Below are 288,358 nucleotides of genomic sequence, written 5' to 3' on the forward strand. Positions count from 1 at the left end.
TGCCCAGAAAGGTACTAAAGACATATTTAAAACAGTTCATGTGACTACAGTGGTTCAACCTTAATGTTATGAAGTGACGAGAATACTTTTCGTGCGCCAAAAAACAAAATAACGACTTTATTCAACAATATCTATTGATGGGCGATTTCAAAACACTGCTTCAGAAGCGTCAAAGCTATATGAATCTTTTGTTTTGAATCAGTGGTTCGGAGCGCGTATCAAACTGCCAAAGTCACGCCCCCCAGTGGTGAACCATTGAAATTTTAAAACACCTATGACGTAACAAAGCCTCATTTACTGAAATCACATGACTTTGGCAGTTTGATACGCGCTCCGAACCATTGATTCGTAAAGCTTCGAAGCTTCATTTTGAAATCGCCCATCATTATTGTTGAAAAAAACGTTGTTTTGTTTTTTTGTGCACAAAAAGTATTCTCGTCGCTTCATAACATTAAGGTTGAACCACTGTAGTCACATGAACTGTTTAAAATACGTCTTTAGTAGCTTTCTGGGCATTGAAAGTGTTAACTATCTTGCTGGCAATGCAGGCCTCACTAAGCCATCGGATTTTATCAAAAAATATCTTAATTTGTGTTCTGAAGATGAACGAAGGTCTTACGGGTGTAGAACGACATGAGGGTGAGTAATAATGACAGAATTTTCATTTTTGGGTGAACTAACCCTTTAAAGACCACCAGAGAAGAGAAGAGATGCTGCAAGAGGGAGGGGAAGTTTTTTTGATTAAAGATTATGAGGGCACATGAATTATAAAAAAAAAAAAAATTTATGTGCACAAATAAATACTGCAATATTCCATAAAAGAAATATTGTCGTTATTGATTTCATGGTGACTTTAAGACGTACTAATTACTGATTAATTTTTGTTTTACTGTAGAGTTTTGTTTTACTGTATGTGTAAAGTTATCTTATTGTGTAAAGTTGATTTTACTGTATGCATTCATTAAATTATGGGTCAAATACATGGTTCAATACATTATAGGTCAAAATTGACCTGTTTACTTTGTTAGTGCACATTAGTCTTGTGGCGAACAATCCATTCAAGTAAATTTCTTTGCTCCTGATCTTGAATTATCAAACTTAACCATACAAATAACCGCAAATGAATTTAGGCTACTTTAGTTAAGCACCACACCTGTGTTTCAATTTGTTATTTTTATAAAAAATAATAGACTAAAATATGAAAATACCAGTTTTACAATCAACACCCAATCTTACATTAAAATATGGTGTATAGGTAAATTAGAATGTAACTTTTTAGACCAAATTTTAAAGCTGCAGTTACTGATTTTATTTGAGGTTTGACTAATGCATTTGTCAGTATGGGGTTGGATCACTTTGGTACATCCGCTGCAGGAGGGGGTTCTGGGAAAGGCTGTGATGAGGAGATGAGGAGAGCGGAGCACGCCAGCACCTTTGACATGCAAATCTCCATGAGCTCAGAGCTGAAGAAGCGAGGACAACAGGTGTCCAGTCCGCACAGCCACAGTACCCTCTTTCACCTCTCCTCATCCCTCATTCCATCTCACTCTTCCCTCTGTACCCCGCCTGACTCACTAATTACAGAGGCAAAGAATCATTCACCAAGAGACAATCTGAGAGTATCAAATTTATTTCATCATGAAAAACTGCTCAAAATTTAATTTGCATACAATAGGACGTAACAATTTGAGTGTGAATAAGAAAGATTGCAGGGAAATAAAATCTAAAAGAACTAAATTTCTTATCAAAGTGACATGTTTTGACAGAGCCTGTATTAATGAATGTAAAATGTGGATTCTCCCAAACAGTGCTGCAATGCAACTAGCTGGTTCTTTTCAAGGGCTCTTAAATGTAAATCTTTGAGCCATCGCATCATTAAAACCAGTAAATATGGAAAACACTTTACAATAAGGTTTCAATTGTTAACTACATTGGTTAACATGAAATAACAATGAAAAAATACCTCTAAAGCATTACTATGTTACACTTTATTTTAAGGTGTCCGTCTTACACTGTAATTATACATTAAGTAATATCAATTAACACACTATATAATTATGGTTAGGATTAGGGTTTTGTTTAGGGTTAGTTGCATGTAATTATGTATAATTTATAGCTATCACTACATGTAACATGCATAACAAGGACACTAAAATAAAGCGTTACCCATTAATCTTAATTTTAATGGTAACAAAGATTAATAAATCTTGAACAAATGTATTGCCCATTGTTAGTTAATGCACCATTTAATGTTAACTAATGGAACCTTATTGTACAGTTACTAAATTAAGAGTTACACTTTATTTTAAAGTGTCTGTTACAGTGTAAATATGCACTTAATTACTGAGTAATTAATAATTAACTACATGTACTTACTATAGGGTAAGGGTTTGGTTCAGGGTTAGTTGCATGTAATTATGCATAATTTATAGTTATTACTACAGTAACTACATGTAACAAGGACACTGTAAAATAAAGTGTTACCAAATTAAGAATATGCTTGCTTCTCACATTAAAAATGTAACATGGCTTTATTACAGCATTGTTTTTGTGACTAAATCTATATGAGAATACCTTCTCAACCTCAATGAATGTGATTTCCCACAAGAAGATTGAACTTAATTTATAAAAAAAAAAAAAAAAGCTTAATAAATATGACATGGATCATCAGCGCATAAAATTCAGCAATCAATAGAGATCAAGCATGCATACGAAGTATCTGTTTGTGGTTCCTCATAGTGAAATATAGGGTAAATGATGTCAGTCAAATGAAATGACATCTGATATGAACTAGACAGCACTGATAACTCACAAAATTATCATTTCCTCCCAAAGAAAAAGACTTGCAGCAATAATTTCTACACCTCGACCAATGAGCGCATACAAAGGAAATCTTGCCATAAATGCTCATGAATATACATATATTACAAGAAGCCATAGCAAGAAGAGAAATAAAAAGTCTCATAGTGTTAGAATTGTCTTGGATATTCTATTTACATCAGAGAAAATAAATCCATAGATATTTAAAAAATATAATTTTTCTTCACCCTACAAAAAGTCAGAGGATTGTGCCCTACAGCATCCCTTCATTTTTAGTAAATCAAGATGGCAATGTGCAAAAACAATCTCTTGGTCAAGAATTTGACAGTCAAAGTTATGTACATACACAGCTAACTTACACATAAGATAACACTGGACCACAACAGAAATACAAGATGATGATAATTGGAACATACGCACGGAATGTACACAGTATCTGTCATGACAGTGTGTGCAAACCTGCTCTCAGCAGAGACCTCCTTTATTTCTCCCAAAAGTTCATTCAATAGATTGATTCAGATAGACTTTTGCATGGAATTAAAATCTATTCAGAAAAATTATGTTTTATATACATATGTTAATTTTGGCACTAAGTTAAATAGTTCATATAGTTAATGTTTTCAGTGATGTCAGAGAACATTGGTCATGTGATGTAACACTGACCTCTCCCAATTCTGCTCTAGTGCTCAAGAAGGTGAACTGCAACTGAATTTGGGATTGAAAAAAAATAGCTCAATAGAGTCCCTTAGTGGTCAAGACCATGAATTACAACTGAATTCAAATCGGAAAAATATTTACTGCCAGGAAGATGCAAAATCTTCCACTTATATTGATGCTAATGACAAGAACTTAAAAGATTTCATTGTTATTATTTACTCTCTCATTCTCTGAAGAATATTTGCACAGCTCTTCTGACCTAAAAGCTAAGGAAACACCATAAAAACAGTCTATTTGAGCATATGATGTCATATTAACAAATTGTATGGCATTTTTGGGTGCTTTTTTGGGTCTCTGTGGAAAAGTGCAATGTAAAGATTCTTCAAAACTGCTGCTATTGGTTCCACTGGGAAAAAAAAAAAAAAAAAAAAAGGGAAAAGAAAAAAACAGATTTTGGAATAAGACTTTTTTTTTTTTTTTTTTAACTATTCACTCAAAAAAAAAAAAAAGGCCTAAATTTAATATTTATATATTTGAATTGCATATAAAATTTCCATCCATTTGGATTACACAGTTAAAAAAAACCCTAATAAACTTAATGTGATGAATATTTGTCAGTCATACATAAATTGAGCGGGTAAGAAACAGGTAATATTTCATAAAATCATGGCATAGTTTACAATTAACTATTTTCATCAATTTGATTTTATTTAAATATTTTCAAATTGCATTCATCCTTAGAATAAGCATAAATCTGTTCACTGTGAAAATAATTACATTTATTCAGTTAAAAAGTATGAACATGGTTAAAATATGGCTAGCCATGGAACAAGCAATATTCAGTCAATTAAAATGAATGAGATTGAATCTAATTGGATTGACTGATAGATATATTAAAAAAACATTGTTTATTAGTACTATTACAGAAATCCTGTTTCATTTATGCATGATTGACCAATCTGCATCATATTAAGTTTATTAGTTAATTTATGTTAAAACTGTCATTTGATATGCAATTCAAATACATAAATCTTTAATTTAGGCCTAAATATTTTTTGAGTGTTCCTTTTAAGTACAAAAACAGACAAATGTAATCTCCTGAGGAAGATGGAGGAAATGTACTTGCATCCCACTACAGTGTGTTCTCTGTACTTACTAGCAGAAACCATAACTAGTTTAAACAGCATGAGAACATCTGCATCCAGCGCAGCTCATAAACGCTTCATTTAGAGATCCGAGAGTTGCTTTTGACTATTTGTCCTTCATTTCCAAACATGCACATACACATATAAATCACGTAAACACACTTTAAAGCTCATGAAGTAAAGTTTCATCCTCTGTAATAAGGTTCTCCTATGTGATTGTGACTCCCACAAGTACTTTTTGGTCCAGTTGTGTTACATGAACTTCCCTTTGATGCAAAATCCTGAGAGTGGGGAGGGAGGAGCGGACTGATGCCAGATGTTTTAGCACAGTGAACATTTAGCCATCTGCACTGGCGTCCCTCTTCCAGTGGTTTACAGGTAGGTGTCGTGCTCCGCGCTACTAAGACTCTGACTGGAGCTCTGCAGGGGAACGTCTTTCTGCAGGTGCTGCGACAGGTTGTCGCTCGGTAATGTTGGGTCACTTGGTAATGGGTACGGATTAAAGGGAGGCGAGGTGTCTTTTTTCTTTTCCATTTTGCTCTTCTTGTCTTTTTTCCCTTTCTCCACCTGGCTCTCGGTGGCCTGCGGTGTCTCGACGATGATTGTGGGGTTTTGTTTGAGGTCTTGGCGACTGGGCGGCTCAGCGGCCATGATGGCTTTGGCGCCGTGCATTCTGGGAGGGGATTTACAGTGCAGCTCTCCGCGGGTCTCCTTCCAGCGCCGGAGCTGAGAGAGGTGCTCCTTCTCTATGTCTCGCTCAGACACGGGCAATTCAATGACCTGACAGGGAGGCAAAAGAGAGGGAGATATACGTCTTAAATGATCAATAATAAACCTTTATAACGTCGCTGTCGGATGGAAACCTCATATCTTCAAAGAATGCTACTTTTCAGAAAATGGAATTTTTTTTTATATTTTACATAATTAAACACTATTTTGTCAAAGTTGATATTGTGGCTTTATTTGGTCAGGCACTTGCATGTGTCATTATATTATTAACATTTTACCAAAATTAATGGGAAAGTTCACCCCAAAATGAAAATTATCCCATAATTTACTCACCCTGAAGCCATCCTAGGTGTATATGACTATCTTCTTTCAGACAAACACAATCAGAGATATATTTAAAAATATCCTGGCTCTTCCAAGCTTTATAATGGCAGTGAATGGGGGGTACAATTTTGAAGCAAGAAAATGCATCCATCCATCATAAAAAATAATCTATACAGCTCCAGGGGGTTAATAAAGGCCTTCTGAAGTGAAGCAATTGGTTTTTTTAAGAAAAATATCCATATTTAAAACTTTTAACTTTAATAACTAGCTTCAGGCAGACAGCCGTAGGCTTCAATTTGCAGCAGAAGAGTATCCTCTGACCCGACGCATGACGTAATGACGAACACGGAAGTGCAGAGGATACAGCCAGACAAAATACCGGTCACGAGTTAGAAGTCTAAAATGAGAAATTTCAAAGACAAATGTTGGAGCAATTCGACTTGACCAGTATGCGTACGACGGTCTACCGGAAGCTAGTTATTTTAGTTTATAAAGTTTTAAATATGGGTATTTTTCTTACAAAAACCCATCGCTTCGCTTCAGAAGCCCTTTATTAGCCCCCTGGAGCCGTATGGATTATTTTTATGATGGATGGATGCATTTTTTTGGGCTTCAAAATCACCCCCCCCATTCACTGCCATTATAAACCTTAGAAGAGCCAGGATATTTTTAAATCTATCTCCGATTGTGTTTGTCTGAAAGAAGATAGTCATATACACCTAGGATGATGGTGAGTAAATCATGGGATAATTTTCATTTTTGGGTGAACTAACCCAATCAAATGGAGCTTTGAGGTTTTTGACCAGTGAATTTCTGAGAATTTTGGACATATGTGTTTTGTTAGTCATTAGAACGTCCACATCTGAGGCAGCAAGTGCATCGCATTATGTTTTCATCAACTTAAAGCTTATAAAGTTTACTGTAGCTATGTGGGAATTCAGTTTTTTTTGTCATTTGGCCAAATTTCATGTTATAAAAATGAAGTGCTTCACACAGGCTATTTTGGCTATGAATCGACGACAAATACCAGGCTAAGACACTTCTCCGCTCTTCAGATACATAAAACATTAGCCTTTATGTACATATAGTGTTTCTTGAGTAAAAAAAAATGCTGTACTTATTTAAAGAACCACTTCTTTATTTATCCTTGCATTGAAAACAGGTAGAGACGGTCCAAACTGTGTGCGGTACTTCATTCACAATAGAGGCGGGGTGGAGTCATGAGGTTTGACTGACAGTTTGAGGATCCAATGGAATTATGAGGCTTAGTCACAAGCTCTTTTTAATACTTCTCTTTGGTTAAATATTTGCAAAACCCACAGAAAGATGTAAAGGGTGGCCAATAGTAATGATTTATGAAAAAAATAAAAATAACGCAATATCAAGATACAAGGTTTCCAAGCGACGATAAAGTATATTTCATTACATTTTCAGAAACTTTCTGAGGATTATGACAAGGCAAATCAAATTGTACTTGTAAATGTGTAAAGGCAGACAAGTGCCAAAAAGACATGTTACAACCAGCAGGGGGAGACACAGGTTATGTTTGGCTGTTGCTGACTACAGATTGCAAAGTATATAATGTATACTGCCTACTATAATTACTATAATCCTTAATTCATTAATTCATTCATTCATACATAATTATGTGAAAAACTATGCAACAATTCCAGTGGTAGTATTCTACATTGTTATTCAGTAAAAAAAAAATACAATATATTAGTTATTTTGCATGCTTAATCCATGTTTAACAAAAAAAAGTTTTAAACTGGAATTCAAGTGTAACACATTAGGATGTGTGTGTGTGATACCTCTTGCACTAGGAAAGTCTCATGCATGTATCGTGGCTCAATAGATCTGAGCAGCTCCATGGTCTCATACTGGCCCTGACACGCCTTCAGTTTCTCTTGAGATCCCAGCATGCACTTCAGCAGCACCAGACCTACACGGAAGATGATCTTCACTCCTGCATCACACAAAGACATGCATGTCCATTAAACAAAGTAAAAGTGTATGTAACTTAGAAACGTTTGCACTACTTGTATATCAGTCTAGGGCTGTCTCGGGTATCTCAGTATTTATTTTAGAACATATCAAAAACCTTTAGAACTTCAGTCGACAGGAAACAGACGTACAATGAATGCGTTTTGGCGTAGGTGTTTGATCGTCAAAAAAATGAATGTTAATTAACTGATTAAATGTAATGTTAATACTGCATATGTAAACATATGTAGCCTACTGTTTATTTCAAATAAATGGGTTAATCAGGGTATATGTGATGGCAAGTTAACCTTGCTTTCTGAAATACCCCCCTGCAGTGAGCATGTTAAATATTTACACATCTGCTTTGGCATAAAGTTATTGCACTCTGCAAGCAAATGTCATGAGTAGCAAGGTGCAAATCTAGCAAGCTGTTTTTTTTACATCTGTGGAGGGGTGAGCTGCCAATAATGGACAAAGTGCACACAGTGTTAAAGAAGCCTTTAAAGAGTCTCACCCTCACAGAAGAACATGTCCCACACGCGCAGCACAGAGGCCCAGGGCAGCGTTCTAGAGAAGGCACACATGAACCACTCTGTCATGTAGAGGATAGGGTCAATCTTGTGTTTCTTCAGATGCCGGTGGGCCACCGGGGACACGCGCTTGAGCAGAGCGAACAGGATCTCGCCGTCTAACTGGATGGCCTCCTGTGCAGAGGGAAGAAACACAGAAAGATGACAAAGTGAAGTCTGGGATGTATTGCAGTGGATCCATTTCCCTATAACCACTTTTCATTTTAAAGAGATTTCCAGCATGCAAATTATCTGTAGTGAATGAACAGTTTCACTGATAAGTTCCTACAGTCTGACACTCTTGTGAATACAAGTACATGGAGGTGTTAAACAAATTTTTTGACAGCAACAATTCACACACTTAAAACAGAAACGGTAAAAGGAAACCCCTCAGGCAGAAGCGAGTGAGAAAGAGCGATAGAGAGAGAGCAAGATTCTGATGTTGGTTTAATCTAATTCACTCCTTATCTGACATGCAGAGCCCTGCCGCCCACTCTCTAACATTTGCCCTTTGGCTCCTGAAGGTCAGACACAAAAGACCTCATATAATGCTGGATTGCACTGGAATAGCCCAGAAATAAAGAAAAAAAAAAAAAACCTTAGGCGCAAAATATATTTATTCCTGAAACTGCAAGTAAGCTGAAGAAGACTGTTGAGGACAGTAGTTTTGTTAATGTCTGCCGGAAGGTAGTTATTTTAGATTATAAAGTTTTAAATATGGATTTTTTTTTTTTTTTTTTTACAAGAAGACCCCCCTCCACACACACACACACACACCCCGAGCCATTTGGAGTACGTTAACGGTGGATGGATGCACTTTTTTTGGCTTCAAAATCAGGCCCCCATTCACTGCCATTATATAGCTTAAAAAGATGCCAGGATATTTTTAAACATATCTCCGATAGTATCCGTCCGATAGAAAAAAGTCATTTACAGTACACTTTGGATGGCTTGAGGGTGAGTAAATCATGGGGTAATTTTCATTTTTGGTTGAACTATCCCTTTAAGATTGTATTTAAAGTATTTAGGTCTTTCACCATCTAGCATGCATAATACTGTGAAAAGATTCAGGCAATCCAGAGAAATCTCAGTCCATGTAGGGTAAGGCAGGAAACTTCTGCTGAATGTGCATGACCTAATTATGTGTGGGCCCAATTATTCACTTCTGACAATCCTAGGTAAATTCCCGATTTTCTTGATGGTTCTAAAGATTATTTTCTGAGATTTTCCTGTGGTGTGATGTGTGTTAAGAGTGACTGAATATGCAGCTAGAGCAGCAGCACTGAAACCTTTGTTCAATTGCATTCACACTGCTAACAAACAGAAGTCATAAAATCCCAAGTAGCTATTGTTCTGCATAAGTCTTGTTGAGACAGGGTGCTTCAGGTGCAGTTTAACTAGGTAAACCTGGTTAATCAGTTCTGCTGGGTTAGACAGACTGTGAAGCGTACAAGAAAAGCAACCCTTGAACTCTGATCACTCTGACAACAGCTCTTTGCATCAGCAAATTTCCCTTGGCATAACAGTGTTGCTGAATGTGATTACAAATGCCTCAGGCATCCCACAACAACATGAGAGCACCAGCATCTTGTCAGCGATCGATCGAGTGTTTTTTAGGATGATTGATTGCTCTGTGTGGATCTGAGGGTTGACAACATGCAGATAAGTGATGAATGTGTGTTGTCTGCTCTTACCAGGCCTGCACTGTAGTATCCGGGCAGATACTTCTCACAGATCTGGACCAGACCCCAGAAAGCATCCTACCAGAGCATGACCATAAAAGAATAAGAGACCAGAAGAGGGTATGAGCTTTACTTGCTTCTGACCTCATTTAAACCATTCAAACTATATATTAGTCCTGTCAAAGCGATTAATTGCTATTAATCGCAGGTAACATAAAAGTTTGTGTTTACCTAATATATGTGTGTGTAGATATTATATTTACACACACACACATATATATATATATATATATATATATGTGTGTGTGTGTGTGTGTCTGTGTGTATATATACATATGATGCATTAAAGCACATGACAAACAACTAATTGATATAACAAGGAATCTGCAAATATTGTAATGCATTTTAACTTTGGTTACAATTATTTATGAAAATACATAATGCAGTACAAAATACAATATGAATACCTTTATAATGTATTACACATAAAGGCTTCAGATAAAATGTTACTGATAATTACAGTGTTTTATTACAACACATAAAACAGTACAACAGATAACTGTATAAATCAATAAATAATTTATGACATGCATCCAGAACTACAATGAGGAGAGTAAGTGATCAGAGAGGAGCACAATAACGAACCTCAGCAGGCATGTGCATGAGCAGCACTGCAGCTATAGGGGCCTGAGCCTGACAGTAACCCTCCTCCGGTCTGTGCACTGTGTACGCCTTCAACACCCGGAACAGATCCTGCTGCCTGCACACACAGATGACTGCAATATGTAACAGAAGTGATGAGGTTCAAAGGAAGAGGCTTGTAGGTGAAGTGACGTACCCGTGTCCTCCTCGAGCTACAAACATCTCATGGAATGGAAACTGTCTGTGGAGGTCTTTCTTTATTACGTCCAGCCATTTAGGATCTCCAGGTTGACTGTCCAACTCCTGCCAAGTCAAGTTCACAGTTAGTTATTTATACAGTTCACAGTTCTTTATACAGCACTTTATACTATACAGATTATTTCAAAGCAACTTCACTTTAATAAAACAGGAAAATAATGTAATGTAAAGTAGCTCTAGAGAGAATAATACTGTCATTTTTCAGCTCAATGTTGTTTCAATTCAGTTCAATAACTGTCAATAGTTATGTTTCCACCCACCTATTTTTATGAGCATTTTGGGATATTGCATAAAAAACTGCTGGATGGAAATGGCAAGATGTGCATAATTTCTAAAAATGCACATAAAAAAAAATCTGTTTGAGTCGGATACATTTTTTATCGGATAAGAAAACGTGCATAAACTATGATGAAAACACATTTACCGAAAACATTCCTTGATGCGCATAAAAAAAAAAATCATGACTTTGCTCTATGGGACGGCAAAACTGGACTAACCAGCAAACCAATCTTTTTGCACAGCATCTGAAATGCTGTTTTGGTTGTCTGAAATATCTGAGCAAAGTTTGTTGTCAAAGTGGTTCAGTATAATTACCTTCCAGAACTGTCTTACACGACTGTATTCCCAAACAACAGGCATCTGCCTCAGAAAGCAAAATAACGCGTTCATTGCATTTCGTCTGTGCACTAGTTTATCAGGAAGGGACGATTTTGCTTTCTTCGACTCATGAAAAAGCTGCTTTATTCGCAAATGTTTTATGTTATATTCCAATTTTACACATAAGTTAAATTCACAGCTTTGGATGGAAACATAGCTAATGTTGCAAAGTTCATCAATTATGAAAGCAATTCAATTCAGTTATAATTAGCTATACAAAAGGCAATAGTGCCATTATTCAGCAAAACTGATTCAATAAGATGTTGCCAAGGTAGAGTAATCATCCAGCTCAATTCAGTTCAAATATTGTTGTCATACACTTTTGTTTTCAGTGCCAGTGAAGTTAAATTGATAACATTACTGAATATGAATTGCCTTTTAAACCCTAAAACACAATAACTCATTAGTGACAGCATAAGACTTAAATAGATTTGAAATAGCATCAAAATGCATTATGCACACAGATATTACACAAATAATATGTGAAATATTACTACTATTTAAAATAATAAAAATTTTCAAATGTAATTTATTCCTGTGATCAAAGCTGAATTTGCAGCATCATTACTCCAGTCTTCAGTGTCACATGATCCTTCAGAAATAATTCTAATATGCTGATTTGCTGCTCAAGAAACATTTCTGATTATTATCAGTGTTGAAAACAGTTTTGCTGCTTCATATTTTTGTGGAAACCGTGACATTTTTTCAGGATACTTTGATGAATAGAAGGTTCAAAAAAAATAGTATTTTTATTTAAATAGAAATCTTTTGTAACAATATAAATGTCTTTACTGTCTCTTTTGCTTAATAAAATGATTTGGCTGAAAATATTTAAATTTGGCCGAAATAAGGTGTATTAGAAGGTGGAATAATCAAATTGTTTTGGAAAAGTGCTACCAAAAGTTCCAGATAACAAACCTTGAAGATTCTCTCACCTGAAATTTGCTCTGATTCTGTTCTTTCTTCACTTTGCCTCCAGAAAGATAAAGCCACGCACGACCTCTGAGTGATGGAGGGATGCCTTTCTGACAACGCACCTTCACCTTCAGAGAGATGGAGAGAAAGACAGCGGGATTTTAGACTTGTATTTTAGGACGACCTACAACCCTTAATGGCCAGTGACATTTGCCATTACACAAATATTAAATGAAACTGAGCACTTGCATTCATAAACCTCATTTATACTTCTGTGTGAGTGTGGCGACCAATACCAGCGCCCTCTAGAGGCATTTACACGTTCTCCACGTTCATTTAGTGCACTTGCATAACTCACTAACGCACCAGAAATAGACATGAAAAAAAGAGCATTTAATTTCTATATTTGCTTAAAATGACATTATTTGGATGGCAAAATGTGACTAGAATAATTATGGTTATCGCAAATATTTGTGACAGGCCTTCTCGAGCTGAATTACAGTAATTATGCATGAGCTGCTGATGTGGCAACCAGATGCTGCTAACTTGTGAGATGACTAACTCAGTATTTTGTCTGGAAGGTTAGTCACTGGAGAGATTCAGCACCAAGAGAATCATCAATGAGAATTATAAAAGCGAATGGTAAAAACCTTTTACATTATTGTAGAGACTAGTGGTCATCACAGAAATTTTGTGTGGGTGTAGTCATACTTTATCTGATTCTATTAAACAGTTTATGACTTTGGAAGAACATGGTGTGAGCTGTGTAGTCAAATTCCGAAGATAACATCATGTGGACATAACTGCTGTTGTTGAATGTTTTATGAACGTTACGGCATTCTCTAAACAATTTGAGCTATTCAAGAACAAAAATAAATCCTGTGGACAAACACAGGCCTGTGAGTCCAAACCTTCTTGTGTTTTTTGGCCATCCACTTGTCCCAACTGTTGAGCATATCCAGCCATTTGGCTTCTCTCTGCCGGAGCACGTCTGGAGGAATATCATCACTGCATCCAGAGAGAACAAAAAGAGATTAGATCATTTATCTGATATATCTGCCTGTAAGGACACCCACACATACAAATTCACGCATGTTAGAAAATATAGGGTTGGGAACAGAGAACCGGTTCTTGTTCAGAACAGATGTTCATGACGATCTGTTCTATTAACGGTAATGGTGCATCTGATCTGTGTTTTTAAAAAATACTATGACAGTATACTCTGCAACGCTATTAAGCAGCAGAGCATCACTGCTATTGAATCTACAATGGCAGTTTTAATCAACCATAACAACTCACTTCCTCACTGAACCGGTCAGAGTGCTTCTTGACTAATCCTAACCTGACTTCTTTACTTTCTTCATGTCCAACTTAACAGGAAACCAGAAACCTGTTGCTGTGTTATGTGTAGTTAAATATAGATGTACAAAACAACTGAAAGCAGATTTAAAGAATTTCATTTTTTTTTTTTTTTGCTTCTCATCCCAATATAGTACATTTAAAGGTTTAGTTCTCCCAAAAATGAAATTTCTGTCATTAAGTACTTACCCTCATGTCATCCCAAACCCATAAGAACTCATCATCTTCAGAACACAAATTAAGATATTAGGATGAAGATTAGCCAGCGTTCTGACGTAAACACGAAAGCCTGCACTGCGTTCAATATGTCAACTGCGTATGACAACAGTTCAAATTGTCAAATAAAGTTGTTATTTTTTGTTTTTGCGCACAAAAAGTTGTCTCGTCGCTTCATAACATTAAGGTTGAACCACTGTAGTCACACTGACTATTTTAACGATGTCTTTACAATAACGTCGCTGCCTATGTGTGGTTCAGAAACACTCAGATTTCATAAAAAATATCTTAATTTGTGTTCCGAAGATGAATGAAGGTCTTACGGGTTTGAGACGACATGAGGGTGAGTAATTAATGACAGAAATTTCATTTTTGGGTGAACTAACCCTTTAAAAGCTCATCCCTATATATTTACAAACTCACCCCTATTTATTTAGAAATTAATCCCTTTATATTTACAAACACATCCCTATTACAAACGCATCCCTTTGTTTAGAAACTCATCCCTATTACAAGCTCATCCCTATATGTTTAGAAACTCATCCCTGTATGTATATATTATATATATATATATATATATATATACACACACATACACACACACACAAACGCATCCCTATTAAAACTCATCCCTGTTTGGAAATGCATCCCTATACATAAACTCATCCCTGTGTTTAGAAATTCGTCCCTATATCTTTACAAATGCATTCCTATATATATATATATATATATATATATATATATATATATATATATATATATAAACTCATCCCTGTATATTTAGAAACTCATTGTTAAATTATTTACAAACTCATCCCTATGTTTAGAAAATGTATCCCTATATACAGTATTTACAAAATCATTGCTATTTATTTACAAACCCATCCCTATATATTTAGAAGCTTGTTAACACTGGACATGATACGTCCACTCCAATGGCAAAGTACAGTTTAAAAAGCATAACATGGATGTCAGATTAGCTCAACTGAATCAGAGTACTGTAGGCGTCATATGTTCACAGCAAGTTCTTCTGGGAGAAATTCAAAACACAAGCTACTTTCCACTGCTGAAGAAAAATAACCTGTTTTTAACTATTACCGTCGTGTTTAACAACTTAGTAATAATGTCTTCAAATATATTACTTGGTTGCACAACCTCTATGTGATGTTAAATTGGGATGACTGTTTATAAGAATGTTCTGGACAGTCAGAATGGGGGAGATCACTAGGGAAAGGCCTGTTTCTGGGAATCTTTCTGAACTTGTATTCTGTCGAATTGGAAGAACATGTCTAACCCTAGTGCCTCGACCTAAAAGCCTTTTAATTACATTCAGCTGACAGACACACCCTTAATATGAGGTTGAGTGGCTTTATATAAGATGAAACAGAGATTTACAGTAATTATCAATAATAAAAAGGTCACTTTTCTTTAGAAAATGTGAGTGCTTGGCTGTGCAAAACCTGCCACTACAATTAGGGTTAGGGGTAAAAGCATTAGTAACAGCACTTATAATGGCTTTGGTCCTGCTTCTGTGTGTTATAACTGCAGTGATCGAAGCTCTGATCAGAAGGAGGTGGGCTGACTGTCAGAAGAGATCCAACATAAGCACTGGAGAAATATTTTAAGAGTGCTTTTATTTATCAAATGGGAAAAGATTAGCATACAATGAAAACAGATTATTTCTCAAAGCCGCCTTGAACAAGAAACAATGACATGATGCTGATTTGTTTCTGGCTCTTGTTAATTTATTTAAAAAGAAATTATAAAAGGCATTTTGGCAGATTTTGTTATTTAGAAAAAATATTTAACAAATCTGCTTCACTTCTTATTAACAAAGTCATGTGGTGTGACCAACACTGAGAAAAAAAATGAGAAAACAGAAAATGATATCAGAGAGGAGCCCCTGCAGACCCTCATGACTGGACATAATTTGACATTTTAATGACAAGGTTCGGTTACAGTGTGGTGCAACTCCCTAAAAGCTTGATGTTTATGAATTAATGATTCATTATATTTGTAAAAACTACTTTTTATCTTGAAATAGTTTTTGAAAAAATTAAATAATGATTAATTTGTGTACAAATATAATCAAAGTGTAAGAAAAATTATAGTTTTTATTATTATTATTATTATTATTTTATATTACTTTTTATTTGATGGTTAGACCACATGACATTTTTGTCATTTAATCCAAATTTGTCTTGAAAAGTTTTTCAAAATGTTTTCCAAGGATGTGGCACATATTTGTAAATAATTTTTCTTTTCTTTATTTCTGATCATCTTATTTTTTACTGATGATGGATGAAAAGTATGTTGTGGAAGTCTGTCCCTGAGAAACAAATGCATCCAATAATCCCTTGGTAAAAGGTTAGTGACAGGACAGGCTGTGTAAACCCTGATGGCACACGCACACGCACGGTCTTGAAATGGAAAGCAAATATACTGGCACACACAGTGTGTGTACACAGATTACGCAGTCCAGATTGGATTATCGTCAGCGATCAGATTACAGATGACTGCGGTTGTTTAGATCTATGGAACAGAAACAGGGCCCGCCGTTTGCCTGTTTACTTTTCCCGTGTACGCAGGTTGAGCTAATTGTGTTACGTTGAAAACACAAAGACAGAGTTGAATGTAGGCTGGAGGATGGGCTGAAGAAGTACAAGAGGAGCGGTCTCATGGAAAGGGTAGGGCATGTGCCCTTTCACACAACAAGTATTCATATAAGATTTCGACCGATGAAAATTTTCGTTTTTTGTCCGAAAGAGAAAAAACGCCTAAAATATATGCCGCCTTGCCCCTCAGTGTTCAGCACTCAGGTTTCACTCTCGTTCTAGCTGTTATCATTGCGCGGTGTGCCGCTCCGCTCAATATTCCGCTCTATGCATGTGCTGAGTTCAGTTGCTCACGGCCCATGTGAACGCACTACTCATGTACTGCTTATGCTCATCAGAAAAGTAAAGTTCGCTCAAATAACATGCCAACATGAAATTTCTATGTAGTAGTATACTTGTTTCTGTTTGCAATAGACGTGGTATAGATATGCTGATCGGCGCCGGTAAAATCATGCTATTCTCTCGTTCACTGATCCACTCCCAGCTACGCTCTGCTCACATGCTCTGATAATAATAGCTTTGTAGGACTATACATTTGGATAATTGTTCAAAAAATAAATCTGTTAAATTCTGTTGCATAGAACTGAATAAAGATATATATTGATATTTAATATTAATATATTTTCTGCCCATTTTAAGAGTTACATTCCATTTTATTGGCTTGTATTTTTTAAATTCAGTATTATTAAAATGATTGAATTTCATTTTAAAAAAGTGTAATATTAATACAATTATACAAAAAAAAAAAAAAAAAAAAAAAACGGCCCAGAAATTTCATTTCGGTGCATCCCTAATATAAGTACTCTAAAAGTGTTTCCTTTTACCCTATAGACACGTTCTTCAGGCCAAAGCAGACAGAGGAGGTTAGTAGAGGAGGAAAACAGGAAGCACATGACTGCAGCGGGAAAAATCCCTTAGTTTCCTTCCTGGTACTCACTATACCACATATGGCTAAAACAACAGGCAGACAGACAGACAAACAAACTCTGACAGACTAAATAAGAAGTGATGGCATCAATGTTAATATATTATATGTAGGGCTGCCACTGATCAAAGATTTTTCTAGTCAACTAGTAGTCCTTTATTTAAAGGGTCATGAAACCCTAAACCAAATTTTTTACCATTAGATTTTAACAGAGTTATGTGTGTTGAACATAGAAGTCAATATTACCATGCGTTAGTTTTGAATGTAGGAGAAAAATAGTTAATTTTAAAACTTTTTGCACTATTTTCAACTTCCAGGTTTAAATTTGTCTTTGTGTTAACATCATAGAATGTGATGTTTTCTCGTTCTATAGTACGGTGATGACGCATTGGTGTCTCATAATTATTCGTGAGACTGTGTGTCCTTATCCTATGAGAAGACGCGTTGCTTAATTCAAGACAACACGTGCTTAATTATTTATGACATCACGCATTGAATTCCTCTGACAGGCGCTTCAAACAGTGAGATCGCATTAAATAAGCGAGAGATTAAAAGATCTAAAACGAGCGTTTGTTTTTGCTTTCTAAGAGTTTCTGCGGCACCCAAGTTCTCTTCAATATATGTGTCTTCGACACAAACACGATTGATCCACACTAAGTGTAACCGGTCTTTACGCCTCTTACCAATCAAACGGCTTAGAAAAACTCCACAAAATAAGTCTCAAAAGTTATCAAAGATGCAACAGCGGTTTCATATATGTATTCGATGCAGAGAACAAAATGAGAATGGCTGTGCATTTATTTGTGCATTAAATTATAGCAAATACCATGTGTAGCCTATATTGTGTTGCATGTAATGGTCATTTGCAGCGTGCATTTGTGGGAAGCTATCGGAAAATGGTTTCAGAGCTGAAAAAGAATATTATATGTAACATTGCTAACAATAGCAATGTTTCCATCCACCTATTTTTCTGCAAATTTTGGGATATCGCAAAAAAAAGAAAACCTTGAAAAAAAACACCAAGATGAGCATAAACTATGATGGAAACACATTTACCAAATAAATCCCTTGATGCTCAGCAAAAGACTCACTTGACTTTGCCTCAGCAGAGGATGTGACTGTGACTGGATAACTGAACTAACCAATGGACCAATTTCATTGCACAGCATCTCAAACGATGTTTTAGTTATTCTGAAATATTGCCCGAACTACTTCTATTTTTATTACAGATATTTTGTACGAGAACACATGGAATGGAAACGATGCTGTATTTGCAAATGTTTTGCGCGATTATTCCAATTTTGCAAAGTTAAATTCGCACCTTCGGATGGAAACATAGCAATTGTTCTACATTACAGAGAAATACTAAACCATAATAATGAGCCTCAATCGCACACATAAAGCTTGCTGCAGTGCACTGGCAAAAGTAATGATCATGAATGTGTCGGGGGGAAAAAAACAGCAAGGAGACTGTTTGAACATTTTAATAATTTAATAATAAACTGGTGTTTTCTGAGTCAGTGTCAGCTGCAAACATGAAGTTGATGAAAATGACTCATCTCCACAGTCTAGTGTATGCGCCTACCATATAGAGAGAAATGGGTGTTAACTTAAACATACCATGCAGCAACACTATTTTAGCTTCCACACTCCGCACGAACACTTGGATGTGCGCCTCAAAATACCACACATTTATCTAGGTTAACTTTACAGTGAGCAGCCATGTGAAGTGGCTAATGTCAGGCTACTACTTACATGTTTCAAGTGATAAGTCATGTTTGAGGTTGATGAAGGATAGGCAAACGTTTGGATTTCCTGCCCGACATAATTACCACATGAACCAGCCATGTTATCGATCTGTCCACCATGGACTGCGTGACTTCGCCACTTCCTTTGGGTTTTTTTTTTTTTTTTTTAGGTGTTAGATGAGGGAGACACCCAAAATGTGCAGTGGTGGCGGGTCCCCATGACAGGTTTGAGAAGCACTGGATTAACACTGCCTTCACGTGCTATCAGAAATGTCCTACTTCCCACTTCTGAAGTTGTCATTACGAGCTTGTCACATTCCAGTGCTTTGTTGTCAGAAACATTAGGAATCGTGGAGGACACCAGGTTTATTTTTGCCTATTTATTGTGAAAATCTTATTAAAGCCAAAATATTTATTCACTGACAACCATATAAACATTCACTGCGCTATCTAGATTATCAGCTTGCTGACGGTCTTTTGGTCAAATACAAGCTATTTTCACTGTTTATAAAACATACAATATGCTTCAAATGGTTATTCAGTTATGTAAATATGTACTACTTTAATGACAAGACAAGGTGATGTAGCTGCTGTGGGAAAGCAGTCACAGCAGCAATTGTTCTCCCCTCCGCCGTGTTTAAACTTAATGGCACAACAAACTTGGGAACTTGGGAATCAAAATTATCCCTCAGCTTCCCAGTGGTATACAACTTGAGAGGGCGTTCATGTCTAATTTTTAACTAGGAAACTTGTATTTACGATAATTCCTACAGCATGTGAAGGCAGGATTAGCCTCTTCTCATCAACTATTGTTTAGTCAACTATTAGAGGGCAGCCCTAATTATATGGATAGTCCAGACTAAATTCTGATTGGATGACTCGCATTCAAAGCGAGAACCCATCCAAAAAACCTATTTTTGCCTATATGTTCCAGTCAGTTTGAATGAAAAAAATTCCCCAAATCAGAGAACATCATAAGATACAAAAACAGATGAAGCTCTATTGTGTGCCTGCCAAACGTGAACAGGTTCACTAAAACACTCCCCAGAGGCTTGGCGCTCAGTTTCATCTCCATGGCAGTAGTAAACAAACGGAGGGGAACAAAAGTCAAGAAGTGAAATGTCATAAATGAGTCAATGACTCTGTCCTCTTCATAGAGAAGTGCAATTGTCATTGTCAACTGTTCAGTCAAACTGTCCTCGTAGCATAAGCAAATTGTTCAGTCAAACTGTCCTCGTAGCATAAGCAAATTGTTCAGTCAAACTGTCCTCGTAGCATAAGCACAAAGATCTAACAATGTTTAATGTCATCAAGTATGAATGATTTTTCTGTCATGAATCCTCAAAGACCTCTTTGATACGATATTCAATGGGAAAGAAAGAGTGATGTGTGTAAGAGAGCAGGAAGAATGAGAGAAAAATGCTTTTTTCCAATAAAAATGCACATAAGTGGAAAGTCTCAAAAAAAGTCTTAAGGACTATGGAACAGTCCTTAAGACACCAACAGTTTACAGGCGGTCAACAATTAAAGTCGCAGTTCCAATAACTTAGGACACTAAAGAGACCTTTCTACTGAATCTGAAAAACACCAGGAGAAAGATGGACACATGCGTGAACATGCCATAGACATGAGGACTGTAGATGTGAACTGAGCAATAAACTGCAATGTCCATAATGTAATACGCCTGAGGCAGTGCTACAGGGAGACAGAAGGACAGTTGATCGTCCTTGCAGTGCCAAACCACGTGTAACCATGTGTCCGAGAACTTGCAAGTGCCTCGGTGGAAGAGTGAAGTAACATCTCACAGCAAGAGCTGGCAAATCTTACTGACCACAAAGTTTTTAACAGTAGTGTAGAAAAACAAGGGGTCAGGAATTGGCTAGTTAGTGTCACTCTCCTAACCTCAGTGAAATCATGATGTGCGCATCCGCGAAAGACGCAAAAGAGAACTCAATTCTGAATGTGCGGCTGTTTTCTGTGCGCGCACACACAGAGAGCTGCAGTGCACGTCCGCACGTCTACGATCTGCATCTATTTGTGCCTGAACGGACCCATACATGCACGTCAAAATGCACGTAAAACATCAAGCATCCTCGTAAATACAGTTGCTTATGGCTTAGGAGAACTAAACAATTCAGAAAGAAAACCGGATGTGTAACAGTATTTTGGATCTGCGCATTCGGTCTTAAAGTGACAGTATCCTATGCTTTGTGTCATGAATGTTAATCAAACAACAAAAGACACAGAGAAAAATCACCTTTGTAGTTTTAACACCAATTAATTATATTTAATTTATACAGTGAAGACTATGCAGTGTTATTTTACATTTGATTATTCAATTTCTGTACCTGAATACTGTTAGACTTACCTGAAATATATAAAGCACTATTTCATTTGTTCTATTATTTTTATCTATGCTTGTAATTTTACCTATGCTTCATTATTTTCTATGCATATTCACTCACCTACAAAATCACCCCAATCATCCTAGAATGATTAATTCTTTCCAAATAGAGCTATTCAATTAATCTGGTGATTTTTTTTTTCATATCGCAATATATATAGCAGAAAAGCAAAATATTGCAATGTCAGTTTTTTTCCAATATCGTGCAGCCCTATACTACAGCCATAACTACACCACTATGGTGGGGGGGGGATGGGGGGACATGATTGAGGGCTTTTCAAAAGTAGCTGTGTATTCTGATTAAATAAATTTTTTTTGCCAAGCAAAATGTAAATCGCAAGTATTTCATTATATTATACAAGATGTGTTATCTGCCAAATTATTACATAAGTGAACATGCAAGAATCAGTGGATATACAGAATTTACAGAGATTCTGGAGATTCTGTGTGGAGTTTAAAACAAACCAAATGTCTTGATAGATGATTTGAGCCATTTTATCAGCAACTAAAACTATTTAGACGCTGGACCGCCACACTATTGCCTGTAGAATGACCTGAATGAGTCACTGGGCAGTTTCATTTCAAAATTGAAAACACTTGCAGGGAGTTTCTGCCAAAACAAATCAATGAGCAATTCTGAGTGATAAAGGGAGTTCACAGCAAGAGGGGAACGTCCTACATGAAAGTCTAAATGGGAGACTGGAAAAGAAACATTCTGTTATAAAGGGAATAAGGGAGATTTTTCATGTAAACTGTAGAGGACAGATGTGCCTTTCTGTGATTAATTCAACAGCGGGTTAATTTGATCAGTGCATGTTTCCTTGGCCAAACGGAAATACATTGTCCCAAGCCATTAGAGACACTCGTGTACATCAATAAAAAAAAAAAAACAGACAAGTGTTTGTGTAATAGTGACATAAGAAAAGGATGCAAGCAACATTAGTTTGTACAATATAGCCAGACTTGAGACTAATACACTATAGTTCAAAAGTATGGCGTAAAACTTTTTATTTTGAAAGATATTAATAGTTTTATTGCGCAAGGATGCATTAAATTGACCAAAAGTGACAATAAAGCCATTAATAATGTCAGAATTGTTTTTCAAATAAATGCTGTTGTTTTGAATTTTCCATTAATCAAAGAATCCTGAAAAAATTGTATCAGTTTCCACAAAAATATTAATCAGCACAACTGTTTTCAACATTAATAATAATTAGAAATGTTTCTTGATCATCAAATCAGCATATTAGAATGATTTCTGAAGGATCATGTGACTGAAGACTGGAGTAATGATGCTGAAAATTCAGCTTTACATCAGAGGAATAAATTACATTTGAAAATATATTTGAATGGTAATGTGAATATTATACCAATATTTACACTCTTCTACTTCTTTGGGCCTCCAAATAAATAGTAAATTTACAAACAAATCTAAGAAAATGGAAAGCAAATGATAACATACAGACACAGCTTATGATATTATGTAACAATATCCGTTTGGTCTTACATGGATGGAGGAACGCGAGCTGACCAAGCACTTCTAAAAGCTAGTCAGCTTAGAAGAACTCAGCGAGAACAACCACTGGGGACTTTAGTGGTGTTAAAGACCTGTCAACTCATCTGCGCTCACATGGACAAGGACGAAGACTTTCACAGACAATTCACTTAATGCAGGTGTGAAAATGTGGCACAAACTCCAACAAACCAAAACATAAACATCAGTATGCTTCATAGTAACTTTCATGAGTAAGCCATTAACAACCATTACATAATGCTTAATCAGTAGTTCAAGGAAATTTTAATATATATGCAAAAATGTGAGTTTCACATTCACATGACATTTATAATTTGTGCATGTTAAGTATTATATAATGCACGAATATTTGTTATTGTTATCAATGAGAATTATTATAAACTGTCATAGCTATTCTGTATCACTCCTTTCTATGGCATAATCTGATAGTTATTAATGGTTAATGTCTTTCTTTTACCTCCATAAATGTGACTGCCACTTACTTTTCTCCTGCGCTCTGTTGAGCTCCTCCTATGAATCCATATCTGTCGGGCTGGATCTCGGTGTTGGCGAAGCCGTTGAGCTCAGTGTTTGAGCCCAGAGAAGAGCTCTCGTGCTCGGCCAGATTCTCCACCGTGCCCCGCTGACTCTTGTTGTCCTTCCACTGCACTCCGTTCCCCGACTGAAGCTTAGCCATGATGAATATACGCTCCAAACGCGACAAATGAACTTGCTTTTGGCCCAGGCAAGAATAAAATGTCTTTTGACATACAAATAATGGATTTCCTCCTGTCAACCGCCTCAAACTATCAACACTGAGATTTGAGCCTCACAGCCTCCAGTCACACTAACGATACGGCATATCTGATGGTAAAGACATTAAAGTAAAGTAAAACTAAGGTTTATCTGACCCTGACAGGCCATTATGAATACGTACGAGCTATAGTTATAAACGAGTTTCACAGAAGACACATACATAAAGACATATTATAATTAGCTTAGCAAAGTAATAATATCTCTCTGTCTAAAGAAATGTATAGCGCTAGTTTATTATGGCTGAAACAAACTGGAACTCGACTGAATATAAGTTAATGTTTGTATTCTGTCAGACTCTTTAAAAAAACACAATTGTAATAGTTATAAGCTAACAAGCTAACCTGACGTAAAAAACACACCTTGACAACTCTCCGTATAAACGAATAAAACTCAGACTCACTGTGCTGTAAAGTCGGCGTTTGTATGTTTCTGACGCAATCGTTTTAATCTTATTTCATATAATCTGTGTTTATAAGCGTTTGTATGTGACTAACTGAATGGCTTGAGCTAAAGTCTCAGCCGCGAGCTTTAAGGAGGCGTGGCTGATTATGCGCAGTACAGCGCGCGTACAATGCAGTATTATTTACATCACCTTATAATTGCAAGTGCAACCATAATTAACTAACTCTATTGATTTGACTAATATACACAGGTTTTAACATGTAGATACTTTTATGTGGTGTTTGGTACATAAGAAACAGCAATTTATTGTAATTTATATACTTTATATTTTTATGAGTAGGCTACATATACAATTTTAATTAGATTATTAACAATAATAATAGTTGTTGTAATAAAAATAATATTTATTTATTATTTATTTATTTATTTAATTACATATTTTGGAGAACCGGGGATCAAAGCCGTCCTCAGTGATTTCCGTACTCGACGTGCTCAAAGGTTAACCATGTCATCTGCACTGATTATTGCCTCTTATTATGGCAAAGCAATTATAAGTGTATCCTTCACATGCTGTTCTCATGATTGTCATAAAAGTGCCCCAAGGAAGTCGTGATGAACGTGCTTACACATTCAGTTCACATGAGCACAGATGTAGGCTACTGTGTGTTTTTAAAACAAAGAGTTTGAATGTATCTGCATAGAGATATTTTCAGATTTCAGTGCTGGAAGGTCATTATTCAGTCAAAAAAGGTCTTTAAATCAAGCTAATGGCTGCCCTCCTGTGGATGACTCACATATCACCATGTGCCAGAGGCACGTGAGGCTTGTAGTGCATTTTGCGGATTCACGTGCTGTACGAATGCAAATGATGTTCAAAATCTATAGCCTACAATCTGAAGGAATCATAATCAGTTCGGTTCAGTAACTGTGTAACGTTCATCAATTATGGAATGAGTTCAATTCAGCTATATAAAGCAGCTCTGGAGAAAACTGTACAGTCAATAATATTGCAGAATATTAAGTGTCCTCAACTATGCAAGCCAGAGGCTACAGTGACAAGGAACCCAAACGCCATCAGATGACAGAAATGGAGAGAAAAAAAAAAAAACCTTGGGAGAAACCACTCTCAGTTGAACCAACATGGTCTGATTATAATCACAAGTCAGATTGTGGACTGATGTGGTTTGAGGCTTTATTAACATACCTACCCTAAACTACCCTTAAAACAATGCAAATATACTGTTGGTAGCACAGCCTGATAAGTATTATTCATCAACAGACATATGAAAAAAAAAATCTTGTTATACAACATGCAGATAAAGTCAACCAAAGTTAATAATTATGCAACAATCATGTATGAAATGCACACTAATGCTTGTCACTATGGTTTGTTTTTAAAGGGATAGAGTTCACCCAAAAATGAAAAATTTATCATCATTTATTCACCCTCAAGTTGTTCCAAACCTGTTTGAGTTTCTTTCTTCTGTTGAACACAAAAGATAATTGGAAGAATGTTGGTTACCAGAGTGTTGGTTACCAGGAAAAAAAATTACTAAGGAAGGCAATGGCTACCATTAAAGGTGGAGTAAGTAAATTTTCAACACTGTTTGGAAGTTAGTCAGGCCGTCACCAACAACAAACGTGTAAACAATTAGAGTTAAGGGATGTATGACGGTTGAGGAGACGGAATGAACAAGCGGAAGATTTGAAGAAAAACTGCAGGAAGAGAGATGAGACAAGAATATCACTGGAATGAAGGTTTATGACTGGGCAAGCGCTTTAGGACCGCGTTTATATTAGAAAAGCTTTCCAGTGCTGGAGAGAGCTAAAGCGGGAAGGCCTGAAAACAGACGCGGAGGCTGCTTTGATCTTGCTTCTCATGTGAGCAACACGGTTTTGATTGTCTGGAGCTGCTTTGCTGTTGGCGACTAACAACGAATACTTTGTATTTACTCTTGTGTACTGTACGTTAATTTTTTGTGCTTCCTTGTCGTTCGTTCATTGCATTTTGTTGCGTGTCAGCTGTGATAAACAGACATCCACTCGCATTGCATGTGTACCAGTGGCCAGATAGTGAGAGTTGTGCAGGTAAACCACTGCGCACTGACAATCGCTAGAGAGTGCGGTGTTTGGCATCATTGTTAGTGCACTTGCCTCTCCTGTCAGCAGTGGACGGGCCAGGGTTCAAGACTGACTTGGAGCAGTGTGGTTAGGTTAGGATTGGAGTGTGAGTTTTGAAGGCGGAGCAATGAAGAGAGGGGTGGGTTTGTTTGGGTTGATTTCAAATATCAACAATGTCCAACAGCGTTTTTGAAAATATACTTATCCCACCTTTAACTGTTTGGTTACCAACATTCTTCAAAATATCTTCTTTTTTTATGTTCAACAGAAGAAAGAAACATATACATGGAATAACTTGAGGGTGAGTAAATTATGGCAGAATTTTTATTTTTGTGTGAACTATCCCTTTAACCCTCTGTATGGCATTTTCTTTACATTCTTACACATATTGCGAACTTATAAAAGAAACCAATATGCTGTTTTAAACCACATTATACCTCATCATCTGTATTTTTTCTGCATGTCTTGATAAGAATGTTTTTTGTTCACATATTAAGTTTGTCTAACATATGTCTAAAGTGATCTTCTGTCTCCGACCCTTCTGTATCGTAACAATAACTGTGTACCACAGTGAATTACAGTAATGCAGTTTTGTAAATAGTGACATTCTATGTATTACTACAATTAGTACTTTATGTGAAAGTTTGATTTAAATTTATATTGATTTTATATATATATATATATATATATGCTATATATAAGAGTTGAGTCTTAAAGTAAGAGAGAGTTTATAAGAGTTTCCAAGAAATATGTATGGATTATAAAGTAATACATGACATTTAATTTATAGGTTAAATAAATTATTTTAATTAGAGGATAAATTATTTTAAGGAAAAAAAATTCTGACCATTTTTAGTTGAATTTCTTTCTTTCTTTCTTTCTTTCTTTCTTTCTTTCTATTTGATTGTATGTTTGTTATTGGTTCTGTATGTGTAAAAAAAACAAACAAAAGAAAAAAACCCTGAGCATCACATCTGGGTCATTTGTCCACGTGTGGGCCTTACAGCCCTTAATGCCTCGGGTTTCCTCCTGCAACACTTCCTCTCACATGTGTAAGTGTGTAACAGGCAGGAAGTGTTTCATCTAAACAAATGAATGCAGCTTTGCAGACTGTGCCCCAAATGTAACGGTTTGCAGGCTCTGTCCACTCTTCACTGTCTTTCACGTGTAAGTGAGTGTGACAGGAGAGAGATTTCCAGAGGGCTGAGATGAGCAGTGTTCACCCTCTTTTCTCTCACAGCCACGTGCTGCAGCTCCAATAAAGGATTAGAGACAATGTGCTGCCAACAGACGAATGAGGTTTCCTCAAAGATACTTCCAGAGCTGTCGTCAGGGAGGGGACAACAGGGACATCCACCACATTTAACTCTGCGAGTGATTCTTCAAATTTTTTGAAAACTTATGTGAAAAATAAAACTTATGCAAATTATGTTTTATGTGACTATGTAATGTTGAAATTTATCACATGTCCTGTAATAAACATCTGATCATAGCCTTGGTCCAGTGTTGTTACTGTTAAATAACACTAAAAGTAATAAAAATAGTTTTTGATTATTGTAGTAAAGCTGATAAAATAAAATATAATATTAGAAGAAAAACTTCAGTTAAAAAAACATGAAAATTAAAAAATTATTAATTTGGCAACCATTTAAAGTTTAATTTGAAGTAGGCCTACTGAAATTACTAAAACTGAAAAAAGAAAAAAAAATAGAAGCTAAATTGAAAAAAAGCACATAACAATATAAAACTTAAACTATAATTAACATGAAAACTGAAAATATAAAAATAAAAGCTAATTTAAAAATATTAATAAATACTATAATAGTATATAAATATTTCTAAAATAACACTGCCTTGGTCAACCTACAAGTGGATTTTGATCATTTGTTCAAAAAAATCTGTAGAAGCCTGGGAAACTTTACTGTTGTTAAATTTATTTAAAATTTATAAAATGAAAAGAAATAACAAGGAGCAAACCAGGAACATTAACACATGCTAACAAACAATAAAAATAGATAAACAACAGAACCAAACGGAGTATACTGTATAGGTGTGTTCATGCCATGTCGTAATTACCGTAACAATTCTAAACAGTAAAAGCTTTCACATGCTTGTAGAACTTGTAATTACAACATGTAAACTCGTAATTTTCTAAAAGACCACGAATTGAACCACGTGGCCGCTGTACCACCTGACCACTGCAGATTTAAGGTGTGTTTGACTTGAAGCAGCACTGTGCAGACCGATCGGTGAAAGACATCAAAGTACCACGAGAGAGATTCGAAGGCATAAGGAGCTTTATTTACGGTAATTACGACATGGCATGGATGCAGCATATATACAGAGAGAACTAAACGAGACACAAGTGAGGCTAATCAGAAACTAAGGCAACTAACAGGGAGTAATTGAGGTCAAACTGAACTGAAACAAAAGACACAGGAACGGAAACACAATAACAGAACATAAACCTGAAATACAACTTTCATCATGATTAACAATTTCTAAGCATAAGTGCAGCTTGATGTATTTTGTTGACTGTATTTACACATTTGTTATACAGTGAGTGATTTAATAAAGATCCTCTCAAAGATCCATCTGCGGGTAGAATCACAGGGATAACGATAATTCCCTGATGCATTAATTTCAGCGCAGAACATAAAATAGACCTAAAACATTAATTTTTACAGCAGGTTTTATATTTGGAATAGGTCTATTTATGATAAAACTTTCAGTGATCACTCACTCATTTGCCATTGTGGTGCCATCAATTAATTTCCACACTCCCTCTGTCAGACCAATCCAAAAATACTGTAAGTAAACTCCTGTAATGATAAAGTATTTGATATTTTATGTTTTTATGTTGTATGTTTACAGTTAAAAATTGCACCTATTTTAGTTCACATACATACAAAAAAATCTATGTATTAGAACGAACTCACAAAATCATTTTCTTTCTCACTCACTCGTTCCTCTTGGCTGTTTTATGATCACTAGATCTGCTCCTCTCTGTTGACAGTCTCGTCTGCCGCCACTCCATCTCTTCTCCTCAGATGAAATATAATACTGAAATGGTAGTAAATCCATTTAAAGTACCAGCAGCCATATCACCCTGTAGCCCAAGACTGGTTGCCCACTGAAGCTAAGCAGGGCTGAGCCTGGTTAGTACCTGGATGGGAGACCTTCTGGGAAAACTAGGTTGCTGCTGGAAGAGGTGTTAGTGAGGCCAGCAGGGGGTGCTCACCCTGTAGTCTGATGGGGACACTATACTGTCAAAAAGCACCGTCCTTCGGATGAGAAGTTAAACCAAGGTCCTGACTCTCTGTGGTCATTCAAAATCCCAGGATGTCCTTCGAAAAGAGTAGGGGTGTAACCCAGACATCCTGGCCAAATTTGCCCATTGGCCTCAGTCCATCATGGCCTCCTAATCCTCCCCATATACTGATTGGCTTCATCACTCTGTCTCCTCTCCACCAATAAACTGGTGTGTGGTGGGCGTTCTGGCGCAATATGGCTGCCGTCGCATCATCCAGGTGGATGCTGCACATTGGTGGTGGTTGAGGAGATTCCCCCCTTCCAAAATGTAAAGCGCTTTGAGTACCCAGAAAAGCGCTATATAAATGTAAGGAATTATTATTATTATTATTATTATTAAGTTGTCAGCATGTTGATCTGTTAATAAAAAACTGTACAATTATATTTTTATTCATGCCAAAAAAACTCTAAAACCAGGGTTGTGGAAAGTTACTTTTATAAGTAATGTATAACAATATTGTGTTACTACCTAAAAAAGTAACTTAATTGCATTACTTAGTTACTTTGTAACTTACATTACTTTTGTGTTACTTTTTCTCACAGTTCCAAATTTCATCCATACTACCCATATTCATGCTATATAGAACATAGTTTTGATAATGGTCGCGATGTAAGTTCAAATTCAAATGTATGATCTACTCAGACAGTATGTGATTTCGGATGCACCATTGGTGTGCCTCCAGGAACAGGGTTGGGAAACACTGCTTCATGGAACCATCTGTGCCAATAAAGACCCTTTATTTTTAATATATGTATATATAACTGGTTGCAACACAAGTGTGCCATTTTATCTCATTATTTACTTCATATTTATTACATTTTATAATAATTAAAAAGCTTTGTTTTTCTGCAGTAAATTTGAGTTCAAGTGTTGCGAAGCCGGCTGTGTGACACCTAATACAGCTACTTTCAGATTATGACATAAAAGTCTTAAATTTAATGACATTGCTGATCGTCAAACTCATGTGATTGACTTTCCCCAACAACTCTTATTATATCGGCAAGCTGAGCCGTGTTGTCATGTATCACTTTGCTGCTCTGTTGTTATTACATCCTGTGGTTAACAACTTCTGACCGCAAGCCGAATGAGAAGACGATATTACCAAAAGTGACTCATGCATTTTGATGGTTCATAATGACATACAGGTGAGTAGTTCCATTTTTATGTGAACTCTTTTAAATGCAAAATATCTAAGTATAAAATTATTAATATTAATGTAAAACAAATATGTTGAAGAGTAAAGTTAATTTCATATAGAATAATCACTGCACAAAAACAATGATAACTCCAAGTCATATTTTAGTATAAATACTATATTTTTATTTAAATATTTTACAACTTGGAAAACATATTTACAGGAACTTGCGTTGTTACACTGTACACACACACAAAAAAAAAAAAGTATAGTTCTCATTCGCACATTGTCTGCTTCAGAGACTGAGAGACTCATCTTGACTGCAGAAGCACCATAGAAACGATCGAATAAGAGAAGGACAGATGATACAACCAAAAGTGACAACACTGCTGTAAGCGACACCCAGATGAGACATGCAAGCTTTGCCACACAAAGGCCTCTGGATGGGACAGTATGAGATTTTAAGGCGTCTATTGGTATGTTGATTTGTATAATGGTTCACTCACAGACACAGACACATTTAGTCATTATCAGCCAAACTCAGGGAGGCAAGTTTCCTGTTTTAAATTAGGATGTATGAAAACTGCACTATTAAAAGTGCATCTGATTTGATTTTGATGAACCATAACAAAAGCCTTTTTGGGGGGAGTGTTGGGAGTGTTTTGTGTGTCAGACAAAGTGGCAAAACCCCAGACACTAAAATGTTTCAGTCAAGACATCATCTCATGCAATGACACTCACTAAAGGCAAAACGTATACTTTATGCACCACCAATGACGCCAAACAGAACTGCATGTTTTCAAACAAGGCTTTGTTCACACTGCACACAAATTTAATTTATTTTTCATATTCAATCTCTAGGACTGATTTTTGCATTTTCATTTTGTACGAAGGGAAAGATTCAAATCAGATTGTTCAAACACTCAATATCCGGTGTTATAGTACATCGGTTGCTATAGTAAAATAATCAATGCGATACTTTCTCATACAACAAATGAGAGTAGTTGTCAATGTGAAAGGAAAGGACGGAAAACTGAAAAATTTGCCTTGTGATGAAAAGAATTAGTATATCCAGAAAATAGCGTGCATTTTGTCATTTGTATGATGATATACGTGGTTCGATCAAACTGAGACACATCCTAAAACTCCAAAAATGATTGGACCATGGATGTTTAGACCAGGTTTATTTTTTTTATAATTTAATTTATTTATTTTTTTCCTGTTCCTGACACACACACACAAAAGTAATTCGTATTGCCTGTCTGAACAAAGCCAAACACGGCCATCACAGTTAGACTCACGCCATTGGTAAAGCTGGTCAAACAGACAGACTGCAGTTCTGTTTGCTGCCTCTAGAGGCGCTGAAATTACACCTGAAATCACATTTGACTAAAATAAAATGACTTAGATCACACATTTTGAAAAATGTCAAGTACACAATTGATTTTAACAACCATTACACATTACTGACTGTTGATTTCCATTTCATTTATCTAGAAAGAAAAGCAGACATGGGACACAGTGGCGTTTCCGGCAGATACTCTCAACATTTAACAATTAGTTTTCAGTCTTCAAAAGGTGGCAATGATAAGGTGAGACCTTGGTCATGCTGGTCTTATGGCTTTCCTGCTTTGGTTTTCTTTACTGATTAAACAATGTGGATAGAGACATTGACTTCAACATGACCACGACCCACAAGACGTTACACATGGTAAGAGACCACAGTTCTGGTCTAATTGTGTTGCAGGCACAACTGAAGACTTGATTATAGTCCTCACTATCTGTAGGTGAAGAACTAGAGCCATGCCTTTGGGGAACATATCAGGATGGCAAACCTCACAAAACATTGAGTTCCATGTTTAGTTATACAGGATTTTGAATATGAAAGCTTAAAAGGGTATTTATTCAGGGGCTATACATATAATCAATCAGTTTTACCAACTGAATGCACACTTGACTGAGGTTTGCCATCCTGGGCATGCATAACATTTGACAGCTATAACTGGAGAAACAAAAACTAAGAAGACACATTTTAAATAACTGTATTGCTTTATGGTTTCCCAATCTCAATGAACTGGACAAAAATATAACCATTGTCTATAGTTTTTGCTTTTCATACAGCAGAATCGATGTTCCATTTCATTGAAAGACTGTGAGGCAATCACTCTAAACACTCAATCAGCTTTTTTTAGTGAAATAAAATCATCAGCTCACCCATTTTATATTGTACAGGTAAAAACATTCATATAAATAAATGTAGTCACTCACATATTTATAATTTACAAAAAATTAAAGCAGCACATGAATGTGAAAATGTTCTCTAGAACCAATCTAGAGCGACATTGGAAAACAAAAGCGTTAGATACCCTTCAATCAATTAAAAAAATAACCCAAGCCTCACTAGGGAGCACAGAAAACGCCAATAGGCCTTACAGTCGATCCATAAAGACCAACGGTCCCTAGCTTCTGCATTCTGTTTAATCTTGTCCACTAAAAGCTAAATATTTATAAAAATAAAACATTTATTTATATACCTGACCTTTCGATTCATGAAAAGCATTGCCAGATGCTAGCCATTTGTGCGTGTAGACTTCCAAACTCAATAGGTGAAGTCATGTAAATATACATCCAACACGCATTCACAGTCAACGTCAACATCCACTGTCCGCGTGAGCGAGTATCTGTATATTAGCGGATTGTGACATTCTCTGGTATGACGTCTGTGCAGTTTAGTTTCTATCTTTTCTAAATCAAACACAAGCCATTGAACTTGAAATCCATTATCCGAGACCTCACAAAGTGACAGTGTAGGTGAAGGCAGTATAACTCTAGAGGCAGACATGCTGGCTGAACAGAACTAGTCAGCACATCCCAATGCACTTGCATTTCCCAACAGGTTTAAGACTAACCAGGCCTCCCTCTGAACTTTAACTGACCTTTCCTTTACAGCTTAACCAAAGTCGACCAACAACCAAATGGAACTTATTATACACATACACTTATTATACACGTACACACACGTAGAAGCACTCCAGCTCACATAGACTTCAGTCACGCTCAAATTTTTATCTCAAGGCATAGACAACCAACCATTTAACAACAACAACAGCAACAACAACAACAACTTTTCATTTGCATGAGCCACAAGAGTGAACTGCGACAGCTCCTTCCATTAGAAACCCCTTTTTGTGGGTAATGCATGGCCCTCCTTGCACCTTGGGAAACTAGAAATAACATAGATTTACAACACAGGTAATAGATTCCCAAAATCCTTTTGGGAGTGAGGTCATCAATTTTGCACTGTTTGTAGGCGACGTAGTACCACTTGCATCACCACCCACACCAGTGTGTTCATGCTATCCTCTCTGCGTTGACTGGAGATCTACTTGAGAAATGGAAGAATGGAAAGGGGTGCTGGGAGATGTGAGATGGGGAGCAGTGCAATAGGACAGGGGTGGAAGACACAGGTGTAAGAGAGGAGCAAGCTCCACTGAGCACGCTCAGTCTGTGTATTCTGCCACAATGGACAGCAGCACTGTGATGTCATCAGGCTTCCCCCCTGAAATGAAAACAAAACAATGACAAGGTCAGTACCTCCATTTATGGTTATTCTAAGAGATTCTGGGATCACAAGGGTAATGGGAATCAAGAACCTCTTTTTGTAAACTTACCTCTTACATTCAGCCCGTTGTCACAGGCAAACTGGGCGAAAGGGGACATGTAGTTGGGGTCGTAGGCCAACTGATGAGCTTGTTCAGCGATGCTGCGTGCAGTCTGCTGGATACTATCATAGTTGGTGTTCTAAAGCAAATATAAAAAAGATAAAAATGATTGGAAAGTGTAAGTGTATCCAAGAGTACAGTCTTAAACCGATATATTGGCAAGGGGGATTAATCGACCGTTACGCAGCCATTTTGAGATTATCGGAATGGGCAAATAACCTGAAAATAAAAACGCAGAAAGTGCAAGAGTACCCAAAAAGTATGTGTTAGACCGATATATTTGGTCAGGGGAATTAATCTGCAATTACACAGCCATTTTTGAGATTATCGTAACGGGCCACTAACCTGAAAATAAAATAAAAAAGGTGGAAAGTGTACAATTAACCAAGTATAGTGTTAGACTGATATATCAGCCAGGGGGGTTACTTAGTAGTTATACAGCCATTTTGAGATTATTGGAACTGGCCGATAACCTGAAGAAAAGGAAGAAAAAAAAAAAAAAAAACGTAGAAAGTGCAAGAGTAGCCCAAATGTATAGTATTAGACCGATATATCGGCAAGGGGGATTAATCGGCTGTTATACAGTCATTTTGAGATTATCATGATGGGCTGATAACCTGAAAATAAATCAAATGAAAAAGGTGGAAAGTGTACAATTAACCAAGTATAATGTTAGACCGATATATTGGCCAGGGGGATTAATCAGCTGTTATTCGCCTATTTTAAGATTATTGGAACGAGCAGATAACCTGTAAAAAAAATGAAAAAGTTGGAAAGTTTACATATAACCAAGTGTGGTGTTACACCAATATATATCGGCCAGGCTGTTTTATTTTGAAATAATTGGTATCAGCCGATAATTGTGGACACTGGTCTGCTTGGGTCCAGTTTTGTCTTATCTGCGATAATAACATTGTGTTATATACATATATAAATACAAAATATTGGCCACTCTGTTCACTATTATACCGGTATGGGCCAAAATACAAATCAGTCACCCAAGCAGTTTTATTGCAACTATTGTCTGTACCTTCAGTTTCTTGAGTTCTTGCAGGATCATGTAGTCAGGCATGTTGTCAAAGAGGCCATCAGTAGCGGTCAAAATAATGTCCCCTAACTGGACATCAAAGGAGGAGCTATCTGCCGCCTCAGGACTGAAAGAGACAGACAGAAAGACATGCAATTAGACTTCTGCACAGTTAAACCAAATATAAGACGTACATGGCACATGCCAACCATTCTACAATACTTTTGTATTTTAATGACTATGCCACCTACATACCCACAAATTGATGCCAAGTCTTGAACACTTATGAAAAATTTAATGTAACCTTCTGAAATGCACTGATAAATAACAAAAAACAATCCAATATGTCAAGAGTAAAGGATCTAGAGTTCTCCGACTAATTTCAATGGGCAACGATCCAGTCATTTTGTAGAAAAGTTAATGGGGAAACAATGATCTAATCCGCCAAATTAGAATGACACTTGATGAGGGTTGAAACTCAAGCAGTAGTGCAAGAGGGTAACAGGGCAGAGATCAGTCTGACCTAAACAGGGGATAATGGACACTTGGGGTTAAGAAAACTCATCCAGACCCAACATGACCTCTGGACCAAATACAAGCAGTCAGGTTGTTTTCTTGGAAACCAGACTGGCCTCTTCAAGCTCCAAATCCCTTGAGACCGAATTCTAGTTAAATCCATCTTAGTGCATTGGTTAAGTATTGGAGCTCTGATTATAGGTCATATTTAAGGTAAAAAGAGGACATAAAATATCAAGATTTCCGAAAGAGATATTTTGCTAAATGCGTGGTCGCATTTACCTTAGTACGGCAAAATTTCAGAGACAAAATGCAGTCATTTCAATAGGAATCAGCATGTTTGGTAATTTCGGGTGAGGAACGAGAGTTGAAAAATTTCCCCATGTGGATTTTGGACCTACATTGCCTTCCAAATTTCACCAAAGTTTCACTAATGTGACCACTCTTTATGCAGAGAATAGAAATTGATTTGATGCAAATACTTGCTCTGATATCTGCCAAAGTTTTGGCCACATTGGTAAGAAAGAAAGCATATGTAAATGTACATTTATTTTAAAGAAAACAGGGCTTATCTGTTTAAAACTTGCTGCTACAGTGCTAGAGAGCTGTGGCTGTTTTCCCAGAGCTCTATGTCAATCTATCGCATTTGTTTGCCCAAAAAGAAAATGAAAACACAGCTCTCACAAACAAGTTGCACAATTTGAGATATCATTCATGTCTTTAGCCCAAAGAGCACTGGATGAGTTATGTACTTGAGGTTAGGGGATTGAAAATCAGATGTTTGATTCAAACAATCAACCAAAGTACAAAGTCACTTTCCAGAACCTTAACTATCTCTGATTCTCTGTGGTGGAACAAGTTTCCTGATCTGCTGAGGACTACAAGGACTACATCTTACCTGATCTGCTGAGAATATTGCAACCTTCAAGAAGACACCTCTTCCGTTAAAAACCTCAACCACAATGGCACTCTGATAACTTTGTGGTACTAAGAGTATTGTTGGATCTTGATATGATAAATTGCTTGTGGTGCTCCTTATTTGTAAATGCTTTGAATAAATGTCTGCTAAATGACTAAATGATCAGTGCATTATCTTATATCTGCATCGCATGAATTGTGTTAATGGCAAAACATATCTTTTGCAAAATATTAGGATTCTGATTGGCCATTTTGCAATGAAAACAAAGTTAACATGGAACTCAAAGAGGCTACAAAGTAATGCATGTAAATGAGTGAAGCGCAATTAGAACCCAACACTCAGGTCAGATTCCCTGCTCCACATGAGAAAGTGTTTTCTGTGGAGGTCTGCCATAACAGACTCTGGACAACATAAAAATCTAAAGGTCCCACATAAATTTAGCAGGACACGAGGATCTTAAAATAATCACACCCTCTACAGGGACTTGGGGGAAAAAATATACACAAGTGTTCAGCACATCCCTGATTGGCTGAGGAGAATGGGTTTGCTTCGCCACCCTCTCTATTTGATTGGAGGTTTTGGGTATTTGCACGTGTATGTTTGGACGTGTGCCCTGGCAAGACCATGGCAGTGAGGAACTAGAATCACATGGCCTTGACATTAAAGGTTTGGGCCAACACACACACAGTACTTTTGGCGGAATGATTTGGCTGTTCTCATTTCTACAGGGTTCAGGAGAATCCCAGCTAATACCTGCTAACACTGCTCAAACTTATCAAATGGAAAATCATCTAATAAGCATCCGACATAAAGAAAAAAAGATTTTATTTAAATATCTAGTTTTAAATGCATGTTCAAAGTTTTTAGAAATGTATTTGTATATTCATATTGATTTTAAAGGGTTTTTATAAAAAAAAAAAAAAAACCTTTCATAGCATTTCAGAAAAGTTTACACTTAATAAGTGTCATGTGGTATAACCTTGATCAAGAATTAACATTTTCCTTACACCTTAAATATTTTACACATCTTAATTATTAAAAAAAAAAAAAAAAAAAAAAAAAATCAAGATAAAAAGCATTAGTCTTACAAATATCATTTTTATTAATTCATAATGTTTTTGGAGGTCATATGGCATTGTAAAAGCTCCACTCGAGTCTAAATGATTTACTGACCTTGAAACAGTCATGGGGGTCTGCAGGGGTCCTCTCTATGATATCATTTCCTGTTTTATGTTTGTTTTTCTTTTAGCATGTTTACGCACATTGGTTGCAACAAATGACTCTGATTTGGAAAATGTTTTACATTTGTTCATAATGTTTTAACAAAACTGCTTACACAATAATAAAATATTATGCTAAACTACGCAATAAGGTAATACTTGTGAGATTTTTTCTTTACTGTAATTTCAGTACCACCCTACCCTCTCTCCCCAAAATTTGGGTAAAATGACAACATGCTTGCTATAGAAGAGTTGTATTCAAGTCATTATATGTATGAATTGAATTTCTTTTTTAATATTTTTGAATAATAGATCCAGTAGAGAAAGACATATAGGAAATATCAGCAGTAAGAGGAAGGAAAGCGATGAATCAAGCACTAGATAGATGTGTCGGCTCCTACAGTAGGTGCATCTTACAATATTAATTGATGTACGGCCCCACACACAGACATCTGTGACATGTCACCATCTGTGATACTGCAGTGAGTGTATCTGCTATCACCGAATGTCACCAACACACCTGTCACTCAACACCACGCCCTCTGCCCCCGGCGGTGCTATGGACAGCTGGAAGGGTGTGTTGAAGTAGTGCTGCTGCTCATCTGACCGATGGACCACCTCTCCACCCCGAACAACCAAGAAGCCAGAGTCTCCGAGGTTACAGGTGTGTATCCTGTGACTCCGACGATCCAGAACGACTATACAAGCTGTGCTACTCCCTAGAGGAGACAAAGAGAATGAAATTGAGAAAATAAAGAGGTTACTGAACAAATATAAACTATTTTAATCAGAGTTGTGTATCAAGTAACGTAAAATAAGATAACTTTTGTTGAAAACGTAAAGTAAAACATTGATTTTTTTTTTTATTTACGCTATTACATGTGAACATAAAACAAATAAATTACATTTTAAATTTACACGTTTTTTTATTTCTATACAAAAACAACTGAAAACCTTTGTCCCCATAACAGTTATGTGACCTATATACTGTGCATGACATCATGTCCTCACTGCAAACGGGTGCCATAATGCATTGTGGCTCCTATTATATAAGAAGCTGAATACCCTGCAAGCAGCATGACGACTATGCAGGGTTAAATTGTGGCATGTAAAGTATGTCAGGGGGACAAATATTTCCACAGCAAAAAAACAAAAACAGAAAAAACACCACATTTTAAATAACTACAAGCAAAGAATATCTACTCAGGAAAAAAAGTATTGCCAAAGCAAAAGTAACTTAAAGTAACATGTACATTTCATAAAACACAATCAGTAATGCTTTACAGCAATTAAACATTAAACGCAATTAAATGCAAACAATAAACAACTTTTTACTGTAATTTTATCTACGTTACTACTGATATATAATTAATGTTTATTCATAATATTTTAAATGATGTATTACATTTATAATATTAAAAATGTATTAGTATACTACTACCATTCAAAAGTTTGGGGTTTTTAAAGAAATGTATCTGCATGAATAAAAGTATTAATGAACCAAAGTGACAGTAAAGACATTTATAATGCTACAAAAGATTTGTTTCAAATAAATGCTGTTCTTTTGAACTTTGTATTCAAAGAATCCTGATTTGTTTTCCATCAAATACATTAACTGTTTCCAACATTGATAATAAAAATTAATGTTTCTTGAGCATCAAATCAGCATATTAAAATGATTTGTAAAGGATCATGTGACACTGAAAACTGAAGTAATGATGCTGAAAATTCAGCAGGAATAAAATATTTCACATATATTACATAATATTACTATTTTTACTGCATTTTTGATCAATTAAATGCAGCCTTGTTGAGCATAAGAGACTTATTTTAAAAACATGAAAAAAATCTTACAGACCCCAAACTTCTGAATGCTATAGTACATTTAAAAATTAATGATTCATAAATGTTATAAAAGTATTGTTGATTGTTAGTTCATGACACGTAACATGTTAATTGACATTAAAAATTGTAACCATTTTGGAAAGTTTTACCCTATTCTTTTAAAAGTAGCATTTCTCACCGATCAGTTTTTAAGTTTAACACTAAAAATAAACGCATCTCACATTAGGTGATGGTCTCCAAGTTAATCACTTAACATAACCTTTCCTTCTCTTGATCCCCGACTAAAGCCTTGTGGTCCAAGCGACCTTGTCTTAGAACGGTCACCCACAGACCTTTATCGCTCCACATGCCTTCCCAAAATAAAAGGAGGTCACTTTAAAAGAGGCAAACAACTCAACAAGACGAAGAGCATAGAGTGACATTTCTGACAGCCCTTGATGTCAGGTTTCAGCAAAAAGACGACTGGTTGCGTGCTTGGTAATCCAAAGCCCTGTTCAAGAATCTAACTTAGTCTGTGCTCTTAGTGTTACATCAGAAACATGCAAGGTTAAAACTGCATCCGGACCATTTGTTAACCTGAAGTTACCATAATAAAACAACAAATATTTCTACTGTTTATTCGTTTATTTTAGTTAATTTTTTTTCATTTTTGTTATGCGATGACAACGCTAAATGGTATTTTCCATTACAAGAGCAAGATAGTTTAAAATCACCTGATAAATGTAATAGTGTTTTTTGTTTAACTTTAAGATATTTCAATTTGATATTTGACAGAAATTTTAAATTTTTCCTGATGAGACCTTTGTAAAAACATCCATTTCTGGAACATTTCTGAATAAAATCTTTGCCTACTGATAAGGGTGTGACGAGACAGGTAGCTCACGAGAAGAGACGAGACTCGAGATTGAGTTCACGAGAACGAGACGAGACAAGATTTTTACACACTATTTTTAAGAAATCCTTAATGGCAAAATACATGACTAGAAAAAATAATCTGCAGGTGTATTTGAAATGTTTTAACTAATCATCTTGTAATGAATGTCATTTCAGTCCTACTTTCTGAGTATGAATTATCATTTTACAAATTATCACTTTACAATAAGGTCTCATTTATTAACATTAATGTATTAACCAACATCAACTAACAATGAGCAATATATTTGCTACAGTATTTATTAATCTTTGTTTATGTTAGTTAATAAAAATAGTCATTCATTGTTAGTTCAGGATAGTTCACAGTGCACTAACGTTAACAAATGAAACCTTATTGTTTGTGCTTAATAAGATTAAGAAAAAACTGTTTTTTATGGTAACACTTTACAATAAGCGCAACCATAATCGCACTCTCTCAATATTCAAAGTGCAAATAAGACCAATTTTTCTTTGATACAGAGCTAAAAGATGGTTACAACTACACTGCCCAGCCTAAAATAGCTTTCATATTGAGAGATATTTGCATTCATCAGGGAGCCGCTTTCAAAATGCGGGGTATTGAAATCGCGTTTACTTTCACTTTCGCGATTGCGCGTACTCCGTAAATACGGAGCGGCGGCGACCGTTATCCAACTGAATTAAATGTTTTTTATTTAAATACAAAGCAAAACGACAGTGGAGGCGTAATGTAAACGTAGCGGTGGCATATTCTTTCCTAATCATCCTAACACTCTGTCATGGCAATATCACGAGACTACGTTTTGCCTCGACGAGAAATCTCGTCACATTTTAATCTCGTCACACCCCTACCTACCGATGTTAGAAGCAGGACAGTTCAGTAAATATGCTTAAAATATATTTTATTCAATGCTGAAATGAATTGATAAAATCATTTAAAACTGACTATTTTATCCAATATTTGAGCATGTTTTTATGCAAATTAGAATATGCATTTAGCTGCAGCGTGCTAACTTAAACAAAATTGAAATCAATTGGGAGTTTAATGTGAGGAGATGTTGCCTATGTACTAAGGCGTTCAAAATCAGTCACTTATGTAGATATTGTTCACTAAAATAACTATTAAAAATAATTTTCATTACTTGAAATAAAGCTGAAATAAAATAAAAATATTAGATAAAGTTTAAATTTAAAATACTTTAAAAATTAGATTTGTTGCCTTGGAAATAGGGATGTCAATTTACATAAATTGCCATAATCAATTGTTGTTTAAATTAACAATCAATTAATCATTAACCTCTTAAATCCGAAGTGGGGACAAGACCAAGTTATCACACTACTAAATCACTTGCTTAACCAAAACAAAAGGTGTCGTTTTAAAGCTTAGAAGCTTGGCTTTACAATGAACATATAGGGAATATGACCATCACCTAACAAGTGCTACTAAATTTGCTAACATATTAGAAGTGATCCATTTTCATAGTGTGAATAAAAACTGCTTTACATGAAAATGTGATCTGTAAAATCATCGTACATAACAGATAGATTTGTTTCATATATCATTGAAAGGTCTCAACTAGCAGAATACAAGCATATTTGTTTCAGTTACAGACCAAACTATACCAAGGCAAGTATTTGTATGAAAAAGAGCCACATGTAAACAGTAAACACATTATGCTATAATGCTAAGTTTTGGTTTGTAACTTCATGAAACATTAGTAAACCATAGTAGATCGCATATCATTATCTAGAGCTGGTGGTCTCGAAAGAGGCCAAAACAAAACATAGGACAATGTGTAGATCACGGAGTTATATGACATGCTGCTTGGCTAAAGCTATCGCATCGCAATCATGAAGCAGTGTTTTCCAACGTCATTTGAAAGTTCAACTAATGCAAACTGGATCTCGGGTATGGTGGGTGGGTACTCATCCACCAGGACTTTATTATTTGTTTTGTTTTTTCTATGTTCTTTTATTGTAGCGTTTACACAAGTAGTTCTTGTACAACTTAGCATCCCTACTTGGAAACTAACTGAAATAAAATAAGTTGAAGCACTAAAATTACTAAAACAAACAAAAATAAAAGCTAAATAAAAATAAATAAATAAAAATGACAAAAGCACACATAACAAAATCACTAATACAATTAAAAATGTAAATAAATAAAAACAAAACCTAATTCAAAAATATTAATAAACTCTATAGTAGAACAAATAATACTAAAATAACACTCCTGACAACAAAATCTGCAAAAAATTTTTTCTTGACATTACGGAGGGGGGGAAAAAAAACTGGACAAGAATCAACACTCCACATCACGACGCAAGGTCTGTGAGTCATCCTGCAGCAGTTTAATGCATTTATTTTATAAAAGCTGCAGTGAGTGTGTGACTCACCACATGGTTATTTGGCGTATGTGTGTGGATATAATCTTACCCAACAGTGGTACTTTGTTCTGCAGGAGTTCAAAGTAACCGGAGGTCAGGATGCCCACGGGGCTGCTGGGAGTGAATCGGCCCTCCTTCACGAGCCGTTCGCACGTTCTCATCAGTGTGGCGGAGAACTGAGATGGGTCCACGCCGTAATCCCTCCAGCCCCCGACGCCATCCGCAACACCTGAGACAAAAAGAGTCAGACCAGTGTTAATTTCCTCAAACCTGATGGCTTTAACACCTAAATTATGACAATCAGATGAAAAGGAAGGAAGAGATGTCAGTTTTTGATGCTGCAGAGACAGATGGCAGCTGCCACAAACCTCCTTCCTGACCTACTGACTGACTGGGCATTGTGATGGTAATGCAAAACGGCCTATTTCTACAGCATGTCTGACGCCTTCATTCAACAAAGAGTTTGTTAAATGACGTATATCTCGTGAAGCTCTTGAACCCCTGTGTAGGATTTACTTTGAAACTACTTTCAACTTTTTTAAATTGCTAATAAAATTCACAAATAATTACAATGAAATGGCAAGCAAAATGTTGAATTAAATGTGAATTTTTTAAGAATTTTTAAGCAGAAAAACTGAAATAGTAACATTAATCTTTGTTTTATTTACAATATTGAAAAATCATTTTTATTTTTTAATTATTTTTTTTTATAAAATCCAAAGAAAATTTAGTTTACAATTTAAAATCTCCACCAAGTAGTTTGCTACACAACAGACTACAAACTAACAGCTATCCACTTTGAAGATATTTAAGGAGATTTTTATCGATCTGATGAAATATTATAGAACTATAATGTGGTGTACTTATAGAAATCCACACAATTGGAAATTTTGTTTAAGGATTTTGTATTAGGTACGAAAGTTGGTAATGCGGATTCGTCGCATTTACCAACAGAAAGCTGCTTGGTTTGAAAGTGACTTCTATACGAACTGTGCTTCATACATCACTATGCTACAAACAATGGACCTTTTCTGCCCACAAAATTGTACCAAAATTTCACTAATGTGACAACACCTTAAGGCCGTGTTTTTACACATAAAATACTGTGGTGCTGTGTTTTGATGCGCTACACTGTGACTTTCCTTGTTACTGGAAAGTTCCACTGTATTGAAAATGGCTGAGATACTGTCACGCTGCTGAAAATGTTGTTTACTTTTAGGTATTCACTCCTCTACCCTGATACTGTGACATCTTACTCTGACTACGTATTGTAACCACACATGCGGAGAATTAAGAGATTGCATGGGCTCAAAAGGAGATCCAGGCTCAAAAGGAATGAGGGGTGACTTATCAGAGTTAAACATGATTTAGAGCAGCACAAGTCAAGCCAACATTAACATCTCAATGGAGCTTTGCAAACAAGACCAACTGTTCATCACAAGACTGCAAACATACTGCTGTTAGAGTAGGAAACAATCCTCAAAGCACAGGCAGAATGTGAAATTATAATTTGGCATATTCTGTATTATAACACCTTGCAGGAAGAAAGTACTGTCATATGATGCCACTAGGGTTGCAAAGTGGTGGAAAAATTCTGGTAAATGTCCGTAAACTTTCCATGGGAAGTTAAGCTGGAAAAATTTGGAAATATTCCAAGTAACTGGAATTTAAGGGAATTACTTGGAAATTTGGGGTAACTTATACAAACTGTATCATATACAAACATTTTGTTAGGTCATAAGAAGACATGCATGCAAACTAATAAAATTTTTTGACTTTGTCAGTAGAACTTTAATCAATTCTTTCACTGAACAAAAAAAAGCATGAATGTTGAATAAAATAAACATATTTGACACATTATATATAATGACACATTAACCTGAGACGACCATATTTACTATAGCAAAATGGCTAAAGGGAACCGCTCTCAGAGGAATCATCTATCTGTTTACACCAGCACTCACTTGAAGGCAGATTCCACAGCTGCAATACGAGTCAGCTTTATGTATGAAAGTGCAACTTCCTCATGACACAGTCAACCAGACAGCACATGTGCTGCATCTGTACTCAACATGACAGCACATCCATACTTGCCTCTTAAAAGAACAGTTCACCCAAAAATGAAAAATATCCCTTAATTTACTCAGCTTCAAGCCACCCTAGGTGTGTCCCACCTTTGTAACGGCACTGAATAGTGTTTCTGAATCTCCAAAAAGTGCATCCATCCATCATAAATGTAATCCATACTACTCCAGTGGGCTATTAAATGCCTTCTGAAGTGTTTTAAATACGGATATTTTTCTTACAAAAAAAAAAAAAAAACATCGCTTCGCTTTAGAAGGCATTTATTAACCCACTGGAGTCGTATGGATTATTTTTATGATAGATGGATGCGCTTTCAAAAACTCTATTCAATGCCATTACAAAGCAGGGAAGAGCCAGGATATTATTTAATATAACTTTGTGTAACCAATATAACCGATTGTGTTTGGCTGAAAGAAGAAAGTCATATATAGTACACCTAGGATGGCTTGAGGGGGGAGTAAATTATTGGATAACTTTCATTTTTGGGTGAACTATTCCTTTAAATGATAGATGCGTGTATCAGCTATCATCTATTCTGGCTCATGTCATGTGGTGTGACTCCCCAAAATCTTAATGATATTTATCATCACGCTAATATTTTTACCTTAGAAAAATATATATAAAAGTATTTTGAAAAAAAATATTAAGATGTGTACACCAAAATGTAACAAGGTGAAGGTAAATACGTTATATGTTTTACTTCATGGTTGCACAACATGACATATTTAGAGTCATTAATCAAGGTCATTAGAGTGAAAAAATTCTTGAAAATGCAAATCCAATGAAATTGGATTTAAAACTTTTTTTTTTTAAATTAATGCTAACCAACACTGAAAAGTGTTTCATTGAACATCTCTCAACCAACTGCTAATGTGATTTCAAAGGTTCACACCCCCTTAAAACTTCAACATGAACCACTGAGAAAATAGACCACTGCAACAAATAAACCCTCTAGCTGTTTCTTCCTGTTTCTTAAGACCAGCTCATTAAGCTAATTGCACTGGAAAGTGAAGATCATCTACTGACCTTTAAAGACTTGAACTGATAGTTGATGTGGGAGTTAGCTAGACTGAGTGGACATAGACACATTTAAAATGTAATTAAGTTTAAATAAGGGCAGACGATACAACCAGTCAGTCATTATTGCTAAATAAACTCTGGCAAGGGTGATCAGGACTGCTATATTGGACGAGGAAAGAGTGTGTAAGAATGGGCGTCCACTCTTTCCACTCAATTCTCGGTTCCAAAAGTAATTTTTCAATTAATTTTCCTCATATAGGTATTTTTTAAAAAGTCTTTGTTAGACCATTATAAGCCATGAATCAAACCAGCTATGAGGTGAATCACAACACCAAACTTTGCAGCAATATTATTTTAAAATCAGACTAAAAGAAAGTGTGTATTTACAGCTTTAATGAACTACAATCCCATGAAGCATTGTCAATGACAAAAAAAAAAAAAAAAACCACAAAAAAAATAAAATAAATAAAACTATTGATTTAAATGTTGATTGTGCATATCCACCTTATTTTTCAGGTAAGAGCGGGCACGGCCATTTGTAAATTTAATGTGTCTGGCTTCCGTGTCATTCGCTTCCAGTTTTTTTAGTTGTACAAAACAACTCGTTATGCTGCTTGATATTAGCAAACTGGTATTTCTTACCATATAATTTTAATGTATTGTTTTAATTATAAACATGCTGGTTTGTTGCGCAAACAGTTTTACTGTTTACTGCATTTTGATATTCTCGTTATTTCCCTATAGCGGCTAATAAATCTGAAGTCTTGCACGTTCCCAGAAAACACCTTACTTCTGCATTAAAAAAAACATGCTGGATAAAAACAGTATATTTTATGTTTATTGCAAAATATTATTATATAAATATTTAAGTAGTTCATAAGCATACTCAATTACATTCTCTGATTGTTGTAGATTTTTTGCACAATTATGGGTAATTTAATTTCTCACCAGGAATTTTGCTGTTAAACACAATTATTTTAAAAGTTAAAAATAAGTGTGCTGATGGCTTCAATAAAAGCATATACCATTAATTAACAACCTCATAGCTCACAGTAGGTCTGAATGTTAATGTTTTATAAGTTATCGTTAAACTTAATTCCCATATGGAGAAAATGAATGGGATTTTTACTTGCTAACATTGCAGAACATCCTAGTAACTGCAGCAACCCCTACTGCCAGCACAACTCACATCACATTTTCCACAGAAAAGGCTAGTTTATTATTAATCAGTATATGAATTTTGACCTAAGTTATGCGTAACCACAGTAATTTTAGTGCTGGCCTGCTGCTCACATGCTTAGTTTGTAACAAAAGCCGGTGAACCAGCACGTGGATGTAATAGGGAACTCATTGTTTTCTTGCATTTTGTTAACTTAGAATCACTGCAATCAGTATTATTTTTTTAGGGTTACTAGGCCTATATTAGGTTGTAGAAACAGAAAGAGAATATTTCTTTGGGTCAAAGTGAGGACAATGAAACCGCCTGTGTGTGTCGCTGGAACGTGTATGCGATTAAACAACATGGCCGCCTCCATGCTCAACCATTCTGACCTTTACAAAGAGCTCCTGCACAATTTACAGTGAGCGCTTAAGACTCCTGCATATTATAATATAGAGCAATTATACACGTTTAGCTCATATCGTTCTTTCAAAAGAACAAATTACTTAAAACATTAATATTAACAGTGTAAATCTAATATATAGAGGCAAAGTACACTAGATCAGAGAAATCTATTAATGTTCAGCACACCTGATCTAACAACATGTCATTTATATCCATGTTTCCATGATGTAAAGGTTTTACATGGAAATGATTCTAGTTTCTGCCGCTAGTCGCGCTTTGGGGTTCAGCCTGCCATCTTTCTGGGTGAAAGGTCAACCCGGATTACCGAAGCTCATTTTGCATTAAGTTTACAGTTTAGATGATATATAATATGTATACTCGTTTGCCTGGCTGCTCCTTGTTTAAGAAAAGTATGTTAAATCTACCAGCGCGATCAAGAAAATCGCAAAGATTCTAAAAGAGGGAGGTTATTTAAGGTGAGGGCTGGACTAATCGTCCCTCACACCCCCTCCATCATGAAATGAGTGCTGACATTAACCCGTGAAGGTCATTTTCATAGTTAAAAGCCCCTAACAAGTACATATTTGTGATAAAACAACGTATACAAATGTCATATGTGATATGTATCGCACTGAATTTTGGTGTCAGGTATGTATGATCACTCACCCAAGACATCGGCGGACTTGTGCCGGGCTATGAAGCAGGCATCATCGCCGTAGCACATGCCTTTCTTCAGGATCCCCTTCCGAAAGTCCTTCCCAAAGCCGCAGCTGGCCGTGATCAGGCTATAGTCTCTGCCGTCCGTTTGCGAGAGTCCGCCCAGGACAGCCCTGGCAACGATCCTGCCATAGGAAAGTACCGATAACATCCCCCTCTGGTATACGGTAAGCGTGTACCTGCCGAGCCCGTCTCCCGTCTCTCTAGGATCCGCAAGCGAGTGCACTACCTGCGCCTCTGTGCTCCAACATTCGGCACCGCTCGCCGCAGATAAACCACACAAGCCAAACCGAACCGGTTTAAAAGTATACAAGGGTCCTTTCTTCTTTAGCCTATTGAATGCCGAACACGTAAAATATATGGCTCTTTTATGTCTTGGCGGATTTAACAGACAAAGTTCCTCCAGTACACTCCATCCTATCCGACATCCTCTGTACTCACTCGCATTCTCTGTCACCAGCGCCCGTGTTCCGGAGACAAGCACATACGGGCTCTGAGGTCATATGACTCGCTGCGGTGACGTCAGTGCGTAGTGGAAACCCAAGGACGTAGTGGAAGAACATGTGCTGGAGTTTTAATTTAAGCTGAATATTGATTACTCTTGCGACCTCTGTGAAGGTTTATTTTTCCGTTGCATACAATACGAAACTATTCTATGGAAAATTGAATTAAGATAAACAGTTTATAGTTATCTTTTACAATCGTTTCACATTCATAAAATTAAACACTTTTGTATATTGCGCGCGCACACACAGAGTGCTGTCAAATCGATTAAACGCATCTAACAAAAGTTTGTAAATATATATGTAAATATATAATACACACAAAATTAGATGTGATTATTCGTGATTAATCGATTTGACAGCACTTATATTGTGTGTTTGACCCATGAATTAATTAAAATACATTTTACTGTATAGATATATTATTACTGATTATATATATATATAGAGAGAGTGTGTGTGTGTGTGTGTGTATATATATATATATATATATATATAGTGTGTGTGTGTGTGTAATAGCTTGTAATAAAAATATTAAATATTTTTATATCAATAAAACATAAAACGTAATAATAAATATATATATATTATAAATTATAATTTACTGTTATGTATAGATGAACCACAGAAATCAGCCTGGTTTGGATTTTAATGGCATCTGCAGCTTCGAAGACTTTAGATTGGCCGCCTCGCAATCCCACAATGCATTTCATTTCCTAGATACCAATGACAACGCGCTGTAACCAAGCATGGCGGTGTTGCGTTGTCTTATTATTCTGACATATTTGGAAACCGCGCTCTGCATTGAAGACACGAACACTACAGGAAACATTAATGTAACACTCAGAGACACTAACGACACGTCTTCTGATCGAGATGAATCGCTTAATTTCACGGAGCCGGGAGACAGTTCTACTCCGTCTAATTTTCCCCCTCCAACAGCCTGGACGCCCGAATCAGTGACCGTATTCCCCGAACAGACCGAGTCTTCGGAGAGCTTCATCCCCAACGCGACCCCCGAATCCCCGCGAGCCGCCGCAACAGCACCGCCTCTGCTCGTGTCCGGTGCCCTCCCTGCCCCGCTTACCGATGGTAAGAATGTGATGCCTTACTAATCTCACCAAAACAGTGTGCTTGTTTAACGTTACTCGTTTCAGTCTAATAGTCCATTTTCCCTTCAGTCGTTAAGCTGTGTCCGTGCAACCTGCAGAATGAGCAGTGCGACATAAACTGCTGCTGTGATCCAGACTGTACAGAGGAACTGTCTCTCTTCACTGACTGCTCAGTAGACAGAGTCAGGTAAGAAACTGGAATAGTAGAAGAGATTACAAGGAAGCAGGTTTAACCCTTTTCATATGAATAACTCAACTAATAAGGTGAAAGAAGTAACATTTAAATGAACATTTCATTCAAAAATGACCATTCTTTCATCGTTTATTGTCATTAAAAAACTCATCATTTAATATAATTCATAGTCATGTATTTTAAAGATAATATTAATATCATTGCTCTTTTGGTCTGAACAACCTTACATTATCTTACTTTTGTTTATTTTAATTGTATCACTTTTAGTTTGCATGTTTACATTTTTTTTTTCTGATTTCACCTCATGTTACATTGAGAAATGTGATGTCTTTTTGCTGAATATGGAAAAAGAAATGTAAAATAAAGTATGTGTGTGTGTGTGTGTATATATATATATATATATATATATATATTATACATGAGATAAAATCAGAAATATACATTCATATATAATATATTCTTTTAAATTATCTTACATTTCTTTTTCCATATTCAGCAAAACCACATAACATTTCTCATTTTAAATATGGCACTTGGTATTTATGAGGAAAATTTCAGGTTTATAATAAAATAAATAAATATTATTTAATATATATATATATATAATTTATTCTAAAAAATAAAGTATTTAAATAATATTTATTTATTTATTTATTTATTTATTTATTTACTTATTTTATTATAAACCTGAAATTTCCCCTCATAAATACCAAGTGCCATATTTAAAAATCACTTTTCCTGGTATTCAAATATGAGTTGAAAAGATATTCTGAGTAATAATTTATAATCTAACTCATCTTTTAAATTCAGTGTTTAAATGTTGCATTATAAGACGATTTGTGATTAATTAGGACCAAAGTATTTTTGATATTGTAATAAAATGTTTTAGTCCTAATCTGACTTGATTTGGTGTTTATTTTTGTATTTAGTTACTGACAGTAATTAAATAATAATTTTATAAAAAAGAAATTATCATGAGTTACTACGTTCTATGGTCTTTACAGTAATGACCCCAGACTGTGCATCCAGGAATCAGCTGTCTATTCCCTGAGCTCTACACAAGAAGGTTTATCTCAAGTTCAGTCCACTGTCCAGCAAGAGGTCAACCCTGATGTCTTCTGCATTCAGTCTGCTAACTGTACGGGAGTCTTCTTAAGGCATCTGAGCTATGTGAAATCTTTAGAATTAATTCTTAATTTAATTATTAAGCTCTAATACACTATTAAGCAATAATGGACGATACATTTTCAAAGCTGTTTTACCGAAGACATCTAAGCTGTGAATTGTTTTTACAAGAAAATGTTTTCAATCAGTTTAAATTTCCCTGTTGGTTCTTTTTAAGATGAAGAAGGCTTGACATTTGCAACACCAGAAGTTCCTACTGTGGAGAATTTTGACTCCTTTTTTGGCCGCTTTTTGGGATTCTTCTTTGGCCGTCAGAGCATGACTAGCGCACTTCAAAGTCCTGATGTGGCAAATTCACCAGGATACCAGGTAAAATTCTTGAGTATTTGTGACCCTGGACCACAAAACCAGTCACAAGGGTCAATTTTTTGAAATTGAGATTTATACATCATCTGAAAGCTGAATAAATAAGAAAGCTGAATTGTTAGAATAGAACAATATTTGACCGAGATACAACTATTTGAAAATCTGGAATCTGAGGGTGCAAAGAAATCAGAAAATTGCCTTTAAAGTTGTCCAAATGAAGTCCTTAGCAATGCATATCCACTCACAAAAATACATTTTTGATATATTTACGGCAGGAAATTTACAAAATATCTTCATGGAACATGATCTTAATATCCTTATGATTTTTGACATAAAAGAAAAATCTATAATTTTGACCCATACAATGTATTGTTGGCTATTGCTACAAATAAACCCGTGCGACTTATGACTGGTTTTGTGGACCAGGGTCACATTTGTTAAAGGGACAGTTCCCCCCCAAAGTGAAAATTCTGTCATTTGTCATAGTCATGATGTTCCAAATGTGTTTGACTTTCTTTCTTCTGTGACAGTGTGTCATGTCTATTTGTAATCTGGATGATTTTGTTCTGACACTTACATTAGCATCAGGTTTCATGTAGGAAACAGTGCTGGATTAGATTTAATATGATTATAACCGATCAGTGCCTGCACTGATATAAAATTTCACTCTCTCTGCCAGTGTTTTTACTTTTATCAAAAATATATTGATTTTTAAAATGTCAGGATGGTTGTTTTTCTGCAGAAGTGGAAAGGGTAACTTTAAAAGAATTGGATTACTGTATACCGCTCCCCATTTAACATGACAGCTTGTATTAATGTTCTCCTGAATGTTCTCCAATTTGAATTGATCACCCTTGTTAGCAATGTTTAAGCTACTTCGTCTGTTCTGCCCTTAGTATGGAGATGTCATTCAAACAGTGAATGAGGAGGGGGAGCAGGAGTTTTTCACCTTTCCTGCCGCTGCAGGCACAGCTCACTGCTTAGACGCAAACCCTGCAGGTAGACAGAACAAAAACTTTCTCTAAAGAAAATGATAGTGCATGTTTTTTGTAATTTATGCAAAGTGGGTTAGAGGTTTGTTCATATAGTTTTCCTGTTGGGGTTGAACCACTTGCACCAGACTAGATCTTCTTATCTGTTGGTAAACATACATTACCCTGTTATTTTACAGGTTTTCTGAAGGACCAGACAAGCATATGTATAAGGAGTTTTGATTTGGCACGTGATTGTGCAACACTTGAAGCTCTGGGCTTGAGGACTTACATTAAATTCAACATCCGTTCTGTGAGTTTGTTGCCGCATCTCAGTCTTCAAACCAAAGTTTCAAAGGAGGTTTATTGACCATTTTGATGTTACTATGCCATTTAACAACCTCTGTTTTTATTCTCTAGGGAAAAAAACAGGAAGCTAAAGTAAGTGTTTTTCAATGGAATTTCATGTCATGTACTATTTGCATTTAAAGACATTAATTCTGCATTTTATCTTTTACATATATTTTATTTGTTACCTGAGGTCATTGGTGTGGAAGTGGCAGCCATTACCCTGCAGTCTTTGGAGGGCACATGGACGCCAGTGGACCCAGCTGATTTTGCAGACTATTTTCCTGTGGTCCTGGAGTCCGGTGACATCTGCAACAATGTTGTTCTGCAGGTGTGCACATAATGCACCTATTACTGGTATATCAGAAATCTGAAATGTATTAGGAATCATAAACTGTTTAACAAAAATCATAACTATGCTGTCAGGTGAAATACACTTTCAGGTACAGTGAAGCTGGGGAAATCCTGAATGTGTTGGCATCATTTTTGCTGGGAGCCATTAAAAGTGCCACAGTGCCCATTCAACAAGAGTTTCATATTACATTCTTGCAGGTATTTATTTCCATATTTTCTTGAAATCATTTTAATTTTTTAAAATTGTATTATTTTACTTAAATAAAATTATTTTATTTTATCAAATTAAGAAGGAAGTAATGGTTTTGTGTACATCCTTTGACAGGAGATCTCTAGCACAGCAGGGTTACAGTTTAGTGGCAATCCTGGCTATGTGGTGGGACGACCCCTTGTGGCCGGAACAAGAACAGCGGAATATCCTTTATTATGAGCTTTTTGGACAGATGTCAAAATCCACTAATTTAGTCCTTTAAAGTCGTCATGAAATCAAAATTGACACTATTTACTTTGTTAGTGCATATTACTAGTCTTGTGTTGAACAATTAATCCGTGCAAGTTAATACACAGAAAAAAAAATTGTTTGTCGTGGTAATCCTTAATCAAAAACTAAAAAGTTACTTCCGGTCTGGAATGGCGTTCCTTCTCTGATGACGTCAGTTTGACGGCTTGGGTTGAAAACGCTTAAACCACTCCCCTCCAACCGTTAGTCTACTATAAGCGAGAGATGGAGAGGAGGAGCGCTAATACTTTTAGGACATATTTAAATTAACATAAACATCAAAGCAAATTTCAATTAGATTTTGTCCACCATAATGTTTTTGATATTTTAAAAACTAAATACTGACATCAAATTTGAATATTAATTTTAATATATTCAGTAAATTTGAGAAAATGAAGGGTTCTTCCACCATGGTCCACAAGTTAATTTATTATATACAGAAATAATTTGTATATTGGTAGAATTTCAAACAATCATTATTAATATTGTTTAATGTTTCTGACAATATGATTATCCATAGTGAATTTTTTTTTAAAATTATTATTATTTATTTAGAATTATTTCAAAAGTGTGCAAGTGTTTAATTTCCATAATAGATTTTAATAAATAAATACAAAACCTGTCATGTATCCAAGCATCCACTGTTGTGGTACAGTCCTTGACCCATTTTACTGGGATAGTTCAGTCTGCTGACCCAAAAGGATCACTTACTATCCTCCAAAGCTCTGTGAATCAGGATTGCTTGCTTGGTTCTTCTCAGCGCTCCCCTGTCTTATTTGGGATTGACATGCTATCAGGCTGCACTCTGAAGTAAGAGGCTATTGTAATAATGATTTGTGTTTTGATGAATTAGACAAGCATTGTCCAACAATTAAGTATGTAATATTAATCATTACCATTGAATGTACATTCATGTCCTCCTTTCCTGTAGGCTGTCTGATGAGGTTAATTGTTCTCTGATATCTGAAGTCATTTTATGGGCGCTAAAAGGGCAGAGCTTCCCCGATCATGTGGCCTCGTTTGGGAACTCCTTGCCCCAGAACCCCTCGGACTGGGTGCCAATACAAAACCAAACAATAACATCGGTAAACGGCATACTTATTATTTTCACTTTGTGTGGAGTGGAGAACTCATGCTGAAGTTCTCATACTTTGGGAATTTCTTTAAAGAGAAGTGTCTAAGTTAGGGGAAATGTTGACATGTAAACTTGGTTTGGCGGTCACCATGATTATGCAAAGCTGATTTGTAAATGACTGTTTACAAGCTTGCTTCATTTTTATGGTTTACCAACACAGACTTGCAGCATACCACTGTCTCACCATCTTGAAGTAAAATGGACCAAGTATGGAACCTTGTTGAACCCCCAGGCTCAGATTGTGAGCGTCATGGAAACAATCACTACTAACACCAGCAGTTTGGTAAGATAATAGACCAGAACATTTTTCATGACTTTTAGCCATTTTGTAAAACTTTTTATTTATTAAAACACAAGCTCATTACTCTCATCACAGTTAAAATTACCTGTGGGCTGTTGCATGAAGCTAGATGAACAAACTCTGAGTTTCAGAGTAGGTTTGGAGTTGACAAATCCAGATAAATCCAACCTTGTTTAGATCAGGATCAACTGTTGCACAACGCTCGGTATAAACTTTCTCTGTCAACTCAGGTTTAATCCAGAGTTTGCAAAGCGCGTGCACCTGAACATGTGACACGTGTGGCAAACAGCCAATCACACGGAACAAGGAGAACGTCGGTTTGATTCACTTCTCGCGAGAGAGCCGCGCAATTCATGTCTTCCGGAGATTAAGAGATCGTTATGAAAAATATGAAATTAAACGCATTTACAAAGCAAGAATAAACACTGATGAAAGTTTGAGAAGGCAGCTGAAAGAAAATATTTGACTATATCAATGCATGTGAATCAAACAAATAGGCCAAATAATTAATATAGTTTCACAAAGAGCTCAAAAGAATACATGTAAGCTTAATCTGTTTAAAAGCTTCATATATTATCCATGTATTATATTTATTTTAATTTAAAAGCAAAGGCCTAATTATATGAATGTCATATGAATTATTCATAATTTTAATTTATTTAATATAAATATAACGAATAATTAACAGCAACTGTTGAGCAATTTTGTCTCTAAAATGTTTTCACTATAAACTGATTTAATTTGGAGCGAGAGATACAGGGGGAGTGACTTTATTGCATCAGATACGTGTCACTTTACTCACAGCTGATTGGTTGAGATCGGTTCGCGATCTCTAACTCAGAATAAAACCTGCTCCGGAGCAGGTTAGCCGTGTAGCGTAAGTTACTATAGCAAAGAAACCCGCTAAAAACCAAACCACCTTCATGAGCCCAAAAAAACAGAGTTTGCTTAAACTAATCTTGAACTTACCTGGGTAGAAACTGAAACCAGCTTTGTGCAACAGGCCACTGGACAGTCAAGATGCACATACAGTAGATGCACATACAGGCCCGGTTTCACAGTCAGGGCTTAGCCTAAGCCAGAATTAAGCCTTAGTTCAATTAGGGCATTTAAGTAGCTTTTATAAACGTTCACTAGAAAAAAACATTACTGGTGTGCATCTTGAGACAAAACAATGGCACTGACATATTTTAAGATCTGTTAGTACAAGTTACTTTCAGTTACAACAGCTCAAACATACATTTTAGTCTAGGACTAGCTTAAGCCTTGTCTGTGAAACCGGGGGAAAGTGTTTTTAAACTTGAAGGGAATTTTTTTTTTTTTTTTACTCTCATTTTTAGGTCTTTCATAAAATCACTAAAGATTTTATGTGAAATCATGGGCCAGTTGCATAACATAGCCACTATGTTAAGATTGTGTCATCAGTCTCATCAGTCATACTTTTTGGATTTACCTACCTTTTTACATATGTAACTGATTTTGAAAAGTTCTGACCAGTCTTGGAAAAATAAAAAGAAAGATTAACTTGTAAGACTAGTCTAAACAGTTAAAGCAACTTGCCACAGATATAACGTTAACATTGGAACCAATGTTCTTTGTTTAGGCCTTTCTTACGAGTGCCAGTGGTCTACTGTCGGTCACAAGCTCAGTGAGTTTTATTGATGTGTCTGCACCTGCCAGTCCAGGATTCAAAGTTCCTCCTACAATTGATGCCAAACTGCCCTTTGACTTTTTCTTTCCATTTGTATAATAGAATTTTTCAGTATCTCTTTTGGCAACAGCATGCAAGTAAGACCACTCATTTTGGAACAATGTTTCTCTGTCCATTCTCAGGTCTTCAGAAAAAGGTTGTATATAGTGTAAATTGTCTAGTCATGTTGTAAATAATATTTAAAATAATATTTTAAAAAAATAAAGAATACTTTCATACCAGTGTACTGATCTGAGACTATACAGTATATATAGTACACAAGCACACATTATATACATAATGTGTGTTTGAACAATTCATTACAAAGATATGCGCACAAAGTGAAATGAACATTCATTGTTACATTATTTACTCAAAATTCACAATGAAAATGTGTATTCATTGTAAAATCTGTTGTTAAATGTTTGAACTGTTACATTAGTGAAATACCACTACTGTTAATAAGCCAATTCATCAACCAGGTAGATATGTTGGTCTATCGATATTTCATATCTCTTTTAAACAGTATTTATTGCATAGCTTTTAGTTGCTCAAACACATTGACATTTAGAATGAGAAAAACATTAGGAGAAAGGTGCAGTTCATTGATAAAACAGCAATACTGATTATGATTTTGGAAAATAGTAATTCAGAATAAAAAATCATATAATCTATTGAGTCAGTATATACCTTGTGCAGTTTATAGATTTCCCTTCTTTTTATTAATTTGACCTACATGGGTCACTGGCTTTAATAACCATCTGCCCTTTTTTTTGCCACTAAAGATCTGCCAGGGTATGGAGATCGAGACGATTGTTGAGTGACAAACACATAACACAGTAACATGAACTTCTTCACATTTCATATAGAATGAACATACATGATTAGTCTTAAGCTCATTCCCATGTTGTGATGTGTTTAATGAATAACCCTGGAGCGTCAAAACTCAATGCTGTGCTGTTTTAAGAGCAAACGAATCCTGGTGTTTTCTTCGTTCTGTTGAAAGATTAAATTAATAGATTTAATAATTAATGCAATTAATCATTACTAATGTTAAGGAAGAGCTACTCACCATTTTTGTGTTACGCTCTTGAAGTTCATTGACTTGATGAACAAGGTTTTCATTGATCTCCTTTAGTTTCTGAACTTTGTGATGGGCACGATTTTTCACTGAGATCAAGATACCTATAAGATAGCAAACAAGAAAGAAAAGACAAGAACATTTTTAAGATAATAGCGTGCAACAGCAGGTTCCAAAAGTATAACTACCTTTAAATTTTGTCTGTAGAGATATGTTTATGTACATTATCACTAAAAATCTATAAGTAAAATGGACCAAGTACAGAACCTTGTTGAACCCCCAGCTCAGACTGTGAACATCATGGAAAGTTTGGTAAGATAATTTTTCAACTTTCAAATGTTTTTCACAAATGTTTTATTTAGTTCATTAATTAATCAATTACATGCCAATAATTTTACTTACAGTGGGTACGGAAAGTATTCAGACCCCCTTAAATTTTTCACTCTTTGTTATATTGCAGCCATTTGCTAAAATCATTTAAGTTCATTTTTTTTCTTCATTAATGTACACACAGCACCCCATATTGACAGAAAAACACAGAATTGTTGACATTTTTGCAGATTTATTAAAAAAGAAAAACTGAAATATCACATGGTCCTAAATATTCAGACCCTTTGCTGTGACACTCATATATTTAACTCAGGTGCTGTCCATTTCTTCTGATCATCCTTGAGATGGTTCTACACCTTCATTTGAGTCCAGCTGTGTTTGATTATACTGATTGGACTTGATTAGGAAAGCCACACACCTGTCTATATAAGACCTTACAGCTCACAGTGCATGTCAGAGCAAATGAGAATCATGAGGTCAAAGGAACTGCCTGAAGAGCTCAGAGACAGAATTGTGGCAAGGCACAGATTTGGCCAAGGTTACAAAAAAATTTCTGCTGCACTTAAGGTTCCTAAGAGCACAGTGGCCTCCATAATCCTTACATGGAAGACGTTTGGGACGACCAGAACCCTTCCTAGAGCTGGCCGTCCGGCCAAACTGAGCTACCGGGGGGAGAAGAGCCTTGGTGAGAGAGGTAAAGAAGAACCCAAAGATCACTGTGGCTGAGCTCCAGAGATGCAGTCGGGAGATGGGAGAAAGTTGTAGAAAGTCAACCATCACTGCAGCCCTCCACCAGTCGGGGCTTTATGGCAGAGTGGCCCGACGGAAGCCTCTCCTCAGTGCAAGACACATGAAAGCCCGCAAGGAGTTTGCTAAGATGGTGAGAAATAAGATTCTCTGGTCTGATGAGACCAAGATAGAACTTTTTGGCCTTAATTCTAAGCGGCATGTGTGGAGAAAACCAGGCACTGCTCATCACCTGTCCAATACAGTCCCAACAGTGAAGCATGGTGGTGGCAGCATCATGCTGTGGGGGTGTTTTTCAGCTGCAGGGACAGGACGACTGGTTGCAATCGAGGAAAAGATGAATGCGGCCAAGTACAGGGATATCCTGGACGAAAACCTTCTCCAGGGTGCTCAGGACCTCAGACTGGGCCGAAGGTTTACCTTCCAACAAGACAATGACCCTAAGCACACAGCTAAAATAATGAAGGAGTGGCTTCACAACAACTCCGTGACTGTTCTTGAATGGCCCAGCCAGAGCCCTGACTTAAACCCAATTGAGCATCTCTGGAGAGACCTAAAAATGGCTGTCCACCAACGTTTACCATCCAACCTGACAGAACTGGAGAGGATCTGCAAGGAGGAATGGCAGAGGATCCCCAAATCCAGGTGTGAAAAACTTGTTGCATCTTTCCCAAAAAGACTCATGGCTGTATTAGATCAAAAGGGTGCTTCTACTAAATACTGAGCAAAGGGTCTGAATACTTAGGACCATGTGATATTTCAGTTTTTCTTTATTAATCTGCAAAAATGTCAACAATTCTTTGTTTTTCTGTCAGTATGGGGTGCTGTGTGTACATTAATGAGGAAAAAAATGAACTTAAATGATTTTAGCAAATGGCTGCAATATAACAAAGAGTGAAAAATTTAAGGGGGTCTGAATACTTTCCGTACCCACTGTATGTTTCTGACTTGATCACATTCACAATAATTATTAGGATGAAAAATTAATTTCCTCATTAAAGAATTTAAGTACACAGTCTTGTATCATACTTTCATATATATATTTTTTTTTTAATCCAAATGAAGTCTGTAATATTTAGGTGTTTTTTTTTTTTTTATCCCTAAAAAATGGGGAAAATACATTCATATCTCTATTGCTGGGTAAAAATCATTCCCGTACCATTAATGATCCTGGCCACTCTCCACAGCCTGAGCAAGATCAGAAGCCCCATGGCATCAAATGCATCTTCCTTCGATATATATACAATATCCAGGATGAAGGATACCACCACCACAATTCCATCAAACACCTCGAACTTATGGTGGAGGAATTCTAGGCGATAGGCATAGATTTTTCCAGACAGCTCCACCATGAAGAATGTGAGAAGGGCGAGGCTGAGATAGTGGAATACCTGGAATGATGATAGGAACATTTTGGATAGTGGATAATCACAAAATAATCGCTGACATGTCATATTTCTGTTGACACATGACATCCACATTTGTTGCTGACTGGGCTTCTAAAGCAGACTCACCTGCGGGGCGACTCTGTGATGATCTGCTTGAATGATAGACAAGTCAATAAGCAACTCGCACAGAACGAAAATGGCATCCAAGACGACCAAGCACACAACAACAATCTAATCAACAAAATAATGGTCCAAAGTTACGTTCATTTATGTAAACAAAATTTTAAATCTATGTACGTATACATATAAATATTCATATACATACTAACAGTGTAATAATTTACCTGAAACCTCTCTGTTTTGTAGAGGCGGCGTAGGGAGTCCCTGAAGCTGACCTGCTCCAAGTGCTGCCCTGTGGCGAGCTCTACGTCTTCACTGGCGTCGTGCGGCTCCTCGTCATGCCACTGGGCGGCGGTGCTTTGCTCATCACCCACCGCTGTGAAATGCTTCAAATAACGGGACATTTTCCTCAGGGGTCACATGAACGCTAAACAAATGGAACAGCACCTGATTGTGTATTTGATTCAGTATTTAGATTTGTGACTGTCTTAAATTGTGATCATGAAGACGGCTTAAACCAAATGTTGTTGAGACCGGGGCTAGTTGTCACACTTTTACTCAAGTAATTATTATTTTAAAGTCAGTTTATGTAGGCACAATCTTGTTTATAAAACAAAAAAAACATTTAACTCTAACACTATGACAAGAAGCATACAATTCACTGACTACTAGCAGGGCTAATTGTTGTCATAACCATTCCAGGCGTACTTTTAAGCAACATTAAAAGAAAGTATTAAATAGTATTAAATATAAAGCAATTAATGAAACAGCAAAATGTAAACAGTAGCATAGCCTATAGAAAAAGCAAATATAATCAATCATAAATTATAGATATTAGTTTCTTTGTATGTTACCCAACAGCAATAGCCTACATACAATTTTGATGATACTGAAATTATAGTTTGGATGACTGAATTCACAAAAATTAAGAGGCAAACACGTGTAGGATAATCATATCATAAATAGCCTATGCATAAAAAGACAGCAGTTCTCGCCACTTTAAATGGCGTTTCAGTATTCAAATCTTAGGCTTAAAGTAATGTTTTGCATGCCACCATCTACAAAAATCTTCAACAGAGGTCTTATTTTAAGAGACAATGCAAAACAATTTATACAACAAAAGTATAGTACATCTGACTACACAAAATGCCAGTTTATGGCTATTTTTCTGCGACACAGTCGACATGCATCATAAAACACTCACTTTTCATCCGTGACTTGAGCTATAACTCGTGATTTCCTGTGACATTTTAACATTCAAAGTCAACAAATTTTTCACGTGCACTGTTTACGAGTGACGACAATTAAATGTAAAACAACGACAAGACTTTAATCTGGTCATTTTAATTTTTGATTTCACTTGAATACTACAGTGGCATTTAAATTTTTCAAATTATTCAGTCAATCAGACAATTTAATGCGCTCAGTTCAAAAAAAGCGAAAAGTTACAGAGCACCAAAATAGTATTTAACGTTACCTGTTATGTTGCTGAAACGATGTTGCTAATGGCTAACGCAGCATTTTTTCAGGAGCAACAATCCGTATTCTGTGAAAAACTTTGACCCTAAACTCCGCCTCTACTACAGTCATGAACGTGATCCTCTGCACAGGATGCAGTCTGAAGGAAGTGACATGGAAGATCTTTCCCAAATCCTTGGACATTTTTTTGGGGGATATGCACGGGACACAGTGGCACTGGCTTTATGAAGTGCTGTCTTTCTATCTATCTTATGTCTTTCTTGGCTATCTGACTTTTCAACTTTTTAAACTTAAAAATAATTAACTTTTCATTAAAACATCCAAATTTGTTTTAAATTATAAATAACATCATTTCAGTACTTCATAAAGCCATTTCCACAGGGTCCCATGCATAGATAGACAGATAGACGATAGATAGATAGATAGATAGATAGATAGATTGATTGATTAAAGGGTTAGTTCACCCAAAAATGAAAATTATGTCATTAATTACTCACCCTCATGTCATTCCACACCCGTAAGACCTTCATTCATCTTCGGAACACAAATTAAGATATTTTTGATAAAATCCGAATGCCTGCATTCACGGCAAGATAATTAACACTTTTAAATGCCCAGAAAGGTATAGGCCTACTAAAGACATATATAAAACAGTTCATGTGACTACAGTGGTTCAACCTTAATGTTATGAAGAGACAAGAATACTGTTTGTGTGCCAAAAAACAAAAAATCAAAAACAAAATAATGACTTTATTCAACAATATCTAGCGATGGGCGATTTCAAAACACTGCTTCATGAAGCTTTGAAGATTTACAAATCTTTTTTTTTTCGAATCAGTGGTTCAGAGCGCGTATCAAACTTCCAAAGTCACGTGATTTCAGTAAACGAGGCTTCGTTACGTCATAAGTGTTTTGAAACGTTTCGAAATTTCAATGGGTTGAACCACTGTAGTCACATGAACTGTTTAAAATAATTTAAATATGTCTTTAGTATACCTTTCTGGGCATTTGAAAGAGTTAATTATCTTGCTGTCAATGCAGACCTCACTGAGCCACTGGATTTCATCAAAAATATCTTAATTTGTGTTCTGAAGATGAATGAAGGTCTTACGGGTGTAGAACAACATGAGGGTGAGTAATTGATGACAGAATTTTCATTTTTGGGTGAACTAACCCTTTAAAAAGCATAGACACTACTGAGTTTGGGCCATCCTAAAAAATTGAGCAACCAAAAATGTTTAATTTTAAGAGAAATGACGTAAAGCCAGCAGGACAATGACCAAAGTACTGAATAACAAGAGAAAATGGCTTGAATCCAAAGTAAAACTTGTGGTTTGACTTAAAAGTACACAGATGTTCTTCATTTAATTTATAACACATCTGTGATCTGTGTTGATCTTCATGTTGTTCGAAACCTGTGTGTTTTTACTCCATTGAAAACAAAAAAAATGCTTTTTGTACATAGGGTGAATTCAGGGTGATTGGGACACTTTTTGCCATTGAGATGAATTAGAAAAAGTGTCCCAATCAACCTGAATTCACCCTACATTGAAAGTCAATGGGGTCCAAAATAGGTTGTTTGCAATCACGTGGTTCTAGTGATGCGCGAAATTAATGTGGAGGGCAAGCAGTGAAAATTAGAATGGAAGAGATGGAGAAAAGTCCGTACTGTGCTGGTTTGGACGTGCTGCCTTTCTGCTGATGATGTTAAGGGCAGTATTTTTGATTTTCTGTCGTGATTGTGAAAAATGTCACCATTGTAGGTCATTTATGCTGAATCGAGAATTGCAACAGGAGCTCACATCATCATTCAGGAAAAAAACTGGACGGTGAAATACAATTTTTGCCTTTTCTATGTGTAAAAACACACTAAGGGAAGCAGGTTGAGAAGGTGACGGGAAGACGACGTATAGCAAATCTAATAATGTCACTGATTAAATCCACTGCCTATCACTCAATAAAATAATCACATAGCTCAGCGTTTTTGAAAGTGTTGTATTTTGTTTGGTTTAATAATTAACATTACATTGCGAGTATGACTCTCACTCGGCTTGTGAATAAGTATAACTTGTACACAGCCACTTCAAAACTGTTGACAACCTTCTATGGGTTTGATTTTGGTTGTCAATTGTTGAAATAAATACAAAAAAAAAATAAAAAATACAGTGCGTCGGTGTCTGTCATAGACTGTAAAAAAAAGGGTATCTGTCCGCTGAATGCCCCTCCGATTCTCCTCCGTGGTCATATGGGAAAGTAACTTTTATTCAGACTGAACTGCCCTGTGCATCTCTATGTTTAAGCATACTTGTTACCAAGTTACAGCACTAAATGAATGAATGAACCAGCCAGTGTCCCCCTTTGAATGCCACGGCTCCCATATCTCACATTTTGTAGCAAACACACTGGCTGGAGATCAAGTAACCTACATTAGCCAATTCTGTGGTTGACCTTTGAAACCCTTTACAGCCTGTCAACAATTTGTTCAGCTTCAGTCCGAGTTCCCTTTCTTAAGAATGTGAAATGCTTTGTTGATTTGTACACCCTATTGATCATATACAATATATATATATGTTATTTGTTGGTAGTAAATTACTGGGTGCGTGACAAAAATGTCAATCAAGTAATGTTCAAACTGAAAGGGCAGAAGCTCATTCTCAGTACATCAATCTTAAAAGTTTATGGATGGCATGTAGAGGTTTATGGAAGAAAATGTTTAAGGGAGATGGCAAATTTTGCCTTTATATCACTAAATGGAGAATCCTGGGGGTACTTTTGCCTCATGCTGAGCAACATTTAAATGATTTTTAATCAAAGCAAGCTTCTTTTATCATTTCTTTTAAAACAAATTGTGTTGTTCCATCAAAAGTCAATAAAAATACATATTTTTTGATCGTCAAGCACTTTGAATGCATAAAAAGGCAGCATTTTGCTTACGGATGGCATAACCTCACTGTAGTCCTGTAGATATTACTCCAAAGTGTGCTATGTCACTTTGCTGGCCATTAGGAGGCGCTGTTAAGCTATTGAATTGAGAAAAAAAGTGAATGAAAGAACTTTTCATTGCTGTTCTACACATTGTTTAGACTGTCATACAAACTGTCATACAAATTTTGCTGCCAACTATTTGCTTTAGAAAATATAGACCTATCTACAGATTAGTCCAAGAAAGCACAAACTAAAATCAAACTTTATCCAAATAGGGTACAACCCAAAATAGACTTCAACAGTATGGGATGAATAGCTTCAACTGTTCGTTACCCGGTATGAATGGGGTGCATACAGACCAGTCCAGAGACCCGAACTCAGTGAATCTGTTACTGTGTAGATTTTTTTTTTTTTTTTTTTTTAGTAAGTAATAAAACAAGGATGCTTGAATAATTTAATAAATAATAACGGAATAATTTATTGGGCATGCTGTTCATTATTCCTGACTAGCAGAATAGAGTGAATACTGAACTCTCTTAAAGGGACACTCCACCCAAAATGGAAAAATTCTCACATTTAGGCTACTCATCCTTATGCCATCCCAGATGTATGACTTTCTTTCTTCTGTAGAACACAAATGGAGATTTTTAGAAAAATATTCCATCTCTGCGAGTTCATATAATGCAAGGAGATGGGTTCCTCAAAGTTGACTCTTCAAAAACCACACTAAGTGAACATAACGGTAATCCATATATGAATCAATGTCTTCTGAATGAAAGGTCTGTGAGAGAAAAATACTCATATTTTAACCTTTTGAAACTATAAAACGTCACTTCCGGCCACTGTCAGCACGTTGTGAAGCCTGAAAACTCAAGCACAGATGATGACCATCACTTCTCACAATTTACAACCCGCTTACATCTGACATTTCATTATATGAACATTTATACAATATTTCTTATCATCTGAAGAAAGAAAATCATATTTCTAGGATTGCATGAGGGTGAGTATATGAGACTATTTGGGTGGAGTATCAGGTATGGTCACATTAGCGAAATTTCAGTAAAATTTGCAGACAAAAACAAAAACAAAACTACACTATTGTCAGTGATCTGTGCGGAAATCTTTCGCCCTCATACAAAATTAACAATCGGATGGATTGATGAAATGACGTTATTTCGCCCATGTAAATTCGCTGAACAGCGGGAAATGTGACTGCACCTAAGCAAAGTGGAAATCCGCTCCACTGATATCCGCTGTTCTGCTTGTTTTCTTGCTTGGTGACATGCAATTGATGCTTTGGAGCTATTTTCATTCGTTGAGAAGAAATATACCAACTAGCCTATAACTTGTCCATTTTATTGGAAATTTAATTAGGCGATAGTACTTACTTTTTAATAGAACTATTCTATAAAAACATCAAATAGTTGCAAGGCTGTGATTACCTCCCTCTAATACTAACAGCGCTCTTGCGCGTGTGATCATTGCGCGTGGGTTATTTGGTTTTACTTTATAAGCAGGGACATTAAAAGAGTGCAGGGCAGAAATTAATATACTGATGGAACTTAAGAGAAGAAACTGTGGCTCGACGGAATAAATACTGCAGATAAATAAGTTTCTCCTCCCAGAGAAGCGTGCGGGGCGTCAGGAGTGTGTCGGATTCGGCTGCAGGTAACAACGCACCCTTTATGTGCGCGTTGGAGGCGGAGGCAGCTCTGGGGTGGGGGTGGACCGGAGGATCCGGTTTCGCCGGGAGAGAAACACAGTGGTTCACCGCTTCTCCGCTCACTCTACACCGCATGCTGTTCCAGCACACAGCGCGCTGTTCTGCAGGACTCTGACCAATGAGACACGCTGTGACATCTCTTCTCTGTTATGTTGGTAAGCCATATTCTTCACACTCATGGCAACAGATGCAGACTAGAAGCATTGGTGGTCCATGTAATAGTAATTTAAGTCATTCTTAACTATGAACAGTTATTGAACGGTAAAATAAATATGAGAACACTAGGGCTAGTTATCACATGAGGAAGTTGTCTCAAGGGCTGTAAGGGAGTGGAGTCTAAAGTCCAATTAATTATTATCGGGTTTCTAGCAGTGGTTTTGTATGTTGGTTTCAAACACCATAGTTGATTTAAACCATCCTAAATTAGCATTTTTGGAGGGATCTAATTTTGTCTTCCAAAGCTAAAATTACTTGTCTTCATCTTTTTGTGATAGCTGTAAACAAGTCAACCCAATTAAAACACATGGGCATCTGTATATTGAAGAAAGGTTGAACTCTGTCACATGTTTATTTTTTTTTTCAACATTGTACAGTTTATTAATTATAGTAGTTGTTGGTCATATTGATATTTTACTTGTTTGCCGTTTCCTAGTTGTTTTACTGTTTTTGCTGTAAAGCCTTTTAAAGGCTGTTTAATGGCAGGTTCCATTGTGACGACTTACCCTATATAGTGCCACAACTATAGGATCAATATTGTGTTAAATGAACTGTATCTTTCTTGTGGGGAAATGTTTGAAAGCTTGTCGCAGCCAAGTGTATGCGGTTATACAGAAACTGACTTTTAAATGTTGTATGTGCACTTGTATAGAGGAGTCAGTTTGTTCAGGTGAGTTATCTGAGTGCTGTAAGAAGGAAGATTTGAACAGTCACCTCTGAAATTTATCTAAGTGAATTATACACTACTGTTCAAACGTTTGGGGTTGGTAAGTTTTTTTTTTAATGTTTTTAAAAGAAGTTTCTTATATGCTACATTTATGTGATAAAATACAGTAGAATTACAGTAATATTGAGTAATATTGTGAAATATTATTACAATTTAAAATAACTGTTTTCTATTTTAATATATTTTCAAAAGTAATTTATTCCTGTGATCAAAGCTGAATTTTCAGCATCATTACCCCAGTCTTCAGAGATCATAACATGATGATTTGGTGTTCAAGAAACATTTCTTATTATTATCAATGTTGAAAAAACGGTTGTGCTGCTTCATATTTTTGTGAAAACCAAGAACAGCTTTTGTTTGAACAATAAATATTATTTTTTCTGTCAATTTTGATCAATTGAATGCATTCTTGCCGAATGAAATCATTAATTTCATAAAAAAATCTCACTGACCTCAAACTACCTTTTTTAACCGTTGGGCCATCTGCCAAACTGAATCTGCTTCCCCTGCAACAGAATGATGGGTATTGCGCAAAGCATAGGATGTAACATTAGATAAAATAGTCATTTCATTCTTAATAGATACTTGGTGAATTCAGCTGCTGCGTCTAGACCTCAAACTCCTTTAGACATTCAATGGCAGCTTTAAATCAAAATTCAATTTTAATTTGAGTCCCCTCTCATTTTGCCATACTGATGTGTTTGTAATAGTAATGTAATGTCTTATTATTGGGCTCTCTGATTATTTCATTTTTTCTCACACTAATGCCTGCTTTCTCTCTCACACGCATTCAAGTTTATTAATATGTACAACAATTTCCTGGGCTATCCTGGGTTTGGAATATCTGTAGCATTTGCAGCAGTCTGTAGGTGTTTATTATACAGTATGCGGCACTGAAACAAATCAGTGCTAATTCCCTGACAATACTGGCATGCAAATTCAGGGCTTATCTAAATCTTCTAATCTAAATGGATACTGAAGGTGAAAAGTGAGTGATTTCTGCACTGCTAGCACCACCAAAACAAGACTGACTCAACCAATAGCTTGAGTTTGAAGCAGAACTGCCTGTTTGTCCAAAATGATGGAGATTTGCAGTGCAATTTGGTGTCATTAGTGCCGCGGAAATTACTTACTTTTTGGGGGATAGTTCACCTAACTTTTTGTCCATACAATGAAAGTCAGTGGGATCCATTCCAGTGATGTTTTGGACCCCAATCAGTTTATGGACAAAAACATTCTTCAGCATATCTTCTTTTTTGTTCCACAGAAAAAAGTCGTGCAGTTTTGGAACGACATGAGGGTGAGTAAATGATGACAAAATGTTCATTTTGTGGTGAACTAACTCTTGAGGTTCAATTATTTTGTGCAACATACTCTTGAATGCTCAAAAGTACCATCATATTTATCTGCAATTACTGAGATTCTTTTGGCACTTCGTGCTCAGTTCTTTGAGACCCAAAGCCAGTATGTTGTAGGTCTCCCTCTTGCTTCCAGAAGAAGAATCTGGTGTCCGTCTCATGTTAAAAAGCTGTCACTATAGCCTTGCCATCCTGTTGAGGAGATTGCTATGGTGACTAGGTGTTTCTCAACTATGTGATCTCTATGGCAATAAGCGGTCCTGCTGTTTTGGGCTGAAAGAAGCATTTGGCCAATTGAGGCATGCCACAAAGCTTTAATAAAGAGAAGAAAATTGAAAATCAGGCCAACGTGTTACACCGCATTGCTAGTAAATATTATTTTTCATGTCTGGTTCGTCTATTAATGTAAAAGCCTTTGTGCAATTTTTGATTTAGCGTTTATTTATGCAATATGTGATTAATTAGGCTGTGTTTGAAATTGCACACTAAATGTCGATTAGTATATAGTGCTTTCTGTTTTTAACAATATGCAGTAGTCCAGATAGTAGTTGCATTTAAATGGATAGTTCACCAAAAAATGTAAATTATGTCAAATTATCTTTTACTGACCTTCATGTTGTTTCAAACCTGTATGACTTTCTTTGTTCTGCAGAACATAAACATAAAGATATTTTGAAGAACTTTTGGAACCGAACAATAATGGACCTCATTGATTTCCATTGTATCGGCAAAAAATATTTTCTCAGGTTTGAAAAAGCATGAGGGTGAGTAAATGATGACAGAATTTTCATTTTTGGGTGAACTATCCCTTAAACTCTGCGAGTGTAGACCAAGTTAATGTAGAAAAGATGTCTTTGCGTACTGCTAGTCCTAGCAGGTTAATTTGAAAGATTAATTTGCATATTAATTCAATTTAGTCTTAACGTTTTGCAATCCTACTCAAGAAAGATGGTAAAATGATATTACTTGCATTCATTCACCATGCTGGAAACGGAAAATTGCTGGATCTCTCCTCTAGCTGAATCAAGCGCCACTTGTTGTACAATTAGGCAGGATTTTCTGTTCTTGCTGCTCTGTTCAAGAGCATATTTGTGTTTTATAAAGATTTCAGGGTTGAGAACTTTTTATGAACGTGTCCTTCAATTGTGGCTGAAATGTGGGAATTATGTGTGGCTAGTGGCTCTGTGGTAAACCATGATCTGTCAGCAATCATTCTACACATTTAAATTTGCTTAAATTTTTATGATTCATTCTTCCATACACCCAGTCAAATCTGCTGTTTAAACAAATTGGTTTGTACATCGCAATCCATAATATGCTGTATTAAAACACTTATGGCTTATTTGGAAGGGAGGTCTGAATGAGGGAGGCATAAATACTGTCCTTCTTAGACTGCATGGGATGAAGACAAGTGTCCTCTAATTTTCCTCCTCTGTGAATTTTGAAGGCGTATTGTTCTCTTTTTTTCTTTTTTTTTTTGGACTGTAGATATGAAGTGGCTTGAATTAAGGGGCAGCTGGGTGTTGGAAACCTCAAGTTGGAGGGGGTGCAGATTGTCGTAATGAGAGACTGTGGTGGGTTTTTAAAGTGCTGACATAATTTCAGATGTGCGTTGTTTTGCGTTGGTTACAGAAGGAGTATGAATGGTGGTTGTGTATGAAGAGGCGTGTTTAAAGACAGGATTATGTTTAAGCTAACATTAAATCAAAGTTCTCTCTATTTGAATTCTTAATTGATGTTCAAGTGTTATTGTGAATGATTAAATAGTGCATGTTATTCCAAAGAAAAAAATGTTTCTTCATAATCTTAAAATATTACTTGCTTCTCCTTTAAAATGACTTTTCCGCTAGCCTCACCGACCCCTTTCCTACAACTAATGGTGCGATCAAGTCATGTCTGAAAGATCGTATTTTTGAGCTAAACGAACATGAACGCCACCAAAAAGTGGTAATTATAAGTGGGAAATTTTCTTTGAACCTCGAGTTGGGAGCATGTCAGAGAGAAAATATGAAAGATACAATGGATGTAGTGTCTGTATTGATGAAAAATTACATTTAATTAAGTTGCATGCACAAAATATGATAGTATTGTACAATTACAATAGAATACAATAGTATACAATGATTCAGGTTACATGAAAACATGAATCAAACACACACCTGAAGCACATTCTTTATTTACCATTTTGTAGAAGTAGAGCCAAAAAATTTTGCTGTATTTTTTTTGTAGAAAAGGCACATTGCCATCTTGCTCCAACAAAGCAGTGACTTGAACACACGTGTCATGATATTTACAAATTCCTAATTCGTAAACTTCCCAGTAGGGGAGCGCGGGGCACAAACTAACGAACCCTAGTTGTAACACACGTGGTTTAAATACTTCCACACACGCTAGCGTGAAGAAACTTAGCATATTTATTAGTTGCCATATCGACAATATATAGAGAAAAAATTGCGCCAAAATTCAAAAATCTTTGGAAGATATCACTGAACATTTATTTAACAATAGCAAAAGTAAATTTCTTACTTAAGCTAATTTTTCATCTATGTTTTTTGTTTTTATTTAAAATTAGACAAATCCGATATTATTTTAATCTCCAAACTGTTGTTTAGCAGTTTGGGTAGCTGTTTAATACTTCACTAACTATCAGAAGACACTAACCAGCTTTAAATTCCAGTTGCGCAGATAGGGTTCGTTGTAACACTGCGTTACAATGTGCCCCGCTATTAGAACTATGCTATTCTATACAGTTATGATACAACTGGCATAATCAACTTTTATGAATTTCTGTTGATAAACTATGAAAAAAAGGTGAATAAAGACTGAGAGGAAGAACCTGAACATCCAGAAAATATTATTTCAAGAAATGTTCAGCATTTGTACTATATTTTTTTAATTAAGTCTGATAAAACTTTTAGCTGTCATATGGTCATGTTACAACGTGCCCCATCACATGTTACAGTGTGCCCCACCTAAGGGGCATGTTGTCACATTTCACTTCCCTTCTTTTGGGGTAAATAAAGAAAAAAGTATACACTGTATTAATGAAACAAAGCCACATATTTGTACCAGACATGTGTGAAATGAATGTGGAACAAAAGAAATTCCCTGAACCCTAAGTAGATTTACACAAACTGAGAAAGTCAAAAAGCATTAGGTTGTGCCCCGCTCTCCCCTATCACACAGGGCAGACTTGACCAACAGTTCATTTCAATAGAGTTTGGCATTAGCATGTTGCTAAGCTAACAACGCAATACTCTAATAAGTATAAAAATACATAACACACACATATTGGAGAAAACAGTATAAATTAGATCCTTGATTAAAATTATTATTTTAATCAAGATTATTTTTTGGTTTTAAATGACTAATAAGTGTTGCACTGGAATTTCGGCAGCCGTTTTGATTGTTTTGACATCTATTTCATGCAGACAATGTGGATAAGCTACAACAGGTAAACATGTCGGCAATATGGACACATTATTCTAATAACTATAAAAACATTTTAATCAGATCTTTATTTTTTAATTCTAAGAATTATAAGTTAATGTGGTATCTTAGGAGGAAATGGATGCTGAGGCTTGAAATTGATTTCAGTAGGTTTGGAATTGACATGTTGCTAAGCTAACAACGCAATATAACTATAAATACTCCATGAATAAATGTTAGCTGTTTTACTGTTGTACTATTGGAACAAGCCAATCTAAATGTAATCAATTCCTGATAAAATCAAGTCCTACCCTACTTTTTTTTTTCTCATTAAACATCCTGTTCACTCAGAAATGTGTCACAAACAGACATAATATGGGTTGTGAACACGGTTTCATGTTGATTTTAAAGTCAGAGCATATGGTATGTATGATCTGGGTCGTAAGAGATCCAACTTAATTAAGGGGAATGAGAATCACCTGAGGCCCAGAAGGACATCAAAGAGCCCTTTCTCTCTCTCTTCTGTCCTATTTCTCTCTAAAGCGCCCACATTCCCTGTATTTTCCGCGTTAAGTTCCTTCCGTCCCCTCAGCCCCTGCTGAAAAATCCAGCATAAACCAGCATGAATTCATGTTGGTCCACACTGGTTTATGCCGGTTACAGCTGGTATAGTGCTGGTCTAGCTGGTGGACCAGCATAGTCGTGCTGTTCTCAAGAAAAACCGAGCTGGTAGCTGGTCCACCAGCAACCATCATCCCATGCTGGTCCCAGCATGCAAAACATACCTTATGCTGGTGACCAGCAATGCTGTATTTTTCAGCAGGGGCCTCTCTTCCCTCTTGTTTTCCATGAACGGAACATGAGCAACACCTGGAATTGCTTTCTCTGGTGTCCTCCCTTTAATGCAGCAGTGAAACAGCAGGGCTTGACTTGGCTTGTGCATCTGTGGACTCTCTTTTTCTCAGTCTGGATATCCCAACTTGTTAAATTAGCCGGTTCAGACAGTTCCTCTTCAGAGACGTCTCTGCAGCCCTCAAGGGAATGCTGATGACTTGTTTCAGTGGAGAAGAAGAGGACAGCAGATACAGGAATCATGAAAAAAACAACAGGCGCTGGATGTAGAATACTTGCAATAAATTATTTTACACCAGTCGTTGTGATTCTGCAGTATTGCTCGGTTACACAATCCGAAGCATCCATTATTTATATAAGCATTGACAGTTTAAAGGACAGTGGATCAGGATTTTAGATCATTCTTTTAGAAAGAAAAATGTGAAGCTCTTTTATGTTTTTCCTTGCTTTTTTTTGTGTGTGTCAGGCTTGTCTTTGATGATGTCTTTGATGGGAGCTGTACTTTCACAGGGATATGGGCATGCAGCTGGTGCTGTCTAATTTAATGAGAGACCAACAGGAAGCCCGTGTCAGGCGCCCATGCCTTGCGGACACAGGAAGTGGTTTGATTAAGAGCGAAGTTGCAGTGAACAGCGACAGAGTGTGAACAGAGTGTTTCTCTTTTCTGTCTGTCTCCTTACATCTTTTTGTATGGCAGTAGAGTCCATTGTTATGCTGTCATGCCAGAAAAGTAGTGCAGATGTTGTAATTGATGCTCAGAAAAAAATCTTTTAAAAGGTCATACATGTCAAGTTCTTAGAAATGTATTTATTTATTTATTTAGTTATTTAATTCTATTTATGTTGGTTATTATACCATTTCTTTTATACCATTTTAAAGAAAAGTTTCAATTTAATGACTCTGAAAATGTCATCTGGTGTAACCATCAGGTAAAAAATAACGTATTTGTCATACACCTTTTCCTTACACAGCCTATGTGAGTGTACACATCTCAATCATTATTTTCAAAAAAAGTATTTTTTACAGATATTGTGAATTAATAATTTATATATATAATTCATTTTTGGTCACACCACATGACATGTTTACTTTTGCTTGTCACAAAAAGGTCAGATCTGATATTTTAAGAGGCTTTGATCCTGAGACACAGTTATGAGGCTCTGCAGAGGTTCTCTCCATGATGTCATTTCCTGCATGTTTCTAGATATTCATGACTTTGCTTTTGCAGACAGATGTTTTTTTTTTTTTTAAGTTATTATAAGAGGTTTGTTAAAATGTCATAAGTTTAATTATTTTAATCTGGATGTTTTTTTCTAAATTGTGATATTTGGACAGTTTAGGTATCCCAAAAAAATATTAAAATGAATTATAATTCAGCAACATGTTCATCGTATAAGTGGTGTATTCAAGTAATTGTATGTGTTAATACACAAGCATGCAAAGTGTTTCTGTGTTAAAGTCTTATACTCTGTGTAAGGCTCTTACTGCAGTCAGGCACAAGGGTCAGCAAAAGCCTCTGAAAGTGAAAATTGCAAAAGGAGGGGAAAAAAAACACACCATTTCCTGACTGCGCACCACAGCCAGATAGTATAACTGTAGCTGACTCTGCAGATGAAGGCTTGTGAAAGTAATTGAACTAATGTAAATGCACTTGGTTTGCAAACTGTACACACATTAGAGCTTTTACTCTGATTAAAATCTTTGTGGACGTTGTAATTAACAAGCTGGCATTAACAGAATTGTTGCAAAATGTTGTTTGTATGTAATGTTGTTTGTAAAACTTAAGTCGAATTTATTTCTGCTAGCTGGTTGCTGTGTTTTGGAACAATATATCTGGTGTTTAGCTGGTAGATCGTCTTAGACCAGCAACCAAACCAACATCCTTTTGGTCGTACTAGCTAAAGGAGTTCAGGCTGTTTTTTTGTTTTTTTTAGAACATGTTGGCTGGTCAACCAGTAAATGACCAGCTTATACCAGATAGCATGTTCCAAAACACAGCTGGATTTTCCAGCAGGGAGGATAAAGTTGGACCACAGAGTAGGCCAAAATCTAAAGAACAAACTGTTGTTTGGAATATGGCAAATCACATCTATTAAAACAACAACACTCTGTTTCAGAAGAGAAAATTGAAGTCTCCCTTTCTCATTTGTTTGAGGTTGTCAAGCCCCTCCTAACTTTCCTCAGTGTTGTTCAGCCGTGTGTTTGGTCCGTGGTCTTGGCTCTGGTGTTGTATGGCATGGGCACAGCGGGGAGAATGAATTGCTGGCAGACTCATGCTGTGCTCGTCCTGGCTGCTGTACGAGTGAGCTGTAATAGCGTAACATGGTGTGAGGCGTCTTTTGCACCACTCACGTGTGAGCTCTTAAATGAGACGGAGAGAAAGAAAAGATTTGTCATCCATATCACCACCTTGAGAAAGATTCAGTTGTTGATTGTCATCAACTCTTGTTATACAGCAACTGATGCCCCTTTGCTGTTGTATACAATATCTAATAGGTTGCAAAAGAGGAAATTAATCCTGATGTAAAGTGATGAGTAAGTGAATGAGTGATTAAATGAATGAATGAGCACTGAGTGAGTGAATGAATGAATGAATAAGTCAGTGGATGAGTAAATGAGAGTGAATAATTAAGTGTGTAAATTAGTAAAGGATTTAAAGAGAGAGTGGGTGAACAAGTAAATAAGTCAGTAGCAACTGAATAGATAGCAACTGAATAAGTGAGTGAGTGAATGAGTAAATAAATGAAGGAGTTTATGAATGACACCCTACACCAGACACAAGTGGCGGGATGTGTCAAAAGCCAAATAATATATCAGTAATATTCATTAATGACAGCGGTCGTGCACAGGTTAAACATTGTAGGTATGAATGAATAAGTGATTGAAGGAATCAGTAAGGCCCTGTTTACACCTGGTATTAAGATGCGTTTTGGTCGATCGGATCACAAGTGGACAACACTAAATACAGGTGTAAACGGGGTCTAAAACGTTTTGAGCTTGTCCGCTTTTGACCACTTTCAGAGGTAGTCGAAGACGCATTCAATTGCTTTTGCAGTGTAGACGCTCACGCGGTCAAATGTATTCGAACAGCCACAAAAGACCGCCCACTCTCCGCCTACTGACCTAATGCGTAAACATTATGGGAAGCGTGCTAGCCAGACGGGATTTAAACTCTGTTGGCTTAAGACCAAAGTTCGGGTTGAAGACGAAAAACGCGCAATGTTCTCTCACCATTCCTGATTTCTAACACACACTCACTGTGTTTGCCATGGTCTTACGGCTTTCAAAGCAGAAACAAAAGCTGCTGCCCTCCGTATGTTTTTCCGTTGTCTCCGAGCATGTTCATATGTAAATTGTGCAAGCTTATTTTGTGCATTAGATTGAAAAAACCCATACATTTACCCATCCATAGACCCTCTCCTCGAAGAAATCAAGACAGAAGTGGTTAAAAGTGGACAAAAGAGACGGACTAAAATACAAGTTGTAAACCAGAATGTGTCTCCCCCGTCTCCTTGTGATCCAGTCGACCAAAACGTATCTTAGTACCAGGTGTAAACAGGGCCTAAGTGAGTGAAAGTAATTGAATGAATCAGTCAGTGTGTGTAAGAATGAACGAATAAATGATTGAATGAATCAGTTAGCCTTGTAACTGTTGCATCTTGTGCACTTAATACCCACAAACAGTCGTGTACAAAGTACACACCACACCTGGGACAAATTAAACTCAATACAAATGTCTTAACTCATTTTCATTGCATGGATTTTAGTCAAACTTCCTGTAGTGCTGGAGTGATACACGGTAACTTGTGGGTAATTTCCATCTCCACTTCTTGTGAAGTGATGTATCTATGATCCTTAATACCCAATGGAATTCGTAGTGTCTTTCAAACTTAAGTTTGAGCATGTTTGCTCCCTTTGAATTGGAATCTGGAACTGGAACCCCCCCCACCACCACCACCACCTTAAGATGCCACAATACCCAAAGTCTACTTCGCAGGGCACTTACGGTGGAATAGAACTCACCTTAAGTAACTGAATGAATCCATGAATGAGTGAAAGAACGAATAAAAATGTGCTTAAATGAACTAGACCATGAGTGAGTGAAAGAATGAATGAATCATAAAATAAGTGATTGGTTGAATCAGTAAGTGAATGAATGGATGAGTTATTGTATAAATAGGTGAGTGATTGAATTGATGGATGGATGGATGCATGGAGTGTTTTAATAATTGAGGGAGTTCATATTTGAGTGCCAGCCTCAGATAAATAGACATCCCCCTCCTCAGTGCTGGTCTATGTCCAACTCTCCTTGATACAGTCCAGTATTCACCACTAACATAACTAATCCTTTCATTAAATCAAGCCTCCCACTAACCTATAAAGAGCTAATTGTGTGGTGAGTCAGCACACACAAACACACAAGCACTCACACATATTCAGAGATTCCTACATCTCTTTACGCTCTTTTTTTCACGTTGTATCTTTTACCACCACAGCTTCCCAACTTGCTAACACAGTGTTCCTGTGTGTTCCTGTGATCACAGATACACGTGTTTGTGACTGAGTGCATATGCTTGGTTTGCATGTGTGTACGTCTATGAATGCTCTGCCTTTCGTGTGTGTTTGCTCAAACTTACAGTGTGGCTGTTCTTCCCCCCATGTCAGATGTCGGGCGTTTTCCCATAAGACTGCCTTTAACACACATCTCTTATTTTCACACATCAGTGACAGCACTGTTCTCCAGCACTGGAGCCATCTCAGAATGCTTTGTTGACTATGCAGGTCCTGAATTTAGAAAATAAATACAGTGTGTTTGCAAATAAGATAGACTAACTTGAACCCTATCCCACTTATCTCTATTTTGTCTGTTTAATGGTATGATAATGCCAAGCTATCAGTATTGATGTACTTTGAAGCTTGACTGATTAACATATAGGAGACCTTCATCCACCTACGAATGTGGTTCTATAGAACATAATCAATTTAATCTTTTTTTCTCTACCTTTTTCTAGATAAATCTGTGAAGATCAGAAGCTACACATGATGAAACATGCAGAACACTCTGAATAGATTAAGGAAGACATACAGACTGTCTGAAAACTCTTTGGCAAACAACGTTGTGGTCTTTTCAACAACATTTGACTGTTTCATGAAGTTAAAAGAAACCGATGGCAAACCCGTTTTCATGGACCATAGCCATTGACGTCTAATGGCTAAACCTTCAATGAATGGTTTTCTCTTTTGGGTCATTGGGAGTGCTGTAGAATGGAGGATCCATTCCAGACATTCTCTCAAGGGTCTGTCACGCTACCTCCAAGAAGAATGAGCAATTTTCACCAGATGGAGACATGCGCATTTTGCTACTGAGCTGGTCCAATGGTTCATTTGTCTGGACAGAGAACTAATAGTACCCCGAAGAGGAGGAAGTGGCCGTAACTTGACCCATGACAAAGTATGTGGCTGAAGAGCCAGGCTGAAGTTTAAAGAGCGGTTGAAATGGGAATTGACAGTAAAGTTCTGAACAAAACTTGCTTTGTGGTCTGCACCTGGGAAATATAAGACTTTAGTTAACAGACAAAACACAAACAGTTCTTCTTATTTTTAATCAAAGATATGCGCCAGTGACTTCAACAAGCAGTTCTGGTGTGGGCAGCCTTTGGCTGATCTTTACATCTTGTTTTTGATGGTACGCAGAGATGCCACAACTTTGTTGAACTACATCTTCCTACCCGCCTTGTTGTTGAGGTTGTCAGTTGTGATGCTGCGCAGGGGTCTGCTGGCCTGGCTCTCACGTGTGGGTGTTCTGTTAGTGGTGGTGTGCTGTTGCCTTTCCCTCCTTTATGTAATCACTTGCAGCCCCCACGCTGATGAGCCCATGGCTGGGCAACCCCTGCCCAGGGCTGGAGGGATGGCTATTGCAGGGGGTCCAAGCAGGCCAGGTGGTGTTGGAGGTGCCCCCATTGGCCCTGCTGGGCGGGAAGGGTTCCAGGTCCTGCTACAAGAGCGGGAAGAGCAGCACCGGCAGCATATTGCTAGCTTGAAAAAACAAATTGCTCAGCTTAAAGAGGCTCTCCAGGAACGGAGTGAACAACTTAAGGGAATGCAGGACTCTTTGGAGAAGACGGCTGGGAGGGGCACGGGGGGTGACATGGCTGACGACCGCAGTCACACCGACCTGCAGGAGTTCCTACGCAGCCAGCTGAGCCGGGCAGAGGTACACAGTGGCGTGCGACTTCCAAGCGAGTACGCTGTGGTGCCCTTTGAGAGCTTCACCTTACAACGTGTTTACCAGCTGGAAATGGGGTTGACCCGTCACCCCGAGGAGAAACCGGTGAGGAAGGACCACAGGGACGAGCTGGGGGAGGTGGTGGAGAGTGCGCTGCACACCCTCAATGCACCAAATCAAGGTGGAGACAAAATGAAAGCCAGTAAAGTCTACACACCATCAGACTTTATAGAAGGTAAGGAGCTACCTACGGTTCAAGTTATGCTCAAACCACAGCCAATCTGTAAATGTTAAAATGCTGACTGTTTCAATAGTATAGCCACAAGATGTAAACAATATGTGTGTTAACATGATTTTAGTGTTACATGGTGTAAGTTTTTTGGAAGCCTGTTTGGAAACATTATTTATGCTATTCCATTTAGTTCTTCTAGCACAGAGATGACAAACTTTACTGTACCACAGGCAATCTCTGCATGTCTCTGGACCATTTATTTAGATCTTTAGAGCTTGTTGGACACATTTGGAAAAAATCTCTCAAAATGTTCTCTGCAGGAAGTTGCATGCTGTGTATCTTAGAAACAATTCAGCAAAACAATAGAGCAACCTGTAGCAGCATGCTAACATGCTAAAGTTAGGATATCCTGTGATGACTCTAGGAAATGAACACAGCTGTTTTATATCCAGATCTGTGTCATCTCTGCCATTTCCTCTAGAGAGAAAGTGACGCATCTCAGTGGTTATAGACTTTACAGGAAATACATTATTCATGTTGCTATGCACCTTGTTTAGTTCTAAATAACTATTCCCAGCACTTGAAAATGAAATGCTAAAAATGGGCTATGGTGCAATTTGCAAAAGGTGCAATGATCCAGTTAGCTAAGATGAAATCAGAGGTGAGATTTACCTGGTCTTGACATTCCTGCCTAAAAGACCTAGCTTAGAATTTTCATGCTAGTTTATGCTGGTTTGTTGCTGGTCTAGCTGGTGTTTAAAAAAAAAAAATTGGTTTTACAAAGGAAAACGTTACTTAGTACATCTTTAAATAGAAGACCATTTCTTGTCAAGCTCTTTTTTGACTGTATAGTTGAATAGACCTACTCTGCTTCACATCAACAATGAAGAGCTTGTGAAGAATTCAAAGAGAGTCAAGGCCAAGTCTTAGCCAGAGGCCCTGCCTGCAATAACTTACAACTCAGTGTCCAGACACAATGTCAATTTACCCAGCTGTCTTGCTAACACTGAATGAGACTGAATAATATTGTTGGACATTCTAAAAATATTTCATCCTGAAAAAAAACACTGGAAGCTTGACCATTATGCCCGAAACGGTGCTTTAGCAAACAGGAATGTTTACAGAAAGCGTATCTTTTCTACCCACAAAATAACTCTCCCACTCTGTCCCTCAAGGGATACATGTATCTCTCTCATTATCCTTTGTCCGTTATCTCTGTTGGCTAACTGTATGTAGTGCTCCTTTACCCAGACCCATTTTGTGGTGACACGATCCAATTTAGAGAGGAAAAGAGATCCCGGATCATGCTAAAAGTGCAGTTTTACCCTGAGCTAATGTTACAAATGTTCGGTAACTCACGTGATTATGTTGAGCGAAGAAATGTTTTTTCTTATTTACTGTAGCTAGTTTTTCAACGAGGTAGAGTTGAGCCTGTGGGTTATGCTTTGATGTCTTTAGTGTTAGCTTGTATTGATTCAAATGGCTTCCCTAATGGCCCTGCTTTCTCCATAAATGCATTTTATGTGTAGAATGGAAAGGGCTGGACATGATAATTATTCCATTTTGCTGGTTTTCTAAGGCAGACATCACTTTTGCTGCTTTGGGTTAGGGATTTGGACAAACTTGTATGGCTTGTTGAGGTGTGCTTTAATTTATCTAAATGATCAAACTTACGCATTTCACCAGGCAGACAATAAAACAGGTGAAAAAATCCCACAGACTTATATTAAAAGAAGGACTCGAGACATACTGTATCAATGGACCAGAATATCATGAAGCTGGGATCTGTTGACTTTGTCCAGTAGGCAACTGCATATTGTAGAAACCATTCACAACTCAAGAACACTGTAGCAATTGCAAATTGCATAGAAACGTTCTAAACACAGCAGAGAACACCATAGCAACTTTCATACAAATTTATGACAAATTAGATCCACATACTTCCCAGTATAGATCATAATAGTATTACCACACTTTGCTACCAAAGCTAATGAAGTATGAAGCTGTGAAGTATACATACTTCATACAACCCTTAACCGAATGGGAATGTTTTGTGCAAACCTTACATGAGCATGATTTTCCTCTAGAATAAGAGTTATTATGCCTTTTATAGCACTATCAGCACACTGATATGGAACCTGTACAATACACATTTGATGCTGTACAGTGCAGATCTCTCTAAAGAGTTTATTTGGATAATTTTCAGAAGCACGAAAGTATGTTACCCAAGCCTCAGATGACCTGGTGTCCCTGCCATCTCAACCCAGATGTTTCTTCTGAAATTGTTGTCATAATTCCATAAATCTTAGCATAGCTTAGATAATTTGATCTTCAAAAGAATTTGATGAGAAATGTTAGAGTTGAAATTGACGTGTGACTTTTCATTCCAGACTTTGCTAGCGCCTGTTTCTCTTGAGAAAAATGTGAGGAGACTTCAGTGAACATCTCCATATGTTCTCCATTCAATCTCATTTTTTTCAATCAATATATTAAACAATCAAGATATTAAAAAGTTCTCATTTGATGCTTATATCCTATAAGTCTAGTTAGTTCTGTCACACTTAATGTCAATATTTGATTTTGTATGTTATCAATGTTTTTTTATATATTCCAATAGGAAATAAAAACAACAAATGAGATTTATCTCAGTTACATTCTCATTCACTAAGTGTTTGAAAGCTAAAATATGTTTGTGAAATCTGCAAAAAAAAAAAAAAAGACATTTTCACATTTTCAAATGCATTTCATACTAAAATATATTATAAATTCACAAAAACAAGAAATTCACGAACATGTACACAAGAATTTCTTTTCGTGAGAAGTTTTGCGTGTAAATATGAAATAATCCATGCAATTGTTAGTGAATGAGACCCACTGTCTCCAGAGTTTCAGAAGAGAACCTAAAAATGTCTTGCGCTGTCCTCAAATTTGACAAGAAAGAAACATCTGTGTAGAAACATCTAGAGAAAAAGTTTCTATGAAAGTGCAACCACTGAGCAATAAAATGTTACTTTCCTCTGGGTTTTTCAGTCAAGAGATTTATGACAATCTTTTGAAAGCCTGCGTTTGTAATCTTGATGTGTGTGTCTTCCTTCATGTTTGTGTGTTTATCTTTATGGTATTTGTCCTTGAGTTTGTCCTTTAGTTTTCTTTGAATTTTGCTTTGCTTGTGTTTGTGTCCATGTGGGTGTTCAGGAAAATGGTTCCTTTTCTTCACTGTTCTCAATGTCTTCTCATCTCTGCAGGCATAGAGTGCACTGAAAAGGACAAGGGCACGCTGTACGAGCTGACCTTCCGTGGCGAGCAGAAACAAGAGTTCCGCAGGCTGGTTCTCTTCCGCCCCTTCGGCCCCCTCATGAAAGTGAAAAGTGAGCTTGTGGAGACGGCCAACATGCCCATTAACATTGTGCTGCCTCTGTCCCAAAGAGCTGACAAATTCAAACAGTTTATGCACAACTTCAGGTGATACCTCTCATTCTTTTCGTTATTTGTTATTATCTGTTATTTATTATCTTATGTCCTCTTATTTCTTTCTTTCTCACATTCATACATATCTTCTTGGTGCTTTCCATATGGTATACTTTGGTGTCCAATATTTTTAAAGCATTATATGTTGAATATATATTCAGTTCATTTTGGAACAGTGTTCGCATTTATCGCACAATTTTTATTTACTGTTTGTTAAACTCTTAGAACTGGTTCTATATAGAATCTTAAAGGGTTCTGTCAGGCGCTTCATATATAGAACCTTTTAGGGGTTCTCGTGATGGGATCATTTTATGGATTTAGTTTTAAAGGGTTAGTTCACCCAAAAATGAAAATTCTGTCATTTATTACTCACCCTCATGCCGTTCCACACCCGTAAGACCTTCGTTAATCTTCGGAACGCAAATTGAGATATTTTTGTTTAAATCCGATGGCTCCGTGAGGCCTACATAGGGAGCAATGACGTTTCCTCTCTCAAGATCCATAAAGGTACTAAAAACATATTTAAATCAGTTCCTGTGAGTACAGTGGTTCAATATTAATATTATAAAGTGACAAGAATATTTTTGGTGCATTATTTTAACATTATTTAGTGATGGCCGATTTCAAAACACTGCTTCAGGAAGCTTCGGAGCGTAAAGAATCAGCGTATCGAATCCGCAGTTCGGAGCGCCAAAGTCATGTGATTTCAGCAGTTTGGCGATTTGACATGCGATCCGAATCATGATTCGACACGCTGATTCATGATGCTCCGAATCTTCCTGAAGCAGTGTTTTGAAATCGGCCATCACTAAGTAAGTCGTTATTATGTTTTTTTTTGGTGCACCAAAAATATTCTCGTCGCTTTATAATCTTAATATTGAACCACTGTACTCACATGAACTGATTTAAATATGTTTTTAGTACCTTTATGGATCTTGAGAGAGGAAATGTCATTGCTCCCTATGTAGGCCTCACGGAGCCATCGGATTTAAACAAATATCTTAATTTGTGTTTCGAAGATCAACGAAGTTCTTACGGGTGTAAAACGGCACGAGGGTGAGTAATTAATGACATTATTTTCATTTTTGGGTGAACTAACCCTTTAATGAATTAATTTAGTTTTAATTCATTTTTTATTTTGATTAAATTTCATGACTTAAACGGCATTATCACTACAAAAACATTGAAATAAACCATTAAACATGAAAGTATTATGCAATAATTTAAAGTCCCCCTGCAGTGGAGCTGCACGATTCTGGATAAAATGAGAATCACGATTTTTTGGTTTCAAATAGAGATCACGATTCTCCCACGATTCTGAATATACAACCAAACAAAACAACATGTAATTTACTAGAGGTTCTGACAAAATATAAATTGCTGACTCTAATTGCTGGAAAATGTTTGAATTAATTATTTAAAAAATGGTTTTGAATGAATTCAATGACTCATTAATAAATACTTGTTTCATTGCTGTATGAATCAGTGTTTTTGAACGAATCTTTTGAATGAACGATTCAATGACAAATACATTCTTTAACAGTCAGTTGTCGCCACCTAGTGGAATTAGATGTAATTGATACAACCGTTATTTGACGTGCCAAGTTGGTTTCAAAAGGTAGTTTGCGCTATTTTGATCGCTATTATAGACATCGGTGTTTAAATACTAACTTAAAACTTATATCTCAATACTTTTGTGATAATGTGAATATTTGTAACACAGAAATAACTAATGATTCAAAACGGCTCTCTGGCTCTGGCAGCACAAACACAGATTTTAACGTTCAGGTATGATTTTGTCAAAGATTTAATAGACGCGGGAGAATCGTTGTCATTAATAAAGTAGGATCGCATGGGTGCTTGAATCGAGATCGCGATCTTTTTACGATTAATCGTGCAGCTCTACCCTGCAGTCAAAATTTCTCTTAAAACTCGTCTTTGATCACCAAAATGACATATTTTTTCCTGTGAAAATAATTTCTTAATGCCTTCTTAAATAACTTGAATGTAACACTACACCCTTGCTTCATTTAGTATATGAGAAACCATGAATATGCAAATTAGGCCCGCCTCCACTTAATCACACAAGCTTAGAATACCTGATCCACTTGCTCAACTTTACTGTAGTAAACACTACAAGATGGCAAGCCATGTTTGAACCAGAAACTGATTCAGAAGAAGTGGAAGAGTGAATTATACATGGTCATCTACAATATATCAGAATGGTAATGCGTTTTATGTATCGCTCTCTACAACATTGGACACATAATAGTAATTGATATGTATTAGCTTTTTGCTTGACTACATTATCAAACAGCTAATAATGTATTGCTTATGTTACACAAACCATGTTTCTGTTCATCATCTCAGAGTCAGACAGCTGCTTTCTAAAAATCTGCATCCTTAGAAACACTTTGAACAACTTAGAACGTCAGTGGAGAAAGGCATATAGTTCATCATGACATCATAATATACACCATATACATAATTCACCCGCTATATTGCTAAATGTACCCTATTTTTCATATCAACAGAAAAATATACTGGGATAACCTGGCTTCTCTTGAGACCCCCCTGCTTCACAGCATAGTTACTGATAGCTAAAGCCCGCCCCGCATTGACGAGGTTGGTTACAACATATTTGTGACGTAGGGCGATTTCAAACCGGGTTTTTGAGACTGTCTTTGGTTCACTGCAGTTTTGAGAAAATACTCAGCAATGGTGCTGACTGATGAATTCGCACATGGTTTGTCTTGAAGCATATTAAAAACACCACATTAACATATAGACAACATTAAAAACCCGATTTTCACCACATGGGTCTTTAAGATATTTCTCCGTATATAGAACCTTTTTGGTATAAAGTGTTCTTTAAAGGGGCCATGAACTGCATTTTTTTTTTTTTTTTTTTTTAATAATGTTCTCTGAGGTCCACTTGCAAGATGATCCATGCTTTCTTAATGTTAGTATCACAAGGATGGCAATGCAAAGAATGTGTTTTTCCACAACTTGCCACTTCAAAATGTAATCCTCAGAGGCATCTCTATCATTTTGTTGCTAGAGTAATCCTTTGTTTGCATCTCTCTCATATTTACTACTACATGACATGCGCGGATCGGTGGGTGGGGCTAAAGAGGCAATGATCAGTGTTGCCAATTTAGCGATTTTGTCACTAGATTTAGTGACTTCCCCACCCCTTTTGAGACTTTTTTCAAAAGTTTAGGGACAAATCTAGCAACTTCTGGGACAAACCTTATCTAGATTCTTATTTTGCCCACTGATCTATATTCATATTTATATAGACCAATGAATTTGCCATTATGATGTCATCTAGTAACATTTAGCTACCAGTTTTAGCTACTTTCAGTTGAAAGCAATTGGCAACGCTGGCAATGATGTAGAAGTAGGCATTGATCTTCTGAGGAGGCGGTCTTTCGACGCATTATGATGTAATAATGTGACAAAATCTGAAACAAGTCGTTTCAATAAAAGCTGTTTTTGGACTAACAAGGAAGTTTTGAGTTCCGAAACTTACAGGATATTTTTCTAGTACAATGACCTCCTAAATGTCAAAAGATCAAGGAAAATTTGATTTCTCAATTCATGACCCCTTTAAAATTGAGTCAAGAACCATAGGGTTCAATATAGAGAACCTAGGGCTGGGCGATATGGCTGAAAACTGTATCACGATATCAGTGTTTCATATCGGTCGATATCGATAATTATTGATATTTTTTATGACCCATTTAAAATAAGGACCAGGAGAAAAATATATTACATGTAAACATTTTTATTTTAAACTTAACCTTCCTCTGATCATAATCCCCTCAGTTATTAAGACAGAAATGTCAACAACCATGGAAAACTCAAATAATTAAAATGTTGTGCGGTGTTGCAGCTACAGATGTTGTTGGTTGAATACGGCTGTGCTCCAAAGGGTGAGCGCGGTTAAGGTGGTACATCAAGTTCGTGGTATTACCAGTCTTGGCGGGGATGACGGTCTTGCATAATTTGCAGACGACATTTGTCTGACTACGGTCAGACTTATAATATCCAAAAAACTGCCATACTGGCGAGCTGACTTTTCTTCTTTTATTTACAATTTCCTCGCTCGCTGCAGCACTCATTTTCTGCTTATTAGTCGCCGGTTACTGAAGAGGAATGCAGCAGACCAGCACGAGACAACGATATGGCGCAACCAAACTTGATACTGTTACATGATTGGCTGTTAGCGTGTCACTCCCTACGTTGCTAGGTTACCAGAGAGCGAGTGCCTTTGTTAATGCAACCAAACTTGCTTCGCAACCTCTGTTTTCTTCCGACGAAGAATAAAAAATATCGAAAGTTTTATCGGACACATTTTTTATTGATATCAATCACGTGTCTATCGCGATACATATCGTTATCGTTTTATCGCCCAGCCCTAAGAGAACCCCACTGAACCTTTTTCCCCCCCAAAAGTGTAGACAATAACGAAATCATACAAATCAGGTTTAAACTGCATTTAAACTTTTAGAAATGGCAAAAAACATATTTAATATCTAGTTCAGTTATGAAACTCTAGAGGGCGGCGCAGGCTGATAGGTTCTTTACATGCAATCACATCATTACCGGCGCAAGCTGATTGGCCTCTGCTGATCCTGCAGCCAATGAGATTGCTCGCTCATCATTTAAAGAGTCTGTTTCAGTGTTAGCTGTAGGCTACTCCTGCAGCACGCTATCAGAGTTCCTCTGAAACCTAGATCTGCAATACGATTTATGTATGTCTCTTTATGCAGCAGCATATCTTACATGCTCACAGCAGTGTGTCTGTGTATCTATTAGTGGTAGCAAGTCCATGCAGTCGCAGCAGCAGCAATAATCAACAGCAGCAGAATATCAGTTCTAGTATGCCAAGACCAAATATTTTAACATTGCCATATTCATTAACATGCCAAAACCATTTGACAACTCTCAAAGTAGTTTATGAAATTATTGTACCGTACAAAATGGTTTTGGGTCCTATTTTTACCCTATTTGTGAAAAGTTTCTTCAGTCCTTTTCCTCTACATCTTTCAGACTTTCTAAGTCATTTTTCTCCAACCTCTACAGCCTGTTTTACATATAATTTCTGTTTTTTTAATTAGTGTCTCCGAGCAGTGTTTAAAGAGTCTTATATTAGGCATTGAGGGAACACTTTGACCTCATTCTCGTTTCAGAGGCAGGAGAGGACAAACAAGGGGACTGCGGGTTACGATCACATACAGAATGAGCTCAATGCCATCAAACTAATTTGTTGTGGCATGTACATGGTAGCACAGCATAGTGATAGTGTTTGTACAGCTTTTAGTCTTTTGTTGCTCAGTCATGATAGAAGTTATTTCAATTTATATCATTTTTGTGTTTGTGTTCTGGAATATGTTATGAAAATATGAATACTGGATGTGCCATGTAAAAAAGCATTAAGAAAATCCCATAACTACTGTTACAACAGATTCTTATGCTCACCAAGGCTGCATTTATTTTATCAAAAATACAATAAAACCACTATTATAGTGAAATATTATTACAATTTAATGTAACTGTTTTCTGTTTCAGTATATTTTTACAGTGTAATTTGTACAGTGAACGGTAGTGTATTTATATGATAATTTATGTATTTTTTTTCTCAGAATTATACAGAGGTATGGTACATTTTAGCGGAGAAATATGAGCTCCAGAGTGGGAAAACTAGGTTTGAATGTGGCACGGGCAATATGCCCATTCCATGCTTCTTTCCATACTTTTGTTATCAATAAAATGATAAGAAGGCCTAAAAATAGTCTAACCATGCCTTTATTGTGCATTAGACATAAAAAGATCATGTTCAGGATCTTTTTGAAACACTTGCCACACTTCTATCAGAATGTGGCTGCTTCAGATCAGGAATTTCACACTAGCACTGCAATCCTTGTGTGTTGCGATCACAGTGCCCCGTAGGGTGAGCTAGTCTTGTCGAAAGCTGCAACATTCATACATGCTTCTCTCAAGGCCCAGACTCCATAGCTCTTTTCCATCTTTCATAATTTTTTCCCCCTGAGCTCATTGCAATGCATTCTGGGATTTATAATGTTCCCAATTATGCTACTTGTTTTTTGAAACATACTTTTACGATGCCCACACTACCCGCAATGTTTTGCCGTTTTTGTTGCAATAGGGCAAAATATTTGGATTTGGCATGACAGTAATATTATCTCAGCTATGAATAATAAATTGGTTTAAAAGTGCCCCTCTTATGCTATTTTAAATGTTCCTGATTTTGTTTTGGAGGTCTCCTACAATAGGTTTACATGCATCCAAGTCAAAAAAACACTTTAATTTTCTCATAATATACATTGCAGCATGACCTCATTTCTCAAAGCGTCTGAAACGGCTTGATAAAGGATTCAGTCTCTCTAAATCCCTCATTTCCTCTGCTCTGATTGGTCAGGTGGCCCAGTCTGTTGTGATTGGTCTACTGCTTACAGTGCATGTTGGAAACGAAACACCTATTACCACATCTGAATTTCAGCTCCGTATCTTCCTCAGCATTTGATACACAGTGGTACGAATCAAAATGTACAAATCAATACATATCAATGGTGTCGGTTTTACCTTATCAGTTCAAGCCCGAGTTCTCATCCTTTAGAAGTGCATCAAAGTGGATTCGCAGGGCTGAAAACAGCATCTTTTTAGACATGTCAATAACACAAACCAAGCTCTTTCAGGCCTCAGCTACAACTACAGTGTTTGAGGGTCAAAGTAGACATTGTTCGAGGGCAGCCAATGAAGATAATAGGCTGGCATTATGTAATTTTATTATAAATCTACGTAGGTGTGTTATGGAAGTGAGACTGGAATTGCTCGTTTCGGCAGTTCAGAATTGATTCTTCTTTTTTAGGAGACAATAACTATTTGTTGTGCACTTTGATTTTTAAAACTTTGTAGACCTTTTATATTCATAAACAGCAAATAGTACACACTGCATGAAAGGTCGTATCCAAAAAGCATAATGGGTTATTTAACGAGAACAAGCTTTGGAAATGTAATAGTATTTAAATATATAGTATTTATATTTGTCCTCCTCTGTTTTCTTTCTCAGTTTTCAGTCAATGTTTCTTTTGAGCTGGTACAGCTCGAGATTGTCCAGCTGAGTGCTGACCTCAGTGTGTGTGTTTGTTTCTGTTACTGTCCATGTCTACAGAGAGGTGTGTGTGAAGCAAGATGGGCGGGTGCACCTTACCGTGGTTTACTTTGGAAAGGACCAGATGAATGAGGTCAAAGGAACCTTGGAGAACACATCGAGGTATGGCATGTTAATATACTATGTGTGTGCGGAAGTGTGTGTACACACAAAGGAGCAGATAAGGCTGAGAAATACAGTTAAACAAAAAAGGAACCAGAGGGTGTCATAAGTTCCTTCCAGAATGAATCCCCAATGCATCATGGGTATTGTCTGAACTGTAGGTCTTCAAACTGATCAAATGAACACACTCAGCTTTTGCTATCAGAAAGTCTGCATAGACAGAAACCAGTGTTAACTAACATAAATAATTCCTTTAATTTATAGATCAAGCTAGACTTAAAATGCCCATCTTCATGAATATATTAAAATGCTGAACGAGTTGTATTAATAAAAGATGATGATGATATAATGAGTAATAATCAAATGCACAGAGTCAGCTTGAATTTTTTATGAGATATATGCATACATTTTTGAGTGGTGTTAAATATATGTTATATAATATATATATTAATATCAGATCATAACATAATATATATAGTAATAAATATATAAATAAAGTAAAATAAATATATGATATTATGTAATTTTTTATATATATATATATATAATCTCACAGAAGTAAGTACACCCCTCACATTTTTGTAAATATTTTATGTCTTTTCATGTGACAACACTGAAGAAATGACACTTTGCTACAATGTAAAGTAGTGAGTGTACAGCTTGTATAACAGTGTAAATTTGCTGTCCCCTCAAAATAAATCAACACACAGCCATTAATGTCTAAACCGCTGGCCACAAAAGTGAGTACACCCCTAAGGAAAAATGTCCAAATTGGGCCCAAAGTGTCAATATTTTGTGTGGCCACCATTATTTTCCAGCACTGCCTTAACCCTCTTGGGCATGGAGTTCACCAGAGCTTCACAGGTTGCCACTGGAGTCCTCTTCCACTCCTCCATGACGACATCACGGAGCTGGTGGATGTTAGAGACCTTGCGCTCCTCTACCTTCTGTTTGAGGATGCCCCACAGATGCTCAATAGCGTTTAGGTCTGGAGACATTCTTTAGCAAGGCAGTGGTCGTCTTAGAGGTGTGTTTGGGGTCGTTGAAATACTGTCCTGCGGCCCAGTCTCCAAAGGGAGGGGATCATGCTCTTCTTCAGTATGTCACAGTACATGTTGGCATTCATGGTTTCCTCAATGAACTGTAGCTCCCCAGTGCCGGCAGCACTCATGCAGCCCCAGACCATGACACTCCCACCACCATGCTTGACTGTAGGCAAGACACACTTGTCTTTGTACTCCTCACCTGGTTGCTGCCACACACGCTTGACACCATCTGAACCAAATAAGTTTATCTTGGTCTCATCAGACCACAGGACATGGTTCCAGTAATCCATGTCCTTAGTCTGCTTGTCTTCAGCAAACTGTTTGCGGGCTTTCTTGTGCATCATCTTTAGAAGAGGCTTCCTTCTGGGACGACAGCCATGCAGACCAATTTGATGCAGTGTGCGGCATATGGTCTGAACACTGACAGGCTGACCCCCCACCCCTTCAACCTCTGCAGCAATGCTGACAGCACTCATACATCTATTTCCCCAAACACAACCTCTGGATATGACGCTGAGCACATGCACTCAACTTCTTTGGTCGACCATGGCGAGGCCTGTTCTGAGTGGAACCTGTCCTGTTAAACCGCTGTATGGTCTTGGCCACCGTGCTGCAGCTCAGTTTCAGGCTCTTGGCAATCTTCTTATAGCCTACGCCATCTTTATGTAGAGCAATTCTTTTTTTCAGATCCTCAGAGAGTTCTTTGCCATGAGGTGCCATGTTGAACTTCCAGTGAACAGAATGAGAGAGAGAGAGAGAAAACATCAAATTTATCACACCTGCTCCCCATTCACACCTGAGACCTTGTAACACTAACGAGTCACATGACACCGGGGAGAGAAAATGGCTAATTGGGCTCAATTTGGACATTTTTCATTAGGGGTGTACTCACTTTTGTGGCCAGCAGTTTAGACATTAATGGATGTATATAGAGTTATTTTGAGGGGACAGCAAATTTACACAAGCTGTACACTCACTACTTTACATTGTAGCAAAGTGTCATTTCTTCAGTGTTGTCACATGAAAAGATGTAATAAAATATTTACAAAAATGTGAGGGGTGTACTTACTTCTGTGAGATACTGTGTGTGTGTGTGTGTATATATATATATATATATATACACACACACATATATTTAACAGTACAAAAGCAAGTATAATATAGCTTTTATATGGTACAATAATTTCATAAACAGGCAATTTATAACTCTCCTTGGTCAATCAAAATATATTATATTATAAAGTCAATTGATTAAAAAATGTAACTAATAAATCACACATTTTTATTATATTATTACAATTTCATTTTTAAATTAAAATTTAGATTAAATAAATATAATTTATAATAACTAACAATACAACAATAATAACTTTAATAATAGAAAAATATATATAGAAGTTATAAAATGTATTCATGTCTAATTGCACTGGCACACAGACCTCCAATCTGTAATCATGAGAGCGCACCTGGGGTTAGCTGCGCTCTCATGATTACAGATTGGAGGTCAGTGAATCTGCACTGTTAGACTGCAGTGACTCTGACCTCCATCCAGTGTGAAAATAACAGGTCACTTCAGATGCTGCTCGGAGGCAGATGAAATCAACGGAGCAGTAGATTGCCTGGAATTCAGCCAGAGTCATGCTTGAAACCTCCCTGCATTGCAGCGGATAAGATATCTCTCAATTCACAGGAAGAAAATGGCTTTTCTCTTTATGCAGAAGCATTGAAATGTGACTGGATACATTGGTTTTCAGATCTATCTTCTTTGACCAGGTTGTTCCCACATGCAGGGACATTTTTGAAGTGTAAGTGTTAGATAACTGGGAAAGCAATTATGGCCTTGTACCTTTCAGGAGGATAGGGGAGGGCCAATAATCAGCACAGCTCTTGTTCGTTCTGTGGGAATTCATTGGGTTCTCTCTAGTCCAGAAATCAAGGGAGCTTAATTCTTTCTGTACTTGTGGATTTTCCACAATTTCCTTATTATTCATTCCAGCTCTCTTCCAGACATCTATAGCTAATTTTTTGTAATTTCCCAGCAGTCCTGAATGCTTATATCTTGAATAGTTCACTTTCAAATGAAAATTAGCCCAAGCTTTACTCACCCTTAAGCCATCCTATGTGTATATGACTTTCTTCTTTCTGATGAACACAATCGGAGAAATATTAATAAATATCCTGAAGCATCCGAGCTTTATAATGGCAGTGAGCGATACCAACGTCAAGTATGAGCTGAAGAAAGTGCTTCCATCCACATCCATCCATCATAAACGTACTTCACACGACTTCACATCATTGTGTATTCTACAAACTCTAAATGTATTGTTTTGTTACTACTCATGTATATTTAAACGTCTGAAACCTAAAATAAACATTATGTGGTTAAAAAACCACTGCATATTTGTGATATTATGAAAAGCGCAGAGCGCGTCCGTCTCTGGTTCGGAAGCACATTTGAATTTGGCAGTTGATCATGTGATGCACTGAACGTTCTAATCACACCGGTGTGATCGTAAGCATCAAAGGGTTAATAAAGGTCTTCTGAAGCGAAGTGATGCCTTTGTGTAAAAAACAATATCCATATTTAACAAGTTATGATGTAAAATATCTAGCTTCCACCAGACGTATTCAACTTACGAGGAAAGTGTAAAACTCTCGCAGTTCAAAAAGCTTACGCTACATCCTACGCTTTTCTTACTCAACTTATGGAAAAAGCGTAACTGACACGACACTAGTTTACACGAATATGGAAGGTGGTCTGGCCTTCTGGCTTTTTTACACAAACGCATTGCTTCGCTTCAGTAGGACTTTATTTAACCCCCCCGGGGCCGTGTGGAGTACACGTTTATGATGGATGGATGTGGATGGATGCACTTTCTTAAGCTCATATTCGTGACCCCTGTTCACTGCCATTATTAAGCTTGGATGCGTCAGGATATTTATTAATATTTCTCTGATTGTGTTCATCAGAAAGAAGAAAGTCATATACACCTAGGATGGCTTGAGGGTGAGTAAAGCTAATTTACATTTGAAAGTGAACTAATCCTTTAAATACAAGTTAATTTCTATTAACAATATTCCATAATTACCAGAGAAAATGATTTTAATCTATCATTAATTGATTTTTTACAGAATAATTCAAGTAAGTGCTTTAACAAAAATAAAAACTTCACATACACTCAAAGAATTTGGTGTAGAAACAGTTTTCACTCAGAAATTGCAAGTAAATTTCACAATTAATTACGATGAAACTGCAAGCAACACATTGAATTTTGAAGTAGAAAGACTGAAGTAAAATGTTCTCGTAAAACGTATAATCTTTGTTTTATTTACATCTTCAAAAATGTTTTTACAGTGTAGCCATCCATTTTAAGTACAGTATTGTAACCACAATTTTTGCCATTCTGTGGTAGTAAAAATTCTGTCACCTGGTTCACCTTGTGTGTTAACCATACTGAGTATTTCTGCTGCTACTTGCCATAATGTTTTTGATGAGCTGCACAACTAGCCATAGCCGTTGAACATCTTGAACATCAACTTCAATGTGCTGGTTAAAAATTAAATGTAATTTTATTTTTCCGCCTGCTAAGTTTCTAGCTAATAAAAATTAGCATTCTGAGGGAGAAAGCATTTGTAAATGTATTGCTGCAGTAGATAATGCATCACATCGTAAACAAGATGAATGACTATAAATCCATGAATCAAACCCACTTGGAATGCCCACAAGATTTGACACAATTTTCCACACATCATTTTTGTGATTTATGTCCCTGTATGTGGGCAGAGAAAAATCATTGAGAAGAGGAAAATTGCTCACAGTTGCTATTAACTTCATTTTGCACACACTCCACTACAGTATCTGACAGTTGCTGCAACTTTGTGCTGCATTGGCTGACTGATCATTTGCATAAAGTTGAGCTTGACTTTGTCACATAGCTGAAGAATCCCACATCACCAAGAGTCACTTTCGTTTTTGTCGCCTTGAATCACCAACACCAACAACTGGTTGGTTTGGCACTGTAAATCACTGTCAGTGTGAATGTCTCTTCTACACTACAAACAAGCAAAATGTGCAGATGTATTGCAAGGAGTTATTTCTAGCTTTAGCAGTTAGCCCTTGCATGAATGTGATGTAACTACAGTATTTACATTTATGTATTTGGCAGAACTTTTTCCAAAATGAATTATAGTGCATTTGTCATAGTCTATGCATTATGGCATTGCACCATTCTTGAACAGGAACACCAAGAACAACTTTGTGTGAGCAAAACATGCTTCTCTCTTGACGATAATTTAAAATTAGAAGCATCTAAACCCTTTTGAAGTGTTTCAGTAAAACATACTTCTTTCCTAAGTTATTTATCCTTCTGTTAGTAATGTGCTCATCACACAAAAAACATCCTCAAGACTGTTTAAACTTTTTCCCATAAAAAGAAATCCTTTCAGCTCTTTAACCAATAAACTTTGCCAACATTTCTTTTACGTTCAACACACTTAAAAATAAAACTTTAGAAGTATTCTATTGGCCTGAGAGGTTGACACAAGAAACAGCAGAAAGCAGGAGAAATTATGATAAAAAATGAACATAAACTTAGTTGCATGTTTCAATGCTCAGACTTCATCCTGTACTTCGTCTGACCAGCGCAAATCCAGCAAGTGTTATTATACCACAGAAAAAGAAATGGAAAATTACAATTGAAGCTTGTTTCCTCCATGGAATAAAAAGTAAAAAAGGTAATTCTGACTTTTTTTTCTAGCAATTCTGATTTTATATCTTACAATTTTGATAAAAAATCACAATTATCTTTTATATTTTTTTTTTATTCTGTGGCAAAAACAAGCTTTCATAAATTGCAGCTTTACAGCATTGTCCAGTGACATTAAAAACCTTGAGATGGAGACATTCTCTTATATCTCAAACTCTTGAAGAAAACAATATCTTGAAACTACACAATCTTAAGATTAAACAACAATAGCAAGCATTGCAAGAGTAAGAAAATAATAAATATAATAAAAACGACATGAATAAATTATTAGAAAACTACGAAAATATATTTGCTCTCTTGAAGCTACACACACACATTGCTGTTAAGAATCCTTAGATCCTTCACCGCTAAGACCATCAGTGTAAGTCCTCACAGAATAGGTAGATGTGATATCCGTCGGGCAAAGTGAATCAATACACATGAATAATTTGTGTTCATTTGAGAAGGGGAAGAGAGGAGAGTGTCAGTATAAGTAACACTGCATTATACAAACCTGGTTCATGTTAATATTGATGATGACACTGCATAATTTTATAGTCCAAGTACTCATTATGATATAACCTCCATTAAGCATCACCCTGAAGTGATCAGACATGCTAGTAACTGTGTGTGGATTAATTTAGATATAGCTTGGGGACAAATTTGTCTCCAGAATAACATAACATAATATAATAATTTTTATTAGATTTAGCTAAATCCAAATTTGTCCCCAAACTAACACACACACACACACACACACACATATATATACATACACTATATTGCCAAAAGTATTGGGACACCCCTCCAAATCATTGAATTTAGGTGTTCCAATCACTTCCATGGCCACAGGTGTATAAAATCAAGCACTAGGCATGCAGACTGCTTCTACAAACATTTGTGAAAGAATGGGTCGCTCTCAGGAGCTCAGTGAATTCAAGCGTGGTACCGTGATAGTTTACCACCTGTGCAATAAGTCCATTCGTGAAATTTCCTCACTACTAAATATTCCACGGTCAACTGTTAGTGGTATCATAACAAAGTGGAAGCAATTGGGAACAACAGCAACTCAGCCACGAAGTGGTAGGCCACATAAAATCACAGAGCGTGGTCAGCACATGCTGAGTCGCATAGTGCCCAGACGTCGCCAACTTTCTGCAGAGTCAATAGCTACAGACCTTCAAACTTCATGTGGCCTTCAGATTAGCTCAGGAACAGTGCGTAGAGAGCTTCATGGAATGGGTTTCCATGGCAGAGCAGCTGCATCCAAGCCTTACATCACCAAGTGCAATGCAAAGCGTCGGATGCAGTGGTGTAAAGCACGCCACACTGTTCTCTGGAGTGACGAATCCCGCTTCTCTGTCTGGCAATTCGATGGACGAGTCTGGGTTTGGCGGTTGCCAGGAGAACGGTACTTGCCTGACTGCATTGTGCCAAGTGTAAAGTTTGGTGGAGGGGGGATTATGGTGTGGGGTTGTTTTTCAGGGGTTGGGCTTGGCCCCTTAATTCCAGTGAAAGGAACTCTTAATGCTTCAGCATACCAAGACATTTTGGACAATTTCATGCTCCCAACTTTGTGGGAACAGTTTGGGGATGGCCCCTTCCTGTTCCAACATGACTGTGCATCAACACATCTCAAAGACACCAGTGCACAAAGCAAGGTCCAAAAAGACATGGATGAGCAAGTTTGGTGTAGAGGAACTTGACTGACCTGCACAGAGTCCTGACCTCAACCCGATAGAACACCTTTGGGATGAATTAGAGCGGAGACTGCGAGCCAGGCCTTCTCGCCAACAGCACTGCCTGACCTCACAAATGCGCTTCTAGAAGAATGGTCAAAAATTCCCATAAACACACTCCTAAACCTTGTGGAAAGCCTTCCCAGAAGAGTTGAGGCTGTTATAGCTGTAAAGGGTAGGCCAACTCCATATTAAACCCTACGGATTAAGAATGGGATGTCATTAAAGTTCATGTGCGCATAAATGCAGGCGTCCCAAAACTTTTGGCAATATAGTGTGTGTGTATATATATATATATTATATAATAACTGGGGTTAGGGTTTAGTTTGGTCTATAGTGATTATAATTAGTCTTATGAAAAACAATATAGATCTATATTATGCCCTCGTTAGTTCAACTAAGTGAGCATGTGTATGTTAATGTGTGATTTTTGCATGCTGTCCCAAAGCTGAAGTGAAAGGAAAAATAAAATAATAAAAATATCCTAGACCACCTTTGAAAACAAGTCCGTATCATACAGAGAAATATTTGGAGTGGGTTTTTTTTGTTGTTGTTTTTTTTTTTTTTTGGCTGATGGCGAATTGAATATCACATGCATGCATGCATGCTGAAACGCCCCAGGCTCTATTCCAAATCTGTTCTGCTAATGTGACTTAAATCAAATCTTGTTTGCCTGCTATTTGTAACTGCTCTAAATCTTCACGACTAGTGGCTCCTGAACATTTTTTGCCGGGTATGCTAACAATGACTGGTTTTGAAGGTATTTATTCAGTGTGACTCCCATGGGTTGCAGCAGTGTTTTCGTGGGTTATGAATCTCGGTCAGAGAAAGTAGGTGCTTTTTTTATTTCAGTCAGACATGCTGGCCTATATTTTGTATTGGGCCAATAAGAGCAGCGGGCAGCCACATGTGACAGGTGCTTTACAAGCATTTTTCTAGTGTCTGAATGCTTGTGGCTGTTATGAATACCATCTTTTCTGTATCCTTATTAAAACTGGCTATGTTCGCATGATATCCATATACTGCCACTAAACCAAAGTTTGGGGTCGGAATACATTTTTTTGAAAGAAAAAATATACAATAATATTGTAAAATATTATTACAGTTTAAAATAACTGTGTTCTATTTTAATATATTTTAAACTGTAATTTATTCCAGAGGCAAATCTAAATTTTCAGCATCATTACTCCAGTCTTCAGTGTCACATGATCCTTCAGAAATCATTACTAACACTTTACTTAAAGCCTTTATGTATAATGCTTTATAAAGGTATTCATAATATACATTATAATGCATTAAATCTATAATATATGCAGATTCCTTGTTACATCTGAAATTGGTTTTGTCATGTGCTTTAATGCACTATAATTTCTAAAGGCGTAGAATGAATAGATGAGTGTTATAATGCATTATAACTGTGTTTACATTTAGTCACAACACAAAACTATGCATTAAAAGGCATAATAAATGCATTAAAATACTTTTATAATGCATTATATATAAATATATTAAAAAAAATTAAATAAAGTGTTACTAAATCATTAACTCAAAAACTATTTTAAAACAACATAATTTATGTTTATTTAAAAAGTCTTTCTCAGGCCAAAGACTGTAGATATGGATTATCTCTCCATTAGAGTGGAGTGGATGATACCGTGGTGCTACATTGTTAGTGATTCAGTAATATAAAGGAAGTAGCTCTTCCTGTTCCTGCTAAAACAGCTGTATGGCTTTAATAGCAGGTATTATCTGCACTGTGTGTGGTGGCATTGAGCTTATACATTAGCTTGGCTCAAGCCCAGCACATTACACTTTAATCATATTGCGTGTGTCTGTGTCTATGCGGCTGATTGTATTCATAGTCACATAGACTGCCTCAACCATGCTTATTATTCCCTCTTCCATGAGAACTGATGCGGGTCACGCTGTAAAATCTGCACCCACCATCAATCACAGCACATCTTTCACTCCCGTCACAATCAACTTAATTTTTCCCGCAACAGACAGTAAAACATGTATATTTAGTGCTGCTTAGTTTTGGTGGCAGTGTACTCTTTGTATTCATGTTGGATTCGCATGGTTTTGAAAACTTTGATACCAATTTCATTAAAGAATTTAATGACTGTCAAAAGATTTTAAATATATTTAAGATAAAAAAAAAAGCCTTGAAGGCAGTATTATGCCCTTTTACAAAGTCTTGATTTTGTTTTTGTGTTCTACTAGAATAGGTTTTCATGCTTGAATGTTCAAAAAACACATTATTTTTTTCACATATTTCACAGTGTTGTAATCTGTCAGTAACTCTCTGTTTAGTTCCTTTTTCTATGAAGGTCAAAAAAAAAAAAAGGTCAAATTATCTAATATTTTAAGAGACATTTATCTTGACACAGTCATGAAGGTCTGCAGATGCTTATGGTATTATTTCCTGTTGATATGGCATTGTTTCCAGAAAAACAGATGTTGTTTAAGAACAATGTATAATTGTGGCTGTTCTGTTCTTAATGCTTGTCAATGAGAGAACATTCCAGTGACAGTTATGAGACAGTCTGTGATTTTCTTGTGTCTGGTTGCAGGGAGCTGAACTTCCGTAACTTCACTCTGATCCAGCTGAATGAGGAGTTTTCTCGGGGTCGAGGGCTGGATGTGGGCGCTCGTGCCTGGAAGGGAGGCAATGTCCTGCTCTTCTTCTGTGATGTGGACATCTTCTTCACAGCCGACTTCCTGAACACATGCCGTCTTAATGCCCAGCCTGGTGAGAGAAAACAGGAACCACTATATATATATATATATATATATATATATATATATATATATATATATATATATTATACAATATATACACCGATCAGGCATAACATTATGACCACTGACAGGTGAAGTGAATAACACTGATTATCTCTTCATCATGGCACCTGTCCGTGGGTGGGATATATTAGGCAGCAAGTGAATATTTTGACCTCAAAGTTGATGTGTTAGAAGCAGGAAAAATGGGCAAGCATAAGGATTTGAGCGAGTTTGACAAGGGCCAAATTGTGATGGCTAGACGAATGGGTCAGAGCATCTCCAAAGCAGCAGCTCTTGTGGGATGTTCCCGATCTGCAGTGGTCAGTATCTATCAAAAGTGGTCCAAGGAAGGAACAGTGGTGAACCGGCGACAGGGTCATGGATGGCCAAGGCTCATTGATGTACATGGGGAGTGAAGGTTGGCCCGTGTGGTCCGATCCAACAGACGAGCTACTGTAGCTCAAATTGCTCAAGAAATTAATGCTGGTTCTGATAGAAAGGTGTCAGAATACACACTGCATCGCAGTTTGTTGCGTATGTGGCTGCATAGCCGCAGACCAGTCAGGGTGCCCATGCTGACCCCTGTCCATCACCGAAAATGCCAACAGTGGCCACGTGGGCATCAGAACTGGACCATGGAGCAATGGAAGAAGGTGGACTGGTCTGATAAATCACATTTTCTTTTACATCACGTGGATGGCTGGGTGTGCGTGTGTCCCTTACCTGGGGAACACATGGCATCAGGATGCGCTATCGAAGAAGGCAAGCTGGCGGAGGCAGTGTGATGCTTTGGGCAATGTTCTGCTGGGAAACTTTGGGTCCTGCCATCCATGTGGATGTTACTTTGACACGTACCAACTACCTAAGCATTGTTGCAGACCATATACACTCTTTCATGGAAACGGTACTCCTTGGTTTCTGTGGCCTCTTTCAGCAGAATAATGCACCCTGCCACAAAGCAAAAATGGTTCAGGAATGGTTTGAGGAGCACAACAATGAGTTTGAGGTGTTGACTTGGCCTCCAAAGTCCCCAGATCTCAATCCAATCGAGCATCTGTGGGATGTGCTGAACAAACAAGTCCGATCCATGGAGGCCTCACCTCGCAACTTACAGGACTTAAAGGATCTGCTGCTAACATCTTGGTGCCAGATACCACAGCACACCTTCAGGGGTCTAGTGGAGTCCATGCCTCGATGGGTCAGGGCTGTTTTGGCAGCAAAAGGGGGACCAACACAATATTAGAAAGGTGGTCATAATGTTATGCCTGATCGCTCTGTGTGTGTGTGTGTGTGTGTGTGTGTGTGTGTGTGTGTATATATATGTATATGCATACAGCAGCCCAAAAAGTATTTGGACACTTAAAAATGGCCAACATAGATAATTAAAAGAAATGTTTCTTGAGCATCAAATCAGCATATTAGAATGATTTCTGAAGGAATGATGCTGAAAATTCAGCTTTGTGTTATAGGAATAAATTATTAACCCCAATTATTGACCCCAAACTTTTGACCGGTAGTGTAAATACATTTATATTGTTTCTGAGACTATATAAGAGAGTGGATGACCATCTAATAAAGTGCTTAAGTGAGGAATATATGGTGTGTTTGTGTCATAGCCAGCTGTGTAATGGCATTGTCTTACTCTGTTTTAGGAAAGAAAGTGTTTTACCCTGTTCTCTTCAGCCAGTACAACCCAGCTGTAATCTACGGCAGCCATGATCACATCCCCCCTGTGGAACAGCAGCTGGTAATGCAACTCATTTCATGAGGAGATTAAAATGCTTCATCAAGTTTGATGTGATTAATTGCTGCATTGTGATGGAACACACAATCATCACGGTCGTTTGGCATTGATATTCTGAGCATGTAGATAATAAAGAGCTTGATTAAATGTACTGATAATGCAGAAAGCTGACATGAGGCTACGGGCCAAAATTTAATTTTGCCACACCCACCAATGCTGACTGAATTGAGAAAATCTATTGGCCCAAATATTTCTAACTGGCCATGACTATATATTTTGCAATATTTATATTAATAAAATGTATTTTTTGCTCTTATTAGAGTGATATTATTTAGCTATTACCATGCATATTAGGGACAAACAGGGACAAAACATATACAAGTTAGTCTCTGTCTCTCTTAACTGCATTTGTTGCAAAAAAAAAAAAAAAAGAAATAATAATAATAATAATAATCAAGAAGACCCTTCATGATTTTGTTCCTGATATATTTATTTTGGTGGGTTAATGCAAGAACAATTGCACATTTGTGTTGCCACATATCTGGAGGAAAAAATCATAAATAAGCCTCTGATGGAAAATTTTCCACTGAGGAAAAATTTGTTGTTGTTTTTTTTTGTTTTTTTACTGTACTAAAGCATAAAAATACCATAATATGTTTGCAGAGATTTAGGAAACATGTTTGTTTTTTCGAAAAACAATGCTACCACCAGTTGTTCTACTTTGAATGAGCATTCTGGGTGGTGGAGAAAACAGCAGCCATGAAAGCCAGCAAACGAACTGACTAAAAACTCAAGACTACAATCGAGGCGTTTCAGGGAGTTCAGAAACAGTGCTTAGTCATAGAGAGTATAATTCCCTTTGGAGTGACTTTGTGCTTTGTAACTTTGCAGACATGATCAAACAGCAACATCCCGCCCACTGCCAGTTTACCCAGTAGTATGTCCACACCCAGGGTTGCCAGTTGGTGAAAACCCAGCGTATTGCAGCCATGAAAGCCAGTAAACAAACTGGGTCAGAGACTGCAGATTCTACCAGACCTAAAATCCATCTAAAAAGCACCATGACCAGAGGCATATTAAAATGCGAATAAATATTGGAGATGCGTTTGAGAGATGGCTTGTCGCTCTCCATTGTCAATTTCACTCATTTCTGTTGTGTGTCCTCAATCTGGCAACTCACATGAGTATCAAGTCTGAGGAGGGAGGGGGGAAACAACTCTCTCCCATATTTTGAATTTGGACTGCAGTACCCATTTCAACCACTAGCTATCAATATTACATACTGCACCTTTAACAATAATAACACTTGTTGAAATTCTTGTGTCACATCACCATAATTCTTTGTGTTTGTTATGTAGTTACTTGCAACTGGCAGTTACTCCCCAGATCAATTTTTTCACAAATTTAGCACTTGGCGAGAGTGTTAATATTGGACCGTGAATGAGACATAAGACAGCAGACAGTAGTAGACAACTATAAAGGAGTATATTAGTGTTTATACTAATCAGGAATCATTCTTTTACAGATCATTAAGAAAGACACTGGCTTTTGGAGGGACTTTGGCTTTGGAATGACCTGCCAATACAGATCCGATTTCATCAATATAGGTAAATGTCCTTTTTAAGGTCATTTTGGATGTAAAAGCACTTGAAACAGTTATGTAAAGGCAGTATATAGAAGTAAAATGCATGAACTGTCAAATAATAATGCAGTCTCAGAGAACAAAACAGGTCTAACCTGTGTAAATTGAGCGGTTCTCATGACTTAACCGATGACCTGTGTGGACATGATACCTGATACAACAAGGGCTGATAGTGATACTTCAGCAGAGATTTTAGTACAGTCAGTATATGCATTTCACGGACACATGGCCATGGACATCTCAGCGGACAGATAGCAAAAATCCATTTGCTCCACATGCTCCATTAAGGGAAGTCAATACTTCATTTCATAAGCACAATCATGTTATACACTACTGTTCAAAAGGAGATTCAGACTGAACACACACATTTACATGCTTTCCTACACAACAACACAGGAACAGATAACAAAGCTGTGTGTCCTGAGGGAAGTTCAAACTTCCTTTTAACAACAAGTGTTTATTCAACATTTTCTTTTTGCGGATGCATTATTATTGCAGCTGACCACATTAACAGTACAGTGTTCTGTTTAAATGTGCTGTTGCTGCCTTAAATAAATAGGAATAGTAGGCTATTTCTGCCTGATTGACAAGAATTCAAGAATAAAATTCTTCTTAACTGCCTTTTTTTTCTCTTAAAGGTATAGTTTACATAACAATGAAAAATCTGTCATCATTTACCTAAATGAAATTCTTTTTTCTGTGGAACTCAAAAGAATTATTTTTATCCATACAACATTGGTCCATGTTTTTTGATTAAGTTGTTTCAACATTGAAACAATATTAAACAATGTTTAATGCTAAATGGTTATAAAAAGATAAACTAAATATATATAAATCAACTTTTAATTTTTAAAGTTCTGTACAAAAGTACATATCTGTATGAAAAGTAAGACGTTTGATATAGCGTCGCAAAATTTAACTGACTAATCCTTTATTCATGATGTTGATTCACCCATAAATAAGCGTTTAAATGTTGGATGGGTGGGTATGGATAAAGAACGTTTTTCAGAATATCTTCTTTTGTGTTCCACAGAAGAAAGAACATCGTAAACGTTTGTAACGACAGGAGAGTGAGTACATTTTAGATGAACTGTCGCTTTAAGAAGATTTTTAGGTTACCTGACAACATGCATTCTGAATATGTTAAGACTGTAGCCACTTTTCCACCATTGGGGCAAACCGTTTTTTTATTGCTTAACTGTTCCATTCTGTGCCGATCCAGCCCAGCCGGTACGGATATGATTTCATTTTCCACTTTGGGGTTGATAACAGAGCTCATTGGAATGTAATACAAATGTGTCAGTTATTTGCCTTGGCAACACAAGAGTTTACAGACGATATGAGATGTAAATAGTGATTGCGTTATGGAGGATGATCAGATATTTCTTTTAATTTTTGTATTAATTTGTGTTCACGTTACACAAATAGAGAGCTTAGCCAGCTACAGAGACACTGTTAGCCAGGCAACAGACGGTGACCAATCCTGAGAGGCGACATCACTACATGCATTCACTGTTCAGCACAGTTAGCCAACCGTGCTGAGAATTCCAGGCCAAGAACGGTTTGTAATCGTGCCATGCTGTGCTGTACCAGGCTCAAGTGGAAATATAACTGGAATCGTTACTTACCGCTCTTAGAACCGTTTGACACGACGGTGAAAATGCAGCGTATAATGGAACACACGGTTTTAATAATTACTTTTAATTATTTTAATAGCTAGAATTTGGATTTTAGTATCTTGAGAAGACTGGCATTATGTGCATGAGCTCCACTTCTCTACTACTTGAGGGTTCCATTTTTTGCCATTCAAGAAATTTCATAATGTCTCCTAATCTTACAGGGGGATTTGATGTGGACATTAAAGGCTGGGGTGGCGAGGATGTTCACCTGTACAGGAAGTACCTCCACAGTAATCTACTAGTAGTGCGTGCCCCGTCACGCGGCCTTTTCCACCTGTGGCATGAGAAGCGCTGCGCTGATGAGTTGCCCCCGGACCAGTACAAGATGTGTATGCAGTCCAAAGCCATGAACGAGGCCTCACACGGCCAGCTGGGCATGCTGCTCTTCCGGCACGAGATCGAGGCACACCTCCGAAAACAGAAACAGCGAAGTGGAGCTAAAAAAGCTTGATGGATGTTACCTCTTCTATACATGCTCTTAAAGGGATGGTTCAAAAGTGAAACTTTCTGTCCTCATTTACTCACCCTCATGACATTTGGCGTTCTTTGTTCTGTGGAACCAAAATGTTCTGGTCATTCATTTCACTGCACCATAAAATCAAAATAAAAGAGGTCCACATGAAGCCCAAAATGATGTTCAAAGAAACAGCAATGTCCGTTTTGAGAGAGAAAAACAAACTTTTTAGTTGAATCATTTCATTGAATCAGTTCACTAAACCTGGTTTAGTGAACTGAATCACAAATCGGACTGATCTGTGATTTTAACTCTGAAAATGTTATCCTGTTTCTACCATATGACAGAAGGCTTGGAATATAGCATAAAAATGATTAGGCTGCATGGGTATTGACATAAATTTCACGATTCGATTTTGATTTGCAGGCTGGCGATTTGATTCAATTCTAATCTCGATTCACAAGCTTGCAATTCGTTTCAGTTTGATCAAGATTCAATTTGTATACAAACATTTTAATTGCACATAAAGAGTTTTTATATTAATAAAATTATAACTTTTTACGATTTTTTAAAAAAAATATAAACATTTAAACGTCCCTGCTGAAAAAACACACACACACAAAACAAAAAAAAAAACAATAGAAACCATCAGAGAAGTTCTAATGGTTTCCACTACAAATACCATTACAAACATGTTAACCATTAAAACCATTACCAAATAGTTTCCAGAAGCTGTTGGCAATTTCGCAGTTTTTCTATAGAACTGGACTACTTGTAAACTTGTCGATATATTGTGAGGGAGGGGCCTTTGAGACTATGATTATACTAGTGATTTTCAAGTTGAAATTGTGTATAATTGTGTAACAGTGCAACACTGCATAACAGTGACTCTAAAATATGTAGGCCTATTTTAAGTATAGGTGTGGCATATGTTGAGTTTTGATATATGGATAGGATCACTGGGCTTGTTTTGGGTTAGTCTTGATTGGCCTTCGGGCTGGTTTTGTTACACACAACTGGCAACCCTGTTTTGAGCCATATTCCATTAGGATATAGTGGTTTTAACATGCCACCAACAGAAGGCAACAAATTATCAGTAGACCCACAGAGACCATTACAGTTTCCATTAAAACAATACATTTCCCTTTATAACCATTACAAATTCTCTGAGGGTTTCTGTTGTTTTTGTCAGGAGGGACATGGCTGTTACACTCCATGATGGATTTGAACATTCAACATTAAATATTGAAAAACAGGTTAATTAAAATAATATAGTGCATATATTTAGTAAAATGCTCCTCTCTAGAGTTCATTTTTCAAGCTATCGAGTTTATGATCATTGAATGACTTTTTTGATATACCATTACGTGATTGTTTACAAACTGTTTTATTGACGTCTTTCCGTGTTTGAAACACTGATTAAGCGACTTAATCACATGATATATTTCGGTAAGTTGTACAGTTTCTTTCAACATACCTTCTTATGTTCATTCATGTTTATTTCGTGCTGTACAACGAGTAAAAAGGAAGAGAAGATTCGCGTGCACTTCGCGCTGCTGCTTCGCCTTAACTGAGGCGCTACAACGATCTGTCACGCCACATGAAAGAGCAGTATTATTTTTTTATTATTTATTTATTTTTAATATCTTAATTGACAGAATTGGAAAGCTGATACCTTTGTTTTATATTAAAAGTAGCAATGCACAAAGCTTAATGCAATTTATTGGAAAAGAGGCGTGCTACAAATATTGTAGTGACGTTTTGTTCATGCATCAACTTGGGATTTATAAGGTGAATCAAAGATTCAAGGTACATCCAATGAGAATCGATTTAGATCGACAAATTGACCTTCAACCCAGTCCCAGTTAAAATAAGTACTTTTGCTGAATTTTTTTTGCTCTGCATTAATTATAGTAATCACATGGAAAAGAGCAACATGAATATTCTTCCGAATTTCTCCTTTTGTGTTCCACAGAAGAAAAAGTGATTCGGTTTGGAACGACATGAGGGCGAGTAAATGGTGACAGAATTCATTTATGTTATGCATGAGAGGGGAAGGGAAGAAATACAGTACTGCCTTGAAGAGCCGGTTTTAGTAAGACGCACACACATATGCAAACCCAAACAATATAACCAAGAGACGCCACAGGAACAGAGCAGTAGACAGACATTCCCTAAAGACAAGATAGTCAAGCGTGGGTGTGCAGCAGAGGACCTTCAAGTCTCTTTGGATTGCTACAAAAAGATCCACAGTATTATCGCGGTGCAGCACATGATGTGTCTGTAGTGCACTTCACGTGGTCAGTGAGTTACGCTGATAAACTGCTGTCTTTTGGAAAGCGTTCTGTACTATACTAACTAGTACAAATGACATTTAAAGAAGACGCATTGTTTCAATTTTTCTTTTTTCTTTCTTTTTTCTTTTTTTTTTTTAGAATACAAGAAAATGCCTTATTGCGGTTAATGTATAATGTGGGTGCATAACTTTAAATGTGAATCGTTGAGTAAGACGATTAAGAGCCTTAATGCATGTATCTAGACTGTGCTGACAGTTTATATGACGAGCGGTTCGAAGAACTGCAATTCTTTTTATGTTACCCTTGATTTATTAATGTTGTGGCGCCACCTAATGGTGAAAATTGACAGTGACCTGATTGTTTTAAAGGGGAATTTTTTTTTTTTTTTTTTTTTTTTAGAGCAACAATTATTATATTTGATTGATATTTTGTATTGAAGGATTCAAGGAGTATTATGAGTACTGAGTATTAACAGTATTGGTTAGAGAGATTATTTAATGACTCTTCCAAATACATTTGTTCTCAATTTACAATATTCAGATTTAGCAGAATTGTATTGAAGTTCAGGCAGAATACAAGTCTTGTCAGGTATATCAAAGATCTCAGGGTGCAAAGCACTCTGTTTTTCTCCTAGAGTGGAGTAGAATAGCTCAAAATAATTATTTATTGGGGGACATTTTCACCCCAAAACTCAAAGCTTGTTTGTCTATTTGTATTCTTTAAATATGTTGTTTTGGGACAAACTCATTTATTGTAAATGAAAAAACATTTAGATTTTGTGAGGACAAAGCAAAAAATAAAGCAAAAGAATGTGACATTAAGTTTCATACGTCTTCATTTATTTAGGCTACTAATAATATTGACTACGAATGAAAATGATTTGTGTATCATTCACCGCTAGATGGCAGTATTGCAACATAATTTCAGACGGAATGAACATTCTTTAGGCCTACTATTTTCTATTTGTCTCGCTGTGATGATGTATATTATGATATGCTATTGACTTATTATGACAGTCACTTTTTCTTAATTTCTTGTTTAATTCTGTTAATAAAATATTACTACATTATTTTTACATAAACATTGTAAACATTAAATCTTAGGCTAAAAGTAAGATCTAATTTCTCAGAACCTTCTTTTTGTAATTATTATAGACATTTGCTACAATAAACATTATTATTATTATTATCCAATATTTCCAAAATTATGCTTTTCACACAATATTAATTTATAAATTCCCAAATTGTTTAGCTGTTGACTAGTAGCTGGGTAAGTTATTCTAAAATAATAATTAATTATACCTAGTAATTACATCATCAACAGATTACTATAGTAATTATTCTCTCTAAAAAGTACTATTTCTTATTAGGCCTACTAATTACTTTCTAAATCATATATATATATAAACCTCAACCCATTGAACAGTATTTAAATTGAGAGGGTTACATTAAAAACATACATTTTATCATTAGACGTTAAATTTTGATGTTAAATCCGCTATTTTATATAGATTGTTCAATAGTCTATACAGTATTTAATGCAATTACATCAGAAGTAACTAATTAAATTAGCCTATAGAAAATTAAGACGAGTAATCGATTTTTTTTTTCTGGGCAAAAGTAATTTAAATGACAGTATTACTTAGTAATTCATTACACCCAGCACTGCTAGTAGGTTATTTTTTTCTCATATAGTCATGATATAGATCTAATTATATATGGTCATAGGGGGCGTGGTTAAACCTGAGCGACACGCGATTGGCTGTAATGAGCCTCAGCTGTTATCCGTCATGACAGCTAGCAGAAGCTCGACAGTGTGCAGTCCGAAGACACACGAGTCCTTTTAATCTGACCTTCCGAAACATCAGATACTGGCTCGTTATCGCTTATTCTTAACCTCATACGATGAAATGGTCTTCTTATCTAAGGAACTACAACCAAATAGCTCGCTCTATCTTCTCTCCTGCTGACTATTAGCCGTCATTACACAGTCAATGTTATTAAGAGCGTTTGAGCTCGCGTTAGTGCGCGCCCGTGCAGCTCATTTCTCTTTCAGTAGAGCACTAGAGGTGGACGCTCCGTCAGTCTGTTTACTGTGGGAACACTAAGGACGCCTTAAATAAAGCCTTTATCTTCATAACCGACCCACAGTGACACGCCGAACGATGTTCGAAACCAGAGGAATCCCCTTTATGTTGCTTGACATCGCGTGCCTAATACTCGGTAAGCATTATTTTCCAAGTAGCCTACTTATTTTTTTAATTTGAATAGATATCGTCTTGACTGCAGTGAGCCTTATAGCGGAGTGGCAATTATTTATAACCTGTTTAGGCGTTCATAGGCTAAGTGCTGTACAGAAAGATATTAAAGACATATATAGCCTATACTAAAGACGTATCTGGACTTATCAGTTGTTTTAGATGCATGTTGTCATGCACGTTATTTAATTGCATGAGATTCAACATTGCAGCAATAGTACTTGCACAATAACCACGTTTGATACCCATATAGTGTGCGTCATAATGCATACTGCCGTCATCATACACCCATCATGCGTTATCAATGTTCCGTAATATCAGGGCGTTACCTTTATGCAGATATTCTCTTATGCACAACAATGGCACGCGAAACTTAACTGAAAATCCTTAAAGATTTCTTGAGAAACCAGTTTTTTTAAACAGCAGCCCATAAACTCTATTGTAATAATATAGGCTATTATTGCATGGCAGTGTAATATGTATATAGTTGTCACACTTTTAATCCAGCAAATATTTTTCAGGGTTTATTTTTGTATGTCTATTTCTGTAAAATCAAATAACCTAACTTCTTGACTATAATATTGTCTAGTAAGAAATATAGAGTTCACTGCCCCAATGGCAAAGCATGTTGTTTCACAATATGGGGTAAGTTGTCACAATGGAACCTGTCAATTAAACCGGCTTTAAAGCACATTTAAAAAGTAAACCAGTAGATGTAGAATATTAGAAACTGCTTGGACATTTATGAAAATATGCTTGTCCTGAGAACTAAGTTCAACTTCCCAATGTGACAACTAGCACCGGTCTCCCTTATATCACATAATAATGTGATTTATTCCTGTAAAATGACTTTTAAGTTCTTATCCAAATAATCAGAAATGACTAAACAAATCATGGAAATTCACTGGTCAAAATAAGTGGGAACCTTATAATGTTATTCTTAACTGTTATATGCTTAATCTAGTTGCTCCCCAATAGGCTACACAGTCTTTACAGAATGTATGATGGAAGTTTTGATCTTTTTTTTTTTTAATTTTCCATCATGCACTTTGGCATTTTTAAAATGTTTTAAACAGGAATTTCCACAAAGTAGCCATCTAAGTCACTTTCATATGAGGGAATTTTAGCATTTTATAAGGATTATTATTATTAAGTATGATAAAGTATAATATCCCAACACATTTGCTGGTGATTTTTCTCATTCAAAAGTAGCTCACAATCGTGGCTGTCAAGCAGACACTCGTGTGTCACACGTCTTTCTTTTTTACGGGGAAGCCTTATCAGATTTTGCATTTGCAAATGTATATTTACATACCACCGGTAGCACGTAATCTCAAACTATGAAACTACACAGAAGAGCAGACCAGAACTGATGGGTTTAAACCCAAAAGACTTCCAAGTTGTGTTTGTTTTGCCCTGTTAACATTTGAATTACAATGGGGCTTCATTGAAGCACAGAACAATTAAAGCTTTACCTCAATTCAGCTCTTCCTTCTTTCAGGCTTGAGCAGCCAGCTTTATCAATGCGTGTGCGTATGTCACATGCACTCAGCGTCAGTAACAGACCCATAGTCTTTTACTGGGAGAGGAGCCTCAGGCTTTATGAATGAGGGTTTGTGTTGTTTTTCCATAATGCTTTGCAACAGCAGTAACAATAGGCTGAGGCTATAGTGGATTCAAAGTTTACATACAAGCTCTCACGTTAGACTTTAAACCGTCAGGTCGCATTAGTGCCATACAGGATAGATAAAGACATTAGCGTCAGCTATAATTTAAGAGGCTGCATGTGACAATAGCAATGTGTCTAGTATGAGCACCAAGCAAGGATGAAAGAAAGCATTTACATTGGAAATAAGTGTTTGAAGTGTGGTTGTGATTAATTTAGCCCTTGGTTGTGGGAGATGGATGATGTCATGGTGCTAATTTCTTTTGTTCTATCTATTAGTTCATTCCAAAATACATACAAAATATAATACATCAATGCAATGACTTAAATACACCTCTCTGAGGATGAACATGTTTTTAACTTTGAATTAGTATAATTATATAATAGTATATTAGTATATTATATAATTTTTTAGAAAAAGATTGTAACAAAATTGCTTCACTGCTTTTTGATATTTGAAAAATGTTTGCCTACCAAATTAAGTCATGTGGTGCACCATGTAGAAACATGCAGAACAAAAGAAAGAGGAAATGACATCATAGAGAGACTCATAACTGTGTGTCAAGGTTAGCAAGTCTCATAAAATATCATTTAATGTAACTTTAGGCAAGGTTAGTTTAGGTTGCAAAATGTCATGTGGTGCAACTCTCCCAAAAAACGAATAATTCATGATTAATTTAGACACATTACAAAATTCCAAAACAGTTGTTTTAATGTTATTACTTTTTACCTGATGATTACACCACATGAGTAATTAAGTTTAAACTTTTCTGAGTACATTTCTAAGAACTTCCTTTAAAGATTGTTTCCTTTTCTTTATCATGGACACTTTTAAATGTCATTGACCCCTTGTAAAACTGTCATCAGGCACAGTTGGTTTTACATATTTCACTTTAAAATAACAGATATTCAAACAAAGTCTGAGTCTATTACACCACCTGACAGGTTTCCTTTCCGAACAAGCTTTGCCATTATAAACCCACATCCGTTAAGTATTTCATATTTCTTAGGTGGCAGCAGCCAGTCATCAACACTGGAAACCAGCCCTTGCGTTTGATTGGTTGGTAGACCCTTTATCAAATTGTTAACCCATTGTTAACCCTTCTTCACCCACAGCCGGCCTCCCACTTGCAGCATTTAACCTGGGTAAAATCAAACCGTATCAGCGGGGCTTTTTCTGTAATGATGAGAGCATCAGCTATCCCTTCCACACCAGCACAGTCACCTCCACTGTGCTCTACACAGTGGGCTTCACACTTCCCATATGTAGTGTAAGTAATCCCAGAGACAGTAGCATATTACACACACTACATGCCCAGCGTCCTCCCTTGAAAGTCTGTAGTGCACTCAAGCTTGTTTCAAGGGGTATTTGGCAATTCATCTTGAGAGTTTAATGGACTATTGCAGTCACAGGATGTGTCCTTTCATTGTAAACCAACAAACAGACACTGAAGAGCAGCTGTTTCAACATGACTCCTGAGCACTGAACAGGTGCAAACTGCAATTTCAGTAGAGCTTTATTAGTTGTATTGAAAGCAGCTGTCCAAGTCACTTCATCTGTGATTGCATTAGGCCGTTGAACATTGTATCTACACTGGAAGAGAGAGACCACTGTCAGCTGATGTTGTCTACACTGGAAGTGCTGGAGCTACGAGTATAAATGCCCACAAATGGAGCAGTCAGCTCATGAGCTCAAACCTACACTGAAAATTAAGTTAGTTTAAATTCCTTAACTTTACATGGGTTCTTTTATAATAGCAAAATAATGTTACACTTAATGTTACATGAGGAGAATTAATTTCTGTGTGAATTCTTTTTAGGGACGCACAGTATATCAGTATTGTATCAGTTATTGGGCAATTTTAGAGATTTATTTTAAATTATACACATTATTTGATATTGGGCATTCAGTAGTGCATGCACATTTCCACTATTTTTTTATTTACAAAGATAATAGTTCAACTTTAAAAAACAATAATAATTTAAATGTTTCAATTTTTTATACTGCACATTATAATACTGTGATGCCTAATGTAATGTAGCATTTACAACAATTGTTTTTAGTTACTTTTTTAAAAACATTTTTATTTTAATTAAACAAAATAATTTAGAATTTTAATATCAAGGCATTTATTGATTATCCACCGTAATATGAAAATAATTATCAGCCCTAATTTACATTGAAAGCTACAATTGATTTAAGAATGATATTTACATATTTACCAAAAAAAACTCTTTCTGCTTGTTTAAAAAATGAGGACCTATGTTACTTACTAATTACAATACTGGGCCTTGTATATTAAAGTTAAATTTATGGGCTTTTTGTGCTTTTATTTGGAGAGGACAGTAGAGAGCAGAAAGGAAAGCATTGGGCGGAGAGAGGGGGGCGGGATCGGCAAAGGACCTCGAGGCGGGAATCGAACTCGGGTCACCGTGAACGCATTCATATGTCGGCACGCTAACCACTAGGCTATCGGCACCGACAGGCCTTGTATATAAAATGTGAGCAAAACTATTTTTTTGTAAATATGGGGAAAAAAACAATGTGATGATATGCATATACTAATGGTTTCTGGCTTGTACTAAAGATGACAAGCCAGAAACCAGAAAATCACAGGCTGGCTTTGGTGCAACAGTCAGAAGTTATTTAAATACATAACAAATAACATTCATCTTTTGCAAATAAAATGATTTCATTTCAGAGAAATGGCGAAAATAAAATGGTGCTGTACGTCAAAAATAGAAACCGTAAACTAAAGGTGTGACATAAAAGACACTTCCAGTGCAGACTGCAATCTAGTTGTTGCATATCATGATGGACTACATGTGTCCAGTGTAGACAATAAATTGGGTTTGAAGCAAGATATTTCAGCTAGGGATACTCTGGGCATGTTGCTTGTCATCAACTTCTTAGCCAAGGATGTCCACCAAGTACAAGGAATTGCCTTTAGCTGTTCCAGATTAGCTCAGGTTTGAGGTATTTTTGGCTCTGAATTTAAACGCACCCTTCTTCAATCTACTGCTGCTGCTGCTGCTGCTGCAAACAGAACTGCATATTAGGCAGAATTTGTGGTTTACATCATGTGAGGGTTCTTCTACCAAACCACAGAAACGTCCTGAATGTTTAAGAAAGATCGCGTTTAGTCACAATTCAAATACTCACGTTCAAGCGCCATGCTTATTGACATAGTTTATTGTGTAAATATGTGCATGAAAACAGTTTTAACACAAAATTCTGCAAAAAAAAAAAAAAAAAATCTAGACTCAGAATCTAGACAATCTAGAATCTAGACGATGGAAAGCGAATCTGGGATATTGTGATCCGTCTGGAATGTGATAAGCATGGATAGTTGATACCTTCTGGAGCACAGATGCCATACTTTTGCCTCTAAAACATCTCTCCAAAAATGTCAGCAATACTTTCCACGATTAGACCCATATGACATAACCCTCAAGATTGAGAAAACCTCAAACATCCCATAGTGCAAGATTTGGGTTTGACCTCTATGTAAGCAGCCCTCAACTTCCACTTGCCTGCCAAGTCAGTTCAGGCAGTGCGCAAGTGACGATCTAAACGAGCGATCTGTTGGCCGTGAATGTTACACCAATGACTCTGAAATCCCATACGTTCAGACAGCATATCACAGACCATGACAATGCAGCTTTCACCGGAGATAGCAAGAAGATACGGTGTAATGTTAGGAGACTTCGGTGGCACTGAGTAACCTGCTTTGATCCAGCTCTTAGTAGATTGAGCGGTTCATGGACACGCAACACAAATGTCTCAGCAGACCATATTCACTGCATGTTGGGTAAATGTCTTAATCTCTACCATATGCTTTGCTGCCACGCTTGAGTAACCTTCATGTCCCCAACAAGCTTGTAAAGTTTCTGCAATTAGTGCATCACTCCTTTGTGATGTTTATGTTGCCGCTTTAATGATTCTAACTGGTGAAGCAGCATTTAGGAGCTGTTTTATAACACGATAGTGTGAAAAAACCACAGGAAAGGCATTTTTAAGGACTGTAAAGCCTTGTTCACACTTTGAAACCGATAAAGCGACCCAATGTCATTCACCATCAGTGAGAAGGTGTGTTCATTGAATGTGGCGACTACCAATGGTAGACAGTGAAGCTCGCATCGGTCTCCTGTGAGGTACTGTAGTCAAGACTCTGTAAGACAGAGAAGTTAATGTTACTGTGAGTGTTTACGATGTTTTATATGATTGACTCTGCCCACATACAGTGATATAATAAAATGATGCATAGAAAACAATAAAATCGTTGTCACTTGTGAACAGGGCTTGAAAGAGAGAGAAAGAAAAAGTATTTCACACCATTCAACTGCTCACCTAAATGTTCAGACATATAAATACTCAACGCTTTGACAAGATCTACCCATCATCATAGCGTGCCATTGAATCATTTGAGCTATATTTGACACGTTCCACTTCCCATGTCGACCTCAGAACCACTGGAGAATGAAAACAAAGCAATAAAATGCACTTTAATGAGAATATCTTACATTATGGAAAGACAAAGTGCAACTTTTAGCAAAATTTCATCCCCGGCTGCTACACCACCTACTTTCTAACCCTTTGTTCATAATGAGTTCAAGTAGAAAACCTAATGTCTGTCTAACCCACAGCTTTTCTTTCTGTACGAGCACCTCCCTGAGGAGAACGTCATTTGAATAAGGGGAGAATAGGGTACGAATCACTCTGTTAACCTTTGTTATTGTTTTCTCTCTCTCTCACTGCTTTTTTTTGCTAGTTGGACTCCCATTCGCAATACTCACAATACAACACAAAACATTCAAACGAGGATTTTTCTGTAACGATGACTCTATCAACTACCCATATAAAGAAGACACCATTTCCTATCAGTTATTAGGAGGAGTAATGATTCCTATCACTGTGCTTACTGTAAGTGCCCGTCTGTTTGTTACTTACAGCTCACCCCCTCTCTCCTCTCATTGTGCCTCTAATGTTTGTGCTTTTCTGGTCAGTATGACTTTTCTCATGCCAGCTCAAGAAACAGAACTTTAAGATCTAACCACAGTTCAAAGGACATACAGTCCTGTAGATAGATGCTTAAATGGATCGTTCAATCCAACATGAACATTGTCATCATTTAGTCCAAACCTGAATGATGGGCTTTCTTCTGTTGAACACAAAATGAGAAGCTTTGAAGGAATTTAATTTGGTTATTTTCCTAAAGCATACAGTGACTGGAAGCTGTCAAGTGCTACATATGGCTCATGCGCTGTATTCCAAGTCCTCTGAAGTCGTACAGTAGCTTTGTGTGAGGAACAGAACTGAAATTGAATACTTCATTCACTGCCTGGATGGGTTTGTTATGAGACATTGTGACTTCAAACTCGCAACAAACGTGTGACATTAATAACTACGCGCATTGAAAACTTGGAGTCATATATATTCCCACATATATTCTCCCATAAAAGCCCATATACCACAGAAAGTCTTGTGGTGAGACGTTTAGACTAGAGTTGGAGACGCGCTCTGTGGTTACATCTCATAACTGTTTCTTTAATGCCGGCTTTTTGTCCTGTGTGATACCATCTACAATTCAACACTGTCCTTTTAAGGGTATTAGAAACATCAGTGTGTTTAAAAATGTTTAAACTGAGCTTATGTTATGGTTAACATTATATACATGCATACATACATACATTTTATACACACACACATTCACATCTGTATAACCTCACAGTCACCCATGTGAGCTAAAATCCCATATTCCTCTGCCTTAAATGTTTTTAAAACATTTGATTTAGGTTACTGCCAATGTATATTTTAAAAATGCAGAATTCGATGTATTTTAACCTGCATATTTTAGTAAAACAAAAGTAAAAAGAAAGTACAAAGAATTGTAGCATCTTTATACATTACCCAAGCTCTATAATAGATCAAACTCCTCAAAACTACAGAAACAAATCCTTTTTAGAGAAAGCGAAACTGTATTACAGTCACTAGACCGTAGACATAATGAGAGAGACGGAAGTACAGCCCATTCAGTATGTTGTACTGGTGTGTACTTCATTCTTAATTGTTCAGTTGATGAAGAAAAGTCTTCAAAAGCACAAAAATTACTTGTTAAACATGATTTGTGTAATCCACATGTGATCCGGGGATCTTGCGACATGTGGAACGGACTCTACCCCCATGCCTCAAAGCCTTGTTAACGTCAAATTAAATATGGCGTCTACTCTGATCAAGGCCAACAGTGATAACCTCTAAAGGAGGCAATGCAAACATGGGTAACTGTGATGTTAGGGACATTTTAGGGAATTCCCTGTGATAGCTGCATTGTCAAGTGCTTCTACTGTTCGGTCTTGTCTTCTATTCTTGTACGTGTGGACATCCTTATGAGAAACAATACAAAAAGAATCCTCAAGTATCCTCATTTTACAAATACATAACTGGTTGTAACAAAAATTGTTGACTTTCTCACCAGAACGAAGAAAAATAATGCTTCATTGCTTCCTCTCCCATCACAGATGATCATAGGGGAGTGCCTTTCAGTCTATCTAAACCGCATCAAATCAAAGTCTTTCTGCAACAGTTATGTGGCCTGTATCTATAAGGCCATTGGCACCTTTGTGTTTGGTGCCGCCATGAGCCAATCACTCACTGACATTGCCAAGTATTCCATTGGCCGGCTGCGGCCACACTTCCTGGATGTGTGCAAACCGGACTGGACGCAGATCAACTGCACAGGAGGGGCTTATATCGAGGACTTCGTCTGTACTGGGGACTCAACCAAGGTCAATGAGGGAAGGTAGGTTCACTAATTGTTATTCTTTACCTTAACTCTGGTGCCCAATCTTGCTGCTGGAGGGCCACTTTCCTGCAGAGTTCAGCTCTGATCTGCTCTAACATATCTGCCTGGAAGTTTCCAATGATCCTAGATCTTGATTAGTTGGTCAAAAGGTGATCAAATTATCAAAGACCTTGATTGGCTGGTTCAGGTGGTTTGGGGTTAGAGATAAACTCTGCGGGGAGGAGGCACTCCAGAAGTGGGATTGGACAACCCTCACTTAACAACATTACTGCAGGGTTGTCCAGTATTTCTCCTGGAGGGCAAACTTCAGCAGAGTTTAGCATTAACCCTAATTAACCACATCTGAACCAGCTAAATCAAGGTCTTGAGGATCACTAGAAACATCTAGGCTGGTGTGATGGCGCTAAATTCTGCAGGCCTTCCAGGAGCACAATTGGACACCCCTGGACTATTGCGTGTCCTGGAAGAGTAGGTTGTAAGAAAGGGAAGTTTGTCCTTGAGGTGGAAGTAGGAATCCCTCAAATTAGTTATTTAATGTGGTTCCATCCTGGAAACTTCCTAACCAGTCTAGCCTGCATCTACATTCATTTTTAGATAAGTTTGTCCCTCAAAATAACTTGGCCTCTGAACATTTTCAAGCAGATGGATCTTACATGGAATTAGCCATAGTTGTAGGGATTTACTGGGAGGTGTCCAATTAGCAGAACCAGTTCAGTTGTGACCTCAAGTGTGCCATGAGTCCTTTGTATCTGGCATTGACAAGAACTCCCTCATTAGCATTGAAATGAAGGACTTCTTCTGAAGTGATTGTTGTGAACCTTTTGGGTCAGTTGTCCACACAGTTGGCCACCCAGGCTCTTGGTGGAAATCTGTGGTTCACACGCTGTAGTGGTCTCTAATCCTGTGGTAAATTGTTTCAGAGCATGCAGGGTTTCTGTATGGGTTCTTGGGACAGACTCAAGGCCAGCAGTATCCCAGGACCTCTCAGAATGCTCTCATGTAACATAGGTGTGGTTCCCTTCTCTCTCTCACATCTTTAGTGGTTATCTAGTGTTTGCCTAGGAGACGATGCCATTTATAGAACAAATAAAGAGCAGCATGGGTCTGAGCCCAGAATAACCCGGGTCAACTTTCACACGGCAGTGTTCTCCTCAGGAAAAAGGGATCTTCTCACTAGGCAAGCAAGTGTATTTGCTTGTAAAAGGGTGAGAGAGTCTTCCTGGTCAAGTCAAAACAGTTCAGGTATTAATGATTTAAAAATCTGAAGTCATCATTTCTTTGAGTCTGTTGCCATTTAGTGCAATTTTTGTCCTCACGGTAATCAGGCACATTCACATTCAGTCTGCAATGCTTTATTTCAGCTTCACCTCAGATAATTTACTTTAGCTCTACTTTGTCTCATGACTGGGTCTGTAATTCAATCAGCAGGACCACAAAGATCTGGCGTCGTTGCAGTGGTTGACTTTATGGCAGTTAGTGCTGTGCTGCTTGGCTGTTCCCAGATTTATTTGCCGCCATTCACTAGGCGGATGCTCCTAGTCGACAAGTGGTCTAAGCTTAAGTAAACAGGAACACACAAAAGCCTGCCGGATAGCCAGACCACCCTCCCTCTCTGACGCTTTCCGTGCTTCCCCTGCCCCGACCCCACCAGTCAACACGTGTATCCCTCGAGCATGCCTTTATCACCCGGAAAAGGGTGTTTGCGTGCTTTTTTAAAGGGAGTGTATTACTGGGCCAAATGGGACAAAGCAAATCTTAGGTTCAGTGTTAGGATTCCATCCTGACAATTTGTCAAAGTAATCCTTAGTTTGTTTTTACAGAGTTGCAAAACAAATGTCAGCTTCGACTTTAACACGTCATACTGTTGCACAAGCACATTTTAAGTAGTTAACAGCCCTTCTGCATTGCCCACATTGATTCTTTGTTGTTTTGCAGACTCTCGTTCTACTCGGGTCACTCCTCTTTTTCCATGTACTGCATGTTGTTCCTGGCAGTAAGTGTCTTTTTATTATTCTTTACATGTCATTTGTAGTGGTATAGTTCACTCAAATGTTAAAGGGTTAGTTCACCCAAAAATGAAAATTATATCATTAATTACTCACCCTCATGTCGTTCCACACCTGTAAGACCTTCGTTTATCTTCAGAACACAAATTAAGATATTTTTGATCAAATCCGATGGCTCAGTGAGGCAATAACACTCCCTTTTTCAATGCCCAGAACGCTACTAAAACATATTTAAAACAGTTCATGTTACTACAGTCTGTCAACCTTAATATTATAAAGCGTCAAGAATACTTTTTGTGCGCCAAAAATAACAAAATAGCAAAATTTATTCCACAATATCCAGTGAAGCTTCGATTCTTTATGAATCTTTTGTTTTGAATCAGTGATTCGGAGCGCGTATCAAACTGCCAAAGTCACATGAACTATTGAAGTTTCAAAACACTTATGACGTTACGAAGCTTCGTTTACTGAAATCATGTGATTTTGGCACTCTGAACCACTGATTCGAAACAAATGATTCGCAAAGATTCAAAGCTTCATGAAGCAGTGTTTTGAAATCGCCCTTCACTGGATATTGTGGAATAAATTCGCTTTTTTGTTATTTTTGGCGCACAAAAAGTATTCTCTTCGCTTTATAATATTAAGTTTGAAACACTGTAGTCACATGAACTGTTTTAAATGTTTTAAGTAGCTTTCTGGGCATTGAAAAAGGGAGTGTTATTGCTGTCTATGGAGGCCTCACTGAGCCATCGGATTTGATAAAAAAACATCTTAATTTGTGTTCCGAAGATCAACGAAGGTCTTACGGGTCTTACATGAGGGTGAGTAATAAATGACATAATTTTTGGGTGAACTAACCCTTTAATGTTCTGTCATCATTTATTCACCCTCGTGTCATTCCAAACCTGTATGGCTGACTTTCTTCTGTGGAACATAAAATAAAAATGTCTTTTTCCCCCATACATTGAAAGTCAACAATGTTGTTTTGGACCCTACTGACTTTCATGAACAAACAGTTAAATCATTCTTCAAAACATCTGTTATGCATAAGATAAAAAGGAGTACAGGTTTGGAACAACATGAGGATGAGTAAATGATGACAGAATATTACATTTTGGGTGACCCATCCCTGTAAATTAAAATTTGTTCTCAGTTCTATGGAGTATTCTTGTACTGTATAAAGTGCTGATGTTTGTGATTAATAAGTTGACATTTAAACTACATTACATAACTGAATAACAAACCAGAACCAATATGGTCCAGTGAATACCATCGTTGTTTCTGAGTGACCAGGAAATGGGATAAATGTATGTAGATTTATGTTTTACCACATTGATTTTTCCATTGGAAAACACCTGTTATCTGTCACAGAGCAGTGTTTTGATTCAGTCTTGTCATTCTGCTGAACTTCTCCATTACAGCCTTGTTAGCAAACACAGCCTACCATAATCTTATCATGAGAGTACAAGCTTTAAAGACATGCAGCTAAAGCTCATAGCACATTTGACCCGAGGTCAATGTTCATTGACACTCAGAAAGATAACATTGCATTATTGTTTGCTCTAAACTGATCCCTTGATAATGAAATTAACTACCTAACCACATCTGTTCAAACTTAGATTACAAGCATTAACCACATAAAACTAAACTAAAAAAGTACACACAAACTCAAGAATAATTTCTAAAGGGGATATTTTTAGAGACCTCCAGAGATTTCTGGGAATCTTTGCCCAGCATGGGGATTTCTTCCCATCAACTTGTCAAAGTAATCCTTAGTTTGTGTTAAGAGTTGCTAAACAAATGTCGGTTTTAATTTTAGGTTTTCATACTGTTACACAAGCACGTCTGCATGTAGTAGTAGTAGTTAAACAGACCTTGTTTTGCCCACAATGACTGTGTTGCAAACTATCGTTCTACTCAGGTCACTCCATCAAACCTCTAAATTAGTAATGAATTTGACAACAAGACCTGTAATGTGATAGATTATGCTTAAATATTAATCATCATGCTACATTTCTTAGAGGCCCAGTGCAGCCAACTAAAATAACTCGAGTTGGTTCCTGTTAAAGGAAGTCTTTACTTTGAGTAGGATGACTGGAAGCTTTGATGCGTCATGCCAGATTTTTTAGAGGTTTCCCTTAGGCATAAGAAAAATGAGCCACTTCATAAACAGGAAAAAATTAGTGGCATGGGATCTGCAATAACATGAAAACAGCACTATCACAGTGGGCTGAGGTCAACATGACCATGTTAGGTAGGTCATCACGTGAGGATCAGTGCAAGTCACGTGCTGTGTGAGTTTGGCAGGCAGCATATTTTAAACCACTCTCTTATTCAATGAGTCTGAACAATCTTTCCCTTCCTCGAAGCTTTATCTTCAAGCAAGAATGCAAGCTGAGTGGGCACGGCTCCTTCGACCCACGCTCCAGTTCTTCCTGATCGCCGCCTCCGTCTATACGGGACTGTCCCGTGTCTCAGACTACAAACACCACTGGAGTGATGTACTCACAGGCCTCATACAAGGAGCTATCGTGGCTTTACTAGTGGTGAGTGATACGATCAACCGCAAACTGACCAAAGTTCACCCAAAAATCACCCAATTCATTTACTTATCCTCTAGTTTTTCCAACTCATATTGTGTAATGTCCATGTAACAACAGAATGAGTATTATTTTAGGTTTTTTATATTATAGTATTAGCTTTTATTTTTATATCTTTAGTTTTCATTATAGATTGTTAGTCATTTTGCTATGTACTTTTGTCAGTTTCATTAGTTTTTTTATATTTCCATTTAGCTTTAAGTTTTAGTACAGTTTCAAGTACTTTAGTACAGTTTCAAGTTTAATATTCTTTATTTTATAGTTTAAGGGTATGTTTACACGTCATTTGCATTTGTTGCATCAGAAGATCCCTGTTAACACATTTGTAAAAGTGACTAAAAATGCTGTATTTATGCTGCTAGGCCAGTAGTTGGCAATGTCACTTTGTAAAGAAACACTGTGCCTGTAGACTGAACATGTAAAACACATGCACATGACGTCACCATTTTCGTCTTTTACATGGAGATGACAATGGTACCGTTTTCGTAAACTTGCACTTTGGAACTCATTTTCAAGTTTTTATTTTCAGGCCCCCAAAACGTGTAAATGAATGGTTTTTAGTTGAAAAAGGTGTCATGTAAACAGCACTGAATTTAATTTTTTGAATGTCTAGAGTGCTTCTTTTAAATGTAGAGATAAAAAACATTTGCTGAATATCTTAAGTCTCATTCTTCAGCTAAACCTTCAATTTACTTAAAACCAGTAGTGGACAGTAACAAAGTATTTTTACTTTGTTATTGTACTTAAGTACATTTCAATTAAGTATTTGTACAAGTATCTGTACTTTATCATTGTCATTTTGGGTAACTTTTACTTCACTACATTCCAAAGCATAATACCATACTTTTTACTCCACTACATTCCATAAAAACATGTTTCTCATTATTTTGAACTGAAGAATTCATCACATGCTCCAAGACATGAAGTACCTAATTCTTTTCAATCACCACCTTTTCAATTCCCCATCCACCTGTCTTTTGAGCAATAGAATGAGGAATATAAAGTACTTAAGTATCAATAAGTACTTTTTAAGTTCATTAAAAATCAAGTACTTATCCTCAAGTAAAATTGAAAAGGAGTACTTAAAGTACAGATACCATAAAATATTACTACTAACTCAAGTACTTGATTTGTGTGCTTCATCTACCACTACTCAAAACAAGGTCAAAATCTGTCATTTTTGTAGTCCAACAACCCAAGTCCCCTTTAATCCACCTTTGTTAGTGTTCCACAGAAAATAGATACATATGGGTTTGAGTGACAAGTGTTATTTTCTGTTGTGCAGTATAAGCACTAAAAATGCTAAATACAGAACAAACATTGATATTTCAGGCTCTGCCTTTGAGACTCAATTATCTCACCTCTCACACCCTACAGGTTTTCTGTGTGTCGGATTTCTTCAAAAAGAAAGTTGAACCTCAGAAAGAGGCTGAGATCCCACATACTACCTTACAAGAAACACCTACAAATGGAAATCATTACGAGAACCCAAACTAAGCTATCAGGAACCTCTGACGATGGGAAGGGGTTTCAGCATGCACCCACTATGAGGGCAGACCACTAGGGTGGAAACCTGTGAATGTAACCTTGCTTTCTATGTTCTCCAGATACCCCTTTCTGGGGGTCTCTTTATGGACGTTGTCCCACGTTGCCTTGGCTGGACTGCTTCTGCTGCTACCACAGCTTCCTGTGTATCTCCAAAAACTAATAAGTGTACCTCTATTATGCCACAAAAGAAAAACCTTTTTTTATCTGTATGAAAAAAAATCACTATACAAACTTTTTTTTATTAAAATTGTTAAAACTGTATGTACAATATGTTGCGCTTTTATGATGAAAACAAGAACCCATTATGCTCGTTGACGAACACAAATAAAACAATTATGTTCCATGTAAATTCTGTTCTTCAGTGTTTTGATGCAAAATGACCAATGCCTTCAAAAAACCCTATCAAAAGCAAGCGCTCAAAAAAACAAAAACAACTCAGGATTCACAGGTAAAGACTGGCAGCAAACACGATATCCCTCTTAATCTTCGTTATACCTGTGAAAAACAAGAAAATGTCTCATTTTAAAACGAAATCTATAGCCATCCTCAAAACACTGACGTAAGTGCAAACTGGAAAGGCAGTGTCAAAGTGTGGTTTAAAATAAAGCTCTGTTCCAAAATCTAGTGTGCTACCTAGTTAGACAGCATGTTAAGGAGTCATAGACATGCTACACGACACTTCAGGCTGTTCCATAAATTATAATACCTTATTTTGGCTTAAGTTCCCATACTATTCCCTGCATTAGCTGCCAACAGCTGTCTATGGAATGGCAATGGGCATTTTTAACTGTTACATCATGACGTTCTACTGTAACCGTCTAATATGGTAGAATAGCTGATTTAGCTTTTTTTTACGCGACAGATTAGATAACCATAAAACATAACATTTACTTATGTGGCATTTTAACTGTATCTGTATATCATTTAATGCCAAAAGCAACACCTTTTTTGTACTTTGTCAAATGATTAAATGATCCATTATGTGCTCTTTATTGGTGCTTAGTGATTTTTGTGTTCTTTGGCTACAGCAGTTAACGGTTTACTTTCAGTCGCCGTTGCAGTTCGATCAGCAACTGAATGAGTCAATGAAAACAGGTCAGCAAAGTTGGACAGTGCGGCGGAAGTAGTGCGGACACCATCTTATGGGGAGACGTGGGAATTATTTTTGGCATAACACTGCATGGATATTCTTTAGCAGTTAGCCATTCAGTGTGCATCAATTGTACATTCATTGAGGTGCATTATGGGATTGAACGAGTGTACTCAATGTCCACTATGGTTTCAGGCACCACTACAAATGGCTGTCTCCTCAAATAGTGCACTATATAAGGGTATGGGGTGATTCTGCATATCTTTTACAGACAATCCCACAATGCATTGCAGCAAACTCAATGGTGCAAATGACTACAAATATACTTCTCATTCTATATTGAAAAATATTGATAATGCAATCTAAAAAAAAATGGGCTGCTATTTACTTGACATTTGTGTGTGCTGTATATTTTTAGACTTGTTACTATTCTTGGCAATTAGCTTAACATGCTAACATTCAAATGTATTGGAATCGATTTTGACCTACGTATTTGCTAGCAAATCAAATACTGAAAAATTAGCTTAGCAGCATGCTAACACCCAACAACATTGGAATCGATTTTGATTTGCTAGCTAAACGAATACTGTGTAATTAGATTGGCAAAATGTTAACAAAGTGTATTGGAATCAATTTTGAGCAACATATTTTTATGCTTCTTAATACCGTGTTATTAGCTTAGCAACATGCTAAGCACAAGCTCAGTTTAGTGTGTTGTTGCATTATGAAAAGTGTCAGATGGCAATTCATAATACACGGAGCAAGACAAACATTAACTTTTCTATGGGTTTCCCTTTCATGCAAATTATGAGCAATTTAGTTGAAGTGGACATGTTTATAGCTAGTTACCTGAATATCATCTGGTTTAATGGAACAGACATTTAAAGGAAACTCTAGTGCCCCTTTGAGTATGGAGGTCTGTTACAGCTATATGAATGCAAAAAGCATGCATTCGGTATGTTCAAGACTTGCGTAAAGTACTTTAAGCTCAACAGATTAAGGGGGAAAAAAAAAGTGTTTGATGTAAATGAAATTATTCATGAGTCAAAACACTGAACAGCCATCTTGGATTGTGGACTTATAGTTAACGTTACCTTATATCTCAAGCCCACAGGTTCTCAGAATGTGATCAATAATTAAATCTTTCCAAGATGGTTTACCAGTCAAGTGCTTAAAGCTGCCCACAATAAACTGGATACTCTTTGCACATGGCTCTATTTAGCTGAATGAGTCACACCACGAGTCTACAGCATATCCTACCCGTTGCAAACTTATTCTCCAGCTCCGTGTTTCCAATGGCCTTGGCCGCCTGGCACATCTGCCTCAAGAGCTCTTCCAATCTGCGCATACAGCGGATAATACTGCCTGAGAGAGAGAGAAAGAGAGAGGGGAAGAGTAAGTCCTCTCTGTGCTCACTACATACCAATCACATATGGTCATTTTCAGTGCTTGTAACCCATAGTTTCAATGTCCAGTTGCATTAGAAATGTTTATTCCTAAAACCTTTCTTGGCACAAGGGGCTTTATTGGCATGATGTTCCAAGATCTCCAATGAGACCATTCCAGCATGAGGTGAAAGGGGGATGGAGAAAAAGAATATAAGGGAACTTCTCAATTTTTCATACAACATCTCTCCCTGACAACAATTTATCGCTACAAGAGCTTCGCTGTTTGCTAATGCACATGAACACAGCCAAAATCTCACTCAGGAGCTGGAGCACGGACAGAAGGGGAATTTTTTTTGACAGCAAGACATGAGATCCGTGTTTCAATGCTCGCGTCATGCTGCGGATATGGCCAAATCTCAGAGCAGAGGCCTCTGGGAGAAGACAAGCTGAAAAAATGTTTTAAACCCTTTTATTTCCCAACATGTCTCATGGTGTACTTAAGTCAGGACCAACTACAACATCGCTGATTCCAAATGTTCTCACAAACTAATTACATTTGTTCATTTCTGGGAAGCAGATGATATGAAAAGTCTTTTTATAGTAGAAGTCAAAACAAGCCATTGTCGGGAACTGGAGCTGGGCAATATAGGTAAAAAAACCCTATTAATTCAGGTTGAATGGGACACGTTTTGCCTATATTAAATATGTGAAAAAGCTTGACAAGCAGAAAGGCAGTATTTTGATGACCGTTGTTCTTAGGAAATATGTACCTTCAAACACGTCGGTCATTTTGCATATCTGAGAGAATGAGGAGCCGTTGGCCCAGGTGTAGACCACATCCATCAGGTGTGGGCGGAACTGATTCAGGTAAGAGTCCTCGTCCACGTCCAGCTTGGCCTCTGCGGACACCTTAGCAATTCGCTTGGCACATTCCTACAACCACAGCAGAAGTTCAGACTTTCATGACGATTATAGGTCAATTCACACCGCACCGACAGACGGCAACAGATACTTCGTCGGGTTTTGTCGGATCAGTGTGTTACCCAGGTCTGAGTCTGTTACCATCTGTCGGAGCTTGTTTTTGCTGATTGAACATGCCGAATCAGTGTTAGAATGTCTAAAAATGATTTCTTCTAAATTTTATACTAATTTAATAGCAGTTTGTACATCCTGTAACTGTGAACAGTTCACCAACATTGCAAATGAAGTAGTGAAATGAGGCCATCAAACTGACCTACAAACTCTTCACACATAGCAAAAACACTGTCAAACTGTTCAAAACTGTTTTTTTTGGAAGATCAGAATGATTTATCTGCATAATCCGTAAATGCAAACAGAGGCGGGAGTTTAAGCGTTATTTGGTAAATAGTGTGTGTGATAGAGAGCTTGTAATGTGAAGAATTTCAGGGTGGTTGAACAAGTCCTCCCCCTCGAACATGCTACCTGCATCTGTCGCAGCGGTCCGGCCAGCTGCTCCGTCAATTTGGGCATCTCATTAGCCTGTGGATGGAAAGAGGGTCATTCATCACAACAAGGAAATAAAGAAACACTGTCAGAACAAATAAACCACACATCTTGACGTAGTGCACTTTCTAAATTATGCATAATGGGAATGTGATCTGACAGGCTTCATGGGAGAGGCTTTAATTTTAGTTGTGAACAATGAGTCAGCATGGATGATGCCAAACATATTTGATGGCTTTATATAACTACTTAGTTATATAGAGTTATAAAGTTTTTCTTTTCAAGAATTTCATTGTGTTAAGGACTTCTTTTCTCATTAATATTTCAGGACAGCTGTAACACATTTTGGACTTTGTGTTAAAAACAAAATTTAATTCACAAGGCATTAAATTGACATGCTCGCCTGTGTAATATTCTTTGAAATGACAGGGGACGACTTGAGTAATTGTCTAAACCATCAGAAGTAGTAAGGTAACTGTGTGATGTTTCTTTTAGTATACTTTACCAAAACTACACTACAAAAGAATTGTGTAAAACCCAGTAAACCTTGAGATTATTACTTGTGACATTAGAACAATGGATATAAATGGATATGAGAACATGTTTAATTTAGTTTTATAAAACTATCTAGTGTCAAAAATACTGGTACTTAGGTACCAAGTCGGTACTGAAATTTTGAAAATGTGACAATACCAGCATTTCTGTAGTACCGGTAGTACCGAGAATCTGGGTATATTTGGTACCCACTGATAGGACTGTGCCAGTATTTACTTGAATATGACACGAGTGAAGCACAAAGCTTTGTTTACAAAAGAAATAATAGGTTAGCAATTAAATGTGACGTCGCAGCCATGGAAACATTTTGGTTCATGCCGAATGAGAGAGGTACGTGAGTCCATAAATTTAAGCTTTGTATTCTGTTTTGCGAATCACAAGAATTTAACAATATTCCATTAGCCTAGTTATTCCACTGAACATGGAATCTCTGTTTCTTTTCCCAAATCTTCACTCACGCAGGGGATTATAACGTTTCTTCCTTTCGTTCACTTTTAGGCCCATTATAGGCTATTCGCATTCTTTACTGTGGTAAAGTAGAAAAAACACCGTAGGACAGAAACCTTTTTGCTTGCACGTCAATTTCTATTTAACACAGTTTGTGCTTGTAATTAGACTTTATAAGCAGCGTCAAGTTTATTTGTATAGCGATTTTCACACAGGCTGGTAATTTTTACTTTCGCTTTCCCTGGCAGCGCTAAATCAAATATAGCCTGAATGTGTGAAGATAAATCTAGCTCTTCAGACCTTTTACAACAAGTGTCAGTTCCTTATAACATCAGGAGATAACATGAAGATATTAAAGCGAAATGGTCTCTTTCCTGTTCGTGTCCCACATCCCTCTCAAAGAGCAGAGCAGTAGGCTATATGACGCATCTTTGTGTAGAAATAAAAAAACGAATGTTTTTTTTTTTTTTTTTTAAATAATATTTAACTTTCTTATTATTTAGGTTACCATTATTTACCGATATTTATTTCATAGTTTTACAGGCTGTAGTGTGTCGTTTCATTGAAGGAATAGCTAAAATTAAACGCGCGTCTGTTACAAAATGGATGTTTGCATTTATTTATTTTTTTTACATTTCAAAATTTTTCATTGAGGTATATATTATATATATATATATATATATATATATATATATATATATATATATATATATATATATATATTATATATTATATATATATATATATATATATATATATATACATACACACACACACACAAACATACACACAAGCTCCAAATATTTATATGTATGTTTTTAAAATAGGCTATATAAAATAGTAAAATAGTTCCAACAGATTTTGCTGTGGTACCAAAATTGGTACCGAGAACCGTAAAAAATTTTATAGTATTGGTACCGACAACTGGAATTTTGGTACCGTGACAACGCTACAACGATCTCTTAAATATTTTCTAATTTCACTAAACATTTTCATTTAATTTCGTGAACATTTTTATTAAACATGGACCTTTATTTTCATTAAAAGGGCTTATTTCTGCTATTGTAGACTCATTTCGTAAATGTTAAACAATTAATTTAGACATGCACAAACTGGGTGCCGGTACAGATGAAGGCCAGTTTCGCCTCAAAGTCGTGCATCTTCGGAAGCGGAGCTGCACGCAAAGCTACAAAAAAAAAAAAAAATGCAGTGCACACTGCCATGCAAAATCGGTTTGCGCGCACTCAATGCGAACTTCCGCCAAAGCCGCAATTACGTCATTTTTGTCTCGCGCAATCAAGTGAATTTACGGATGCGTCAAGTATAACAGGCTTAACCGCGATAGAAATTATAATCCAAAATCTCTACCGGTTGACACATTTTGTCGTGTCTACTGGTACAGTGTCTACAATCTCCAGCCTCTAATCTGAACAACAACAATATAAAACAGCAACATTATCAACATTGCAAAATCTCTACCATCACACAGTATATACCATCATACAGGCCAGTCCTTAATGCTGACTAAAGATAACGGAGCGGTTAGTAAAATCATTATTTCTGTTTTTGCAAAATCTCTAATAGCTTGAAAACAGCATTGTCATCAACATGTCTATTTTAACATTCAAATTTTTATGATTTCAGTTTTTTTGGTTTATGGCCTTGGGCGACACTTTCACCAAGTTTCATGGTAAAATACCACAAGATTAACATCTCTCTACCGCCTGCTCTGGGATGCTTTTCCTTTCTTTCCCACCAGCTTATGCCAGATGATAAGGCTCAAATTGACAGATGACTGACGAGAATAAACAGCTGTCCCATGACCAACACGCTTCACGACCCGACACGCACGACAAATGGCACAACAGAGACAAACATAACACTGGGTGAACAAATAGTGTGTTTGGGGTGGGACTATCTGTTTGTGTGAGCAATAGCATTACACTGCGGTGCCACAAACGTTATATACTTGGTGGCCTATATTCTGTACTACTGAACTCTAATTGTTCCCTTACAAGATGTTTCTTGCACAAAAAGGTAATTTACTTTTCATGACCAATTTCTGTTTTTGTATTAAAGCCCAAAGTCTACTTCAATTCTGATGCAAACACATAGTTTGTTGTTGTTTCAGTAGTTTGTCGTTTAATCTCTCCCATTTCTTTTTCGACTGAGAAACACCGGGCTGGGCCAGTGTTGCCACGTTCTTGTGGTGTGGACCAACTAAATTTCGGTAAAAAAAAGAAACAACAACTCAGGGTCACACTAAGGTATGTGTACAGTGCACATGGGCTACATTTTGGCATCCGTATAGTACTCATGTATCCTGTTTTTTCTTTTTTCCCCTAACTGTACATACTACGCTTATAACAAAATTTACATCACACACTTAAAACTTCTGTATGTAAATGACCTCTTTTGATTGGCTAAACTCATTTCTCAAAAGCGTTTAAATATTTTTTACACCACAGCATTGTCTTAAGTTTTGATTCTGGCTGCATACATGGAATTGGAAAACTTCCAAATGAACAAAACTTTTCTTAGAAAATGACTTTCAGTATCTTTGGTATTGAATCATATATATGATAACATTTTTATGAACTAATTTGCATATACTGCAATTATTCAATGAACATGAAACGCTCTTCACAAGTCTCAAATAGAAGCTGGGCCTTTAAATAACCTCATTCCCTGCATTCATGACCAATTTCAAGCCAAACACAACAGGTTATTTGGGCCCATAACTGTCATAACCCATTGACTTCTCTCATATTACATCCTGACCACATTTCAACATGTGCATGATGACATTTTGGCCTTACGTTTTCCTGGAAGACGAAGCAGCTGAGGAGCGCAGTGGCCTGCTCCGCTGTCAGGTCGTTGAACAACCCGTTAAACACCATCTCTGTCAGCAGCAGCTCATCTGCACTGTAAACAAAGAGGTAATCCACAAGACGCTTTAGAAACAAGCTTGAGTATTAAAAATAAGGGCTGTTGAGGTGTTCTGTTTGCTTTTAGTGCATGTCTTTTAGCTATAACTGTTTAGAACAAAGACTAGAATTGTGAACAAACTATAAGCAAACAACCATCTTGTTTTTTGTTGTTGGTAATCCTACCTGCTGATCTCACAGGCCACACGCCCTTTCATCTCGATGACATCAGAGGAAGTGGCGAATCCCAGGCGCCGCAGCACACGCTTTCTGCACTTCAGCTCGTCCATCTGCAGCACAGTACGAGCTCTCTTCAGCTCACGCTTTGCCGCTTTAATGTCCCCTGCAATCTAATACACAGAAGCACAGCGAGAAAAGACAATTATTGTTTTAAATATGTGGTTTAATGCATCAGTTTCTGCATCTACAACAACCACATGTTCCTGCAACATAAACGTAAATTAAAAAAAAATGCATGTTCCAGGAAGAAACAACAAAAATAGCAGAGCTACTCATAACACACTTGTCGCACGCTCTTGCATACAAAATACATCATTAGAGGTTTCCACAAAGGACTTCTGTAAACATACACCTGAATTTTTTTTTTCGCACTTATAGTTAAAATGTTTGCATGTAATGCATCAGCAACTTGACGGCAAAGGTGCCACATAGAAAACAAGGCTGTATCTGAAGTGTAAAGCTTTAACGCATTGGTCACCAATGGATACAGCGCTGCCATCTGTACAAAGAGCATGAAACATGGGCAACAATTTGTCTAACTTAAAAATAAACCATGCTTCTTTGTTCCATGTATTTCTGAGGCATGCAACACTATTTTTCAAGATTATTGAGATCATTATCCTTTATGCTATTTAGAGTCAATTCACGTGAAGTCACTACTCCTAAAAATAAAAATGTATTTTTACTATATGACATACACTTAAATGGAACTGCTGGTCATAGAGAAGACTGCAAACAGGAAGTGGGTTACATTTTTTTTTTCCCCCTCCAGTTTTCATTTACATCATTAATGTTATTTCAAGTTTAAGTATTTTATGTGCTTTTGTCATTTTTAGTAGTTGGGTTTCTTTTGTTGAATATTTCTATTTAGCTTTATTTTTATTTCAGTTTTAGTAATTTTAGTACTTTAACTTAAACATTTTATTTCAGTTAGCTGCCAAGGCAACATTTCTAACATTTAATTTTAAATCTAATATTATTTTTTTTTAGCTTTATTGCAATTAATGAATTTTTTTTTTAATAGTTTTCTTTTTAGTTAACAACAACACTGATAATGTCCTGATGATATCAAATGCAATTGATTGCAGCATTATGTACAGGTCTAAAGTTACAAATTATGGGGAATTTAGTCTTCGATCTACATAAAATCCTACCAACATCGTTTTATTTTTTTCATTGGAGTAATGACAGAGTGGATTGAATAGCTGACTAAATTATTTGAACATTAGCTAGCTTATATTAAACAATTAGCTACCATTCACTAAAAGAAGAAACCCAAATCAGTACAGATAACTAATATCAGTTGAGACAGAATGGTTAAATAGTGCTGGTCTGCTACGACACAATTGATTCACCCCTTACAAGACTTGGTCCTAATGCCATTATCTACTTAACAGCTTATCTGAGATCTTTCTAAAGTGATTCAGGCTCAGACTGAAAACAGGACACTGAGAAGAGCCGAATTGTTTAAGCAAAAAGGGCAAGAATGTCTCACTCCCCCAGAAACCACATCCAACCATCAACAACACATTCTTCAGCATTTAATATCCAAACACGCTGTATTGTGTACTGCTAATGCTAATGTGTGGCCTGAATGTTATGACCTACATTCATGCCCACAATTAGGACATGAGCTCAATGAACAATTGTACCTCACAATAAACCAGAAAATATGTTAATGTCCTAGAAGAAAGTAAAAGTCATTCAAATCACCAAAAAAAATAAAACGTAGTTACATTTTATGTTTTATAATAGACTTCAAAAAGACTGGCTTAAGCTAGTCCCAGACTAAAATGCATTATTGAGCTTTTTTAACTGAAAGCAACTTGCACTGACTTATCTTAAAATATGTCAATGTCATTGTTATTGTTTTAAGATGCACACCAGTAATGTTTTTTTTGTTTTTTCTAAGGCACGTTCATAAAACTATTGAACTAAGGCCTAATCCTGGCTTAATCCAAGCCCTGTCTGTGAAATCGGGCCTGTAATTTATAAATACGAGTACTACATAAAAATTCAAATAAATAAAATAATATATGTAAGCAATAAGGTACGAGAGGCTGTGCTGTATCATGAATAAGTCACGGCTGAAGGGTGTTGTTAGGCACGACGCGAAGCCAAAAAATATGTATCAATGCAACTTTCATGAAGTAAAATCACAAAGCCTTCCTTCCGCCGGAAAAAAAATAGTCCCTGACCATGAACAGCAACAGAAGTTGCATTGTTACACCATAGATGGCAGCAAAGATTGTCTTTATGAGTGAGCCACTCAGTAGCGAAGACTTTTACATTGAAAAGACTGAATTGTTGTGAACACGGAACAAGACACAACTGACAAATGCTTTGACTAGCGCTGTCAGTCACGGGAAAACCCCTTAACTGTTAAAAAGACAAGATAATGCATCGGACATTTAAACAGACTTTTTATTATGAACATAGGACTGACCTGAAGGAAAATGCTAAATCTGAATGCAGGTAATAAACTCGTTCAATCGATCTCTTTCACACAATACTCTTCTACATAATACAGTAAGCTTCAATGAACAATATCAATAAAGAACAAACAGTTTACGTTGCAAAGAGTGGTTGCTAAGGGTGTTGTGAAGTGATACACAGAATAGACCCTTTTCACATTTCCGGGTTTCTCAGAAGCAGTGAGAAAGTCTATGGTGGTGAATGATGGAATACATTTTTTGCGTTCCCATTTTCTCAAATAGCAGAAGAAAAACTCAATAGTGTTTTCACAACTTTCAAAAAGATGAAAAAAAGAGATTGATAACGGCAGTCAGTAGAGAGAAAGATATCAACTTTACCATCACTCCCATAGCCACTGTATTAGAAACACCCTCACAACTAGTTTTTTGTAATTTGATTAAAAGGTAATACAATACTAAGAATAATCTTATAAATGTACATATTTAAAAAAAAAAAATGAAAATATAAAAAAAAAACTTTGCAAGATTATATATATATATATATATTTTTTTTTTTTTTTTTTTTTTTTTTTTTGGTAACTTGGGTTACAAAAAAATAAGTTGTAGCTACATTTTATAGTACACTCTACAAGCAATTATTATATAATAGAATCTGGCCATAATACAGAGAGCATTAGGTTCACTAGGCCATTGTGAAGGTTTAGTTCTAGGTTAGTTCCTGTAGATCTTTATAGAACAGGGTTGAGCTAACCAAAAGTCTAATCTGGATTGGAGGGATATCCCAAGTCTCCATGATGCATCTGACCACCTGATTCCATAACACGTACACCAAACAACAAATATAACCCATGCACAAAGCCTACAGGGACCGTATTTAAACAAAAACACTTATCCCCTTAATACCGTTGCACAATGTGAGCAACTATGTGGCCGTATGAGATTGTTTGTGATCCGATTTGAGCACCTATTCACCCTGCACTAAAGCCAGTTTCCCGCTTTTGTTTGGTTATGGTGGACCTTCAAGATTTCAGCCGCAGGAAATGATATCCACCCCTTCTAGCGCACTAAACAATAGAGCCATATTTTTAATGACATTTATGTCTCCTGCGCTGACCAGAAAAAGGTTGCGTCTATGAAAAGAAATGACATTTATATCAATCCCGCTTTGACTTCTGCGCATTCACGCACATCCTACAGTGAACTCACCAGTGCTTTCTTCTCACACAGAGTGTAAACTGCCTCCAGGTTGGGGTCGCTGTGCAGGGGGTGCGTGTACATCCTGTGCTCGAATGCCTCCACCTTCTGAATGACCTTCTTCAGTGCTGGATCCTTGATACCCATGTCGTCTATGGGATCAAGCAGCGGAATGCCATCTGGGAAACGTTTCTGCACCTCCTGGGAACCAGAAGCAGTCATGTGCTTTAATCTTTAAAATTATTATAATGATCATCACTCAACACCTTCCATTAGGAGAACTGGTGAGATGGTCCAACAGGAAAAACAGTTGTATGGCCGCTCCTAGAGATTAGTGTCTGCAACAAATTGAGGTCAGTTCAGTGAAATGTAAAGGAAGTGTGTGATTGTGTAGGGAAGGGTTCAGGATTAACAAGACTAAGCACAGATGTGCCTTAACTTTTTGTAGTGTATGTGTGGTAGTATGCAACAGTAGTAGTAGTATGCTACAGTGTTGTTACATCACTACATTTAAAGGGGACCTATTATACAAAATACATTTTTACATGGTGTTTAAACAAATGTGTGTTGGCAGTATGTACACATACCCACCCTATAATTATAAAAATCCACCCACTCCTTTTGTTTTTATTCCCCATAAATCATAAGCAGTGTCTCACAACAAAACATCAGTTTGTACAGGCCTCGCCCAGACACTGCTGTATTAGCATAGACCCCGCTTCCAGGTTCTACGTCAGAACGCCGGCTCAGTATTGGCCGATGCTGGACCTTGAATGTGGTAATTACGTTGCTTGCTCTTGGGGGGGGATCAGAAAAATCTCTGATTTCATCAAAAAAAAAAAAAAAAAATCGTAATTTATGTTCCGAAGATGAACGAAGGTCTTATAGGTTTGGAATGACATGAGGGTGAGTAATTAATGAGAGAAATTCATTTTTGGGTGAACTAACCCTTTAAACACTATAAAACATGGAAGTTAGTTTTTATACTCATGAGACATGCCCTCTGATAGCCAGCTTTCTGTGCGTGTGCTTCAGATGTGTGCACTCAGAAAACGATAAATTAGAAGTTTAAACTGATATAGCATGCAGATAATAAACTTTCATGATGAAGAAGAACTGCAATGCCCGTGAGTGTGACTGCGATATAGATAATCAAAACCAAGCAAATGTCTTGTTAGTATTTAGCAGATTATTCGATGCATGCGGGAGCTGTGAATGAAGGAAGCGCCATTCTGGATAGGTGGCGGGGAGCAGCAGCTCATTTGCATTTAAAGAAAAAAAGCATGTTTTCGCTAGCACTCAAATATGGGTATTTACAACATGAAATAAATGATCTGTGAGGTATTTTGAGCTGAAACTTCACAGACACATTCTAGGGACACCTGAGTCTTAAATTACATCTTGTAAATAGAAAAGGGGTATAACAGATCCCCTTTAAAGAGGACATGTGGTTTTTTTACATTTTCAACTTTTAGTGTGTAATGTTGCTGTTTTAAGTATGGAAAAGATCTGCAAAGTTCCAAAGCACAAAGTCACTCTATCTTGAGTTGTCTTCCAGGAACGAACACGTCACAATATTCCTCATTTAAATAGTTCCCGCCCAAGGCATAAACTTTGGTTGAGTTTGAACTGACCAATCAATCAGAGTACAGTGAGCTTTTCAGAATGAGGGGCTTCATAGAGACAGAAACTAAACAGAGCGTTACTGACAGACTGCGAAGAGTGGTGTTCCCGTGTGTATCTGTGTAAGCGCTCAGTGAAGAGCGTCATTGAGGACTATTTACAAAGTTTTTGAAGCATTGATCATATAACATATAACATATCCAATGAGCGCGTCAACACAATGGCCAATCAGAGGTGTTTACCAATCCGCTCAACAGAGCTCAAAGTGCACATTTTTAAAATTTCAGTACCGACTTTGTACCGAAGTTGGTACTTTTCACAACTCTATTGTAAAAGGGCATAACTGGCTCCCTTTAATGAGAAGCATCCAGTTGATACCTAGTAAAATATCAATCATTTCATTGAATTGTGTAAAAAACATCTTAATTTTTAAATAAAGTAAAAAAAGTTTAAAAAGAAGTAGTAGTGCAAGTAGTATGCCATTACCAATATACTCATTGTGTGTGTGCTGACCTGTATGGATTTGAGCATGCTTTGTCGGTTGTCGTAGGGCCGCAGGTCTTTGGGGATATACAGGCGCACAGAGCTAATAGAGGTGATGAGATGAAGAATCACAGGAACAACCTGAAAAATAAACAGACAGTTCTCATTGGACGACCCTCCTCTGGCTGCCTCTGCATGAAGAACTTCATGTCATGGCCATATATGACCAAAACCACAGCGAGAAGATGGAGGGTCAATCTAAACATTTAGCAGGACTGGTGTGGACATAAAGCAGACTTTATGAGCCCACGGAGATGGGGAAGAAAAACAAGAGCCATCAGCTAAAGCCATCGAGCCTCAAACTTCTGGAGCGCTAGTTAAATTGCTTAACATTTGGAGGAAGAGGTCAAGAGAGGAAAACGAAGACAAAATCACTGCCATCACAGCTGTATTGTAGTACTATTATGATTTTATGCTTTGTGACATGGGCGACTTGTTTTTCTAGAGTAGATTATGCTTCAAGAACATAAGTGCCAGTATTTTGAACTCCAGCCAAATGAACCTGTTCAAAATCCAGCTGGTGGAGGCCGAGTACCCACGTTCCACAGGAACAGGGTCCGTCTGCTGAATTAGGATTTAATTTGGGCTGCCACTTGATTAAAAATTCATTCCATTAATACTGATGATCAGTGTCATCAACTAAAACAATGAAAAAATATTTTCAGGAATTGAAATACCTGAAATTAAATATAAATATTAGATGAAAAACTTAATTTTACAAGTTAAATAGCTTAAATAAGTTGAAGCTGAAATACTGAAATTACTAAAAAGTAAAATTAAAAAATTAAAAAAAAAACAAACAAATGACCACAAAACAAAATGACAAATTAAAATAAAAATGAAAACTGAAAATATAAAAATAAAAGCTAATTCAAAATATTATTAAAAACTATATTAGTATATAAATATTACTAAAATAATACTGAAATTGATTAAACTGAATTACATACTGATTAAATCAAACTTATCGCAATTAATTGCACATCAATATTGGTTGAAAAAAAACATCAAAATTAAATTTTTAAAAAGAAAAATTCATTTTTAATACACAATGCAAAATAAAGTTTCATGGGTGCTTGATTTTCTCAATACGCAAATCACTGGCAGGGAGGTAAAAAACAAACAAACAAACAAGTTCGAATGGCTTTTTTTTTTTTTTTTTTTTTTTTTTTTTTTTTTAAAATGGCCCTGGCCTTTGATTTCAGTCTACTTTGATGGTTTCCTGTGCACAGCTGAGACATACATACATTTCTACATAAAACCTAAGCTGGTGTGGCAATTCTGGGGCAGGTTAACCATCAAATTATCTCACCTGCATCTCACCCTTTTCCCCTGGGCCTGCTGGTTTGGCTGCTTCTGTGGCTGCGTTCTTCACACTGTCTTTGCTGCAGTGGACCAGAACTTCCACCACAAACAACGGGTCAATATCACCACCTCCGGCCTATAAGAACATACACATTAATTTTTCTCTGCACCAAAAAAAAAAAAAAAAAAAAAAAAAAAAAGACAACAGAATTTGGTTTTTCATGACCATTTTTCAACCTTTAAAGTAAAGCGGCCTGCATTTCAAAACCAGGTTCAGAAAGAAGTCATTCTTGCAGCTTGAGCCTGGAATACACTACACAGCTTTTAAAAATGGTGCAGTTTTTAAAACACTAGGCATCCATACACTTGCCGATTTTGCAAATGGTTACAGAGAAACCTGTAAAGCTGTGTATGCTTTGGTAGACACAGTTCAAATCAATCTGAACACAAACTCACGCAGAAATGTGTCTCGTTGCCAGGAGAAACAAAAACAATGTGTTCTAAAATCGGCTCAAAATATCAAACATGTTTGATATCCTCAGAATACATATAATCAAAGTCTGAAGCCAAAATAAAAAAAAATAAAAAAAGTCTGCACCCATCATACACTACGCAATTTTTTTGTGATACCCATCAACTTCACATGCCAAAAATCTGCAAGTTGGCTCTGACTTTCGGCAACTAGCATTGATTCAGCTAGACAAATCGGGGCAAAAATTTGTGCGAAAGTCATGTAGTATATTCCAGCCTTTAAGTAACATCTCAAAAGATCGAGAAAAATTGGATTCCTCACAATATATGACCTCTTATAATATATTATAGTTGAGCACTAACCACAAAGAGGAAAAAAAAAAAAAAAAAATCTGATAATACCTTGACATTTGCCTTCTTTTGGAAATTGACAACTGCACCCCAACCAAAATCCAGATCTTCCTTTTTCACCTAGAAACGAAAAAACAAAAAAAACAAATAGTGTTTAGCAAGCAGGTTTGTGGGTCTACATTTTCCAACAAAATGGTTACTAGATTTAGATGAAATATTAACTATATTTGCTTGTACAGAAAGAGCCACTGGCCATTTACCCTGACCAGCCTGCCTGGCTGCAGGAAGGGCAGGCAGTATCTAGGTTTGTGAATAAATTCCTCGATTTCTTTGCCTAGCTTGGCCAGCTGCTGACGGATCTTGTAGTAGGTCACCACGCTCTCTTCATTGGGGATTCGTATCGCATTATACTCCTCCTCCAGCTTTTTCATCTCTGTGAGAATCACAGAAAATAAAGACAAAAGTGAGAAAAACAATGTCAAAAAAATTCTGAAAGCTATGTGACAACCCAATTACTGATTATATGTAACCTCTAATGAACAGGCAAATCTAGTTTTAACCAAATTTTAACTTGTGTTGTGCTAAACCCGTATGACTAACAGGCTTTTCTGACAACATGATGATGAATAAATTACAGAATTTAAACTACGGGAAATATTCCTTTAAATCACTTACTCTCCACAACACCAGGCACGGCTCTATAGTGCTGGAACTGGTAGAAGGATTTCTCCAGCATGTACTCTGGGTTGATCTCCTCCACACGTAGAAGATTGAGCACCATGTTGTAGGTCAGGTGAAACGCACTGTTCAGAGGGTCCGCCGAACCCTACGAGAATAAAAGGTGTTACTCAAATCATGAATCCAACACAATCCATTGACAGCTATATGGTGAGAAAGACAGGCAGTAAAATCAGTTCTCTCTAAAACTAGGCTGGATGATCTATTTAACCATTTGACAATATTTGATGTGTATTTTTAGAGTAATACATATCTACATATTTGTTGTAAAAATGTCTTATGGTGTTTTTTTTCCTTTTTAAAACAAAATAAAACTTTAATTCAAGAAGTAAAACACTTAAAATACTTCTGAGTTCTGAGACTATGGAGGGTGGACCTCGCAGTTTCTGTGAAAACAGGTTTACAAACGAGTCTCGTTACAATTGTAGTGAAATGCTGTAATCATCTGTCCACAAAAAAAAGTTGGAAATTAAGCAATTGAGAAACTAATACATAACTGGTGCCCGTTGTGTTATTAGGGGCAAGGAATCAGAGAGAGAGAATACACAAAAAACAAAAACAGAATTCTGTTTCTAGCCCTTAGGGTTCAAAAATTATTAGCATAAACATAAGTGAAAAATTGGACAGTTGGTGGCGCTAGAGAGACTAAGTTAGAGACTTCAAATTTGCTGTGGTTAATGTTAGGACTGTCCTCTATCTGTGTGTCAAATTTCACAACTTTTTACCATACGGTTGTATGGGCTGCCAAGAGCGGAAGAAGAAAATTAACGGATACAAAAAAAAAAAAAAAAAAAAAAAAAAAAGGTTGTGCTACCCAAGGCAAACATCTTTCTCAAATTCCACAATACAAATAAAATAATAAAACAATCAATCGCTGAAGCCTTCTTTATGCATAAGTAAACATCGACTGACCATGCTAAGAGTAAGAAAACCACAGGGCTCTGTCTCTTAATCAACAGGTTTTGCAACACAGAGCCTGACTCCGCAAGGGCCCAGAGGAGCAAATTGAGAAGGCACTACTATTGTGCCAGTTGATTCATTTTAGTGACATGGCTTTCCCAGTATTCTCTCAGAAACTTACAAAAGAACCACGATAAAGTACAATTTGAATTCAGTCAGAAGGGCATTAAGCAAGACTTTAATGGACCCCAAGCAGAGATGGGATTTGGCACTGCAAGCTTCAGAGGGGGGAATTGGGAGTCTGCAGGGACGAATCTTGGCAGGCAGGCGTGTGAGACCGAGAGAAGAGCTTATGGACTTCATGTTAAAGAGTGTATTAATGAATGGCTTTACCCCTTACAGAGGGTGCCAAGGCTTAGAGGAGGATAAGGGGTTTAGGATCAGAAAGTTTGTGCGTCAGAGTGTGTTGGCCGTCACCTGAACAAAATGCGAGGAGAACTGCTTAAAACAACAGTTCACTCAAAAACGAAAACAAAAATGAAGATTTATCATTTTCATGGAGTGTTGGTGTTTCAGTGCGTTACCTTCAGTAACTGTTTGCCCACCGCAGGGCTCATCTTCTCATCCACCATGAAAATGACTATTCCCCTCTCGTCCATTCCTCTTCTGCCAGCACGTCCTGACATCTGGATATACTCTCCAGAGGTGATCTAATGTGGAGGGTGGAAAAAAATGGATTTATAACTATTGCAGTGGTTGGCAATAACAAAAAATGAGAAAAAAAAAAAAAAAAAAAAAAGTAAAAAGAAACAGCAAAAGCATGTTAATTGGTTAAAATAACCTTACCATATACAGTGAATTATATACATTATATACATTAAATACAGAATTATCTACTACAAAAATCTATCAAATTATATTGAATTGTTTTTTTTTCTTACGGTAAAATTTATTATGTCTCATTTACAAACCAACTGTAAAAGGACACAGCCAAGTGTGGTGCAATATATTTATATTAGATTTTATTTAAATATTAATGATTATGTATATCCTGTTTTGTTCTATTTTATGTTTAGTTTATAGAAATGTAGTAGTTAATGAATGTATATGGTTATGAAACTGTACAGTTACCAGGGACAGAAATGGATGAATTGTTCACAATCAGACTGATAATGAGTATTTTAAAAAAAGTAAACAGGATCCATTGTGATTTCATGCTTGTCGAGCGCTCATCCCTTTTTGTTCTTATTTTATTACTGACTGTTTACTTGTCTTTAATAATGATTAAAATGTATATTAATTAGGCTAGTAGTTTTGCTGTAGTATCAAAATTGTAACAGAATTGTAATGTTACACTGGTATCTAAACATTTGAACCACTGACCCAAAGAGGCCAGTAGAAAATAAATCCTTAGCACTGAACCCTGCTGAAGCAGCTCTAAATATGGGCTGTGCTATTAAATGAAAGATAAAATATGATAGATCAATATAATGAGCAGTGAAAGTAACAGAATCTTGTACAATACATTTTAACAGGCATAATTAAGCATTAAAATAACTGAAGGAAATATATATTTGCTAAAGAAATTAAATCACTGAATATGATTCAAATTCTTTTGGTTTCTTCCTAATATATTTAAAAATAACATATGCAATGAAACGTTAGGTTACTGACGTAACCCCGGTTCTGTAATAACATGAAGTGAGGTATCTCACTATGGGAACGCCGGAGGCGTGACCGATCGCGGAAGCACCAATAACACCGCGTCTGCCAACCACGGCAGACTAATCGCTGCATCAATCAGAGAGTCCCGCCTCCCTGTATATAAACCGCAGCTACCTGCCATTTCGTCAATCTCATCCAGATATGATGAAACTCTGACTCCTCCGTTCCTTAATGGCGTCAGAGCCGGTTCCACACATTAGGTGAAAACCCTGGGCGCTAAAGCAAGGCCAAAGGGGATTTTCATATACTTGTATGCTGTACCCTGATAAGCAAACCTCAGATATTTTCTGTGAGCAGGAAAAATATCTACGTGAAAATATGCATCCTGGAGGTCCACTGAGGTGAAGCAATCCCCTTGACGAATACTTTGACACAAAGTTCTGAGCGAAAGCATTTTGAATTTGTATTTTCTGAGGTGTTTGTTGAGGACCCGTAAATCTAAAATCAAACGGAGACCTCCCCCTCGTTTGGGAATCACAAAATAATGGGAGTAGAAGCCCATCTGGCTTTCCTCCGTTTGAATCACTCTTATCACTCCTTTTCTCATTAAAGAGGATATTTCTTCCTCTAAAACCTGAGCTGCTTCCCCTTGGGCCACTAAAATTACCACTCCATTGAACACAGGAGGTTTTACAGCAAATTGAATTCTGTATCCTCTGTCATGGTTAAAACCCAGGTTAAAACCCAGGGATGAACTGCGCATGCGCAATGACGCATATCTCCTCCCAGAGCACTGGGTTGGGTGAACCGGAGTCCAGCTGATGCCCCATCTCCTATAAAAACTCCGCTTGATAGGCCGTAAGGAGGGACGTCGCGTTCAAAGCACGGACGGCCAGTGCAGAAGATTTCTAAATCTTTCGAAAAACAGAGGCAGCGAAGCGCTCTGTTTTCCCTGGCAGCGAGGCCCCGGCTGAAGAGAGTGCTGCCCTGCGACTCGGGTGCAAATGATTCGCCACAGATGATTCTACAGGGGAAGGATCCGCCATCCCCAAGTCCTCCATTCCCTGAACATCCAGCCTCGAGAAGCCCTTCGAACAGCGGGGGAAGGAAGGATGACACCTTCTCCATCATCTCACCCCACGAGCTGGCGGCCTGTGGACAATCCATCGGTTCCTCTCTGGGTTGAGCAGAGAGGCATGGGTCCGACTTCCCAGCTACTGCAACGCGAAGCCTTCGGTCTCGGGTTTTAACCGAGAACGTTGTGCAGTGAGGACAGCCCTCGGGGTTGGACAACGCTGCCTGAGCGTTTAGCGCCCAAGCAGGAGATGCAGAGACCGTGTGAATTCTTCGCAGAAATCCACTTTCCGCACGCACACGGATGAGGAGGACGGCCTTTTCCTCCGGGGCTCTTCGGTTCTTTTGCAGTGGCCATGAAGCCTGCACTCTCTTCGTACAGTAAGCCCACCACAACGTGACAACTAGTACGGAGCTGTGTTCTCTTTGGTGCGTACGCCAAAAACTTGGAAAAATAGAAAAACTTAAAGCAGAAAACTCGCCTTGACGCGTTAGTTATCTTACTCTAAGTGGCAAGTTACTCAACAAACGTTAAGAATATATTGCGTTTGGGACGTTACCTTGCGGCTCCGTCTGTAAACTGTTAAGCAATAATTCCCAAAGTCTGCTGAGAACAGCTTCCGAAATCTTCACGGGAAAGAGAGCGAGAGTGACGAAATGGCAGGTAGCTGCGGTTTATATACAGGGAGGCGGGACTCCCTGATGGCTGCAGCAATTGGTCTGCCATGGTTGGCAGACGTGGTGTTATTGGTGCTTCTGCGATCGGTCACGCCCTAAGGCGGTCCCATAGTGAGATACTGAAATGTTAGAAAGAGAACTACAGGTATCGGTATAGTTTTAGAAAAAGTAGTATCGGTGCATCCCTTGTTCAAACATTTGAGGTTGGTAAGTTTTTTTTTAAATGTTTAAATAAGTCTCATGATTTATTTGATCAAAAATACAGTAAAACAGTAATATTGTGAAATATAATTACACTTGTACAATTGTACAACTGTTTTCCAGTCTTCATCGTCACATGATCCTTCAGAAATCATTCTAATATGCTGATTTGCACTCAAGAAACATTTCTTATTATTAATGTTGAAAACAGATCTGTTGCTTAATATTTCTGTGGAAACCGTGATGCATTTATTCCAGAATTCTTTGATGAATAAAGTTCAAAAGAACAATTTTTTTTTTTTTGTTAAATCTTACTGACCAAACTTTTGAACGGTTGTGTATACTTCATCTTCTGCATTTTTACCCATTGATTTTCATGTTTTTCATAGATCAGGAAGTTGAGCGTTCTGTTGACGTGCATAATGGTGGTAAAATCACAACAAGATGTGGTTGTTAATAGATTTTGCTGTGGGGAAACATCTGCAGTTGCCCAAACGATAAGGTTTCCATTTGAAAGTTCCTTACTGGTACGGCTCTGATAAATCACAATCTGGCACCAACCTCAAACAATGTAACATATCAGCCCATTCGTTTTGCAAATATTGTTTTTACCTGATAACCCCTCCTAACGTTCCTCTGCTATATTACCGCAACCCGTAGCTGACCCCAGATCAGTTTTATCTTCTATTAACTGCTTAAAGTCCCAGAGAGGGGCTCAGTGCCTGTGATCGGTTAGTCAAAACCTTGAGTGTAAGTTTTCTGGCAGACTCATGGTTACCAGATGTTCCTCACAAAACGTTTTAGATGGCAGCTTCCATCGCTCACTCGCTCTGTGCTAGAGTATAAAGCCAAGGGCCTCTTTTATTCACAACAGCTTGAGTCATTGCCTCACACTCATGCAAACAATACGTGGCAGCTTGGACGGCACTGTTGCTTGACCCAGTGTCCTCTCTGTGCAACAGTGGATGAAGAGGCAAAAGAAATGCATTTGGAAATTTGATTAATGAGTTCGGTGAGAAGGACGGAAGATAAAGTTTGTGATTTACCCAGCGGAAGTCTTTGCCATCATATTTGCGCGCACTGGTGAAAAGCACAGTTCGAGCAGGCATGTTGATCCCCATGGCGAATGTTTCTGTAGCAAACAAGGCCTAGAGAGAGAGAGAGAGCGAGAGAGAGAGCGAGAGAGCGAGAGCGAGAGAGATTGCACCAAATCATTTCCACAGACACAAACAAGTTATTATGAAAATTTTGGCTGAGAAACTAGTGAGGTGTCTTAAAGGGACAGTTCACACAAACAAATCTCATTCCCTCACAATCAAACCTGTATGACATTTTCTTCCATGGAACACAAAACAACTTTTTGAAGAATATCCCGGCTTCTCGAGTGGACAGTGGTTCAACCTTAATGTTATGAAGCGACAAGAATACTTGTGTGCAAAAAAAAAAAAAAAAAAAAATTAAATAAAACAAAATAACGACTTCAACAATATCTAGTGATGGGCGATTTCAAAACACTGCTTCATGAAGCTTCAAAGCTTTATGAATCTTTTGTTTTGAATCAGTGGTTCGGAGCATGTATCAAACTGCCAAAGTCATGTGAACCATTGAAATTTCAAAACACTGGTTTACTGAAATCACATGACTTTGGCAGTTTGATACATGCTCCGAACCACTGATTCAAAACAAAAGATTCATAAAGCTTCGAAGCTTCATGAAGCAGTGTTTTGAAATCGCCCATCACTAGATATTGTTGAATAAAGTTTTTTTTTCTGGGCGTTTGAAAGTGTAAATTAACTTGCTGTCAAATTTGTGTTCCGAAGTTGAACGAAGGTCTTATGGGTGTGGAATGACATGAGGGTGAGTAATTAATTAATTTGACCAAAGTCTTTAGATTTACAAAAGATGGTGCACTCATATTACTATGAATGGGAATAAGTGGCTGAATAAGTCCCACCCTTTAAATAAAAGAGGCATTCGCTTACTGGTAAAGTCCAGTCTGAAAATGCAGATTTTGGTCATGATTGGAGAATTTTGAAACGAAACTCATGAGACTGCTGTTGTCAGATTTAATTGGTGATAAACACGAAATTTAATCATTAGCTTGGTGAACAGCTTTGGAGAATTCGATGTTTCCCCATTCAAAGAGATAGGAGCTGTAGTTGCATGACTGAAATAGCAGCCTGAGAGGAGTTTTTAAAGATGGCGGCTGAGTGAAATGACTTGCCTTAAAGGGGCTTCGTTCTGATTCAAATGGCCTCAATATGCCATTTTGCTTATAGCTTCTGCAGAAAGCAAGACTTTAAATTAGTAATGAATTCCTAACACAAAGCTTCAGAAGACTTGTAATATAGAGCATAAAATCGGTCTTCAGTGTTATTTTAGAGCTTGACAGCTTCAGCCCTCATTTGCTATGAAAACATTTTCACCAATTTGTGTTCCATTAGAGAATTTCATACAGAAAAAAGAAGAGCTTGAGTGAATTAACAAAAAACAAACAAAACCCAAAAAACAAAAAAATGAATGACTTAATGTTCAGCCAGGGTGAAAGTGTTTATCCAACATTGCACAAAGTTTCTTCCAGTCACCTTTAGCAGCCCCTCAGAGAACAGGATCTCAATGGTCTCTTTGAGGATCGGGAGGAGGCCGCCATGATGAATTCCAATTCCTCTCTTCAGCAACGGCAGAACATGCTCTACCTGTTGAGAAATGATCTCAATTAAACACACAGCTTCAGGGCTCTTCCAGGTCATGCATGGACAGGCCATTACTGTGTTTAATCACAGCTCTTTCAGATCAGCATAGTGTAGTTAATCTAGACCAGCTTAAAGGCCTATTAACACCAAGGCCAAATTTTCCAAGGCACAAACAAGCACAACAACATTTTTAAAGAATGGTTGACCTAAAAAATAAAAGTTTGTCATTGTTTACCCACACCCCTGGTGCAAGTCAAAGATCTATATGTATGGACAGCATCAGAGCAATTTGAAAATTATGGATTGGAACATTCTACATTTTTTTGAAAAAAAAAAAAAAAAAAGTCTATGAATTTATAGTTCCATATATCAGGGGTTTTCAAATGGTCCTTTATCTTAGTTAAAAGGTAAAGCTGGTGAAAATATATATATATAATTAAAATCTAAGAATATGTGGAATAAATTAAAATCTATAATTTGTGTGTCAGGGAAGTGAAAACATCCCAAATGCAAATCTGGGTCAGCAGCATGAAGAGCTCAGGATGAGCTTGCAGAAATATGTCATTGAGAACAAACAGGCAGGGGGTCAAGTTGAAGAATGGCCCGTTCCTCATAAAGGCAACATTTACACAAACTGCATATTTGAACTAGTCCTGTAATCACTCATCCTTCAATGGAGGATCAGTTTATCTTCACACTGACAGAGCAGCGTCCTTGAAGACCTTCTGATCTGAGATCAGCACCTCTACTGCATGCCAAACTCTGCTTTCCTACAACATGGAAATGGATGACCGAATTGTTGAGATGTAGAAGCGGAGGAAAAATGATGGAGTAACAGCGAACAGGAGGGCTGAAGAGAGTGGAAAGTTTTACGAGCCTCTTAAAACCATTTTGGGAATTTCTCAAACACCCAGTCACCTCAAAGAAGTCTCACACGTACAGCCCGACTTTGCTGTGGTTTGTGTGGCAGATTCTCAATTAACAAAGCAACAACTTATGAGTTTAAGTGAATATTTTGGTAAAACAAACTCTTTACAAAGTTGGATGTTAATTATAGTACAAACTTAAACATTTTAAAAGCTAAATGTGGTCCATGTGAGGAAATTTTTTAGGGTAGTCAAAGAGATAAAAATAGATTAGCAATTTTGTGTAGATGTCATTTACTATCATTAAAAAATATCAAGAGAGGGGGGTAGGTAAGGTTTTTTTTTTTTTATTATTGTTTTTGAAAATATCTTATGCTCACCAAGGCTGCATTTATTTACAATTTATTAAAAAGACCGTAAAACAGTAATATTGTGAAATATTACAATTTAAATTAATTTTTAAACTATATTTTAATAAAAATAATTTATTCCTTTGATGGCAAAGTTGAATTTTCAGCATCATTACTTTAATCTTCAGTAAGGATGTCACAGTGAGGAAATTCACACAAACGTGCAACAACTGACCGGAGGCATCAGGGAGCTGCCATCAATATGCGGGGTAATGAAATCGGTTTTGAACGCGTGCTCCCTTTTTACTTTTGCTTTCAAATTCGCAATCACACACACTCCGTGCATAGAGAGCCGGGGTACTGACCACACATTTTACAAGATAAGATAGTCAATGATGCTTAGGATCTGTTGTGCACCAAATCCTCCACCACTGACCTTTCAGTCATCTCATCTCTCCTTACCCTCTTCATGTGATAAGTGGAATCTGACTCCTGCTGAACTGTGATGCAATTCTGCAGCTCTAGAGCAGAGCAAATGCTTTCAGTTTATAATTGTAGCTTTCGTTGTCCAACTGAACTAAGTGGTTATTTCTTTAAAAAAGCAAAATAACAGTGGGGATGGTGCTGCGGTGGCCAAGTAATGTAATCAGTATATGGCCGAACACAGTGTAACACCGGTAATAGACTACCATAGCAAGCCTAGTCTTTAGTGTCACATGCTGATTTGCTGCTCAAGAAACATTTCTTATTATGACATTAGTGAAACTGTTTTGCTACTTAATATTTTTGAAAACATTTTTTACAGGATTCTCTGAAGAATAGAAAGTTCAATAGAACAGCATTTACTTGAAATAGACATTTTGTAATATTATACATGTCTTTACTGTCACTTCTGATTAATGCTTGATAAAAGTATTCATATACAGATGGACATGGATGTGCATTTGTTCTAGGTGACTAGCAAAAAAAACTATTTTGCATCCTTTCACACTGAGATTCTGGAAAATACACTGATAATGTGTGCCTTTTGTTCACACAGGGTGCGTTCCGGGACTGATCCTGGCAATGTTACTAGGTCCCCATGCTATTATGTACAGCAGAGTAAAGGACACTTGGATTTACTGCATGTGCGTCACATGTAGACGGCTTTCCCCTGCTTGCAAGCAGACTATTGTGAGGAGACAGCTGATTGCCATTCATTTGCCACTCTGATTGCACTCGTAATGCGCAAATACACTGCAGGCTCACTCCTGCTTGAATTCAAGGTAAATCATCAACACCATCATCTCTTACATGTTTTATTGAAGTAAATACATTGTAATCAGCTAAAACGTATGTGCAGGTTACTTTACTTCCTGAACAAGTACACAACCGAGCCCGTGCTGCTTTCATATTCATGCGAACCACGGCACAGTTCGAGTGCAACCAAACTCAGACCACCTTCAGGTAGTTCGGTACCGGTGCGTACCCGGGTTCGCATGACAGCTTTCAGATTAGAGATTTTTCATGCAAACCGTGCCCCATTTCGAACTAAACTGCCAGTGTGAAAGCCCCCTAAATCTTGTCTTTACTGACTGCATTGGGTGTTGCTGTGGATGTGACAAAACTTGATGGCGTGTGCTTTCAGGCACATCGAATTGTGGAGAATTTTGATTCTTACTGAAATATTTGGATCTTTTAGAGTGCATCCCACCGCACAAGGACTCACATTTCAGAGTGTCGCTGTGCTGCTGTTTAAAAGAATTTCTTTAAAAGAATTTTACCATGTTTGTCTGGATAAGAACATATGAAACAATCTTGATGTTTAACAAATGTTCAATTATATTTATAAAAAAAAAAAAAAAAAAAAAATCCACAGGCTGTTGAAGTTAGCTTATTTTAAATACATTACTGATGTAAAGATAATAACTATTTAAATATAAATCATGCAGGTAAAATAACAAATATGACATGTTAATTTGAGCATTTACAATTTTTTTTGTTGAAATACTCAACTTGCGACGCTATTCAGGCAAGGTTATCGATATATGCCGATAAATTCAATAAATATCAGCAAATTTATCATTATATTGTCAACACAGACCAATTAATAAATCACTGTAAAAAACACAGAAGCATATGCAAAGAATTTACCTGTGGTAGCTTTTTATCTTCATCAGAGAGGCAGTCTGTGGCGTTGCTGAACACTTCTTCCACCAGTTTTTTCTCATCGTCTGGGGTTCGATAGAGAAATTAGAAATCAGACATCAAATTAAGAATTTCAGAGGACCGTGGCTAGAAAGAGCAACTGGTTTCTGGTAGTTCAGTGTGCATGCGTGTCAGCTCAAAGGCCTCTGAAACACAGCCAGCATCACAAAGCTACATGCGTGTGCTTTACACAGCTGCTCAGAGGACTTTCCATGATCACATGAAAAACACTACAAACCAGAGAGATATAGACATAGTAGTGTCAGTGTAGAGAATGAGATGGAGAGGAAAGTATTGAGTAAAAGGAGAGTTGTCATGTTTTCTTGCTCCAAACAGAACCTAGAAACAATGTGTCATGAGGGATTAGAACATCTCTATTTCTGCCTGCAGCATGTGTGGTAGTCAGTCAGATCTCAGTAGGCTTCGCACATTCAAATTTACAGCATAACAAAATGAAAACTAAATACAGACCAGCAGTTCTCAACTGGTTTTGCTTCAGGACCTGTTTTGCTTCATTTCCCCATTGGACATCAAATGGTGACCCAACTCTTTAAAATGAAATACTGAAGTTTACTAAAAATCATCATTGGCTTGTACCAAAGTAAATTTTTCAACCAGAAAAAACATTTCCAAGTCACAAGGTCAAATTCTATGATATTTTAAGAGACTGAAACACACTCATGAGGTCTGCAGGGGTCCATTTTTCCCCCTACGATTTTGTATATTGGTTGCGCCACATGACTTTGTCGAATAAACGGTTTTCAAATATTTATAATATTGCAACAGTTGCTTCGCTGCTTTTTTTCCCCCAAGAAGAAATTATAAAACAAAACAAAATACTTAAGTTTTCTCAAGAATTTTGTTCTTTTAATGAGGCTTTTTGTCTCTATGATGATATCAGGACAGCTGTACCACCTTGACAAGTTTATTTAGTTATTCTAATATGCATAAACATTTGGTTAGGTGCACAATACATTACTGTTTTTTTTTCCCCACATATATCCATGAAAGAACAGACCAACCAGATCAAAACCACTGATAGAGACTAATACGTGCATCTGACTACTGTAATATGGCAACAGCATTACTTGAGACCACAATATCTCTGCAGCGGTCACTGCTTAAACAACACCTCAAAAGATTAGAAAACCAAGAGACCAATCTACTTGTGCATACTGGAAATAATGAAAATGTTCTGGAAACCCTCTATAAAATCACACTTGAGCTGGAAAGCTCTTATGATGACATCTGCTCAGATAGAGCCAATGAAAACAGTCTCCCCACCTAAAGCAAGACTCGCAAAACAGTAACAGCTGTGTGGATGACTGCTAGTGCGGTCCCAAGTGCTCAGCCATATCCCATCAAAGGCCAAGGACTTCAAGCTTTAAGTGTACACTATTCTCAACCAAAACATGTTTAAAAGTCCGCAATAATGCCATGCTTCTGTGTGCACCACATCAGTCACTTTTAAAATAAATTCAATTAAGCCTTTCAAAGCAAAGTGGTATGGGAAGTGGCAATACTTTTGAAGGTTATTAAGAGTCGTACATGCTGTCCATTTTTCTTAAAAGAAAACAGAGATTTTGACACGTCAATAGACAAAGGGAAGTGCCACATTCGTGCATTTGGCTCTGTAACACATTATGCTTCAAATAGATGAATACTTGATAAAGAACTCCCTGTAACCGTTTCAGAAATTAAAAGTTCCCCAAAACAGCACAAAGCTGAGCTCATTTCTTTTTCTGACACTTTTTTGGCCATGATTTTTTTTTTTTTTTTTTTTTTTTTTAAATCTCTTTCTAATTAATAGGATAGATAAATCATCATTGCACCAATATTTGAGCAATTATAGTGAGATAAACCTTAAGGTCTAGAATGGAAACTAGCAAATATTTCTTCAAAGAAAAATTATTTTATGCTTCTTCCAAAGCTTAGTTTAGCCCTTGCAGGTGTGACGGAAGATATCAGTTTAAACCCTTAACTCAAGCATGAGCAACAGTAATATTCTTAGCAAGAAGCATTATTAATTATTGTAACATTAATACCTGTGTTGAAATCCAGTTTAGCCACTTGGAGTGCATAGGCCTCGCATTCTTTCTTACTGAAGCTAAAGATGATCACCGGCTGGAAGTTCCTTTCCATGATCATCTTAACAATCTTGAAGACGTTAGATGGACCTGACCAAAAATACAACAGTAAATTATGATAATAAACACATTAGAATATTCATTTTTGTCTTGTACATGAATTCTGAAATTACATTTAAAATGTTTAATTTCATAATTCAGTGTTTTTTGTTGTTGTTTTTTGAAGTGCATTAGGAAGTCTGTCTTCCTTATTTATGTTAGCACAATCTGTCTCAGCTGACTACGTGTGACCGGTTCACCTAAGATGAATGATAATACTTGGTGTAAACAGTGAAATATTGATGCTTCAGATAATTCAACATACACGATTTATTCCCAGCAAATCAATGGTAGTCCATCTGAGGTTAACCATTTATCTGAACTAGTAACCGAATTGAGCAATAATGACCCCTAAACTGCACATTCTTACACAATTTTACCTTAAAATCAACATAAAACAGTTCACAACACATTGTACTTCCATAACCTGATGTTATTTCAATGCAAAATAGGAAATTAAACAAATAAAAAGGATAAAATGTGGGGACAGACTTTATTTTATTGAGCAGAAATTGACTGGATCTTAAAAGTGGGTGTCAGATACCAGAATAGAGCAACTTTTTTGTTGTTGGTATAATATTGATCGTGCCATTTAGTTTTATATTGATTCTTAAATACTAACCTTTGGTTCCACCCCTTCTTCCTTTGGGGTCCCATTTGCCCCCAGTGTTGCCTCCAGTGTCCCCCACATCCCTCAGGACCTGCATAGCTGTATTAAAATTGTCTTCTCTGAACTCTCCCTGACAAGAAATGCCAAAAAACATATGATTACATAACCACAGTAATACTGGGAACATTTTCTTAAACTTGATCAGATTGTTGTTGCGTAGTTGTGGCTTGGCAGTTATACAACACACAGACACACGCACACACAGATATTTCAGCATTCAGGATCTGTGTTTAATTACATGTAGACGTGCCACTCTTGAATGACAGCTCCAACTCTACACCCATGTCAGATAATGGTACATAAATTCTCTATATTGTAAAACAGAGGGCGGCACACACCCGAGATCACCTGAGGTGTGTTTCACCATCTCTGATGATGGAATAAAGGCTTTAATGCAGCTATTCAAAGTATTTGGCTACTTACGTTCTCATCCACAACCAGATGGAGTCCATCGCCCCCTGCTGGAAAGACGTAGTGCTGCAGTGGAGTGGGGCGGTAGTCTGTGTACACCACGTGACAGGGCTGCATATAAACAAGGAAATCACACTCATCCTGGAGGCATTATGGATGATGCATTATAGAACTCAGATCCACTTCCTTTAAACTGAATCCATTTGTTTTAGAATACATTGCTGATTAAAGTAGACATACTATGCTTGTACTGTACTGTGTTAGTGGGGCATTTTGGGTGACTGACAACATTCAGTGTTTTAATTTTTTTTAATATACTATTTATAGTATTTAATATTTTAAATTAGCTTATATATTTTCAGATTTTATTTTAACTGTAGTATAAGGAAATAAGTTTGCTATGTGCCTTAATTTATTAGTTTGAGTTAAATATTTCTATTTAACTTTCATTTATTTTTATTTCAGTTTTAGTTGCCAAGGCAACATTTCCAAGTTTTTTTTTTTTAAATATAAGTTTATCATCTAATATTTATATTTTATTTCAATTGCCGAAAACAAATTTTTAAACGTTTTAGTTCACAATAACTGGATAGGAGGTTTCTATGGCATCCTGAATGGTTGATAGGTGTTAATGTATACTCTGATGTTGAAAGGTATTCTAGGTGGTGGCTAACATGTTCTGACAAGTTGTTTTAAAATAAGGTATTCTGAGAGGTTCACAGCAGGTTGCTAAGGTGTTCTAGATGATTGCTAGGCAATTAATTGAGAGCAATTTAAAATAGGTTAACCCTTTAAGACCTGAAGGCATTTTTTAAATTTAGAGTTGTTTACTCAAGAGTTTCTAAAAGAGACATACACAAAAGTAAAGACTGATACCTCCAACTATAGCGAGGAGAGTCAAAAGGTAGGTATCGTTTGATGGAACACTTAAAATTTTTAGACAAATATATATAATTTTTATTATAATTTTACATATCTTTCTCATTTGACATGCAATAATTCAGGAAGGAAATAAGATAGGAGGAAAATTCTTTTTTTGATGAAGCTCTCCTACAGGTGAGCTGCATCTGGAAATTGTGGCGATAGCATAAAGTAATCAAAAGTTACAGCATTTTGAACCAAGGTAGCCTTTTTGTTTAGCCCTTGACACCCCCTAATGGGCATTTTTAAAATCACTCCTCCATGAGAAATATCTCGTGGTCAACACAAAAGGATTGTGTTGATTTTGGACTCATTTTAATCGCGAGAATTTTTCTACGATCTGAACATGTTTCATGAAGTTATGAGTAAAAATGCCACTTGAAATCTACATATTTGTTTTTAATTAAATAAATTATGAAAACTAGGGATGCACCGATACCATTTTTTAAGGACCGAGTACAAGTAACGATACTTTTTTCTAGTACTCGCCGATACCGATACCGATGCCTATTAGTGGCTAAACAGATCGTTGTTGATCTGTGATCCGTACGGACCAAGCCCCACGGTTCGGCATGCATGTGATTCGCGGATCAATTGCAAGTTTAACCGCAATAGAGTGAAAGGTTATCATTTGCACGTGTTTTGTCTTGTTAGTTTACACATTAAATAGATATAAAACCATTCCAGCGCTAGAAGAGGCAAAAGAGGGTTTAATTCGGTATCGCACGCCACGTTGTTATCGGTGCGCACAGACGCACATACATACAAGGCTCGTGCGCACACACAGAGAGAGAAAGGCGCGTTACAGATAGCTGGCAAACTCCAAATTGATTTCTCTTTTGCGTCCTAAATGCACTTGGATGGACACATACACGCATTATGTCAGTCAAAATACCCCTCTCGGCAAGTATTCTCGTAAACACATTCGGTTATGTCTTAAATGAACAAGGTGAGAATTCAGAAGTGTATCTATCGGATTTGTGCGTGCATGGAGTCTTACTCTTAAAGTGACAGCAACCTATAAATAGCTGCTGTTGTCTGTCATGTAAATCAAACAGCTAAACACAGCTTTAACAAAGATTAATCTATATTAAATTTATACAGTGAACAGTGTCATTTTACATTACTACATTTCTGTACACGAAAATTAATAGTACAGTTAGACCTTATACTTTATTTGTAACTTTATGATGTATTTATCTATGCTTGCAATTGGTGTACAGTATTTGTTTTTAGTCTGTTCACTTGCCTTTAATAATGTATTAGTTAGGCTAGTAGTTTCTGCTGTGGTATCAGATTAGTTAAAGTGGGCTAAGTAATAAATGCAAAGTTACCCCCCACCCCCCAATTATTTTTTTTTGTGCTGATCCGAAAAATGATCCGATCCGTGACTTAATAACCGTGATATGATCCGAACCGTGAGTTTTGTGATCCGTTGAACCACTAATGCCTACACATTTATTAATTTCTCCCTCTCTCTCTTTTTTTGGTGATGTTGCAGTTTTCCAAGCACAACACAATGAGACTAACGAATGTAGGACAGCTTCTTTATTATTACTCCAATGAAAAAAGTAATAATTTTTGTGCGCTTGTCACAAACTTAAAGAACAAAAATTTCAGTGTCTAATAACCTTCAAAGGGCATAATTACCAATATATATAATTGTTGTTATATAAAAAGAAATTTACAAACAAATTACAAATCAATACAACAAATACTATAGAGATACAAATTAAATAAACTTGTTTTTCAGACATAGTAGGTTTATTTACCATGTATACATTTATTTTATTTAACATCTTTTGTTGTTTTATTAACATTAATGACAAATATAGGCTATGGTCCCTTTAAGACCGAATCCATGGATACTGACACACATCCTGTTTTCACCCAAATGTTTACGTCCACTTAAGCCATAACTGACTGTATTTGAGATACTCATGAGATACTCGAAGTTCAGACTCCAAGCTTTCAAATGACATTTATTTTGTGTTGATCAAGGCAGTAGTTTAGAAAAATATGACTATTTTTTTCGTTGCTTGGTGGTGGCCGCAGGCGGTACACTTAGGTTTACAGGGGCTACTCAGCACTCTTTAAGAGTTGATCAAAATGGTTAGATCCATTAAAAAAACCTGAGTTTCTAAGCTTTAAATTTATACCTATTTTGTGTTATTCCACATTGGAAAACAAACATGGACAGTTCCGGAAACACTGATTAACACATTGCATCCCAGAAAGATGAGAAACATGTTTTTAGCCAATTATGTTACATCACTTGTCGCAATGGATTTTGTTGTTTTTGGGCTCATTTTAAATCATAAGAATCTGCTGTAAATGGTGATGTGCATGATCTATGATCTGTGCATTTTACATGACGTTATGAGCAAAAAAAAGGCACGTGAAATCTACATTTTTGTTTTCAGTTAGCGCCTGTGCCTGTTTTTGTTGTAAACACAATTTGTGCAGACTCAGGATGAATACAATGCAACAGGAGCATGTTGGAGGCATGATCTGAACATGTAAAGTCTCTGTATTTGTATGCAAAAAGAATTATTTTGCTACCTACTTTGTTTCAGTTTTTATTGGCTCTTAAAGAGACACATGCAAACAGGAGTGCAGGCACTCCCATTGCTTTCATAGGGTTAAAGGGCTTGTGTGTTTACATTTGGATTTTAAATTCATGAACATTGAAGCAGACTCCGAACATTCCATCAATCAAAATCTAATCATTATAGGAGTAGGAGGAACTAAAGTTAGGAATGTTCAATGAAAGTCTATGGGATACAGGAAAACCACCAGATCAGTCACGAAAAAAAAAAAAAAAAAGAATGAACATAATGACCCACCTGTTTGTGGAGGTGACAAATCCACTCTGCAAACTGTCGAGCGTTGGGAATGGTGGCTGACAGGAAGACATGGTGCACATTGTCTGGCAGTAGAATGATGGTTTCCTCCCAAACCACTCCACGCTCTGCAGGTCACATGACCCAGTAAGAGACAAACTCAATGACAGCAAACATACAAATCAAACCATTATGCACTTCACAAAATTTCAGGTAACTTTTGCATTTTCTGCCGATTAAACATTAAATACAACCCACCTGAGTCTCTCATGTAATGGATCTCATCAAAGATGACCCATGCCACCTCCCTCATAACCTCTGACCCTCTGTACAGCATGCTCCTCAAAATCTGAAAGAAAACATCCCAACAAAACAACAAATCAGTAAAGAACCAATCATTGATGCTGCAGAGGATAACTGGCCGCTGTCTCACCTCGGTGGTCATGACCAGACAGGAAGCTGTAGGGTTAATAGTGACATCACCGGTCATCAGACCCACATCCTGGAACTCTTCGTACATCTCTCTGTACTTCTGATTGCTCAAAGCCTTGATGGGACTGGTGAAGATGACTCGCTGCTTTTCTCTGAGCGCCAGAGCAATGGCATATCTGCGTGCAGAAGTAAACGCACTCAGATCTAAAGCAGAGTTTCCCAACCGGTGTGTCTCAAGACCGTTTTGAGAGTGTAGTCAAAGAAACAACAACAAAAGCTTCCAAAAGTTTTTCTGATGCAAACCTTTATTTTGAAAGATGTGCGTGAAAGCGGTTGGCTCTTTTGCAAAAACTTGCTCTTCTGTCAGACAGAACTTTCTATGTAAACATGCTAAATGGATGTGTCTGACCGTCTCACGTGTTTTGCAGCATCTCACGCGTGACACAATGTTCTAAAAATACAACGCTCAAGTTAAACTTAAAAAAAAAAAAAAAACACGTCTACACCTTGTGTGGGGGGGGGGATGGGTTTCTTTCGACAGTATCTGGGGCCTGTACCATGATGGTAGTTGAACAAATTCAGGGTTATAGGATTAGTTGAGTTGACAAAACCAAACCACTCCAATCCGGCTTTGTTGGTACAATGATGCTGATCATCAACTTTCTCTGTCAACTCAGGCTTTGATCCTGAGTTTGTGGAGCGCGTGCACATGAATGCATAACATCAGTGGTGAACAGCCAATCACATGCCTTGCAACAGAGAGAAACTCTGATTCACTTCTCGCGAGAGAGCCAGCGTGATTCAAAACTCTTTCACTGAAGGTTAAGAGATTGAAGAAAATGAATTTAAACGCATTTACACTAAAGAAAATACTTGTCCATGAAAGACGAAAAATAAAAGAAATGATCTTGCTCTATCAGTGCAAGTGAAACTTGTGAAGTTAGTTTATATAGTTTAGTTTATATGTTGCTTGATAATATATAGCAATAGAGACTCAAACATGTAAGGTCACATGTAGTCATTTTTAAAGAGTTCTACTGATTCTACAGCTTATTTATATTACATATGATCTGTATATATTAATATTCATTTAAACTAAATGCTTAATAATAACTGTTAAAACTAAAATGGCTTGTGTGTAATGGATTAATAATATAGATCATATAATAATTCTATAAATCATAAAATAATTCTAATTATCATTAAAGCCAGACAATTTCATCTTTAAATATTTGTTTTTACTATATAGTGACCTTTAATTTGGAGGAAGTGAAACCGGGGGCATGACTTTATTGCGTTGGATGTGTCAGTATCACTTTGCTCACATCTGATTGGTCCAATTTCGGTTTGAGATCTCTTATCCACAACATAACCTGCCCCGGAGCAGGTTAGCTGTGGAGCGTAACTTACTATGGTGATTAACACCGCTAAAAGCCAAGTCACTTTCATGGTACCTAAAACCCAGGATTGGCGCAAACTAATCTGAAACTTACCTCGCTAGCCAGTGAATCCGGCTTCATGGTACAGGCCCCCGCTGTCAGATGATGACAGACTATATTGCTAGGTGGCGCCCGCAAGCAATTTATAAGGACAACTCAGCACTCCTTAAGAGTTGATCAAAATGGTTAGATCCATTAAAAAGCTGAGTTTCTAAGCTTTAAAATTATACCTATTTTGTGTTATTCCACGCTGGAAAACAAACAGATGATGACAGGCTATATGTCAGTGTCATTATTCTAACATTAATTTTGTAACTTGTCAGGGCCAGGGCACACACCAGAACGCATTTTTGCTGTTAAAATTATGAGCATGCAACGTTGTTATGTTGTCAATTATCAGAAAGTAACTGGTATATCGTGTGTTAGCTGGGAAGGATTTGCATGCAGGTATGATGTTCATTCTATTCTTCAGGATCAGTGTCCATATATTTTAGAAACAGTTCATGTTAGTATTGTGTTTAAAATACTACCAGTTCTATTTTTGATGACTGTGGTGGCTCATACCAACTTACTGACTTCATTGTTTTAACAAAAACTAGTTTGGGACTGATGTTTAATACCTAATGTAATAATCTAAATATAAATAATTGAATACCTTATAATACTGTTTATTTATCAGCGCTAGTGATATTCTTACAATTTATGTGTTAATTAAAGAGGGATGGTACTTGTGTGTCAGTCATTTTTGAGAAATAAATTTGCTTGGTTCAAATTCCTAAAAATTTGGGTTGCAGCCTAATGACCATGGGAAACTATGGGTCCCATGGCCAAACTAGTTGAGAACCACTGATCTTATGTGAAAGTGCACACAGACAATATTTCAATCTAACAGACACTCACTCCGCACACACTGTCTTTCCTGCCGATGTGTGGGCCGACACAAGCACAGACTGGTTGTTATCAATGCACAGGATGGCCTCACGCTGGAAAGGGTCGAGTATGAATGGGTACTCCTGCATGAGGGAAACAAACCATGTTCAAACAAAAGCTAAGCACGGATGTTGTCATAGGATGTTCAATGAGGTTCAAGTCACCTTAGCAGCTTTTCCAACGCGTGGTTTCAGCTGAGTGTATTCCTCATTGGCAGGAAGAACCACCTGAGAAAGGAAGATGGGGTCACCACATGATCATTCCACAGAGAGAAGTTTTTTTTTCTACTGTGCATTTATGCATTTACCTCATGAGTGCAGCCCTCCACTGTCTCCACCTGCTCCGCCTTCACTTTAGGCATGAGCTCTGACAGACTGAAAGAATTAATAGGAGGTCAACCAAGAGCAGATTTCTCACATAAGGATAACTAAGGTTACAAAACGAATAATCAGCCGAATAATAGATTAAATGAATAATATGAATTGCTGTTTCATTTTATTTCATTATATTTTACCATGTTTTTTGCAGACTACAAAACTGAAAACAGCCTGTTTTGATTGTAAAACTCACCAGCACCTGCCAAATGAAACTTAAACATTTTTACACAATAATAAAAAATGCATAATAATTTTGAAAAATTTACAATGATGTTGAAAATGTATTTATCAAATAAATAAAGAAATCAAAATGGCTATGCTTCATCAGCCACTGATAGAAATTTTTATTTTTATTTTATTATATTTCACCCATGCATGCTGTTTTTTTTGTTTTTTTTAGAAAAAAAAAAGAAAAGAAAAAAAACTACTATAAAACTGAAAAACTGTTTCTTCAATTGTAGAACCCTCTAGCGCCTGCCAAATGAATTACCAACAACAAAAACTACCAGCATTTATAACCAGCAGTTCCAAAAAAGCAACTATCGGTGCCTATTAATCTGTACATTATAGGGCTTTTCACACTGCACTTAAAGGAACACTCCACTTTTTTTAAAAATAGGCTCATTTTCCAACTCCCCTAGAGTTAAACAGTTTTACCGTTTTCGAATCCATTCAGCCGATCTCCGGGTCTGGTGGAACCACTTTTAGCATAGCTTAGCATAGTTCATTGAATCTGATTAGACCGTTAGCATCTCGTTAAAAAATGACCAAAGAGTTTCGATATTTTTCCTATTTAAAACTTTAAGACTCTTCTGTAGTTACATCGTGTACTAAGACCGACGGAAAATTAAAAGTTGCGATTTTCTAAGCTGATATGGCTAGGAACTATACTCTCATTCCGGCGTAATAATCAAGGAACTTTGCTGCCGTACCATGGGTGCAGCAGGCGCAATGATATTACGCAGCGCCTGTGACCCTGCTTGCAGGGAGCGTGCCTTGCAACCATTGAGACATTCGTGAGAGGCGCTGCGTAATATCATTGCGCCTGCTGCACACATGGTACAGCAGCAAAGTTCCTTGATTTTTACGCCGGAATGAGAGTATAGTATAGTATACTTTTCATTTTCCGTCGGTCTTAGTACACAATGTAACTACAGAAGAGTCAAGTTTTAAATAGGAAAAATATCGAAACTCTTTGGTCAATTTTGAGCGAGATGCTAATGGTCTAATCAGATTCAATGAACTATGCTAAGCTATGCTAAAAGTGGTACCGCCAGACCCGGAGATCGGCTGAATGGATTCAAAAACGGTAAAATTTAAATGTTTAACTCTAGGCGAGTTGTTAAAAAAGTGGAGTGTTCCTTTAACCCCGGGTTACCATCGTTCTAAACTCAGCTTTTAACCCCGGGAAAGGAACGTTTCACACTTGTAATTTAGAAGTGGGGTTAGCACCACTTTTGACTGAACACATGTGGAGCTGGAGTGAAGAGACCATTTCATTCTTACCTTTCAGTATAATCTTGATAATACAGTCCGCAATATATAATATGAGAACATGCAAGGCTAGAGCCTTTAAGTAAACAGGTCATGTTCTGCATTTGTCCAATTAATGACACTGACAACACAAATATGCAAAAAAGGATGTTAACCCAGGGTTTCAGAATGTACACCATAGATAAATGTATAGGTAGATAGCCACTAATTAGGCATGTGTACATCTATGATGTACACTGTGAAACGGCAGTTTATGAATACTCAGGATTAATTATAAAACACGGGTAAATTATGAGCAATGTGAAACGTAAAGCAAGATAACACCGGATTCCACTTACCAGGGGTTTACAATGACCCAGGGTTAACTAGTTCAAGTGTGAAAAGCCCTTATAAAGTATTTCATAAGTTGACAAGTACAATAAATATTTCAGTTCACTATGAAGTATTTCAGAAGTTAAATTTGTTCACTTTAAAATGAAAATTCCCCCAAGTTTTACTCACCCTCAAGCCATCCTAGGTGTATATTACTTTCTTCTTTCTGATGAACACAATCAGTTATATTAATAAATATCCTGATGCATCCAAGCTTTATAATGGCAGTGAACGGGACCAACGAGTATGACGCTGAAGAAAGTGTCTCCATCCACATCCAACCATCATAAACATACTTCACATGGCTCCGGAGGGTTAATAAAGGCCTTCTGAAGCGAAGTGATGTGTTTGTGTAAGAAAAATATCCATATTTAACAAGTTGGAAAGTAAAATATAAATATCTAGCTAGCTTCCACCAGACCGCCTTCCATATTCAACTTATGAAGAAAGTGTAATGCCTCTCGCAGTTCAAAACGCTTATGCTACGTCCAACGCCTTCCGTATTCAAATTGCGAAAAAAGCGTAACTGACACAACATCAGTTACGCTTTTTTTGTAAGTTGAATATGGAAGGCGGTCTGGTGGAAGCTAGCTAGATATTTATATTTTACTTTATAACTTGTTAAATTATGGATATTTTTCTTACACAAACGCATCGCTTCAGAAGGCCTTTATTAACCCCCCCGGAGCTTCATACTCAGTCCTGTTCACTGCCATTATAAAGCTTGGATGCGTCAAGATACTTATTAATATAACTCCGATTGTGTTCATCAGAAAGAAGAAAGTCATATACACCTGGATGGCTTGAGGATGAGTAAAACTTGAGGAAATTTTCATTTTAAAGTGAACTAATCCTTTAATCAGCAGCAGTACAACAAACAGTTCATCAAGCACACTAATCTTACTTGATCTCCTCAGCTGACACTGTTTCCAGCTTTTGTCTTTTCCCAAGCACCATCGCATCTGGACCGTCATTTTCTGCATCTCTTTTGCGGACAGCTGCTGAATCGCTCTGCGGTTTATCAGCTTTATCAGGCGTCTTCCTATTAGATGTAAAGACAACAAAGAGTCACTCAACAATCATCTAGTGCTTCTATATCTATTGTGTTATAGGGAGACAGACAGTTATATGGATAGACAGACAGACAGACAGACACAAGTAGTGTGTGTTTACATTTGATTGTTTATTATTTATTCATGTATTTTTGACAGTTTAACGGTCTTGGTTAGTTTGAACATTTTACTTATGTCTATGGGATTTGGGGGAAGGCAGGCTGGTTTATTACAACCTGCACACAAAAGACGCTGCATTTATAACAAAAGACGACAAATATAGCAAGTTCTAACTGTTGAACGCTAGAATACACCGGTAAAGTGTTTATGTGGCGTGAATTTTTTTTGAGTTTCACTCTATCTATGAGTGCGCGTCACATGTGTTCAGTAAGACCAGGCAAATACTACAATACCCATTGATTAGTTCTGCAAAACAAACATATATCCCGCCCGTTTACCTACCCTGCCTGAGCAGCGGACTTTGGAGTAGCCTTTTTGCTGGAACCGGCCTGTTCTTCATCAAACACGCTGAACAAATCGTCTCCAAATGCGTCCGCCATGACTTCAAACCTTCAAACAGACGCAAATCACACAGTGAGAAGCGCACGCTGCGTGCCGGAAATGACATGCGGAGCGTAAAACGTGTGAAATGAGCAACGGTAGAAAACAGAAAAACAAAATGCCTTTCTCTAAAATAATCGCAATAGCAAATTCCAGAATGTATGGTAATTTAATCAAGCAATTTGCCGTAATTTGAATTTAGTATTTAATTACTATTATTTAAACACATCAAACTTCTTAAGAGACAGATACTGATACACAACAACGAATGCCTCTGTACCTCTAAAAATGTGTAATCTACTTTCCGCTAGAATTAAGTATTTTGTCTTGCTTTTACCTCTCTCTCAGGACCTATGGAGGCCCAAACCCTAATAAATAAATAAATAAATAAATCATGCAATCTGCATAAAGTTAAATCCAAAGTTTTCAAACGATTCCACTGAACTTTTATTTTGAAAAAAAGCTTCTGTAGTTTCAGCCTTCACAAACTCTCATAGAGTTGGCTTAGCTGGCTGTCAGCACAGTCTTTAACCATTTTCCAGCTATAAAATTTGTGTTTATAGAAATGTTGATCATTTTGTGTACTGGTCAGTAACAGACACTTGGACCGATTATTTTCGCAATGGGTGGGAAGAAAAAGAAGTCGGCAGCAGTTCCCACGAGTGTGCAGCCGGCTGCTGCAGGGAACAGTGCTGCTGTGAACGCATCTGAATTCACGGGCAAAAAACACCAAAAGAGACCAAATAATGAGAAATCAGCCTCGAAGGAAAACAAACCCAGAGGTCAGACTTCGTTTTAAACGTTGCATTGCTTCTAATGTGTGAGGAGTTTGATTCATAAGACATTCATAAACATTAGTATGTAATTAGATATGACAATATGTGAATCAAAATTTAATGACATTTCTACCTATTTGAGTGCAGATGTACAGTGTTATGTTATAATAAATGAGTTATTGTAAGTGCTAAGTAAATAATGTTCAGAGCCAGTACAGTTTGTCTGCAAATGTCTAATATTTTTGTTCCTTTATTTTCTTGTAGCTCCCAAAACATACAGTCTTAACACTAATGTGCAGACTGACACAAGCGTGTCTGATAAATCAATCCTGAAGGTAAGCCTCACATTAAAGGGGTCATATAGTTCATGTTTATGCAAACTTTCATAACTGAAAACCTACCCAGTCTAAAAATAACATTTGTTACAACTGACCTGCATAAACGTCTTCTGCAGACAGATGAATACGTTTGAACATATAAATATATTTGAACTTTCTATTAATCAAAGAATCCTGAAATCACGGTTTCCACAAAAATGTGAAGCAGCATAATATTGATAATAATAATAAATGTTTCTAGAGCATCAAATCAGCATATTAGAATGATTTCTGAAGGATCATTTTACTGTATTTCTGACCAAATAAATGCAACTTTGTTGAGCATAAGCATAAAAAAATCTTACCAACCCCAAACTTTTGAAAGTTAGTGTACACATTAATGTCTGTTATTGATATTATCAGTCTGTTTTTTGCTTGTCTTGAAGGTTGTTATCCATCCAGAACTGGAAAAGAAGGTGATCAAGTTGATCAATGATTACAGGCAAGAACATGCTGATAAAGGACCAATATCTGGGAGACTCACGTCCAAAAAGTTGCTGGTAATTCTTTTTTCGTTTTGTCTTTAATTGCAAAAAGTAAAGAATATTATTTATTATCATATATTGTTTGGCAGGATCTGTACACGGCCTTGCAAAAGTTCCAGTTTAAGACGGAGCACATTGAGGAGGCCATGAAGAGCAGTATGCTGTATGGAGGTGATCTGCATTCAGCGCTCGACTGGCTCTGTCTGAATCTCAGAGACGGTAAAAGCTTCAGATTGCAGTCATAATAAACTTCTTAAACCCAAGTTGTGCTCCTCAAACCTAAACCCTGGTTTTGCTTTTCCATGAATAAAGATGAGCTACCGGAGGGATTCAGCCAAAAGATGCAAGAGGAGAAACAGAAGACTCGCCCTAAGTTCCAGCCTCCTAAAGAGGACAAGCAACAGCCGGTGACAAAGAAAGAAGCACCCAAAGAGGAGGAGAAACCGAAGGCAAAGGTGTGTTAAAGTGTCATTTTATGAGGAATCACATTTTTCTTAAAGGGTTAGTTCACCCAAAAATGAAAATAATGTCATTTATTACTCACCCTCATGCCGTTCCACACCCGTAAGACCTTCGTTCATCTTTGGAACACAAATTAAGATATTTTTGTTGAAATCCGATGGCTCAGTGAGGCCTCCATAGCCAGCAATGACATTTCCTCTCTCAAGATCCATAAAGGTACTAAAAACATATTTAAATCAGTTCATGTGGGTACAGTAGTTCAATATTAATATTATAAAGCGACGAGAATATTTTTGGTGCGGCAAAAAAACAAAATAACGACTTATATAGTGATGGCCGATTTCAAAACACTGCTTCAGGAAGCTTCGGAGCGTTATGAATCAGCGTTAAGAATCATGATTCGGATCGCGTGTCAAACCGCCAAACTGCTGAAATCACGTGACTTTGGCGCTTCGAACCGCTGATTCGACATGCTGATTCATAACGCTCCGAAGCTTCCTGACGCAGTGTTTTGAAATCGGCCATCACTAAATAAGTCGTTATTTTGTTTTTTTGGCGCACCAAAAATATTCTGGTTGCTTTATAATATTAATATTGAACCACTGTACTCACATGAACTGATTTAAATATGTTTTTAGTACATTAATGGATCTTGGGAGAGAAAATGTCATTGCTGGCTATGGAGGCCTCACTGAGCCATCGGATTTAAACAAAAATATCTTAATTTGTGTTCCGAAGATTAACAAAGGTCTTACGGGTGTGGAATGGCATGAGGGTGAGTAATAAATTACATTATTTTCATTTTTGGGTGAACTATCCCTTTAAAGTGCCCCTATTATGCTATTTTAAAAGTTTCTGATTTGATCAGTTTTATACATTTGTAGATGTTTTAATGAGACATTAGTATAATTAAAAGGATTAATAGTAGTTAATAGTTTCTTATTGGCTTGTTCAGCTGAGCCATCCGTGGAACAAACAAAACAAGCACTGAAAATTCATTAAAAAACATATATTACACAGACACTTTATATTTAATCTTATTAGATGATTAGTTAATTGCATTTGATAGATTTTACTTTCAATAAAACATCTGCAATAGGTTTGTAAGAGGTGTTTTTATGCATGTTTGGCCTGAGTTTTTGTTGCATTTACACGTTTTGACCAGCAGGGGTCACCAGCTTGTGGTGTTTCGAAACAATGAATCATTTTGCAAAGCAATTGATTCAAGTGATTCAAAGCTTTAAAAAGCTTAGTTTCTCCAATTAATACATTGCAGCATCACCTCTTTTCTCACAGTGACTGAAACAGTTCCATAAAGGATTTGGTCTCTCTAAACCCCTCCTTTCTACTCTGCTCTGATTGGTCAGATGGCCGAGTCTGTTGTGATTGGTTGGTCTACTCTGCTCTGATTGGTCAGATGGCCGAGTCTGTTGTGATTGGTTGGTTTACTCTGCTCTGATTGGTCAGACGACCCAGTCTGGGGGCACGTTCAAGCTCAAACCAGTGCGCAACGTTTTGCTACGGTTTCCGTAGAAATTTATATTTTAATCTCTTTTTTTCACTCTCTCTCTTTCTCGCCATGAATATAGCTGGGGTAGCTGGCATGGCGTTAAACTATAAACAAACAAACAAACAAACACACTACATTAAAGGTAATATCTGAAAAAGCATAATAGGAGCACTTTAATCTTTTTAAGAGAAAAAAATTCCAAAACATTTTATTTGATGGCAGGCTCCTATAAAAGATGGTGGTGGCAGTATGAAGGAGTGGATACTGCGCTACGCTGAACAATCTGAAGATCAGAGCAGCGAAGAAGATGAAAACAAGGACACAAGTGTTTATAACCCAGAGTTGGAGGAGAAGTTTGATCCTGTGAGTTTTACTCTAGTTTCCATAATATGCCGCTATTACGCCTGCAGCTTCCCATAAATTCACATGCTCTTCCTGCAGAATGACAGATACCTGCAGCTCAGCGCTCAGCTGTATGATGCCAAGGACATGGCTGCTGGATCAAAAGCCAAAAAAGACAAAACAGGGCAGAGGACAGCACAAGATCGGATCAGAGTCATCCAGCAAGGTCTGTGCCTGCAATGTTCGCTACTTTTAAGGGCATATGTTAATTGTAAAGAATGTGAGGAAGTGTTACTATCAATTTGTTTCTCAATAGTGTTTGTTTACATTACAGAAATGAAGTCTTTGGAGTGTCATCCAATGTTCAATTCAGCTATCAAAGTTAAAGACACTCCTAAAGAGGAAAAGAAGCCAGTTACACTCACTGATGGCAAAGAAGAAATCAACTTCAACCTCTTTGAGGAAGCAGACACACCACCAGCAGAAAAAAGTAAGAGAAATTTATTTGTTTTGTTTTATGTATATTTATTTAGTTTGTTAGTTTTATTTTTGTTTTGTGGTGTTATTTTTATAATTTTTTGTTGTTGTTGTTACTTTATATTGTTGTTATTTTATTGTATGCTATTGTGTTCTGTTTAGTCTATGTTGTTTCATTTTATGCTATGCTATGTTATTTTATGTTTTTGTTTATGGTATTATTTTATGTTATTTTACATGATTTTGTTTTATGTTGTTTTACATTATTTTATTTTGTTATTTTTATTGTATTTGTTGTTATTTTTATATTTTACGATTTCATCTGTTTATTTTTCATTTTTATGCTATTGCTTTATTCAGTTTATTTTGTGATATTTTATTTTATGCTGTTCTGTTTTTATTTATATTTTTTAAAAAAAAAATTGTTGTTATTTCATTTCATTTTATTGTATGCTGTTTATTTTATTTTTTATGCTGTTTATTTTTCATTTAGTTATTTTTGTTGTTTTACATATTTTATTTTATATTAGTTGTTATTATTTCTATATTGTATCTTTTATTTAAACTTCATGCTGTTTTATGCTGTCATAATGTTTAATTTTTTTATAATTATTTTAACTTCATGCTATTATTTTATTGTGTTGTTTTGTTTTATGCTGTCATAATTATTTATTTTATTTTATTTTATTTCATATTATTTTATTTTATTTTAAAGAATGCTATGCTATGCTATAAATTCTAACCTTGTCAGTCTGATTTGTCATTGTTGATGCTCTAGCGGGGAAAAAAAAGGAGCCCAAAGACATCCGAAACTTTGACTACACATCAAGGAGCTGGACTGGGAAGTCACCTAAACAGTTTTTGATTGATTGGTGCAGGAAAAACCTCCCGAAGAGCCCTCCACCTTCTTTTCAGAAAGTTGCAGTCGGGAGATATTGGAAATGCAAGTATGTTGTGTTAAAATTGCATCTTTGATTCTGATTGTGTACTGAATGCAGATTTGACTGTTTGGTCATGTGTCCTTGATGTCAGAGTACGCATTCAGAGGACTGATGATGTTTTGGAGGTGTGTCCCACTATCCTGACTGAAGACGGCATGCAGGCCCAGCACTTAGGAGCTACGTTAGCCCTTTATAAACTAGTCAAAGGACAGGTGAGTTTCAAAACAGTTCACATATTAGGCAGATAGGTGCTTGATTGTGTATTTCATTCATTTTATCTGTCCTTTGATCTCCATTAGTCTGTGCATCAGCTGCTGCCGCCCACCTACCGTGACGTGTGGCTTGAGTGGCGAGATGACGAACAAAAAGAGGAGGAGCAAACCCGCTCCGCCATCAACAAACCACGTGACCAGTTCATCGAACGTCTGCTCACTCGCCTCAAACAGCAGCAGACCCTCCAACTGCAGGCCAAGCCGCAGGAAAGTCTCCAGGACACAGAACCAGAAGACTCCTGGGAGAACCTGGACATGCAGGAGGACCACGAGCCCAAGCGGGGAGGAGGCCTCATGATGGAGGAAGCATCCCGGAGGCTGTTCCTCAAACTGCGAGGCTCTCCTGTGGCACACAGGCTGCTGGCTGAGAGGGAGCAGCTGCCTGTTTTCCAGCACCGTGAGAAGGTACTAGAGGCTCTACGGCGCCACCGCGTGCTGGTGATTGCTGGGGAAACGGGAAGCGGGAAGAGCACACAGATTCCTCAGTTCATCCTGGAAGATCTCCTGGCTGCTGGGGAGGCCGCGCAGCCGTGCAATGTGGTGGTGACGCAACCCAGAAGGATTTCAGCCACAAGTCTGGCCAGCAGGGTGTCACAGGAGCTGGGGAGTGAGGACGGACCGGGAGGCAAGGTTAGATCTCAGGAATATGCTTTTTAAATCTGTGTATGTGGAAAAACCTTGCTTTTAATGTTGTTCATCTCTAATAAGTCAGATGGTATGTGATAGAAATCAAACATCTGGGCCAGTGACCACAAAAGTTGTAGGTTCAAACCCCACAAGAGACAGTCTTTGAGCTACTGTAAGCCCAACAATAAGCAGTTTTATTTACTGTCCCTCAGGTGGAAAAAAAAAAGTGTGTGTATATATATATATATAATAAACTACTGTTTAGCTCAGTGTAAATACTATAAATATTATCAACTTATTATTAATTAGTGTTAAGTATACTTTTTATTAAATGGGTCAGTAGTGACATTCATTTTTTGGATTAATTTATTCAGAAATATATTTAAAAATACAGTTCATTGACTTGAATACATCTCTTATATGATTTGCATGTTTTTTATTTCTGAATTAAAATTCATTTTTATATTTTTTAGGGCATGGGGAGAAGGAAAATCTTGAAAATAAAACTTTATAAAGTATTTTGGCATAATTCTTTTTATTATTTCTTATTTTTTATATAAAATATTTTAACAAAACTACTAAATTAATGTTTATAAAATTAATTGTGACGAGCAGGGCAGGTGAGAGCCGCGAGGGAACGGTGTGAGGCCGTTGCACCGGTCTCGTATCTCTCACGGAGGAGTTCCGGAAGCATTAAAAGAAGGAGGCGGGAACAGGCGAACATTCAACATAACTTTATTAATATTGAAAATAAACAAACAACAAAACGAAAGTAAAACACAAACATAATAAAACCATAAAATAAGTCCAGGCCTGGTCCTCTCTCGTCTTTCACTCTCGTCGCTCCCCCTTTTATGTTTCCGGAGCTCCTCCGTGAGAGATTCAAGACCAGTGCAACGCACGCCGTTCCCTCACGGCTCTCGCCCGCCCTGCTCGTCGCATTGATATTTTAAAAAACATTTGTCTGACAAATTAAAGTCATGTGGTACAATCAACAGAAGAAAATGTCATGTGAAGCCACTCCCCAAAAACATTTTTAAATGAATTATTCATGATATTTGAAGAAAAAAAATCCTTTATAAAAAATTAAGTCATGTGGTGCAACCACAACAACAACAACAACAACAACAAAAATGGAAATATCATAGAGAAGGACCCCTGCTGAACCACATAACTGTGTCAAGGTCAATTAGTCTTTAAAAATATCAGTTAATTTGTCTTTTTTGGTTGTAAGATGTCATGTGGTACGACTCCCCAAAAGCATAACAGTTCATGATATTTGGAAACATAAACACATTTTACCTTGAAAAATATTAAAACATGATTAAGATACTCTCACATGTATTCAGAGTGTAAGGAAACACCACATTACATTTTTAGAGTTAAATTGATACTTTTCCTAAAAATGGTATAAAAGATTTTCAAACCCATATTCAAGAAGTTGCAAAATGTGCAAAATAAGTCCAAAGATCTCCAGTAAAGGTGTCGTAACCATAGTTGATGGCAGAGACACCATAGTAACAATATCATGGAATATTTGCATTACAGAATTCACTGTGTGGATACCAGATCCGTATGGAGAACCGCTCTAGTGACGCCACACGACTGCTGTACTGCACCACTGGAGTTCTGCTGCGCAAACTACAGCAGGACCAGCTCCTCAGCTCCCTCACTCACATCATCGTGGACGAGGTCATGCCTGCATATATCTAGGGATATACCCACACTTAGGGTTGGACCATATAACAAAAAATTTTGTCTCAATATTTTAGGTTCACGAGCGAAGCGTACAGTCAGATTTCCTTCTCACCATACTAAAAGAAGTGGTGCATAAGCGCACAGATCTGCGTTTGATCTTGATGAGCGCTACAGTCGACTGTCAGAAGTTTGCCAACTACTTCAACCGCTGTCCTGTGGTCACCATACCTGGCAGAGCTTTTCCTGTGGAGGCAAGATTATATACATCTAAATAAATATTAACAAACATATTTACATAACATCAGTATTTTGATGAAATTCTTGTGTATGTTTCATTTATTTTGTTATAAACTCCAAATAAATTACAAAAAAGAAAAAAATCATAAAGAACTGTGGTGGTAGGTGTTTCACCTGGAGGATATCGTGGAGGAGACGGGTTATGTGCTGGAGCAGGACTCGGAGTACTGTCAGAAGTATGTGGAAGAAGATGATGAGATCAACATCAGCATCTCACAGAAAGGAGGGAAGACTGTTCAGCACCAGGTGACACAGAAATCCACTTTTCTGTTTCAACAGAATACTTTCATTACTCATAGATATATGCTGTGTCCCAATTAGCATACTATCCGTTCTAAATAGTATTTGAAATTAGAATTGGTGTTTCCCAAATTGTAGTATGTTAAAATGAGTATTCCAAAGATACTATATTTCCAGTTAGAATTCGAAGTGCAGATCCGTGCACACTCTAACAGCCAATATTGCCCACAACTCATTGAGCGCTGGGCAAGGATTCGATTAGAACTACAAAGACAAATAAAAAGTTTTAAACTACAGTGAATAATAATTAGTATCTAACCTGACAAAAATCTATTTTTTTTTTTTTTCAATGTTATCCACATTGTTTCATCTGCAACAACAATGTGAACATTTATAAAGATACATTTGGTCATTAATTTTTAAATGCATCATAATGCAAACACATGAGGAGAGTCTACGCATGAAAGACCCACAACTGGCAGATTAACGTGCTACTACATTTCTCTCCGAAACGGTAGGACATTAAATTAATTTGAATGTGGAGGATTTTAACTGTGACAAGATGATTGACAGGGCAGTTTAAAAAGTAGTATGTCCCAAAGCTTGCCTACTCTTCTGCTACACACTCAAAAGTATATACTGTACTTTTTCTTCACAAAAACAGTACATACTTTTAGGGCATAGTATAAGTAGGCAAATTGGGATGCAGCATTAGTTTTGTGACGAATAATTTTATAATTTTCATTAACTCTATATAATGTTTTTATTTATTTATAATTTTCAAAATAAAATGTACTAATTATGCATTGTATTATGCTATTTAGATGATATATAATGCATTTTCCCCAACTGTTTAGAAATATGTCATAAGTTAATTAATAATAAAACACAACCATCAAAACATTTTAATTTTGCTATTCAGCACCACAAATATATATTTGTTTGGAGTAAATGTTCGTAATAGTTAGTTTTTTTTTTTTTTTTTTTTTTTTTTTTTTTTTTAGTAAGTCTCTTTCTTACTAAGGCTGCATTTATTTTATATTCAAAAATAATAATAAAAAAAAATCATTCAATATATCATTCATAAAAAAATCATTCATAATATGCTGATTTATAAAGACCTGCCAGTAAGTTTTCTGGGAGGAAAAAAAAAAAAACATTCTTCTGCTCTGTTCCATAACAAGTTAACTTAATTTATTACATACAATGAAATATACATTAATTAAATGCAAATTTCTGTAGGTGGTAAGGTATTTCTAGAAATAACATATATTGAAACATGTTTATAGGTAATTCATACCATAAAAGTTCAAATGATTTAAAGGGTTAGTTCACCCAAAAATTCGTTCGTCTTCGGAACACAAATGAAGATATTGTAATGAAATCTGAGAGATGTCTGTCCCTCCATTGACAGTCCATGCAACTACCACTTTTTTATGCTTCAAAAAGTTCATAAAGAGATTGTAAAACTAATCCATATAAATCGAGCGGTTTAGTCCAAATTTTCTGCAAAGACTTGATTGCTTTATATGATGAACAGATTTATTCTTTTATTCACATATAAACATTGATTTCGAATATTTTAATTTGTGTTTCAAAGATGAATGAGTCTTACAGGTTTGTAACGGCATAAGGGTAAATAAATGATGACAGAATTTTCATTTTTGGGTGAAATATCCCTTTAAATGAAAACTACACTCACATCAGTTACGTGAATGTCTTTGAAATTCATTCCATTTTAATTCTCCTTCAAATTCAAATTACAGTTGTGCATCCTCCTTGAAACCTCAATTCAAACTGAGGAATTGAATTGGAATTTAACAGACATTCTCTCCTTAATCCTGAATGGTGCATGACCGTGTTGTGCTCTAAACATTGCAGGCATATATTGTTTTGTAAATGTTTGTTCTTGTATTCTGTTCAGGAGCTGATTGTGAGGGACTCTGGTTCAGGTTGGGATCTGGGCCCTGAGCTGGATCACTTCAGCAGCCGGACACGACACGTCCTGCAGTACATGAACCCCAGCAAGATAAATATGGATCTGATATTAGACCTGCTGGCATACCTGGGTAAAATAACAACACATATACTGTATGCACAGAGTCAGCAGTTATAGTGACTGAACATGTGCCTCATTAGGATGCATACTTTATCATTAGTAGTGTTTGCTAATGGAAGCAACACTCACATTTTCCTCAAACACTGTGAAAATTGACTCATTAATGTTTTTATGAATAAATGGAGTACCTCTTCTTTTCTTTTCCTAAGATAAATCACCTCAGTTTCGTGATGTGGATGGTGCGGTTCTGGTCTTCCTCCCAGGCCTGGCCCATATTCAACAGCTGCATGATCTACTGACCACAGACAAGAGATTCAGCTCAAAGAACAGGTAACTCCAGTCTAAGTTTGACTCACACTTAAAATTTTAGTCATTTTAGTCAAAACGTTAAAACATTTTTAATTTGACATGAACAAAAAAAGTTTTGAGGGACAGAAATCGTTACTGACGGTTACTGACAGACTGGGAAGAGAGGTGCTACAACAATGTAAAATAAGTGAAAAATAATGTGTTTTGAACATTCAAGCATAAAAACCTATTCTAGTAGACCCCAAAAATGAAGTCAAGACTTTGTAAGGGGGCATAGTACTGCCTCTTCAAATTTATATATTTATATGTATATGTGTGTGTGTGTGTGTGTGTGTTTTAAAATGTAATTTATTCTTGCGACGTCAAAGCTGAATTTTCAGCATCATTACTATAGTCTTCAGTGTCACATGATTCTTCAGAAATCATTCTAATATGATGACATAAGGACCTTGCAGTAGATTTTATGGGAAATAAATTCTTCTGCCATGCTCCATAACAAGTAATTTAATTTATTAAATACAATGATTGATATATATATATTAATTAAATACAAATTCTGTAGGTGGCATTTCAAAGATTGATTACTATCATCAAAGGGTATTATTATTATTTATTATTATTATTTTACATTTAGATACAAGCTAGTCGCCCTCCACTCCACACTGTCATCTCAGGACCAGTCTTCTGCATTTACAGTGCCCCCTGCTGGAGTGAGAAAGGTACTGTTCAGAATAGCAAATTTCATACATAGTTTTCACAAAACGTCACACACTTATAAGAATGCCCACCTGGAGGGCAAAACAAGGCTTTTCTCCATTGCCTGCCAGTTATTTTTACCAGGTTTGTACTAATGTAGTAAGACAGTGATATTATAACACCAAATTCAATATACACATTATTGATGATGCATACTACAGTTAGATGAACCCAGAATATAAAGACAATGTGCAGTTTCTTATTATGCCTTTTGCAAAGAAAACCATTATAAAGATAATGACCATTTAGCATTAAGCATTGTATACTGAAATTGATATTTTAATATCACTGTTTTAGTACATTAAGGCACTTTGTCTCACTAGAATGTTTAGTGATTGAAATACTGCAGCAGTTGCTGTATATGGATCACAAGTGCCCGAAACATTTGTTTTCTTCTTCTTCTGGAAAAATGACGGGCCTGTGCTGCAGTTCTATGGATGTTTTGCCCTCCAGGTCTCCATGCCGGTCATGTGACTGAAAACTTTGAATTACTATTGTTACAGTACATTGTATATATACAGCACTCTCACATCTTCATTTCTCTTTAAGATTGTTCTGTCCACAAACATCGCTGAGACTGGCGTCACCATTCCTGATGTGGTCTTTGTCATTGACACAGGAAAAACAAAAGAAAATCGGTGAGGCAGGGCAGAAAATATCTGATATTAACTGTCTATGATTGAATGGTTTTGAATGTTAGCGGTTGTCTTCTGTTTCTGGTTTCAGGTATCATGAAAGCAGCCAGATGAGCTCTCTGGTGGAGACGTTTGTGAGTAAAGCCAGCGCCCTCCAGAGGCAGGGAAGGGCAGGACGTGTTCGAGAGGGCTTCTGTTTCCGCCTTTATCCCAAATTCAGGTACAACACCTCTGAGGTGTTTTAAATTTTAAAGTTGGGATAGGCTTTTCTTCTCTATTGTGACATATATCCGAGTGAAACGGCTTCTTGAACAAGACAAAATGTAGGGCGAGGCTTGATTTTGTCCATGGGGAATTGATTGACTATTTGGATGGTTGTGGTTTGCTATTGGATCTGATGTGAGTGACAGGTTTTCCCGCCCTCACACCAGTAGACGCATCATCAGAGAAGAGATGCTGCAGGGAGGGGAAGTTATTTTGATTCAAGATTACAATGGCACATGAATTTAAAGGGATAGTTCACCCAAAAATGAAAATTCTGCCATCATTTCCTCACCCTCAGCTTGTTCCAAAACTGTATAAATTTCTTTGTTCTGTTGAACACAAAGGAAGATATTTTGAAGAATGTGGGAAACTGAACATTTCTGGGGCACCATTGACTTCCATAGTATTTTTTTTTTTCCTACTATGGAAGTCAATGGTGCCCTAAACCAGTGGCCTGGTTACAAACTTTCTTTAAAATATCTTCCTTTGTATCAGCAGAACAAAGACATTTATACAGATTTGGAACAACTTGAGGGTGAGGAAATGATAGAATTTTCATTTTTGGGTGAACTATCCCTTTAATGATGTGCATGGATAAATCAGTTATAATAAATACAGCAATATTACTTAAAAAACAGGAATTGTCCATTTTAATTTCATAGTGACTTTAAAGATTGTGGCACATACAGTACTAACCTTTCATCAGAGATCAGTGACCTGTTTTGGTTGGCAATGTTAAATATATTTTAAGGGGGAAATTTTATTTTATTGCATAAGAAGTAAATTTATATCACAATTTACTTATTATTGCTAAAAATAATTTGATTATTTTTTTAGAATTTGATGGATACAAACCTAAAAGAGTGCAAAAAAACAGCTTCACATTATTCAATACTTCAAACAAAAGACGCAAAACAGTAAAACCAGTATTATAAGATGGATAGATCTCTATTTTCTTATTTGTATACACATTTTATATATGTACAATTTATATGCTGTCTTACCGCACATTTCTAAATAAATTCTCATGTTTTTGTTTTTCCCACAACAGATTTGAGAGCTTCATTGACTACTCCATCCCTGAGATTCTCAGAGTGCCTTTGGAGGAGCTTTGCCTTCATATTATGTTAAGTACCATGTTTTTCTCTTTAATCTACTCTAACATTCAAAAGTTTATTGTCAGTAAGATATTTTAATATTTTTGAAAGAAACATTTTTTAAGCTTGCCAAGGCTGCATTTATTTACTCAAAAATACAGTAAAAGTGCAATATTGTGAAATATTATTACAATCTAAAATAACTGCTTTCTTATTTGGAATATATTTTAAATGTAATTTATTCCTGTGATCAAAGCTGAATTTTTAGCATCATTACTCCATTCTTCAGTGTCACATGATCCATCAGAAATCATTCTAAAATGCTGATTTGCTGCTCAGTTGTGCTGCTCAATATTTTTTGTGGAAACCATGATGCATTTTAACTATTAATTTCTTTCGAAACAAAGTCTTACTGACCACAAACCCTTTGAAAGCATAAAATAGTTTTTTCTTTGAACAACACTGACTTCTCTCACCCCCCTCTGTGTTAACAGAAGTGTGAATATGGCTCTCCAGAGGATTTCCTGTGTCGAGCTCTTGATGCGCCTCAGCCACAGGCCGTGTGTAATGCTGTCAGCCTGCTGAGGAAGATCAGCGCCTGTCAGCAAGATAGCCACACCCTAACACCGCTTGGTCATCACTTGGCTGCCCTTCCAGTCAATGTCAAGATTGGCAAAATGCTTATCTTCGGTGCCATTTTTGGCTGCCTTGAACCCATTGTGAGTGTTTTTTCAGCATGTTATTAATTCCTAACAAAAAAAAAAAAAAAAGAAAATTATGTCATAATTTACTCACCCTCATGTCTTTCCAAACCTGTATAACTTTCTTTCTTTTGTGGAGCACAAAAGAATATTTTTGAAGTGTGCTTTAACTGTTTTTATCCATAAAAGGAAAGTCAATGGGGTCCAAAACAACACTGAGAAATTCATAATATAACTTAATAATAAAATGTTTGTTTTTCAGGCCACCATTGCAGCAGCCATGTCTGAGAAGTCCCCGTTCGCTATTCCTATGAGCAGGAAGGAGGAGGCCAACCTGGCTAAATCTGCTCTAGCAGTTGCAAACTCAGATCACATGACCATCTACAATGCTTACCTTGGGTAATCACAAGTGTTCAACAAAAAAGAACTTCATGGACAAAGGAAGTGAAATCGTTGTAATGAAGTTACTGTTTTATTCACAGGTGGAAGAGTTCACAGAGTGAGGGAACTCGTGCAGAGATGGCCTACTGCAGGAGACACTTCCTGAATCGCACTGCCCTCATGACGATTGAGGTGACATCCTTTACAGCTCCTAACACACTTGTTGATTCATTTGCAGTCATGATAAACTAACAAATGTGTGTCTGATCTGCTAGAACTTTTGTTGGTTGATCTCTGTGTGTGCAAATAGAATTTGAAATGTTTCTTTTAAAGTATAAAAAAGTGTGTCCAAGATGAAGAAGAGAAGTATTTAAAAATCTAGTTTAAAACACAAGGGCCATGCTTTTAAAAATGTATTCTTTGCATTCTTGTTGGTTTCATACAGTTTGTTCATACAAAATTTATATCGGCATTTATTTTAGATTAATGTGTCCGTGATGTAACCATCCAGTATTATTTTAGTATTATTTATATACTATTCAAGTATTTATTAATGTTTTGAATTAGCATTTATTTTTATATTTAATTTATGAAGTTTTAGTAATTTTGTTACCTGCTTTTGTCATTTTTATTAGTTCTTCGGTAACACTTTACAATAAAGTTCCATTTGTTAATATTAGTTAACTGCAATATTTAACATGAACTAACAGTGAAAAATACTTCTAAAGCATTTATTAATCTTAGTTAAGGTTAATTTCACCATTTACTGATACATTATTACATAATACTGTATTTGAGCTGACATGAACTAACAATGAATACCTTATTGTAAAGTGTTACCAACATTTCTATATGAAAAAAAAAAAAAATTGTATTAGTTAAAAATAACATTTATTCATCATGTGAAAAGTAACAAATTTCCTTAAACCTTCAATACACATTTCCAAAAAGTTTTCAAGCACATTTTTCCAGGGTAAAGGCCTGTTCACACCAAGAATGATAACTTTAAAGATACCTATAATGATGACTATATTAGTGTCCTCACCAACGAACTCTGCTATACTTGTACATTTAAAGGGTTAGATCACCCAAAAATGAAATTTCTGTCATTAATTACTCACCCTCATGTCATTCGAAACCCGTAAGACCTTCGTTCATCTTCGAAGGTTTTTTATCCCCCGTAGAAAGCAACGTAATTACTGTCATTCAGGGTTCAGAGAAGTAGTAAAGAGATTGTTAAAATAGTCCATGTGACTGCAGTTGTTCAACCTTAATGTTATGAAGCGACGAGAATACTTTTTGTGCGCAAAAACAAAACAAAAATAACTTTTTTTTCAACAATTTCTTCTCTCCCCGTCAGTCTCCTACGCAGTTGATGCAGTGAATGCAGTGCAGAGCTTCCGTGTTTACGTCCAAACGCTGGCTCAGTATTGGCCGAGGCTATTCACGTGAGCAGCACGACGCATGCATGTGATGCTGACGCAGGAGCCGGCCAATACTGAGCCAGCGTTCGGACATAAACACGGAAGCGCTGAACTGTGTTCACTGCATCACAACTATTTTAATAATGTCTTTAATAGCTTTCTGGACCTTAAATGATGGACCTTAAATTACGTTGCTTTCTATGGGGGATAAAAAAAAACCTTGGATTTCATCGAAAATATCTTCTGAAAATGAACAAAGGTCTTATGGGTGTGGAACACCACAAAGGTGAGTACTTAATGACAGAAATTTCATTTTTGGGTAAACTAACCCTTTAAGGCCCGTTCATGCCAAGGACGGTAACTATAAAGAGAACCGTTAAGATATAGTTCTAAAAAACGTTCTAAATATAAAAGAATATAAAAGTCCATACCACAACTATAACAAGAATGGCACAGAGAAACAATGTCATTGGAATCACTTTCGGAACAATTTTTTTCCAGCTGATGAATGATAAAAACATTGACAGCCAATCAGAATCCATCTTGCTTTAAAGAGCTCGAGCATTTAAAGCGATAAGTGACAAAACCGCAGTGCGCTTAGAATGAACAGAACGATATAGTTCACCGGTGTGGATGCTAATATAGTCATCATTATAGTTATCTTCATAGTAATCAGGCCTTTAGAATGATTTTTAGAACAATATATGTAGCATTATAGTTACGTGAACAAGCTTTATAAAGTATTTTTTAAACAATATCATGAATCTCAAAATTTTTAAATCATGAACATAATGAAGTTTACTTAAGTTTGTCCAGTTGACATTTGAGAACCAGAATAAGGGTTTACAGGGGTCCCTGTCTGTGATTATTATTTCCTATTTTGTAGTATTCTGTGCATAACAAATTGGTTTCTTGCATGTTGGGTACACCACACTAGTTTTGATTTGTTGTGAAACGTTTTTTAAATACTAATAATATTAAAACAAAAATGGGTCTTTTTCCCAATCTCCAGATAGTTACTACACCTTATCAGTCAAAAAAATTTGAAAATTGAAAATGTATTGAATGAATTTAGAAATTCAGAAATTGCAGTGTATTCGACTAAATGTCTGAATTTTGAGTGCATTTTTGAATAACTAGAGGCAATACATTAATCTGACTTATAAATATTTAGTATTTAACTTCATTTTCAGGATGTGAAGCGGGAGCTCATTAGGATGGTGGAGCAGGCCGGTTTCACAGCCTCCAAGCCCAGTCGGACGCCTCGCTCTCACCCCAGCTCTGAACTGAAAGTCCTCGGCTCGCTCTCCAGGCAGGACATCTCTGTTCTCAATGCCGTGTTGACTGCAGGTCTGTATGATAGCGTGGGCCGTATCCTCTGCACTCCCTCTGTGGACGTTCAGGATCGGGTGGCGTGTGTGGTTGAGACGGCTCAGGGGAAAGCCCATGTTCACCCCTCCTCCGTCAATCGCTTCCTACAGACCCACGGTTGGCTGCTCTTCCAGGAAAAGGTGTGTTGGGCTAGCTTTAATATATGACTGTGACATTTTTTTGTGTTTTTTAATCCATCCCATGTCAGTCGCATTCTAGTACACTGCTTACTCTTGTAGCATTTTATTATTTGGCAACCGAATTTTCTTGATTTATTGGTGAGGCAAGCATTACTATTACTATTGCTCGTTTAACTAATGTGAGCAAACCTCTAACCCACAATACTACACTTCTGATTTGTCTTGCACAATTTGTGCTACAGAGATGGGTAAGATAGGTCATTGATGTGCTCTTTTTGATCTATCTATTCATTTATTAAAAAAAAAAAAATTAAAAATGCACTTCATATACTACTGTTTAAAAGTATGGGGTCAGTTTTTGAAAGAAGTCTCTTTAAAAAAAGTCTTTTGCTCACCAGTTTCTTTTGCTCATCATTTATTTGATCAAAAATACAGTAAAATACAGTAATATTGTGAAATATTATTACAATTTAAAAGAACAGTTTTATATTCTAATATTCCTGTGATCAAAGCTGAATTTTCAGCATCATTATTTCAGTCTTCAGTGTCACATGATCCTTCAGAAATTCTGATATGATGAGTTGATGCTCACGAAACATTTCTTATTATTATCAATGTTGAAAACAGTTAATATGCTTAATATTTTTGTGGAAAACGTGTTAGATTTTTTTTCAGGATTTTTGGATGAATAAGTTCAAAAGAACAGACTTTATTTAAAATAGAAATCTTTTGTAACATTGTATATGTCTTTACTGTCACTTTTGAACAATTCAAATAAAAGTATTAATTTCCAAAAAAAAAAAAAAAAATCTTACTGACCCCAAACTTTTGAACAATAGTCACAAGTAGACTTGAATACATCTCTTCTATGATGGACATGTTTTTAATTTCTGTATTAAAATTCATTTTAATCATTTTGACGAATGTATGTGTTATGTGTGTTATTTTAATCAAATTGCTTATTAATATTTGCAAAAATGTCCTCAAAATCATGTGGTCAAGGTCAATAAGTCTCGTCAAATATCAGAAAATTTGACTTTTTTATAACAAGATAAGGTTTAGGTTGTAAAATGTCATATGGTGCAACTCCTCAAAATAAATGTTATTTATGGGTTTAATAACTTATATTTGTAATAAATACTTTTAATAAATGTTATTTTAAAACATATTGGAAATAAAAATTGAGATGTCACTAAATTTGAAACAATTCTTAAAAAGTTTTCAAAACCATATGAAACCAACATAAATCCAAATACTACATTTTTTTAAGAATTTGACACCTGTTTTTCCTTCCTTTTTAAATGACTTTTTATTATCATGGACACTCTTATATGTCATTGACACTTACAGTATTAATCATACATTTGTGATTTGAACCACTGTTTTCTCATTTTGCCTACAGGTGAAATACTCTAAGGTGTTTCTAAGAGACACCACATTGATCTCTCCTTTATCAATGCTGCTGTTTGGAGGTGATATTGACGTGCATCACAGGGAGAGACTCATCTCTCTGGATGGATGGATCAACTTCCAGGTCAGGGAAATGTTTTGTATGCGTGTCCTGTATCAGTGGTTATCCATGCTTGGATGCTTACCTGCTTTGCATTGATCACGTCATTGGCAGGAGCACTGAGGCATCAGAAATTGGTTTGTCAAACTGTGAGATGACTGTTATCTCAGTTTACTTTGTTTCAATTCCTGTCAGGCTCCAGTCAGAATTGGCGTGATATTCAAACACCTTCGCAAGCTTATGGACTCCCTCCTGGAGAGGAAATTGGCCAACCCTAGAATGAATTTGGAAGGTAACTTTAACCTTACAAGTAACTGGTTATTAAATGAATCATCATTATATTTATAGTCAGTCAGTATATTTATACGCATACCTTTTCGAACAGCTTTTGTGTTGTGAACGCACACATAATGCCGTCTTTCATTTTTATCCTCTTCAGATGAGAAGACCATACAGATCATCACAGAACTGATCAAGTCAGAAAACATGCTCTGAGGAAGTGCCTGTTTGTATTCAATCATGAATTGACTATAAATTAAATGTTGACAAACCTCACTGAGGGGTGAGACTGTAAATTATATTGCCAAACCATAATAAAAATATTTTAAGACAAAAACGTTGTGGTATTCTTCAAATCCATTACCATAATAATAGACTGACAGGGTTGTGTTTTTACTGTAAGACAGTAGGAATGCAGACTAACAGTCTTGTGGTGATAATGTAATTGTTTTGTTATTGATAGATGTGAATGCAATATCAAATTATGGTCTTGTAAACGTAAACATTTAAATTATAGAACTGGATAAGATTCATGTCTCAAGTCTGATCATAGTTATCTTATCATACAAAAATAATAGACATTAAAGGTTAACTTGGGGAATGTCACTGACACAGTGGACTTGGAGGATGGAATCTTTCACAAGTAAAATATTCAGAAGAAAAAAGGGCCACAAAAAAAGCATGATCTCAGTATATGAATGAAAATCTGTTACTTAGGCTTTTATAAGTTGAAATTGAGTAACATGCTTTCTGGCTCCAAATGAACATCCGTCTGCTTTAAAAGCCTATAAAAATGAATAATAATTACATTAGTGTACTTCCTGACAAACCCATCAGCAACACATGGCTCTTTCTAGCAGGGAAATGAGTCTTCTTGTAGATCTTGAACCACATTACTCCGTGCTCAGCGTTTTCCCACTAATGGAATAGAATTAGGCCTCTCTCAGTGTTGTTATTGTTGACTAAAGCTACTAAAAATCATTTTTGGTCATTGAAATGAAGCCTAAAATAAAATATTAGGTTAAAAAGTTAGACTTAAAAAATGTTTGCCTTGGCAAATAACTATTAACTGTTATATAATTTCAGCAAAAAAAAAAGAAAAAAAGAAAGAAAGGCAAGGTGATACAAAGTGGACAGGTAACAGTTAAGAATGTAAAATTTTGGACAGTAGGACTATTTAGAGATAGAAATGTGCACCCTAAAACTTTATTCTCTTCTAATATTGTACTAAGAAGGCTTGGTTATCTTCTAATCAAAAACAACTGTAGACTACTTATGAAGTCCTGGTGTGAAGGATTTCCAACGTCCCCAGCAGCGTATGAAGTAGGCGGAGCTTCGGTTGCCGCTGAAATGAACGGCGCTCTGAAGCGCGCGGAGTCCAGGCACGCGTCGCTACAGACGCACCTGACGACAACGGTCGCCGCTCGCGCTGTGATGATGTTACTCCAGGTCTGACAGCAAAACTGGTCTTCACACGCGCTCACTCGCATCACTTCACCATGCAGACCTGCTTCTGCACTCAGCTGTCTTATTTTATGGTAGTATTATTACAGCACAATGAATGCTTAAGAATTTGCATGAGAGCCATTTTATGACATTAAACAAATACATTTCATCAGCAGGATAATACAGCAAGCCCAGCCATCCAATCACCTAATAAGGATCTGTTGGACTTTGCCACAGGTGAGATGTGGTTTATTATAGACATGAGAAAATGACAAAGTAGTTGGATACAATTTACATCTGAAAACTGAAAATATATCGCTACCATTGTGTATTAATTACGTTTTATTAGTGTTGTATTATTAAAAAAACAAACCCCGAAATAGTGTTGTTTTTTTTCTTACTCTTACCACAGGAGAGTGTCAGTCATCTGTCCCACATGAGGTGTCAGAGCAGACAGATCTCTCTCTACAGCTGGTGAGAGAGTGCAGTGCATGATCTTACTATAACTGCTTTAAACTTTTATTGTGTTTCTTTAGTTATAACTTGTCTTATTTTGTGTCTATTTAAATTCGCCAGAATTTCTGTTTTGGGCTTGTCCCCCACCCAAACATTTTAATTTCCCCTCTATCATAAATGTATAATGTTAAAATCAGGGAGATTCTAATTTGGAGAAGTTTAAACATCAACAATGCCATTTGAACCCTTATGCTGTGTTGAAAACCCTGTAACACCTTTGATGTTCCCAGTCAAGAATGACCAGCCTTTTAAAAATTGCTTTTAAATTGCTCATTATGCTATATAATGAAGTGAAAGTAAAAGTGACATGATGTGTAGCCAAGTATGGTGTACCATACTCGGAATTTGTGCTCTGAATTTCACTGTGAGCACACACCCGGAGCAGTGGGCAGCCATTTTTGCTGCGGCACCCGGGGAGCGATTGGGGGTTCGATGCTTTGCTCAAGCCAGGGGCACCTCGGTTGCAGCTAATAAGAGTGGAAGAGAGAGCTGTTCATTCACTACCCCACAAACAATTCAATATTTTGGTGATAATGTATCATTTATAAGATATTTTTGTAGGCCGGTCATTTTTGACCGGAAACACCACAAGTGTAACAAGGTGGGGGGGAAAAATTCCAAAAAAGTGCAAAAATTATCCAGAAAATCTTGAGCAAAGTCATAAGTTTTAGTCTAATGCGATAACATTAACATTTTCAGGAAAAAGAAAATTCTCTCCGGGTCAAAATGACCCGAACACAACATAAGGGTTAAGATTTTTAAAACTGGCATTACCAAACCATATTAAATTTAATTCAGAAGCTATTTATTTATTTATTTATTTATTTAATTATTTATACAAAATCAAAGTTGATTGACTGCTAGCTGACTTCTTGTGCCAAGTTTCCAAGGTTTATCCAATATTTCACAAAAAAAAAAAAAACAGAAATTAAATGAAAAAAATTCAAATCCAAACCATGATACCATGAATCCACTCGAAGGCTGATTAAGGCCATGATCTGATCTATATTCCAAGTTATGTGATAAATGTAAATGAACAGATTTAAGATGTTTCTTTATTTTAAGTAGTCACAAATACCCCTAACTGAAGAATCGGCCAAAATATCACAATTATTTATTCCTAAATCATTCCCATCTAAGTTACTACATGTACTGCATTTCACTTCTTGGGTCGACCAATGAAACATTTGAAACTGAAACTGCTTGCCTTTTCTAAACAAGCTTTTGTGGTTTATTCTTGGTCACAGTTGTAAAAGTATGCTTAATGTCTCAAACCCATCTAATTTCCAAAGTTGAAAACACTAAAGTAACATAATATAGTATTTTTTACTTCCAGACAATTGTTTGAAAAACAGAAATGAATAAATGTATATTTCTTTTAAATTGTACTTTCTTACACTTAATGCAACAAAACACATAATTTGTCTGAGGAACAAACTGGAATTAAATAGCTTTAGTCATGTAAAAACCACCTTTTTGACCCTTCATTAAATTTCAGTCACAAATGTAACCCGTGGGATTAAATAACTTAAAAACGTTTTAGAGAACCGGCGAACAGCAGAGTCATGAGAAAACATTCACACGCTGCAGCTGCTGATTTCCACAAGAAAAATGTCCTATGTGACATAACTGAAGATCACTTCTCTATTTTGTGTGTTATTGCTTAGTGACTCATAATTATCTTGTCAATGCAAAAGTCGTTCAGGCCACACTTTGTCTGTGCATCCTTATATTTGTAATTCAAATAACTGGGCAATCTATTCAGATTCTGTGGCATGTCGTCCGATACATTCAATTCCTTCCCTTGGACAATGATTCCTCACTTGTTCAGGTATGCAAACTGAATAACTCTGAATGAGCTCATTTTGTGCGTGATGTTCTGAGAGCACATGTTTGACTAGATGAATCACATCATCTCTGATGCCTCCATTGCTCACATACTTCACTAATTGTATTACTGAGTAATAATCATGTGTCTCTCCACAGCTTCATGCCACTCTCAGGAGAAAGCAAGAGGAGATATCCACCCTGATGGTGGCGAATGCCCAGCTGAGAAGTCTGGCTAAACAGACTGAGCATTACACTACATTACTAGATGTAAAACATTTCCCCCCCCCCCCAGAAAATAATTTAGTGAATGTTCCTTATGGTTGTGAATAATCTATACAAAATACTCTTCCATCCATGAAGAGCAATCTCATAGTAAAAAAAAAAATTACAGGCCTTCAAGTCACAATTTTGAAGTCAACATGAAGTTATTTACCTTCTTACTGCACAACCCTGGTCTTATTGTGAACACTTCATGTTCATTTTATTCCAAAAAAAAAAAAAAAAATGTTTGTCTTTGCTCCATTATAGTATGTAACATCCACTTCTCACCATCCAATCAACTCCTGACTGATAAAATCAGGTCCTGCCCAACCATTTTCTAATTTAATATCCTGTTTCACCATCAGATTTGGAAGTAAAATGCACTGTGAATGGCAATTCATGACATTTGATCGTGGGAACCCTGATAAATAGGTTTTGTTTTTCATGCACTGTTTTTCACAGTTCATTTAATCAAAAATATTTAAATATATTTAATTTTAAATCTTTCATTTTAATTTTGTTTTACTGAAACGATAATGAAAAGTGCAATAAATATAATAAAATATAAATGGGAATTTTGCATTATAAATGTGAAAATATTTTTTGATTTTAGCACAGTAACAAAAATGCTGACTTGACCAATCAGAAGCCAGGACTGCAGGTATCTATTTTATATACTGTTATATTAAATTTAACACACATCTGAGAAAGTTTAGCAGCCAGAGAGCAGAAAGACCTCCAAACTGAGTCACTGTGATTTTGCCAAGACAGACATGTTCCTGGATCAACATCTACTATTGATTCTGGAACAACATTCCTGTCCAAAAACATAGTCCTAACCCTATCCCTGCCCATTATTTATCCCTAAAATCAGAGGGAAATGATAGGTGAATGAGAATGGTGTAGAAGCACCTAACCTTTGTTGTAAGCCTAAACTTGACATAAATTGTAAACTTGTCCCTCAAATCTGCTTGGTTGATTGGAATGTTGTTCCAGGATCAACAAAGATGTTGATCCAGCAACATGTTCTATCACATTAACCTCCACACTGTCATTGTCACTCCCACAAATGACCGTTTGTCAATTCCACTTCCTGTATACTAGGCTTCGTTCCAGAGAGACTTAGTCTCACACTGTACCTCGGTGAGTTCAACAGAGGACCATTCTTCTGAACACTCCTGGATCTCTCTGCTGACACAGGAAGAGCCATCGGATCCATCTTCCACAGCTATAACTAACTCCACCACTGCTGACACACAAAGCCCAACATCAGGGGTCAAGCGGCAGCTGTGGTCCAGCTGGAATGAGCTTCTCTGTGAAGATGCTGAGGACTGTCCGTCAGGTTCCAAGCGGCTCAGTCTTGATAATGAACTTGTACAGGTAGACTTGGAGCATCTGAAGGCCCAGCTGGACCAGGATGAACGGGTTCCTCAACAACTAATAGAAGATTCAACGCTGACTCAGAATCAAAGCCTGGAGATGTCCTCTGAAGGACTGATCGCACAGAGGAAGAACATATTTGGGTCTTTCCATGGACTTCGGGTGGTTACGGAAACCCCATCCATCAAGTCTGATCTGAACATGAACGGTGAAGTTGTGTGCTTCAAGACCGCAATCAGAGACCACAATACAGTAAAGACAAAGGTTTTCCCACATGGAAAAGCATTCACTTCTCACACACCAAGTGGATCTTGTCGGTTCCTTTGGGTTCCTAATGAGCACTGAACAGATGTATGATTCAAAGAGTATTCCATGTTTACACCAGCCAGTCCTTATTTGAGAAAGGCTGCTTCTGAATTCCCACACCTTCATAGTATGTACTGAATTCTGTGAAGAACTACTCAGCCATTGGTCAACCATAAGGCCCATTTACACCAAGAACGATAACTATAAAGATAAGTATAACGATGACTATATTAGCGTCCACACCAACAGACAATATCGTTGTTTATTGTAAGTGTGCGCTGCAGTTTTGTCTTCTGCCATTTTAAATGCTCAGGCTCTTTAAAGCAGGATGGATTCATCAGCTGGAAAACAATTTGTGAAAGTGATTCCAACAATATTGTTCCTTTGTGCTGTTATATCTTTATCATTATAGTTATCGTACTTAGTGTGAACAGCTTTAGCTCTTATAAATAAAAGTTCTTTATTGACATCTATAGTTCCATGAAGAACCTTTAACATTCATGGAACTTTTCCATAACATAAAGATTCTTTATAGTGGAAAAATGTTCTTCAGATTATTAAAATATTCTTCATACTGTCTAAAAGGTTCTTTGGGGAACGAAAAATGGTTCTTCTATTGCATCGCTATGCAAAGCCCTTTTAGAAGCTTTCAATTCCTGATGAGCAAAATGAAAAACAGTCCCATCCTACATTTATTCTTGTTCAAGAAGCAGTTTCACTTAGATATATATGTCACAAGAGGGAAGAAAAGACTATTTCAACTTCTGTTTTATGCCGACTTTAAGAGTGTATGCTGGTAATTCGTAGTATGTATACATTCCCGGACACACTATATCCGTCATCAGAGTTTTACTCGGATGTTCTTTGACCTGCGACGTATTAGCAAAAACAATTTAACCACAAGGACTTTCTCACGGTTCAACTTTTCAAACCTTTGGCTCCTCAGCTCCCGTGGCCTTGTGGGATAGCAAAATGTCGACTGGTTGCACACTCAAGATTGTTCACTCGGCAGCCATCTTGGAAATGTTTTTCTATTTATGACTCAAATGGACACTTCTCATGAGAGGATAAAGCTGACATACCACACAGTTTATCAGTGGACAATGAGATCAAATAATATATACATTTATTGAAGAAATGTATCCAGTGGTGCAGGACTGTGTATTGACAGTGTCTAGAATATTACATTAGAAATAAATTATATTTTTTGTGGCCTTTTAAAGCTGGCCTTAAAGCTGCTTTAAAGGTGAAGTGTGTACCACTAGCTGAACCAAACAAAAATGTAACAATAATGACAAAAAAAAATAGTCCCCTTCTGTCTTCCATTGGCTGGCCAAAATGGTAGTCCCGCCCCCAAACTCACACCATTGGTTGAGACCAGTCAAGCTGCTCAAACAAAATGCAATTCCATTTGGTGCCACTAGTGGTGCAATGTTGTACACTCCACCTTTAAATTCCTTAATCTATAATAGTCAATCTTTTTTTACAGTAATTCAAATACAAAGATTTATACAATGTTGTTTTGATGATGTTATCAATGTAGTGAGAACTTCAAGATTAAACTTTTTATCACTACACAATAGTGTCAAAGCTCACTCTGTTTGCTAGGGTGGATTTTAGGTTAGCAAGTTAAAAATGCTTTTTACACACAGATAAGAACACCCTTACATGCCAGGCTACAAATATATTCCCACCAGAGAGTATGAGGAAGCTGGCACCAGCATTAGAAGATAACCAATGTGCTTTTCAGCCCTTGATGAAAAAATGCCTTCACTGTATTCCTACTGAGCAGCAGAAGGGTTTGCGAAAACTAGAAAAGAAAATAACAGTAACTAAAACACCACTTCCTCAAGGAAACATTCAAGGGATTCATAAACAACATCAGTAACTGTATAATACTTGCTCCAGCATTAATATTACTGTTTGTAAATTGTACATCAAGGTTACATTCTTTCAAGAATTCTTACCGAGTTACGTTCTTGTTAGTATCGTATTAGACTGTACCCTGGTTCTGCTACAGTTGAGTATAAAGGATCATCTGAAGGATGAAAGATACAACAAGAATTGGGAAATGAATAAACATGCAAAAGAGAACATATAAACACACTGCTATATATACATTAAACATTTTCATACTTTCTGGAGTTGGTGGTGGAGGTGCTGCTGCTCTCCTGAAATATAACACAGCAAGTCATTAGATAATATAAAAGTAAGAATTTACATAAGAAATAAAATGACTATGTCAGTTTGTGAGACCCATCTGTAAGGAGTGAGAGGTCACCTGAAAGTTGTTGGAAGTGAGGCAGCCGCTCTCTGATTATTGTAGAAGTTTTCATATGGAACAGGTGCTGAGGATAGATCAGTTTAATAAACATTACAGGTGTGGTTCAACCAAAAATAAAATGTAATCAAGCTCATATTTGAGTGGAACTCAAACAAAAAGCTTAGTAAGAATGTTCACACTGCTCTTTTCTTTACTGCGAACCATAAAGCTCTGTTAAGGACAAAAAAGCACAATAAAAGTAGACCGAACTTTTCAGAAGATAAATGATAGCTTGATGTGAGGAAAGTCATTTTTATAATATTAACTGAAAATCATCCCATCCACCTCAAATCTCATTTGCGCATGAGCATATTCCAATCAGGTTTGATTTCAATGTCTTGTAATCGAACACTGCATCAAATTAGATTATGTAAAATTGTAAATTAGATATTTAGTGAGTAAAGACTTTTATGGACAAAGTCGTATAGACCAATTTTATGGTCTTTGTATGATGCATTTTTGTCATAATAAGGATAAGTAAATGAACAGAATTTATTAGAGCTAAAAGTTTACATATCAAAATACACAGTAAAAGTGCGGTTACATTGGTGAAATGTCAGCTTAATTTTGCACAATAAAGATCCACTGTTTTTTCAATAGTGTTGTAACATATGAAGTGTAGTTCACAAGAAAGTCACTTTCAAACCAAGCAGCTTTCTTGTGGGTCAATGCGGCAAATTCGCTTGAATGCAATGCGAAATCTGTGTGGGGAAATCTTTGGCCCTCATGCAAAAAATATTTTTCCGTGGATTCCAATAGAATTGACTAGAAATGAACAACAACAATTGTGACCGCAATGTGCCTGTCGTTAAAAAAAAAAAAAAAAACTGTTGCTGAGAGTACCTGGTGGTTTGTCTCCGGTTCTTCTGAGGTTGATAAAATGCTCAATGTCTTCTTGAATGTTACATTGCTCCAGTGACTTCCTCACTTCCTCATAGAGCTGTGTAAGAGAAATGGACCTGGTAAGGCAAGTTCCATATTTGGGTCTTACCTGATGGCGCACAGCTCAGCTTACCTCGTCGCTGGTGACACACTGCTGGGAGAGATGGTTGAGATGGGTCCACACTACATTTCTCAGCATGTTGATCCTCTCCACTTCCTGTTTCTCAAAAAACTGCAACAACATGCACATGAGATAGTAGAAAGATCATATTATTATAAAACAACACCATAAAATGCATTTTTACCTAATTCACATTATACACCAGCCAGTAAGTCACAAATCACCAAAAATAACTTGTTAAAGCATATTTTAATTTAGGCATTTTGTGTCGTTTAATAGTTTTTAATTTTTGTTTGACCTTTAATGGCTGTATAGTGAAACATGAAATACCATGCAGGCTTCACATGACCTGACATGATCACATGTGATTTGTCATCGATCCGTTGTGAAAAGTAATCATCAGTGTTGGGGTGTGTGATGCAGGCCGGGGCGTAGCGCTCACCTCACATGCTTTGACATGCTCTTTCAGCCACTCCTCTCTCATCTTCCCCAGCACAGACACATTCTGACTGTATATCCTGTCTATTATGCAGTCAAACAAAGGACATAATTAGAAATGGAATAGAAGGGTTGTGTTGTGCTGTGTGTAGGGCAGGGCAATACAGCTAAATAAAGTCATATCGCAATATTTTTAGGCCTTTTGATGATATTCGAGTCATATCTTAATATTAATGCATCATATTTTTTTTAAATAAGCACAATGATATTTAATCATTCGCATTTATATACAGTAAAATAACAATACATAGTAATTAACAGGTATGTTTACCTACATATATTTCACTAAAACATTTTTTCTCTTAATGATTCTGGTTCCTTTTGATATTCTTTTCAATTGTTTTGTCAGAGGTGGCATAAATACAATTAAATAATTGGCCTTAAAGGATTAGTTCACTTTCAAATAAAAATTACCCCAAGCTTTACTCACCCTCAAGCCATCCTAGGTGTATATGACTTTCTTCTTTCTGACGAACACAATCGTAGAAATATTAATAAATATCCTGATCAGGGCTTAAAAACGAAAAAAATCGTTTCACTCTGAGCAGAATCGGTATTTTAACGTTTCTGTTCCAGCGTTCCTTCTGTATTATTAACGTTCCGAATCCAGTTTGTTTAGAAAAAAATAACGGTTAATAACATTATTTTTTACCTTTTTTTTTTTTTGCATGTAGCCTACTTAATAATAATAATAATAATAATAATAATACGTGCAGTATTTTATTTATTAAAAAACAAAGAGAGTATTTGCCGTCTTAGCCAATAGGCCTACAATTATCTTTTATAACAAGATTCTGTCCAAATGTAAACCTATTAAACGAAAGGAAAAACTATCAACTGTTTATAAAGTAGGCTATTTTTTAGGCCTAAATATTCCCTTCTATTGTATATGTGTTATGTAGGCCTATAGTTTTATTCTGTGCCGAAGTATACCCGGGGCTTTAGCCTGAGTCCGTCAGCGTGGGCATTTCACTTACTGTAGAGCTGAGCGCGGGCATTTCACACACTTTGGATGCGTCAGCGTCACATTTGCATAGGCTGTACTATTTGAATTCGTGATTGGTTGACTGCCAAATCAAAATATTAAATAGAACGAAAAAATAACATTATTAACCGGTTAATGGCCATTTCAAATTAGCGTTTCTGTACAGAACGATTAAATTTGATTTAGTTTCCGTTTCTGGTTACGTTCCGGTCAAAATTTCGTTTTCGTTCCTTGAACCGGTTCAGAGCCCTGATCCTGATGCATCCAAGCTTTATAATGGCAGTATGCGTAACCAAACGAGTATGAGCTGAAGAAACTGTCTCCATCCACATCAATCCATCATATACATATTCCACACGGCTTCAGAGGGTTAATGAAGGCCTTCTGAAGTGAAACAATGCATTTGTGTAAAAAAAATATTTAAATTTACACAAACGCATCGTTTCGCTTCAGAAGGCCTTCATTAACCCTCCGGAGCCGTGTGGAATATGTTTATGATGGATGGATGTGGATGGAAGCACTTTCTTCACCTCATACTTGTTTGGTTACGCATACTGCCATTATAAAGCTCGGATGCGTCAGGATATTTATTAATATTTCTATGATTGTGTTTGTCAGAATGAAGAAAGTCATATACACCTACGGCTTGAGGGTGAGTAAAGCTTGGGCTATTTTTCATTTAAAAGTGAACTAATCCTTTAACAATATACTAAATAACAATACTAAAACATACTGTATTTCGTTAATTCTTTTACTTTGACAAAATACTTCTGTCAAAACTCATAATGTGTATCTTTAACTACACATGGACATATGAACAACTAGTTAGTAACTACAGAAGCCTTAATAACAACATAACAGTAGGCTTTAAAGGTTAAGATGTATGTATTTGATTCACTAAAAAGAAGTGACCCATAAGAGTCATTCAATTGGGAAGTAGACTAAATTGATTGCGCAGTATGATGTTGATCACTAAAGAACTGACCCATAAGTCTCAATCATTCGGGAATCAGACTACACTGGCCTTGCTCTACGTTTCACGCTGTAGATTGAGTAGCAGTGCTCAAAACGGTCAATAATCAGCCGATTTATCCGTCTGGCCAATATATCGGCATATTATTCATTCAATATATCGGCATATTATTCTCTCATATATACACAATATTTGCTTAGTTTTACAACAGAATCATTAGAGAACTGAATATACTGCCCAGCCCTATTTACAGAATATTATTATTAGCAAGTATATTATTAATGCATCTTGTAACATTCTTACCGGCTTCCTCTGCTGTCTGCTTGGCTTGCTGTGTTTTGGCATACAGCTTGAAGTATGAGAGAGTGACATAAATTATACAACAGAATGTCTTTGTACAGTCATTCACATCTTACCAGCACAAATAACAAACTAAACTTAACTAAGCTAAAATGCTCTTCTCTTTTTAGCTGTTCTCTAAAAACAGTAGTTTCCTAGCATGCCTATTTTTACTCTCTGAACAGATGAAGACTGATGGTTGACTCGCTACAAATGTTTTACAGCCTTTCAACAGCACTTGTCCTCAGGGTATCACAAATACTTCCAACATTACTGCCAAATTTTACAAGGATTCACAGTACTGTACATGCTCCAGCAGTCATCTTTTCTCTCCATTTATAAAACAAAGTGTTCCAGGTAAACATGATATGCTATATGCATAAGCAGATATAAAACAATAAAACAGATGCAAGAAAGGAAGACGAATGAGAATTCATATGCAAATATCACAATGATGAAATCGGCAGCCGTTTCCTTCCACCTATTTTTATGCACCAGACCTGTCCCTAACCTTACCTGTATCCCACCTCAATAGTAGCAAAAGTGTTTGCAATACAATATGAACACAATTAATACATTGTACTTATTTTTTATGTAAGTACATAGTGGTTAAGGCCACCTAATATAAAGCAGGACCAATTGGTCTAACCAGTGGACCAATTTCATTGCACAGAATCTCAAATGTTGGTTTGGTCATTCAGTCCGTCATCAAAATGTTTTGGTATAATGACCTCCCAGAACTTGCGCCATTGCGTTCCCAAACACTCAGAACATAAGATAACAAGATAACAGTCATTTATGATGTAGCAACTTCCATTTACGATTGCAGCAACTTCCATTTTTATTACAGATATTTTGCAGCAATTTCCCAGGAAGTGACCATTTTGTTCTCTTGAACACAAGGGATGGAAACACTGCTTTGTTGGCAAATGTTTTATCCAATAAATTCACACCTTTGGATGGAAACATAGCTAGTGTCAACTATGTTTTGACTGTACCACGCTGCTCTAGAATCATCTCAAACTGGCTGGAATGTGTGTGTTAAAATCCTTTAATGCAGTGGTAGTTCCAGCTAGGTTTAATCACTGTACGAAATGTAATGTTCTGGATACAATGTAGCAAATAATCAAGTGAAGTCACCTTTGTTTTATCTACAGAAAATACTCACTATTTCTTTTCCTGTTCTCTCTCTCGCCCCCACAAACTCACACACACAGATCACACAGATCTTGTCAGCGCTGTCCTGTGAGTTTATCAGTTTCCCTACTAAGTAAACAAGTAGTGAGGTGTTACAGTATTGGTTTGTTTTAAACATACAGCTTCTCTATTAGTAGACGCTGTTGAACACTTCTGCGCACAAACTCACACACACTTAGTCTCTCTCACACATAATAACCGCTCAAGTCTTCTGAAATGATAAGAAGGCTTCATTCATTCAAAATAGCAATGATTCTTGGGCTTTTTTTATAAATATGATGCATAAGAAAGTAGTTCTAGTTTTAAACCTAAAAAAAAATCATGGTGTAATAGAGTGCAACAGTTAGGTTGCGGAAGTAAAAACTCCATTCATTCTCTCCACAGAGAAATTGATTTTTAACAATAACTTATAAACCTTTAAAGATAACCTTACTATGAGCAACAAGGTTGTTTATTGATGGTGTTTTGCATCTGTTAAATTATTTCAACGTAATTTTAAAATAATCATGTTTAACAGTGGAATTTGTGGTGAAAAACTACATTACCTATGATGCTGTACAGAAAATGACACCAATCAAAAAGTCAAAACAAGCAAAATGTGTCAAAAGATCTTGTTAGTTCCACCCACTCCGTGAAGCACTGTGAATGATGCAATCCAGTCAATCTCTCTATGCTCTCAAAATACTTAAAATATTTGAATATATATGCATATTTTGCATAGAGGTGCAGTAAGAAATTTCTGAGAAATGCTGTTGAAAGTGGATCGGACCGAGCACCAAAACACACTTGTAGCCAATCAGCAGTAAGGGGCATCTCCACTCATTTAGGGGGGGGGAGGTGCCTGTGTTGCATAGCATGTTCGTGAGCTATAAAGATAGGGGTGTGATCCTATTGGGTAGGGGCGTGTTTGTTTTGGTGAGTTCAAATATTAACAGTGTTTCTCAGAAATCGCTTACTGCGCCTTTAAAATACATTAAATACATCAATGCAGTGATGTCCTGCTAACACTGTAAAAAGTGCAAGTAAAAGCAAAATGCATGAAGCCAGGAAAAGAACATATGTACTACAGCAAAGAAAATGGGAATGAAAGCAAGATTCTAGCAGAGGTCATTCAGGATAAGTTAAAAACACAGATGCACTGTCACAGTTCTACTTGCGTACCTTTTCTTGTTGCTTGGAGCTGCTAGTGGTGGCGTTTCTGTTCATGTTCTGCTCTGCTTCCTCTTTATCTCGACACTTTTGATCATAGGTCTTCTTTGCCTTAAAAATACCCATTGACATTTAAAAACTGTGTGTAACTATAATCTATATTCTATATAAACTGTAATAGTCCAGTCAAAATTATCTATTAATTTTTACTCTATATAGAAACACAATACTACACTACCAGCTAAAAGTAGAAACATTTCACTGAACACATATTTCTCATGATCTCAAAAACATTGTGATTTAGGCAGAAAATATAAAAGACACAAACGTAGACATTGATTAATAATGCCTATGTATTAATCTCCTTCTAATATTTTAATCCTTTATTTGGTATGGTATTACTGAAATTACCATTTGTGCAATTTCATTATTTTGATGACTTTACTATTATTCTAGATATGGAAAGTTATTTTTTTTAAATGTATCTTATGTACACAAATACATTTATTTATTTCTACAAAAGGGTCATGTGCAAGATCAGATGTGGTACTATAACGTTCGTTATGTTCTCAACTAAGAAATACTGATGCATCACAGGAAACCTTGATGCTAATAAAAGTAAAGGAAACCCACCTGAAATATCACAAACCAGAATTCATGTCAAAAGTGTTTTAAGTTTGAACACAAATCTTTCGTTTTAATGAACAATGCCATTCAGCACAGATCACTTCCCATTTTGTATGGCGAAAATCAGGTGCACTTATTCACTTCCCTCCTGCCACTGCTTCAGGAAATATACTTCTCATAATGGACATAAGGTACCATATAAAAGTGGGCGCTTAACCACCTATTATAGCAACAGCCCTGATGGACGGCAGTATACAGACAGTACATAGTTCCTGAGTATGCTTTGCTCTCTGAGGTATGCTTACCTCAGCTGTTTTCTTATATTGAGCGGCCTTCTGCTTATGAAGAGCGTCCATCTGCTGTTCTATCTGAAAAAAAAACAAAACAAAAAAAACAGCTTTTTAATTTAATTTCTTCATTTATCATTATGTACTGTAGAAAACAAAGTGTCATGGTGTCATTTTTTTTCCTTTGTTAAAATACTTTCTCCTATCCACCTTATTTTCCAATGCAGAAGTAAGGTGTTTTCTGTGAATGCGCGAGACTTTCAATTTATTAGCAGCTATAGGGAAATAACAAGAAGAATATCAAAGTGCCGTAAACTGTATTCAACAATCTCTTCTCTTCCATGTCAGTGTCCTACGCAGTTGACGAAGTGAACGCAATGCAGCGCTTCTGTGTTTACGTCAGAACGCCGGCTCAGTATTGGCCGATGCTGTACACGTGAGCAGCACGACACATGCATGTGATGCTGACGCAGGAGCCGGCCAATAATGAGACGCCATTCTAACGTAGAACCTGGAAGCGCTGGACTGTGTCTACAATGTAAACAGCGTAGGAGAATGACAGGGAAGAGAAGAAATTGTTGAATAAAGTCGTTATTTTTGTTCTGTTTTTGCGTACAAAAAATATTCTCGTCACTTCATAAAATTAAGGTTGAACCACTGTAGTCACGTGGACTATTTTAAGGATGTCTTTAGTACTTTTCTGGGCCTTGACAGTGGTAATTAAATTGCTGTGTCTATGGAGGAGTCATATACCTCTCGGATTTCATCAAAAATATCTTAATTTGTGTTTAACTCCACGTTCTGTGGAGTACCGCCTCTTTTGGGGCGATTTCACTCTGACCGAGAATCTCCTAGAGTGATCACATAGACTTCCATTCAAAGAACTTTTTTTTTTTTTCGAACTGCACGCACTGCAATGCAATCTCTCTGGGTTCCGGGAGGGCTAGCACTAACGTGCTTTCGTCATCATACAGTACGTAACCTTAACTTGTGCAGCGATTGGTGGAAACAAACATACCTCTATTAATAATTTTTAAGCTAAAGTGACATCCAATAATTTCATCAGTGCATAACTTACATTTCACAGACATATTCTCCATCTGTAAATGTTAGAAAGTCGAGAAAATATTTCCATTTTGCTGTTAGTAGTGAAAGCACAAACTTCCGTGAACAAGCGCCGCCACGCGCACGCGCGCCAAATAGACGGAGCGCAATTGAATATGAGCGAATGTGAATATGAAATATGAATATTGTTTTTGTCGGGCAACATAAATGTGTCATATGTAGAATTTCAAACCTACAACTAAGTGTATTTTTATGATAGCAGTAACTGTAAAGTGACTGTTGTAGGGTAATCAAAATAACCTAATAATTAGTCTGTGCTTTTGTTTTTATTTATTTTCATTTTCGGTTGTGTATTTAACTTCTGCTTTAAATTACATTTTGTTTTTAGATTGTAATGTTACAATGTTAGAATGTAGGCCTAATGTGATTTGACCCCTTTTTTGCACATAATAGCCTACACAGTTACATTCTAGTGTTTGTTTTCAAAGCCTTCAATATGAACATTGTTTGTAGGAAAATATTGGGCAGGATGTGAAATAATATTTTTTTAATTAAATATACAGTTTTTTTTTTTTTTAGTTCAAATAGAAAAATGTAAAAATACTGAGATTATACATCGCCATTCAGCCCAAAAATAGAGATGATTTTTGGCCATATGGCATGCTTTAAATGCTGAATTTTCCATGTTTAAATCCTGAATTTTCCTGAAGTTTCCAAGCAGTAATTATACATTATTATATCACTTGTTAAATGGTTATTTAACAATTAGCCTATTCATTCCTGCATTTCTAATTCTTTTTTTTTTGTGTGTGTGTGCCCCCCCAAAAAGATTTAGCACCAGCTGCCACTGGAACAAAAGTCTTACAGGTTTGGAACGACATGAGGGTGAGTAATTAATGACAGAATTTGAATTTTTGGGTGAACCCTTTAAGACAATACATTAAAATAATATGGCAAGAAATACCAGTTTGCAATATCAAGCAGCATAACGAGCTGTTTTGTACAGCCAAATTAACTGGAAGTGAATGACACCAGAAGCCAGACACATTAAATTTACAAATGGCCGTGCACACTCTTGAAAAATAAGGTAGATATTAAAAGGAATAATCCACCTATTTTCCCAGGGCTATCTGTTTGTTAGACCAGTGGCAGAGGGAAGAGGTTTTTGTTTTGTTTTGTTGTTTTTTGTTTTTTTTCGCAAAAACTTCCAAATATATTGACCTTATGTAGCCCAGCCCCTTTTCAGCGCTGCGCTCATTGTGTTCTGTCTTCCGGTTTGTATTTCCACAGTATGAAAGTAAGATCTTAAGGATTTATGAATGAACCGCTCATTCTAAAATCTTCTCATTATCCTGACTTTTGTTATGACATCCGCTTCAAATATTAAAATGCTCATGATAACTTTCGTTAACTCTACAATTAGCAAATCGCTAATTACTCTTCGACAGCGGTGCCATAGAAATATACAGAGTTACTGCAAAAACGGAAGTTCAAAAACAAAATTCTGAAGATGGCTGCTCGCTTGTTTCTCTGGCGCATAAGGTCTATAGAGGGCTGCAGGGATGATGTATTTTTGTAGGCCAAGACCCGGAACAGAATTAGCATTTTAGCATTTGGGTTTTTTGAATGTTTTTTTGGTTAAATGCCTGAAATAAGGTCTGTGGTGAACACAAGCTCAAGATATTTTCATGTTTTATTCTATGACATAAAATACATCAGTAATACCCTCTTGTGATTTTTTTAAAGCTTTTACTTTTCTTGAAGAAGGCGGTTGCTAATGCTAACAAGTGGCTAAAAGGGACTACAGAGGTTCTCGGTGCATTAAACATCATCCGCCGAACAGGTAAACTCATCTACTCACTAATCCGCTTTCACAGCCTCATTGTGGTTATAATCACGCTCTTACAAACTATTATAACTTGAACTTGAAAATGTTTTTAAACAAACACTGAAAGAGTTGTCAGAAGCTTATTTATGGGGGTGCGGATGTCATGCAACCGTGGTGAAGTTCGTTTATAGCCTATGTATATTTTTTTACTTCAGCTGAATGTATTTACGCTTCAAAATTCATAAAAGTTGTTTTTGTAAAGATTATCAAGATGAACAAAACGTGTAAGAATCATAAGCTTTTGTTGGTCACAGAGCTTATTTTCATGCAATAATCCAATGGAAAAATCCTATTGGGTTTTTATCGAGGGAATCGGGTTGATGCTAAATTCCGGGTTGGCCTATGAAAATAGGTCATCACTGCAGCACTCTATTATTGCTAATATTTCATTTTAGTGTAGTAGCAGACTTTTTGTTGGAGGTGACATATATTCTTCCCTGTCTGCAGCTTTTGTTGTCACAGCTCAGGATAGTCGAAATAGTGACGTGTTTGGGACTGTGCGTGTTCGTGTTGTGCCATCAGCCATCATTTCCTTGCAACTTCAGAGCAACTGGTCGCATTTACACCTGGGTAAAAAACCCAACTGTCCCAAGAACTCCACACTCATGAGCAAATATGGCAGATTTCAAATCTTCCAAGAGGTACTACACCAGCTGAGCAACTACCATCGGGATGAATGGGAACGCTAACGGATAACTTTCCCCAAAATCTTTCCATTTAGTGATGCTGGTAATGAAGAAATGGCACACTTCACTTTTAAAGGATTGGTTCACTTCAGATTAAAAATTTCCTGATAATTTACTCACCCCCATGTCATCCAAGATGTTTATTTCTTTCTTTCTTCAGTCGAAAAGAAATTAAGGTTTTTGAGGAAAACATTCCAGGATTTTTCTCCATATAGTGGACTTACCAACGGGTTGAAGGTCCAATTTGCAGTTTCAGTGCAGCTTCAAAGGGTTCTACATGATTCCACCCAATGAATAAGTGTCTTATCTAGCGAAATGATTGGTCATTTTCTAAAAAAAAAAAAAAAAATGTATATACTTTTTCACCACAAATCTTCTTCTTGCACTAGCATCAACGACTTCACGCATGATGAAGTCAAGTTGGAAAGGTCAAGCGTGATGTAGGCGGAAGTACAGAAAAACTCATTTTCTCCTCCAACTTCAAATTCGTCCGACACCATTGTTTTACCTTTTTTTGTAAAGGCCATTTGACTTAGTCTTTGCACGTTCACTGTGACACTGGATCAGTACTTCCCGCCTACATCACGTGTGACTTTTCCAACGTGACAAAATGTGTGAAGTCGTGGACGCTAGTGCAAGATGAGCATTTTTGGTTAAAAAGTGTAGAAATTTTTATTTGTTTTAGAAAATGGCCGATCGTTTCGCTAGATAAGACCCTTATTCCTCATCTGGGATTGTGTAGAGCCATTTGAAGCTGCACTGAAACTGAAATTTGGACCTTCAAACCATTGGTAACCGTTGAAGTCCACTTATATGGAGAAAAATCCTGGAATGTTGTCCTCAAAAACCTTAATTTCTTTTCGAGTAAATTATGAGGAAATTTTAATTCTGAACTAATCATTTAATAAGTAAATTACAAAGTATGAAATGGTGTTTTGTACATCTTACCTTTTTCCGGGCCTCTTTCTGTTTCTCTCTGAAGTCTTCTAATTTTTTGGCTTCCTCTCTCATGGTTTGGGCCAAATGCAGATGAGACAAACTCACATTCTCTGTTTCTAAACATGCATTTTAAAGATAAAGGAGGGTAACAGAACAATAAACTGCAATCATTACATTTTCAGACAGTATTTACTTACGTAATTTGAAAACGTCAAGTGATCGCTTCAGGGTGCTAAAAACAGACAAAATGTTGATGAGTAACCAACGTCCATTTTGTGCAATAAAACTTGTAAAATTGCTGACATCAGTCACTGGTAAAGAACAGTTAAACTCTTTTTTTTATCACCTCATAGTAAGAGGAAAGGCACTAACCACAAACCAACTATATACATGTGACCAACATAGAGACTGTTTAGGTTTGAAATTATCTAATACAGCACATCAACAAGGCACTGTTCAAATGTTATCTTTTTAAAGGCCATCACTATCTTCTAACCAGAACAACACAATAACATGTCAAATCACTGTCTTATAAAGTAAATTTAAAAACATTTCTGGCTAAACAAATAAAGGAATTTAACAGCTAAAACAAGACCACAACCTAAAAAGTGTAAATGGTGATTGCAGAAGCAGTTGCTAGGGCCTTTCTATACTATTGCTATATTGTTACAATGTGGTTGCTTGATTACTGTTTACCAGCTCAGCTCAGAAGTGCCCACCTACATGTCTCTGACATGACTCAAGTTCCTCCTTTTATAGCCTGATTGCTTAGAATATTAATAGCACACCTCTCAACAAAAAAACCCTCATGATTTGACGTCTGTAGCATAAGTGCTCCATTTAATGCTTAAGAGTTAGGGGTTTACTGCTAATGAATAATGCACCTTTACGATTCTTTCAAACAATTTACAAGTAATAACTGCTATTAGACATTGGTACTTACTTCATTTCACTGTGTCCACACACTTTCTTAGACAAACCCAGCAGTTCCTTGGCATATTTCTCTTCTATTGCAGCTCTGAAAAGTATGTTTTTATATTTTAGATAAATGTTTTGTATGCAAGAAGAAATACAAATATTTCTAATTATTTTTAATCAGTCAATTTGTTTGCCTGAAATGTATGTTAATATAATCAAATGTTCTACTAATTGCATGAAACAGTATGTTATACCAATAAGAAGGATTGGTTACACTTTATTTTAAGGTGTCCTTGTTACAGTGTAATTATACAATTGAGTAATTATAATTAATTACATGTACTTACTATATAATTAGGGTTAGGGTTAAAGGTTTTGTTTAGGGTTAGTTGCATGTAACTATGCATAATTAACTTTTAATACTATAGTAACTACATGTAAAAGGGACACTGTAATATAAAGTGTTACCGAAGGATTTTATGTTTCATACTTTCCATATTGAGGAAACATTTCCACACACCGTTTATATATTCTCCATCCTTGTTTAACTTGCAGATAACTATAAGTAAATCATTCATAGTTTTTTGTGAGATTTGCATAACTCTGTGGCACTATCAAGACATAATCAGTCTGACTAGGCTAGTAAGATTGTAAAAAATTGGATTACAAAGAAACTATACTCTGCGCATTGACATTTATTTTAGAGGCGTTATTTTTGGTTCATTTTGATTTCATGTCGACTTTGAACTCCAGTATTTGTTGCTGTAACTCCGACTTAACAGAGCATGGGAACATACAACTGTAAATCATTTTCACATGAACAACAGGAAATCTCGCAACAATGCTCGTCATGAGGCAGCAACATTCCGTTACATTCATGCGAATGCACTTAGTAGGATTTACATAATATATTTATACATGTGAGACCCTCAAGAGTTTGAGGTAAAAGTGTCAAACTAGGTCGTGACTGTCTGTGGCATCTCACCTGGCTTTCATGAAGTCCTCGATTTCCTTGCACGTCCTCTTACCGTCATTCAAGTGCTGGATGATGTTATCATATCCAGCTGTGCTGGTGATATCAGTGTTCTGCACCCACAATTGAAGAATAATATAGAACAAAATATACAAAACACATTCAAGTAACTTCACAAAGGTCAGGCAGTTTTTTCGTAAATTGAAAGCGCAAGCCAGGAATCCACACAGTGCCACATATAACACTAATTCCGCACTTCAGCCTTCCGAAACATGGTGGTTTGGACTGTTGACTATCATTAACCACGAGAGTCCATCACAGTCTCTGTAATTTATAAGTCTGAGGGGCAGACATAGCATCATACCTAAATCCACAGTCAACATGAAATATCTCCCAAAATAAAAGCTAAGAAAACAAAAGAAAATTGCACTTTAGTGCCTGCTTTGCCAAATAAGGTCTCCAAGTTCCCAGGCTGGCATGGCCAATAAAGAACATGCAGACATAATTCAGTATTTTTATTCGCAATGTATTATTTTAGAAGAAAATATCTATTTTAGCTGTTAGATGGACTACTAGACTACTCAGTTTGCGCTGACCATACTTCCCTTAAAGGGAAAAAACGCTGTTTCGATATGTGACAAGAGTAGCTTAAAATAAAGCGTGTTTAAAAACGAAAACCACATCAGATTAAACTGATTATCAGTTAGTATTGTACAATTAAACAGTGTCTTCAATATATGTTTCACTAAATACTGACTCAATGCCCCCGGAAAAAAAAACTTACCCAAAAACTATCCTTGAAATGTAGTTCTCTCATTGCGTCGGCTGCTGTTTGCTCACCCAGAAACTGACTCTTAAGTTCCGTATATCAGGATGTAATAATGCAGTGACTGATTTCACAGCGCAGTAATACTCTGGTGTACATCGAGAGTATAAAACACTCGCCTCAGGGTCCTAAACGCGCATCTTTCACGCCTGTCCAGAGAGCGAAAGTTGCGGTGGAACAGCAAACGGACCCACAACTTTTCGTGGACTTTTTTCACCACCTAGTGGCCGAACTGTGGAGTTGCTGTTCATATCGCTCATTGCGCTTGAGGTGTACTGAAAACAAATTTGCTACAACTGAATACAGCATTTGCTTAAAAAAAAACCCTCTAGTTTAGGAATGAATGTGTTAAATACTTAAGATGTTGACTTGCGATGATATAACAGGTTTCTTAAATATTTTCAGTGCAGAAAATATTTGTTGAATCGATGCATGGTGGATCTCATTCCTGCGAGTCTGTTGAGTTATTAGATTTACTTGCTACGATGAGTATTACTTACGAGATTTACTATAAATACTAACAGAATTTATAATTAATTACATAATTAATAACATGGCATACTTATATGATACATGTTAACACTACCTTAAACTAAAGCAATTAAAGGGTTATTCACCCAAAAATGAAAATAATGTCATTTATTACTCACCCTCATGTCGTTCTACAGCCGTAAGACCTTCGTTCATCTTCCGAACACAAATTAAGATATTGTTGATGAAATCCGATGGCTCAGTGAGGCCTCTGAGAGCAAAGCCATTGAAACTCTCAAGGTCCATAAATGTACTAAAAACATATTTGAACAGTTCATGTGAGTTCAATGGTTCTATCTTAATATTATAAAGCGAAAAAAAAAAAACTTTTTGTGCGCCAAAAAAGACTTTCAACAATATCTATATGGGCCGATTTCAAAACACTGCTTCAGAGCTTTTACGAATCAAATCAGTGAATCGGAGCGCCAAAGTCACGTGATTTCAGCAGTTTAGCCGTTTGATAGGAGATCCGAATCACTGATTCGAAACAAAAAAAATTCCTAAAGCTCAGAAGCTTCATAAAGCAGTGTTTTGAAATCGGCCCATATAGATATTGTTGAAAACTTACGGGTCTTACGGATGTAGAACGACATGAAGGTGAGTAATAAATGACATTATTTTCATTTTTGGGTGAACGAACCCTTTAACACTTCATTTCTTTTGGAATGTTATGGTATTTATTTACACCTAATTGACCCAAATGACCAGTAGTTGGCTGCAGTGATCCACACATCCTGCTCAAAAGGCTTAGATGTATTTAAATAAAGTTACACTTAAATAATCTAATCTAATATTCTATAGTTATAGTTAATATTCTTATAGTTATATAAAAATAATCTAATGGACATAGCTGTCCCAAACAATACAACCTATACATATATGACAGTAAACAATAACTCAAAACAAAATCTTTGAAGTGTGAATTTTCCATCTTTATTGAAAATGAAGGGCACAAACTCACACCCTATATCTCTAGCAAAACCCCTTTAAAACCCCAACCATGAAACTCTCAAATAAAAAAAGAAAAATACAATGAACAACTACTTCAATAAAACCTAATCTAAAATATACATACAAAGTGTGCTGGTCACCACATTTTCCTTGTGAAGCATGCCGCTCTATAAAAGGCAAAAATGTAGTAACTACGCAATTTAGTTACACTTTATTTTAAGGTGTCCTTGTTACAGTGTAATTGTACTACTTTTAAATCCTAAGTAATATTAATTAACAATCTGTACTTACTTTAGGGTTAGGATTAGGAATAGGGTTTGGTTTAGGGTTAGTTGCATGTAATTAGGGCTGCCCCCAACTAAAGATTTTTCTATTCGCCTAGTAGTCGTTCATTTAAGCAATTAGTCGACTAATCGCACGTTTAAGCCATGAATTATAATAACCAGCTTTTAATTGCCTATATATATATATATATATATATAAAACATAGCCTAATCAGCGCTCAAGCACAAAGCTTTCCACAGTGCACCGGCAAATGTAATGATTATGAGTGTGTCATGAAAAAAACAGAAGGCGACTGTCTAAACATGTTAATAATTAATTGTTTTCTGTGTTTCCGGCTGCACGGCGATGCTAACTTGTCATCTCCACAGTAGTGGACACACCTATATGCATGTTTCATACAGATTACATAATCTGAGAATAGTTATTTTCCATTTGAATTGGTTTGTTTAAAAGTAGACATTTCAAGCTTTCTATAGATACATTTCTCGTGTCTGTGTAGCAAGTATACGCTGGAAATAAGTGGACCCTTTACAGTTTTCATTACTCTTATCTGTATGACTACAATGACAGAGTATTTTAAAATGCAAAAGTGATCGCACTCCATGTGATGCGATAAGCGTGCTCTCCACAGAAACACATGGATATGCACCTACTTTAATAATAGCGTACATTTATCTAGGACTAGGCTAACAGAGCGAGAGGACTTGTTGCTACTACTTGCATGTTTCAAGTGATAAGCCATATTTGAGGTCGATGATTGATGAATGATATGCGAATGTTTGGATTTCCTGCCGTTAACAATCTGTCCCTTCACCACTTCCTGTGGAGATTTTTTTTTTCTGCGACTAACCAACTAAGAAAATTTTGCTCGAACAAGCCTCTTCTAATCGACTAATGGTTAATCGACTATTGGGGGCAGCTCTACATGTAATTATGCATAATTTACTGATATTACTACAGTATATGTAACGTGTAACAAGGAGGACACTGTTAAATAAAGTGTGACTGAAATCAGGTCTCTTTGACCTGTCCATTTACTGATTCAGAGGTGTAGAAACTGTGTTTGGGCTTTGGAGGGCAGCAGAAGAAGAACTGTAGAGTGAGAATCTGTTTAAAAAAGCATCCAGATTGCCAGTGAACTGCAGGCAGGACTTATATTCTCTTCACGGCATCGTCAATCTCACTTATCTGCTCCTTCAGTTGGTTCCACTGCTCTGGGTTCAGTGAAATACCTGTAAAAGCACATCAAACAGAACTCAGGACATAAACAACTCAGCTCACTTACACACAAAAAATGCATCTAAATTAGAGATTCACAATATATGTTTTTAGCATCGATATTGCGATGTGCGCATCCACGATAGTCACATCGCAGGATGTGCTGTCAAGTATAAGGATCGTATGATCTGTACGGACCAGGCCCCACAGTTTAAAACGCACATGATTCTCAGATTAATTGCGAAGTTTAACCATCCTAGAGTGCGTTTTAGGTCCTGTCAGTTTACACGTTCAAGCAATATTAACCTTCGAGCGCAATAAGGTGCACACAGAGCAGCACGCGAACACCGAATTATGCTCTCTTCTGCGTCTATTTGTGCTTCAACGAATACATACCCAAAATTATGTCAAAATGTCGCTTATAGTTCACGTGAACATAAATAATTGGGAAAGAAAACAGATACTTATTTTGGATCCGTGCATTCGGTCTTAAAGTGACAGCAGCCTATTATTCCTGCTGCTGTATGTACGTGTCCTTAATGTTAATCAAACAACAAAATACAAACAGAAAGTCACTTTTGTAGCTTTATCAAAGATTAATATTTCATTTACAGTGTTATTTTACATTTGATTATTCAATTTCCATACCTGAATACTGTTAGACTTACCTGAAAAACAAAGCACTGTTTATTTCATTTGTATCTTTGTTCTATTGTAATTATCTGTTTGTAATTTGTTTATTGTTTTCTATGTAGATTCACTCCTCTACAAAATCACCTCAATCATTCTACAATGATTAATTCTTTCCAAATAGAGCCATTCAAGTCAGAGTGAAATTGTCTCAATATTGAAATATATACTGCAGAAAAACAATGTCAGTTTTTTTCCAATATCATACAGCCCTAATCTGAATACATAGTGTTTTGTTTTCTGAGCATTAGAAGTTGGCAAGTTTGATTAATCCCAAATTAACTATTTGTTTGCCTTACCACTCAATTGTAATTAGATACAATGCTTTAGTAAATAAATGTATGAAAATGTTTATTACAATGTATTGTTATATTGGTGCATATGAAAATTATTAAAAAATTATTCCTGCCAGACGTGATGTAACGCAATGCAATAAATAATCAGAGTTTTTGTCCTAACCAGCCACGACGGCGATAAGCGACAAAGGGTTTTCAGTTTCAGAAATGGTTTCCAACCATTACTTCTGCGACATAACAGCTGGAACACCATATGACAATGATAATCTCAGGTGCTGTTTATGTGCTTTATTTAATGTTAAAATAATTTAATGCGAGTTTGAATATTTATAGCCATGCTGAAAATAACAACTGATAATTCACCTCAGATCATGAAAGTAAATTAAAGGAAACAAGAACATTTAAACTGTGAACTCAACGTGAACAAACAAGTGTATTCTATGACAAAGATTGTTTCAGTATGTGTTTTTAATAATGTTAAAATGGTGTAATATTTATGAATTTGATTATGTACTTGCCAGCGCAGGGCACGCAGAGATACTCCGTCCACATGCTCTTCTGAATGGCTGGAATGTTTTTTATTCATTTTGTCATTTTTTATTCATTTTATCTTGTAGTTGCGTCACATCTGGTTATCACATCGCGTCTGGTTAGGACATGTTGTTAAATAATGTGTCATCTAATGAAGAGTTGAGTGCCAGAGATCTTTATCGACGCATCCAAATTTAGATGTCGATACCTTTTATTTGACAGACAATCACCTGGTTGCACAACATACATCTTAAGTATGTAAAATATTAACTCAGTGAACCAAACAAACACATAGGTATAAATCTAGATGCATTCAGAAGCCAAGACCATAAACAGAAAAAGCACTCGATTCCCTAAAGAAAGAATGAACATCTGTTTGGCCTGTTAGTGAGATTTGGTGAACACAAAATTTAATTTGACTGCACTTTATTTTTCCAGTTTCATTTTTAGTTAAAATAAGTTTGAAATCAAACACCCTTTCACCGTGTAATCTGCACTGTGCACTGAAAGTTATAGCACCATCTAGCATCCAAGTTGTAAGCTTTCACATTTCTAGTATCTTTCTAGGGCTGCGTGATTTGGGGAAAAAATATAATTGTGAATTTTCTGGTTAAAATTGCGATTTAAAATGCAATTTTTAAAACAAACAAACAAAAAAATATATAAAGAAAACAAGGTTTGTTGTGCTTATTTGTAGGACTGCACAATTTGGGCAAAAATGTTTTTATATATCAATATGCCTATGACTAATAATTATCATAATTATGATTATTACAAAATAAGAAATTTTACTATAAAATTTCACTATAAAATACAAAACAGTGTATTTAAGAATAAATATAATACAATAACAATTATCATATTTTACAGAAACCTTTAATTTTACAGAAAACTGCTGGATGACATGTTAACATGCACGGGGCCTATAACTATAAATCATTAGAAAGATCTAAAGTTTTATTATAAAAAATATAATAAGAATCTTTGGCAGTAATTTCTTATTTTTTTGTCAGAAAACCATCCAGTAGAGAGAAAAAAAAAATAAAAAAAAATGTACACTGCTCCACAAAAAAAAAACTGATGCATGTGCATGTTTACTTCAAATTTCTTTAGAGAGAAGTATTATTTTTTTCCTATTTTTACCCAAAATAGGGTATTGTGGGCATTATTTAATACACACATGTAATAAGTTTCATTCATACTGGAAGCCGGAGGGTGCCCTTTTGCAGAAAAACCACAAGTGAGACTCAAAGGCCCTGCCCCAAATGGCACTTCATGTGCACTTTTTAGTCTTGTGGACTTATAATGGCCGCTGTGTGCGCATGTCCGTTAGGTCCACGAGGCCGTAGGGTGTCCCATTCGTCCTTTCTGCTTTCAGAAGGGTGCTCGCACGCGCCCCCTTTGCAGCCACTATGCGCCCTTGATGCACACTTCTGCTGAGACCAAAAGCCTGCGAGCTACAGAGTACTTCTACCCGGCAATCAAAGCAGCATTACGTCATTTAAGTGCAGACTCAGAGGAAGACCATGAGGGTTTCTAAGGTCACATTTAAATCCATGAAGAATAGACACCTACCTTTCCTGCCTGGTTTCATTTCACCTTCCTGGTCCATCCAGTATTCCCGGATATCAATCAGCACTTTCCCCTTGAAATCCCGGACACTCACATACCTCATCTTTCCTATCTTAAAAAAAAAAACACAACAACATACAAACATCAAAAAAACAATATAACATACAATATATACAGTGTGGTAATGCTGTATCAAGTAAAGCTAAACATTTATGTCATCATATCTCTGTTAGATCATTCACCTGGAACATATTATCATTTTTACTGCTGCTGCTGCTGCTTTTGGAGGCAGATGACACTTTTGAAGTTTCTCCACTTTTTTGTTTCTTTGATGGCTTTTCTGGTGTTGTCTGCTTCTTTCTCTTGGCCTGAAATACAGAATTTTACATTGTATTGAAAACAATAACAGGAACTTTGGATTTCACATGCAGATGGTACTTCTAATCATGGCCTTACCCAAGGAGGTACCTGAGGTCCGGATGCCAAACATGAATTTCAGCATGACACTTCAGTGTGTTAACAGTCAATGTAACAGATGTAAGTAGCTAAATATTTCATATTTGACAAATGTGTTACAATAGAAATGTTAATATTCAGGGATGCAAACAGCTCAATTTGAGCTGTTTTCAGCGTATCAGGCATACAAGTTAGAACGAATGTGTGAATATTGTGAATTTGAAAGTGTAATGTGATAGTTGAAAGTGTAATATTGAGTTATTCGTTTCCATACCTTCGTATCAACTTCACTGTCAGAGTCACTGTCTGAGGAAGAAGACAACACTTCCTTTGACTTAGGCATTCTGAAAAGAACAACAATTTCAATGAAAAACCAAACCACAGTTGTGATAAGCATATATTGCACTAATACATTCAGTGCTATGTTACTTCAAATTAAATTCGTAATAAAAATATTCATAATCTACGTGCAGGTAAGTAAAAACTTCATCATGTTTGCATCCTAGTGCTTTGCAATGATGCTCTAAGTCTTTGCAATGCTAAGTAAAAACATCTATTTATTATCCGGAGAAGCAATGCTTGCATTTTCGTTTGTTGTGTTTTGCAGGTATTAAATAAGAGGAAGTGAAAATGATCAAGGGCTTCAGTCGTTCACAACTATTATAAGAAACAACAAGGCCGAACATATGAACGCGCAGCAAAATGGCCATTTCCAACAGTTTCCTTTCAATGAAATAATCTGCTATTGCAACATGTCAGCTGATATTATAGTCGTGCTCCAATATTATAATCAGGTGCACGTATCAAATGACTTACCTGATGTTGTAAGATAAATGTAGAGTAAACTGAGTTGAAACACAGGCACATTCAATGCGCGCGATCGTCCGTTTCTTCGAAACCAGTGCTGCTGAGCGCGCGCTTACAGGCTGTACCAGGAAGCGCCCTTGAAGAAGTGGATTATGGGAAGTGTAGTTTTGCCTATCCATTACCAGTGCTAAGTTAAAAGAACAATTTACCCAAAACTTTCATTATCATTCTTTTCACAATCATTAGTATTATTATTTTTCCTCCATGAAACATTCAAACAGAATAGACTTCTCTGATAGGACTCTTCCAGCACCATGATTTAGGCCTATTTGAACAATATTATGACATTAAACACAATGTGGCATTATGTTCATGTTGTTCACAGTACTTAACCTTACCTCAAAGGAATGTCTATTTTATACAAATTTACTCAAAATGTGTTTCTGGCTCAAAATTACTCAAAGGTTAGTGCAAACCCTCAGCAGCATAAAGGTTAGTGCAAATGACACCAACTAGTGTTGCTACTTACCAAACATCAAATGAAACTAAATGAATAGGCTGTGAGTAATAAGCAACAAAATCAAAGAAACAGAAGCAAAGATCAAAACAGTACACAACAATGTCATGTGATCATTTTGATATTTATACTTGTCTTATGTTTAAAAAGAGCAGAACAGCATGCAGCCTAAACAAACCTACAATAATAACACAGCAGCGTTATGATGTTTGACTGACAGAGATCAGAGATAACTGAAGTTATCTCTGAGAAGTGAAGAAGTGAATCAAACTGACGTTCTCCTTGTTCCATGTGATTGACTGTTTGCTGCACGTGTCACACTTTCAGGTGCACGCGCTTTGCAAACTCTGGATTAAACCTGAGTTGACAGAGAAAGTTTATACCGAGCGTTGTGCAACAGTTGAACCTGATCTAAACCAGGTTGGATTTATCTGGATTTGTCAACTCCAAACCTACTCTGAAACTCAGAGTTTGTTCAACTTGCTTCATGCAACAGCCCACAGAAGCATTTCAGAAGCGAAGCGGCTGGATTCGCGAGACCACGAGATTTGCCTGTCTGACACTTTTTTCCCTTGATTTTTTCATGTTTTTAATGGCTAAATGGTTATATTTTGTCCGGTTTAATTGTGTTTATTGCTATGCCATACTTTATTTTGCTGTAGCCTACAGACGAAGAGAATACGAATCTGACGTCACGCCGCATTGAGTTATGCGTAACTTCGTTTATCCGCCATATTGACAGGATCGCGCAGCCTTTCCGTCATTGAGTTTAGTGCAGTAATTTGTTTTCTGTCATGATTGTGAAACATGTCACCATTGTATGTCATTAATGCTGCATTGATAATGGCGATAGTAACTGATATCATCGTTCTGAGAGAAAACTGGACTATGAAAAACGTTTTTTCACCTTTTCTACGTGTAAAAACAATAAGGGAAGCCGGTCGAGGAGATGACGAGAAGACGCCGGATGGCAAGCTATTAATTTAGTTCATTTATCTGTACTAAAAACTCGTGTACGATAATTTTGAGCTTCTGGTACGATACTTGGACATTTACAATCTGTGTAAGTTACTCGCTGTATCAGCTAGAGATATACAATGTTCTGGTGTTGGATGTACCAATGAACATACGAGGCTCCATAGACTCCCGCCATCTGAGTCACTGAGGACACCGTGGTTGAAGTTATTACTTAAGGATGGATCAGTACAAACTGTACGTGATCCTCTCTGGAGCGATACTGGTCACGGCAGAGAGCGCGCGCGCGCACTTTATTACAGTCCATCGGAGTTTGTTTTGCGGATATAAAGTTCACCAGTTTATTAAGCACCCCCGAATAGGCATAAGGTCTGTATATATTTGTTTACTGTTAGTTGTAACGAGTGTTTTTGTGTAATTCGCTTTGTATATTAATGATAATGCAAGGGAAAGTTTATAGATAAAAGACTTTAATGCGCACTTCTTGTACTGTGTTTTATTCAGCTCTTATGGTGATTTTCTGGAGTGATAACGTACGCTTCATGTTTTGTGTGATGTACAATGAACTTCATAAACTCATCGGTAAAGATTTGGCCATCATTCGAGACCGGTTCGCTACAACAGGCTCGTACTAATAGTGGACAAAAGCAAGATGACAACATAAGATATAAACGCACTTAAACTAAACTATACCTCTGTTCTGCCTCCATACAGCATATATTCTCTGGCTCTATAGGCATCATTTTCAGACTTCGATTTGAACTAAACAGCTACAGAGACTTTCTGAGATTATTAGAGCATGAGATTGTTCTGTCACTGGAGCTCGGAGCCTCAGCTCTTGAAGCTCTGCCCTCTTAGGCCGTGAGCAGCAGCTCATTTGCATTTAAAGGGACCCACACTAAAACGCGCGTTTTTGCTTAGTTTAACAGGTTATAAAAAATTCTCTGTGGGGTATTTTGAGCTAAAACTTCACATACACACTCTGGGGACATCAGAGACTTATTTTACATCTCTTAAAAAGGGGCATAATAGGTCCCCTTTAATGTATGCTTTATTTAGAATTTTGTCCACTGTATGTTCTCGATCCCTTTGTAAAAATGTGTAAGCAGCAGAGTCTCATATCTCTCCCCGCTGACTTGAATCAACGTCGATGCACTGTATTCTAATCAGCTTTTGGTCCTGTTTGTCCCATTCTTGTGTCTTGTCCCAGGCCCAGTAAAGCAACCTTGAGTGACCATCCACCTGATCTGTGTGAATTACTCCATCAACACACACAGTCACACATGAGCAATTTGATTAAAATGTAAACTTAATAGTGTAAATTCCACTATAAAGCTGGGCCTCCACAGTTTGAGAACTATTGAACTAAATGATACAAAAAACACAACATTGATAAGATGCTATCATAATGCTTTATTGATTCAACAGCAAGAAAAAGAAGATTCTGGTGCACTGACAACAAAATAATGGGAAAAGACAACATTTGCTTCAAGTAAAAAAAAAAACAATATATATACACAAAGACGGCACAACAAGCCAGCCAACATGGCTGTGAGCATCAGACCAACTGCAACAGTGAGCAATTAAAGACCTATTAAATACAGTCAATAAAAAAGATTTACTGGTTTATCACTTTTGACCAATAGGTGATGCTGTGACAAAATTAATGTGGTAAGGTCAAAGTGACAGTGACACTCGCAAAGTTTGGTGTCAATATGTCAAAGCATTGCAGAGATACAGCCTCAAGAGTCATTTTGGCATCAAGCCTCTACTTCATTGCTACGGCATACGAAAACAGTTTGACGAATCGACTTGAAATCTGTAACATTTTGTCAGCATGGTCTGAAGATGATACAATTCGATTTTAGTGAGAATCGGACCAACGGTCTATGAGGAGTTCGAAAAAGTAGATTTTTAACGAAAAACAAAATGGCGGACAGGAAGTTCGGCTGACTATGGCAAATTTGGTATCTATGTTCTTGGCATGACCCACGGAATCTATTAAGATCAGTCTCATTACAATAGGACCATATTGAGATTCGTAATGGTACACCAATGCATTCATAAAATACAGCATTTTTATCATAATACTGTATTGTAGTTAATGGCAATTTCGTGTTTTGTTTAACTATAGCGCCACCAAGAGGCACAATTCCACCAATTTTTTGTGTGTCCTCATTGTGAGCCCATACATGTGTGTGCCAAATTTGGTGAAAATATCTCATTTTGTTTTGGAGTTATAGACATTTATATGTATGAGATCATAAAAAAATGACCCATGGACGAGTTTGTTTTGATTTTTTTGCCACTTCCTATCAAAATTTTGACATTTGGGCTGCGACATTTAGTTAACCAACTTGGGTTTTGTGTTTCCTGCGCTGGTTTCAAAATGGCTGAAATGGGAAAATTGGATATTATTTGACTCGGCATGTCGCCCTGAATCTAACAAGACTATGATTTATGATTTTTGGACAAATCCATCAGAAGTTATAAGCAAAAATAGCCATTTTTCATATCTCTGGACCAGTAGGTGGCACTGTGCCGAAACGCTGCAAGTTGCCTCAGGTCATGCTTATGATAGCACATACCAAGTTTGGTCTGAATACGATAAAGCGTTGTGGAGATACAGCCTTATGTCTATTTTTGCAAGCGCTATGTAAAATTCATTTGCGCGTGTTTCAAAAATGGTTTAAGAAATCGACTTGAATTCCATATCTTTTGTCGGCATGGTCTGTATATGATCTGGTTCAATTTTCGTGAAAATCGGAGCAATGGCCTAGGAGGAGTTTAAAAAAAGTAGGTTTTTCGGAAAATTCAAAATGGCAGGAAAATTTTTATGATGGAAAATGATGTCATAGAGTGCAGTCGAATCGAGCCAAGGAATCAAAGGAAAAAAGAATTTTGTTTGTAACCCTTATGGTTCGAATGTTATTAGCATAAACATAAGTGAAATTTTGGACAGGTGGTGGCGCTAGAGGGATTGAGTTAGAGACTCCAAATTGGCTATAGACATATTTCAGACTGTCCTCTATCAGTGTGCCAAATTTCACAACTTTCCCGCATACAGTTCTATGGGCTGCCATAGACTTCAATGGCGGAAGAATAATAATAACACAAACGATTACCTTCGGTGCTTGGCCCCTAATAAAAAAAATAAACATTTATTGACACTATAGGCTGGGCATTGACACAAATTTCACAACTGGATTCGATTTCAATTCACAAGTATGCGATTCGATTTCGATTAGATTAACTTCGATGCAATAATTAATTTGGGGCCTATCAGGTACAGTACATGGTAACTTTCCTCAATGAAAAAAAAAAAAATCTCTCAACTAATGCTGTAAACTATATTTAACCCCAGTTGGTACATAATTATAATATTAAAGGTTAAAATTAATAACGTTATACTAATAAATTTTAATGACACAATTATGTTTCTATACATTTTTTAATACGTTAAATGGTGGCTGTCATAAAACGGATTTATTCAAACATTAAATAGTATTGAAGAAAGGGTTAAGTAAAAATAGAATGAATATGAAATATAGCATATATTTAACAAAATGCTGCTCTCAAAGTTCATTTGACATTGGACATTGAACGGCTTTTCTGAGGTAAATGTGACGTTATTTGACATTGTTTACAAGCTGTTTTGTTGACATCTTTCCGCGGTTGAAACAATAATCAAGCGATTATCTGTGACATGATACTGATTTCGGTATACTGTACTGTATCTTTCAACATTCCTGTTGGTGTTCATTAACGTTTATTTCGTGTTGATACGTGGAAGAGATGATTGGTTCATGTGCACTCCGCGCTGCCGCTTCACTTGAACTGAAATCACCCTTGAGACGCATGCAAAACAGATTGTGGCAGCTGAAAATACTTCTATGGTCTCACTCTAGTCTATGGGAAATTAGCCCATTTTCGATTCTTGTGAGGTTTATTGTGGTTGCCTTAAAAAAAAAAAAAAAAAAAAACACCACAACAAAAGTAAGGGCTTCGGAGTAAGGGCAAAAAGGGCATGTGCTCTGCACAGGTTGAGCCCTACCTGTGCACGTGCCTGGTTAATAATATCTGATTACTTTGAGGTTTCTGTTAATGATTGAGCTCCTCTGTTGCTGCAGTGATGCATGACAGACTATAAAGTACATTTACGGATGGAGCCATCAACACAGACGACCCACAGCAATCCCAGGTCAAAGCTCACGTGCTTGTGGCCATTGGGACAGACAACCATCGAGATCCAGTTTGTGCCAGCGGGGTTGGATCGAGTGATGCCAGTTCTGCAAAATTATGGTTTCTTGAATTCAGCATTTGATTTATATCAGAAAATTATTCTTGAAAAATTTATCACTTTTTACAGCGTTTAATATGATGACTGTTCAGTTCACCTTTGGTATAAGGCCCCTTGAGAGTTGACACCAAAGACACTGCCGTCAGTTGCTACTTCAATCATGGACAGAAGTCCAGGAATATTCACAAAGTTGGACCCGGAACAGGCATTACCAGACACATCCTGCACAAGACCGAAAGAAACACAAACCAGTCAGCCGTATCGTCACATCAAGAAAATGTTTGCTGCTTCCACACAAGTTATTTCTTTAGTTATGTCAGAAAATCAAATGCTTGCGTGATGACTACTTTACTGTTGTACTTTTAAAAACCTGGTGTATTTGAACTTGTACTCAAACCCCTGTATTTAACATTGGGACATTACCTTCATGATGTAGATTTGATCATTGCTGTTCACTCCCCAACAGCTGTACGGGCCACAGCTGTAATACTTCAGCTTTCCACCAATATGAACCCAAGGAACAGAGCTGGATGGCAATTTGTTGTTAGCATCCATATTTAAACAATATATGTCATCATTCATATTGACACCTGCAATGTTCTGATCTCCTCCAGCATCCACCTGTTTGAGAAGGCCTAACAGTACAAGAAACAGGTTGGATGAAAGATTAGTCAGATTAACTGGAAAAATAATGGTTACATTTTATTTTTCAGTACGTGCACTATAGTGTACTTAGTGTACTTACTAGAGAAAGTACTGGTAATACAAGGTAACTATATGGGTTAAGGTTAGGTTAAGAGGGTTGGTTAAGGATTAGTACCTAGTTATAACCCAGTTATTGTAATTGCTACAGTATAATAAGTACAAAGTATGTATATGCGGAACAAGACTGTAAAATAAAGTGCTACCAGAATGACAATAAGCTGATGTCAGTGGTACTGTGGTTTTAAAATAATGACTCCAAACTAAAATCACGTACATTAATAACAGATTAAACATATATGATTTCTGTAATTTTACGCTCTGCATAGTCCAACTCTTTACCTGCAATCTGCACAAGGCTGCCACCCCGCACCTTGAAGATGTTGTTTGCTGTATCCACCCCGAACTGACCAGCAGGACCAACAGTGAAGTGCTTTAGAGACGTAAAGACCTTTGTGAAGACGTTATTAATCAGGATGAAGACCTCATTTTGATTGTTCACTCCAACCACTGAGCCTGACCCAGCGTCTATCTGCTTCAGGGTGCCACAAATCATTTCACAGTTTAAAGCTGTGAAAACATGGTGCAAAATAATGAGTACAAATAGACACTTTTAAAAATGAATTAAATACTTTTATATTAAAAAAAGATATATATATATATATATATATATATATATATATATATATATATATATATATATATATATATATTAAAATGGATTTTAAGGTAACACTTTACAATAAGGTTCAGTAGTTAAACATTAGTTAATGTATTAACTAACATTAAATAAAAATGAGCAATACATTTGTTGCTGTATTTACTAATCTTCATTAACGTTATAGTTAATAAAATACAGAGGTTCATTGTTCATGTTAGTTCACAGTGCATTAACTAATGTAACGAATACAACTCTTGATTTTAATAATGTATTAGTAAATGTTGAAATTAACAATAATAAAAATTGATAAATGCTGTATAAGTGCAGTTTATTATTAATTCATGTTAACTAATGAACCTTATTGTAATGTGTTACCGATTTTAATATATGTATATTCTTTATACCACATCACATTAGTAGCTTACCCAGAGTGTGAATGAACTGGCAGCTGAAGAGTAGCAGGATGCTAAGATAAAGCTTCATTGCTCTGTTCAGAACCAAATCATTATATAGTGAGTTCAGTATGGATAAAACATAATCAATATTAAAATAACAGTAATTAAATGAAGATAACCTTCTCTTGATCGATCAGAATTCAGCAGTCAGTGTGGATTCTGTCAGGGATCTCAAGGAAAATGACTCAAATGCAGAAATGTGATTCAAAATTTACTGGAGTAATAACAGTCAATAACAAATCAAAGTCCAGGCTAGATCACAGAGGAAGAAGACAGGAGGTAATCAGATGAGCACGTCCCTCAGGTAAGACAGCTCACACGTGAACGTGTTTGTTACGTCCACTGTTATAATTATTATTATGCGTACGGTGTTTTTTTTTCCTCCCCTTCTTTTTTTCTCTGTCTTTACTTTCGTTTTCAGCAGGGTGATGCGGGTACCTGAGTGGTCTAATCCTCTGTCAGTCATCGAGACGCTTGGTGACGACAACGCGCGGCTTCACCAATGAGGGCGCGCTATTTGGTTATAAAGAGCGCACCTGTGCAGGAAGCTGGAGCTCTCGTGCACGCTAGAGCACACATTCTATTGTCCTGTTGTGATAGTACTCGCGTGCTTATTTGTTCGTTTGCCCTGTACTTTTAATGTTTGATACCTTATTGGTAAAGTCTGTGTTCTTTGACAACTTCGTGAACTATGGCTCATTCGATTTTTTCTCTCTAAGTTTTTCACCGTTTTTGTTACCTGGTTGTCAAACCTGTTACTAAACGGGGAAAGAGAAAAAAGATATCACGTGATAAACATGTGCCACACTGAGTTTTTTAATTGTGTATAGAACACTAGTGACACGTGCCACCTTTTGTATTTTTGGTTTGTAGTAAGAGCAGTTTTATTTAGGGCGTCTTTGACGCTGAAGATTTTTCTTTTTACTTAATTTAGGGGTTTTTGTGAATATTGATGGTTGAGTTAGATTAGAAGAAGACTGTAAATAGATTCGAAGTTTTTCTTTTTCTTTCTTTCTTTTTTTTTCTTGTAAGATTGGTTATGTGTTGTTTCTTTCTTTGATTTGGCACGGTCTCGTTCTTTTCTCTTTTACTCGGTGAACCTATTTGCTTGGTTATAAAATGTATATAATTTGTAAATTTATGTAAATAAGTATCTTGGGTTAATCTTTGTCCCGTTTTCACTGTACTAATAAACAGACACTTTACCGACTTTAGAATGGTTTGTGTGTGATCACTTTCCAGTACACCTTCAGTGTTTTAATGTTGCAGTCAATAATAAAGATTTACTGGTTTATCACTTTCGACCAATAGGTGGCGCTGTGACCAAATTAATGTGGTAAGGTCAAAGTGACAGTGACACTCGCAAAGTTTGGTGTCAATGTCAAAGCATTGCAGAGATACAGCCTCAAGAGTCATTTTAGAATCAAGCCTCTACTTCATTGCGATGGTATACGAAAACAGTTTGACAAATCGACTTGAAATCCATAACATTTTGTCAGCATGGTCTGAATATGATACAATTTGATTTTTTAGTGAGAATCGGACCAACGGTCTATGAGGAGTTCGAAAAAGTAGATTTTTAACGAAAAACAAAATGGCGGACAGGAAGTTCGGCTGACTATGGCAAATTTGGTATCTATGTTCTTGGCATGACCCACGGAATCTATTAAGATCAGTCTCATTACAATAGGACCATATTGAGATTCGTAATGGTACACCAATGCATTCATAAAATACAGCATTTTTATCATAATACTGTATTGTAGTTAATGGCAATTTCGTGTTTTGTTCAATTATAGCGCCACCAGGAGGCACAATCCCACCAATTTTTTGTGTGTCCTCAGAGTGAGCCCATATGTGTGTGCCAAATTTGGTGAAAATATCTCATTTTGTTTTGGAGTTACAGACATTTATATGTATGAGATAATAAAAAAATGACCCATGGACGACTTTGTTTTGATTTTTTTGCCACTTCCCATCAAAATTTTGACATTTGGGCTGCGACATTTAGTTAACCAACTTGGGTTTTGTGTTTCCTATGCTAGTTTCATCTCGATCGGACTAAAGGTTTCGAAAGATATTCGCAATCATTTTTTAAGCGCTAAATCACCACGTCGCACAAACCATAAAGGCGAAACCTAGCATATTTGGTATCGTTGGACTCAGCAAAGATTCAGGAGTCTAAGGATATGTCTCCTGTGAAAATAAGTCAACCACATCAAAAGGTATAAGCATATTTAAAAAAATTCTCCACTAGGTGCCGCTGGTCCGAAACTTCTTAGGCTCCTTCAGGGCATCGTGCTGATGACCCATACCGAGTTTCATAACGATACACTAATGCATTTATAAAATACAGCATTTTAGCACAAAATTCAAAATGGCCAATGACCGAAATGGGAAAACTGGATGTCATTTGACTCGGCATGTCGCCCTGAATCTAACAAGATGATGACAATGATGACAATATATGTCATCATTCATATTGACACCTGCAGTGTTCTGATCTCCTCCAGCATCCACCTGTTTGAGAAGGCCTAACAGTACAAGAAACAGGTTAGATCAGTGGCTCCCAAACCTACAAAATGTGCAGGGCTGGGGGTCCTCCAGGACAGGTTAGGGAACCACTGGGTTAGATGAAAGATTAGTCAGTTTAACTGGAAGAATAACGGTTACACCTTATTTTACACATAGGCTAAGTGTACTTACAGTGTACTGGTAATACAAGGTAACTACATGGGTTAAGGTTATGTTTAGGGGTACTTTCAGGGTTAGTACCTAGTCAGTTGTAATTGCTACAGTATAATAAGTACAAAGTATCTACATGCAGAACAGGACTATAAAATAAAGTGCTACCAGAATGACAATAAGCTGATGTCTTTGGTAGGCCTACTGTGGTTTTAAAATAATGACTCCAATCTAAAATCACATACATTAATAACAGATTAAACATATCTTATGATTTCTGTAACTCTTCACCTGCAATGCGCACAAGGCTGCCACCCCGCACCTTGAAGATGTTGTTTGCTGTATCCACCCTGAACTGACCAGCAGGACCAACAGTGAAGTGCTTTAGAGACGTAAAGACCTTTGTGAAGACGTTATTATTCAGGACGAAGATAGTTGTTTTGTGAATAAATGAAATGCCTTTCCTAAGAATTGACACCCCTCACTTTTTAGAGTTAAAAGTAGCGTGAAAATGGTGACTTTTTTTTTGTTTGTTTGTTTGTTTGTTTTTTATTCTTCAACTGTGAGATTTGTTTCCTGTAACAAGATGATGTCACATTTATTTTTATAAAGGGAATTCAATATTTTAGTTCTTTTAACAGGGGAGCTAAATCCTCTAATGTTCCATGAATGTATTTTAATAGGTTGAGCCATTCAAATTAAATTGCTCTTGTTCAAATTTGTTCATCAAGTGTTGAGATCTGATTAGGATATATGACATATTGAATATTCATGCTAACAAATGTTTAGTGACTTATAGAATTTTCATAGACAAACATGTAGACAGACACGTAGACAAACATGTAGACAGACACGTAGACAAACATGTAGACAGACACGTAGACAAACATGTAGACAGACACGTAGACAAACATGTAGACAGACACATAGACAAACATGTAGACAGACACGTAGACAAACATGTAGACAGACACGTAGACAAACATGTAGACAGACACGTAGACAAATATGTAGACAGACACGTAGACAAACATGTAGACAGACACATAGACAAACATGTAGACAGACACATAGACAAACATGTAGACAGACACATAGACAAACATGTAGACAGACACATAGGCTGTTTACACTTGGCATTAACATGCCATCCCCGTGATCCGATCTTAGAACATTAGCCAATCATAATATTTGACATGTCAAATATTTGTGCTAACAAATGTTTGGTGACTTATTGAATTTTCTTATACAAACATGTAGACAGACACATAGGCTGTTTACACTTCACTGTAAATAATTTCCCTGTTAATTTACAGTAAACTACTGGCAGCTAGATTTGCGAGCATAATGCTGTAATTTTACAGTGTACCTACTGTAACCTGCAACAACAGTTTATTACTGTGAATAATATTACAGTACTGGGCAGTAAAATATAGGCTGCACAGTATAATACTGTCAGGTGCCATTATACTGTTATTTTAGTGTTCCTGCTGTAATCTCCAAAAACTATTTATTACTAGTATTAAAATACTCTAGAATGTGATAGAATTTTTTTAATTTTGTTTTTTTTTACATTGTAACACTGCTAAAAGTCTTTTTAAAAGTTGTCTTTTTTTATTCTGATATTATCATTACATAAACTTTTAAAATATGCCCTAAATCAGGCATACATGCATACATACATGAAGTCTTTCTCTGTTCATAAAATACAAATATACTCTTAAATCAGGCTTCAGTGAACAGCAGTCCATTTTTTTTCGCAAAAAAATGATTTAGAAAATACAAATCAGCATTTGTCGATTTAAACTGTGATGAAGAAATAGTTGATAATTTAATGTAGATGAAATGTCTGTTTGTCTCTACAATGCAAAAGAAAATGGGGATCAAACTCTCAAATACCAGTAGATGTACAGTAAATGCAGGATAAAGGCAATTGATCACGTGGTTTAGCCAGTTTTCTGAAGTGATTCAATTTATTTTTGGTGAAAACGCATTTTTTACAAGTAACATCTTGCAATTGCAGGTCTCTAATTTGTTGTCCTTTGGTTTGATATTTTGACATCAGACAAATTTGATCTTTAATTGTACCTTTATGTTCCTTTTGGAGCTTGAAGGTTTGGTCCCTGTTGGTCTTCCATTGTGTGGGCAAACAGACATCATTTCTCCATTACAATATCTTCATTTGCCCTCCAAAAGCAAGTCCTACGAGTTTGAGACAGCATAAAGTTGAGAAAAAGATGAGATAATTAATGTTACCATTTTTAGGTGAATGATTACTATGTAGGTGTCTGTATGAACAAACGATAGGCAAACTTACATATTTTTTAAAGAATGAGACCTTTGCTTCTCTACAAAGTTAGCCAGTTCAGTAGTTGAACTACACTGTAACAAATTTCTGTAGTTTTCACAGCATTATTACTGTAAAATGAATAAATCCTTACTGTAGAACCTGTATACAGCATGTTGCTGTAAATCTGCAAAGCATCATGGTTAAATTTTAATGGTGGGTAAATTCTACAGTAAATATATTTTTTACTGTGAATCACAATAAATAAATTTTGAGCAAGACTTTTTTCAGCAGCAGAAACTGAGGAGATTCCACAATTTCTTTAGGATTTGACTTCAACAGGGTAACTTTGCTCATATTTTGCGATGTTAGGTTAATTTACCAAGGCATCCTCATGTACATTTACCTGTGTTTAGGAGTGCGCCAGGAGAGAGATGCAGAGAGCGGCATTAGTAAGCCATATAAATACAAACATAACTGTTTGCTCATATAAATTTGATAGATTTTTTTTTTTTTTTTTATCTGTCAATATTTGATAATGTCATCAGTTTAGTGGAGTAACATTGTTGGATAAAAGTAAACTGGAACTGTATCCATGCACATGCATGTGTGTTAGCAAAGTGCGCTAGCCGTTTCTAGCTATATGGCATGATGAATCAAATCCCGAAGCGGGCTGAAGTAAAACGCAGCAACAGGTAAGGATTTTAAACAGCACAACATTTTTCAAAGGATCATGTTTTTCTGAGCTTCTTTGCCAGGCAAAATACAGCAGCTACATAGAATAGATGCTAGCCTTTTTAAGTGAATGTCTGCCTTGTGGAAGCATAATATGCCATTGTATTGTCAATGTGTTTGTTTTTAACTGTCACGGGACCCTTCATTTACTGTTTAGCCCCTTTCTTCAGGCTGCATCAAAGAAACCACGACAGTCATTTCAGGTACGTACTAACTATGCATACAATATGTCGAGTCGTGCTTTATAGAGAAGAGAAATGAGCATTATAATATATGGTGACTGGTTCAACAAGTTTTGTTGTGGAACTTGATCGATATGGAACTTCACTGATACAAAATCGATATGACGAACTACGTACATTTGTGTTGTGGCCAATGGATGTGTTGTCATGACCTCGAGGCCACAAGTTTAGTGTAAAAATTTTACATGACCATTGACCATATAGTGTTACAACACAGAAGGGGACAGCGACACAGGAATACAAGTATAGGTGTTTATTGAACAACCAGAATGATGACAGAGTGCAGGTGAGTGAAGGCAGGTTAATACGTTGGCAGGTATTGATGTAGAACTGATACTTGTCTTGGTTTTGCAGGATTGGCAGACGGATGACAGACTTGGAGCCTGAGCAGACACAGATGAACTCACGAGAGACGAGGAGACAATGAGGAGTCGAGGGAACACACAGGAGACAGGTAAGTATCTTCGGAGGAGTCCTTGAGGTAAGCAAACAGGTAAGACCATGTGCAAACGAGACCGGACAGTGACTGAGTAAGAGCGTGAGTCTTTTGTGCTGCTGTTGATGAGGGTGCTGATGGGCTGCAGATGTGGGTGATTAGAACTTTGGTGATGACGTGTGCTGTGTCTGTGTGAGTGTAGAGCCTGGCGTGTCTGTGACATATAGCAACATGCTTTTCATTTGTTTCTATAGTAACTGTCAATAGTTAATTTGGTTTCAGCTGTGTTTGATTAATTAGTCTCATTTGCATGAACTACTTAAGTTGTGCCTTGTCTCCATTCTCTGTTTGGTGTTACAATTATGTTAAGGTGTGTCACTCTGCCTGTTAAGTGGATTGTCTTGCCTTTGGAGGATTTATTAAACGTTGTATTGGATTTATGTTCAATGCTGCAATAGTCTTCTTCTGTCTGCCGGCACACACACCCATTGTGTGACAATAATATAATATAATATAATTTTTACAATACATGGTTAGGAAAGTCACAAAGACGAGGAAACATATCAAATGCTTAGAAAACAGGAATAAAACTAAACGCTATCTGTCACAAGAACTGATGAAGACCAAGAGAAAACTGAGGGCTTAAAAGCATGAACAAACAAAGGGACCTAATAAGATAATGAGACAACAGGTGAACAGAATGATTAATCAAACAGACTGAGAAACTAGGTCCAAAAGGGAAGAACCAAAAACAATGAAGATAGTATACACGTTAATATAACAGTATAATATAATGTAGCCATTATGCCATAATTGAAAATAAAAAGTTTATTTTTTAAATTTATAGTAAATTTATTAATATTCTCCCTTTATGACTATCTCATGTTGCTACAGTCATACAGGTTTGTTTACGCATTAAGATGATGTTTCCTTAACACAGGACATGGCCATGAAATTTTGGGATCCTCAGCTCAGCTCCCTAACTCCTGAGCTTGTGAATCAGTATATGGTGTATATGAATCTGGGCACTTGTAAGAACAGTAAAAGGCACTGGCTCACACATTGGGACACAGATGACTCTATTTCTGGCGACAACACAATGTCATCATTTTATAACTCCACTAGTGGTATTCATGAGCAGCAGCAGAACTAATATCTTTCTGACATTATATTTAATGTTATTTAAAGTACTTTGTGATACTTTGCTTGTTACATATATACGTGCAACAATTCAGAGATAAAAATGTTAGTTAGATGATGTTAATTACCTGTCTAGTGATTTAAGTTTATGCAGAAATATAATAACATATGTTTGTATGTAAAAACAAACAAACAAACAAACAAACAAATATCTATCTTGTGTCGTTATGTGTAGTGAGTTGGCTCATGTGATCAAAGTTTCATGCTTCAGAACTTCTGTTAAGGGAGCATAGTGAGCATTGATGCTCCCTGATTTTCATGGTGCATTGTGGGACTTTTTGGGAGTGAATATTTCAGTGCACTGGAAGGATTCTGTGACTAAGACTCCCTGATCAGTGCTAACTACTGAACTAGGGAGTTGATTGAGGCCCACTCATTATAATGTCCATACTAGTTAATATAGTCAACATAGTAATATTAATGTTGACTGGATTGTTTAATTTAGCCAGACCAACTTGTATACATTGTCATCAAGCCATCAGTCTTGCCTTCTTAGTCATCTACATTAATGGCTAATTTCTTCCACTGCAGGAAAGGACTCCAGCCCAGTAGGAACTTCCCCATTCAGGAATAAAGTTGGTATTAAGGATTTTGAAGCTTAAAATTCTACAGTTTTTGAATTATATTTACTTTCTGTTTTATTCATTTCCAATTGTATCTGGACATTGATGGATTTGTATGTTTAGGAGTGTTGTATACCAAATAATAAAAATGTATAGGCTATAAATGTATATAATGTAAAATATTGTATGCCTATGTATTTTCACATTTAAAATGTTTTAAATAAATGTAATTTTGTGACAAAAACCATGTCTTCATTTTACAGTACACAATTAAAGCAGTTTACAGTAATCTTATATTTGCTGTGAAAAAAAAAATACAGCAGTAATAATAAAACACTGTGAAATGTACGGTAACTTGCTAGCAGCAATTAGCAAGTAAGTTGCCGTGTTCTATTCCACAGTATGCTTTCTGTAAATGTAATCACAGTAACTATTTTGTTACTGTTTATTATTATACAGTATAATTTTACTATAATAATAAACACAGTAAAAAATAGTTACTGTGATTCGATTTACAGTTACTATTTTGTTACTGTGTTTCTGCCTTTTGGATCTATCATTAAAACCACTATTTTGGATTTATTATCTTTGTCTGTGTCTGCCTTCCTGCAACCACCGTGGCACATACATATGGTCACACTTTAGTTTTGGGTCCAATTCTCACTATTAACTAACTATTGACTTTTGCCTCAATAAACTCCTTATTACTGCATAGTAATAGTAAGGCAGTTGTTCATGTAAAGGGTAAGATGTAGAAATCATGCATAATAGTATGTGCTATGTGCTTTATGAGTACTAATAAACAGTTAATATTGTAATATGCAAGCAACTAGTTAATAACTAAAGTGTTACATTAAATAAATAAATAAATAAATGTTTGTGTGTGTTGTGTGTATTTGTGTGTGCAAATATTCAGTACTGCCTTTCGGCCGCTGGGCGCTCATTTTGTGTGTGTATGTTCTTCTATGGGAAAATGCTTATGCAATTTAGCTTATTGGGTTCATATTGAATGAATGAGGCATTTATATAGCGCTTTCATATGTACTACTTTACACCCAAAGCGCTTTACAATCATATCAGGGGGTCTCTCCTAAATTGGCTACTCATGTGTGCGTCATGTTTTTTGTGTGAATTATATTTGAGTCAAATCTGGCTCCATAGTATGGAACCGAAAATTTTAACTTATAGCCTAACATAAAAGGACTCTAATGTTGTATTTTGCCAACGAACTAAATTCGAAACTGTGATATGGCTTTGTGCCTTTATAAAACAGCAAAAGACAGTGATTTAATTAAGTATATAGGCAGTCTGTTTGTGCTGAAAGTTTTAAAGAGAAGTGCACACTTTGCTCACGTGATCAGCTGGTGATCTGGTGATCAAAATAAAAGCTCAAGTGCTTATCTCTTGCAAGTGAAGAAATTAGGATAAAACTATTGTAATTGCCTTATACTGTAAAGTAAAATATACTATACCATTTTCATTTATTTTACAGTAGGCCTGCACGATTTATTGCACGATACGAAAAATAACATTGAACTTAAACGTGATTCTTAGTGTGATTATGAAATTGCAATGGCTACGATTATTTTTTTTATGTGCAGCTTGTCAATGAAGTATGGCTCCATATGCTAATCCATCTGAAAGCACTGTGAGTTTGAGTCTCTTATAATGTACATTTGAAAAAGCAACACGCGTCAAACATCTTTCCAGACATGAGAAACATTTATTAACATCTTGTCCAACAAAAGACAACATTTAATAACATGATTTTACTCCAAACTCACTTCATAATGACAGCTGAGCATCCTTCTGTATATTTGTATATTGTATATATTTGTATATTGTTCTTTTTATATCTGTGTCTTGTCTTGTCACTGTCACTCTGTTGCACTGTGGAGCTTCTGTCACTACAACAAATTCCTAGTATGTGTAAACATACCTGGCAATAAAGCTCATACTCTCATTCTCTCATTCTGTGAGATGATGTGTCTTCTTACACAGAATAAGGCAGCCGTGTGTTTATTAGCCATGTTTAATCAATCAAAGTGTTTCAATCTTCTGTTTTTTTCACCTACAGCGATATCTTCTTCTGCGGCAGGGTATATTTAGAGTTTCTGCAGGAGAGCGCCCTCTGTCTTTCAGATGGAGAAGCATTTACTGATCACAGAGCCGTACAGCTCTGACAAGCTGCACATAAAATAATTGCAGCCTTTGCCAAATTGTGCACAGTTTAATCGCGATAAATTGTGCAGCCCTATTTTACAGTGCATTTGTTTTACAATATGTGGATATTACTGTCATAAGAATAATTATATAAATCATTATTATATTATTGTAATAATTGTTTGGCATCCTAAAACATCAGTGTCAATGTAATGTAGACTGAGACACTATATCACAACTAAAAAGATGTTAGAGTCCTCTTTAATGTCCAGGTACAAGCCGATGCTTTTTCTTTGATCAATTTGCACACTGGACATTAAAGAGGGCATAATTTCATTCTATTAACTTCACACCAGCATACAACAAAGTTTCTTTCATGACAGTAAAGCTGTTAACGGCAAATTAAAATGTCGTTGGACAAACTAGATTTGGGCTAAGCCCCGAATGTTTACAGTGTCTGGCGCTGCCCCTGATCAAACTTATCCAACAAGTCTGCATCCTCAGCTGCGAGTATATATATCTGAATTATACATTTTCCATGCAATTTGTGCAATGTTTGGAGCAAAACGATAACTCAAATTCAAAAATATAATTTACATTTACCATTTCCTACAATAGTTTTAAATGGATTCCGAGCTGATCATGTTCCTGACCCGCCATGTCAATCATTGCATCAAGGTGTTACAATACAGAAGGGGACAGAGACACTGGAATGCAGGTAATATTTTAGTTTATCGAACAACCAGGAGCATATACGGAGTGCAGGTAAGTGATGGCAGATATGACAGGTGGCAGATATGGATACTGGAGTGATACTTTTTCTCTTGCAGATATCGCAGGCAGATGACAGACTGGAGCTGAGAAGACCCTGAGGAACTCACACGGGCTGAGGAACAACGAAGGAGACTTGGGAACACGTTGGAGACAGGTAAGTATCTTGGAAGGAGTCCTTGAGGTAAGCATACAGGTAAGACCATGTGCAAACGAGACCGGACAGTGACGGTGTGAGTGCGTGTGCCTTTTGTGCTGCTGTTGATGACTGTGCTGATGGGATGCGGGTGATGGTAGAGCCTGGCGTGTCTGTGACACAAGGCGGCTCGAAATGCATTTTCAAATCAACTTTGAATTTTGCTACATTCATCGTGGGTATTTAATAAAAATGCAATCGCAAAACTCTTAATTGTGAGTGTAAATGCTTTTACAAAAAATAACATTTAAATGATCATTTTCCTACAATTTTTGCTTTAACATGTTAAACGTATCTAATAATTTCTGTAATACATTTTCATTTTAATTTTGCAATTTTATAAAAATTTAAAATATTTTTAAATTATATGTTAAAAATAGTGTAGGAAATGGCAATTTTGATTACATTATTGAATTTGAATAATCACTTTGCCCTAAATGTTGCACACATGGTATGGACAAAGTAAATTCAAATAAGAAATACATTGTCATATTTACATATTGCATTGCCATTACTTTTTAAATTGACATTTGCTTACCGTATGCTTCCATAATAAAGAGATTGTAAAATAAATTCATACGAATCAAGTGGCTGAATCCAAGTCTTCTAAAGAAACACAGTCACTTAATATAGAGAATAGATCTAAGCTCAACCGTACTTGCTTGAAATGCAAGAACTAATCTCATTGGTTCTTGCGGAAGCTTAAAGGGTTAGTTCACCCAAAAATGAAAATAATGTAATTTATTACTCACCCTCATGCTGTTCCACACCCATAAGACCTTCATTAATCTTCAGAACACAAATTAAGATATTTTTGTTGAAATCCGATGACTCAGTGAGGCCTCCATAGCCAGCAATGACATTTCCTCTCTCAAGATCCATTAATGTACTAAAAACATATTTAAATCAGTTCATGTGAGTACAGTGGTTCAATATTAATATTATAAAGCAACGAGAATATTTTGGCTTTTAATAGTTCTTGAAGGAACATATTTGCCACAGTTAAGGTACAGAGGGGCTTGTCACTGGGGTGGTACCTTAAGGGACAAGATTTGTACCTTTGATGAAGGTACAATTATTGTACCAACAAGTTTTGAAAACCAAAAGGTACATTTTGGTTCCCCATGGTACAAATCATGTCCTTCAAGGTACAAACTGGAATGGTACAAATTTGTTCCTTTATATCAAGGTACAATTCTGTCCCCTTAAAAGGTACTGCCCCAGGGACAATGTTTTGTACCTTCTATGATCCAAAATTTTACCCTTTTTTCTGAGAGTGTTTAAACAATATTTCAACATTAAACACAATGTGGCATTATGTCCATGTTGTTCACCATGTTGTTTTACCTCAAAGGACTGTCTATTTGGTTTTATACAAATTTATTCAAAATGTACGGAGCCCTGCACATGACATGCAAAAATAAATAAATAAATAAATAAATCGTGCGCACGTTTTAGTAAATCGAGGGAACGAATTAATAAATCATGCGCACGATTTAGATACTATTTTGTCCAGGGCTCCGTAAAAATTTATTTCTGGCTCAAAATTACTCAAAGGAACCCTCAGCAGCATAAAGGTTAGTGTGCAAATGACACCACCTAGTGTTGCTACTTACCAAACATCAAATGAAACTAAATGACTAGGCTGTGAGTAATAAGCAACAAACTCAAAGAAACAGAAGCAAAGAATAAAAAAAAACAACAACAACAACAACGTCATGTGATTAATTTTGATATTTAATCTTGTCTTATGTTTAAAAGAGCAGAGCAGTGCAGCCTAAACAAACATACAATATTAACACAGCATTATGTTCGTCTGATAGAGATCAGAGATAACTGAAGTTATTTATACGCTGGACATCCAACACAGTTTAGATAGCCTAGGCTACTGCATCTTGATCTGAGGACAAACACACAAAAGACATCAGCCACTTCAACTTACAGGTAGTAATGTGATTCATCTGATACACATTATAACCGTCAGACAGAAGTTATTTATCTTTTAAGAGTAAAATAAAGTTCATAGGAGTGTGAAGACTAATTTAAGCTTGTGTCTGTAATCCTCATGAAGTGTCTCAGTATTGAAGTGTGTTTGTGTCACTGTGTGTTCTTGCTGACTGCTGTGATGGTGCTCTATGAAAGAAATTAACCCACATCAATACTGTAATGATGGGTCGAAAGCGTGAGGATCCATTTGCAGCTTTATTACGATAAACACCAAAGCAGACAGGGGCAAAGGCAGAGACACAAACAGGGACAGGCAATGGTCGAGGCAGGCGGCAGACAAGCAGAGTAAAGTCACAGGCAATGGTCAGGGCAGGCGGCAAACAAACACAGTCCAAATAACAGGCAAGGATCAGGGCAGGCGGCAAACAAACACAGTCCAATAAACAGTCCAACGGTAACAGAGATACAATCCACAAGAAAACGCTCAGTAGTGATCACCGGGGCAAATCAAGACTTCGCCATGAGGTGGTGTGTGTGTGAGTCCTTTATAGTCCAGGTAGTGTGCTAAGCTGTATGTGGCAACTGGTGATTGGTGTGGAGTGTGCATGTGATTGGCAAGGAGGATTATGGGAAATGGAGTCCAGGAACTGACAGGAACAGACAGTGATCGTGACAAATACGACTACTGCATTTGTTTAGTTATGGTCAGTCATTATGAAAGTTGTGATCAAGCGACTTATTTATTTTTTACTTATCGCTATTTTTAATTTCACAATTTTGCGAATGATAAAAAGCAATTTCCTTAACTCTGTATGTGCCAAATACGTTTTTTACCTTAACAGGATGATGTTGTGAAGCAGTAATCTTCCACTGCTTTTGCTTTAGTATAATAACATTTGCTGATTGTGTTTTCACTTCATCTCCTGCTTCCTGCTCTTCCCCTGCCTTAAACGAATATCAACTATTTATGAAAAATAATTAAAAAATAATTGAAACTAATGTTAAATGTTTACATTCAGAGATAAAGAAAGAACATAAGTGAAGTTCAACACATGAATGTTTGCTCTCTTGAAGCACAAACACAAGTTGCTATAGTTTGAATCCTTAGATCCTTGACTAATAACTTCCTGCAGTTCTAAAATGTGGGCTTTATAGATGCATAAACGTATTAAAATTCTAATCAGACATTAGATATAAAGCATGAACAATTTGATTAAAATGTAACCACTGTAATGCTGCACCTCCAGTTTGAGAACTACTGAACTAAATGATACAAGAAACACAAAACTGATAAGATGCTATCATAACGCTTTATTGATTCAACAGCAAGAAAAAGAGAAGAAAAGAAAGATTGAGATTAATCAAGCTTTTATAATTTTCTGTTAATAATATCTGATTATTTTGAGGTTTCTGTTAATGATTGAGCTCCTCTGTTGCTGCAGTGATGCATGACAGACTATAAAGTACATTTACGGATGGAGCCATCAACACAGACGACCCACAGCAATCCCAGGTCAAAGCTCACGTGCTTGTGGCCATTGGGACAGGCAACCATCGAGATCCAGTCTGTGCCAGCGGGGTTGGATTGAGTGATGCCAGTTCTGCAAAATTATGGTTTCTTGAATGCGGTATTTGATTTATATGTGAAAGTTATTCTTGAAAAATTCATCACTTTGTTCTTAAAAAGTTTTATTAAATTATGACTGTTCAGTTCACCTTTGGAATAAGGCCCCTTGAGAGTTGACACCAAAGACACTGCCATCAGTTGCTACTTCAATCATGGACAGAAGTCCAGGAGTATTCACAAAGTTGGACCCAGAACAGGCATTACCAGACACATCCTGCACAAGACAGAAAGAAACACAAACCAGTCAGCCGTATCGTCACATCAAGAAATTGTTTACTGCTTCCACACCAGTTTCTTTATTTCTTTAGTTATGTCAGAAAATCAAACGCTTGTGTGATGACTACTTTACTGTTGTACCTGGTGTATTTGAACTTGTACTCAAACCCCTGTATTTAACATTGGGACATTACCTTCATGATGAAGATTTGATCATTGCTGTTCACTCCCCAACAGCTGTACGGGCCACAGCTGTAATACTTCAGCTTTCCACCAATATGAACCCAAGGAACAGAGCTGGATGGCAATTTGTTGTTAGCATCCATATTTAAACAGAATATGTCATCATACATGTTGACACCTGCAGTGTTCTGATCTCCTCCAGCATCCACCTGTTTGAGAAGGCCTAACAGTACAAGAAACAGGTTGGATGAAAGATTAGTCAGTTTAACTGGAAGAATAACGGTTACGCTTTATTTTACAGTCCGTGCACTTACAGTGTACATTTACATTTATTCATTTTGCAGATGCTTTTAGCAGGCAAATAGACACAAGAAGTGCTCACAATACAAGTTTCAGTTACATTGCTTAGAGTAGCATAAGCTAGAATAGGGAGGGATTAAAGGATTAAAGGAAGTGAAAGCATAGAGAGCACAGAGAAAGCATAGAGAAAGTACCCAATAAAGTACTGGTAATGCAAGGTAACTACATGGGTTAAGGTTATGTTTAGGGGTAGGTTCAAGGTTTGTACCTAGTCAGTTGTAATTGCTACAGTATAATAAGTACAAAGTAAGTACATGTGGAACAAGACTGTAAAATAAAGTGCTACCAGAATGACAATAAGCTGATGTCATTGGTACTGTGGTTTTAAAATAATGACTCCAAACTAAAATCACATACATTAATAACAGATTAAACATATCTTATGATTTCTGTAACTCTTCACCTTCAATCTGCACAAGGCTGCCACCCCGCACCTTGAAGATGTTGTTTGCTGTGTCCACCCCGAACTGACCAGCAGGACCAACACTGAAGTGCTTTAGAGACGTAAAGACCTTTGTGAAGACGTTATTAATCAGGATGAAGACCTCATTTGATTGTTCACTCCAACCACTGATCCTGACCCAGCGTCTATCTGCTTCAGGGTGCCACAAATCATTTCACAGTTTAAAGCTGTGAAAACATGGTGCAAAATAATGAGTACAAATAGACACTTTTAAAAATGAATTAAGTACTTTTATATTAAAAAAAATTAGCAAAAAATTTTTTAAAATGTATTTTAATATATTTATATTTACATGTATATGTACAGTAGTAGCTTACCCAGAGTGTGAATGAACTGGCAGCTGAAGAGTAGCAGGATGCTAAGATAAAGCTTCATTGCTCTGTTCAGAACCAAATCATTTATATAAGTGAGTTCAATATGAGTAAGGATAAAACAATCAATATTAAAAGAACAGTGTGGATTCAGTGTGGATTCTCCTCTTCTGAGATACAGAAACTTGCATGCAATGTTTGCAAATGCTGTTGAGGGATCATTTATATAGGCAAAATGTGTGTGTTTGGGGGGGGAGGGAGGGGACACAGACTATCTCTGACTATCTCTATCAAACACTCAACTTGTTTGGTGTGAAATAGAGACAAGAGCAAAGTCAGTGGGGGACATTTTAACCAAGAAGATAACCGGTATCTCCCTGTGTCTATAGATGTTCATTATCTGTGTCAACAGATAATTCCCTGTAATATATTTTCCCGTAGTCTAATCAGATGAAGGTGAAGTATGTAGCTTCTCCAACAGTGGAAAATGTCGAAGTAAATAAATGAAAAAACAAAATGTGGAAAAAAATACAATTATAAATGAATGAGGAAATAAAAATATAATTTATTTTTTCACATTTCCTTGTATATTTATTTATGTATTTATTTGTGTATTTGTGTATTTTTATTTTTTTTATTTTTTTACATTTCTTCATATATTTATTTATGTTTTTATTTATTTATTTATTGTTTTTGCAGGTTTGGCCCTCCATACCTGGCAGACATTGTTATGTCCTGTGTTAAAGGGTTAGTTCACACAAAAATGAAAATAATGTCATTAATTACTCTCATGTCGTTCTACACCCGTAAGACCTTCATTCATCTTCAGAACACAAATTAAAATATTTTTGATAAAATCAGATGGTTCAGTGAGGCCTTTTTTGCCAGCAAGATAATTAACACTTTCAGATGCCCAGAAAGCTACTAAAGACATATTTAAAACAGTTCATGTGACTACAGTGGTTCAACCTTAATATTATAAAGCGATGTGAATACTTTTTGTGCGCCAAAAAAACAATAACGACTTGTCAGCATGGCTTCTTTACATGAATACGAGTGCATTAGCAGGTAGTGTCTGAAATCGCAGGTGTTTGATTTAGGATATGAGGTCATGACTGCAGGTCATGACTGCAGATATGAGGTCATGACTGCAGTGAAATTTCAACTTTTGATATTCAGTCTCCAGAGAACATTACTGCACTGGTTTGGTTCCAATCATGCAAAAAGCCTAGGACTAGTTTTGTAAAAAAGGCCACCCTTTGGAAATGAACTCTCCCAAACTACCCCACATCTATTCGTGACTTGGACTGTTCCAAAACTTTCCGGGGAGTTGGAAAATAATAATAATAATAATACATACAGCATTTTATTTATTAAAGAGAGTATTTGCCGTCTTAGCCAACAGGCCTACAATTATCTTTTATAACAAAATTCTGTCCAAATGTAAACCTATTAAACGAAAGGAAAAACTATCAACGGTTTATAAAGTATTTTTTCGAGATATTTTAAAATGTTTGCTGCATGGTTAAAAAATACCTACACTATTCCTGAGAGGAAAAAAGATGTCATGTATATGTCGCATTTTATTATTAGGCTATACATTCAGAAATAATGTAATTTATCGGTAAATAAAATAAAATGTTTACAAATAACCTAGCCTATATATATATATATATATATATATATATATATATATATATATATATATATAATATAATTATAATGTTTGTAAACATAAATTATGAACAAAACTGCCCTATTTTATTTTACCACAAAACCTCTAAAGTTAATTCAGGCTATACCGTCAAGCCAAAATGAATTAAAAAAAATTCTCTTTTCTTTGCCATTCCAGCTTCTATTGCTATATTCAAAGTGAGAAACAGGTTTATTTATTAGAAATAAAATTATATAAGATGCTAAACAAATTAATTTAAAGTGAATCTGAAGATACCTTTCTCATTCGGCACGGTTTCCATTTTCGAGACGAATGCTAAACTATTATTTATTATGTAAGATTTGTACTTCACTCGCATTATCGACATCATCCTTCACATAACAGCACAGTCAGGCGGTGGTCACAGGTGGTAAACGGCAGATTGTATTACAGAATTGAATTGAGCAGTATAACGTTTTATATGTTTGGTTGATTGTATTTTATTTTAATTATTTAACAGGCTGCGATATCAAGTAAGCAATGCAAGAATTTGTGCGCGCACGTGAGGCGCCGGCGCGACCACTGGATTTTTTTTTCCTTGTACTCCGTAATTTATGGTCATACAGGTAAAAGCAAGACATAATTCATACATTTACAAAAGACACTTAAATAACGAAAACAAGCAGAATGTCTGTTTCCTTTCCTAGCTCTTTGGAGTGCGCCACAATGAACCACTTTCGTTTTGTTAATCTGTAGACCTAATTATATAGTGAAATATCACGTAGCCTATAGGCCTAAATATTCCCTTTTATTGTATGTGTCATGTAGGCCTATAGTTTTTTTCTGTTTTCTCTGTTCACAGAAGCGCTGTAGATGCGTGATGTGGCGTTGTGTGAACTCATGTTCTACTATCCTGCAATTTTCGCTGGTTTCAAAACGCACAATAAGCTGCATATTAACCTACTTGACATTCATTTTCACTTAAATGTAGGCCTAATGCTTAACGGTTGGTGACATCATCGGAAAAACTAACGCCAGGGCATTGCCATTGTGACTTACCTAACCTATGATGACTTGACAGCTGAGCCTGAGCACTGGCATTTCATTTCATGAGGCTCAAACAAGACCACAGAGTCAGACTGTGCCATCTTTAAAGGGATTCTGCACTTCACCCAAGCCACCTATCCTGCCCGGATAACTACCCCTCTTGGACCAACCTTCAAGTGCCCGTCTCCATCATCATCTTCAGCAGCTTGGATCACCTTGACTAAAGTTTGTGCCTTTTCTCGAGGGATATCAATGGCTCCAGCCAGTAGTGTTGGCATCAGTTGCTCAGACTGCCCCTGAATCAGTTCTTCAAATAAGTTGAAACCCAGTAGTGGTCTCTCAATGGGCATTTTACTCACCAGAAATGGGACATTAATAGATAAACTTGGGTCCTCATTTCCTAGCAGGTTGACTGTGATGACTGCCCAGCCGTCAAATGGGATAAGGTCTCCATTTACAGCGTAGACATTCAGATCATCTTGACATCTGAGAAGCTCCTGAAGTGGCCTCACCTCAACACTTGGCAAATACTTCTCTTTCCACACACGGTCCACCATGCTGACTTGGGCGCCGGTGTCGAGTAATGCCCTCGCTGTCAAGCCATTCAAGTTGCACTGGGTCAGTGCCTTGCACATCGTGGGCAGCATCGCAAACGGCTCCCCCGGCGAAAGGATGGTTGGCTGGCAGAGCAACTGAGCCACCCTCAGTTCGTGTTTGCATGGAATGTTGTATGGCGTCTACCATGCTGGTTAGAGCATCAATCCTGGCAGTAAGATGCTTAATCTGATCGTTCTGAACTTTTTGTGCAGCCGAACCTTTTGCACCTTTCACATCTCTGTTTCACCGCTAACTTGGGCACTACTAGCCATGGATGGTTTTGCTCTGGTTGGTGGGCCCAGTCGCCGCTGCCTCTCATTCTTATCACTTGTAATCTTCATAACATGCCTGAGAATAGCATCGTCAGTTACATCACTTTCGGCTAACAAGGGTTTAAGCTCGCTACGAATATCTTTACACCGGTGGCTTAGTCCCTGGTAGACAGTGTGTAAGAACACATCCTGCACAGTAGCTGCACTATACTTCCTGTGTGAGTCAGCTTGTTTAGCAGCAAAGAGTTCTGGGTCGGTGTCATGTAATGGCGTATTTTTCTGCCAATTTCTTCATATTCTGCAAGCATTTTATGTATGTATGTGTTTGTTTCAGGTATGGCCCCCTTAACATCCCCTGAGTCAGGTGCAACATGTGGTGGTGTCTGATAAGTGTCATCAGTGGTGGGTGGATGTAACACATGTGTAAGGTGAGTGTTTGTATCAACATCAGATGTAGTTGTGCAAATCTGTTTTGCTGATTTTACCATCTCTTGCAATGACAAGAACTCGAACTTTACCAGCACGGTCCTGAACAGGCTGAGTACTAACCTGACAACAATGCTGAAGGGCCTGAACCATAATACTCTGGGCTTCTGACACTGAGGGTAGACTAAATAATGCAGGGCCATGTTGGCCAAAGAGCTCCTGGTAACAGCGCCAGAGAATAGTCATTCCCAACACACCTAGAACTTGGGTGTTGAGCCCAACGGGAGGATCTTTGACCACCAGAACCCCGCACTTCGGCACTAACTTACCACAGAGCTTGACATCCATCTCTATGTATCCGCTATATGGTATCTCGAGCCCATTAGCGGCTCGAAGCTGTAACCACTGACATGTTTTAACTCCTTGTTCAAAATGCTTACGGAAACAACTTTCTGTAATTGTTGGTACCATCGACGCAGTGTCTACCAAGCAGGGAATCGAAACTCCACCGAAAGATGTGGTAAGATGGGGGCATTAGGCAATCAATTTAAGTGCAGAATCTTGGTTGCAACGTAGAGCCATTAGACTCCCCAACCGAACTGTGGCTCTGCAGTCCGGTGGGTACTAGTTTTCTGACCACCACGCAAAACGCATCTGCCCTCCCCCAGCCACGGATTCAGCCATAGAAGAAGGCCCGGGGCAAGGTGGAACACGTTCCCCTTCACAATCTCTAGCAAAATGACCAACTTGTTGACAACGCCTACATATTACTGGACCACGGCGAGGAGAAGGGTTCCGCAAACGAGAGCCCTGTAACCGGGCAAACCCTTGTGTAAGTTGGCTTAACTGTTCTTGTTGTTGCTTTAACATATCCCTTAGTTCATCAAGTTCAGACCATGGGCTACTAACATCCATTTGCGACTTCCCTTGCACCCCGCACTGAATCCCATGTGTTACTGGAAGTGACTAGAGATCGACCGATATGGGTTTTTCTATAACCGATGCCGATGTTTAGAGGTCAGGGTCAGCCGATGGCCGATATGTGCTGCCGATTTTTTTGACCGATTTTTAGGGCCGATATCGCTAAGTTTTCCCCTTCATTTGCATGCTAAAATGTCACACTAATAATAAGTGGATGCACAACATTTCTAAACTTAACATCATTTATTGAACACTGACTTGAACCATTTCTCGAATCTTAATTTTGTGCACTGCACGGTATTAAAATAAAATATTTATCCAAAGTTAACCAAACAAATCAATAAACTGACCAAGTATTAAATATATAAAACAGGTTATAAAAAAAAAATAATAAAAAAAACTGTCAAGCATTTACATAAAAGTTTTAGAGCATTTATCAAACAGAATTTTTCAAGTTTGTTGGAACATAAATGTAAACTTAAATATACATTTAAATAAAATAAATACAACTTTATAAATAAAAATCAATTTAACTGAAAAATATAAAAAATAAAATATATAAAAAATAAATAATAGTAATGCTGCAAACACACTAGCAACCAGCAACAATTGTGTTTGGTATAAATGACACAGAACATCTAAAGTGCATTCTAACTTTCTACTTTTTGCAACTTTCTGCATTTTTATATAAAACAAAGTCCTCAAATAACCAACTGTGAATAAAAACTTTTCGTGCACTTGACTTAGCAGCATCAAAAATCTCTTTTAGTGCAAATAACATAGCAGCAAACCCCTCATTTTTGAGTGAAGGAAATTATGTAAACATTACAGAACAATATAAAAAGGAATGTGCTTTAATTTTAACTCAATTGCAGTCCCTGAGTCTTCCTCACTCTACCCATCTTTCACTGAAAGTTCTCAGTACTCCCAGTTTAAGAACAGCAGGTTGTCATGCAGGAAACACAACTGTTCTGCATGTTCTCCTGTGAGGCGGCTCCTCTTGTTGTCATAAATATTCCCAATCTCACTAAATACCCTCTCGCTGGGAACAGAGGAGGGGGGTGGACAGAGGAATTTCCTTGCCAGTGGTGCAAGGAGGTGTAGGCGGGATGTATTCTGTTTCCACCATTCCAGTGGCTGACCAGTCTGTCTGTCAATCAATGGCTCACGGAGGTACTGATCCAGCTGCTCAGAGATGTGATGCTCATCATCCCTCTCCTGAGTAGGAGTTTCATGAGGCCCCAAGATGTTTGCATACATTTGTTCAAGAACACTGGAGGGACCAGGTAATTCTTCATCTTCCACCCTTCTCTGTTTCGGATCTGATCCTTGGTCTTCAGTGGTGGCTGTTTTCAGTTGCTCGGACACAATGGCATGCTCTTCTTTTATCCATTGTTTTGCCTTGGTCAGTATGTCCACTGCAAAAAAAGACATGACCCTTATAACGAGGGTCCAAACATTTTGTCTCCTCCATCCTTGCGAACCTTTTCTGCAAGCTTTGCAGCATGGTTTCTCTTAGTGTTTTAATCCCCCTTGTGTTAGGACTCTCTGCCTGAAGCACCATCATCAGCACAGCAATGCTTGGGATGACACTGGAGATGGAAGCCTCTGACCTGCTGATCTCGAGGGTGACTTCCTCAACAGGTTCCACCGTGTCAATCAAATTGGAAACTATGTCCCATTGATCTGCAGCTGGAGTAGCAATTTTTCCATATTCTCCAGCATAGATATTGAGTGCTCGTTTCTGCTCCAGCATCCTCTGCATCATGTGGAGCGTGGAGTTCCAGCGAGTGGGTTCAGACTGAATGATACTGTGCTGGGGGAGGCCAAGTTCTTTTTGAATTTTTTTCAGATTCTGCTTTGCGAGCACAGAGTGGTTGAAATGTTTAGCTATGTTCTTTAACTTGGCATTAACGTCCAGCATTGCTCACTGACTGTTGATGCCATCAGTCACCACAAGCTGTATGGTGTGTGCGCAGCAGCTGAGATCAGGTATTTTTGCCAATCTGAGGCCTTTAACCATGTTAGCGCCACTGTCACGGAGCACAAGTACAACCCTGTAGTGGCTGATGTCGCAGTACTTCAGCAGGCTGATGAACATGTTGCTGATGTACTCCCCAGTGTGGGAGCCAGACATGGCCTTGGCATTTAGGACAACTTGCTTCCTTTCCCAGTTGTCGTCAATGAAATGTCATGTTAGACTCATCTAGGTCTGCGCGGGACTGTTTTTTTCGTCCCGCTCCCGCCTAAAATTCACTCTGTGTTCACCCGCTATCCGCATATAGTGATTTTCTTCCCGACCCGACGGGTCCCGCTAAAGATCGTTTCCAGAATCTTGCGTTTAAACTTCCCCTAAAGAAAGAGAGTGATTGGAGATAACAAATATAAAATGTTGCATATACAAGATTTGTATTTGTTATTTGTCTATGATGCTGTCAACATGTCACAAAGAATTATAGGCTAAATATCACAGCGAAAAATAGGCTAAATTAAATAGCCTACAACATGTCCCTCAAAACTATAGGCTATGCCAAATTTACATAAACGAAAACTGTTGGCTTACTAGCTATACTGCAAAATGAAATCTTTTTTAACATCCACGCAAGAACAGAATGACGCTGACTGATGACCATTTCAGAACGTCTCTCCTTCAAAATCCAATCACAAAGGTTGAATGTTCTATGAAGGTGCACTCTAATGCAAATAACATATCTTGCCAGGTTTCTCAGGACAGGGAACTGGGGACTGTGTGAACGCCACCACTGCAGAAAGTTTTGTTCACTTCAAGTTCAAGCACGGATGCGCTGATGTCAAAGCATCTCGGGAGTGACCGGGTTATTGTCAGACCGCCCGCTCCCGCCTAAAGTACACTAAAGTTACCAACCGCAATCCGCCTTTCATTCAAAATTTAATCCTGCAGCAAGAAATCTAATCGGGTCCTGCGGTTCCCGCGGGAGAGCCGCGGGAATGCAGACCTCTAGACTCATCAGTGCTTCAGTGTCCCCAGACCAACAGTCTGTCGTGAAAGATAAAAAAAGTGCCAGCATCCTCTGCAATCAGTGCTTTTATTTTCTTCTCAACTTTTGCAACTATACCATCTAGGATGTCTGTGCGGTAGTGCTTCTCAGTTTTTAGGCTCCATTGCAGCCACCAGCCTCCAAAAATCAATACCTGAGACAAATGTAAATGGCTGATTGTCTGTGGCAATCATTTCCGTAACTAAAGTGTCATTTTTTTTTGACCTGGGATCCGAATTCTGCCTTTACATTGGGCATCAAACATTTCTGTTAGAGTTGGCTGAGATACATTGGCTGTAGAGGCAGCTGCTTCTTCTTTATCTTTCTGTGCATCTTTGTAAGCCTGGAGGTGGTGACACCTCAGGTGACTCCACAAATTTGTGGTGTTTTTTCTTTACCTTTTTCAGCTCCCAAGCTCACCAGTCCATTGCAGATATTGCACCTCACGCAATAATACTTCAGCGTTCGGCATAACGGTAGATGACTGTTGCTTAACTTTCTCCTGGAGGCCCATCAAAGAAAGGGAAAACTCCAACAGGGTCTCCCCCGCAAGCTGCCTCCGGGAGAAAAGGGCTTCTTGCAAAACTACATACGACAAGGAACAACCATACAATTCACGAAGTGCCCCAATTATCCTAGCCGGATCCCCTCTATCAGTATCAGGGCGATGCCTAATTTCTTCATGAGCTTCCCCTTCTAAATGATCGAAGAGGAAGAAAGCTTGATCAGCCAATGATAAGCAACGGGCCCACATACAAGCCTGTGCTTCATCAACCCATTCATCTATACCTATACCGGATGTTCCACTAAAGTTTGGGCATTTCCGGTCACTAGGCACAAAAACAAACCTATCCACTTGGGCGGCACTAGTACTGGCCAATGCTGGTCTAGCCACTGCTGCAGCAGCACTATCATTAGTAGTACCAAGGGAACTTACCAACGGTTGTTCCTGCCGCAGCCTTTCATTATCAGCTATTAATTTAATCACCAAGTCCCGCAACTCCTGCAATTCATTCTCCATCTTTACCTCAAGTAATAAGAAACAAGTTAAATCACCTGTAACAGAAAAATTGAGGGGGAAACACAGATGAACATACACCGCTATCTTGTTCCTACAAAAGAAAACGAAACAAAAGACAAAAGAGAAGAACAAAAAGGAAAAAAAGAAAACAATTACCAATAGCAGAGTCTCCATGAAGCTGCCAGACAAAGAGCAGAACCCTGCTGAACTACGCCAGATTGTGGCCGGGGCCTGGGGGTGGCCCAGCTGAATTTCAGTAAATAAATTTAAACAATCAAAAAAAAAAAAAATTATAAAAGTAAAGAAAGCCTGACTACGCCACTTTGGGAATTTCACCCAAAGAATCTCAGAAAACTTTGCACAGGTCCCCTACCCAGTGGCAAGCAAAACGTGGAGACACAGGTATCAAACAAATCTTTTATTAAAGTAGCATAAAATCAATAAAATAGAAATATTAACTCTCAAAAAGACTTACACAATCATTAATCACTCAAAATGTCATGGAGCTGTGGCCTAAACTACAGGGGGAGACTCTCCATTAATAAATGGCTCTTAATCTACATGTCACACTCATATACCAAAATAAAGACCCCAGTGCACGCCAAAGACCACAGCACACAATGAAGAAACACCACCACCATCTAAAGAGGAAATCGTCGACCCTGGTCAATAAAGGCCAGCAGCACCTAGGCCAGTCTAGAAGACACTGCGTTACGGGCTGATCCGGCTACAGAATCGCGCCTTGAGTTTCCTGCAACATCTCTTTAAATACTCAGACCAAGACAGAAACTTCTTTCAAATGGAAACATGAGTTCACAATGGGAAATTGCATTAATCAGGGTCACAGACTGGGACTTTTGACTTTTGGGACTTTTGGGGACAGCCATTTTAATAAAATACCCCATGAAAGGGGGCACACCCACTACAGAGAGCAAAATATCTCTAAACTCTTAAAACCTTACCTTTTGGTTTACTTCTGTGGGGATGGACCAGTGTACCAGTCGCACTGAGACATTTCAAACGATAACAAACAGGTATAGTGTTGTATGATAATTGTTCACATTAAACCATATAGATTTTTGGGTGAATTTTTATCGTAGCGCAGTTTTATCAGTGGTAGAATATAACATTTCAATACAAGCAATTCAGTCCAATATAATGTATGCAGTATGTCAAACTTTTAACCCATGGGGGAAGAGAACAACCCATGTCATTTCCCAATTACACAGGAAAACCGCTGACTTGGCAACCCTTCTATAAGGGTCAATTCACGATGCTCATTTGTAGTTAAAATAAAGTAATAAAGTAGTTAAATATTTATCAATTAAATATTTCAGCAGATTCAGTGTTTTCTCTTCTATGGTGACAGGCAGACACATATTGAGCAGCAAACACACAGCAGTTCTTGCGTTCTCCTAACAAATATGGCAGTTTCTCCTGGTTTGAAAGAGTTTTAAATGTCGGATGGATCTGTTGTATTTTATCATAGAACACTGTCCGTATGTCCGTGTATTTGGAGCATTCTGTTAGGAAGCGCAGTAGCAAAAAAGTCTCTCTCTCTCCCTCCCCTCCCCTCAGGTTATGAACTAACCTAATATTAGAAAATTATTATATTCCCGACCATTTTATCAGTGAAAAATGTACTGGGATTTGTTGTGAAACAGTGACACCTGCTGGTTACCTGAGTAACAAAAACGGAACTATTGGGTTCCTCCGGAATGATTTCGCAGACGTACTGCAGTGGTGTCGTGTAACGTTTGTTGATGTCCGTAATTAAACCATTGACAGGACATCTCATGATCTAATGTGGTAAAAAATATATACATATATCCATAGTTCATAGCGATAATGTTATCCAGATCTTAATATCTGTATGTAGTCCCGATGGTTAAAAGAAAGCAGAGGAGAGTTTTGCGCTATGTGGAGGAGGGGAGTCTGATGAAGTTAAAGTCATTCCTTCGTAAACACAAAGATCTGGACCTGAACTTCACCCAGGGGAAGAAGCACCGAGGCCCTTTACACATTGCCTGTTCTCACGGGGATGATGCGATTCTCAGACTGCTGCTGAAACATGGAGCAGATCCCCTGCAAACCGACCGGAATGGAGAGACACCACTACATCTGGCCGCAAAAAGAGCCCTCAAACATGGCAAAAGAGGTATGAGACCGTGCTCTGTAATACCAAGAAACTCGTATTTTCATCTGTGTTTAATGCTCTTCACATTATCAATCGCAGCTTATGATGACCTGTTGGTGCCACTACGAAAAAACTGTCCAGAAGCCATGGATATTGCCAATAAAGCAGGAGTGACTCCTCATGACCTTCTCCAGTGGATGAAGCCTGAGCAGGTGCTGAGAAAATAGAGACTTAATAAACTAATGGTTTAGTTATATTAAGAACAGATTGTGCTGTCATGTTGAGTTAAGGATCTTCATGTAAGTTTCTAATATGTTCTATATTAATTTAATTGAAACAGGGGAACGTCAAAAATGAATCCTCGTATGTTGATCCAGAGCAACAATGGAGAGAGAAGCTGTTAGGCGAATGCCAGGATGAGTTTTTTGAGACATTCGGACAGTATGATGGTAAGCTGTTTGTTCTTGTACATCCTGCACTATTATTTACATTATATTTTGTGAAATGACTGGTTATCCTACATATCACAGTCCTTTATATAGATGTGTCACTTAAAGAAAAGGAAACATATCTAATTTAAAACACATGTATCTAGTTCTTTGAAGTTTACTATGTATTCATGTTGGTTTCTAAGGGTTTTGAAAAAAAACTTTTTGAAGAAAATTTTCAATTTAATGACTAAAAATGTCATGTGGTATAACCATCAAAGTATAAAATAATAACATATTTTCCTTATACCTTGAATACATGTGAGTGTAGTGTTCACATCTTAGATATAATACATTAGTTTTTAGGTATTACAAAATATTTCGAAAAGTGTTATTGGTAACACTTTACAGTAAGGTCTCATTTGTTAACATTAGTTAACGTATTAACTAACATGAACTAACAATGAACAAAACATTTGTTAAAGTATTTATTAATCTTTGTTAATGTTAGTTAATAAAAACACAGTCATTCATTGTTTGTTAATGTTAGTTCACAGTGCATTAACTAATGACAAACAGGAATTTTGATTTTAATAATGTAGCCTATTAGTAATTGTTGAAATAACATTAATTTAGATTAGTAAATGCTGTATAGGTATTGTTTATTCTTAATTCATGTTAGCTAAAGTAGTTAATTAAGGAAACCTTATTGTAAAGTGTTACCGTGTTATTTAACAAATATTATACATTATTATTAATTCATAATATCGTTACGTTTCTGGGGAGTCGCACAGCTTGACACTTTACAGCCTGCTGAAATGGTCTGATCTGAACTTATTGACCTTGACTTGACACTCATGAAGATTTACAGTGGTCTTCTCTTTGACATCACTTCCTATTTTTAGACATTTTGGGTGCATCACATGACTTTTATTTTGTGGACATATTGTAAAATATTAAACAGTTTTTTTTTCTCTAAGAAATGGTGCTAAACAATTATGCCAAAATACTTAATACTTAAATCATTTTCTTGTCAAGAATTGTATAGGTGTATCAAAGTCAATGTATGTATGAATTGCATATTTAATGTATTTTTGAATCAAATTAGCAAACATATTAATTGATAAATATTTAATTACTTTATTACTTTAATTTAACTACAAATGATCATGAATTGACTCTTTTTTGCTACTTTTAAACTGTAGCCATGGGCTGTTCCCCCTTCCCAGACCTTTGTGTAACTCCTGCCAATCAGATAAAGTGAGCAAGTCAGTGAACTGATTGGTCCACAGGCAAATAATGTATGAATATGTCCCTGTTCCCTCCAGGTGATTTCTTATGGGATGAGAAAGATGAGGAAGACTTTGGAAACTGGGCGGATCGGATCAGACGAGAATATTTTACTAAGCAAAGGGCCAGAGAACAGAGACAAGCAGCTTCCTTAGGACACAAGAGGTCAAAGGGGCATAAGGAGACGGAGGAAGATGAGAAGAACCATAGGGAGCTGAGAGCCCGTCTGGAGCGGGAGCACGAGGAGTACCTGCAGCGTGCCGCTCGTAAGGAGGAGGAGACACGACAGGGGAGGAAGAAGCGCTATGAGGAGCGCTGTGCCGCCACATTTCACAGCTCCTCCAGCAAGGGACCTGAAGGACTGCTGGGATATGATGACATCCCGTGGCCTGCTCCCCGTGGGTCACTGGAGGACATGGTGGGCGTTATGTTGCACGGTGCTGACCGATCTGATTTATCCACTTTCCGAAAGGTGCTCCGTCGGCAGCAGGCCCTCTGGCACCCGGACAAGTTTTTCCAGCGCTGTGGAGGCCGACTCGTGGACTCTGATAGACAGAGGATCCTCGATACAGTCACTGGCCTCTCACAGGAGCTCAACAGACTCGCACAAAACCTCAGATGACATTGATTCACTGCTCTGAATCAGTTTCATTTTCAAGCTTGTATGTGATTAACACACCTTTTGAACATTCAAATAAAAATTAATTCTATCTCAACCCAATTCAGTTCTGTAATAGTTGCTTTATTGAAGTAAGGGTGGCTGAGCGAGGAGGGATATTTTCTACAGTAATTCATTACAATATTGCAAACAGATATTTTTAGAATATCATTCAAGATCAGCAAAACAAATCTTAACTAAATTCATCATGGTTTAAAGTGTCACAAAAAATCTTTACATTTTAATATTAAAGGCACAATATGTAAGATTTTTGGATTAAAATCCAAAAACCACTAGAACAATGTTATATATTTTGTTGACTTGTGTACTTACATTATCCCAAATGTTTCCAAGAATGTTTAAATCCAGAGAAACAAGTCATTTTTACATAAGACACGGACCATGTCCGTGCGTCACCTATCAATGACATCATACCCACGTCACCTTCGGTTTCTGGTTTTATTTTGTAGAAACCATAGAAAAACCAAAGACGTTTTAATATATTATTTATTTTATTAGACACGTGAGCAACTGTTTGGATGGATTCATTCATCGACAGAAAGCTAATCAAGCATCTCATAGTAGCTGCCGAGCGAACACAGAGTAAGCGGAAGCGGCGATGGTGGCATAATAAAATTCTGCTGCTCTTGAGACGTGCCGCGCTCGTCTCTCATTAGCAATTGCTCAGCGGCCTCATTTCTGCTCACACAGCACTCGGCCCTGCTCTGCTATATACTCCAGTAACGGAAATAATGTCATCCATGAACATGATTTCTGCCGAAGTCCCATCCTGATTCTTTTCCACTTGCTGTAGACGTGAAGACAACACCTCCCATGATTCCCCGAAATCAAGGCATCATCAAGCTACGCCTTTGTTTTGAATAAGCGACATCTAGCGGTGAAAATTTACATATTGTGCCTTTAACACATTAATTTTCATTATTTTTGTTTTTTATAGAAACAAAATACTATGGATATTTTATTATTATCTCTAAATTGGTATAAATTAAAGGTTTTCAACCTTTATAGAAACTGGGAACCCCCCCACTCAGACTCCACTCAGCTAACTCAAGACCCTCAATATAAAAAGCAATTTTATTTTTTCTGTTAACAACTCATAATTACTTTTATAATAAGCATTAACATTATTATTGCATATAATGATTATCACATAATTGGTAACAGTTTATTTTTATTTAGAAATGTCATAAAAACTCTTCATGCTTTATATGTCTGTTTTTGATGACTCCCAAAAGTATCAATGGCAGAGTTATTGTTAACTAAAACTATTAAAATTTTTTGTTAAATAAACCTGAAATAAAATAAAATATAAATATTAGCTGAAAAACTGAAATGTTGCCTTGGCAATCATCTGAAATAAATTTAAGTTTAAGTGGAAATAAATAAATAACTGAAATAAAAATAAATTAAACCTAAATAGCAATATTAAAATAATAATAATAATAAAAAAATGACAAAAGCACATAATGAAATTACAAAAAAAAAAAAAGAAGCTAAAATTGACATAAAAACTAAAAATATAAAAACAAAAAACAATTCAAAATATTAATAAAATTAAAATAAAAACTAAAATTGCACTGTATAAATTATAATATCAATTTTAATATTCATGATAACTACACTTCTCAGCTATTATGACTTCTAGCATTTTCCTGTGATGAATATCAGAACAATTAGTGGAACATAAGAGAAAATAAGTAAATTTGTGGTGTACAGTATTTACTGTAAGGTGGAGGCCAGTGGGCTGAATGACGTTACTGTCACATCAGGACCTTTACAATCTCATTGCATCTTTAACTTGTTCGTCTTATTGCACTGTTGGTGTTTATTATTAAGAACTTTTAACAAAGGTTTGTTTTGCCCAATAAATTTTCTCATTTTCAGGCATTTAAACAAAGGACAGGCAGATGGCCTGCCCCTGGTCTGGAAGAATACGCCACAGAATATATTAAACGATGATGTGGTTGCCAGATTGCAGAAAAACCTTGCTAAACAATCAAGAAATTAGAAGACAAGTATGTGCAGTACACAATTTAGGATATATTATTGTTAGATCTGTCACATACATTTTCTAACTCAATTTTATATTTATTTTAAAGATGCTTTCTTTATTTTTACTTTATTAATTTATTGTTTTGTTTTTTTTTAATACAAATTTTAAAACAGCCAGTGCGACACACAAAAATGACTGAGTGGAAATTTAAACAGATAAAATCAAGCTGTGGGTTTGTAGAATAACTGTTCATATTATTTCGAATAACCAATACAGTGGCGTTTCATAATTATATCATTATAATTTTATTAAATATAGTTACACTCGACGGAAGGTATGCAGTGATTTAACAGACTAAATAAAAAAAATATATAATGAAATTAATATTACATTAAATACATTATATTAAAATTATATTAGTATAGCCTAATTTAATATATTAATCATATATTAAATTAAATACACGTTGCAATAAATAAAAGTACAATTAAATGAGCATTAATAAGGTATAAAATACAGGTATTTTTTCATTTATTTTAATATATTTATTTAACTTATATTATCTATTAATTTAATTCTGTTAAATCACACCATACGAATTAAGCTAATACAGACCATAAAAATGTGAGATAGTCAGTGTGTTTTTAAGGGAACGGCTTTGCTAAATCATTTAGTAATATATATTACTATATATTTATGCTGTTTCTATTTTTCAAAGCAATAAATATTTCGTTTTCAAAGTTTAAAATGTTTTCTTAATCTAAGAAGGGGGATTTGTTAACAAAGTACCTGGCAACCCATGGGCGCAATCTGTAACACCGGCAGGGTTTGTGCTTTACAGGAGTCATCTTTTTATTATGCGATTTATTTCAACATCAAGGCTTCCTTGTATTCGTACATTTTAAGGCTAGATAGTGTTTAGTTGTTTGTTTGTCAACATCCCTTCAATAGCTTTAAATCTCTCACGCTATTTCTGTCGTTTCAATGGCAAGACGGCAATTAAAGGTACAGACGCCTATCGATTATTATTGTCCAGCCAGCTAGGTAAGACACTTTGTGAATAGGCCTATTACATCTGCAGTTTAATTTGTATTATATACATACTTTGCATAAGAATGCTGAGATATTTAGTAGGTTGCTAAAAATAGGATTTATAGGTTAATCATTTTCGGTACAATTTAATCCCATCCCGGCTCAATCAGACATAAAATCTTCAGTAATTCAGAATGCGCGCTCGCAAGTCAACTATAGTCAAACATATTGAGATTGAATGCGATTTGTGTTGAACATTTGACGGTCGCGGCAGGTTGGTCGTGCTGTATCAAAGTGAATCGCAAAGGCCAGAGGCGGATTGAGTGATCAAGGTGGCCGAGAGAGGAGAGAGAAGATGGGCTCGGGCTTTCGGAGTGAGGAGATGTGTTTGGCGCAGCTGTTCCTGCAGTCCGGTTCGGCGTACGACTGCATCAGCGAACTGGGAGAAATGGGACTGGTCGAATTTCGAGATGTAAGTTTGGACTCAGCGGCTGTGTATCAAAACCTAGTGAGCTGCCTACCTAGACAACATTTCTGTGGCATCATAGGCACTTTCCGATTCAGCGATGCTGCATGCAACTGATGGCCCAAAAATGCTGTCTAAGAAGAATCTGAGCCACAACCTTAATTCTCAGAACAGACAGATTAGAGTGAATGAATTGACCGTAAATTATCGGCGTTACCTGGCGACCTTTATTTGTTTGCAGTCTGTTATGTGTTTTGAATTGCATGTTTAAGTGTGCACATTTTGGCCTGGTCAGACAGGAAGGCCGATGCGTGTCAAACAGGTTAATGTCCTGGTTACAGCTGATGAGCTGGATCAATTACTTGCTAAAAAATAGAGCAAGTCTGGTTAAAAGCCTGTGTTTTCTATTCACCCTGAGGATGTTTGACATTCATTAACAACTTCATGTAGGCCCTGTTTTTGGTCATGTATATGTGTGACCTACTGTTTTGTTGGCATCAGTAAGGGTAGATAGCATTAAATAATTTTGTTTTAAATGAAGTTGTGCTAATTCTTTAATGAATCATGTAGCTTATATATTTGTTACATTTAAAATTAAGTGTGTTGTTGCTGTAAACTATTAAAAATCATTTTCAATAATTCAAATAAAGCTAAAATAAAATATAAATATTAGTCAAAAAATGCATAAAATAGAAATACTGCCTTAGTTGGCACCTATAACTGAATAAGATAAGTTCAAGCTAACTACAAGTTCGAAGCTAACTACAAGTTATTAAAGTCACAAAACAATAATTAAGCACATAACAAAATGACTAAACTTAAACTATAATTAAAATGAAGATATAAAAATAAAATCTAATTAAAATATTAATAAATACTGTAATATTATATAAATAATACTAAAATAACACTGGTTCTGAGACATACACTTTCTCATATGCATTTGTATGAATTTTGCAATTGTCTGCTTGTTGTTCCAAAATCTTGACTTTAGAATACAAAAAAATCCTTATTCAGTAAAAATGAGTGAGGATTGGGGCTGTAAAGCTCCAAAATGACAATACATAAATAAATAATTCAAAAGTACACATTCTTTTCCAAGTCTTCTGATAGCTTTGTGTGAGGAACAAACCATGTAAGATATTATTAAATAAACATCTCATCTAATCTCAGCTAATATGTGAATGAAATAATCATTACTTTGAATCTGAACTATTCAGTGAATCAATTTTTTTTCAACTCATAACCGGTCTGAATGATTCATTCACAAATCTGTCTGATCCTGTTCTTGAGTTCAACTCACTGACTCGGTGGATCAGGTCTGCGTTTCTGCAGAACTACGGATCTACTTAGACTTTTGGGAAATGCAGCCCTGGTTGGTTAACAGCTCACTGCAGTGTAACACAAAACTATCATATGTCTTCAGAAGACTTGAAATACAGTGCACGAGTTGTGTAAACCACATTCATGATGGTTTTTATATTGATTTTTGTCCTTTTTGAAAAGCTTCATTCCTCATTCATTGCAATGAAGCTGTCAGTCGATTTTGCAAATTACACATAAACATCTGTTAATCAGCAAAGCGGACCTGATTATCAACCAATGCTGCAATTTCAAAATGACCAAATGTCTGTAATGCTCACAGCTTTGTCTTGTTGTGTCTAGATTGTAATATGTTGTTATGTCAAACACGTAAGTCATAATCTAATGACCTGTTCCAGCTCAACCCCAGCGTCAGCTCCTTCCAGCGCCGCTTCGTCAGTGAGATCAAGAGATGTGAGGAGATGGAGAGGATTCTGGGTAAGGGATCTTTATTGAGCACTCTGTAAAGTTTAGATCAAGCCTCAACCTCTCCTGCAGAAGATCTTTGAACGTCAAAATCTACCTGTAAGAGTGCTAACTATTAGGCTAAAACTACTTTTCTTTATTTTCCGATACATTTCCTTCCATCTTAGCCTTACAGGTATGTTGCACAGACCCATAAGGTTAAAAATAGTAAGATTACACTGCAGTTTTGCTGGAGTAACACAAGAAACAGTATGTGATGAATGTTTAAAACAACATTTCTTTGTTTCCGTTGCCTATAGGGTATCTGCTGAGGGAAATTAGGAAGGCTAATATTGCAGTGCCAGAGGCTGAAGTCCCTCCTGTTGCTCCTGCACCCAAAAATGTCTTAGAGATCATGGTAGGTGCTGAGATATACAGATATTGTCTGTTTTAGTAGACCAAACAGGCTTTTATTAGTCACCATAAATACTGTCTTGGGTCTGAGTTCCCTAAATTACATTTTTGGATTAATTCAGTTTCTCATGAGGATGAAAGGTTTCCCCATGCAGATTTCGCAATGGCCACATTTCGCCACATTCACCAACTGAAAGCTGCTTGGTTTGAATGTGACTTCTGTGTGAGCTGTGCTTTATACATCACTACACTATAGAGTGGTGCAGGGATGGCATCAAAACCCAGAAGACTAATTTGCCACTGGTTCCCTCGAGATTTCCCTATGGGGTTTTATAATGGGTTTTTTCAAATTATGAGTAAAGTAAGGTCTGTGGTAAACATGACGATACTTGAATGTTTTGCTCTACTACATAAATTGCACACACCCATATTGAAAATGCAAATTCCCCAAACAGATTTGTTTTATCACACTACTGTGTGCAGTGCTTCGTATATCACTAAACTACTGACGGTGGACAATTGATGTTTTTTATTGTGAGTTAGAGCTGCACGGTTAATCTTTAAAAAGTCGCGATCTCGATTCAAACGCCCACGCCATCTTTTTCCTAAATGACAACGATTCTTCTGTGTCTATTAAACCTTTACAAAATAACACCGGAACATTCAAATAATGTGTTCTCGCTGCTGCTGATCCAGAGAGAGCAGTTATCATTCATGTATAGGTAAGAAACTGAAACAGGTCTTTTCAATCACGCACACAGTATTATTATTTCTATATTACAAATATTCATATTATCAGAGAAGTACTGGGATAAAAGTTTATAGTTTGGATATAAACACTGATGTCTACAGATTAAAATAGAGTAAATCACCTTTTGAAATTAACTTTGCGCTTCAAATAAAGACTGTATCAATTACATCGTTGCACCAGTAGGTGGCGACACGTGACTGTTAGTAAAGTGTTAGTTCACCCAAAAATGAAAATTCTGTCATTAATTACTCACCCTCATGTCGTTCCACACCCGTAAGACCAAATTAAGATATTTTTGGTGAAATCCGATGGCTCAGTGAGACCTGCATTGACAGCAAGTTAATTTACACTGTCAAAAACCCAGAAAGGTACTAAAGACATATTTAAAACAGTTCATGTGACTACAGTGGTTCAACCTTAATGTTATATGAAGCGACGAGAATACTTTTTGTGCACCAAAAAACAAAATAACGACTTAATTCAACAATATCTAGTGATGGGCGATTTCAAAACATTGCTTCATCACGCTTCAAAGCTTTACGAATCTTTTTTTTTTTAATCAGTGGTTTGGATCGTGTATCAAACTGCCAAAGTCTACGCGAACTATTGAAATTTCAAAACACTTATGACGTAACAATGCCTCGTTTACAGAAATCACGTGACTTTGGCGCTCCGAACCACTGATTCTAAACTAAAGATTCGTAAAGCTTCGAAGCTTCATGAATCAGTGTTTTGAAATCGCCTATCACTAGATATTTTTGAATAAAGTCGTTATTTTGTTTTTTTGGCACACAAAAAGTATTCTCGTCGCTTCATAACAATAAGGTTGAACCAATGTAGTCATATGAACAGTTTTAAATATGTCTTTAGTACCTTTCTGGGCATCTGGAAGTGTAAATTAACTTGCTGTCAATGCAGGCCTCACTGAGCCATTGGATTTTATCAAAAATATCTTAATTTATCTTGAATGAAGGTCTTACGAGTGTGGAATGACATGAGGGTGAGTAATAAATTACATTATTTTCATTTTTTGGGTGAACTAACCCTTTAAGGCATTTAAGGTTATAGACCCCTAAAAGAGAAGGAGATTCTCTCCCATGAAGTTTTGTTCAATTACAACACGTATATTTTTGGTTAAATGGCCATGTGGTCAGTGGTAATTGATTGTATATAAGAGCGTCAAGACCCAGTGCTGGTAATTGACCGTGTCAAGTTGCCTAGAGTGATTGATTGATGATGTTGTGAGAGAAAGCTTCCTGTGAATGAAAGGGAATTGATTATGCATGGCAGATTCATCATGTGTGGCTTTCTGCTGTGTTTATTTATAGTAATATATCCATGACCTTTTTTTATCAAGGCCTGTTCAGTCTGTTAAGCATCGTTTTGTGTCATTATGTGCTGAGTTTTATTGATTGGTGTGTGTCTCATTTTGGAGACCTTTATAAATAATGAATGTGTAAGTATGATGTGTTTTAACATCGCTGACGGAAAATCATTGGCTGTTTTTAGGAGCAACTGCAGAGGCTGGAGGTGGAGCTCAGCGAGGTCGCCAAGAATAAAGAAAAGCTCCAGCGGAACCTGCTCGAGCTGACCGAGTACACGCACATGCTGAGAATCACACGTACATTCATGCACAGCCGCTCCAGGGTGCGTCCCTTTCACTAGTTTAACAGTCACTAATGTGGTCTATTCGACATGTTCAGTGACTTGTGAGTCCTGTTGTTGTGAGTATGGTGAGTAGACACCATCAAAAGTTTGGCACCCTAAAAGTCATGTGATGTTTATGTTGGAAAAACATACAAGCCCAATTTTCTGTGAGAAGATCAGCTTGGCTCAAATCCTATCTTTGTTCTATTTGCCATGGAAATGTTAGCTTTCCTTTATGTGAACATTTTATGGTTGACCAGTGATGGTTTCATTATCTATAAAGTAGTGTGCTAGATGTTCTATATATATATATATATATATATATATATATATATATACTCAAGGAGTACTTATTTTACACAATATTTTTGTACATAAATGTGATGTACATGTATACACAGAATATACACAGAATTCACTAAATAAACAAAAATTGCTGAACATCTGAAAATAAAAATAATTTAAATATTTTAATGTTAATAGAGTTTATTAAAAGCAAATGAGATGAACAAAAATTACTAAGTATTTAAAAATGACTGTTTTACACAATATTTTCTGTAAAATTTTATATTACATTTATTATATATATTATTAAGGATAGTACAATTTAAAAGCAAATGAGTTTAACAAAAAATTACAAAAAAATACTTAATTTTTTAGATATTTTAACTTATGTATAAATTTGTGCTGTTAAATTGAAAAATTGTGATTAATCGCATCTAACATTTTGTAAATATATATATATTATATATATACACATTTTATATATATATATATATATATATATATATATATATATACACACACACACTATACATATACAAATATATATATATATACACACACACATATATATATTTACAAACTATTATGTTAGATGCGATTAATCGTGATCAATCAATTTGACAGCACTACTTTAAATATATATATATATATATATATATATATATATATATATAAAAATAATAATATATATTATCCATTTGCATGGCTGTTGTTATATTTTGAAATAAAACACAATTCTGTTTTAGTCAAATGGACATATTTATCAGTCAATACTAATAATTTTAAAATGGGTTTAATTGGTTTAACCGATTAGTTGGTTTAACTAGTATATATTGGTCAATCACAATTTAAGTAATATTAAAATAAACCTTTTATTTGAGGAAGGTGATTATTATCTGTAGCTGTCAGATTTTAATTGAATGTGTGAATGTGCATGTATGTGTTTAGCATGAAGCCCTGGGCCCTCAGTATGAAGAGTTCCCGTCTCTGGACACTGAATCAGTGACAGGCTGCACCAGTATGCAGAGACTGGGCGCCAAACTCGGGTGAGTCACAAAGAGCATCTCACTTGTCATAGTACACACTCTCAGAGTAGAGATCTTGTATCTTTTATACAGATCATTGTGTATCACTTTAGATCCACACAGCTGCCTGTGTTTTATGTGTATGTGATGTTTGTGTGCTGCAGGTTTATCTCAGGACTGATTCAGCGGGTGAAGGTGGAGGCGTTTGAGCGTATGCTCTGGCGGGTCTGTAAAGGTTACACTATCCTCAGCTATGCAGAGGTGGACGAGAGCCTGGCTGATCTTGACACGGTATGCAAACTTTGTGTGTAAACTTGAATGCTGAGATCCATCAACAAAAAGCTTCTGAATGGCTGTAGTTTATCAAAATGGTTTAACAGAAAATGCTGCATGGTGCAAACATGCCTCTGTGTTTGTTTCACAGTTTTAGATCATACTCATCTGCCGCAGCCAAAGCGTGCTAATGTATTCAGAGTGATGATTCAGTTTGTTTACGGAGGCTCTGTCTTGTGTTTATGTGCTTCAGGGGGAGATCAATAAGAATGTAGTGTTCCTCATCTCCTTTTGGGGTGACCAGATTGGGCAGAAGGTTCAAAAAATTTGTGACTGGTGAGTGAAAGCCTAGATGGAGACTTTATTCTTATTTTACCTTTTTAGGGGTCATTCACACATGGCACGTTCTTGCATATCGCCTGTTAATTGTTGGTCTTTGGACACATACGTCAGACAGTATGTAAGTTTGAACGCAAGAATGAATTTTATGCCTTTATATTTGATTTAATATTAATGTTAGGGCTGTCAGTTAAACAATTCATTTTAATTTTGTTTAAGTAATTTAAGTAATTATTTCTAAAAAAAAAAAAGGCATTAAAAATTAAAGCATTGTCTCCTGAACTTTTTTTTTTTGTGCTGATCTATTCATTTTCTTCTAAATTACATTGAAAATGAAACTCATAAAATTTTAATGCCTCATTAAAAGGATGAAATTCTTAGAGAAAACCTTAAGTTGTTTGGCATAATCTTTTATTATTATTTCTTTAAAAAAAAATTTACCAAATGTGCTTTGTTTATTTATATTTGAAAAACTTTTGTCTGCTGAATCAAGTCATAAATTGCTGAGAAAAATAAGTCAATAAGATGCTTAAAATATAAGCTAATTTTTAAGACAAGGTAAGATTAGTTCAGGTTATAAAATATATCACTCCCAAAAATCTTTAATTGTAATTATTTATGAATAAATATTCAAAAAAAGAGGAAGGAATAGGAAAAATAGTTTTACCTTGAATAATAGATTTAATGGGTTTTTTTGTTTTTTATTTATTCAAATAACAATTATGATGTCTACACAATTCTGGATAAATTGAGATTCATTATTTTTTTCATTATTCTGAACAGACAAACAAAATAACATGTAATTTAATAGGTTCTGACAAAATGTTAATTGCTGCTGTCTATATTAAAAAAATAATTTTTTTTAATAATATTCATTTTCAATTTCATTACTGGATGAATCAGCATTTTTGAACGAATCTCTTGAATGAATGATTCAATGACAAAAATACATTATTTAACAGGCACTTGTTGCCACCTACTGGTGTAACAATGTTTAATACAATCTTAATTAGAAGCATCAAGTTACTTTTAAAAGGTGATTTGCTCTATTTTGATCGCTACAGTAGACAGTCAGTGTTTATATCCGAACTATAAACATTTATCCCAGTAATTTTGTGATAATTTGAATCATTGTAAATCAGAAATACTGATACTATGTGGTTGAAAAGACTGTTTGTAAAGCTGTTTCATATCTATATATGACAACTGCTCTCTCTGGCTCAGCGGCAGGACCAACGCAAATTTGAATGTTTGCTGTAATCGTACCTGTCAAAGGTTTAATAGACAGAACCGAATCGTTGTCTTTTAGTAATAAGATTGCTTAGGTGTTTGAATCAAGATCACAATCTTAACAAGCTCTAATTCATGTATATATACGTATGGAAATATGTATGACATTTTTAGAGTTGTTTTTCAGTCATACATGAAAAGAAACATATAAAAACCATCATGAATACAAGTAGTACATTTCTAAGAAATTGGCACATGTTTTTAGATTTTTAAAAGATTTGTCCAAGATCTTTTCTGCATCTTGAACACTGACCCAATTTGTCACTGACCTAAAAATTGAACTGTTTTTAACTTGACCTACCATCTTAAAACGTGGCACTTATGGTGCGAAACCCTGAAAACAGTGAGACACTGTGCGATAGTCAAAGACATCCATTTGAAGTATGTGTCTGACCATTAGTGAGTATTTTGCAGATGGTATAAGAGAGCATGGTTTGCTCTTAAGTCTGCCTTGGTCAAGTTGGATTTTGCTATATAATTTTGCTTGTGTACATCAGTTACCACTGCCATCTCTACCCCCACCCTGAAACGGACGAGGAAAGAGCCGATGTGATGGACAGCTTGAGGACACGCATCCAAGACTTACAAAACGTACGTCTTCTGCTTTCCCGAGTGACTTCAGTGTCTCCTTGATTATTGTACACTGTTATTGGTTTGTCCTCTGCAAAATGATGCTGACGTTATCGCATTCGCCAGAGGATTATCATAATTATATTAGCCTGCGATGTCATAATTGAAACATTAATGAAGTGGTCTTTGCTCATTAGGTTTTGCACCGCACTGAGGATTACTTGAAGCAGGTCTTGCATAAGGCGTCTGAGTCAGCGCACTCATGGGTGCTGCAAGTGAAGAAGATGAAAGCAATCTATCACATCCTCAACCTCTGCAGCTTTGACGTCACCAATAAGTGTCTCATTGCCGAAGTGTGGTGTCCGGTCAGTGACCTGGCGAACCTGAGGCGGGCGCTGGAGGAGGGCTCAGTGAGTAAAATCATTCTCATGTGACGGTAGTCTGATTTTATCCAACCTATTGATGCAATTAAGAAGTTTTAGTGTGGCTTCTAGACAATTCTACAGATAAGCCTCTTTTAACTTTCTTAATAGAGAAAAGGTGACGCCACCGTCCCATCCTTCGTGAACCGTATCCCAAGCAGCGACACTCCGCCGACACTTTTGAGGAGCAACAAGTTTACCTCGGGCTTCCAGAGTATAGTGGAAGCTTATGGAGTGGGCGACTACAGGGAGGCCAGCCCTGGTGAGTGCAGACCACCAACTGTTATTTATCAGCTTGAATGAGAAGGCTTACACTGGGACTTAAAGCAATAGTTCACCCTAAAATAAAAATTCATTTACTCACCCTAATGTTGAAGATATTTTCAAGAATGTTCATGCTGCTCTTTTCCATACAATGAAAGCATGTATTGACTAGTGGCTGTCAGGCTCCATAAAAATGGTCCATATTGCTTGTCATTGGCCATACACTACCAGTAATATTTTGTATACGGTAATATTTTGAAATAATATTACCATTTACCATATTACCATTCGCAACTTTTCATTTTCCGTCAGTCTTAGTACACGATGTAACTACAGAAGAGTCAAGTTTTAAATAGGAAAAATATCGAAACTCTTTGGTCATTTTTTAACGAGATGCTAACGGTCTAATCATATTCAATGAACTATGCTAAGCTATGCTAAAAGTGGTACCGCCAGACCCGAAGATCGGCTGAATGGATTTTAAAACGGTAAAACTCAAGGGGAGTTGGAAAATGAGCCTATTTTCAAAAAAAGTGGAGTGTTCCTTTAAGGTCTTCATTAAACCATCGAGTCTAGTGTTATAGTTAAGGTCATTAATGAACTGTATTTCTTCTTCTTTTCCGCACAGCTCCTTATACCATTATCACCTTTCCCTTCTTGTTTGCTGTAATGTTTGGAGATCTTGGTCATGGTGCAGTCATGACACTTTTTGCTTTGTGGATGGTATTGACTGAGAAGGACCACACACGGAGGCGACCTGGAAATGAGGTCAGAGTTGTAACTAAATTTAATGGAAGTAATTGCAATTAGCCTTTGTCTATTGTGATTATACATTGCCAGTACAAATGTGTAATGTTCTGTTTTTGAATACATTTTTGTGTTTCTTCAGATCTGGACGATTTTTTTTGATGGGCGGTACATCATACTGATGATGGGATTATTCTCCATATACACTGGACTCATTTATAATGACTGTTTCTCCAAATCCCTTAACATCTTTGGCTCAGCCTGGAGTGTCAAGGCCATGTTCACAGAACAGGAGTGGTCGTAAGACACAAAATACACAAGTCTTATAAGAAACCATTATGTTTGTTTGCAAAGAATGACTGTAATGTAATTCTGCTGACTTTTTAAGACCCAAGCACTGAAAGTCATAGCATGAAGTCAGCAGGAAGTGTGACACTTAGAACAGACTTGGAATAATCCTCTTATATTTGTTTGCTTAAATGCATGTGTATAGTTTTCCTAGAGCCTCCAGGTGCAGTGGCACCATAGTCCTTGGGCCCATCATTGATGCTTGCAGCTAAATTTGCATTTTTATTTTAAGGTTCCAAAATAATCATACACATCATTGCATGCTATTGTTTTCCTCCTTTTACTCTGGAATAGAAATGAAACTCTACAAATGAATACTTTACTCACCTTGGATCCCAACGTTTCTGGTGTTTTCTCTGGACCATATCCACTGGGCATTGATCCAGTGAGTACACACAGTCTCACACTCTCTCACATTAGATTTATGAAGCAATCTTCTGTGGGTGGGAGCCATGTCCTGAAATAGTACATTACGGCTCAGAGTAATTCACTGATATTGTTTGCAGAGCTCTGATTTGTCGTGTTCGATTGACCTGTAGATTTGGAACATGGCCGTGAATCGCCTGACCTTCCTCAACTCCTATAAAATGAAGATGTCTGTGATCATTGGAGTCATCCACATGAGCTTTGGGGTGGTGCTCAGTGTCTTCAACCACTTGTGAGTGAGCAATTTATTTTATAGATGTGTTGGTGTGTGTAATGGTAAAGGTTCTGTTACTAATTATTATATGAATAAGTAATTTAGCACAGTTTAGGGTTTACAAAATGGGGTCTGGGGACTCCAAGGCAGTGTTTCAGTTTCATTGAGATACTCTTATTGTTTGCTAATATTTTGAATTAATTTTTATATTTTCCATTTTCATTTTAGTTAAAGATTTAGTAATTTAGTAACAATAAAGTGTGTTTGTAATTTTCATTAGTCTGTAAACTTTTTTTAAAATAATTTTTATATCACTTTTAGTTGTTTTAGTACCAAGTTAAACTAAATGAAAATGAGAAATGTTGTCTTGGCAACTAGTTGAAATAAAATAAGTTTATTTTATTTTATTTTATTTTATTTCAGTTAACGTTTATTTCAAGTAACAAAAATGTTTTTTATGGTTTTAGTTTTTTGTATTTAACTAAAATAACCCTCTCCCATGGGGCCGCAAGGGTGTGTTTATTAGTTGTCACTTAATATTATTTACTTATTTATTTATTAATCAAATGTTTAATACCATCATTTTTAAAACTTTTGAAGTGAGTACTTTAAAAAGTGAGTGAGTACTTCACTGAAAGTGTGTTAGCACTTGACTTCTAAAAGTGTACTTGACTTTAAAAAGTGTGTGAGTACTTCACTTCTAAAAGTGTACTTGACTTTAAAAAGTGTGCGAGTACTTCACTTCAAAAAGTGTGTGAGTACTTCAATTTAAAAAGTGTGCGAGTACTTCACTTCAGAAAGTGTAAGTACTTCACTTAAAGTGTGTGAGTACTTGATTTCAAAAAGTGTGTGAATACTTGACTTCAAAAAGTGTGCAAAAAGTTAACTTCAAAAAGTGTGCAAGTACTTGACTTCAAAAAGTGTGCACCAGTCCCCCGCGTATTCTACGCCCACGAGTGCAAGTACTTCACTTCAAAAAGTGTGCGAGTACTTCACTTAAAGCGTGTGAGTACTTGTCTTCAAAAAGTGTGTGAGTACTTGACTTGTAAAAAGTGTGTGAGTACTTCACTTTAAAAAGTGTGGGAGTACTTCACTTCAAAAAGTGCGAGTACGTCACTTAAAGTCTGCTAGTACTTGACTTCAAAAAGTGTGCGAGTACTTCAAAAAGTGTACGAATACTTCAATTAAAGTGTGTGAGTACTTGACTTAAAGTGTGAGTTTTTGACTTCAAAAAGTGTGCGAGTACTTCACTTCAAAATTGTGTGAGTACTTCACATAAAATGTGCAAGTACTTGACATTAAAATGTGTGTGAATACTTCACTTCAAAAAGTGTGCGAGTACTTCACTTAAAGTGTGAGTACTTGACTTTAAAAAACGTGTGAGTACTTGACTTTAAAAAGTGTGAGTACTTGACTTTAAAAAGCGTGCGAGTACTTCACTTAAAGTGTGAGTACTTGACTTTAAAAAACGTGTGAGTACTTTAAAAAGTGAGAGTACTTGACTTTAAAAAGCGTGCGAGTACTTTACTTTAAAAAGTGTGCAAGTACGTGACTTAAAAAATTGTGCAAGCACTTTACATCAAAATGTGTGTGAGTACTTCAAAAAGTGTGCGAGTACTTCACTTAAAGTGTGAGTTTTTGACTTCAAAAAGTGTGCGAGTACTTCAAAAAGTGTGAGTACTTCACTTAAAATGTGCAAGTACTTGACATTAAAAAGTGTGTGAATACTTCACTTCAAAAAGTGTGCGAGTACTTGACTTTAAAAAGTGTGCAAGTACTTGACTTCAAAAATTGTGCGAGTAATTCACTTCAAAAAGGGTGTGAGTACTTCATGCAGATTTCATTTGCTAGTTTTGAAAGTAACTTCTGTGTGATCTGTGCTTTATACATTGCTACGCTATTGACAATAGACAATAAACCTTTTTGCCTGCAAAATTTGAAATTTCACTAATGTGACCTTGTTTTTTTTTTTTTTTTTTTTTTCAGATATTTTTTTTTTTAAATAATTTGCTTTGGCTTCAGTACAACATGTAAATTAATTCATTTTGCCAATTATTTCTTGCTGATTTCATGTTTATTTTTTTCTACTTTCATAACTTTCATAACTACTTACAAACTACTTTCATATTTTCTGAAAAAAAAAAAAAAATCCTTATTAAAAAGTTATCTGTGACATCTTATAAAAAATGATGAGAAGCACATATAACATCAGTTGTTACGCAAATACTCTCTGCATTAAGCTCTCTTTGCTCATATACTCTCTAAATTCTCTCTTTGCTCTTTTCCTCTCTGTGTGTTTACAGGCACTTCCGACAGAAGTTTAAGATCTATCTTCTCTTTCTTCCTGAGCTGCTCTTTCTACTTTGTCTCTTTGGGTACTTGGTCTTCATGATCTTTTACAAATGGCTGGCATTCTCAGTGCAAGACTCACGGCTGGCTCCAAGCATTCTCATCCACTTTATCGACATGTTCCTAATGCAGGGAAATGCTACTACGCCCCTGTACCCTGGGCAGGTGTGTGTGTGTGTGTGTGTGTGTGTGTGTGTGTGTGTGTGTCTGTGCACATGTGTGGGAGTACTTGTCAATCTGCTTAATATCTGCATTTGTGTTAATCCTCTTGTAACAGATGGGACTGCAGGTGTTTCTAGTCGTGGTGGCTCTGCTGTCGGTGCCAGTGCTGCTTCTCGGGAAACCTCTTTACCTCTACTGGCTGCATCATGGCGGGAAGAGACTGGGGGTCCACAGGGTTTGTCTGTGTTCTTGTGTATGTATGTGTTTGTATCTGATGTCAAGATATCACATGGTACATGTGTTATAAATTATTCATAAATTATTAGGGCTATGGAGTTCATAAATTATTAGGGCTATGGATTGTTCAAAAAAAAAAAAAAACCCTAATTAATCACACATCTTTATGTGATTAATCATGATTAATCACACTTAGCATTCAAATTTGTAACTGTCATCAGTTTATTTACACAATTGATCTCCAAATAAATGTAGAATCGACATAAAGTATATTTTAAATAATATAAGTAATTTAAATTTGTTTTATGGAATATTTTTACGAAGTACTATCATAGCTAGTATTGACAATACCAATACCTTTGTAAATCTTTTTATTTTAACTTGTTTTATTTTTCTTTTTTTTTTTTTTTGAAAAGATACTGTTTTACACTAATGAAAATGGGAAATTGAGGGGAACTGTGCTTAATTGTCATAAAAATATAGACCACCACAATGAAAAATACATCTTAATCCTAAAATAGACTTTATTTTCAAATTATTATTGTTTTTTTATGATTTGAGGTGAAATGTGCCCCACATGTTATTGTGAGATTGACCCAAATGTAGTCTTCAGATGTATGTGGATATGTGTGTAACAGAATATGTATACTGATATATTGATGCATGAAGACCTGGTAAAGAGGCTACATCATATTACTTTGTGTGTAGGGCTACGAGAGAGTTCGGCGTGTGAGTGAAGAAGATCTGTCACCGTCTGTAGTCCATGATGAAGAGGAGGGACTGAGTGACTCAGGAAAGCCTCAGGAGGTTAAAGTTGACCTATCTCACATAAAAAACCCATTATAACACAGTGGTTCTCATTGACTAATAATTGCCTGGATTATTTCGTATTTGTATGCACAGTACAGCTTCTCACAATAAATTCCACTTAATTCACAACATTGTTCACAACATTTGTTGTTAACCTCGTTCTAATATTAATGAATTTGGAGTGTTTTAAATGAGTGGCCATGTGCCTGAGGTTAGTCATTTGCACAAAACACTCCCAAACCATCTCCATATAAGGGCATTCCTCCCAACCTTTTGTCACTTAGAAAACATGACGCAAAAACACACACACAGATCCTTGAGTTATAAAAAGCGTGCCGTCCTCAAGGCCAGTTTAAACAAAAACACCTTAAATACAGACTCAGCTGTAGCTACATACACTTATTTGCAAAAATTTAGAAAATGGTTGCGCACAGATTTTGTGCGCAAATATGTGCATACATTTGTGCACACACACTTCAGACCCAAAGTTTGGATCAGACTCAGTGAATCAGACCCAATGATTTTGTTACTCATTGTATAAATGTCGCTAACAGCTTATTTGTTCACTGGCAGTTTGATTTCGGAGACGTCTTCCTGCATCAAGCAATTCACACCATAGAGTACTGTTTGGGCTGCATTTCCAACACAGCCTCCTACTTGCGTCTCTGGGCCTTGAGTCTTGCCCACGCCCGTAAGTGTCTGGCTGTTCATTCGGAAAACACATTGAAATACTTACAGTACATGTTTCATTGCATCACGGGCATATGAATATCTTTTCTAGACTATTTGTGCATGTGTTGCGTTTGTGTATGTATTAGAGCTGTCAGAGGTACTGTGGGCGATGGTGATGCGTCTGGGTCTGAGGATGAGCTCCAGACTGGGTGTGCTTTTCCTTGTGCCGGTGTTCAGTGTCTTTGCTCTGCTCACTGTCTCCATTCTCCTGATCATGGAGGGTCTGTCTGCTTTCCTCCATGCTCTGCGTCTTCACTGGTGAGCACACGGCCTCAGATATGGGCAGGGTTAATTATCAGAAATGGTTTGTGGGATAAAAAAGTCTTCGATCTATAATTCTTTTTAATATTTTAATATTAAATATTTTGTTACATTTAAAGTTAAAAATTTTTTTGAAAATATTATAATGCCAACAATATTTTAAAAATTCTCTGTGCCACAATTTTATTTTTATAATTTCTTTTTTTAACTTTTTTTTTTGCAGGGTGGAATTTCAGAACAAATTCTACAGTGGAACAGGAGTCAAATTTGCCCCCTTTGACTTCTCTCTGTTACCTTCTGTTTTTGAGCAAGATGGGTTACTCTGACTGTAACCCACGACTCTTTGAACAGGACACTGTAGCTTAATATGACCTACTGAACTTTGGGCACTGGACAGGTTGGATCAGTAGGCTAACCCTATTTGCACCAGTTCATATCAGATGTTTCTGGTGTGGGATAATCAGCTGTGGTTCCGTCATGTACTGTCATTCGAGGAGTGTCAACAAAGTCCTGTTATTATATTTATCTTAAGAGATATGACTTGTATTTGGTATTGCACCTTCATAAGCATTTGCTGTCATATCGATTTTCAAAGTGCCATAACAATTTTTCAATGTACAGTTTTGTATGCTAAACTAAATTGTACTTTTGCTTGCTTTAGCTAGGTCTTACACATAGAAAAACTTTGCAGGTAAATTATGCTGTAGGTAATGCTATGTAATGCTGTGCAATGAACATGCCAAATAACAAATATAATTTCCAATGTGATATTAAAGCATAATTTACAGCATTTAGCGTGTAAAGCAGTTTTCCAGGGTAGCATTTTGATTTTAGGGTGGTTCAAAATTAATTATAAGACAATGCTTCATTCATATTTCAAATGAAACATTTTTAATATTTGTGTTTATGGTTTAGGAACTGACAAACCAACAGATGTGCATGGGATTACAGTTTTGTTTGCCATATTTTTCATCAGCATTCCTGTAAATTTACATTTGTGTTTCAGTCACTTATAAAAGAACTTTTATTATATAAATAGTGCAGAGTTGTGCTTATAGTGATGCAGTTTAATACCATTTTACACATTGATATATATCATACAAGACGTCCCTGTTGTGCAAGATTTATTTAAATGGAATCTTTTAAGTAGGTCATTCCTTGGACCCTCAGGGCGAATCCATTGACAGCAATATTTAATTTCTATATATTAAGCTTTTTTCCTTCATGATGTGCTTTACCAAACAAAGTGCATCGAAGTTAACGTTTAGACACATATATAGCATTTCGTACCAACTAATCGCGAAATTATAACGTTTGTAATAAATGTCCACCCCCGCTTGATTAAATGGTAGCGCCTGAAGAGTGTCATCCACGCATGCGCAGTTCGCAACAGAAGGCAAGGCACACGAAATGGCGTCTGCTGCAGGTAAGGGTAATGTGAAACCTTTTGTACTCTCTTATAGAATGTTAGATATTTTAGAAAATATCATTGTGGATATATCATTTTGTCTCGGGTTGTAGTTATCGTAAATTATGTTACGTGTTCCATAAAACGCGTTGAGACCATAAAATATTCATTTTATCATGTTCGCCGGTGTGGTTCAAGCCGGTTCGGTCCGTCTGCGTTAGAAATGGGGGAGGGGATGGAAAACTGCGGAATTTTACATTTTCCTTTGCTTTGACACATCCAAATAATTTATTTAGTTAATACCACACAAATGTACTTTAAAATACGCAGCTTATTTCAGTTTTAGCACCAATTTACACGTGCCGGTCTGTTGCTTGGCAACGCTTGAGCTAAGAAGCGGGCTAAATGTTATTAGCACGCAAGCTCGTATGTCTGTGGTTAGTGGTGTTCAGATGTGTCGTATTTAAATAATCCTCTTATACTCTTAATCCTGTAAATAATAATCACATAATACGTTTTTCAACATTTGTTATTAAAATGTGAATGAAGAGAATCATTCATTTCACTCCCCTTTTCTCGTGTTCATTTGTATGTGGTGCTTGCTCGCTCATCGAAACCCAACCCCCTCTCCCCCTTTCTCTCAAATCGAGAATGTACATGTTTTTTAAATACTCATTTGACTGATTTTCTTACATTATTAGTGTTTTGAATGAACCAACATGAGCAGTGTATATGACTGCCTGTCTTTTAATCTGTGACCCATTTCCACAGCCTTGCTTTTGTTCCAAAGCTTTGCTCTTGCTTTGATAGATTTGATATTTTAAATGAATCTTAATGTTGTTTTCTCACAGATTACAACAGTTACGGACAGGCTGGAGGCCAACAGGGGTATGTATTACATATAGGGTTCCCACAGTAAAAAAAAAATGGAAAAAGTGTATTGTCTACTATACATTTTTCTAGTTATACTGTGATTGCAGTCTCTACAAAGTTTGTTTTATCCTAAACGGATAGTTCACCCAATAAATGAAAATTGTTACTATTTACTCACCCTGAAGTTGTTCCAAACCTGTATGTATTTCTTTCTTCTGCTGAACACACAATATGATATCTTTAAGAATATGGGTAAGCAAACAGTTGATAGGCTCAATTGACTTCCATAGTAACTTTTTTTTCTTCCATCAGTGGGGCCCCATCAAATGTTTGGTAACCCATATTCTTCAAAATATCATTATGTTCAGCAGAAGAAATTCATATAGATTTGAAATAGCAGTGAGTAAACTATGGAAATGTATAATCATGGAAATGTTTGTTAAATACACACATTCTTGCATAATAATAGTTGTTTGTCGTTTGTCATTTATCAGTGATAAAATGAGGAAATAATTAATCTTCTGTTATCAGGTATGGCTCCTATGCAGCCCAGCCCTCACAACAGGGTTATGCACAGGGCACTCAGGTAAACCGTCACCTTAAATTCTTTTCTGCATTCTTTTTGTTTGGATAAGTGACTTAATGTATATGCTTTTTTTTTTTTTTTTTTTGTGTGTGTGTAGCAGTCCTATGGTCAACAGCAAGGCTATGGTTCATACAGCCAACCGGCTGACTCGACCTACTCTCAGACCAGTGGCTCCTCAAGCAGTTATGGCCAGCAGCCATATGGATCATCCTATGGACAGCAACCACCAGCCAGCGGTATGTTATTTTTGACTTTGGTCCATTTTTGTGTTTATTCGAACAGCACTGAATTTCTCCAAAATCTGCAAGTGATTTGCATCTATTCAATGACTTGTTGATTTTTACCTTTTGTAGCTGGTTATAATGCTACTACAGCTGCACCGCAGGGCTACAGTCAGCCTGTGCAGGGTTATGGAGGCAGCAGCTACGATTCCTCCACTGCTGCCGCTGCTGCTGCCACAACCACCAGCAATAACCAGACCTCTTATGCTGGGCAGACCAGCTACGGTGCCCAGTCTGCATATCCTGGATATGGGCAACAGCCTGCATCTGCTGCACCACCCAGGTATTACGCTTATTCTATTTTTCATAGTTTGTTCAAAGTTTAATGAATTTGTGATGGTCACTGATTGTAAATTGTATTTATTTTTCCCTTCAGCAGTTACAGTTCTGGCAGCCAGCAGGCCTCTGGATATGAGCAGAGCTCGTATTCCCAGCAGCCTCAGCAAAGTTCCTATTCTCAGCAGCAGCAGGGAGGATACCAGGGCCAACAAGGAGGCTACGGACAGCAGAGCTCCTACAGCCAGCAGGGGGGATATCAACAAACTCCTCCCCAGCAGCAACAAGCTCCCCCTTCCAGCTACACTGCACCTTCTGGGTCATATGGACAGCCCCCTGCTAGTCAGTACGGACAGCAGGGCAGTACTGGAGGAGGCTATGGCCAGTCAGACTACAAACCACCCAACCAGTATGGTAAGTCTGCTGGTAGTGGCTTGGTAGAGACTGTTAATCAAGTGTAAAAACTTAATTGACAGTTTTACTTCACAGGCAATTACAGACAAGACCATCAGAACGGCATGGGCGGAGGTGGCTACTCGGGCCCTGAATCCGGAGGATATGGGGGCCCTGGAGAGGGCCGAGGCATGGGAGGGGGGGAGAGCCGCGGGCGTGGCCGGGGTGGGTTTGACCGGGGGATGATGCGAGGAGGTGGTGGCATGCGAGGGGGCCGTGGAGGCATGGGGTAAGTGTGCGTTTGTGCAGTCTCACCTCACCACTTCTTTTTCCCTCAGACAGGAGCTAAAAGAGGCCATACAGAGCTGAGAGCTGTGCTATAATCATAAATTGGCAGAAATGTAACTTTGTTTTTTGCAGCCAAAGCTTAGGTTATATGCTGTAATTTGTCTTGTAACAATTCAGACTATTTTTGAAATCTTGTATTAAAACTTTTTTTTTTTTTTTTTTTTTTTTTTTTGTTAGTCACACAGTTATTCTGACAAGATGCCAAACTGATTTAAGTGCTGCTGCTCTCAGCTCTGCCTCATTATGGTTGGGTTGTAACGGTATGAGATTTTCACGGTATGATAACCATCTAAGAAAATATTAAGGTTTCACGGTATATGGTATATTAAACAATCAATTATTATAACTATCACCAGTTGCAGTGACCCTTAAATGAATGAAAACAGAGAGGGGTTTTTTTTGGTTGAACAAATACTTTATTATAACAAATTTGAAACAATTTGTTTTGTTTATTCAAATTTCAATAATCAAAAGCATGTCTAATTAAAATTGATTAGATTAACAACTTATTAATACTTAATACTATAATTATATAATTAATATTAATACTATAAGTAGGCTATAATAGAGACCTATAAAATGTATGTTATTCAGAAATTCTGGTCTGTTTTAATTTTTCTGGATTCTGTTTATTTTAATACAAATGGATGATCCAAAGTGTTGGTAATCAAATGAATGCATAAAACTTTAACAATTTAATTAGTTTTAAATATTAATAATCATTATTATTGCTGCAGTTGTAATTTTGATAAGTACATTCTATTATACAATAGTAATATATTTATGTAATAATTTCTTTAACTTTTTTGATGGGTTGTAGTGAAGACTTTTGAAGTTCAGAGCGTATTTGACTGGTTTTTCTCAAAATGACGAAATGCTCATTAAGTTTTCTCAGAGCAGTTCTGGAGATGTCCATGTGTTCATGTCCTCATATTGTGAGATGGCAGATCAAAACACCATGAGCATCATGCATGCTTGAGTGTGTGGTGATGAAATGGCATTGCTCATTCACAGAGGCACACAGAACAAGCAAACTATGTATTTATAAAGAAGTTGTGCTTTATTATTCACAGACATTAGACTTTATTACGATTTTTAATTTATTTTACAGCTCTACTTCAGATTTATCCATCCATCCATCAAATTGAGCATTTAACATGACATCTGTGTTATACTGTAAATTCCATTTTCACGACCGGATTCCGAGATTCACTTTGCATTACAGAAATCATACGGCCTTAAGTTATAAATGAGACACACCTGCACAGAGGGATGGTGTTCTCGAATATAGGCAAACATGTTCGATTAATTTCCTCCCCTTCCCATAAATCAATTTTTTGATGGGGGATAGAGACAAAGGCTATTATCTCTAATCTCTAACATTTTCTCTGCTATACATGTGGGTGGAGCAAGTTGAGTCTAAGCAGTCAAGTGGAAAGAGGTTGTGTATGCTCTGGTGAGATTCTTCATCTGGTTTATTTTTCCTCCAATACTGAAGATAAGGAAATGTGTCATGATATGGTAATCATATGTCATACTGTGATATATTGTCATACCAGTATACCGTTACAACCCTACATTATGGCCTAAGGTAAGATGATAGAGAATGTGCTTTAGGAAAAATATAATAATTTAAGTCTCATTTATACAGTTTATAATAAATACAGTTGTGGGATCTTAATTTACAAGAAGGGCTTAATATGCTAGAAAAGGGAACATGATAATTAAACATTGAGAGAATACAATTCAAAAGATGTGCTCCAAGTGGTTGTAATAAGATTGTCAATGAATAGTATGATCCTTTAGGATAAATTCAAAAGGTGCATTAGTCACTCTAAATGGTGTTCTGTAGATCTACCTGCAAATCACAAGCTTGCAGGTACACAATTAGTTTCAGGCTAATTACTCATTTAGTTTTTAGTCTTGCACTCAACGGTAAGTGAAATTTAGGGTTATTTTTGGAAGACAAAGGTGTTAAAATGGGTGATATTTATTAGCATCCAAGATAAATATCAGTTTACTCTCTGCAGAATTTGAAAATGATTTTAATAGGTCTGGTTTTCATAAAATTAAGTGTTTTTATAATTAAGAATATTGGTTCCCAAAGACTTCTTATAATGCTGCCAAAAGCAAGGAGCTAACGCAAAACAAATATGAAAGTGAATGCAGTGATGCTTTAAACACAACTTACTACAGAATGTAGTTATCCCTTCGTTATTTTAAACATGTAGGCGTTTTTTTTTTTGTTTTGTTTTTTTTTTTTTTATAAATATTTGATTTATTTGTAGCTTTATTTAACAGTGAGGTTGTACAATACTACTTTTAAAGTAAGCTGTATTTATGAAGGTACATTCAAATCCATGAAAATACACTGCATTCATTTTCCCTATTAAAGGGTATGTTTTCTTTATCTGTCACACATTTGGATTGCAATTGTCTTGTGCATTATGAAACTTTTTCTTTAACATGCTTTGTCGCATTTATACGCTACAGGTAACAAAGTGAGAGCCATGTAAACACATCAATACTTTTACAGTACCACTCAGTTCTGAGTCTGGGCCGGCAGCCTTTTGAAATGGGGACTTAAAGTTGGTGGTGTCAAGAGGTGTTCCAAAAGTGTTTTTCCTACAGGAATGAGAAAATCATGTTTTGCAACCAAAGAAAAATTGTAATAATTATCTGAACATACAAGTTTACTTTTTTTTTCTTTTTTTTACAAAACTATTTTTTTGTGTTGTGTAATTATAAGAAACATTTATGTAAAGAGAAAAATGGTGTTAATGGTTTATCTGCTTTTTCTTTTTTATTTGACTAAAATGCATGTACCAGCTTTATGTAAGCAGATTGTTTCAGATGCAGCTACAAACAGGCTACTCCTGCCTTTTTGAGTTTTTAGCTCCTTAGTGAGGATCAATTGCCATATAATATTTTCAAGAGTTCATTTGTATAGTTTTAAATATTACATGATTGCATTCGTTTTCACCTAAAGTTGGTAGCAAGGCTGCATCTGAAACAATTACATCCCAATTTCAGTGTGTAAATTTCTGGGTTTTTCCACTTGCAGTAGTAATAAAGATCAACCCTTACTTCTGCTTCATACAACCCCAATACTGTTCAGCCACTAATGTCATTAATTTGTAAATCGAGCAAGTCAGGGCAAGGGCAGAGACATTGTAATGCTACAGCACCCCAACTGAGTGTTACTCTCAGAAATACTGTGTTTTTATAAGGGGGGCTTAGGAGTTTTTTTTTTCAAGGGTTACGAGTCAGTTAGAACTGTGCAAATACCCCCATTACCCCTTTTGTGGTATCGAAGTGGCTGTTTTAAGGGATATCGCCTTCATATCTTCGCTTATTCCCCCCAGCATCGCTGGAGACAGAGGTGGCTTCATTAAGCCTGGTGGTAAGTTTAATGAGAATCACAAGACCATACACTAAAATTCTCCACCTTTTTATGGGTGTTTTTCAGAAGGGAAATGATTAATGCCTTGCAAAACTATACTGCCGGCTAAAATTAAGAGTTCAGATTTTTCCATTGGTCATATATGAATGGTTCAATCCTATTTTTATTGGTTAAAAATCCTGAGTGTGGACTCCAATGAAAGGTTATTTTTGCTCTCATATTTAGGAGTTAATGGTAAATGGCCGACCCAGCCATGTAGAGTATTACCGTTTCAGTGTTTACTACTTTTTCAATTTTATATCATATCAGGTATGGAGTCCAATTTGGGTCCTTGGTTTTTCAAGGGTTTTGCAAATATATATTTTTCTATTTAAGGCACACTGGAGTAAAAAACTAGGTAGCTTTTGAATAGTTTCCTCTTAATACTTTTTGACAATAATCAAACCATTCTTGGGTCAACAGCACCATGGTATTTTGTCTTTTTATGTCTTTGAATGGTCAGAGCAAGTGTGCCGGGGCAGTCTTGACCAGGAAATGGTAGCTTAATGTTGTCAGGTGCTTGAGGAGCTCAGCTTGTAAACTAACTTGTTTCTCACTTTCTTTTTCTCCTGGTGTCCTGCTTAATGAAAATCCGGAACAGATGGTGACATGGGTAGGTTTGGATTTGGGGATTTGTCCTTTTCTGTCCATTTTTATCTCATTTCTTCTGCTTTTAACACCCTGTGTGTTCTCTGCAGGACGGCCAGAGGAGCAAGATGACTCTGAAAACAGCACTATCTATATCACTGGGCTGACTGAGAATGCTACTTTGGAAGAAATGGCTGACTTTTTCAAGCACAGTGGAATCATTAGGGTACTTCAGTGTATTTTTTTTTTTTTTTTTCCTCTTCTTCTTCGATACGATGAAATGACTTGAAAGATGGATGGCTTCCCCCCCTCCCCACTTTTTTTTCATGTTACAATTGGTCTATTACTGAAACCATATAATGGTTTGGGTTACATCATGCATATTATTGGATTTCTTGAAGCTTATGATTGAATATTTCATTTTTCTTTCTAAGATAAACAAACGGACGGGCCTGCCTGCTGTCAACATATACACAGATAAAGACACTGGGAAACCTAAAGGTGATGCCACCTTATCCTACGAGGAGCCTCCATCTGCTAAAGCAGCTGTTGAGTGGTTTGATGGTATGTTCGTCTTTACTAAAATCAGTCCTGAATGTCTTTTCATTCAGTCTTTAGATAACTGAAATGATTGTTTTTCTTCATTAGGAAAAGATTTTCAGGGGAAGAAGCTAAAAGTGTCCATGGCCCGACGCAAGCCCATGATGGGAATGATGCGTGGAGGCATGCCAATGAGAGGAGACCGAGGTGGCATGATGGGACGAGGAGGTGCGTTGTTTCATTGCTATTTTAGAAGCAACAGAAAACTGCATTTCTAAGCATTTTAAGTTGAAATTGGCTTTTTTCCTGCAGGAATGATGGGTCGTGGTGGTATGGGCAGAGGTGGGGATCGAGGAGGGTTCATGCCACGTGGAGGTCCCAGAGGAATGGGCCGTGGAGGACCTACTGGAGGAAACATGCAGCAGAGGGCAGGAGACTGGCAGTGTCCAAATGCGTACGTATTTCAGTAGTGGTGCAGTGATACTCAACGATTCATGTATTCCATTCAGCCTCTGATTTTGAGCGTTTGATTTTCTAGGGGATGTGGAAACCAAAACTTTGCCTGGAGAATGGAGTGTAACCAGTGCAAGGCACCCAAACCTGAAGGCTTTGGCCCTCCACCCTTCCCTCCTCCAGGTTACTGTCTTTTTATATTCACATCTCATATAGCTTTCAGGACTGCAATAAGTGGTGCTTCAGATGTTTGCGTTGTTAATGTTCACATGCTGTCTTCTGGGATTCAGGTGGTGACCGTGGTCGTGGTGGACCAGGTGGGATGCGTGGCGGCCGTGGTATGGAACGTGGAGGGCCAGGGGGACCCGGCGGCTTTCGTGGGGGCAGAGGTATGGACCGTGGAGGCTTCAGAGGAGGGCGTGGCATGGACAGAGGCGGTTTTGGAGGAAGAGGTCGCGGTGGCCCTCCTATGGATGACATGGGAAGAAGGGGGCGAGGAATGGGACCACCTGGCAAAATGGATATGAAGTGAGTATGAAGAAACTGATATGAAGCGAGTATGAAGGTCTTGTAGCCACAAAACAGAACAGTAATGTGGTGGGGTTTTTTTTTTCCTTTTACAGGGGAGACCATCGCCAGGACCGGAGAGAGAGACCATATTGAGAGACTATACCTCGCTGGTCAACATCTTCAACCTTGTTCGTTTTCAAATGATTTTAAAGTTGCAATTCCATATTTATCAATGGTTAGTATGGAACTCGTTACTGCTTTGCCGTTAGTCCTCAGTGAATGTTTTATTTTTTTAAAACTTTTTGTGTTTTGTGCTTGCTTTTCTGGTCAAGAACTGTCATTGAAACCAGATGCACATGTAAATGCAGGGTGTTCAGTGTGCCATTTGGATGTCAGAAATGTATTTGTGGAACTTTGTGAGGTTACTTTTTTTTTTAATTCCCAATACCACACATTTGCTTTACTGTTTTCATGTGTGGAAATGTTGAATAAAAAAACATAAACCTTTTTTTTTTTTTTTTTTTTTTTTTTTTTTAAATGCATGGCTGAAAAAACCTATGCCATGTACTTGTGCTCTGCATTTATTGTCATTACATTACCTGAACAGTGTGGCATCTTCTGTGTAACTGAATAATGTAAATAACTGATGCTTTTCAGCCCCCTATGTAATTTCAAGCAGTGTTAGAGTTCACCTCAAAAAAAAATAAAATTCTGGAAAATAAGTACTTGCCTTTGTTCTTGAACTGTTATTTTACCCCTGCGTTGAACAAAAGAATTTTGGAGCGTCTTCACTCTGCTAGTTCACTATGAACGGTTGTTGAGCTCTTGTGAGGCCGTATAACGATCTTTGTGTGAACAGACTGAAGTTTAGGAGTTTATTCAAACCTGCTCCTCATGCAGGATTGCCAGGTCTGCGCAGCAAAACTAGTCCAATGGCCAATCAAATATTATAGTTATACGAAAAAGAGCCGCGTTAAGATCCTTAATTCTCTTTTTGTATTCCACAGGAAAACAAAAAATGGAACATGAATGCGAGTAAATATTAAAGACACTGTTTGCTGTAAAGTATTCATTGTAGCGCCACCTTGCGGATAGTATAGCGAACTGCGTTTAAGAAATCTGTTCATGTCTTTGCAACACCAAATGCCATAATGCAAGGATCAAGAATTTAATCGATACACAGCCCTGAATTCATCACAAGCTTATCTCGGGATGCATGTTTTAGCTTTTAAAAGCCTGCGCATCCTCGCATCCGCTCTCCTCACTAATGTCTTTACGTCATATAGCAGATTCTGAGCGATCTGTGCGTCCGCGATGCATCTACGTCACCCACTGTGTTCCCCCAAGTAGCATCAGTTTTCCATCATCTCTCAGAAGCGCCGCCTCTCCTCGCTGTGACCGCAAATTTGACTCCTCGCTCATGCCCTAAACGTGTTGCATACATGCGAAGGCAGGAGTCTGGCGCGCGATCCGCAGAGGTGAGACAGCAGCACTCGTATCCCAACGGTGAACGGTCAATATGACCGAACTCGTGGTGCGGACCCTTCCGTCTCCTTCAGGTGTGCAAGGTCCCGGCCCGGACACTTATAAAGGATGGCTCTTTAAATGGACCAACTACCTGAAGGGCTACCAGCGCCGGTGGTTCGTCCTGAGCAACGGCCTCCTGTCTTACTACAGGTACGTGCACTGCGTTTCATTTGATGCGCACGAGGAGCGCTCGAGACTCTCGGCGCGCGTGACTTTGCTGTGTCACCCCTTTCACCCGCGGTAAATTAACTGTGTGGTTTTATTTAGGGTAAGAGTTGCTCAGAAGTTTTAACCAAAAGGCCTCTTGCCTGTGTTGGCACCTGTGGGCACCATTGACATGTTATAGCACAAGTCATTTATTAGCTGTCCATGCTGCAACAATGCTTCTCGTGTTTATAATTAGTAATGGGGACATCTGAAGCAACTAGCCTAGATCAAGTTTCCACCCTTCTGCAAAGGCCTAACCAAGAAACACTATTTAATACACATTATACAGTGTGCTTATGTAGTGGGGTCTTAGAACACTAGTGACAATATGTTTTCTCATTTAATACAAAATTGTGCATTAAAAATATCAGTAAATCAGTTTAAGTTAAAAAAAAAAAAAAAAAAAGGACATTAATTTCAGAATATCGTAGTATTTGGTGTCTCTTTTAAGCTGCATGAACTCCTGAAGTTTGTGTAAAACCTTATGATCATGTTCTCCAGCATGATCTGAGTATGTTTTCAAGTACATTTGCCCATCTGTATAAAGCAGTTTATATGCAAAATATCATAAATTTGCCTTAATTTCATTACAGACCTTTGGGACGTTCCGTTTTCCTAAATTAAAAATGCCTTATTTTAATGTGTTTTGCATATTGTATTTTGAATGCTATTACCAGAGCTATGTTTTACTCAAGCCTGACTCTAATGCATCTGTAAATGATGCCTTGCTGCTGCAGTGTATCTGGATTTCGTATGGATTTGATATTAATGATGCTCTGATTCAGCACTCATGAAATCCTGCAGTTATTTTATTGCAGCCAGCATATAGTATTTGACCAGTCTGGGATTTTCAGTGGCTAACGGCAATGCTGATGTGAGCAGGGTACCAATAATGTAATAAAAATAAAGGATAAAATATAGTGTAATAGTAATGAGATGAAAATTGCGGAAATACAGTCAGTACATAAAGTAAAATAAAATTTAGTTATTTTTATTTACATAATCATATATTCACTTACAATAATAAAATAATAAAAATGATGTTAATGATGTTATATTTTACTCAATAATTACAATAAAAAATTCACACATAATAATAAAATAATAAAATTAAATTATGTTTTGAAGCATAACTACTCACAACAATAAATTCACTCATGACAGTAAAACAATAAATCTACATTATTATTTTTTATACAATAATTAAAAATAATAAATTCACCAATAATAATAAAAGTAAAATATGTTTTACAGCATAATTACTCACAATAATAAATTCACTTATAATAATAAAACAATAAAAATAAATTAAATTTAGTCTCAAAATAATAATAATAATAATGATAATTTTAAATAGTAATTTTAATTTCTCAAGCTGACATAATTATTATTTTTACACAATAATTTCCCACTATAATAAATTCCTCAATAATAATAAAAGTAAATTATGTTTTACAGCATAATTACTAACAATAATATACAGTGCCCTCCACAAATATTGGCACCCTTAGTAAATATGAGCAAAGGCGGCTGTGAAAATAAATCTGCATTGTTTATCCTTTTGATCTTTCATTAAAAAAATTCACAAAATTCTAACCTTTCATCGAAGTAAAACAATTGAAAGTGGGGGGAAACTCACATTATAAAATGAATGTTTTTCTCCAATACATGTTGGCCACAATTATTGGCACCCCTAGAAATTCTTATGAGTAACATATCTTTTTTTAGCACACCAGGGTGATCAGGGACGTGCACAGACATTTTGGGGGGCAGGGGCTCAAGTGGAAAAAATTTATTCTCATAATTATTTATTTAAAAAAATTATAAACAAAACGTTAAATATATTAACACAACTCTGACTTCCTTACCAATTTATTTTAATTCCCTCAGACAATTGTTTCATACTCCACAGATTTCTACAAAATTTAGTTTAGAGTCCATGGTCTTCTTTAGTATTCACTAGGTTTATCTCAAGAGCAGGCAACAGCAAAGGAAACTATGCCACAATGTGCATGTTTTCTACACTACTATTTAAGTAGCTATATATATTTAGAATAAATTACTGCACTGAGGAGAGGGACATAGTTTCAATAACAATTTGTTTATTTTGCACAAATCAATAAATCGTTTTAATTCTTTTGGTGTTATTGGAATACTTCTATTTCTTTCATGTAGTGGACAATTTTAAGATTTTGGTCTATTTTTGCTTCCATGTCTTCTTTTACTCTAATGGAAAGAGAACTTCCAAAATACACATTTAGATGGTGTTTGTTTTAAGCCTACTACCCTCCGTCTGTTTGCATCCATAGATTTCTTCTAAATTATCCAAAACAAGCTAATCTGCATATTTAAACACATCAAGAGTTTTTGAACAAGAGAATGTTAAAAGTACATAATATATATTATAACAAATGCCTGCAGAGGGCGCCAAAAGCCAAGTGATCGTTGTTGTTACACAGCACGATCAAATCCTTGTTTTTGGCCAACCAGCATAATTAAAAATATATTCGTTAAATAAGAATAATAATAATATTTGCCCACTTCTTTATGACGGAAATGCTACAGCCACTGTAATTTCTTCAACAAGAATATGTGGACATCAAAACATGCACACGCAGAGTAAGGGTTTAAACTTGTATTGATGTATTCTCCTGTGTTAGCGTAGATTTAACAATGCTAACATTATGCAATGCTGTATTATGATTTTTGAATGGTTTTAATAAATTGTGCATCCTTAGAAAACGGTCTAATAATGCGGTTCATGGATCTGCGTCCATGGAATGCTCCACTTCTGGTATTGACAGCCCTACAAGTATCTTTACCATGGTTCAAAACGCAATAGCATAGCATATTACAATAATTGAAATTATAATATGACATAAATTGCATTAGTATCAAAGCAGGCAGATGCGTTGCTGGTGGACAAATTATTAATGTGGTGTTTAACACGTATATACTCTCACCCTTCATTAGCCAAAACTTTGACATGTTTGTAAACATACATAGGCTACCTGAAAGTGATGCACGGGATTCATCTTGGGCTTTTTTCTTTTTCGCTTCTCATCGCCAGACACACAGCTGTTGTATTTTCCCGGGCATAGTTGTCAGAAGTTGTCAGCCAGCAGCAAACATGAGGTGGGGCGGGGCGCGCGTGCGAGAATGAATGGCGTTTCGCGGAGGGAGGGCATCTGAACTCAACAAAGCCGACCTGATATATAGCATTTTTTTTTTTTTGTGCCTTTTTGGGCAATAATTAAGAAGTTCCAATCAACTAAAGATGTTACAAATCTGCCTGGAAGAGGACATGTGTCTATATCATCCTAATGCACAGTAAGGAGGAGAGTTTGAGTGGCCAAAGACTCTCCAAGGATCACAGCTGGAGAATTGCAGAAAATAGTTGAGTCTTGGGGTCAGAAAGCCGAAAAAAAAAAAAAAAAAAAAGATCAAACAGCATCTACATCACCAAAAGTTGTTTCGGAGGGTTTTTAAGAAAAATCCTCCTCGCTCATCCATAAACAAACTCCAGAATATTCAGTTGTCAGACAAGACTGAAACTTCAAACGGGACCTGCTTCTATGGTCAGATGAAACTTTTGGCAGCAAACTCACCAGATGGGTTTGGTGCACACAAGGATAAAAAGTACCCCATGCCCACGGCTAAATATACTGCTGGATCTTTAATGCTGTGGGCCTGTTTGTTTTGCTGGAGGTCCTGGACATCTTGTTCAGATATATGGCATCATGGATTTTATCAAATACCAACAGATAAAAATCAAAACCTGACCGCTTCTGCTAGAAATCCTATAATGGGCCGTGGTTGGATCTTCCATCAGGACAATGATCCAAAACAAACATCAAAACCAACACAAAAATGTGTCACTGAGCACAAAATGAAGCTTCTGCCATGGCCGTCCCAGTTCCCTGACCTGAACCCTAAAGAAAATGAGTGGAGTGAACTGAAGAGAAGAAGCACCAACATGGAGCTGGGAATCTGAAGGATCTGTAGAGATTCTGTATGAAGGAATGATCTCTGATCTCTTGTCAGGTGTTCTCCAAACTCATCAGGCATTTTAGAAAAAGACTTGTTGGCAAAAGGAGGTTGCAATAATTGGGTGCCAATAATTGCGGCCAATGTGAACTAGAGAAAAACATTTATTTCATAATGAGTTTTTCCCCCCCATTTTCAATTGTTTTACTTCGATGAAAGGTTAGAAATTTATGATTTTTTTTTTTAATGAAAGATCAAAAGGATAAACAATGCAGATTTATTTTCACAGCCACCTTTGCTC

At 36.7% G+C, this 288,358-nt stretch overlaps 17 protein-coding genes and 2 long non-coding RNA genes across 31 annotated transcripts in view; 10 read left to right on the forward strand and 9 right to left on the reverse strand.

The window, feature by feature from the left end:
- Positions 1-1,614: 1,614 nt before the first annotated feature.
- tbc1d10ab (TBC1 domain family, member 10Ab) lies at positions 1,615-24,523 on the reverse strand. Of its 2 annotated transcripts, XM_051909620.1 has the most exons (10): positions 24,378-24,523; positions 23,665-24,025; positions 13,293-13,389; positions 12,402-12,509; positions 10,748-10,854; positions 10,555-10,669; positions 9,922-9,987; positions 8,173-8,362; positions 7,487-7,641; positions 1,615-5,402 (listed from the first exon to the last, which is right to left on the reverse strand). In XM_051909620.1, exons 2-10 carry the CDS (start codon positions 23,856-23,858, stop codon positions 4,995-4,997), a joined length of 1,440 nt encoding a protein of 479 aa, XP_051765580.1. In that variant the 5' UTR covers positions 23,859-24,025; positions 24,378-24,523; the 3' UTR covers positions 1,615-4,994. The 2 variants fall into 2 exon arrangements, with proteins under 2 accessions (XP_051765580.1, XP_051765579.1); XM_051909619.1 differs by having other exon boundaries at positions 23,665-24,523.
- A 6,587-nt stretch (positions 24,524-31,110) lies between these two features.
- On the reverse strand, positions 31,111-49,351 carry pptc7b (protein phosphatase targeting COQ7 b). The gene is made up of 6 exons (XM_051909623.1): positions 48,811-49,351; positions 43,525-43,704; positions 38,873-39,071; positions 35,701-35,824; positions 34,620-34,749; positions 31,111-34,507 (listed from the first exon to the last, which is right to left on the reverse strand). The coding sequence occupies exons 1-6, from the start codon at positions 49,010-49,012 to the stop codon at positions 34,449-34,451; spliced, it is 894 nt and encodes a 297-aa protein (XP_051765583.1). The 5' UTR covers positions 49,013-49,351; the 3' UTR covers positions 31,111-34,448.
- A 672-nt stretch (positions 49,352-50,023) lies between these two features.
- tctn1 (tectonic family member 1) lies at positions 50,024-57,705 on the forward strand. Its single transcript, XM_051909617.1, has 14 exons — positions 50,024-50,456; positions 50,546-50,663; positions 51,674-51,807; positions 52,012-52,163; positions 53,057-53,159; positions 53,332-53,444; positions 53,552-53,572; positions 53,673-53,810; positions 53,906-54,031; positions 54,159-54,247; positions 55,005-55,142; positions 55,264-55,417; positions 55,628-55,750; positions 57,372-57,705. The coding sequence occupies exons 1-14, from the start codon at positions 50,114-50,116 to the stop codon at positions 57,516-57,518; spliced, it is 1,899 nt and encodes a 632-aa protein (XP_051765577.1). The 5' UTR covers positions 50,024-50,113; the 3' UTR covers positions 57,519-57,705.
- Positions 57,706-57,963: 258 nt separating this feature from the next.
- On the reverse strand, positions 57,964-62,766 carry hvcn1 (hydrogen voltage-gated channel 1). Its single transcript, XM_051909626.1, has 6 exons — positions 62,602-62,766; positions 61,349-61,551; positions 61,131-61,235; positions 60,776-61,007; positions 58,531-58,643; positions 57,964-58,454 (listed from the first exon to the last, which is right to left on the reverse strand). Exons 2-6 carry the CDS (start codon positions 61,526-61,528, stop codon positions 58,398-58,400), a joined length of 687 nt encoding a protein of 228 aa, XP_051765586.1. The 5' UTR covers positions 61,529-61,551; positions 62,602-62,766; the 3' UTR covers positions 57,964-58,397.
- Positions 62,767-66,773: 4,007 nt separating this feature from the next.
- Positions 66,774-110,010, forward strand: csgalnact1a (chondroitin sulfate N-acetylgalactosaminyltransferase 1a). Of its 3 annotated transcripts, XM_051910488.1 has the most exons (10): positions 66,774-67,409; positions 69,465-69,497; positions 70,208-70,319; positions 78,849-80,297; positions 83,540-83,756; positions 90,964-91,065; positions 101,169-101,347; positions 103,032-103,126; positions 104,649-104,730; positions 106,606-110,010. In XM_051910488.1, the coding sequence occupies exons 4-10, from the start codon at positions 79,520-79,522 to the stop codon at positions 106,893-106,895; spliced, it is 1,743 nt and encodes a 580-aa protein (XP_051766448.1). In that variant the 5' UTR covers positions 66,774-67,409; positions 69,465-69,497; positions 70,208-70,319; positions 78,849-79,519; the 3' UTR covers positions 106,896-110,010. The 3 variants fall into 3 exon arrangements, with proteins under 3 accessions (XP_051766448.1, XP_051766446.1, XP_051766447.1); XM_051910486.1 differs by lacking the exon at positions 70,208-70,319; XM_051910487.1 differs by lacking the exons at positions 69,465-69,497; positions 70,208-70,319.
- LOC127521301 (uncharacterized) lies at positions 101,329-114,177 on the reverse strand. The gene is made up of 3 exons (XR_007932324.1): positions 112,928-114,177; positions 103,049-103,109; positions 101,329-101,344 (listed from the first exon to the last, which is right to left on the reverse strand). It is a non-coding gene; the product is annotated as an uncharacterized LOC127521301 (long non-coding RNA).
- plpp1a (phospholipid phosphatase 1a) lies at positions 110,986-127,067 on the forward strand. Of its 3 annotated transcripts, none has more exons than XM_051910491.1 (6): positions 110,986-111,417; positions 117,891-118,042; positions 119,638-119,918; positions 121,857-121,914; positions 124,297-124,473; positions 125,905-127,067. In XM_051910491.1, exons 1-6 carry the CDS (start codon positions 111,360-111,362, stop codon positions 126,022-126,024), a joined length of 846 nt encoding a protein of 281 aa, XP_051766451.1. In that variant the 5' UTR covers positions 110,986-111,359; the 3' UTR covers positions 126,025-127,067. The 3 variants fall into 3 exon arrangements, with proteins under 3 accessions (XP_051766451.1, XP_051766450.1, XP_051766452.1); XM_051910490.1 differs by lacking the exon at positions 117,891-118,042 and adding an exon at positions 114,235-114,389 and having other exon boundaries at positions 110,987-111,417; XM_051910492.1 differs by lacking the exon at positions 110,986-111,417 and adding an exon at positions 114,235-114,389.
- On the reverse strand, positions 126,295-167,225 carry mtrex (Mtr4 exosome RNA helicase). The gene is made up of 27 exons (XM_051910485.1): positions 167,050-167,225; positions 166,440-166,577; positions 163,600-163,666; positions 163,457-163,519; positions 163,263-163,375; positions 160,925-161,099; positions 160,750-160,840; positions 160,495-160,619; positions 156,740-156,838; positions 156,269-156,386; positions 155,506-155,637; positions 153,407-153,486; positions 149,950-150,060; positions 148,411-148,512; positions 144,331-144,456; positions 142,784-142,934; positions 142,369-142,541; positions 142,160-142,228; positions 141,294-141,422; positions 139,952-140,062; positions 137,828-138,016; positions 134,133-134,296; positions 133,839-133,944; positions 129,997-130,053; positions 129,324-129,486; positions 128,426-128,530; positions 126,295-126,570 (listed from the first exon to the last, which is right to left on the reverse strand). Exons 1-27 carry the CDS (start codon positions 167,145-167,147, stop codon positions 126,518-126,520), a joined length of 3,108 nt encoding a protein of 1,035 aa, XP_051766445.1. The 5' UTR covers positions 167,148-167,225; the 3' UTR covers positions 126,295-126,517.
- Positions 167,226-167,603: 378 nt separating this feature from the next.
- Positions 167,604-186,915, forward strand: dhx29 (DEAH (Asp-Glu-Ala-His) box polypeptide 29). Its single transcript, XM_051910484.1, has 27 exons — positions 167,604-167,930; positions 168,189-168,259; positions 168,688-168,801; positions 168,876-169,005; positions 169,099-169,241; positions 170,981-171,121; positions 171,200-171,326; positions 171,435-171,590; positions 172,356-172,524; positions 172,610-172,730; positions 172,818-173,420; positions 174,966-175,109; positions 175,190-175,366; positions 175,518-175,658; positions 177,577-177,721; positions 177,921-178,041; positions 178,655-178,739; positions 179,326-179,414; positions 179,503-179,631; positions 180,727-180,801; positions 181,266-181,491; positions 181,736-181,872; positions 181,956-182,046; positions 184,472-184,789; positions 186,192-186,323; positions 186,495-186,591; positions 186,739-186,915. Exons 1-27 carry the CDS (start codon positions 167,771-167,773, stop codon positions 186,792-186,794), a joined length of 4,098 nt encoding a protein of 1,365 aa, XP_051766444.1. The 5' UTR covers positions 167,604-167,770; the 3' UTR covers positions 186,795-186,915.
- Positions 186,916-187,054: 139 nt separating this feature from the next.
- Positions 187,055-193,226, forward strand: LOC127520298 (multicilin). The gene is made up of 5 exons (XM_051908275.1): positions 187,055-188,116; positions 188,198-188,261; positions 188,437-188,498; positions 190,521-190,637; positions 191,736-193,226. The coding sequence occupies exons 1-5, from the start codon at positions 188,078-188,080 to the stop codon at positions 192,354-192,356; spliced, it is 903 nt and encodes a 300-aa protein (XP_051764235.1). The 5' UTR covers positions 187,055-188,077; the 3' UTR covers positions 192,357-193,226.
- Positions 193,227-193,426: 200 nt separating this feature from the next.
- On the reverse strand, positions 193,427-209,214 carry pstpip2 (proline-serine-threonine phosphatase interacting protein 2). The gene is made up of 15 exons (XM_051910489.1): positions 208,952-209,214; positions 208,180-208,280; positions 207,220-207,294; positions 206,474-206,508; positions 206,286-206,392; positions 201,717-201,779; positions 200,797-200,895; positions 198,403-198,448; positions 196,086-196,165; positions 195,656-195,754; positions 195,484-195,580; positions 194,599-194,665; positions 194,454-194,488; positions 194,285-194,355; positions 193,427-194,127 (listed from the first exon to the last, which is right to left on the reverse strand). Exons 1-14 carry the CDS (start codon positions 208,982-208,984, stop codon positions 194,300-194,302), a joined length of 993 nt encoding a protein of 330 aa, XP_051766449.1. The 5' UTR covers positions 208,985-209,214; the 3' UTR covers positions 193,427-194,127; positions 194,285-194,299.
- LOC127521300 (uncharacterized) lies at positions 201,791-216,317 on the forward strand. The gene is made up of 3 exons (XR_007932323.1): positions 201,791-204,606; positions 215,499-215,604; positions 216,131-216,317. It is a non-coding gene; the product is annotated as an uncharacterized LOC127521300 (long non-coding RNA).
- Positions 210,435-216,491, reverse strand: sub1a (SUB1 regulator of transcription a). Its single transcript, XM_051910493.1, has 5 exons — positions 216,340-216,491; positions 215,798-215,867; positions 215,310-215,435; positions 215,071-215,179; positions 210,435-211,992 (listed from the first exon to the last, which is right to left on the reverse strand). Exons 2-5 carry the CDS (start codon positions 215,864-215,866, stop codon positions 211,913-211,915), a joined length of 384 nt encoding a protein of 127 aa, XP_051766453.1. The 5' UTR covers position 215,867; positions 216,340-216,491; the 3' UTR covers positions 210,435-211,912.
- Positions 216,492-219,215: 2,724 nt separating this feature from the next.
- LOC127521302 (fish-egg lectin-like) lies at positions 219,216-225,192 on the reverse strand. Its single transcript, XM_051910494.1, has 6 exons — positions 224,060-225,192; positions 223,911-223,972; positions 223,167-223,394; positions 222,546-222,757; positions 222,220-222,344; positions 219,216-222,111 (listed from the first exon to the last, which is right to left on the reverse strand). Exons 2-6 carry the CDS (start codon positions 223,966-223,968, stop codon positions 221,967-221,969), a joined length of 768 nt encoding a protein of 255 aa, XP_051766454.1. The 5' UTR covers positions 223,969-223,972; positions 224,060-225,192; the 3' UTR covers positions 219,216-221,966.
- A 13,386-nt stretch (positions 225,193-238,578) lies between these two features.
- Positions 238,579-240,389, reverse strand: LOC127521303 (fish-egg lectin-like). The gene is given in 6 exon segments (XM_051910495.1): positions 238,579-238,766; positions 238,882-239,006; positions 239,203-239,414; positions 239,955-240,104; positions 240,107-240,181; positions 240,332-240,389. Coding segments are annotated over 6 exon segments (765 nt in total). The 3' UTR covers positions 238,579-238,621.
- A 10,609-nt stretch (positions 240,390-250,998) lies between these two features.
- On the forward strand, positions 250,999-253,856 carry nfkbil1 (nuclear factor of kappa light polypeptide gene enhancer in B-cells inhibitor-like 1). The gene is made up of 4 exons (XM_051911164.1): positions 250,999-251,438; positions 251,517-251,629; positions 251,758-251,866; positions 253,174-253,856. Exons 1-4 carry the CDS (start codon positions 251,165-251,167, stop codon positions 253,755-253,757), a joined length of 1,080 nt encoding a protein of 359 aa, XP_051767124.1. The 5' UTR covers positions 250,999-251,164; the 3' UTR covers positions 253,758-253,856.
- Positions 253,857-256,603: 2,747 nt separating this feature from the next.
- On the forward strand, positions 256,604-273,428 carry atp6v0a2a (ATPase H+ transporting V0 subunit a2a). Of its 4 annotated transcripts, none has more exons than XM_051908023.1 (21): positions 256,604-256,851; positions 257,114-257,311; positions 259,027-259,105; positions 259,393-259,490; positions 261,747-261,884; positions 263,118-263,215; positions 263,359-263,485; positions 263,721-263,803; positions 265,594-265,687; positions 265,864-266,076; positions 266,200-266,350; positions 266,981-267,120; positions 267,242-267,399; positions 267,742-267,832; positions 267,987-268,105; positions 270,391-270,601; positions 270,714-270,851; positions 271,544-271,642; positions 272,219-272,336; positions 272,464-272,635; positions 272,862-273,428. In XM_051908023.1, exons 2-21 carry the CDS (start codon positions 257,195-257,197, stop codon positions 272,962-272,964), a joined length of 2,547 nt encoding a protein of 848 aa, XP_051763983.1. In that variant the 5' UTR covers positions 256,604-256,851; positions 257,114-257,194; the 3' UTR covers positions 272,965-273,428. The 4 variants fall into 4 exon arrangements, with proteins under 4 accessions (XP_051763983.1, XP_051763987.1, XP_051763985.1 ...); XM_051908027.1 differs by having other exon boundaries at positions 270,714-270,833; XM_051908025.1 differs by having other exon boundaries at positions 256,604-256,812.
- A 562-nt stretch (positions 273,429-273,990) lies between these two features.
- Positions 273,991-283,058, forward strand: ewsr1a (EWS RNA-binding protein 1a). Of its 4 annotated transcripts, none has more exons than XM_051908034.1 (16): positions 273,991-274,064; positions 274,898-274,934; positions 275,451-275,505; positions 275,603-275,741; positions 275,859-276,069; positions 276,163-276,476; positions 276,552-276,744; positions 280,169-280,206; positions 280,847-280,858; positions 280,944-281,059; positions 281,268-281,397; positions 281,482-281,601; positions 281,686-281,827; positions 281,912-282,009; positions 282,117-282,354; positions 282,450-283,058. In XM_051908034.1, exons 1-16 carry the CDS (start codon positions 274,049-274,051, stop codon positions 282,487-282,489), a joined length of 1,899 nt encoding a protein of 632 aa, XP_051763994.1. In that variant the 5' UTR covers positions 273,991-274,048; the 3' UTR covers positions 282,490-283,058. The 4 variants fall into 4 exon arrangements, with proteins under 4 accessions (XP_051763994.1, XP_051763995.1, XP_051763993.1 ...); XM_051908035.1 differs by having other exon boundaries at positions 276,166-276,476; XM_051908033.1 differs by having other exon boundaries at positions 274,008-274,070; positions 276,166-276,476.
- A 239-nt stretch (positions 283,059-283,297) lies between these two features.
- LOC127520145 (oxysterol-binding protein 2-like) overlaps positions 283,298-288,358 on the forward strand; it is a 27,153-nt gene continuing 22,092 nt past the window's right edge. Inside the window, exon 1 of one of the 2 annotated variants that reach the window (XM_051908029.1) lies at positions 283,298-284,013. In XM_051908029.1, coding sequence (XP_051763989.1) covers positions 283,856-284,013 — 158 coding nt within the window. In that variant the 5' untranslated portion in view covers positions 283,298-283,855. The remainder of the gene's footprint in view (positions 284,014-288,358) is intronic. The other variant, XM_051908028.1, reaches the window with a different exon arrangement.

Source organism: Ctenopharyngodon idella, chromosome 10, assembly GCF_019924925.1.
Source record: "Ctenopharyngodon idella isolate HZGC_01 chromosome 10, HZGC01, whole genome shotgun sequence".
NCBI classification, from domain to species: Eukaryota; Metazoa; Chordata; class Actinopteri; order Cypriniformes; family Xenocyprididae; genus Ctenopharyngodon; species Ctenopharyngodon idella.

What these genes read in the sequence shown, in the direction of transcription:
- tbc1d10ab (XM_051909620.1), bottom strand. Translation starts at nt 23,858, where the DNA reads ATGGCTAAGCTTCAGTCGGGGAACGGAGTGCAGTGGAAGGACAACAAG. An exon ending in CAACAGAGCGCAGGAGAAAA is followed by an intron (nt 13,390 to 23,664) that starts GTAAGTGGCAGT and finishes CTCTGGATGCAG; the next exon opens with TGATGATATTCCTCCAGACG. An exon ending in GTAGCTCGAGGAGGACACGG is followed by an intron (nt 10,670 to 10,747) that starts GTACGTCACTTC and finishes CTGTGTGTGCAG; the next exon opens with GCAGCAGGATCTGTTCCGGG.
- pptc7b (XM_051909623.1), bottom strand. Translation starts at nt 49,012, where the DNA reads ATGTTATCGGTACTTTCCTATGGCAGGATCGTTGCCAGGGCTGTCCTG. An exon ending in GAACAAAGTACCACTGTTGG is followed by an intron (nt 39,072 to 43,524) that starts GTAAGATTATAT and finishes TGTCTCCTCTAG; the next exon opens with GGAGTAGCACAGCTTGTATA. An exon ending in AAGAACTCAAGAAACTGAAG is followed by an intron (nt 34,750 to 35,700) that starts GTACAGACAATA and finishes TATTTGCTTTAG; the next exon opens with AACACCAACTATGATAGTAT.
- tctn1 (XM_051909617.1), top strand. Translation starts at nt 50,114, where the DNA reads ATGGCGGTGTTGCGTTGTCTTATTATTCTGACATATTTGGAAACCGCG. An exon ending in CCCTGCCCCGCTTACCGATG is followed by an intron (nt 50,457 to 50,545) that starts GTAAGAATGTGA and finishes TTTTCCCTTCAG; the next exon opens with TCGTTAAGCTGTGTCCGTGC. An exon ending in CTGCATTCAGTCTGCTAACT is followed by an intron (nt 51,808 to 52,011) that starts GTACGGGAGTCT and finishes GTTCTTTTTAAG; the next exon opens with ATGAAGAAGGCTTGACATTT.
- hvcn1 (XM_051909626.1), bottom strand. Translation starts at nt 61,528, where the DNA reads ATGTCCCGTTATTTGAAGCATTTCACAGCGGTGGGTGATGAGCAAAGC. An exon ending in ACAAAACAGAGAGGTTTCAG is followed by an intron (nt 61,236 to 61,348) that starts GTAAATTATTAC and finishes TTTGTTGATTAG; the next exon opens with ATTGTTGTTGTGTGCTTGGT. An exon ending in ATCACAGAGTCGCCCCGCAG is followed by an intron (nt 61,008 to 61,130) that starts GTGAGTCTGCTT and finishes TCATCATTCCAG; the next exon opens with GTATTCCACTATCTCAGCCT.
- csgalnact1a (XM_051910488.1), top strand. Translation starts at nt 79,520, where the DNA reads ATGGTACGCAGAGATGCCACAACTTTGTTGAACTACATCTTCCTACCC. An exon ending in ACCATCAGACTTTATAGAAG is followed by an intron (nt 80,298 to 83,539) that starts GTAAGGAGCTAC and finishes TCATCTCTGCAG; the next exon opens with GCATAGAGTGCACTGAAAAG. An exon ending in ATCCGATTTCATCAATATAG is followed by an intron (nt 104,731 to 106,605) that starts GTAAATGTCCTT and finishes CTAATCTTACAG; the next exon opens with GGGGATTTGATGTGGACATT.
- plpp1a (XM_051910490.1), top strand. Translation starts at nt 111,360, where the DNA reads ATGTTCGAAACCAGAGGAATCCCCTTTATGTTGCTTGACATCGCGTGC. An exon ending in TCACACTTCCCATATGTAGT is followed by an intron (nt 114,390 to 119,637) that starts GTAAGTAATCCC and finishes CTCCCATCACAG; the next exon opens with ATGATCATAGGGGAGTGCCT. An exon ending in CTATCGTGGCTTTACTAGTG is followed by an intron (nt 124,474 to 125,904) that starts GTGAGTGATACG and finishes CACACCCTACAG; the next exon opens with GTTTTCTGTGTGTCGGATTT.
- mtrex (XM_051910485.1), bottom strand. Translation starts at nt 167,147, where the DNA reads ATGGCGGACGCATTTGGAGACGATTTGTTCAGCGTGTTTGATGAAGAA. An exon ending in TCTCTGAGGGGCTGCTAAAG is followed by an intron (nt 148,513 to 149,949) that starts GTGACTGGAAGA and finishes CTCTCTCTCTAG; the next exon opens with GCCTTGTTTGCTACAGAAAC. An exon ending in CGTGCCTGGTGTTGTGGAGA is followed by an intron (nt 142,542 to 142,783) that starts GTAAGTGATTTA and finishes TGATTCTCACAG; the next exon opens with AGATGAAAAAGCTGGAGGAG.
- dhx29 (XM_051910484.1), top strand. Translation starts at nt 167,771, where the DNA reads ATGGGTGGGAAGAAAAAGAAGTCGGCAGCAGTTCCCACGAGTGTGCAG. An exon ending in AGGAGAAACCGAAGGCAAAG is followed by an intron (nt 169,242 to 170,980) that starts GTGTGTTAAAGT and finishes ATTTGATGGCAG; the next exon opens with GCTCCTATAAAAGATGGTGG. An exon ending in ATCTACAATGCTTACCTTGG is followed by an intron (nt 181,873 to 181,955) that starts GTAATCACAAGT and finishes TTTTATTCACAG; the next exon opens with GTGGAAGAGTTCACAGAGTG.
- LOC127520298 (XM_051908275.1), top strand. Translation starts at nt 188,078, where the DNA reads ATGCAGACCTGCTTCTGCACTCAGCTGTCTTATTTTATG. An exon ending in CAGATCTCTCTCTACAGCTG is followed by an intron (nt 188,499 to 190,520) that starts GTGAGAGAGTGC and finishes TCATGTGTCTCT; the next exon opens with CCACAGCTTCATGCCACTCT. An exon ending in ATTACACTACATTACTAGAT is followed by an intron (nt 190,638 to 191,735) that starts GTAAAACATTTC and finishes CCTGTATACTAG; the next exon opens with GCTTCGTTCCAGAGAGACTT.
- pstpip2 (XM_051910489.1), bottom strand. Translation starts at nt 208,984, where the DNA reads ATGAGAGAACTACATTTCAAGGATAGTTTTTGG. An exon ending in AATATAAGAAAACAGCTGAG is followed by an intron (nt 200,896 to 201,716) that starts GTAAGCATACCT and finishes GGTATTTTTAAG; the next exon opens with GCAAAGAAGACCTATGATCA. An exon ending in AGTGTGTCACCAGCGACGAG is followed by an intron (nt 195,581 to 195,655) that starts GTAAGCTGAGCT and finishes TCTCTTACACAG; the next exon opens with CTCTATGAGGAAGTGAGGAA.
- sub1a (XM_051910493.1), bottom strand. Translation starts at nt 215,866, where the DNA reads ATGCCTAAGTCAAAGGAAGTGTTGTCTTCTTCCTCAGACAGTGACTCT. An exon ending in ACAGTGAAGTTGATACGAAG is followed by an intron (nt 215,436 to 215,797) that starts GTATGGAAACGA and finishes TCTGTATTTCAG; the next exon opens with GCCAAGAGAAAGAAGCAGAC. An exon ending in AATGAAACCAGGCAGGAAAG is followed by an intron (nt 211,993 to 215,070) that starts GTAGGTGTCTAT and finishes GTGCTTTTACAG; the next exon opens with GTATTTCACTGAACCCAGAG.
- LOC127521302 (XM_051910494.1), bottom strand. Translation starts at nt 223,968, where the DNA reads ATGAAGCTTTATCTTAGCATCCTGCTACTCTTCAGCTGCCAGTTCATT. An exon ending in CCAGTTCATTCACACTCTGG is followed by an intron (nt 223,395 to 223,910) that starts GTAAGCTACTAA and finishes ATGTTTTCACAG; the next exon opens with CTTTAAACTGTGAAATGATT. An exon ending in CAAGGGGCCTTATACCAAAG is followed by an intron (nt 222,112 to 222,219) that starts GTGAACTGAACA and finishes ATAATTTTGCAG; the next exon opens with AACTGGCATCACTCGATCCA.
- nfkbil1 (XM_051911164.1), top strand. Translation starts at nt 251,165, where the DNA reads ATGGTTAAAAGAAAGCAGAGGAGAGTTTTGCGCTATGTGGAGGAGGGG. An exon ending in AGTGGATGAAGCCTGAGCAG is followed by an intron (nt 251,630 to 251,757) that starts GTGCTGAGAAAA and finishes TAATTGAAACAG; the next exon opens with GGGAACGTCAAAAATGAATC. An exon ending in GACATTCGGACAGTATGATG is followed by an intron (nt 251,867 to 253,173) that starts GTAAGCTGTTTG and finishes TGTTCCCTCCAG; the next exon opens with GTGATTTCTTATGGGATGAG.
- atp6v0a2a (XM_051908024.1), top strand. Translation starts at nt 257,195, where the DNA reads ATGGGCTCGGGCTTTCGGAGTGAGGAGATGTGTTTGGCGCAGCTGTTC. An exon ending in ATCCACTGGGCATTGATCCA is followed by an intron (nt 267,833 to 267,986) that starts GTGAGTACACAC and finishes ATTGACCTGTAG; the next exon opens with ATTTGGAACATGGCCGTGAA. An exon ending in CTCAGTGTCTTCAACCACTT is followed by an intron (nt 268,106 to 270,390) that starts GTGAGTGAGCAA and finishes GTGTGTTTACAG; the next exon opens with GCACTTCCGACAGAAGTTTA.
- ewsr1a (XM_051908032.1), top strand. Translation starts at nt 274,049, where the DNA reads ATGGCGTCTGCTGCAGGTAAGG. An exon ending in GGGGGCCGTGGAGGCATGGG is followed by an intron (nt 276,745 to 280,168) that starts GTAAGTGTGCGT and finishes TATTCCCCCCAG; the next exon opens with CATCGCTGGAGACAGAGGTG. An exon ending in TGGCATGATGGGACGAGGAG is followed by an intron (nt 281,602 to 281,685) that starts GTGCGTTGTTTC and finishes TTTTTCCTGCAG; the next exon opens with GAATGATGGGTCGTGGTGGT.